Here is a 288,358-nt window from a genome sequence, read left to right as displayed (position 1 = left end):
AATACCTGCATCAAGTCTGCCAAAACAGCTTAGTGGAATTCCAAACAGTTCACAGGCTTTAGTAAATCACTTCAGACTGAGCAAACCAGGCATCAAGCAGAGCAGAAACAGAATAAACCACAAGTGGAGGACAATAAATACCATGTGTAGATTACACAGACACAACTGGGGGATATGGGAAAGAGAAGAGGAGAGAAAATAAGGTGCTGGTTTTGATCTCAAAAATACAGCATGTACTGATGCTTATCCTTAAAAACTAGCTATTATACTTGCTTCTATCTGTATCTGGCTCTCAAACATCAAGTTCTAAAAATCACAGACAAAAAGTGCTCTCCTAAACCACATCATTCATGACTCCTGATTGTAAGCAATACCATTGTTTCTGTATCTTTTCTTCTATACCTCCACTGGCTGTTTCTTAAATGGGAGCTGACAGTACTCAGAACCTCCCACAATTCCTGTGCAGCTTGCAGGATTGAGACCATTCAGAAACATGGTCATTTTAACAGAACATCTAAGATGGCAGTGCTGTTCTGACAGAGGTACAGAATCAGTTTCAACCAGTTTGCTCAATCCTTCTACATTCCCAAAGTAATAAGCAAAGCAAATTACACTCACTCCTCCCACAAACTCAAAGAAAATTAGCCTTTTCTGAGATTCAAAAACAGTTCTCAGAAAATGTTTCTGCCCTGTTAGTTCATATGTTAATAACCTTTCTACTTCCTGATTCTAGAGATAAAAGACAGTTGTGGTATTTCTGGGCTGAATAAAAGAAAGTTCACATGAAAGTCTGTGGTCTCCAGCCCAATTCAGGAAATCCAACTGTTCAGATATGTCTGGAAAGGTTCAGATATTCATTCATGCTTTGAGGTTGTTTGAACTGAACTTTTGAACGTCAGTTTTTTTCACTAGAACTTACATTAATTTCTCTGCCTCCTGGTACTGTGACCCAACAATACAGATAGCCCGTACAGAATAATAAAAGGGTGCATTATGCCTCTTGGTCCCCTGTGTGGGGTGGGTGCATAACACAGGTCACAACTATGCTCTAAAGTATTACAGAAAGAGTACTTAGAGTGATCATCAAATCAGAAACATGAGGTATAGTTTTGATCATCAGTCCTTGTACCTACTGATGACTATGTCTGTAAAAGATACCCACTGACAAGCATCTCGCTACATTTTTTGCACTTTCATTTACTTCCAGGAAAGCATCAGTCAGGGTATTATCCTACCAATAGCTTTTGTGTATGTGTATCTAGCTCTGTAAAGCTTGCACATTGGAAATGTGTTTTGGCTTGTCTTCAAATGCACTTCAGTGCCCTGAAAAAGATCTTTGTTGTTATAAAGCAGCACTTAGATTGTTTCCAGTTTATACACAATTGTTTCTAAATCCAAGGACCTGTATTTTCAGTTGTCTATCGTTGAAGAGTGGCAAAGATTTAAGTGCAGGCCTTTCGCTGCATACTTTAAAATAAAAGAGCTACGGTTTTCAGAAACCTCTTTTAAAGTGTAGTAAATCCGACTTTCTAAATGCCCAAGGCTGTGTTTATCTAAAAGTATCTTGGGGAAGATTGCTATGTCTATTAATCTGTTTTCCTGTTTCCTTACCTCCGGGCTTAAAGGCTACAAAACCATCCAGCTAGAAGGTTGTTAGGAAAAGTCTCCATAGACAGATATCTTCCTCTGCTTTCTGTTCTCAAGCAACACACTACAGGTGTAGGAAAAGCATTAAAGAAAGTTATAAAGCAAGAATAGTAGATGAGTGTAATATGATATGGACAAACCAGGATGGTTTCTATATAAGAAGAAATCGTGCCTCTCTATCCTGTTAGAAACCTGTGAAAGAGTTAACAAAACAGTGGATAAAAGAGACCCAGTGGGTATATTTTATTTAGACTTTCAAAAAGCTTTTGAAGAAGTTCCTGAGAAGAGGCTATAAAGGAAGCTAGGTAACCACAAGGTAAGAAGTAAAGTCCTGTCGTGTATTTAAAAAAAAAGAGAGTGGAAGCAAAGAGTAGGAGCAAATGGCCAATTCTCAGCATGGAAAGAGGTTAATAATGGGGTTCCCAAGGGATAAGTAGTAGGACTCATGTTCAGTATATTTATTCATGACCTGAAGAAGGTAGTGAATAGAGAAGGTGGCAAAATTTGCTGACACATAAAATTCTGAAGGTTAGTCAGACGAGGGAGGGTAGTAAAGAACTGAAAAACTTAAGAAAAACCAAGATAGCTGATGAAATTCAGCATAGGCAAGAGAAACATGATGCATATCAGAAAGAACCCCTTAAAGGACTCAAATACACTAATAGGTTCTGAATTAGTTATCTCATAAAAAATATCCAAGCATCAATATGGACAGCTCAAGGGAGGTGACACCTACATATGCAGAAGTGGTCCAAAAAAAAAAAAAGACAACGACATCAGGTTGCATTAATAAGGGTCTAAAAATAATGAAGAAAATATTATAATCCTGTGACACTGTACTAATCAACAGTATTGTATATCTTTGCCTTGCCTGTTGCATTCAGCCACCTCATCTCCACTAAGAAAAAAATAGCAGAAAGAAATAGAAAAAGTTCAGAAAAGAGAAACCAGAAGGACTGTCAGCATGGGTAGAAGGGCTGCAAGAAGAGACTTTAGAAGGCCTAGGATTTTTATTGTTATGGTTCAGAAGTAGAAGAGTAAAGCAACCCATAACAGAGATACAGTATACTATATATACACAGTGTAGCTAAAATCATAAACTGTACACAGAACATCAGATTTTTCAACTTATCTAAATTATAAAGGCAACAGCACACATTTAAATCAGATACAGGAAATACATTTTAATGCAATGTAATGTCTAATTAGCCTGTTGAACTTAGTGCTGGAGAATGCTATGGAAACACAGAAATTAAAAGACTCAACAATGGACTAGATAGACACTATATGTTAATAGGAGTAGAATCTGCAGTTATACTACTTAAACTAAAACTATAAGTTCCATCATCTCCCTTTGGTGTTGAGATACCCTGGTGATGTGCATGGTATAAGAACTTAAATAAACAAAACGGAATAGAAAGAGTCAGGGTGTGAATTATCATTAGCTGTCTAGTATAGTCTACATGAATTCTGAGGTGTTTATGCTTTTCTCTGAGACATCCAGAACTGGCCACTGTCAGAAACAGCATACCTAACCAGGAGGATTACTAATCCAACGTTCCTAAAAGAGGCAGGCTGCTGGTGTAAGACAGAAGAATCAGGCCTGCTCTCACAATCTCCTGAACAGTTATTAAAACAATATTAAAATATGGTGCGACATCCTCCACAAACTACTTTGAAAGTCAGAAAAAGATGAGAAACAGATGAACAACACAAGACAAAGATTTCAGCTAATCACTCCTCAATAATTTTTTAAAATCCATTCACAAATTACAGTGAAATTCTGGCAGATGCTGTGTGAATCACACCAACTCTTTTTCTACAAAGGTCATACAATCTTAGGGTTAGAAGTGACCGCAAGGGTCATCTAGTCTAACCTCCAAACAGATCACATATATGAAAATGATTCAGAGGTCAATTACGCCCATGAGCAAGTACATACTGTGCCCTTGAGCAGTTATCCACCTGAGTTTTGTGCCTGAGTTTTGTTGTCATTGGAGGAAAACGTCAGCTGATCCTGAGGTAAACAGAGAAACATTATTCTTCATTGTCTGATATTGCGGTGCTTTGGTCAATCTTCTGAGGTCATGCAGTTGTTTGGTTGGTTTGGTTTTTGTAATGTAATGTTCATGGGGCTAGAATACACTTGAACAGGTTCCATGGTTCTCTAAGAGGCCGAATGGCCCAGTGGATGGAGCACTAGGTTGAGAATCAGAAGACCTGAGTCCCTAGCTCTGCCTCTGACCCGGGGCAAGTCAGGGCACCTCTTTATATACTTAATATTCTCCTCCCTCTTTTGTCATTCTTGGCTATTTATTTGAATAGAAGCTCTCCAAGGCACAGATAGTCTCCTGTGTTTGCATAGCACCTAGCACAGCCCCCCATCCCATCTCAGTTGGGGTGTCCAGCCACTATAGGAATACAAATAATAAATAGTTATCAAACGCCTCAGGTTATTTAAAATCCTCCGCCACATACATTATCTTTTCCATTTCTATGTCCAAAGGGTTTGGAAAATCTGAAATAAATGAGGCTCAGTGTGACCATGAATGGGACCAGGAGCAGGCAAGCATCTCTTAGAAAAGATTGTTCAATGGAGGTGAGAAAAACAACTCCTGGCAATTTCAGCTGGAAAGGCCAAGGAAGAGGAGTGTTCCTGGTCCTGAGATGATAGAGCAGCCAAATGCAACAGCACATCCCTGGCACAGGAGTAACAGAAGACACACATTCCAAAGGGATTATGCTGAACTGCTGGAAATGAAGCTTGAAAACCAACAAAATGGTAGCCTGGATACTGAGCCTTGAGCTGAAGCTGGTAATTTGCCTTGTTTGAAATAAAAACAGCTTAAGTTGAAGCCAGCCGGAAATTCAGCTGACTTGAAGCTGCAAGCAAAATTAGCATAACATTCTGCAGCTGAAACATGGAAGGAGTGGAGTGAGGGATTTTAGATGTCGAGGCTGTACAGGGATAGAAGTTGTTTCCCCCGCCGCACTGTAACTCACAGCAATCCATTGAAAGTAAAATTATTCCGAGGAGGTCAGGCTAGATGATCACAATGGTCCCTTCTGGCCTTAAAAGCTATGAATGAAATAAAGTTACTGTAGCAGAATTAGCTTAATAGGGAATAAGATAGCAACCAGATCCCCCAACTGGTACAGCATGGTAAGTATTAGTGACAGATATAAAAATGTGGGCCTAGATTCTTGGTAAGTGTAAATTGGCATAGATGTTCTGTTGACTTCAGTGGAGCTATGGCAGTTGCGAATCTGGCCCCTGACCTTGAATGGGTATACCCCAGGACTACAGGGCATGCTGTAAGAATGGGGAAAGGTTAAAATAGCTCTATGTGGGAGAGAGGAGGGTAAAGTGATGCTATGGAATGGTGAAGACAAGTTGCCTAACCCAGAGATTTGTTTGCTGATAGGCACCTTACCAAGAATCCAGCTCCAAGGTCAGTAAGTCTCCTATTTAGAAATATGAATAGATTAATGTAACTGACTATAATGTTCATTAGTGTCCATAGGAACCCCAGGGTCCTCTGCCTACATACCTCTACTGTGCTTATGCTAGCAATAGGAAGATTTACCTCTAGCAAAGGAGGGAAGTTTTCCCAGGCTTGCCACAGGCACCCCTTGAAACACGCTATACAGACACATGGCGAGAGGCTTCTGTCTGCCTCCTATACATATGCTTCCTGCCTGAATTGAGCAAGCCAATTTTCCTGCCCAGCCTCACTGGATTTACTGTCTTAAGTAAGGTGGTGACAGATTATACTTGGGCATGAGACCTGCAAGACTAAAAGAAGAAGAGAAATGAAGACATAATTAAATATAGAACATTACAGAGGTGACAGGAAAAGAACAACAGGAAAAGACCTTCAAAATAAATACAGGTGTTTTCCAATTTTCTCTGTTGCCCTGGATTAATAAGGCAGAGAAGCAGTGTCTGATGTGGCAGAGGGGACAGCCTTCAAATATTCTGAGTGGGATTATCAGCTCTCATTAGGAACATAGGACTGGACGGGACCTCCTGGACCACCAAGTCCAGTCCCCTACTATCAAAGGCAACCCCTTCATGTTATTCTGTTCATGAACATACCAAGCTCCATTTTAAAACCAGTTAGGTTGTTTGCCCCATTACGCCTTTTGGAAGCCTGCTCCAGAATGTCACTCCTCGGCTGGTGAGAAACCTTCATCTTATTTCATTGATAAGCACCGGCTGGATTAATAATGTAGCATTGCCATTTAGGAAAACAGCTGTCATATGAGGCTGGGTTCTTTGGGTCAGGTTGATGGCTTGTGCTTCCATTGCTGACTGTTATAACATAGCTGTTGATGTTGGTACAAAATATCTCTCTTCTAACGTTTTTTTTCCCCCTCATTCAGAGGTCAGCAATACCACTTAGAAGGTGTGCAAGACTCCAGTGGGACTGCTTTGTATATTAGGTGCTGCAGTTGAGCTACCAAAAGTAGGGTTTTTCACTTAGTCTGACCTCTCAACATGAGATAAACTGAGGCTCCTCAAACGGCTGGTTTGTACTTACATACTGCAAGTATGATATACTGTGGACTTGACTCTTTTTTTACTTCCACATGTATACTTCTGATCAATGCAAATCTCTTGCTGAAGTGTCTATTTTTACACTGAAAATATGCAAAAAAAACCCATCACCACCCAACACTTGCTCTCTTTTCAAAATTGTGCAAAATAAAAACAGGCCAATTTACATTAGAAAATGTCACGTTTCCTTCAAAAGAGTCACATACCCAAAGAACATTTTACATAGAAATTATTCCAATTTTGACTCCATTACAGAGGGCCTGATCCTCAGCTGGTGTAAATTGGTGTGGCTCCATTTACAAGATACAACCTGCTGAGGATCTGCCCAATATTCAGAAAAATATCCCTTAATTTTCAGTAGTTTTGTGTTTCCTTATTCATGTTTCACACACGTCTAGTGATTATAGACCCAACTCTAGTACTAGCTAGTACTGCTGGAAAACCACTCATTCAAAACCCCACCGCAGAAAGCCAGTGGGGAGAGGGGTAAAAAGAAACACAACTGGACATTATATTTTTTCTCCCTTCAAGTAAAACCAAATTACTTCTTTTAATGCACTCAGATTTTTGAGTAGGGCAGGGAGCACTCATTTAGAAAGGTTTTGTGTCTCATCAAAGGTAAGCACTGCAGTAAGCCTGTGAACTCTAATAAAACTGAAGCTCTGTTCCCAGTCAGCAAGCAGAGCAATACCTGTTCCTGTTTAATTGTGGATTGCAGCTAGCGGTTTTGCCTTTGAACTCACCTGTAATGTAGTCCTTTCCTTGTAATCATCAGAGGTGATCTCTGCCAAAGCAGCAGACAGTTGTATTTGATCAAGTGTAATAGGAAGAGTCAAATCTTCCAGGATTCATGTAGTTATCCATTTTCTATGTGTAATGCCAGTCTATTTCATACAAGTTGAATATGAAAAGTGTATTACAAAATTAGAGGAGGAAAACGTTGGGTGGGGTGAATCCTTGATTTTGTTATTATAGAATTCCTTCTCAATTCAAAGATCCAAATTCTATTCCCAGTTCTGCCACTGATCTGCTGGGTGACCTTGGACAAATCACTCTAATCTTCTGTGTCTTTGTTTCCCCACCTACCCTTTTCCTGTCTTATCTATTTAGAGGGTACACTTTGCAGGGAGGGAATAACTTTCACCATTGGTTTGCACAGCACCTAGCACAACAGAGCCCTCAATCTCAGCTGGGTCCTCCAGATGCTACTGCAATATATATACATAATAATAATAATCATTTAAACTTGACCAGAAAAGACGTTAGGATTGGGAGTCCTGGCTTTTCTTAAAATACCCTAATCCCCCAAAGCAATCACATGCAAGTGTGCAATGCGGGGATCATCTTCAGAACACTGCCCTGTAGTGTCAGCATCTGAGTTTGCTCTAACACTTGCAAAACAAACAAAGAAAAGCCTGTTGTGGTTGCAACCAGACACAGAAAATATGCTCAGAGGTGTATACTATCTGTGTGCCAACCATCTCTGCTGGGGAAGGAGTCCATCATTTTATTACATCAGAGTGCAGGAGGAGCATCAAATCACTTGCACTTCTGTCAGATGTCAGGACTTGGGAAGGTGGTTGGTGGGGTGGGGCGGGAGGGGGGAGGGGAAGACAGCCCAAATGAAAATGGGTTGGTTAATTAATTGCAAGCACTGCTTGAAGGACCAGCACGTACATTTAATCAGTTGCCTAGTAACAAACAGTGTATGATGTGAATACTATCAGCCTGCAGCATGAGCAAACGATGGTCCTTTCTTTTTATCAGCCACCAGCATACATGCTCTGGGTTTTTTGTGCCCTTGTGTTTAGATGGGCTGCTGTGCTACCACATGAAAACTCTGTTGTGGCAGGGAGTCTTCCTTTTTGCTTTTCCTGACATTTCTTCTCCTCCCCCAGACATCTCAGAGGGAAGACTGTCTTTTCTTAAATGGAAGTGACCTTTTAGATGGGGAAGCAGGTGACAAGAAAAAGTATCCATCCCCTGCCCCCACTTCATTTATTTATTTTTTTTAAAAAGGGTGGTAATCTACTTCTGGGCATAGAGCGCAGGAGTTGCCCCTTTTGGATCCTGACAATGACACCGATGTCACCAGGAACAGTATATATCCTCCATAAAACTGTGTTTGCAGAAAGCCAGAGCATTGTGGGCATTAGGCTGAGGCAGAAGCAACAAAAAAGTGAGTTTATTTGGGTTGTTTTGTAGTGGCCTTAAACAGATGGATAGCTGCTGGACTGCAGCACATAAAACCAACCCAATATGTACTGTGTGGTTCTGTTTCCTGTAGATGAAAAAATAACTCATGAATTGACAAGCACTCCTGTGGTGCTAGATTTATGAGGGAGTCTGACAACGAGAATTTGCTTGTTGTTTTCCACCACCCATATGCCTTTATACTAGGTGGGTCTTATATGCAATGACACAAAAACAACCATACCTATGCTCTCCATATTCTTAAGAGAAATAAAAAGGAAACATCAAGATAAGAGCTGCCATTTGTATTCGAACATCCCATGACAATGTTTGTGTGTCATTATCAGGGTTATTTTTTTTCCTATTTGTAAATCCCATGGGATAAAAGACAACGTCATCCATAAAGAATTCCCACCAGAAATCTTTATAAATCCTGCATCAGTGAAATAGTCTGTTGTCATGCTGTGCAGAAGCTAATCTAATTAAGACGGGATCTGCTAAATTTAATAGCCTGCGATGAATTTTTATGGACATCTGGTAACTTGAAGGATGGAACAGCTCTAACACATCAAGTCTGCATTGTCCAAGTGAACAATATATGGTCAATTATTTCCCACCCACCCCCTTTTTTTTTTTTTGTCACTAGTAGCTGATTTGGGACTCAACCCTGCCCTCAAGATTCATCCATACGACTCCACTGAAGTCAATGGCAGTTATGTGTGCCTATCTGAGAGCAGAACTGGGTCCTTGCTGCTCACTGAAATGTTTTATGTCCAATTAATGCAGGATCAGGAGCTCCGTGAATGAAAAGTCTCCTCTTCATAAACACTGTACACAGCACAAAGTGTTTGGAGTTTCCATTAACAAACTTGTTCTCAATACATGAAAAGGTTACGGGTCCATCCTGGACTGGCTGCCTTTCCTTGTCAAAACCCTACTATGTGTTCTCAATGCTCATGTCAGGGAGTAGAGCAGTTATGCCGTTCCACTCCCCCACCGCTCACACACAGTCTCCATTCTGCAGCTGGTTGTAAACTAGGAGGAGATATTTGGGGCAGAATAGTGTTCTCCACTCTTACCTCCCTCCTCCTGCCTATTTCAAACAGTGGCTGAAACATTCTAATGCTCCCCAGAGAAGGCTGAGCTGAACTCTTACAGGGCTGTTACTTTCCCATAATCCATTGCTTCAGGAGGCCACATTTACAATGGCGCACATCTTTCTCTCTCTCCGGAGCACTTCCGCATCCCCACGAGCCACACTCTGAGAATGCTGCAGTAATGAGCTCTTGGTACTCTTGTGGTTTAGTAATCAATCAACCAGAAAATGCATGAACATTTCTGTACAGCCAGACTGAGTCCATTGGTGTTCAATTTCCCTAGACATCACTCTGAACTGTCCATAAAAACAAACATAAAAAGAAACCCACCACACAGAAATTGCACTCATAGTTATGTAATTTTCAAACAATGCTGACAGCACCCGGGGCACGGCGCCAAACCTTTCCAGATACAACATTTACAGTTTTCAAATACTCATTTCCTCATTTGCTAACTTAGTAAATAAACCATTTTTCTCAAAGCCCCATCCCGCTCCACACACACACTCCAGTAAATTTAGCAGTACAACAGGAGTTGTGTCATCCCTATATGACTGAGTTGGCAATTGAAGATTTAATCTCTTTGCCACCCACCAGTATTAAAAGCTGGCAGTGTGATTTTGAAACACATGTCAAACAGTAGGAAAGTTGTAGTCGTTGCTTGTGACTTCCTCAGGAGCTGGCTTTGTGAAATGTTAATAACGAGATTCAGATGGGACAAACAGACAACATTCACGCTGTTGTCAGTAAGCTGTCGCATTTAAACCCACAAGCAGTTTCGGTGTGAAGTTGTAGGTGCTCAACTGCATGTGCAAGAGGACCTCAGAGTTAAGAGGCCTGATCCGCAGCTGATGTAACCCAATATTGCTCCACAGCGTTCAGTGGAGCTACACTGACTTCCACCTGCTAAGGATCACACCATCAGCTCCAAAAGCAACTTTAAATGTACCCCTTGTATCACATATACTATATGGGGCAAATCCTATCCCATACAGTATATGTGGTATGTTATACTCTGAGTGATTGGGCTGTGTTTCATGCACCACTTGCTTGATAATAACGTGAAAGGACTCCATGTTTCAAAAACTAAACTGGCTCTTTATTAAGAGACCAATTTACACAGAGTGCACACAGACTGACTTCCTGGTGCCTCTTCAAAACTCTTCCCCCTTGCAACCTGTGGTCCTTCCTGCAAGTTCCATGCAGTTTGCTAAAGACTGTGGGGAGAGTGGGGAGTACATGGGGACAAGAGCAAATGGAACCCGCCCTCCAAGACAGCAAAGCAGCAGCAGTACACTCATTCTTTGGGTATTCCTGTGTCCTCATTCCATGGCTTTGGAATGGCTGATGGATCTTCCCAGATCTTATAGCAGATCCACCAGTCATACCCTAGCCCCCAACCTCCCTTCCTCACATTGCACCACATAGGTTCTGCTGCAGGCAAGGCCCTCCACACCTGCAGTGGGAAAATCAAGATTTGTTCAACAGACGAGATCTTTCATATGTTTGCAATGAGACGTAATCTTCCAGCAGCTACTGATTAACATGGATGTATGAAAATGGGACACACCTTGCAGGATGTTAAAGAAATCCATGATTTGTTAGACAGTTACATTGCAACAAGGGTATATTTAGGTTATGCTTTCTTAGGAAAACTGAAAATTAATTTAAAATGATAACATGATTCTAGAAATGAGGTGTACAATTTTTTCTAATATATTTTGTTTATTAATATCCATATTAGTTGTTACTCACCATGTTGAGAAAAATGAGAATAGAGGTGTACAAATATTAATTTTTCTTGATGATAAATAAAATGGACATTTTAACCAATATGACAAATATATTAGCTAAAAATCCTTGTGGTCACAACAGTTCATGGTAATTTACACACGTCAAAAAAGCATTACTGGTGTTTTAATTGGAATATGTTAAATGAAGAGCAAGGAAACATACTTATGCCACACTCTTTATTTTATAGATTAAAATCACCAAAGGATTCTTAGGTCAGACCTTCTCTGTCTGTCTTAGGCGATAGGGTGAATTTTCTGACCTTTGTAGGTTTAAATTCTCAAATTTAACATTGCATTAATGGAGTTCTTCATGTTGAAATGTTTCTGTGTGGCTTTAAGAGAAACAAGAAAGACTTTGGGTAAAATTCTCAAAAGCATCTCAGGTGACTTAGGAACCTAGTCCCATTTTCAAAAGTGACTTAGGCGTAAAAGCAGCAAACTAGAGATGCTGAGCCTTAGACATTACAGTAGGCCTCGTGAAATCAGCAAGCTAGAACCAGCAACCCTCACAGGGTATATGTGGACTGCAAAAAAACACCTGTGGTAGCAAATCTCACATCCTGGATCTACAGACTCGGGATAGCACTATGGAACTAAAAATAGCAGTGTAGATATTCCTGCTGGAACATGATAAGGCTCTGAAACATGATGCGAGGGTGCCTCAGAGCCCAAGCTCCAGCCTGAGCAGGAACATCTACGCTGTTATTTTTAGCTAGTGTGAGCCTGAGTCTGTAGACCTGGGCTCTGAGACTCACTACCACTGGGATTTTTTTCTGCAGTGTAGACCCACAGAGGCCTAAGTTCTGACATCAACCCAACAAACTATAGCTGCTGATCCAGTACCCTGCCAGAAGCCTGTGCCTTGACATCAGCCTAGCATGGTAAAGTCGCGAGGTAGAGATACTGATCCAATGACTTCAGAGTAGCCAATAAGCTCAGAGAAGCGTGTGCCTTGATATCAACCAAGCAAGCAAGTCTTTGACTTGACACCAGTCCATCAGCAGAGGCCACTCCAGGCATAAGGCAGCAAATTTCTGGACCTTCCCAGGTTACTTCCGGGGCAGTGATGGGAGATGAAGCTGGCAGGGCTGCCAGAGGGGGAAGTGGCCACCAGTCAGGGCTTCATGGAGCAGGAAGCGGGCCCCATCTGGGCAGCCAGGGAAGCTCATCCAGTCACCCTCACTTCTCTGCTGCCTTCAGATCTGGGCTCACAGCCAGCAGCCTTGGAGCTTCCTACAGCCCTGCCTCTCCCCTACAATAGCCAGATATCACAGGAAAGATCAGATTTCACAGTCCATGCTGTGTTTCTCACAGCTATGAATTTGTTAGGGCCCTATCGATAACTAAGGATGCTTTCACCCATACAGCTCCACACAATGTGTGAATGCATGCACCCACGCACGCACACACATACGCATGCACACACACTTTTGTTTGACTGACTTTATAAATCTATTTGTGGACATGGGGTAAAATTTTCAAAAGCACCTGTGATTTGCAGTGGGACTTTAGGCTTCTAAATCACTAAGGCACTTTTGAAAATGTTACCCATGGGTTTCTTTCAGACACATTTATTCAGTTGTCCCTTCCCCATGCTATTTCCCATCACACAAGACAATGCAATGTCACTTCACCACAGAGTGTCAACATTCACGATGACATATTCACAACGAGAAACAACCCTGAGTTCTCTCATTTTTTAGTCTACTTTAAATACATGGGCCTTTATGTCCATAGTGGATCTACTGTGCTTATGCAAAAAGCCATGGCCCTGCCAGCCTTTACATCCAGGCAGCAGAACTCATCATCATCAGCAGCAGCTTCCCATCATACCTCTGGAGTTTAGAGCAGCGACAAAAGCTCCTCCACTCCTGTCTGTTTCTGGCAAGTCTTTCAATAGTTCCCCAGCTGTGCCTCAGGTTTTTCAGCTCAGCTTCTACAGCTCTTCACCATGTTGTTTTCAGCCAGCCTCGTTTTCACTTGCCTTCAGGTGTCCATCTTATTGCTACTCTGGTGAATGAATCAGTTTCCATCAGAAGCAACTGGCCAATCCATCTCCAATGCCTCCTGGCAATGATGGTGCTCAGATCCTCTTGCCTGCACTGTGTCAATAGATCTCGGTTTGAGATTGTTCTGGGCCAAAAGATACAGAGGATTTTTTGAGGCTGGCTGGGTGTAAAAGAAGTGTGCACTCTACCCTTTCAGAGGAAGTTAGAGCTGGCACAACAGGAATTCTGGCTGAATGCTCAAAATTCATCTTGAGGATCTTGTTGCAGTAGACCCCTTTCGCACTACTTCCCTCTGCCAACAGAATCCTATCTTAGAAGCACAATCCAGTCCATAATTTTAACCCTTTTAACTTTATCCCACAGCTCCTGTGCTTGAACTTCACTTTATATCAGATCAGATCCCTTTCAATGGTATACTTTTCCCAGCCTCTTCAAATTTGCTATTCAGAGCTCAGTAAAGCTGGGGGCTTAAAGGGGTGAAGGATAATACAAGACAAGGATAATATGTCCCCACAGTGTCAGGGAAGCCATTTATCCCTGGAATAATGAAGGCAAATCACAGTCTCGTTAGTTTACATTCGCCTTATACTTGAGACTCACAGGCTACTGGGGCAACCTGTTTGCTGTAGCTTATTATTTGAAAGTGTGCAGCAGCCCTGTTGTGGGAATGGAAAAAGGGAGTTGCTGGTGCCTTTATACTATAATAGCAAATATGTCCTTAAAAGGCATGTTATGAATTATTGGTATAAGTATAAAATATGAAACTCTACACAAAGGGTTAAACACTGAAGGCTTGGTCCAAAGCACTCCATCTGGCAACTGCCCCTGCACGGTTGTTAGGGAAATTGTGCGTGTTAAGTGCTCTCTTTTGTCTAGAGAGCAACTAGCAGCCGCGCTGGCTCCAGCGGACCCGGAGAATAGTCAAGTTCCTTTATGCTGCAGAACAACTGCACAAAAGGGTAGTTCATACCCAGGCCTGCCTGAAGTAGTTCATGCTCACCTCTGGAAACATGAGTTCTATGTGGCCAAAAGCAAGAGTTTTAGGGTTTGTCTAAGGTTAAGTCTTCATTGCAAAAAAAGTTGGAGCTTTTTTCCCTGCAGGATAATCAACACACATTAGCTATCCTGCTATAAGATCCCAGGGGAGACAAGATACTTGTAGTTTTACTAGGCATGGTCAACCACCGATGAGGGGTAGAGTGCTGACTTTGCCTAGCTAACTTACAGTAAAAACTACAGGTGCCTTGCCTCCACTAGGATTTTACAGCAGGATAGCTAATGTGCATTAGTTATCCCATGGTAAAAACACACCTCTTTGTCAGTGCAGAGAAAGTTTAGTTAAAGAAAAGAAGTTGAGGTTAGGTCAGGGTTAGTTAACACATATGGTCCAGGTCAGGCCTAGGGGGAGTCTAAGGTTGATCTTGATAAACCAAATCAAAATTAAAGGTGTAAACCTACTTCCAGACTAGGAAAAAGTCAGGATTAGGGCTCAGTACACCAACTCTGACCTAACTTCAACCTCTTTTCATAATCTAGACTAATCCAAATGAAGCCACATTCTAGTGTTCCTTTCAAATGAGTAACAAGTAGGAAAGTAATACTTAGTTCTGGACTTTCAATGAGCTTTGTAACTATGGAAGACTTGTAATATATAAAATAAGACCTTGATCCCACAAAGCACTTCAGCACATGAGTAGTTCTAATAGGACTCGTAGCAGTTCATGGCAGGGCCCCGTTGGCTTCTGTCTCTGCTAAATCTGCAAAGTCACTCTGAGACCTTGGCATTAGTAACCACTGTTGCATTTTCTTCATAGGCTTGTCCCCATCATCATTTCACCAGGTACAGTTGAACCTTCACCGTCTGCAGGTAGGAGAGAGGGAAGCACTACCTCCCTGCTTCCACTCCCTGCCTTTTCCCTTTCTTTCTGCTCCCTCACCTTGGCTTCCTTCCCCTGAGGCTTTTATACAGCCCCAGGCTAATAAGGCAGCAGCTGTTTCTGCCTCTCCAGTTAAGGCCAGGTTATCTACAACCAGCTCTAATCTAGCCCCCTAAATGAGAGCTGGCCTGAGAGAGAACTGAACGAGGAACCCTTTGCCCAGCACCCTGTCACAGGACTACTCACATGCATTAAGTTATGCATGTGCTTTTCTAGCTTAGGGGTTAAGAGAAAATATTTGGTTTTAATATTAAACATTATCTACTAAATCTAAGTTCACCATTACTGATTTTTTTCATTCACTGGGCAGAGATGAGGAATTAAGTTTTCTTCATTTTTGTAGCCTCCTTCTGAACTAGTTTCAAGCAATTTCCTGCCTCCCCCTGCATTTTGTATGCAACTAATGCATTTTTTAAAAAGCACCATCTTTCTAAACCACTCCCTAAGTCTTGAGGGAACAAAGTGGAGGGCTTGAAAGGAAACACAAGGGTGCAGCTTCATTTGGGTGTCTTGAAATTAGGAAAAGAGCTAACACCTTTTATTTCCATTTTCAATTTTTTTGTGAAAAAACACAGAATAGCCAACACTCTGGTGACTGGGGCATTCACCTGGATGTGGAAGGTCCAGGTTCAAGTTGCTAATCCAGATCAGGCAGAATAGGAACAGGAAGCAGGGTCTCCCACCTCCCAGGCGAGTGGCCTGTGCTATTGTGTGTGCACACACACACACACACACACCCCAGAACTGAGACTGTAAAAGAGCTAAAAAGGTACTGTAAAGAGCAATTCTGCACTGGCAAGGAGGTGGGCTCAATAACCTAATATAGTTTTTCCATTTCCATCTTCTATGATTCTGTCCTACAATACTTGCTATTAACTGCTATGAAAACATTATATTACATAAACAAGAGAACTGCATCAGGGTCAGAATGCAGCCCCCAAGATTCAACACATACTGGAGGAGAGGGGAGGGAGAAAGCCACAGAAGAATATTTTCTCTTAAATTTGGAATAGTAATAGTGGGTTGAGCATTTCTGGGCAGCAAGAGACTATCTAGATGAGCTAGTCAGCAAGTCAGCTTCAAGAAATCCTTCCCTTTCAGTCATTATTTCTTAATTAAAAGATTTACAATTATTCTTAAAGTACAGTAGATCTTTTAACTACTCAAAGTACCTTTTCTTTAACAAAAAAAAATCAGATTTCTGATCACCAGTGGTCATGATGTTAGTGAAGGGTTCAGATTTGCTGGACTTGAAGATAGATACCCTGTTTAGAATCCTTGAGTGAAAACCTGGCCCTAGCGAAGCCAATGGCAAAACCCCGTTTCACAGATTATGAGGCCAGAAGCAACAACTGTGATCATGTTGTCTTGACCTCCTGCATAACACAGGCCATGGAATCTTCCCCAGATAATTCCTGCTTGAAATAGAGAATATCATTAACAAAAACACTGACTTCAATAGAGGCAGGATTTCACCCACTGTGCCTGCAGCCAGTATATTATTTATTTCAATACTGGAATTATGAAAACAAATATCCACTATATAAATGTGATAATTAAAAACTAAAAGAGAGAAAATAAATGGAACTTCTGCTCCTAAATTATACACATCTTGAAAATCCCACCCCAAGACATATGGAATAACTTACTACTTATATTAACAAAACAAATTAATTAAGTGGGACTAAGTGAGACGGACTGATTTAAAAATACCATTGGTAGAATAACTTTTATAACAATGAACAGTATAATTACTATAACTCATAACCTGTGCTGCCTTGACACTTCCTATTTGCTTCTCTTGTTTATCTGATAGCCTCACTTCTATTGCTTGTGTAATAAAATAGTTGCACTGTCAATAATTCTGTTTAACATTAAATAAATGAATAAATACAAATTAATAACTAAAAAATCAGTAACCCACTATCCCAAGGCAATTCTCACATGAGATGAAGAGGTTAGTTCCAGAGCCATGGCCAAATTCCAATCTAGGTTATTGCCAGCAGGTGAGTGCTGCACTCAAGAAGTGTCAGAACACAAGTACCAGAAGTGCCATAAGATGCCATTCCAGCTCCCACTGCAAAAAATGCCAGAGAAGAATCCCAGAGCATTCCAGCAGGACTTGAGCACTTTTTATTACATTCTACACATATGACTTCCACCTGCAGTTTCACATGGACACTGTGTTCTTAACTTCCTGTCCTAAACTATGTAATATTGTGTATTCCTAATCAGCTGCGGCATTCTACCACACAGGGGCTTCTGAATGTGAGGGCCTGATCAGATCTCACACTGGTTTCACAATGGTGTTACTGCATCATCCTCAGCTGAATTACTTTGGATTTACATGGATGTAACTGAGATCATAATCAGACCCATAGTTTGTAAATTGCTTGGAATCCTGTGGGATGAAAAGCACAGTATAAGCGTAAGATTTTTTTTACTAGATTTCCCTTCTCTATTTATTTATTTACAAAGACATTTGTTCTCTGGAGTGGGGGAAGCCAAAACTAGTTTTTTAATGTCATTTTACTACAGGCTGAAGATCATCATGTAAAGAGGGGTAGACATTTGTAATAGGCAGCAGCAAGTCCTAGCAGTTCATTAAAAGTGTTCCCCCAGCCACTGTACTTGAAAATTCCACAACAAACTGAACACAAGAGCCAAAAACTCCTTCTCTGTTTGGATGCTGCTCTCCAGGATTTACTTTCCAAAAAGACTGCCTGAAAGAGATGTCTTGTCTCGTTCTGCCGGTTATCATTCTTTTTTCAGAGTGATTTCAGCAAAGACCATAAGCTTGTGACAGAGTGAATTTGTGATCTTATCCAATCATCTGGGCTGTTTGCAAAACTTCAGTAGGTGGCAGCGTTTTGTTGATAAATGTTTTGTTATCCAAGTGATCTCATTTAGTGCAACTGTTGCAATATTAATAAACTGAACTTATGATTGCATTTGCCAGGACTGAAAATATTGCTATCCTATCTGGCATTTGCTCTTATCTGAACTGACAACAACATCCATTGTATTTATAGAGGGGAAAACTCTCTGTTTGTGTATGTATTGTTTAGGGGCAGAAGAGAAAGGGAAAACAAGGGGAAAATGCAGGTTAGATTAAGATTAAAACACTGATGTTGTTAGCCACCTGATTTGTGATTGTAATAAAAGAGCTTTCTGGAAGTGCTGTTAAAATGCTGCTCTAAGGGGAATGGATGACACACCAAAGAATGTCTTTCACCTCTAGCTCACCAGTTTAAATCAAGCCAAATTTTGGTAGCATCTAAAAATTGTTCCCATCTGGTAACTGGCAGTTTAAATTCAATTTCTACTGGACATTATCAGAAAAGCCATCAGAACTGGCTCCCTTGCTGGCAATCACAACAAAGAAGCCGAAGATTGAATGGACATGGAGACTCAGCCAAAAAAAGCCATCCCTTCAAAACAAATCTATCCCACTAGCAAGAAGTTATATATATCTTTTTCATATATGTGATAAAGAGTTATGTCTTAATAGAAATAACACAGGTGTTCATTTTGATGCTTGTGTTTCCATATAAAGCACGCCAGATTGTAACAACCTGTTTATTTTAAAAGGAATATGACTGGAAGATTTCCAATCTGAGAAGAGTACAATTAACTACAAGGTGCAACTGGTGGAAGAAAGGACCATCATCATAGCCCAGCTAGCGTGAGATTATTTTGTGTTTTAAATAAATAAGGAGAGTGGAAATATTTGACAAAAGAACACTCCTACCACAGTAGATTAAAGTCACCAATACCTTAGGGTCAAGCATTTCCTGACAGCTAGTAACAGCTGAGTGAACACCCTAAGACTGTCATTGTCAGGAAATCCCTTCTGCTACAGGCCCTCTAGCCTGCAGCTGAGTCAAATATATCAAATTGTGGACTAGATCCCACTCTCATTGAAGCCTATTTCAAAATTCCCATCGGCTTTACTGGAAGTTGGATCCAGCCCTTAAAGAACAAATTTGGACTAATATAAGTCCTCTAGAAATGTGATATTGTCTAATTAGGTAGGTACAGAGAGAGGCTTTATAAACGTAAGGCCAATGGTTCTCAAACTGAGGCCGCTGCTAGTTCAAGAAAAGCCAGTGGCAAGCCGGGGCGCTTTCTTTATCTGCCAGGTGCACAAGTTCAGCTGATCGCATCTCCCACTGGCTGCAGTTCGCCGCTCCAGGCCAATGGGGCTGTGGGAAGCAGCGGCCAGCAAATCCCTTGTCCCACGCCACTTCCCGCAGCCCCCATTGGCCTGGAGCAGCAAACTGCAGCCAGTGGGAACCGCAATCACCCGGTAGGTAAACAAACCGGCCTGGCCCGCCAGGGGCTTTCCCTACACAAGCAGCAGCCCCAGTCTGAGAACCACTGCATAAGGCCAACATTTTTCACTATTAGGAAAATTATATGTACTATTCCACTTCTTAGCAAAATCATCATCTATTATACAACAGTTACAGAGTAGCAATTAATACATTTTGGAAATTTTCCTTCTTGTGTTTACAGAATGAAAAAAAAACAGTTCAATTTCATTTATTCTTCTATGCAAATATTTGTGAATTCCATTGATAAAATTTTGAAGATTAAGATATTAGTAAAGTAGGAAACTGTTTTCTTGTCCCACACATTTTTTTATGAGTTTGACATGTTTTTCTGTCTCAAATGGGATGAAAAGTTGAAAACTTGAAAATATTTGCAAACTGAAAAAAACATTTTTCCCCCAGTTTGGTCAACTAAAACATTTTGTTTCAATAACTTTGAAATGTTCCATTTTGATTTGGACTTCTTTTACTTTATTTTTTTTAATCTTTGTTTTGGTCTAATTAGCTTAAATATTAAAATGACAGTCATTCTGAAAGTCATTTCTTAAATGAAAGTCATTCTGGGAAATTTGTCAAAACCAGCTTTGTTTCACAAACAATTTTGGTTTTGACAGATCAGCACTTTTCTTTGAAAAAAAACTTTTGTTAAAAAATTCCCAACCGTTTTCACAGATTTTATATAGTTTTCTAATTTATTCATTAGCCATGACATCCTTTTTAATAAATTGATAGAAATTGTGTTATTCCAGTTATAACTGTGTGTTGTGATAATTGGGCCTATACATTTGCCCTAATTGTGAGCTCAACTGTAAAAAGTATGCAAAAGTTCATAAAATGTCACAGTAACCGATAACAACAAATGTTGATGGGAAAGGGTACAAAAGGGAGACCAAATAAGTCAAAACAAAAAAAGGCCAACTGATACAACTTAATGACGGTGTTAAGATCATGCTTGGTAAATAAGAAAATGTGGGTCCAGAAATTAATGAACTAAAATTGGTATGCTGGAAACTAGGACTAATTGGTGAACAAAATAATGATGGGATGGGATATTTCATTCACCACTCCCTTTTTTGGGTCCTTAAAGCAAGAGATTTTGGAGAAAGAGGATATTAAAGCAAGTTTCATCATCAGGCTGCCACTCCACCATTTCCTGGCTGGGACCCTGGGCCTTTGTCATCCTAATCCTAAGAGATGTCCTTACCAGACTAGGCCAGAAACAGGGACCCAGATAACATCACCACCTCTCCTGGTTCTAGCTGAATCCCAAACACCACCTGGGATAAAATGGGATTGAGTTTAACAACAGGAACAACAATAGCTCCAGCGCATCTCAACTAACTTCTCCTTTCCTCAAAGGGACAGTTACCAACATCTTCGATACCATCTAAGAGACTGTCCAAAATAGGGGGTTTCCTTGTAAACTCTCTCTGGCTAAAGGGAAGAAGAGATGTAGTTAAAATTAAAGCCTGATTTAACACTTTACATTTCAAATGTTTTAACTGTTTTTCATTCTTTTCTTGATCTTTAATAAAAGATTACAAGGACTTTTAATAGTCTGTTTGCCATGGTAATAAGCAGGCTGAGGAATCTGTATACCAAACCCTGAACCTTGTTTAACGCTGTTTAATGTTGGACAGTGACTAGGTTACATTAACACCTTTGGTGCATACATTCATAAGAGGTGAAACTGCTGACTTAAAAACAGAAGTGTATAGTCTAGTCAGAACACAGCAGCGAGAATGTACACTGCTCAGAGCACATCACTCCAGTACTTTGCTCTCTTCAACTCATTCTCCACAGGACTAGCCCATATTATCGAAGATACTACTTGACTATGCACATTCCTTCTAAAACAATGGAAATGGCAGCCTCAAGACTGAACCTCATGAGTGCATGATCTTTCTCTTTTACTGGCATATGAATGTAGTACTGACTCCCAGAAGAGACTGGGGCTACCAGAAACATCAGAGCCAAATATAAAATCAATTCCATTGACCTGCCCTTCCTGCAATAACCCCGCAAAATCCCACCAAGAATAATAACAAACTGAGCCCAGCCCTTGCAGACTGGAAGGAGGAGAAAAAGAAAGAGCAAAACACATATCTTTATGTGTATAGTTTATAATGTTTGATATTACACTGATGGCATAAGACCCTAGATGGGATAAATAAGATACCTGCCCTTGAATAATGGTTAATATACCTTGTTCATGTTAAAAACAAAGCATGTCCACCTCCCTTGGAATACAGACCCAAAGATATATTATATTCGCCTCTTCCCTCAATGAGGAAGAGGGTATGCACAATATCTTGCCATCCCAGTTAGAAATCACATAAAGTGGGTTATAAACCAGAAATAACTATATTAACTATAACAGGTGTATTTTAAGTAGTTAAGGAGGTAGCAGACAGAACAAGGCAGATTACTAAGAAGATAAAACAGAGCACACAAACTAAGCTTAACCCACTGAAGAAACTGGTTACATGTGAGTTCTCACCCTAAATATAGTTCTAATAATCTTCTTCACAGGCCAGATGCCCTTGCAGCATGGGCCAAGCTCTTTCCCCCATTCAGTGTTAGTTGTTTCCAGCAGTCATCTTGGGTGGGGGAGCAGGGGAGAACTGACAACCAGGGTTACCTCGTTTCCCACCCTTAAATAGGATTTGCATAAGGCAGGAGTCCTTTGTTTCCTAGTTTGACACACACACACCCCTTCCCTTACAGTGGAAAGTTACAAGAAGTCCCAGGTAATGTTTTTGTATCAGGTGACAAGACCACCTGACTCTGTAGGGCCCTTGTAGCCATTCTTCAGAGGCTGACCACATGTTCACAGAAAGACTAAGCACTTTTACAGTCCATTGTCCTTGTTGATGAATTGTCTGGCTTTTCCATTGTTGTACCTGAAGTGTTAGCAGTGGGTGTTACCCAAAGTAGCATAGTTGACATACAGATACATAGGCAATATTCCTAATTTCAGATACATAAATTATTTATGCATACAAATAGGATAATCAAATTCAGTAAATCATAGTTCTCCCAATGATAATTCACATGAGCTACATTACATAAAATATATCTCAGTTATGTCTTATTCATATCATAAGCACATTTTCATAAAGAATATGGAATGATACATCACAGGGTTGAGTTAAAATCTCATTGAGATTAGGTGTGAACACACCCTTCAATTAACATAACTAACAGGATGAGTTAACCAGAAGCTCCCCCCCCCCCCCCCATCTCAGACAAAAGCGGGTTGTGAACCTGTCCAGGATTTTCAACTGAGCGTTTTGCTGAGTATTGTTTGTGCTTTGTGTGTGGAGGGAATACAGAACACACAGGAACTGAAAACAGACAGAACAGAAAGGGAAGCAGAGGCAAAAGACAAGAAAGCCAAGCAGTGGTTGGTGAGCACAGTGTGACCCTGGAAAAAGCTGGACAGAGAGGTTTGGGGTCTGCTGTTGTGGGGAGGACAAGGGCTGCAAACTGAAAAATGGCTCCTCTTGTTCTTGCATTCAGAAAAACAAGACTTTGCACATTCCTTGTCATTTAGCAAGATTGCACCAAATACCAGACTCCATCAATTTCTACTTCCAACTGGAATATCCCCAGGGCCTCAAACTTTCACTGGCTTCTCAGACTGAAAAAGGGCAACACTCTGGATAACTTAGCCAAATGCTGGCTGCATAAATTTGTAATTTTTGAGTACATCAGGTGACTTGAATTAGAGGACCATTTGTGAGTAATGTGATCATCCCAAACTCACACTGAAACAGCCTTTATACCACAGCATACAATAATATATTGTAATATATATATATATACTTCTGAGAGACACAGTGGCAATCTTGGCATACCTTGGAATGGCTCCAGCATGAAAGCCCCACTAACAAGAACTGGCTCCCAGACAAAATAAGAAAGCACATTTCAGGATGAAAAAGGAATGACAAATCAGTTTCTTATGTAATCATTACCTCATTTACAAACTGAATATTTAAACTTTCTTTTTATCCCACTGCATGTATAAATGATGAATTTAGCAGGCACAAAGGGTAAGAAGATTGAGAGTACTCAACGCTGATGGCTGGTATTCATGTGAAGATGGCAGCTGGTGTGTGTAGAGATGCTATTAATGTTGGTTCCCTTTCCCCAACCCAGTCCCCCTTCTCCCCCCTCCACTCACTCCTTTAGCCTCTGTCCACATTACAGATTATACAGTATCAGGTGCTCAGATATTACAGTAACAGACACTATGAAGTATAAGGACACTATGTAACTTCAGCTGCTCAGATATTACAGAAATGAGCAACATAAAACAAAAATACACTGGACAGCATCATGTGTAAACATGCTAGCATAGTTCTAGTGCATTATAACCATGTTATGTAACTGTGCTATTGATAACCTATAGATGGCGACTATAGCACAGTTTAACTAGTAGAGGAGGGATTCTCTCAGCACTGTAGGTAATCCACCTTCCTAAGAGGGGTGTGGATTTTTCACGCCCCGAGAGATGTAGCTATGCTGATGTAACTTTTCCCATGTAGACCAGCCCTGAGTGTTCTATGGACAGCAGCAGACAAGGGCTGAAAGCATAGGTTGCAATTTTAAATGTGGACATGTAACCATCTCTTCCACTGCCATGCATAGCACTACATTACATAGGAAGATTCACTGCAATGAATATTGTACATAAACTGCCCAGTATGTTGTTCTCCTTCCCTCTTCAAACAATAGTTATCCCCATACTTTCCTTGGTATAGCAGATGTGATACCATTATATATAGTCTCCTAGACAAGCAAACGACATTTAATTTAAATCTTGGGAGAATTTAAGGGCACAAAAAAGTTAGAAATATGTTGAATTATCCCCAGATCAAGAATAAAAAAATTCAGGTAATTCCAAGTTAAGATTAACAGAGATCTAACAAATTGTTAATAAAAGACCAGATGAAGAACAAAAAAAGTGTTGCCCCAAGAAATTCAAAATGTATGTCTGAGTAAATCCAGATTACCCCCTCCCCTGTGTATAGATTAAATAAATCAGTTTTTTACTATTTCTGACCTGCTTGCATTCATAAGTAACAATATAAGTAACCAAAAAGAACTGCTTGGCTTAATGTAACCTGCAGGGTCATTCAGAGATATATTCTCTAATGACAACTCCATCCTGCTGAATAAGTTGAGAACACAAATCTTATTTAATTTGTGGCTAGAGATTAACTTAAACTTGGATCTGCAGCATGTGTTAATAATCTTCTTCTGTCTTTCGCAGACTCCCTATGTACGGCTTTTCCTAAATCAGTGAAGACAGATGCTATTGAGAACATATGGAAAGCCAACCAAGACATAATCAGCAAGGCATAGGACATTCTGAGTGTACAAGGCTGATGATCACTCACAAAGATGTTGATGTCCTTATGCCTATTCATTTATCTACTTGAATCAAAGGGTTGTGGGGAAAGAGAAAAGGAGGGGGGAGTCTGGGCATGATTAACAATAGGTGTGAAACAGGATGAACTAGATTAAACTGACCCATATGCAAATGATACGAGTTTGATTGCATCAAACCATGCACAGTTTAATGAGTATGGTAAGACGCCTTTATCTCTGCTTGGATGTGTTCCGAAAAGAAGGACTGCTCCAAGATAAAGCACAGTTTAATAAGAAGGTTTTTCATTACAGGGTCGATCTGTATTTGCATTTCTCTCCCTCTATCTCTGGGCTATGCAGCTTTTCTGAACCTCCATTCCTTTTCACAAGATTAGTCAGTAAGCACTTATGTATTGTTGACACACACCTTAGGACATTGCATACTTAACACGCACAGAGTTTTAGTGTGGTCCTTCATGACCTGGATTAGACATTTCAAAATGCAGACTGTAGCAACCCCATATTTTTCTGCTTATCTAGTCAACATTCTTTGCTTTTCTGATATTTTGAAGCTCTGTGAAATCTTTTAAGTATTCATAAAATATGATATTGAGATTTAATTTACCTTTGATTCTTATTATCATTTTGGGCCAGGTTCTGGTCTTAGTTTCACAAATGTGAATCTGCAATGACTCCTGCTTTGGAGGAACTACTTTGGTTTTACACCTGTATAACTGAGATCAGAGTCTGGCCCTTCTTTCAACAATGTACGATACTTAGTTCCTTCAAAAGACACTACTGTTCTTTTACAGTACATTGTAAGTAGAGTAACTACATATAGCATCAATTAGATCTTGTATTCTGCCCTCCTTTTCTTCAAGGATGCGAGCTGAAAGAAAACATAGGCATCATTTTCCCCCTTCTATAAGCAGTAGAGTAGGATATCTCCATATCTCTCAAGAAGGCACTAAGAATGATAGATGGCCAATGTCCTGGCTTGTGCATCATGTCCCCCAAATGAGTACGGCTTAGTGGGCATTTCTTGCCCTCAGCCAGCTAGCACATATGCTGTAGTCAGCTGGAAGCACTAGCTTACAGCAGGTTGTGGCACACTTTGCTCCTGCTCAGAAGATCAGCAAGCAATGCATTCACTTCTGTCATAGGGAATCCTGCCCTGGCTGGTAGATTGCATCAAGCAGCATCTTTTACTTCCTTTTACTGCATTATCCAGGGCAGAATTTGCCCAAATAAGTGTTGTAATCTTCTGCATAGGTACCATACACACACTATATATTACCCAATATTGCGGGTATGTAGACAAGCCCTCAGACTAATATTTGACAATCTACCTTCTCAAACTCAGCTTCAGCTGGTCAATTTCATCCCTAAAGATTTTCACCAATCAGAAACATGAGTCAGCTTAATAGAAGCATATAAGTCCTGATTTAGCAAATCACTTAAGCACACACATAACTTTAAGAACATACATAATTTCATTGATTTCAGTGGAACTAACATCATGCTTAAGTGTTCTGTGGACTGGGGCCTTAACCCCTTATATTCTTACAATCAGGGGCAGCTCTATGTATTTTGCCACCACAAACAAGGCAGTCAGGTGGCTTTTGGAGGCGCACTTGCGGGAAGTCTGCTGGTAACACAGATTTGGTGGCATGCCTGCAGGAGGTCCACTGGTTCCGCGCCTTCGGCGTCCCCGCCGCTGAATTGCCGTCGAAGCCGCGGGACCAGCAGACCTCCTGCAGGCATGTCACTGAAGGCAGCCTGACTGCAGCCCTCACGGTGACCGGCAGGCCACCCCCCATGGTGCTTGGTGTGCTGGTGCCTGGAACCACCCCTGCTCTCAATTCATATTGTTTCTCCTTTTCCATTACTGTTCCATAGAAATCTGTCTTGTACCTTATGGGTGTCCTTTAAGTCCATCACTTCTTTAAATTTATTAGACTAGAGTTTTAATATCCTTCCTCATGAGACCAGGTGCATACTCTGTTGCCTCCTTGTTAGGGTGATAATCCTGATAATCACCCCAATAGTATTTAATTTATCTTCAGAGGGGAGCTGGCCAGAGACTCCAGCTGATATAAACAGAAGCAACAAAACCAGGGACCTTTCTCAGCTTTGGACATTCCAAGCAAAACTGCAGACAGGTCTCTGACATTCTCTGCCCTGTGCTGATTGCTGTTTGCTCCAACTCATTCCCAGTCTTCATCTCTGCTTCAGTCCACACCTGCCCCTCCTTACCTCCTCCTCCCCTTCCTTGCCCCCCAACCACCTTCCCTTCCCCTTTTCTTAACATTTAGCTGATCCTCTCCTAACTAAATCCACTCTCAAAAACAGTGGAACAAATGTCCTTTGCTACTATCACATTCTTCACTTGGCTTGTCTTTAACGTCTATGAGAGTGTAAGCTCTTCTGGGCAAGGACCGTCTCCTACTCTGTGTTTGCACAGGACCAGTGCAATCGAGTGCTGATCTGGGTGGTTCTTAGGCATTGCTGCGATAAACATGATTTTCTCCTTCCACCTTAAGTAAAAAAGAGTCACTATTTTCATTCTAGTTCATCCATTTCTGGGTATTTGCTTTCATATCCTTATTTCTGTTTCTCTTTGCTTGCACTGGTTCCTGGGTGACTACAGATTCCTTATACCACTGATTTCTAGGCACTAGTCAAGAAGTCCTTGCTGTCCCTGAATGTATCTCTCTGCATACTCCATTACAATCGCTGCTGCATCCTCGCAGCCTCCCAGTCCCATCAGAGACCTACTACTGCTCTACAGTAGAACACAGGGACTAATCAATCAGCCAAAACACAATGGATTTTGTGGAGCTCCGAAAAGTCTTTCTTGCATTTCATCCTAAATTCTGCCTTTTCAGAAGGCACAGTTCCAACTAGTGTGTGATGGTGGGTAAGCTGATACTCAGGTGCCTCTCAAGAAGTTCTGCCTTAGGTAGGGACAATCCAAGGTTGATACAAACATGGAAATTCACAGCTGCGTGCATTCCCAGACCTCTGTCAGGTGTCACAAGGTGTCCCCCTTCAGGGGATCTCTTGAGGTGAAATTCTGACCTCATTGAAGTCAATGGAAATTTTGCCTTTGGTTTCAGTGAGGACAAGATTTCACCTGTGGATTCTGAATACATACACCTCCTCCCCTTGTTTGGCTTCCAAACCCCAGCTGTCTCCTGGGATTCCCACTTCCCTCGCAAGTGGGAAGGACGAGACCGCCTACATACACAACCAGATCTCTTCAGTCCAACCTGTAGCTTGCTCAGCAGCTTCCATAAACTAACCTTACCAGCATGACTGCTCTGGACCTTGCTTTTCCCCTTAAATGGAGTAACAGAACATCGCACTTAAAAGCACAATACTTTACATTGCAAAAATAATTCTCACAAGTTCTTTGGGATTTTGGGTTGCCTCATTCTAACCAGGAGTTCCCATCCCCTCATCCAAGTGGGCTAAAGAAAAAGCCACTCTGCAATGCATTTTTTGAAAATTCAATTGTTAACTAATACAACTTATTCTATGTTTCTTTCAGGATTATGTTGTACAAACCCCCTAACGGGAAGCGGCAGCATCTAGTGGATTGGACACCAGAGCAGGAGACATAGGTTCGATTCCTGGATCTGTGACTGACTTGCTGTGTGACCTTGGGCAAGTCAGTTAAACAGCTTTGTGCCTCTGTTTCCCCAAGGTGTAAATTAAGAACATAAGGATGGCCATATTGGGTCAGACCAATGGTCCATCTAGCCCAGTATCCTGTCTTCTGACAGTGGCCAATGCCAGGTGCCCCAGAGGGAATGAACAGAACAGGCAATCATCAAGTGATCCATTCCCTGTCACCCATTCCCACTGTCTGGCAAACAGAGACTAGAGACTTTTCAGAGCATGGTTTTGCATCCCTGCAACCTGGTTAATAGCCATTGATGGACCTATCCTCCATGAACTTATCCAGTTCTTTTTGAACCCTGTTATAGTCTTGGCCTTCACAACATACTCTGGGGAAAAGTTCCACAGGTTGCTTCTGTGTTGTGTGAAGAAGTACTTCCTTTTGTTTGTTTTAAATTTGCTGCCTATTAATTTCATTGGGTGACCCCTGGTTCTTGTGTTATGAGAAGGATTAAGTAACACTTCCTTATTTACTTTCTCCACACCAGTCATGATTTCATAGACCTGTATCATATCCCACCCCAGCCTTAGCCATCTCTTTTCCAAGCTGAAAAGTTCCAGTTTTATTAACTTCTCCTCACATGGAAGCTATTCCATACCCCTAATAATTTTTGTTGCCCTTTTCTGTACCTTTTCCAATTCCAATATATCTTTTTTGAGATGGGGCAAACAGATCTACATGCTGTATTCATGATGTGAACATACCATGAATTTATACAGCGGCAATATGTTGTTTTCTGTGCATTTTTGACTGTTGCTGCACATTGAGCGGATGTTTTCAGAGAACTATCCACAATGACTCCAAGATCTCTTTCTTGAGTGGTAACAGCTAATTTAGACCCCATTATTTTATATGTATAGTTGGGATTATGTTTTCCCATGTACATTACTTTGCATTTGTCAACATTGAATTTCATCTGCCATTTTGTTGCCCACTCACTTTTGTGAGATTCCTTTGTAACTCTTTGCAATCTGCTTTGGACATAACTATCTTGAGTAGTTTTGTATCATCTGCAAATTTTGCCAACTCACTGTTTATCCCTTTTTCCAGATTATTTATGAATATGTTGAACATTACTGGAGGTACTGCAGATACTGATGCTCACCCACCTGTCTAAAGTGATTTGTTATCTAAAGATGAAAAGCGCCATGTAAGCACTAGACGTTATCTTTTATTATTATTAAAGCACTGGGAGATCTCTGAGTGAAAAGTACTGGATAAAAGAGGGTTAGGGTCGTAATTCATATTTTTCCAAAGTGCACACCAGAAATTGAAATGAACACAGCAGCTTTGTATATTAGTTCTCTCGCTTTCTCCTCAACCCTTTTGGAGGCTATCCCTGTGTTTAGAAATAACAATCATTACAGGGAGATGACATTGCTGTAGTAAACATTAGTCTCACATTGCCTTTTCTTCTTTAAATTAGCTTACACATACAGGGCCAGATTATTAGGAGTATATGGGCACAAGCCCCAGTGTACTCATTCAGCCCTTGCTTTTGTTTTCCAAACATATTGTGTCTCTTTTGCAGATTACAGCTGTATTATATTATAGTAAAACATTACAACGGAAAAAAATGCACTTTATACAAACAGAGAATATACAGTGGCAAAAAAACTCACCCAACCAACTGCTTGGCCGTAAGTAAACAGTCATCCATTCGAAAGATAAATAACATTAAGTTGGTTATATAAGGCATTTTGTTACATGTGTAGACAATGCCACTTGGCATAGTACAAGATTATTCAGATTCTGGAACTGGTGATTCCACCAATATTCTATCATTAGAAGTATCCAGTTTCTCCATTTTCTACGATATGCCTTACTTATGTGATATGTTTCAAAAAGCTTGGCTTCACTGTGGTCAAACAAACAACCTATATTTTTCCTGTCAATACCCCTTGGCTGCACAAGCATATAAGTACATGCATACTTAAATCAGGAATTGCTTGCATGTATGTGCTGGAGTTTGTTCTGTGTGGTGCAAAAGTGTACATGTAATTTTGAAAAGCTAGCATACTTACTAACTGCTGTACCAACTTCTGCTGTGATTCTATTAGAGCTCAAAAACTAAGCAGACTGGATCAAGAACTTGGAGAAGAAACTTCTAAGGTATACTTAGATGCCAGAGGAAGTACATAGTACTGAAAATTCTGTGATACTCTCTTCTCTGAGTCAGTATTGATAGAACAAATGAGCCAATATGGTGCTCAGGGGCACTGAACTGCTAGAGGTGCTGATTTTTAGAAGTGGAAAACAAAGGTCTTCATGACCACTTGTGCTAATAAAACACTTGAGGTGTGTAAAGAACAGAAGAGCTGCCATACTGGGTTAGACCAAGGATCCATCTAGCCCAATATCCTGTCTCTGACAAGGGCCAAGATCAGAGCTTCAGGGGGAGAGTATAGAACACGGCAGTTGGAGTGATACACCTCTGTCTTACCCTGCCTTCAGCTTCTGGTATCAGAGGTTTAGGATCACCCCAAGCATGGGGTTGCATAACCATTGATGGACCTGTCCTCCATGAACTTATCTAGTTCTTTTTTGAACCCAGTTATGCTTTTGGCTTTCACAACATCCCCTAGCAATGAGTTCCACAGATTAATTGTGCAGTGTGTAAAAAAGCACTTCCTCTTGTTTGTATTAAGCCTATTAATTTCACCAGGTGACTCCTGGTTTTTATATTGTAGGAAAGGGCAAATGGCACTTCTCTATTCATTTTCCCACACCATTCATGATTTCATAGACCTCTATAAAATTCCCCCTTCATTCATCTCTTTTCTAAGATGAACAGCCCTAATCTTCTTAGTATCTTCCCATATGGAAGCCGTTCCATAGCCTTGATCACTTATGTTGTCCTTCTCTGAACCTTTTCCATTTCCACTTTATCATTTTTTAAGATGAGGTGACCAGAAGTGGACACACTATTCAAGGTATGGGCACACCATGGACTTATATAGGGCATATGATATTTCCTGTCTTATTTTCTGTGTCTTTCCTAGTAGTTCTTAATATTCTAATAGTTCTTAATATTCTGTTAGCCTTCTGCTAACTGCTGCACATTAAGCTGAATTTTTTAGAGAACTATCCCTGGTTACTCCAAGATCTTTCTTGAGTGGTAACAGCTAATTTAGAACCCATCATTATATATGTGTAGCTAAATTATTTTGTTCAATGTGCATTACTTTGCACTTATCAAAATTAAATTTCATCTGCCATTTTGTAATTCTTCACAGTCAGTTTTGGGCTTAACTACCTTGAATAATTGTGTGTCATCTGCAAATTTTGCTATTTCACTGGGGGAAGGAGGAAGGTGATATCCTGGCCAAATCCTAATGTGAGCAGCAACATTTTTCTTAACTACAATTACCCCTGTGATCTCAGTAAAAATAGTCCAGTTCCTCACCACCCACAAGTCACTATTTTAATTCTACTTAATCCATTTTTCTGGTAGAATGTCTGTGGTATTCTCTCTCATTTCCAGTCCAAAACTCTTGCATAGCACTACAGTATACCCCTGTGTGGCTGCATTTCAGTGGTGGGTGAAATGATTTTAAGAGATTCCTTCAGTCTCTTAGGAATGTAACACACTTTAGAATACTATGGCATGAAAGATGCTAAATAAATACCAATCATTACAAGCAATGAACTGTTTTTTTTATGATGCAAAGCTGAAATACTAATATACTATATGTTTTAAATTATAAAACTATTCCCTTTCACTCACACTTACTCTAGGTTTGCTTTTCTGCTGCTGCTGTTGTTGCTATTTGTTATTTAGTTTAATCTGAATCATGAAAATTTCCAATTATATTCTCATTTACTGCCTTTTTTCCTTCCTTCCCACCCCCGGCCCCCCACTTTTTTCTCTAAGCTGCTTGAAAATGCTCAGTTACCCAGCCCTGGAGGTGAAACTACTCAGAGAACTTCAAGGTTATGAAATGCAAAATCTTGGCTTTTATTTATTTCACAGCCCGAGAGAGCAATGCACAAGATGAAAACCCCAGTTGTGCAGCTCTGCTAACGCATAAAGGAAGCTTACATTTGGTTTAAAAGCAAGTGACTTTTTACATAATTAGGAAAAAACCCACAACAGTATTATATAAGTAATAGTGCAGTTTATACCAACATGGCTGGGAAATAAAAAAATAACTGACCAAAGGAGATAAACAACATGCAGTTTGTTATTGCTAGATGTGATCGAAAAGCAAAACCATTCGTGAGAATTAAGTACTTGGTGCAGAGGCCGGAAAAGCATTTGAAGTTATCAAAGAAAGAAGTCTTGATGTTAGAAAGAAAGAGACGTCTTGGTTTAAAGGATAGTTAAAGCTTTTACTTTAAAATGATCTGAATTTTGAAAAGTCATCGAAAAGAGGTATAGAACAAACTGGGGAGTTCAAGAGCTAATAGCTGCAAAGGAAGGAATAATTGGTGGGATCTGAGCCAGGGATAGAATGTTTTAGGAAGCAGAGCTTGTAGGTCTGAAGTCCTTTATCTTGAATTGGCAGTTAAGCCATTAGGACTCCCACTTTCCTTTATAAATTATGTAATAGTTTGCTTAGCCATTGCAAAAAATAGAATAAATAAAAACAGTCCCTTTTCATTTCTCTTTGGCTGGGCTACAGCTGAAATAAATGATACATATTTATGTGTGCAGGGTTGTCAACATGTTACACTACACTTGTAAATGCTATCCATATTCAGTGACTGAATGCACAATTACAGAGCACAAGCACTTGGCTCCCTCTCAAAGATGTACATTAGGAAGTTGTCTCAAATCTTGCTACAGATATTGCACCCAGGTGCCTTTTTATAAACTTCTGTGTGTGCCAACAGTTTGTCCTTGTGTTTTAACTGTGACAATGATTAGTTACACTGAGGAATACCAGAAAATTAAAACCTTATTTAAATCAAAGATGGACCTGAGCTATAACAGGCCCAATCCTGTGAGGTGCAGAGTATCTCCTGCCAGGTGCTGAATGACCTCAGCTTCCTACAGTTTTCAGTGGTAGTTGAGGGTACTCAACTCAGTGCTCAGCACCTTGCAGGATTGAGTCAAAAGCTTAGATTTGGATTCAGATCTGAGTTTTGAATACCAGAAGGTTTAGGAATAATAGATCCAATGTAGATAAAACTTTTTTGAAAAAAGTCAAGCTCTGATGCCGCTGTGTTACGCACTTAGCGCTAATAATTGCCACCTTACATTCCCATTTCTGTTGCCCGTGCCTCCCTGTCCTTACATCCTACACCTCATGTCATGTCTTGCCACAGTTTAGACAGTCAGTTCTCTGGGATGGGGCCTAGGGGCTGTCTTTTAGGGTGTGTCTACACTGCAGTTAGACACATGCAGCTGGACTGTGCCAGCTGACTCTGGCTCACAGGGCACAGGTTAAGGGGTTGTTTCATTGCAATGTGGACCCTCCCACCTTGCAGGATCCTAGACCCCAAGCTCCAGACCAAGTCCAAACATCTAGACTGCAATTAAACAGCCCCTTAGCCCAAGCCCCACGAGCCTGAGTCAGCTGGCACAGAACAGACACAGGCTTTTAATTGCAACTGAGACATACTGTTAGTTTGTATGGCATCTGATCCAACATAATGTGGATTGGGTTTTCTAGGTAATACCACAATGCAAGCAATCAACAGTAATAACTCATTAGAAATAGATGTGCCAGCTGCTACATTCAGAGCCAGGCTTGGATTTTGAACTGCTTCATAGTTCAGGGTGTAGGTCTGGGTATATCTGTCCTTTAAATACTTCAGAATGGCTATAGAGAAACACCCTGGCATTTTAGTGTGTCCAAAAAGCTTATTTTTGTACGTGCAATACTCATTCTTAAGCAATTCACCAACCAGAGGCAGGTCACTCCATCATTTCCTAGATTTCTTGACTTTCAATTAGTTTTTCTGACAATTCATGAGAAATCAAATGTGCTCTGATATCTCCACTTCCCTCAATTAACATCCACCCCATCTTGTCCTGATTTATAATTGTGACCATGGCAGCTGAAGCTTAATTTTGATCACAAAGTTGCATTGAAGTGACCCAAAATGGATAAAACAATAAGAAACAGTTAAATGTTTGCCCAAAACTTCAATCAAATTGAATTTAGCTGACCTGCAGTACAAAATATTCAGTAAACTGGATTTTTTTGTTTTTTGTTTTTTCTTTGGGGGGGGCAGGGGGAGGGAAGTGGAAATGTCAAACATTCTTGCACTCAGTGATTTTGGCCGGGATGGGAAGTGAAAGTACTGACATACTGTGAGATAGGCTGTTTCTCCAATCATCTGAAGTTTTTGAAAGCTCACCAAGATATCCAGCCCAAACAAGTCTGGATGAGAATCCAGACTTGTGGTGTTATATTTTTTAAAAAAAAAAAATAGATGGTCCTTTCACTAAATTATATGCGAAATGGTCACAGTTTTATGGCTCGGATTGCACCCAATGAAATCTAGCCAAATTTGGGTTTTCTCTTCTATCAAGAAGTAATAGCAACAAAAAGTCCTGTGGCACCTTGTAGGCTAACAGATGTTTTGGAGCATGAGCTTTCGTGGGTGAATACCCACTTCGTCGGATGCATGTCGTCGGATGCATGCATCTGCCGGAATGGGTATTCAAGGTGAACTGAATGACCTTGTCAGGGATTTGGAACTACCCAAGAGTAAGGCAGAGCTGTTGGGCTCCAGACTACAGCAGTGGAATCTCCTAGCAGGCTATCAGGGCAAATGGAGCCCATCAAAGCTTGCAGACTATTGCTGGACAGTGACAAGAGATGCTCCATTTAATGAATACAAGAGACAAGCCAAGAAGCTCCGAGTTGACACTGAATAGGACTAAACTATGTACATAATAGTTTTTTGCCTTTTGTTTCCTAATAAATTTTATTTATATAACCCTTTTACTAATTTTTAAAGTGTTACATAAACAGGACAGGTGAAATATTATCATGTAAAGCAACCATAAACACATGAAAAGACCTAGGTTTACAATTTATGATTAAAACTCTACTATCTACACAATATACATAGACATAAAATGTAAAAACTTAAATATCTTAGAAACAGTAGCCAATCAGTTGTTTTAATTGTCATATTTGAATTCAGCACATCAAAATACATAATAAATATCACATTTTATCTCTGAAGCAGACGACTTCTCAAAAATTGCACACCAGTGTAATCAGTTAGCTCTGCACTGTTGATACACTGGGTACTGTAGCCCAGAATCCAGTCTAAGGCCTGGGCTACACTAGCGGGGGGGTTCAAACTAAGATACGCAATTTCAGCTATGCTATTCGCGTAGCTGAAGTCGAAGTATAGTTCGACTTATCTGGCCATCCTCACGCTTACTCCTCCTGCCAAGGTGGAGTACGGGCATCGATTAGCAGATCAATTTATCGCATCCAGACGAGATGCAATAAATCGATTCTCGATACATCGAACATACCCACCGATCCGGCAGGTAGTATAGATGTACATTTAAAGTGGAAGAAGTATGGAATTCCACTTCAGGAGAGATAAATGCACAAGGCTTTACACTTGAGGGGGTGCACTCAGAGAGACCAGCAAAGAGAAAGAGGTGCAGCCAGCCCCGAAACCTTTACAAGTCCTTGCTGTATTTTGCACCCTAGCTACTTCACTATATAACTGTGTAGTCTTATGTTTCCACTGTCTTCCCTCCACCACTCTATTCACATGTCTAATTGAATTAGCAAGTCTCATGGGACAGGAATCATATCTTCTTTCTGTTTTGGGTGGTACCTAGCACAATCTTACAGACTCAGAGAAATAACAACATTACATATGGCCAAACCTCTTTTGCCACCTATACCACACGAATGAGCTTTTTCTGATCTAGCATAGTGATGTGATAAAACCATAGTGAAAACATCATCAAATTACAACATCAGACCCACAGGGTTCAGGTTTGATTTGGCTAACTCAAGCCTGGCTAATTCTAAATAAATTCATTTTATTCAGAACTATTCACCAATCTCTCCAACGTTCCCTTGTTGAGAGCGGAGTAAAAACTTCCACATATCAATATTTAGGAAAAAGTTTTGTACAATTATGATTAGCTGTATTCTGCCTTCCCACCCAAAAATAAATACAACTGTTGGTGATATAGGGTGGGTGGGAGTGTTTTGCAAAATTCTTTCCCAAATCATTTGTGTGTTTTAGATTAATAGCAACAAAGAGTCCTGTGGCACCTTGTAGACTAACAGATGTTATGGAGCATGAGCTTTTGTGGGTGAATACCCACTTCGTCGGATGCATGTCGTCGGATGCATGCATCTGACGGAGTGGGTATTCACCCACAAAAGCTCATGCTCCAATACGTCTGTTAGTCTATAAGGTGCCACAGGACTCTTTTATAGATCCAGGCTAACACAGCTACCCCTCTGATACTTAAATTAATAGATTATAAAGTCAGAAAGGTTCATGGGGATCACTGAACTCCTGCATAATACAGGCCACAGAATTCCCACTGAATTAATTCCTGTTTGAACTAGAGCATATTTTTTAGAAAAAACATCCAATCTTGATTTTAAAATTGCCAGAATCTACCATGACCCTTAATAAATTGTTAAAATAGTTAATTACCCTCATTGTTAAAAATTTACACCTTATTTCCAATCCAATCTTATCCCATGATTGAGATGCAATATATTTGATCATTTTATGCTTCCTTGTTGCTCTGTTGTTAAGTGGGTTTTATGCTAGTTCAGTCTGTTTTCAGAATGGAACCAAGCAACGAAGCTTTGATCTAGATCTGAAACTTCCCAAAGTCCAATGATGTTCATAGATGGGATTCTGGTTTATGCTCATCACTAGTCTGTTCATCTGTAAAGTGTAATGAGATCAGATTGAAAAAGGTACCTGAGCAATTCCTAAAATGTATTAGATTAGACATTATGGGAGCCTAAAGTCCTTTTCTCTTTTGGTGCCATTAAATTTCTATTGAGAGAGACTGAGCCACCTCTACTCACCATACTCACACAGGTAATCCCAGTTACTTCAATAGGAATAAACTTCACATGAATAAATTGAATGATATTTTGGACCATTATGGTAAATTAGGGGCTGGAGTAATATTATACCACCTTGGATTGGACAGAATGAGACAAATGAGGAGGAGAGGGATAGATGTGTATGTCTTCTGCATAGTGATAGTCACTGAAGCCATGTGAGTTATCATAACCTTAGTCCCAGATTTGGACCTTAGCGTCCAAAAGATGGGGGTTAGCATGAAAACCTCCAAGCTTAGTTACCAGCTTGGACCTGGTACTTGCTGCCACCACCCAAAAAATTAGAGTGTTTTGGGGCACTCTGGTCCCCCTGAAAAACCTTCCCTGGGGACCCCAAGACCCAAATCCCTTGAGTCTCAAAACAGAGGGAAATAATCCTTTTTCCCTTCCCCCCTCCAGGTGCTCCTGGAGAGATACACAGACACAAGCTCTGTGAATCCAAACAGAGGGACTCCCCCTCTCTGTTCCCAATCCTGGAAACAAAAAGTACTTTCCTATTCCCCCAGAGGGAATACAAAATCAGGCTAGCAAATCCCACACACAGATCTCCCCTGATTTCTTCCTCCCACCAATTCCCTGGTGAGTACAGACTCAATTTCCCTGAAATTTCCCAGTAAAGAAAACTTCAACAGGTCTTAAAAGAAAGCTTTATATAAAAAAGAAAGAAAAATACATACAAATGGTCTCTCTGTATTAAGATGATACAATACAGGGTCAATTGCTTAAAAGAATATTGAATAAACAGCCTTATTCAAAAAGAATACAAATCAAAGCACTCCAGCACTTATATTCATGCAAATACCAAAGAAAAGAAACCATATAACTTACTATCTGATCCCTTTGTCCTTACACTTAGAAAACAGAACTTTCTCCAAAGCTCAGAGAAAGCAGGCAGACAGACAAAAGACTCAGACACTCAATTCCCTCCACCCAAAGTTGAAAAAATCCGGTTTCCTGATTGGTCCTCTGGTCAGGTGCTTCAGGTGAAAGAGACATTAACCCTTAGCTATCTGTTTATGACACGCCCCCCAAATTGCAGACAGTGGGGAAGCTCACTGGCGGCGATTTCCTTCTAGAACTTTAAAATAAACAGATTAATACAACACATGCACCTTTACATATACTACTAAGTATATAACTAACAGACTTCTACATTTTAAGAACACTTTTTAACTACTGAATTCTGGGAAACTCTCACGGGAGAGTGCATCAGCAACTTTATTAGAAGCTCCTGTGATGTGTTGAATTTCAAAATCAAAATCTTGGAGAGCTAAACTCCAACGAAGAAGTTTCTTGTTGTTCCCCTTGGCAGTATGAAGCCACTTTAGTGCAGCATGGTCAGTTTGTAGTTGGAACCGCCGTCCCCAAACATATGGGCGTAGCTTTTCCAGGGCGTACACAATGGCATAGCATTCCTTTTCACTGACTGACCAGTGACTTTCCCTCTCAGACAGTTTCTTGCTGAGAAACACGACAGGATGGAAGTTGTGATCTGTTGCTTCCTGCATGAGCACTGCTCCTATACCATGCTCAGATGCATCCGTGGTTACTAGGAATGGCTTGTCAAAGTCCGGGGCCCTGAGCACAGGGTCAGACATGAGCGTTGCCTTAAGTTGGGTAAAGGCCTTTTGACACTCATCAGTCCACTTAACTGCATTTGGCTGGGTCTTTTTGGTCAGGTCGGTCAGTGGGGCAGCGATTTGGCTGTAGTGGGGTACAAATCGCCTGTAGTATCCGGCCAAGCCTAAGAAGGATTGGACCTGCTTCTTGGACCGTGGGACAGGCCACTTTTGGATAGCATCCACCTTGGCCTGTAGGGGGTTTATGGTTCCTCGACCCACCTGGTGCCCCAGGTAAGTCACTCTGTTTTGGCCTATTTGACACTTTTTGGCCTTAACAGTTAGTCCTGCCTGCCTGATGCGCTCAAAGACCTTTTCCAGGTGTAGGAGGTGTTCGGGCCAGGAGTCTGAAAAAATGGCCACATCATCGAGGTAGGCAACTGAAAATTCTCCCAGTCCAGCTAGTAGACCATCTACCAGCCTCTGGAAGGTGGCGGGTGCATTTCGAAGGCCGAAAGGAAGGACATTGAATTCATATACCCCCGCATGGGTGACGAATGCTGACCTCTCCTTGGCAGGTTCATCTAGCGGTACTTGCCAGTACCCCTTGGTTAAGTCTATTGTAGAGATGAACTGGGCACGTCCCAACTTTTCCAATAGCTCATCGGTACGTGGCATTGGATAGTTGTCCGGACGAGTTACAGCATTTAGCTTACGGTAGTCCACGCAAAAGCGTATTTCCCCATCTGGTTTGGGTACCAGAACCACTGGAGATGCCCATGCACTGGTAGATGAGCGGATTATACCCATCTGTAGCATGTTCTGGATCTCCCGTTCTATAGCAGCTTGGGCATGAGGAGACACTCGGTAGGGTGGGGTTCTGATTGGGTGAGCATTACCTGTATCAATGGAGTGGTATGCCCGTTCAGTCCGTCCTGGGGTGGCTGAGAATAATGGGGCGAAGCTAGTGCACAGCTCCTTGATTTGTTGCCGCTGCAGACGTTCCAGGGTGGTTGAGAGGTTCACCTCTTCCACGCCACCGTCTTTTTTCCCGTCGTAGTAGACACCGTCAGGCCACTCAGCATCATCTCCCTGGACTGTAAACTGACAAACCTGTAAGTCTCTGGAATAAAAAGGCTTGAGAGAATTAACATGGTACACTTTAGGCTTTAGTGAGGAATTGGGAAATGCTATGAGGTAGTTTACAGCTCCCAGGCGCTCTTGGACCGTGAATGGCCCTTCCCATGATGCTTCCATCTTATGGGCCTGTTGCGCCTTCAAGACCATAACCTGGTCTCCTACTTTGAAGGAACGTTCTCTGGCATGTCTGTCATACCAGGCCTTTTGCTCTTCCTGAGCATCCTTTAGATTCTCTCTAGCAAGGGCTAAAGAGCGTCGGAGGGTGCTTTGTAGGTTGCTTACAAAGTCCAGAATGTTAGTTCCTGGAGAAGGCGTAAACCCCTCCCATTGCTGCTTCACCAACTGTAATGGCCCCTTAACCTCGTGACCATACACAAGTTCAAACGGTGAAAACCCTAAACTGGGATGTGGTACAGCCCTGTAGGCAAACAGCAACTGCTGCAACACTAGGTCCCAATTATTGGAGAATTCGTTGATGGATTTTCGTATCATGGCCCCCAAAGTTCCACCAGGCCATTGGTTTGATGGTGGTACGGGGTGGCAACCAAGTGATTCACCCCATGAGTTTCCCACAGTTTTTCCATGGTCCCTGCCAGGAAATTAGACCCTGAATCTGTAAGGATGTCGGAGGGCCAACCTACCCTGGCAAAGATGTCTGTTAGGGCCAGGCACACAGTGTTAGCCCTGGTGTTGCCTAGAGCTACTGCTTCTGGCCATCGGGTAGCAAAGTCCACTAAAGTCAGTACGTACTGCTTTCCTCTGGGCGTCTTTTTTGGGAAAGGGCCCAGAATATCCACAGCTACTCGCTGAAATGGGACCTCAATTATGGGGAGTGGCTGGAGAGGGGCCTTGACCTGGTCTTGAGGCTTTCCCACTCTTTGGCATACCTCACAAGACCGGACATACTTGGCAACATCCTTGCCCATCCCCTCCCAGTGGAAGGACTTCCCCAACCGGTCCTTGGTTCTGTTCACCCCAGCATGGCCACTGGGATGATCATGGGCTAAGCTTAAGAGCTTCCCCCGGTACTTAGTTGGAACCACCAACGGTTTTTGTGGCTGCCATTCTTCCCGGTGTCCACCAGAAAGAATTTCCTTGTATAAAAGTCCTTGGTCTATAACAAACCGGGATCGATTAGAAGAGCTGAGAGGTGGTGGGGTGCTCCGTGCCGCCGCCCAAGCTTTCTGAAGGCTGTCATCCGCTTCCTGCTCAGTCTGGAACTGTTCCCTTGAGGCTGGGGTCACCAGTTCTTCCTCAGACTGTGGACTTGGGCTTGGTCCCTCTGGAAGCGATGTAGGTGATGGGGTTGTTTCCGTTGCTGGTGAACCGCTCTCCGCTAGTGCACCTGAGGGTATTTCAGGCTCTGGCTGAGCCTTTTGGGTATGGCTGTCTTTGGCTTCTGCCAGTTCTGGCTCGCTGGCGCCCTCTGGCGTTGAGTTTGAAGATGTGGTTGCACTTGCTGGTGCTGGTTGCTGTTCCAGTTCCGGGCCTGGGACTGGAGGTGCTGTGGCTGTTTCAGTGGTTGGCGTGGAATCTGGGTCCACTACCTCTGTCTGGGTCTCTGGTAACACAGACGGGGCGTCTTTGGACTGCTCAGGAACAGGAATGGGTCTGGAAGCTTGCCTGGTTTGGCTACGTGTAACCATTCCCACTCTCTTGGCCCGCCTCACCTGGTTGGCCAAGTCTTCCCCCAGTAGCATGGGGATAGGATAATTGTCATAGACTGCAAAAGTCCACATTCCTGACCAGCCTTTGTACTGGACAGGCAGTTGAGCTGTAGGTAAGTCTACAGCTTGTGACATGAAGGGGTAAATTGTAACTTTGGCCTTTGGGTTGATGAATTTGGGGTCAACGAAGGATTGGTGGATAGCTGACACTTGTGCCCCCATGTCTCTCCACGCAGTAACCTTCTTTCCGCCCACTTTCAAATTTTCCCTTCGCTCCAAGGGTATTTGAGAGGCATCCGGGCCTGGGGATCTTTGGTGTGATGGTGGTGTAATGAATTGCACTCGCATGGTGTTCTTGGGACAGTTGGCCTTGATATGTCCCAGTTCATTACACTTAAAGCATCTTCCATCTGATGGGTCACTGGGCCGAGGTGAGTTACTGGAGACTGGTGAGGTGGAAGGGTAGGGTGTCTGTGGCTTTACTTGGGTGGTATGTGGGGTCTTTGGCTGTCCTCGGTTGTAGGGTTTATGGTCTGTGTGCCCCCTGGGGTAATCGTTCCCCTTGACAGTAGCTTTCTTGCTTTCTGCCAGTTCCATCCATTTGGCTCCAATCTCCCCCGCCTCAGCGATATCTTTGGGATTTCCATCTTGTATGTACCGTGTGATGTCTTCAGGAACACCGTCCAAGAACTGCTCCATTTGTATGAGGAGGTGCAGTTCTTCCAAGGTTTGAATGTTGTTTCCTGTTATCCAGGCCTCATAGTTTTTTGCAATGTAGTAGGCGTGTTTGGGAAATGACACCTCTGGTTTCCACTTTTGGGTTCTGAAGCGCCGACGGGCATGATCTGGGGTTATCCCCATTCTGTATCTGGCCTTGGTTTGAAAAAGTTTATAGTCATTCATTTGCTGCTTAGGCATTTCAGCTGCCACCTCTGCTAAAGGTCCACTGAGCTGTGACCTCAATTCTACCATGTACTGGTCTTCGGGGATGTTGTACCCAAGACAGGCTCTTTCAAAATTTTCCAAGAAGGCCTCGGTGTCATCACCTGCCTTGTAGGTGGGAAATTTCCTGTGCTGTGGAGCAATAATTGGCGCCGGGTTGTTAGGGTTGGCTGGCACATGCAGCCCAGCTTTTGCCAACTCCAGTTCATGTTTTCTCTGTTTTTCCTTCTCTTCATTCTCTTTTTGTTGTTTTTTCCATTTCTTTTTGTTGTTTTTTCCATTTCTTTTTGTTGTTTTTCCATTTCTCGGCGGTGGGCCAACTCTTCTTCTGCTTGTTTCCTTCGGTAGGCCACCTCTTCTTCTTCTAGTTTTCTTTTGTGTGCTGCCTCTTGGGCTGCCTGTTCTCTTTGGAAGGCTGCCAGTTTGATGCTTTCTTCTTTTTCTTTCATCTCCATCTCTTTTTGTTTTATTTCCAGTTGTCGCCTGTGTTCAGCTTCTTTGAATTGCTCTTCGGCCTCAATTTTTGCCTTAGAAGTCATGATTCCTGTTTTCTTGTGTTGGGGTGCCCTCCGGTGTTTATCTTCTGAACTGCAGGCTCTCTGTTGCCTCCTGAAGTCTGCCTAGCAACAATGCTTTTTTCCCTTTCTCTCTCTAGCTAATGTTCAATGAAAGGAAACCAGAAAAACCACTTTATTTGCATGCCTATAGTGCTGGTACTTGCCTCCTAATGGGAGGGCTATTGTGTGACAAAAGACCCTTAACAGTCTCTTAATGGCTTCTCGCTTAACATGCAAGCCACAAACTGCCAGAGAGAGCAGAAAAAAAAATTCTCTTTGGTTCCCTTTTAAAACCAAACTGTTTCTCTCTGCTAAAAAGCCCTTAGCAGAGAAGAGAAAAATATAATATTCCTACTGGCTTCTGGATTCTGTCTATATCCCACCACTGCTACACCATATCATAACCTTAGTCCCAGATTTGGACCTTAGCTTCCAAAAGATGGGGGTTAGCATGAAAACCTCCAAGCTTAGTTACCAGCTTGGACCTGGTACTTGCTGCCACCACCCAAAAAATTAGAGTGTTTTGGGGCACTCTGGTCCCCCTGAAAAACCTTCCCTGGGGACCCCAAGACCCAAATCCCTTGAGTCTCAAAACAGAGGGAAATAATCCTTTTTCCCTTCCCCCCTCCAGGTGCTCCTGGAGAGATACACAGACACAAGCTCTGTGAATCCAAACAGAGGGACTCCCCCTCTCTGTTCCCAATCCTGGAAACAAAAAGTACTTTCCTATTCCCCCAGAGGGAATACAAAATCAGGCTAGCAAATCCCACACACAGATCTCCCCTGATTTCTTCCTCCCACCAATTCCCTGGTGAGTACAGACTCAATTTCCCTGAAATTTCCCAGTAAAGAAAACTTCAACAGGTCTTAAAAGAAAGCTTTATATAAAAAAGAAAGAAAAATACATACAAATGGTCTCTCTGTATTAAGATGATACAATACAGGGTCAATTGCTTAAAAGAATATTGAATAAACAGCCTTATTCAAAAAGAATACAAATCAAAGCACTCCAGCACTTATATTCATGCAAATACCAAAGAAAAGAAACCATATAACTTACTATCTGATCCCTTTGTCCTTACACTTAGAAAACAGAACTTTCTCCAAAGCTCAGAGAAAGCAGGCAGACAGACAAAAGACTCAGACACTCAATTCCCTCCACCCAAAGTTGAAAAAATCCGGTTTCCTGATTGGTCCTCTGGTCAGGTGCTTCAGGTGAAAGAGACATTAACCCTTAGCTATCTGTTTATGACATGAGTAGATAAGGGTACCTAAGGGATGGACAGAAAGAAGAAGAGTTGGCTAGAGGTGGAAGGCCTGTTAGAGACCCACAGTAAGTAGGAGAGGACAGGACCCATGGAAAGAGATGCTTAAGGAACAGCTAGAGGGGTAGGAGGAGAACCAAGAGAGGAGAGAGTTTCAAAAGCCAAGGTAGGTCAAGATATCAAGAAGGAGGGCATGGATCAATAGTGGCATATACCTTTGTATTCACTTATATATCACCTTCCATCATGACGGCCCCAAGAGCACTTTGAACACTAAAGTGGCCAGAAAGTTTTAGAGATTTGCAACAATTTAAACCAGTTTTAGTGAATGTAAAAATCTTTGATGAAACCAGCTTAACATGAAATGTCCCATATTTCACTATCACTCAATTTAGCAGCATGCAAAACTAATAAAAATCTGTTAAGAAAGTGTAGCAGCTGCTCCATTTTCCAGCTGATGATTCATGATTAACTCTTCCCCCTATAAAAGTTGGAAGAAGTGGGATATTTTTACCATCAATTTTCTTACACCCACACCAAATTAGCACCTGAAAAATATGCAAGTTTAAACTGTGCTGCCCCTACTCAAAAATTAGAATAGCTCCATGTCCTTTTGCTTGGATCCCCCATGTTCACATTTGCACCAACATCCACATGACCGATAGCAACGAGATGGTGACAAGTCTGCAGAATTTTCTCTGTTGAGACCTACCAACGTCGGATAAAGATTCAGCAGGTCATGTCAGTTAACTCCTGCAAAATCCATTTAATTCCCTTTTTCTGGTTTACCCTATGAAAATAAAGAGGGATGAATTAATCTGGATAAATAAAAGAACTGAGCAGAATCTTTTTCATCTGTCCCTCAAAGTGCAGTTCAGCTTTTTGGAGATTTAGAATATTTTGAATTGAGGGGGACTGTCTTTCATTTTCACATGCAATATCTTTTTTTCCCTTCCTCATTCTACCTGATTCTGGATGTTAGTGATGGGAAAAGTGAGTGCTCAGAAGAGTTTCAAACCAATTTTGTAGTCCAGAGAGACTCAAACATCCTAATGTCAAGGTGCATATCCAGACTGGACTTTTGAACCTTAAGTTACACCTTGTCCCTAGTTAAAATTAAATTACATCTTCCCTCTTCCCATCCCTCTCTTCCACACCCAGCTCTGGAAACTTTTTTTTCTCATTGAGAAATACCCCTCTACCCCGATATAATGCTGTCCTCGGGAGCCAAAAAATCTTACCACATTATAGGTGAACCTGCATTATATCGAACTTGCTTTGCTCTGCCGGAGTGTGCAGCCCCGCTCCCACAGAGCACTGCTTTACCACATTATATCCAAATTCATGTTAGATCAGGTCATGTAATATCGGGGTAGAGGTGTATTATTAATGCCTCTCATTTACAGGTGACTTCTCCCTCCACTGAGAAGCAATACTTCTATTGGACTGAGCAAGGACCACGAGCCTCTTTGGCTCTCATACCACCATTCCTAATTGAGCCAGAGCCTAAGAAATGCGGCATGCCAGCAACTGCATTGATTTCAGTGGGAATTGTGGGTACTCAGCACTTCCTAAGTTTGGGCCATATCTCCGCAGCAGCATACCACATCTGCAATGAATATGCAAAGTTTGTCATTTAAAGCCGCACACTGGAGCAATTTGTTCTCCATGTGCCATATGTTTAAGTGAAAGAGTGTGACAATCACAGCAGCAAACTGTCCACAAGCCACAGCTAGTTTCAAAATGCAACATGACTGCTGGCAGGAATGTTCATTTGGGTCAGACAGCCAATTCTGAATTACAAAAAGAAGTGGGAAAACAGGGAAGAAAAAAATCCCAGTTAAAACCACTGACTGGCTAGGCAGTGCTGCTCTGCAATTACATCCAGGAGGTCTGGTTTGATTTCCAATCTCAGGCTCTCAGTCAGTTTAATATGAAAGCTATTGATTGGCACAAAGAAGTAGGCATCTGGCCTCTGCCTTAAGTTAACATAGTGCTTTGAGGGTAAGTGGGGTATACATGGGCCCCTCATAGCCAGGGCCAGTGCAACCATTTAGGCAGACTAGGCGGTTGCCTAGGGCGCCGAGATTTGAGGGCGCTAAAAGCGCCCTCAAATTTTTTTTTAAATGGTTGAGCAGCCACTGCTGCTGGGACAGAGAGGGAGTCTGAGCTGCCGCAGTCGTGCCTGCGGATGGTCGGCTGCTCGCACGGCTCCGGTGGACCACCCGCAGGCACCACTTATCACTGTTTGGAATGTTCAGTGTCCTCCTTACAAATGCTAACAAGCTTATTCAGCAATGTTTTGATGTACTTGATGCATGCTATTAGATCGTCAGTTAGGCATCAACGAGATAATTTAAGAGTAAATGTCTTTTTGTTTGAAGTACCACTGAACACTAATCTGTCCATTGCCCCCTCCCTCCTGTGTTACTGCTTGAAGCAGAATCCTGGGTAACGGTAATGGGGATGCTGGTAAAACCTTTTAAAATATTTCCCCTTTATAATGCCACATTTTTAATACAATTTTAAAATTAGATCCCATAATTTCAAGGCATCGATTTTCCCGTTTGGACAATTAAATTGCAATTGTCGGCATGAACATCATTTTAAAATGATGGGTTTTGAAAAATCTAATTTAACTTCAAAAATTACTGACCAAAAGATGGGCACGTGAAGTAAGGTAAAAGTAATTAACTGAGGGTCTAGCATTCACTCCCAATACCGCAAAAGAGCTGAGGGATTTCCAAAGAACTCTGACACCACTACAGTGTATCATTCAAACGTGAGAACATAGTTACTACAGATAATAAATAATAAGTTACCTTGGTTGGAAATAGATCTTTGTGGAAGGGAAAGCAGGAAACTTGTCTTTTTGATTACAGAATTATTTTGCTTCTGGATCCATTAAAATCATAACCGATTTTTGGGGGGAGGGGATGTGGGGAAGAAACTCTTTTCTCTACTAGGTTTGTTTATAGGCAGCTGAAAAGAAAAGTTAACAGGCTTTGCACAGAACTGAAACCTAAAGGTCTGTCCTCCCTCCTTCTCTACTCTGACCCCTCTGGGCTATTCCAAGTTAATTGTCATCTAATTGCCCAGCAAAGAAAGAGATAGTGGCAGCAATTAGGCATAGCCCCCACCAGTTCAGGAGTCATTAACGCAGTAGAAAGACATGCTGCCTGCTTTACAGGCATCCAGGCCTAATGAGGGACTGGGGGCAAGAGGAGCAGGGCTGAGCCCCTAGGGAGTGAGCTGCAGATAGCCAGTGCCCAGGAGGCTGAGAGGGCAAGGGGCTGCAGGGGCGACCCCACTGCTATTTAAAATGCAGATCCTGCAGTGGTACCTCTCCATGGGACAGAGCCGGTTCCTCATAGAAGCTTCTGTCCAACAGCTCTTCCTTCTGCAGCTGCTCTTTGTGCTCCAGCTCTATCCATGGCAGCTGAACCGCCTGTCCTGACTGCAGCCAACCCCTCATCCCCTGCCCTGCCTCCAGTCAGCCCCACACCCCTTCCCCTGCCCCCAGCCAGCCCCTCACCCCCTGCCCTACTTGCAGCCACCCCTGCTGCACCCCCTGCCCTGCCCACAGCCAGCCTCACACCCCCTGCCCTGTCTCTAGCCAGCCCCACACCCCTGTATCCAGCCAGCCCCTCACCCTCTGCCCGCAGCCAGCCCCTCACTCCCTGCCCTGCATGCAGCCAGCCCCTGCTGCACTCCTTGCCCTGTCCATAGTCAGCCCCACACCACCTGTCTCCATCCAGCCCCTGCTGCAGCCCCTGCCCTGCCTGCAGCCAGCCCCACACCCCCTGCCCTGCACACAGCCAGTCCCGCACCTCCTGTCTCCAGCCAACCCCACACCCCATCTCCAACCAGCTTCGCATCCCCTGCCCTGCCCAGAGCCAGCCAGCCCCACACCCTGTCAGGTTATTCAATTATTTTCATTAAATATGTAGGCTAAATAATGAAATTAATAAATTTTCAAGCCGAATATGTATTAATTCTAATGAACAAAGCCACATTATACAGTATTCATTTTTGAAAGTTTATAATAAGCAATGCTCTGGGGGGCGGGGTGGGGGCAGAGGGCGCAAGGTGGAAGTTTCGCCTAGGGCGCAAAATATCCTTGCACCGGCCTTGCTCATAGCTTCACCTAAAAAAAAATCTCTAAACTATATAATTGTGTTATAGGATGCTTCATGTAAAGAATCATATACCAGAGACAAATAGCAGACAGACTGTAGCTTTTATAGAAGGTAGCGTGTGTATTTCAGTGCAGGGCAAAAACAACATTTATTCTCTGCCAAAGAAAGTAAGTCAGATTAGGTAGTCTTATTTTTTTTTTTTTTTTGTGGGGTGGGAGGGAGGGCAAAGGAGGGGAAATGTTTGTGCTCAGGCAGCAATTATACTCTGAAATCCAGAGCTGGATGCTTGCTGCTCCAGGGCAGTCAACTCTCCTTCCTGCAGCTGGCTGCTTAATACTGCAAAGGTGATGAAACCTGAAGGGAGCCACTGAACAGGTGGTAATAATGACTGACACAATGACGGCTTGTGCAGACATGTAACCATGGAACAAAACACTGCAGTTAGCTAACAAGAGATCGGAATAAGGTTTTCCACTGGCACTGTGTCTCCTGTCTGATACTTCTGAAATTGGAGGGAAAAAAACACTATGAGCTTCAGTATTCAGAGATATAATAGGCCAGTTGAGTTAAAGGTGGAATCCTAACACCTGTCCCTTTCAAAAAGATTACAGCAGCTTCTATTTTCATGTTGATTTGTGCGAAATGCTTTTTACCTGCATTTTTTTCTTTGCAAAATGAGTCATGTCTGTGCTATGTTTGCCTACCATACAGCTCTCTCACACACATTCACAGAACAGTCTAAACAATTTTAGAAAAATGTAGGGAATGTGCTGTGGTGGTAGCACATGTGCATCCAAAACTCTGCTCTCAAACTAGTCTCCTTCCTTTCCTCTAGTTTGAGGGTCAGACAGGCTTCCCTGAATAATGATGTTTTCATATAAAAGGATGAGGAAAGGACATTGGGACATACTCTGCCATCAACATACCTTTGTAACTCCTAACAGTGTCAAGAGATACCACCAACTCTGTGGTCTCATTTTGCTCCTTACTTTCCCCACTCCACTCTCTCCAAACAGCCCAAGTTACCCCATCTCCTTCATCTTTGGGCCTTGCTCTGTGCAGTCCCATATACCTGAAAACCCTTCCCTCACCCAGTATGCCATGTCTCCATGCTGTCCTCCAAGTTCTTCTTCAAATACATCTCTTACCAAAAAATCCATGAGCCCCAGACCTATCCATAATGAATTGTTAACTAATGTGACATCTGGACATCTTGAACACTAAGCATGATACATATTGAGAGAAAAAATATCCATATAAAAATCATGAAATTACCCAGATGTGCTCAGCTTCATTGCTCAATTACTTCACATTTCTTCTCATCCTGTCTCCCACGTGCAATTTTTTGAACCTATCTAGATTGTAAATTCTTCAGGTCAAGGACCTTATATTTTTACCTGTGTGTAAAGTGCCTAGTACAAATTGGCACCATACACTGAATGAGGTACATAGAGTCTACTTCATCTCCCATTCTTCAGAGACTCCACTCCATTAAACTGCCTCTGTAACTTCAATGGGAGGGTGCACACACGTAGCCCAGGTAGGGTAACCAGATGTCCCGATTTTATAGGGACAGTCCTGGTTTTTGGATCTTTTTCTTATATAGGCTCATATTATCCCCCAACTCCCTGTCCTGATTTTTCACATTTGCTGTCTGGTCACCCTAATCCCAGGCCAGAATCTGGACCTATAAGGACATTAGAGAATTTTTTAAATAAGCATTCAGTTCCCTTTCTTTAACTATTTCGCTGTCCTCGTTTACAAGGAACATTACAAGGCTAGCAGCTACTCTATACATGAAAGTATATTCTCTTTGTGCCTCTCTTCAGCACTTACAGACAGTAGTTACTGAATAGCCATTTATTGCTCCTGCTGTATACAGCAGCAGAATATTAGGCACTGGACACTGAGGATTAATTAAAAGGAACTTTTCCTTTTCTGGATCTTCATGGGGGAAAAATGGGCATGGGATTTGTCAGAGTGACTCAGCCTATTAGTCCACCATGTCTGGTTGGAAAAGCCAAGAGGCCTCAGGGAAAACTTCCCAAGTGAGTTTTTCCAGGATTTGCAAGAGGCAGTTTTTCACTTGGGTGGTGGCAGCGTTTACCAAGACAAGGGCAGAGAAAAGCTGTAACTTTGGGAGTTTAATAAAAGCCTGGAGTGGCCAGTATTAATTTTTATAACCCTTGTGGGCCCCCACCTTCTGCACTCGAAGTGCCAGAGTAGGGAATCAGCCTTGAGAGACCCACTGCAGCATGGTGACACCCCTGTAGTGTGCCGGGCCTAAGGACCCACGCAGCTCCACAGGGGCAGGTCCATGGTCTGCAACACTGCAAGAATGGGCCTTCATCACCACAATCCCTCTCTCTCTGGCTCCCTGAAGCAAATTGAGCCAATTGAGACTCCTGCAGGAGGCTTGTACTGTGCCCCTTCAGGGTGCAGTGCTCTGAGTATTCACAATGACACAGCAGTCTTTCCAAAACAAGGTAACCGCTTAGTCAACTGGCCCACAGAATCTGAAAGTCCTCAGATTAGCACAGAGAGGCAAAAATTAAGGCAAATACATCCTGGTCAACAAGTGTCTTGATTAGAGAGTCAAGCCGTGAAGGATTCCATCTCTGGCTCTCTCTTGTCCCTTTGTCCACCCAGGTGTCCTGAGTCCCTCCCAAGTGCAGCCCTTCTCCCTGTCACCTAATGCTTTTTTTCCCCTTTGATCTCCAGCTCAGTTCACACATCCCACCTGCCGGGGTTCCCTGTTCTTAGGTATGGATTGTTCAGTTGTTGGGGCATCAATTTGTCTTGCTGGACCCTCTGTTGATTCAGGTCAGCTTTTGCCTGTTATTTGTTGGCCCAAATAGCTAAGTGACACATGCCCACACACATCTCCCTTTCTTCCCTGAGAGCAGACCCAATCCTGCTAGGCAGCCTGCACACTGCAGGGGGAAACTGAGGCACATACAGGCATCACAAAAATTTTACCAAAAAAAAAATCCCATCTCATCACACTTGGTTGGTATGTAAATGCAAGAACTTAGCAAAAAAGGCTCTGACCCCTCACTACACCCTCCCAGAAAGTATAGTGCTACTCTATACCACTGGGTTCTAAGTAAACTAGGTAGAGTACTACCAGAGCTGGTGAAGATGATATCAGTGAATCTGTCTGATGGAGTGCATCCACCATTTGCAAATCAAGTCCAGAATGTGGGTGTTTTCTTGGTACAAGGAAGGCCAAAGGCACCTTTTCCCATACTTCCTTGTCAAGGAGAACGAGAGCTTTTCTGCAAGATGTAGGCCTTACTCCTGTGAGCCCATGCCTCATCCCCTTGAGGTTAGACTACTGTGATATACATCATGTCAGTGATGGCCAACTTCTGCAACATGAGTAGCAAAAATATTCTTTCAAAAACAACTCTACCTCTCCCTTTTTCCACTTGCTTTGTGGACCGAGAAAGAGGCAGTCAGCTCACATGTCTCCCTTCAACAGGCATTGGTGCAGGGAATATGTCAGGGAACATGGAGGAACTGGGAGACAAGTTGAGAGAGTGGCTGGAGAATAGAACACCCCAGCCATCTCTTGGGATATATATATATATATTTTGTTTTACTCTGGGCACAGCTCTGTAAGTGTGCGAGAAAGCTTTAGTTACAGAACAACAAGCTGCAAGCTTCAGTCTTCCCAGGCCAGTGTGTCTTTCCACAGAAACCAGCCCTAGAATGGCTTTAAAATTCATTCAGTAAGAATTGTTTCTGTGTGCTTTCTGTAGTCATCCTTGGTATTCTCCCCCAGAACCCCTCACATTCAGAATAAATGTTGAGTTTTCTACTTATTCTGCAGCCTCACAAGCATAATGCAGATAATTTTTTATCTATTTGATGAAGCCTGCCTGGCATCATATACCATCCAAACAAGATTTTGAATTGCATTTCCACTGGAGATGATACCATCGCACTTTGACCTACTTATTCAAAGATACAGGCCCAAGTTTTATCTGCCAGATCCATCTGGAATTCCTGCTCCCAAGTCTCCATATATTTCTGCTCATGTGCTCCTTCTCCATTCCCCAGAGTGCAATAAATTCTGCCTGCCAAACCTTTGTCACCTCTCCCTCAAAAAGGATTGCTTCAAGGTCAAGCAGTTGCCTTGTAATGTACAGTTTAAGTTGATTTGTGGAGGCAAAGCTTTGAATCTTTAAAAATAAGACTAAGGGAAAGTAAAGCTTACAATTTTAAACTGTCTCATTTATTCCCTGTAAGCTAAGAAATTCCCCTCCCCTAAAAAGTCGGGATGTGGAACATTACGCCTCCTGCTGCCATCCTGCTTGCCATCTTAAATCATAAGAGTGGGGATTTTTTAATTTATCGTTTTACCCACATACACACACACACACACCATGTGAAGTATAAAGGAAGACTAATACTGACAAAAAAACAGTCAGTCAAATCACTATCCATGCAAACCAAATGGGAAAAAGATGGAGGGTCAACTTCTATCCACTGTACATCCCATGCAAAGTCACTGAATTAAGTGTGTGTAAATAGAGGCAGTTTAGGAAAACGCACAGAAATTAAATGACCAGTGTTTGTGTGGAAGCCTCAAGGGGGCAACAAATGGCAAACACTAGTTGCAGGGAAGGGCTAAGTGATTCTGAAATATGCTGCAATACTCACTTTTGTTTGGAAGCAACGTATACCTGAGCAACAGGTTTCTTTGGGAAGACAGTGATGAAAACATCAGTCCAGATGTTTGTACTGTGGCTATAAGATGCTGTTTGTAAACTACAAGGGTTAACAAGTGATAGCATTCCATGAGTGGCCCTAAATTGATTGCTGAGAGTGGATTATTGATCACCAGGCTATCAGAGAAAAAATGAGATTTCATGAATTCCCAATTTGCAGATGATACAAAACTACTGAAGATAGTTAAGTTCAAAGCAGATTGCAAAGAGTTACATAGGGACTGTGATGGTGCCCCCTATAAGGCTTTATGGAAATATGCTTATGAATATATATGACATAACTGGAATATGTTCTGTGCTACATATGCTATGTAACATATCTATGTAAAGGTAATGATCTACTGAATATATTAATCTTATTTGTATGCATGTATCGTCTTTGTACTCAACATTATGAATATTGGCCATGTACTGGCTTGATTTCTAAATAACCTTAGTAAAGCATTTGGTCAGTTCCTGGAGAAAGGAATTTGCAAAGTTAAGTGCCCAATCAGGAAGCATTTAAGGAACAATGCATCTTGGAACCCTCCAATCCACATAAGAAGCCTTCCTAGAGACATTCAAGATACCATGTGGGCAATGGCTTCTGCCTGTAAAAACTGAGAGTCATCCATGGACATGTGACTTGCCCATAGGTGACCTCTCCATTTTGTCTTCAGCTGGCTAAAGAGAGAGCCTCTCCACCCCCAAAGATACCTGAAAGAAACTGGAACAAAGTACAGTGACTGCAAGGGGTGTGAGTGATTGCTGGACTCAGACTAAAAGGAAATTGGTCTGTAAAAGGAAGCATTCTGGAACTGGTGAGGCTCTTATCTATATTCAGTTTCTTACTGTATTAGACGTAGACTGGTGTGTTTTATTTTATTTTACTTGATAATTCACTTTGTTCTGTCTGTTACTATTTAGATTTACTACTTAAATCCTACTTTCTGTATTTAATAAAATCACTTTTTACTTATTAATTAACCCAGAGTATGTATTAATAATGGGGACGAGGGGGCAAACAGCTGTGCATACCTCTCTATAACAGTTATAGAGGGTGAACAATTTATGAGTTTACCCTGTGTAAGCTTTATACAGGGTAAAACAGATTTATTTGGGTTTGAGACCCCATTGGGAGTTGGGCATCTGAGTGTTACAGGCAGAAACTCTTCTGTAAATTGCTTTCAGTTAAGCCTGCAGCTGTTTGGGGCAAGTAATTCAGATCCTGGGTCTGTGTTGGAGCAGATGGGCATGTCTGGCTCAGCAAGACAGGGTGCTTGAGTCCCAAGCTGGCAGGGAAAGCAGGAGCAGAGATAGTCTTGGTCCATCAGGTGGCAGCTCCCAGTGGGGTTCTGTGATCCAACCCATCACAGGGATGTCATAAAACTGGGTGACTGGGCAAGACAATGGTAGATGAAATTCTATGTTGATAAATGCAAAGTAACACACATGCAAATTATAATCCCAATTATATATACAAAATGATGGGGTCTAAATTAGGTGTTACCCATCAAGAAAAAAATTGTAGAGTCATTGTGACTAGTTCTCTGAAAACATCTGCTCTATGTGCAGTGACAATCAAAAAAGCTAACAGAATATTGGGAATCATTAGGAAAGGGATAGACAATATGACAAAAAATATCATATTGCCTCTATATAAATCCATGGTACACCCACATATGGAATACTGCATGCAGATTTGGTCATCCTGTCTCAAAAAAGATATATTGGATTTGGAAACGGTACAGAGAGGGACAGCAGAAATGATTAGGGGCATGGCTAACAGCTTCTGTATGAGGAGAGATTAAAAAGACAGACTTTTCAGCATGGAAAAGAGAAGACTAAGCAAGGGTATGATAGAGATCTATACAATCATGAATGGTGTGGAAAAACTTAAATAAGGAAGTGTTATTTATTCCTTGTCATAACACAAGAACTAGGGGTCACCCAATGAAATTAATAGGCAGCAGATTTAAAACTAACAAAAGAAAGTATTTCTTCACAGTCAATCTCTTGAACTCTTTGCCAGGGGTTGTTGTGAAAGCCAAAACTATAACAAGGTTCCAATAAGAACTAGATAATTTCATGGAAGATAGATTCAGCAATGGCTATTGCCTGGCTGGGCAGGGATGCAACACCATGTTCTGCAGTTTCCTAGCTTCTGTTTGCCAGAAGCTGGGAGTGGGTGACAGAGCCTGGATCACTTGATGATTGCCTGTTCTGTTCATTCCTTCTGAAGCACCTGGTATTGGCCACTGCCAGAAGACAGGATACTGAGCTAGATGGACGATTGGTCTTACCCAGTATGGCCATTCTGATGTTCTTATATAGAATTCAGATGTATCTGCCCCCTGCTTTAACCTACTAGACCCCACTCCCGTCCCAGAGCTGAGATGGAACCCAGAACGCCTGACAGGGTTTCTCACCACAGAGTTAGTAACAAAGTAAGAATATACATTAAAATTTTAAACCTAACCAGTGTCCCCTAAGTGACATGCCACAAGATGCCAGAACATGTTAGTATTAGATCTGCACGGGTCTAATCTATTTAATTTTCTTTCTTTTATATAGGAATTAGATGCAGTGCTCCTATCAGCTAACTGCTAAGTTATCTGCCAAAAAACTAGAGTTTTCAAGTGCCTAAGTAGCCCCTGGAATCATGGTTAAAGTTGCTCTCCCTACCAAAATCTGAAATGGCACGCCTTCCAAGCAGGATCCGGCTCCTTTTGTGCAAAGTGTGCTACAAACATGGAGGGAAACATGGTCCCTGCCCCGAAGAATGAACAATCTACAATACCACTGAATGGTTTGGGGGGGGGGGGGTTCAGTTGGTATTGCACGTGCTGACATACTACTACAAACATTCTAAAATCAAGAGTCAAGCCTCCCAAGAATCAGGGGATTGGTTCAAAAATCATGAGCTTTTAAAATATAATAAATGTGGGTTTCTTTTTATTTGCAGTCACTTGCGGGTGTGAGTGGAGGGTGAGCCAATAGGATTCTTATTTTGAATCTTTACTCTGCAACCATGAAAGCTAGAAACTTCATCTTATTTTTAAATGAAAACGGAGATTTTCATGTAAGTCACCTAACTTCAGATGCTGGTGCTTTAAGAAAAATCACCAAATATCATGAGATCTGGCAACACTACAGAAATGAGTCTAGGTGCCTCATCTCAAAGCCTGAAATTCCAGTGAGATTCCACTTAATGGCAGCTAGGTGGATTAAAAGTTCTCAGTCAACTGCAGATGTAGGAACAGATGCCCAATAATGTATATATTTTTAAGTTAATGAAGAGTTCCAGTGATACATAACAGATTTCTCTATTTATAGAAAACTGGTGCTACAAGAATATCAGATTGTGCTATTACAGTCCCACATGCATACCAGTTTTCTATATGGAAATTTGATAATCACTTAGAATTGTTACTTGTAGAAATTTGGAAACAACAAAAGGGAATGGACTTTTTTGTTAAAAAGAAAAAAATCTACATATCTTTGAATCTGGAACAATTTATTGTAGTGAGAATGTTGTTTTAATACCAGCCAGAATTTAAAGTCTGAAGAGAAACCATGCAAAAACTGCACTAAATTGTATTTCTTTGTTTTTATCCTTTGTTTATTCTCTTACACTCAAAACTATTGGAAAGTTTACAAAAGTAAAAGAAGACAAATCAAACATTCTTGTAATTCTCAAATTTTAAGGTTTTAGAGTCTCTCACACAATTCACAAAATGTGTTATGATGTTCACCACTATGATTTTAAAAATCGCCTAAAAACTGACATCTCACGGTTTTAGGAAAACTGCCCAAAAGAGCTAGCATTGAAATATCATGTAAAATTCATGGGCTAAACAGAATTCCATTCAGACGGAGTCACAGAGCCTCATGCTGTATTTGTAAAATTCACAAACCTGGCATGAGAGCATTATTACCTCTAGGCTTGTTATTTCGTCCTCTGGACACACAGAAGCATATCATCCTTTCATAGGACTGATCAGCAAATATCCTCCAGAGTAGTTAGATAAGAAGGCATTCCCTTCTGCTAGCTAGGGGTTTTTGCCGTGTTGCATTTATTACTGTGGTGTGAAAATCTCCTACTGTGTGCAAAACCTTTAGACACTTTGGGATTTTGTTGTTAGGCACTTTGCCAAGTAGAGTACAGTGCTATTTATCTTGATAAAGAATTGTTGCAGCATAATTTACTTTGTTCCGAGCAGAAATTAGCTGTAGAAGAAGTTCTGAGACCTGGTTTCTCAATACCAGCAGGTTCTCCATCTGCTTAATTTCAAGAGCAAACATTTGGAAATCTGAAATCCTGCAGCAATTTCTTAAATAGGATTTCCTTGTTGAAAGATCTAAAAAATGATCACTATAATTGTTGATTGTGTTCTGTGTGACTGTAATTACATGCCATTGATCTGATGTTCAGACACCACAGTGATGTGCTCAATGTAAGAACATGAATGGAATAGAGACAATTAGGCCAATAATCACTGAGGAGAAGAGCTGGTCAAAGAATGAAAAATATTATGCAATGATTAAAAGAAGAAAAACTGCCGAATGAGTTATTTTCTGAACACTATTCAACTACCGATAGTACTGGTTCAATAATGAACACAAGTCTATTAATTTATTAAAATATTATTTAAATGGAATAATTTGATTGGCTTCTCACCCAAACTCCTTGCTTCTCTGCAAAAATAAAATAATCTCAGCAAAGTTGTTCTGAAATAACCAGCAGGAGCAGAGCATCTTTAGCAGACAAGAGCAACAATCCATGTACCTAAGGTGTTGTCCCTTAATATCAGGGTGATAATTTGATCAGCTGGATAGGGATGTGGACAAGCTTGAGACAAGTGCAAGGGGATAGAATTAATTTCCACAGAAATATCTGCCTTGTGCTCGATGAAGAATTTTCACATTAGCATTTAGCACAACAGGCACACAGCTGTACAACGGGGGTGGTAGGGGGGAAGAAACCTGAGAAGGAGATGAGATAAAGGGAGAATATTGCTTCTTAAGTGGGCTGTGAACTTTCTCGCTCTAATTGATCTCTTATCAACCTACGCTAAGTAAAGCAACTAGCATGTTCTGCAGACAGATCATCAGTAGCACACATACACAGCCAAACCTCCAGCATATACTGCAGTTGTTTGAGTTCACATTTGCCATGAAGCCAGGCAAAACACAATTGTTTTCGTTTTAGGGGCAGGAGGAGACCCCAAATACTTGTAGCAGAATATCCAATTGGCACCCAGAGGAGCAAAGTCCTCAGCCCCTGAATCTCTATCAGATCTTCCTTCCTACTCCAGCATTAAGGAAAAAAATGGTTTGGCTGAATGGATATGTAAACTAAACTACCTTCCCAAACTCATTCTCCTGGGCTGTCAAGCCTCCACTTTTAGTAAACTTTAAATTAAATTAAAACCAGTAGCTTATTTAGAGGGTTCTCTAAAGTCTTCCCAATTTGTTCTCTCTTTTAACACATATATTCTCTACAGTGAGAGCAGGCTGAATAGTGCACTATTTCCATGAACATTGTTTTTAACTGTGAAACAAATTTGTTTCAACAGGGTTTGCCCAAGTTTTGTTTTTATTTTCTGTATATGTTCTAGCCAAGAAGTTTACTGACAGAGATGTTCAACAAAACAATGAATCTGAAGTGACTTTTTCCAAATGTTAATGAAATAATGAATTTGCACCATGAATCCTGATTTAGGCTCAATCCTAGAAGCTGCTCCACACAGGTAGATGCCTGTCCCTGTAGCAATGAAGTCAGGATTGGATTTTAAAATGTTATACTCATCCATTCAGTGAAAAGAAAAATAACATATGGCCTGCATGTTAAATCAAAGCATCTCATCTTTCTAACATTTAATATTAACAAACAAGTTACAAGAATTATTCAGTAAATAATTTTTAATAACTGAATTTGAGAACATGGTGATCTGTTTTAAAGTAATTTGTGAGAAGATTAAGAAGCAAAATTTGTTGAAGAAATTATTTGTTATGAATTATTCACCGAACTCTATTTCCAGTCATTCAACTTCAACTCTGTTGTTCCTTTCTCAGTCCCTAAATGCAAGGAATATGCAACTTTCATATTCATAGATTCATAGATTCTAGGGTCAGAAGGGACCAATGTGATCATCTAGTCCGACCCCCTGCACAAAGCAGGCCACAGAACCCTACCCATCCACTTCTATAACAAACCCCTAACCTATGTCCGAGTTACTGAAGTCTTCAAATTGTGATTTTAAGACCTCAAGCTGCAGAGAATCCACCAGCAAGTGACCCATGCCCCATGCTGCAGGGGAAGGCGAAAAACCTCCAGGGCCTCTGCCAATCTGCCCCGGAGGAAAATTCCCTCCCGACCCCAAATATGGCGATCAGCTAAACCCTGAGCATGTGGGCAAGACTCACCAGCCAGCACTCAGAAAAGAATTCTCTGCAGTAACTCAGATCCCATCCCATCCAACATCCCATTACCAACCACTGGGCGTACTTATCTGGCAATAATCAAAGATCAGTTGCCAAAATTGGGCTCTTCCTTCATACCATCCCTTCCATAAACTTATCAAGCTTAATCTTAAAGCCAGATATGTCTTTTGCCCCCACTACTCCCCTTGGAAGGCTGTTCCAGAACTTCACTCCTCTAATGGTTAGAAACCTTCATCTAATTTCAAGTCTAAACTTCCTAGTGTCCAGTTTATACCCATTCGTTCTTGTATCTACATTGGTACTAAGCTTAAATAATTCCTCTCCCTCCCTAATATTAATCCCTCTGATATATTTATAAAGAGCAAGCATATCCCCCCTCAGCCTTCTTTTGGCTAGACTAAACAAGCCAAGCTCTTTGAGTCTCCTTTCATATGACAGGTTTTCCATTCCTCGGATCATCCTGGTAGCCCGTCTCTGAACCTGTTCCAGTTTGAATTCATCCTTCTTAAACATGGGAGACCAGAACTGCACACAGTATTCCAGGTGGGGTCTCACCAGCGCCTTATATAACGGTACTAACACCTCCTTATCTTTGCTGGAAATACCTCGCCTGATGCATCCTAAAACCGCTTTAGCTTTTTTAATGGCCGTATCACATTGGCGGCTCATAGTCATCCTGTGATCTACCAATACCCCAAGGTCTTTCTCCTCCTCTGTTGCTTCCAACTGATGCGTCCCCAATCTATATCTAAAGTTCTTATTATTAATCCCTAAATGCATGACCTTGCACTTTTCACTATTAAATTTCATCCTATTACTATTACTCCAGTTTACAAGGTCATCCAGGTCTTCCTGTATGATATCCCGGTCCTTCTCCATGTTAGCAATACTCCCCAGTTTCGTGTCATCCGTGAACTTTATTAGCACATTCCTGCTTTTTGTGCCAAGGTCAGTAATAAAAAGGTTAAATAAGATTGGTCCCAGAACCGATCCTTGAGGAACTCCACTAGTAACCTCCTTCCAGCCTGACAGTTCACCCTTCAGTACGACCCGTTGTAGTCTCCCCTTTAACCAGTTCCTTATCCACCTTTCAATTTTCATATTGATCCCCCTCTTTTCCAATTTGACTAATAATTCCGCATGTGGAACCGTGTCAAAAGCCTTACTGAAATCGAGGTAAATTAGGTCTACCACATTTCCTTTGTCTAAATAGTCTGTCACCTTCTCAAAGAAGGAGATCAGGTTGGTTTGGCACGATGTACCTTTAGTAAAGCCATTGACCTCAATGTCCTTAACTACTATCTCCTTCAAAAATTTTTCCAAGACCTTACATACTACAGATGTCAAACTAACAGGCCTATAGTTACTCGGATCACTCTCTCCCTTTCTTAAAGATAGGAACTATGTTAGCAATTCTCCAGTCGTATGGTACAACCCCCGAGTTTACCGATTCATTAAAAATTTTTGCTAACGGGCTTGCAATTTCATGCGCCAGTTCCTTTAATATTCTCGGATGAAGATTGTCCGGGCCCTCCGATTTTGTCCCATTAAGCTGTTCAAGTATGGCTTCTACCTCAGATGTGGTAATATCCACCTCCATATCCTCATTCCCGTTTGTTATCCTTCCATTACCCCTAAGCTCCCCATTAGCCTTATTAAAGACTGAAGCAAAGTACTTATTTAGATATTGGACCATGCCTAGGTTGTCCTTAACCTCCTTTCCATCCTCAGTGTGTAGCGGTCCCACTTCCTCTTTCTTTGTTTTCTTCTTATTTATATGGCTATAGAACCTTTTACTATTGGTTGTAATTCCCTTTGCAAGGTTCAACTCTACTTGGCTTTTAGCCTTTCTCACTTTATCCCTACATGTTCTGACCTCACTAAGGTAGCTTTCCTTGCTGATCCCACCCTTCTTCCACTCCTTGTAGGCTTTCTGCTTTTTCTTAATCACCTCTCTGAGATGCTTGCTCATCCAGCTCGGTCTACAACTCCTGCCTATGGTTTTTTTTGCCCTTTCTTGGGATGCAGGCTTCTGATAGTTTCTGCAGCTGCAACTTAAAGTAATTCCAGGCCTCTTCCGCATTTAGATCCACAAGTTCTTCAGTCCAATCCACTTCCCTAACTAATTTCCTTAATTTTTTAAAGTTAGCCTTTTTGAAATCAAAAACCCTAGTCCCAGATCTATTTTTGTTTATCCTTCCATCTAGTTTGAACTGAATTAGCTCATGATCACTCGAACCAAGGTTGTCCCCTACAACAATTTCTTCTATGAGGTCGTCATTGCTCACCAAAACCAAATCTAAAATAGCATCCCCTCTTGTTGGTTCTTCAACTGCTTGGTGAAGGAATCCATCAGCTATCACATCCAGAAAAGTCTGAGCCCTACTATTCTTGCTAGCACTTGTCCTCCAGTCTATATCTGGGAAGTTAAAGTCTCCCATCATCACACATTTCCCATTAGTGTTTACTTCCTTAAAAACATTAAAGAGGTCTCTATCCATCTCCAAATCAGATCCCGGCTGTCTGTAGCACACCCCAAGCACTATCTCAGGGGAGGCTCTAGTAGCTTTCTTTCCCAGTGTGATTTTTGCCCAGACAGACTCTGTCTTGTCCATTCCATCATTTCTTATTTCTTTACAGTTAACTTCCTCATTGATGTACAATGCTACTCCACCACCTTTGCCTTTATTTCTATCTTTCCTAAACAGCACATAGCCTTCAATACCTGTACTCCAGTCATGACTACTATTCCACCACGTTTCTGTTATCCCTATAATAACCGGTTTCACTTCCTGCACCAGTAGCTCCATTTTGTTCCCTAGGCTCCTCGCATTAGTGTACAGACATCTTAATTTTTGCCGTTTGGCTTCACTCACATTCTGTACCCTGTTAGGCAGAGACATTCTACCACCAGCATCACCTGTTAGACTGGTATCTACACTACCCTTCCTCCTTATGCCAATTCTTCTGTTCACAGCTGTATCCCCTCTTACTTTGTTTACTTCCCTCTGAAGGTTAAATTCCGGCATGGAGATCTCCCGAACATCTCCCAACCATCTCCCCCAAATTTCTAGTTTAAAGCTCTCTTAATCAGGTCGGCGAGCCTCCATCCTAGAAGTCTATTTCCCTCCTTGCTCAGGTGAAGTCCATCCCGAGAGAACAGTCTTCTGTCCGTAAATGCTTCCCAATGGCCGTACATCCCAAAGCCCTCCTTATAGCACCACTGCCTGAGCCATCTGTTGATCACCATAATCTTGTCACACCTTTGTCGCCCTTCTCTAGGAACTGGCAGAATCCCACTGAAGATCACCTGAGCCTCGATTTCCTTAAGCGTCTTCCCCAGTCTGGCATAGTCTCCCTTGATACATTCCAGAGAGTATCTAGCCGTATCATTCGTTCCCACATGAAGGACAATCAACGGATTCTTCCCCGCTCCCGCTAGTATCCTTTTCAGCCTCAGGTCCACATCCTGTATCTTAGCACCCGGCATACAACACACCCTTCTGTTCTCCCGATCAGCTTTAGTCACAGGCCTGTCTACTCTTCTCAGTAATGAGTCTCCAATCATGTAGACCTGCCTTTTCCTGGTGACAGTGCGCTTCTCCAGTCTATCCCCCGCACCCACTGGCTGCAAGTCCTCTCGATTCCTATTCCCCCTTGCAATCCTCCTGGGGCTCATATTTGGTGTTGCCTCCATTGACTCCTCCCCTCCTCTTGCAGGACTATCAGCTCTTCTCTTTTTCCTTGCCCTCTCTCCTTCAGCGGCCACCTGCTGTGCCCCTTCTTCATTTTCCAACTCTGCAAACCTGTTCCTGAGTTCTATTTCTCCTTCACTGGCCCATCTTTTCCTCTGCCTGGTTCTCTTAGTCACATGCTTCCACCATCCACTTTCCTCCCCCAGCAGTCTCTCCTCTGAGTTCTTTGGTCCTGCTTCCATCTGCACATCTGAGCTTATCCCTTCAGCCCCCTCGTGTCTGTGCTCCATCATCTGCTCAAACCCCCTTCTGAACTCAACCAGAGTTTGCACCTGCATCTCCAGTCCTCGGATCTTCTCTTCCATCAGCTCTACCAGGCGGCACTTCATGCAGACAAAGCTCTTCTCAGGTGCCCCCTCCAGGATCATGTACATGCCGCAGCTTCCACATCCAGTCATCCTCATTGTGTCTTTCACTGCTGCCTCTGTATCAGTCATGGCCTTCCCACCTGAAGCCTGGTAGTCAAAACAGCAGAAGCCCCCAACAGGCATCAGACCACCATCCTATCCCTTAACTAGCTTGTCGGTTTCTCTGTCCTGGTCTCTCCCGCAAACTCCCCCTGGAAACTCCCACTGAAACTCCCCTGTTTACAGCTCTGTTTGCTGGCTCCTGTGCCGCTGCCTGACTGGCTGGCTACTTATATAAGACCCCTAATCAGGTAAGCCCCACCCCCTAATCAGGGCTCCGCTGCTCTCCCAGCACACTGCCCCTAGCAGCCTCCACACACACACACACACTACAAACTACAAACTACAAAAACCTGCTCCTCCAACAGAACTACCACTGAAACTCCCCTGTTTACAGCTCTGTTTGCTGGCTCCTGTGCCACTGCAGCTGTCTGTGCCGCTGCCTGACTGGCTGGCTACGTGTATATATATATATATATATATACTTATATATGTTCAAAAGTTGGTAAAATACAAAACAGAATAAATAGTACTAACTCAGCTTGCCTTTTCTTCTGCTCTCAGTGATTTTTTTTTAATTTTGTTTTCTAACATTTTTCTACCCTCACTTTTATGTTGTTTGTCCAAGGTGAATTCTACGTGGGCCCTACATGAGTAAATTTGCTTTTTATTCAAGCACAATGCAAGGACTAGGGGAATGGAATAATAATAAATAACATAAAGCTTACCTTATATAGCACTTTTCATGTATAGATCTCAAATTGCTTTACCATTGTGGGTAAGTATCATTATGTTCAATTTACAGATGGGGAAAATAAGGTAGATTGTGAATAAGCAAAACTCCCACTGAAGTCAAAGGGGCCAGGGTTTCACCCAGTTTTCAATTGACTTGCCCAGGATCATAAAGCAGGTCATTTGCAGAGTCAAGAATGTCTATTGTTCTACTCATTGGACTATGCCTCCAACACTTGGACTTGAGTGAGGCGGAAGTGGCATGACTTCTATGCATGTGCTAGGCTAGGTTGTGGTTAGTGGAGCCATATAAATATGGATCCACTAGTTGCACTTCTGTCCCTCCCTCACTTCATCCACAAATGTCTCCATTCTATCTATGCAGAACTGACATGGAGGCATCTCTACTATATGTAGAAAATGTATAGTCTCTTTGTGAGCCCATTGGCCAGGAAAATCACAGCAGTCCTGCTACATGGACTGGTCTTCAGGAAAGATTTTGTGAAATTCACCCAAACTGAGTAATATTGTTTTTTTCATTTTTAAGAGAACTTTAATTACTAACAATAAATTATCTGACTTGCATATTAACAGCTTGATACCTATACTTGCACTTCCAACACCTACATTCATGTGTTTCCTGCAACAGAAGGAGATCATCTTAGCCCCAGACCAAAGGAGAGAGTTCTGATTTGGGCCTCAATCTTGCAAACACTCATGCATGCTTAACTTTGCACACCTGGGTTGTCCTACTCACACCAATGGGATTACTCTTGGGGTGTAAGGTTAAGCAGATGTGTTTTACAGAATCAGGCTCCTTGGTGGCTGTGATATATCAGCTGTTTCAAAGCAAGAATGGAATCTTAAACTCAGTTCTTGGCAGGGAAGTGAAGGGGAAACAAATATTCAAACAATTGAGTTTAAAACACAGTTCTCAATCATTTTCATGCTAAAAATTACCAATAAATGAACACAGTCATATTTTGTTGCTGATTTTGCATCTTAACTTGTATGTTTGCTATTTTTAAAAGCCTTTTCATTCACCTTTTCGAAATCTTCTCTCAATTACATTTCCTTTTCTAATTACAATCCAATTTCCTTAGAAATTCCTTGAAAAAGCATCCCTCATATCTATTGTCACTCTCCACTTTGTGGCAAAGTACCGGTCTCTCCTCTCCTAGCTCAGTCCTCCTCAGCCTTGGAGACACAGGCTTGGGCAAAGCAAAAGCCCTTCACAGTCGCACAGCGTCTGGCTGATCCCTTCTCAGTCAGGCCCTTGTTCTGTTTTCCTTTCCTTCTGGGGAGAGTGCAACCTGCCTTGCAAGAAAAGTTTTTAGAGTTCCGCTGCCTCTACTTGCTGGCAGCTACTCTACTTCTCTCCTCCCCCCCCCCCCATGCTTCCCTGCCAGGGAGGGTTTAAAAAGGTCTCGAGCCATTGGGGCCAGCTGAAACTAATTACCTCCCTGGTAACCCCTGTTCCAGCTGAACCTTATTCCTCCATGGTTAAGCCTTCTGGGACTAATTACTACCCCACTCTTGGTAGCAAAGTGTCCTGAGTTTGCCACAACTTACAATCTTCATAATTGTTTCCCGTTCACTTTTCAGTTTCACACAGCCCAAAGATGGATCTCCGTGTGGTTAATAACCTTTTATTTTCTGCCAGTCAGGGCTCTTTTTATTTCTTGTCTTTTGGGATTTTGGTGCTGTATAGATGCTACTTACTACATCCTTCTTCAGCACATTTTTGATATTTCAGGTACTTGCTGATTTTAAAGTTATTCTTGACTGCATAGTAATCCAGTTATGGGATCCTAGAAAGCCACACTTTCTCCTTTACTTTAGTTTTTGTGAAAAGTGGGATCTAAATCCCATTGACTTCAATGAAAAATCTGCCAGAGCTAGATCCTCAGCTGGCACAAATCAACACAGCAACACTGAAGTTAACAGAGCTACACCAATTTAGACCAGCTGAAGTCCTGGCCCCTATTAATTTCAATAGCCTTTGGGTTCAGGCCGTTAGCTGCTTAGAGAAATGCTGTCGAGTACTTTAGACACAAAAATTGTTTAGTAATGACAGTGTTCAATTCATAATTTTCAGTGAACAGAGATAGTGTTCCGATTTCTTTCTTCAAATTGAAATTAAAATGTTTGTTTCTTTTTATTTGGATGATAGTTTTTTTTAATTGTTGGCCAGTCAAACTCAGAAACATCAGTTCATGAGAAACAAGAAATGAAATTATAAACAGAAAATGAATGAAACTGACCAGTCTACACTGGCCAAGCTGAATGAAATGCAAAGATGATTCTATTATTATTTAATATTTGTGTTAAGATAGCACCCTACCACCCTAGTCAGGACCAGTGCTCCATTTTGCTAAGTAATGTGTGGACACAAATGATCCCTCTCCAATACTCAAGGGCAAGGCAGATATCACATATTTGCCATTTTGAGATATGCTTTGTAGTTCATTTGACTGCTTCAGAATTGTGTGAACAAGTGTTTGGAGGAGAGGGCAGTAGCCTTATGGGTCAGTTCAGGAAGGAAAAGTTGCACTTATAGAATGCCACGGGAAAAAACTCAAAGCCCTGCGGGACAGAAGCAGGTAAGTGCAGGCTGGCATCACAGAAGGGAGGAGGAGGTGACAACATAATAAAAGACACGAGTGGACAAATAGGGAGCATGAGAATCATGCAAGGCCTAGTTAGGACAAAAAGTTTGAACCTGATACAGAGGAGGAAACCAACGGACACAGTCTAAACAGAGAGGACTTGCCAATACAATGGCCAGCACATACGAGAGGTCGACTACCTCTCCTGCACAATTTCCACAATCCACTCCATCCCCGGGTGAGGTTACTCCATGGATCCAGATCTGTGTAAGATTAAGACACTGCATGCAGGGGAGGGGAAGGGACACATTATCCACCTTCTGGCTTCAATGATTATGAATGTAGAAGTAGCTGGGGGTTCCCTGGTGACGCAGTTCCAGTACAGCCATACTGCTAGAGAACTGGATCAAGTCACCAGTTGCCAAAGGTAGCATCCAATTGCTTCTGACTTCCCATTGATGCATGCAGCTATCTGGGGAATCCAATAGTTCTGGACACAGGTCTAGAGGGTTATTCCATGTAGGGAACCAACTCCTCATCCTCTACCCTCCCCCCAAATGGGAATTCTTGCAAGGAGATTCTCAGAGATTTTCTCTCCTTTCATCCCTTCCATGGGAGGGCACAATTTGGGCCTCAATGCTGATTTTGCTACAAATAGCCAGAATGAGGAAACAACAATATTTTACAAACCTGTAAAAAAAACTAAACTTCCTTGAGTTTGGCTGGTCGGCGTGGAGAATTTTACAATGCTGCTCATATTCCACATTTGTTCTATTGTTCCACAACTCCCATTAAGTGTCAATCATAGCTACATGAGTAGGACAAGTGTACAGAATATGAAACAGAAAGCACCGTGGATAAGAGAGAGACACACACAGAGAGGATCACAGAGAAGAGTTTTGCCCTTTGCGCTTTGAAGTTAAAGTTTATGTAAAACACATCACAATCGGCAGGAAGATGCTAAATACATAATTTTCATACATTTTTCAACAGCATGGATGTGAATACATATCTATTCTTTTTTTTCTTTGGGTTATACTTAATGATTTTCAGGTTAGGCTGAAATATCTTGGGGTTCTTCTCGAATTGTTTATCATTGTAACATTTGTGTGCCAAGTTTGAAGGGAAAGGAAGATTAGTATATGAAATGGGGCTATATGGTACATATTCTCTGTTGATTTGGGACCACTTTGTGGGCAGAAAAGCTATCAAATAATGTGCCCTATTAATATTACAGATTGTATTTAGATTGAGAGCTGCTAGTAGATGATCTCAGGAGCAGGGGTGAGAACGGAAAGGATTTTAGGATCTGTGAGGAATTTGTGGGTGTCCACCCTTCTGCATGAAGGCTTGATCCAGTAAACAGACACATACACAACTTTACTCACACGAGCAGTTCCATTGAATTCAATGAGACTATGCATGTCAAAAATTACTCACACATATAAGTATTGGCCTGATCAGGGCTAAATGTGGCAGCTGGTCCCCAATATGTCATGTCAGTCACAAAATGTCATGTCAGTCAAAAACAACTTTTTTTAAATATTATAGCACATTATAGCACAATGTTATTATAGCACATTAAGAGACTGAAAATTATGGCAGATAAAAGATTTCAGCTTACCCACTCTCCTGCAGCACATTCTCCCTGAAACTTGCCCTTAAATCCCATTTTATTTCTGCCCATTCATGTCTACAGAGACTATCAGTATGATATATTGTAATTAATATGTATTACTTGAATTTACTTCTTCAAAATATAATTGGTTATCAAGCATGGTATTTTAAGCAAGTTTATTTTAAGGAGGAAGGGATAGCTCAGTGGTTTGAGCCTTGGCCTGCTAAACTTAAGGTTGTGAGCTTAATCCTTGATGGGACCACTTAGGGATCTGGGGCAAAATCAGTACTTGTCCTGCTAGTGAAGGCAGGGGGCTGGACTAGATGAACTTTTGGGGGAGGGATAGCTCAGTGGTTTGAGCATTGGCCTGCTAAACCCAGGGTTGTGAGTTCAATCCTTGAGGAGACCACTTAGGGATCTGGGGCAAAAATCTGTCTGCGGATTGGTCCTGCTTTGAGTAGGGGGTTGGACTAGATGACCTCCTGTGGTCCCTTCCATCCCTGAGATTCTATGATTTATACACAAGGCTCTATACACAAAAACTTTGTATTTATTGTTTAGGTTTTCTGTGGGATACCTGGGTGTTTCCTAACATCCATACTTCATCTCTGCATGGAAACAAAAGCTTTTAAAACATAGTAACATGCTCACATATTTTTCAAGGTCTCCAATTAGATATGTAAAACCTGTATTGTACCCAGGGCACAAAATATGTGCTGTGAAAATCATATAACATCTGCATAAGAAGTTGTGGACTCCTTTACTTACTATATCTTAGGGGGGAAAGCATAATAACTTGAGGCAAAGAAAGGCATTGGCTAAATTATTTAAAATTCCTTTTTATATTTTGCTGCTAAATAGGTTGTTTTTAGGCACTATCAGATTGGGGTAATTCATAGCCCAAGTCTCCTCTCCATCTTACATCTGTGTAAATCAAAAGTAACTCCACTAAAGTTGATGGAGCGCCACTTATAAAAAACCTGTATGACAGAAGAATTAAACCCACAGAATGAAAAACAAAATATTGATGATTACACATATTTCACGGATAGAAAAGACACACACAGTAATTGTAATCATTCTCATCTTACCTCCTCTCTCTTTTTCAATGCACAAAATGTAGACACTTCCCTTTCTGGAGTATTTTTTTCTCTACTGTTTTACCTGAACTGTCACTTTTGTTAAACTGTTCATTGTGAAAGTTAAACTGTCTCTAGAGATCCCTCCAGACTACTGCCTTCTACAAGTTTCCCAAAGATAAAAAGAAAGATAGAGGTACAGATTACTAATATCTTCCTATCTCACAACACTTGTTCCAAACCACAAAAGACCACCTGGGTTGCTTTTAGTTATGTCCTTGCCATTTCTCAAGGTCTGGGAGTTTTACCTCTCTGGATTTCAATTTAGCATATTTCTGTCTCTCAAACTCCAATATTGTTCTCAAAACTTAGCATTCCTCTTAGGGTTTTTTAACCCCTTTCTTCAAGTCCCAGACTTGTTTCATAGAATCTCATGCCCCTTTCTCCAAAGCCACTTCCCTCAAACTTTCTGATCACTACCGTTCTCTAAGGGCTTGATCATGCTCCCACTAAAGGGAGAGAGATTTATCATTAACAGTTAAGAAGAGCTCAAAGCCTTGATAAAATATGAGGACCTGATTCTGCAAACGCTACCAAGATTAGTTCTTATTTCCATGAGTAGTTCCACTGAAAATCAGTGGGCACACTCACAGTAGTAAGTCCTATAGCCAGATCTTGTGGTTATTATTTCAATTAAATAGTTACCTGGAGATCTTCTTGGAACTACTCTGAATTCCTAGGAAGCATCAGGTAGCTGGAGAATCTTTATTCTCTGCTTCTGAGTTTACATTTTTTGTGGGTTGTATTTTCAGTCTTGGTGGAAAGGAGAGAGCTATGTTTTGGAGGAGTAGACAACAAGAACCCTTCTGTCTTGTTCCAACCAAAGCAATCCCTGAACAAAAGAATTATAACAAAAAATCCCAAATGGAAAACCAAACAATATATAAATGCACTTATGTGCAAAGATCTAATGAAACTGGATCTAATTATTTTAAAAATTTGCAGTGAAACACCAGAAGATTTAAATCTTTGTGTATGAATAAGTGAAGCAAAGCTAAGTAGATTCTGAAAGGAATAAATGAGCATCTTTTTTAGGATTTTCCCTCAATATTTTAAATATTTTTCATCTACTGAACCACAAACCTGAGGCAAACCATTAAGGCAAGGTTGTGGAGCAATCCTGCCATCCTATGGTGATCCTATGATCCCGTTAGATCATGAGACCAGTTTGTGACCTTCAGTGTAGCTCAGATGTGTCAAAGTAACAATAATTTCCAGCAATTCATACTTCAAAATAAATAAAACAATAATTTTAGAGCACTGAACAGTTGAAAAATGGGGATGTTTTAGAGATTTAAATGGACATTGTGGCATAGTTAGCAATTACTAATAACCAGTACATGTTCTGAATTATCTCTTTCAAATTAGAAGAGTGACCAGCATCCAGTGTTCTGAGTGAAAGCTCCAGAAAGGGTAGAGACTCAAAAGACTTCTGATTCTGTTGAGAGGTTGGCCAACCTCTCTCAATGAAGAGTTATTGTTTCACCTATTCATCTCTGTTACTGTGGATTCTTCCTGGGAGTCTTCCTTCAGACACTGCAGCATGTTTGTAAGGAGTCACCTGAAGGATAAATGCTATTACACACACACACTTGGCTTTTCCTTTCAAAAGTAGAGCTGGTCCAACAATTTTGAATGAAAACATTTCCATCTGAAAAAATGGAGTTTGGTTGAACATTTTTCCCTGGGAAACTATCATTTTTAATTACTTTTGTGTATTATTTTGTGTATTATTTTTCAATGGGAACCTTCTAAATGAAAAAAATTGTTTTGTTTCAACATTTTGTTTTTTAACATTTCATTGCACTTTTTCATTCAAACTCAACAGAAACTTTGTTTCATTTTGAAAATGCACAACCAAAATAATATTTCACATAAAATATTTTCATGTAAAACTTCCTGTTCCTAACTGTTCCCAAAGAGATGTTTTTACCACCTTTTTAAAACCTGATTTACTGTGGGCTTGAAGCCACAACCCACAGGATGAATAAATGTGAGGTGCACCACCATAGTGGGAGCTCCCAGAAGCAGTGAACCTCATGCTCCTCCCCCCATCACTCAGCCAGCTCCAATGGCTGGTGCAGAAGGGACACTCTCTACCTCTAGTGCCAGCCTATTTAGGGGAGCTCAAGCAGTGCCATTGCTCATAACATATGGGCAGGCAGGAAGACTATCCCTCTTTTCTTCCCTATCCCATTTGCGTCCATGTACAATGGCAACCACAACCAAGACAATGGTACTTTACTTTCACCAGCCTCTTAAAAGTAATGAGATGATTCATTTAGTATGGTTGCACATGTATAATTCCCATTCGGTGGCTATATGTTCCTCCCAAGCTACATACACAGCTCCCTTTAGTGCTAATGAGAACTACAGCATGTGTGCTAAATGAGGTCAGAAGATCAACCCCATTCCCCTGTGCCTACATTGTGATATTGCTAACCACGCTAATACCAGTGTATTGGAATGGAGTCATGGATTCTCTCTTCTGTGCATCTGCTATTTCTTTTAAGTCAAAATAGGGCTCTTTTTCACTTACAGCCTCTGTATAGCATACTGACACACTCCAGAAACTACACGGCATCATAATCAACCCACAGCCTACTTTGATTCCTAGGTGTTAGTACTTAAGCTTTTTTATGTGATTGTTTGCCAGAGACTGCCATTGATTGGCAGAAATGTTGGGCCAGAGTCTGCCTTCAGTGAAACCTTTACAACCCCATTGACTAAGGAGAGAATGTGGCTCGCTGTGAGAAAATAAGGCAGTTTAAGCCTATTCGTTGTTTTGTTTTTTAAATTATCAATAAATGAGCTCTGGGACAGGAAGGCCCTGATCCTCAAGTCTAGCCAACTTGTGCAAGAGACAAAGCAAGAAAGAAAAAGAAAATTAAAATCTTTTGACAGCCAAAACTGCATGGTATGGACTCCTCCTAATGCACTGATGGACACACAAGCAACATCAAACACCAATGAAAAGAGAATTGGAGCTCCTTAAGGCAAGAGTGCCCAAGAGGCTGAAATCACAGTACGCCAAAATGATGGAGGTGGCACTGAATGATCACAGAGTCTGTTCTGGTCTTAAATTTTTTTTTTTTAATTTGATGAGACATTGAGGTGACACAGGTAGTTACGAGCTCTGATGCAGTGGCTCAGGATTGCTCCTTTACCAAACAAAATCAGGAAAATATGGCAATTAGAAGCACTAAGGGTATGTACACAACAGTTAAAATCTGAGGCTGGCCTGGGCCAGCTGATTTGGGCTCACAGAGCTCAGGCTAAGGCCCTGTTTAATTGCAGTGTAGACATTCAGGCTCGGGCTGGAGCCCCATCTCTAGGATCCTGCAAGGTCGGAAGGTCCCAGAGCTTGGGCTGCAGCCCCAACCCAAAAGTCTACATCATAGTTAAACAGCCCCACAAGCCTGAGCCCCACAAGCCCAAGTCAGCTGGCATAGGCTAGCAGCAGGTATCTAACTGCAGGGTAGACATACCCTAAATAGGTCTTGGATTCCATTACAGGGACAAGCACAAGTTGCCCCCTACTGGAACAAACAGCTTAGAGCTTTAAGAGTTCATGCTCTGACTGCATATAAGAGTACAAATCCAAGAGTGGGGATCTGTAATGAGGGGGATCTAGATAGAGATCACAAATTAACAGCCAGAAGTTGACTCTTATTGCACTGAATGCAGCTGAATGTGAATCCAAAAGAACCGTGAGCACCATCTACTCTCAAACCCATATCATGCCAATTGTTTCAGAACTAGGCAAAATATATTCTCCATACTTAGTACAAACTTAGCGAGGTATAGCATCCACCTTTCAAAAATCTATACCTGGGGGCATCCCCATTTCTCTAAAGACCCAGAAAACAGGTCATCTCAATGTTCTCTCAATTCCCAGGCTAGAACTCAGCGGTACAGTGTAACACATGTGAACAGGCTATGTCAACTGCATCCTGGAGTAAATGGATGGAACCCCTCCTTATTTTATGGTAGAGCTGAATTTGGTGTCCATAGGACACCATGTTAGTGTAAATTACATTCATTTTGTACAACCACTGAGTGCCAACCACTTGCCAAACTTGTGCAAGTTACACTACTTTCCCCTACATACCTGCCTTCTGAACACCATTTACATCAGCACTGAATTTAGCCCCCTCTTGGAGGTGGGTTTTCACAGTGCTGGGAAAGCTTGATCTCAGCGCTGGTGCTGTGACTACACAGCCACATTAAAGTGCTATCGTAGCTGCACTGCCACAGCAGCACTTTAATGCTGCTAGTGAAGACATGCCCCTAATCAAAATAAACCACTTTTAAACTAAATTAAGTGTGTCCACACAGAGTTTTGCACTAGTTTAACTAAATCTGTTTAAAAACGGTACATTTTTGTGTAGGCAAGCACTAAGACACAGGAAATGCATCTAGTCATTGGAAAACCCAAAAACGGTGGGGCGGTTTCAAAGCTGGCTAAGGCAAATAGTATTTTTGTGTGGTTAATTAAACAGCAGCCTGGTATATCTTGCAGTTTCGGAAGGCTACTTAAAAGCAGCATGAATTATTCTGAAATATCTGGCTATAATTAAAGAATTTCAGCTCAGCAACAACAAATGATTAAGAAAACATGAGAATTTACCTTGCAGCAACCAAGAAAGTTTCCTGTTCTTTGTTCTTTTGCCAAATTATAGCTGCACTCCCTTGTATCTTGACCTCCATCTGCATTTAGAATGGAGGCCTTCTGTTTGATAGCTCATTTGTTTCCTTTGTTATATTTCAGGCACTTTCAAATATCATGCTCTTTTTCGGAGGCATTAGAATATCTTTTATATAACACTGGAGATTTTCTTTAACATTGCATGGGTTCTAAATCACTTCAGACATGGAAGGGCCTAACTATATTTGCCAGGGTAACCTTAGGCCCTGCTTGTCCCATCCGAATGTTAAACCTGAGCTGCCAGACCATCTGTGGGGCTCGTCTTATGCGGTCCCCACCCTCATACACCTCAAAAGAGAATTAAAATTTCTGTCTACTTGATGGGAACCCTGAAGTCCTAGCTCTCTGTAGGAAAACCTGACTGGAACTCATGGACCCTGCCCCTCTGCATTTCTGCCTAGGCTTCTCCTATCATGGGCAACATGAATAGCTCAGGAGTTGTGGGGACTTTGACTCTTTGTGCTCTTTCCTAACATTCCTGAGTCTGCAACTGCATCTCCCCCCCATCCCTAACAATATGACAGGATGAGCACTTCTATTAAGACCAGACCGGGGTCCATCCCATCTCTCTTCTAAGTTCTGGCCCTTTAAGGACAGATTCTGGGAATTGCGTAGGGCAGGGGCAGACAAACTTTTTGGCCTGAGGGCCACATCAGGTTTTGGAAATTGTATGGAGGGCCTGTTAGAGGAGACTGTGCAGCAGGGGACGGGACAGGGGCTAGCCTCCCGGGACAGGAGCTCAGGGGCCGGGCAGGAGGGTCCTGTGGGCCAGATGTGGCCTGCAGGCTGTAGTTTGCCCACCTCTGGTGTAGGGATCAGGTAATGAGGAGGATCGTGTGTTGGTAGGTGTGTTGGTAGGTCTATAAAACAGCTGTGCACACTCCAGAGTGCAGTTAGAGGAGACTGTGCCTCCCCAAATCGCCAGGCATGGCCCAGCCCCACCCACTATCTGACCTCCCCTGCTTCGCACCTCCTGACAGCCCCCCCAGACTCCTGCCCCATCAAACCCCTACCCCTTTCCCTGATGGCTCCCTGGTAACTCAGTCCCATCCACCTCCCCACTCCCTGTCCCCTTATAGTCCCCAGAACCCCCCCCAACTTCCCCCCGCCACCCCATTCAAACCCTCCTCTCATTCCTGACTGCCCCTCCCAGGACCCCATCCGACCACCCCTTCTCCCTGACAGCCCCCAGAACCCCTGCTCCTGACTGCCTCCTGCCCCCTTATCTAGCCCCCCCTCCTTCCTGACTGCCCCCCCAGGATCCCTGTCCCCATTCAACCGCTGTTCCCCACCCTCTGACCGCCTCAACCCCTATCCACACCCCCGCCCCCTGACCAACTACCTCGAGCGCCCCTGCCCTCTATCCAACCTCCCTGCTCCCTGCCCCTTTACTACACTGCCTGGAGCACAGATGGCTGCCGGCGCTACAGCTGCGCCACCTGGCTGGAGCCAGCCATGCCACTGTGCAGCACAGAGCGCTGGGTCAGGCTGGGCTCTGCAACTGCGCTGCATCAGGAGCTTGCAACTCCGCCACCCAGAGCATTGCGCCGGCAGCGCAGTGAGCTGAGGCTGCGGGGAAGGGGGAACAGCAGAGGACGGGACAGGGGCTAGCCTCCCGGGACAGGAGCTCAGGGGCCGGGCAGGAGGGTCCTGTGGGCCAGATGTGGCCTGCAGGCTGTAGTTTGCCCACCTCTGGTGTAGGGATCAGGTAATGAGGAGGATCGTGTGTTGGTAGGTCTATAAAACAGCTGTGCACACTCCAGAGTGCAGTGTCTCGTGATGTGTCTAGACTAGTCAGAGTAGGATAGTTTTATTTCCCTGCCTTCCCAGACAGTGGAACAGGTCTTCAGTATGTTAACCCATGATTCACCTCTCTCTCTTCCTCACTCCCTTCTTAAGCTTTTGTCCATTGCCATGCATCTGACTGAGGTAACTTCATCCTGGGTGCAACTCCATTGAATCTGGCCCATTATTCCCATGCTGCTTCATAAATTATGTTGGACTGAGCAGGGAGTTCTGTGTTAGATGTACGGTGTTGTGCTACTGAGCTACTGTGTATTTTCTTGCAAGGTAAATACAGGCAACAGGCACACAATTGTTAAACTAATTAAAGTTTCAAGAGAAAGCTTTATACAAATATTGTACATATTGGCCTAGTTAATTTGTTGTCACAGTATTTTATGGTAAATGGTTTTTTTCCATTGTTAGCTAAATTAATAATAAACAAAATGGAGCATGTGGAATGAGTCAGCTGATGAGTCAAGGTGGCAGGAGACATCAAGATTGAGTCTTTAGGCAGCGCACTCCCTTAAGGTTTTCTTTATGTATAAATTGACAGAATATTACAATCATTTAGATGAACTTTACCTGCCCCTTTACTCTTAACACTGGTGGGCTGTTTTGTCCTTATTTTACAAACCAGCTAAAATGTAATGTTAAACCAATTCAATTTTAACGGAGATTTATATTTCTACTCACTGTCTACACTGCCACTTTACAGCACTGAAACTTGCAGCGCTATGGGAGGGTGTTTTTTCACACCCCCGAGTGAGAAAGTTGCAGTGCTGTAAAGTTGCAGTGTAGACAAGGCCTTACTTGAACTGATTCCTTACTGATTTAAGATCAACAGAAATAAAGCCAGTTTAAACCAAACTAAGAGGTTTGCCCTAGATTAATTAAATCAGTAAAAAAATCACACTTTTAGTTAAACTGTTGCAACTTTCTTCCGCACATAAGGCCTTAATCCACAGGGTACCATCACATTAAATCTCCCAGCGGAAAGTGTCAGGGAAATGGCTGCTCCTATTGAGAAAGATGCCATTGACAGCCCCATTCACTGTTATTCAGATATTGAAGCTGTGACAGATACTTCTGAAGACTATTATGAAAAAATAAATATTTATTTAGCTAACCAAAGTAATTAATCCCTGCTGTTTGCCTTTCATGTAGCGAAATGGAAGGCAACACTTTCTTTGTTATGGTACTCTAGGAAACAGGTCTGTGTGGTTTTCAAAGGCAATAAAGAGTCCATTGTTAATTTCCGTCAAGAATCCCAATCGCTGAATAATGAACAAACTTTCCAGATCCTTGGTCTACTGTACCAGGAAGAGGAGGCACAAAAAGAAAGGGCAGAGATAAGAAAGGTATAAGGAGAGCTGAAACTGACATTGGTTGTTATAAGACACTGAGGCCTTTTCTACACTGGCAAGTTTCTGCACAGCAAAACAGCTTTCTGCATTGTAACTCCCGAGGTTTACACACGGTCAAGCCACTTAGTTCGCAGAAACTGTGCAGTTGCAGCACTGTAAAAAACCACCCCGACAAGAGACATACAGCCTTCTGTGCCAGGGCTATAGCATCACAGTACCAGTGTAGACACCCTGGTCGATTACAGCGCTGTGACTGGCCTCCAGGAGGCAGGGCCGGCTCCAGGCACCAGCACGCCAAGCGCACGCCTGAGGCGGCAAGCCACAGGGGGCGCTATGCCGGTCGCCGTGAGGGCGGCAGGCAGGCTATCTCCAGCGGTTTGCCTGTGGAGGGTCCGCTGGTCCCGCGGCTTCAGCGGACCTCCCGCAGGCATGCCGCCGAAACTGTGGGACTAGGGACCTTCCGCAGGCAAGCCACTGAAGGCAACCTGTCTGCTGTTCTTGGGGCGGCAAAATACCTAGAGCCGCCCCTGCCGGGAGGTGTCCTTCAATGCCCATTCTGGCCTCTCTGATCATCAGTTTGAACTCTACAGCCCTGCCCTCAGATGACCAACCATGAGCTCCACCCCTTAAATTCCTTGGAATTATGAAAATCCCCTTCCTGTTTGCTCGGTGATGCATGCAGTGGTCTCAGTGCATCTTTCCAGGTAACCATGTCTGCTCCACGCACCAGGCAATCCCCCTCTTGGAGCAATGACCTCATCAGCATTTGGGGACAGAAGGCTGTCCAGTGCCAGCTGTGCTCCAGCCATAGGAATTTTGATATCTATGGGCAGATTTCACAATGCATAACAGAAAGGGGCCATGACTGGGACACACTGCAGTGCAGGGTCAAAGTGAAGGAGCTTCAGAATGCCTGTCACCAGGTGCAGGAGGCAAACCACCGCTCCAGTCCTGTGCCCATGAGCTGCCAGTTCTACGAAGAGCTGGACGCAATACTTAGTGGTGACCTCACCTCCACTGCGAAGGCCACTGTGGATACTTCGGTGGCTCAAGTGCCAGTCAAGAGTGGACCAAGCCAGGAGGAGGAAATCTTGGATGAGGATGTGGAAGGAGAGGGGGACCAGAGGCAGAGAATAACTCAGAGGTCAGAGATACATGCAGCCAGGAGCTCTTCTCTACCCCAGAGGAGGCTAACCAGTCACAGCTGTTGGAGCTTGGCATAGTGCAAACAGGAGAGGAGGCCCCTGGTAAGTGTCTCTGATTTTGGAAATCACTGAAGCGAGTTGTTGGGGGCAGGAGGGTTGCAGAAAGCAGACCTAGTCTGAGTGGCAGAATGGGGTGTTGATTGACTCCTTCATTTCACAGGAATCCGCCTCATGAAACTCTCATGGAGATACTGGGCAATCCGCTGCCACAGGTTCTTTGGCAGAGCTGCTATGTTTCTTGCCCCATTAAGGGTAACCACTCTGCCATCACGGGGTGGGATGGGGGGGTGGGAACCATTGCTGCACAGAGGTGAGCCACATAAGGGCCTGGGCAGAAGCCGCAGTCTTGGAGAAGACCCTCCCTTGATTCACTGCTCACCCTCAGCAGCGAGATACCTTCCATAATGATCACATCCTATGGAAAATGTGGGGACAGTAATGATTATAAGCCCCCACACACACAGTGATGGCTCTCCCCAAGAGCCATGTTCCCAGTGTATAGTGTGGTCCTGGAACACTGATTTCCCCTGCCCTCGTGGTTACTCACCATCTGGGGGGGTCTTGTGGCTCATGTGTGCTTGCCTGGGGTCAGCCAGTTAATGATGGGTATGTCAATAGTGACTCTGTTTTAAATCACTAAATCAGTGGTCTGTGTGTTGCAAACAATACTGCTTCTGTAAAATGTTGCATTTTGGCTTCACAGATATGACCTTGGGATCCCAGCCTCCCTCTTTGTTATCGCTGGCTAAATGGCTGCTCAGAATTAGAAAGTGGCCACGTAGAATGAAAGAGGACTTTCTGCGTGAGGTTATGATGCACTTTGCGGCTGAAAAACAAGAAGTGAAGGAGTGGTGGGAAAGCAAGAAGAGGGACTGAAAGGAGAACGTGGTGCACCAGAACAGAGCCATGGAGCATCTCTTAAAAGTTATGGAGTGCCAAGCAGACATGCTCCAGGCACTACTAGCACTACAAACCAAGCAGCTCCATGCTCGCCCTCCCCTGTAGCCGCCGTCGTAAAACTATTTCCCAATCACCCCCCAGACACCGCCAACCCACTCTGGAGCCAGGAGGTTGATAAGTATGTACCTGCTGCATTCCACTTCTCCCCCATAACAATCCCACTCTACAGACTCCCATTTCCCATTGCACTCAACACCCATTCCTCTGCAGTTTAGCCCTGCTGAAGTACAGTACCCGCTGCATTGCACTCCAAAGGAGAAGGTTGGATGATATCTGGACATTCACAAATCTTTTATCATCCCGAGACGCCGACTCCTCCTGGGAACCTCCCTTCCCCCATTTCCTTCAGGGCTGATTGGGTTTTTTGTTTGTCTCTCTCCTCCAGTTATTGTTTTTTAATAAAATGAATGTTTTGGTTTGAAAGCAATCTTTATTCCATTAATTGAAAGCAAACAGAGCCATGCAAAGCAACAGGCAATTTTCTTAAACCTTCATAGTCAGGGCCGGTGCAACCATTTAGGCGAACTAGGCGGTTGCCTAAGGCGCCAAGATTTGAGGGCGCCAAAAAGTGGCGCCCTCAAAAAAAATGTTAAATGGTTGCAGCCGCTGCTGCTGGAGAGGCAGTCTGAGCTGTCCGCGGCAGCAGCTGCCTGCAGCGGGCAGCCCAGGGCGCCCCCGTCAGGGAGCCGCCGCGGCAGCCCGGCAGCCCAGGGCGCCCCCGGGATCAGCGCGCTGCCGCGGCAGCCCGGGACACCCCCGGGATCAGTGCGCCGCCCCGGCAGCCCGGCAGCCCGGGGTGCCCCCCGGGTCAGGGTGGCAGCCCGGCAGCCCAAGGCGCCCCCAGGATCAGCACGCTGCCGCGCAGCAACCCGGCAGCCAGGGGCACCCCCGGGGTCAGGACGCAGCCACGGCAGCCCAGGGTGCCCCCGGGGTCAGGGTGGCAGCCCGGCAGCCCAGGGCGCCCTCCGGGGTCAGGGCACTGGCGCGGCAGCCCAGCAGCCCAGGGCACGCCCGGGGTCAGGGAGCCACTGGCAGCCCAGCAGCCCAGGGCACCCCTGGGGTCAGCGCGCTGCCGCAGCAGCACAGAGGTTTGAGCTGACGGTGGCTGCGCTAACCCAGGAGAATCCCTGAGCTGCAGGCAGAGGCTCAGAATCCCTCTCCCTCCCAGAGCAGGGGCTCCAGCCTCTGCAATTTTTCTCGTTGCCCGGCAGGGGTGCCGGCGGCTGGGCAGAGCTGCGCAGCTCTGCTTAGGGCACGTGGCAGGGGCCCTGCAATAGCGGTGTAACACCAGGGCTTCGCTTCTGGAGGAAAGCTGCGGCTGCCCCCTGGCTCAGCCTCCACGTCAGCCCCAGCAAGGGGCACGGAGAAGAAAAAAGCCTCAGCAGTGGTCTGGTGGAGTGAAGGAAGAAAGAGGACCCTGGCGCTCATGCATTGGGCAAGGTAAGCAAGTGCCTCCCCATGGGTCAGCCTCAGGTGTTTGTGCTCCTGCCCCCTTGGTCCTTAGCTGGTCCCTGCTCCTGCTCCCCTTGTGCCTGGACAGCTGGAGAGAACAGCAGCCTGCAGAGCTGAGCTGCCCCAGTGCCCCCAGGCACCCCCCTGACCCCATCCCCCCCACAGCCCTGACCCCCAGCTCCGAGCCTAGTCCTTCTGAGCTGGAAACCCCCTCGACCTCATCCCCCCACAGCCCTTACCCCTAGCTCCAAGCCCAGTCCCTCTGAGCTGGAAACCCCCTCGACCCCATCCCCCCCACAGCCCTGACCCCCAGCTCCGAGCCCAGTCCCTCTGAGCTGGAAACCCCCTCGACCCCATCCCCCCCACAGCCCTGACCCCCAGCTCCAAGCCCAGTCCCTCTGAGCTGGAAACCCCCTGACCCCATCCCCCCAACAGCCCTGACCCCCAGCTCTGAGCCCAGCCCCTCTGAGCTGGCATTTGGGGGGCGGGGCGCAAGATGGAATTTTCGCCTAGGGCGCAAAATATCCTTGCACCGGCCCTGTTCATAGTGCATCGTCTGCACCAATTACAATCATCTCCTAGCATTATAACCATATACTTCTGAGCATAGCAACAAATATTAGTGGTTTTCAGCTTCAAATTGCTGCCTCAAGGCATCCCTGATCCTTATGGCCTCGCGCTGCACCCTTCTAATAGCCCTGGTCTCTGGCTGTTCAAATTCAGCCTCCAGGCACTGAGCCTCAGTGGTCCAGTCCTGAGTGAAGCTTTCACCCTTCCCTTCACAAATATTATGGAGCATACAGCACACGGCTATAAGCATAGGAATATTGTCATTGGCCAGGTTCTGCCTCCCATACAGGCAGCACCAGTGGACCTTTAAACAGCCAAAAGTACACTCAATAGTCATTCTGCACTTGCTCAGCCTGTTGTTGAACCACTCCTTGCTGCTGTCAAGGTGTTCTGTGTATGGCTTCATTTCGACTTCCCCTACAGCAATCTGCTGGTCCAGGAAAACAGTTCCTGCTTGCAGCTTCCTGAACAGGTCAGTGTTCTGAAAGATGCATGCATTATGCACCTTTCCAGATCAGCCTGCGTTAATGTCCATGAAACATCGCGATTCCTATAGCAGACAGCTTGCTTACTCACCAGATAAGCGGTTGGGGTCACCAATGTCATCAGAAATCACCAGAATGGTGCTCTGCTCTGTTCAGTGATGATAACAGTCAGCTGCATGTGTGCGTTCCCTCTGTGTGCTGCCCCAGTTTTGCAGATAGCTGACACAGCAGACGCCGAGAGAACCCCCAATGACCACAGATGCTGATAAGGTACAAAGGCGCCCGGCCAGGTTTACTGTCAAATGAAACACAGTAATAGTTTCCTGCAGACCCTACAGGACATACTATGAATATGTGCCCCCTGATAATGGACAAGCTCAGTCAGTGGCAGGATTCTTCACTGCCCCCAAGGCTGGACACAGAGAACCCCTCAGAGGTGCATTTTACACACTGGTACAAACAAGTTACAGCTCATTACTAACGTATTGAGGTACAACCCCTCTACGTAGTAAGGTGTCGCCTATCACCTTGTACATGTTGGTTTGATCAAAACAACCCCATCCATCATATTATCCTTTTGCCCCTGTCTTTAGGATGGGTCAGCATGTTCCTTATAATCTATGTGAAATGTGTTAGTACCATCCTGGCACGTTTATCTTACTAGTGCTTAGTACCTTTTAGGTACGTGTATATGTGAAATCTCAGTATTCTCCTTGCCAGCTTCTCTGAGCAGGGCCTGCCTCTGGCTCACAGTTTAACTTTGCTTTATGTTGACAAAGTCTTGACCATTACTTTAGTTCAGGCCTTAGGTCTCATGCCGGGCCCCTGATCCAAGGGTTTATGTTTCGGGGCCTCATGTTACTACAGCCCACAGTGATCGACAAGCACCTGGAGAACCATTAAGAAATACCCCTTACAATTAATGTACTTGATAGCTAGGTGGTCTGGTGCCAGAATTGGAATGTGTGTACCATCTATCGCCCCTCCGCAGTTAGGGAAGCCCATTTGTGCAAAGCCATCTACAATGTCACGTGCATTGCCTAGACTCACAGTCCTTCAGAGCAGGATGCAATTAATGGCCCTGCACACTTCTATCAACACATGTTCAACAGTCTACTTTCTGACTCCGAACTGTTTAGCGACTGACCGGTAGCAGTTTGGAGTAGCCAGCTTCCACAGTGCAATCACCACGTGCTTCTCCAACGGAAGGGCAGCTCTCATTCTCCTGTCCTTGTGCCGCAGGGCTGGGGAGAGCTCATTACACAGTCCCATGAATGTGGCTTTCCTCATCCGAAAGTTCTGCAGCCACTGCTCATCATCCCAGATGTGCATGACAATGTGATCCCACCACTCGGTGCATGTTTCCTGAGCCCAAAAGCAGCATTCAGCTGTGCTCAGCACCTCCGTGAATGCCACAAGCAATCTCGTGTCACAACTACTTCGCGTGGCAAGATCAATGTCGAACTGCTCTTGCTTTATAGTTTAAGGAATAACTCCACTGCCACTCATGACGTTTTAGTGAGAACAAGCAGCATATTAGTCAACAGTGCAGGATCCATTCCTGCAGACCGAAGAGGCAGAGGGCGCAGTACACAAACCATTGAAAGATGTTGCCAAATGGGAATGGAAGCACAGGGATTGCTGGGATGTGAAGTCATGCATCACATGGCATTGGGACAGGACCCATGATGCCCTGGGATCCCCTCTACCTTCCCACAACTCTTAGTGGCAGAAGAGGAAGAGATGCTCTGTGGGATAGCTGCCCTGAGTGCACCACTCCAAATAACGCTGCAAGTGCCACAAGTGAGAACATGCTATTGTGCAGGCAGCTGACAGTGTGAACACACAACAGTGGTTTCCTTTCAGCACTCTCTGAGCAGTGCTGTAACTGCCGGCACTGTAACTCTGCCACTGTAGACATACCCTGACACACTGCTGGAATGGAATCTGCCACAGGAAATCACTTTAATTGGATATCATCTCAAGAATAAGAAAGAAGCAAAAAGAACTAGATGGAAAATCAACTGTAAAAGCACAAGAAAAAGGATCAATAATCACCTCAGATATGTCTGTTGGCAGTTTGGCATGGGTACAGCAAAGATGCTGCTGGCTGAATATTTTGGCACCTCTCCCATCTACAGATTATACAGCCAGAATGTAATTAGCAAGGTCAGTGGAACAATAATTAAGCAACACAAAACCAGCCGGTCCATAAACTGGTTAAAGCTGGTTATATGTAGAAAATAGGAAGATGTAGACTGTACTTAGTTCTCATTTGAGGACATCTTTACCCTAAGAATCATTTAAATAAGTTATATACTACACAGTACAGCACCCTGATAACAGGCAGATTGTTTTTGCCTTTTAAATTTTAAATGTCATTACTCTATGTTTAAAATCAAAAGCAATTTAAAAAAAAAAAGCCATTCAAGTGCTAGGTTTCATATTTCTTTTTCCCCCAAAGTATTTTATTGCAGAGTAAAATGACAGATGCAATTAGGTAATGTAGAACAGATTATAGTATGAGAATGTTATGGCTGTATTATATATTCACAAGCGAACAATATCTAAAAAAGAAAAGACGGGTAGCTTTTCTTAGCACCTATTTGCAAAACTGGACTAAGAAATGTCAGCCTCTGTTTTCAGGTAGGCAAAAATTATGGAGCCCTTTGAATTAAATTGTTCTCTCTTTTCTGAGGCATTCAATGAGTGTCTCTAGCTGCATACAGCTGTAATCTCCACTTCTCCCCTAACATACACTGAAAAAATAGCTATGACCAAGGGCCTGTGGCAGACCTGGAGTTCCCAAACTCTCAGCTCCAAACAGGGAGCCTGAAAGCTCTGGCATGGCAGGGCTGCCTCAAAGCCCTGGCTGGAACCCAGGGCTCTCAGAACTGGGAGTCTAAAATCCCTGGGAGCCCCTGGACCAGGCTTGCTCCCTGCCACAAAGAGGAAGCCTAACCAGCCATAAGAGCCCAGCTGCCCTGAAGCACGGAGTTTAGCAGCCTCAAGAGCTTTGGTTGCTGGCACAAAGCAGGAAGTCCAGCCCCTGAAGCCCCATTCTAGCCAGGGCAGCAGGGGCTGGCAGGATCCCTGCCGTGGAGCAATGGACTCTGGAATATCTGCCTTATAGATTCACGAAAACTTTTCACCCCAACTAGCCAGCATTTTCCAACTAAACCAAGTTTTGGTGGAAAACTTTCCACCAACTCTACTCATAATAATGCTCCCAATCCAAAGACCAACTACCCTGGCCACACCAGAAAAGTCGGTACCCTTTCTTTTTGTCTTGGACTGGTCTACAGCCCTGTGCATTGCAGCCCACTTGAACATTTGCAGTTAGGGGCTTTGTATCCCATGGGAACATGCTGCTTAGGAATTGTTACTCCCATTATGAGAGGAAACACTTTAGCCGGCAGTAATGCCCTATTCATTTTTTCTTACAGGAAACATCTATATTTTCATCAGAGAGCTCATGTCAAAGCTCTCCGAATATAATAAGGTGCCTTCTAGAGTACAGACTATACAGCAGGAAGCCTTGAAAACATACCTGTCTAGGAAATCAGGGGAAAAGTGCTTCTGTAAGACACCAGGCATTACCTACATCCTGTACAATCCAAACAAGCTTATTTCCTTAAAGAGAGCTCAGTGCTGAGCTTCTGATTCATTGGACAAATACAATAAACAAGTTCCAAGCAATTCTCTTCCTTGATGTTCACTATTTCATTATTAAAGTAGTACTCATTCAAATTAACCATTTACTGACATTTCCAGGGTGCCATCCAATTCTGTTTCGTTTTTAAATTCCTGTTGTTTTCACTAGTAATCCAGCCAGTCACTACAGTATCTGACAACATGACATCCATTAAATCAGTCACCTACTTGTGGTCACCAAGCAGTTATTCTCAAATCATAAACAAATGCTACCGACCTCCAGTAATAGGCAGTGATTTAGAAAGTGATTTCAGTTCAACGAGGGATGCTTTCAATAGAGTTTTCTACAGAGATTCTAAGTAAGGTCATGAATGTGCTTAGTATCAAATTGAATCATCTTGGGAGCTGAATATTTTGGAATGTTTAAAGATAAAATACTACTTTGGCTACAGCAGGGTTTATCCATTCTCTAACAGAATTTAGCTTGTATCATGACTTTATTTTAAAATCACAATTCACTATCATTCGCGGCTCTTAAATGAGCACTTAAAACAATAACTATGCAACTTTAGTGTTTCAAACTGAGAGGCAGTGCACCCATTTACAAGGACCTGGGACTAAACTTAGGCATTCTGGGTTCTGTTCCTGGCTCTTTCACAGACCTCAGACAAAGTCACTTAACCCCTTTGCACTTCAGCTTCCCCATCTAGAAAATGCCTTTCACTTTATTTGCTTGTTGTTTAATTTCTTCCTCTACTTAATTTGATCAAGCCTCTTGAACTAAGTAATATGTATGAAAAATAACACAGGCTTTATTCTGATCAGCTTCGGTCCCTTTGGGCAGGTAATCAATAGTGTAATCACTAGCTATAGAATGCCTAATTTAACAATGAAATACAAAAGTTCTAAAAGAGATAGAATAGAGGTGCCCATGAAAGATTGAAGCAATAATAAAAGATGGCTGCAACTAAAAGTTCTGCTACCTAAACAGTCTTATTGATATTTCAAGCACTATCATATGCATAACAAGCTGTGACAGTCACCCTTGTGGGACTATGGATAACATGATCGGCTACTTTTTGCATTCAAAGCAATAGGAACAAACTTGATCCACGTAAGAGCAGCCACTATAAAAAACATAGGGGTGTTATAACAGTAATTAATTAAGCCTCATAATGTTTTTTCAAATTCTCAGATGAAGGCCCTATATACAGTAAGTGCAAAATATTAATGCTCAAAATGGACCAAATCAAAGCAATTAACTTGTGCCATCAGAGAAGATCAGGGTTGGAAGGGACTTCAGGAGGTCATCTAGTCTAACCCCCTGCTCAAAGAGGGACCAATCCCCAGACAGATTTTTGCTGCAGATCCCTGGATGGCCCCCTCAAGGATTGAACTCACACCTCTAGGTTTAGCAAGCCAATGGTCAAACCACTGGCAAACATTTGACTCTGTTAAATTTGTGCCTGCACTGTCATCATATCCATAACACAAAAGAATGTTTCCAAGTCTGAGAGGCTAGCAGGATTAAAATAAACAGATCTTGCTTTGCGGATGTATTGTATGTGATATATTAAATGTTTCTATAAATGTTTGTTTTTTCTGTTAATTTTCTTCAAATAATTTTGTACTGCATTCTTTTCAGCCATTATAATTCACTGGAAACCTTCCAGATATTGGTGCTGCTCTCATATAGGATCTTAATGGAATTTTTGTGGCCCTTCCATTGAGATGACATAGCTGTTTTGAGATGCGTCAGAGTGCATCAAGTCTCAGCATGCATTATGAATCTGCTCCTGTGACTGTGGACATAGTGCTTGGTTTCTCTTCTTGCTGCCCTGGTGGCCCCTATCACTAGGGTTGCCAACTTTCTGACTGCAGAAAACCAAACACCCTTGCCCCACCCTATGCGCTGCCCCTTCTCTGAGGCCCCGCCCCCCACTCTCTCCATCTGCCCTCCCTCAGTCGCTCACTCTCCCCCACCCTCACTCACTCATTTTCACCAGGCTGGGGCAGGGGGTTGGGTTGCAGGAGGGGGTGAGGGTGAGGGTGAGGGCTCCCACTGAAGGTACAGGCCAGGGATGAGGGGTTTGGGGTTCAGGAGGGGGCTCTGGGCTGGGGCAGGGGGTTGGAGTGTGAGGGAGTGAGGGCTCCAGCTGGGGGGTGGGGCCAAGGGTTTCAAAGTTTGGGAGGGGGCTGTGGGCTGTGGGTGAAGGCTCTGGGATGGGGCCAAAATGAGGGGTTCAGAGTGAGGGAGAGGGCTCCAGGTAGGGGCAGGGGGTTGGGATGTGGAGGGAGTGAGGGCTCTGGCTGGGGTGTGGGCTCTGGGGAAGGGCTGAGGATGACGGGGTTTGGGTGTGGGAGCAGGCTCAGGGCTGGGGTGGGGGGTTGGGGTGGGGGAGGGAGTTCGTGGTGTGGCAGCGCTTACCTCAGGTGGCTCCCTGGAAGTGGCCAGCATCTCCCTCTGGCCTCTAGGCGCAAGGGCAGCCAGGGGGCTCTGCGTGCTGCCCCCGTCCACAGGCGCCACCCCCAGCTCAGAGCCAAAGGGAGACACCGGCCATCTCCCAGGAGCTGCACGGAGCAGGCCACTGCAGCCAACTGGACTTTTAGCAGCCCAGTCAGCAGTGCTGGCCAGAGCAACCAGGGTCTCTTTTCGACTGGGCGTTCCAGTCAAAAACCAGACACCTGGTGACCCTACCTAGCACAGCTGAGGGCTGGTCTTCACTACCAGGAAGATCAACACTGCTGCATTGCAGCAGGTGTCAATTTAGCCGGTCTGGTGAAGACCCACTAAATTGATGGCAGAGTGCTGTCCGGTCGATCCCGGTATTCCAGCTCTCCAAGAAGAATAAGAGAAGTCAACCGGACAGCATCTCCCATTGACACAGCACAGTGAAGACACCAGGGTAAGTTGACCTAAGCTACGTATTCACATAGCTGGAGTAACTCACTTAGGTCGACTTACCCTGGTAGTGAAGACAAGCCCTGAGTGTGGGAGCAGCTCAGTCTTCCTGGGCTTCAGACTCAGGCAGAATCTCTTCTCTCATCCCACAACATTTCACTCAGTTGCAAGAGCACATGAGGCCTGTGTAAATATCCATTACTCTACTACTTCTGTCTTTACTCTATCCAAAAGAGTGGGCCAAAACCATAGCAAACCTACCCTACAGACATAGAGCCAGTTCCTTGGGTCTGGCAGAGCTGTGGTCAGACAGCTGACGGGATGGGCAAAGGTGGATGTACGGCACATTTACCTCTGCTTCAATCTGGGGGTTCTGTACCACCACAGCAACGCATAGCAGCCAAAGGTGATGGGGGCCGAGGATCTGGCCCATCAAGTGTTGTACTTCAGAGACTGGCCACTTATCTTTTTCTGTCTTGAGGTGGGAGAGTAGAGTGAGAAAGCTAAATGTTTGTTCACTGCTCAGCTTCTTCCCAGCTATTTGATTCAGCACTGAAATCCTATTACTGTGATAACATATTTCCATAGCAACAGACTATGATGTCACAAGAACTGCTTTGTGATTTCACTGTAGTATCAAGCAGAAGAAGCTGGGCCCTTTTAAAAGGGACTGTGTCCGATTATAAATCCTATTTCTTTACCTATGTTGATACCACCACTTTAGATCATTAAAACCAGAAGAATTTTTAAAATCTAATTTACTTTTCACTTTTTTGTATTTCTCTCAGCTTAGACAATGAAAATAGGCTTGATGGTTTCATTTATGTTTATAAACAGTTTCTAGTCAGTTTTGCTTTATGTTTCTCATACACCAGCACAATTCAGCAGCGTCAGAGGAGATTTTTCTGAAGTGTTTCAATCTGATTTTTTATTAAATCACAAACTTGTCTTAGGTTTTGTTTGTTCTTGAACTTAATCTGAATTTAGGGCCTGACAGTGTTTCTTTACATCACCAATATTTTCAAAGAGCAGCTAAAGGAACTCAGGCAAAAATTAAGCACATTTTTTTTTCTGTAGGTAAAAAATGTTCTCTTTTGTCAGGTTTGCTCTGCTGAGAAAGTTTCCTTTTAAATGTGACCTGCAAAGCAAAAATGAAAAGTGAATTAAGCACAGATTCCTGTGCTGAATGTCCCCACTAATCAGTCTGGGAGTGAAAGGAAATTCATCACAGAAACAAAATTTTAACATGCGTATTATATATTCTTTTTGTGAGATTTTCTTAACAGAGGAGATCATGAGACACTGAAGATCTCCCAGAATGCATCATTTAGTAAACTTACTGATACCATCTGAGGTGAAATGAAAATGTTTGATGTCATTTTCTAGATCTCTACAGTGTTGCATTCTGAGATATCTTCAGTGAACCAAGAAGCACCAAGAAAATTCATAGAGGAACTAGCTTAAAAATTATTTCTATGATGAATGGCAGTCAAATACCTAGTTAATGGGTGCATTCAGCACAAAAATCTAAATTTAACATAATTTTCATTATTTCTTTGTGGCACACCTTGAAGGTGATCAATTTTGAGAGGTTCTTCCACACAAAAGTGGAGATACGTCTTTCAGTTCCCACATAACACATTATATTCAGTTCTGAGTAACTGATGGTGACCAAAAGTAGACCTTGAAGAAGAACAGAAACATATATAATTAAAAGATTTTGCCCCATTCCGAGGGGGAGTGGGATGCTAAAGGATAAACAAAGACTTCATGGAAAAGAATCAACTAATTAAAGTTTTTTTAAGACATATTTTATAACTACATTTGGGGCAAGAGTGACCAGGTTTAAATGGTGTAGATTTAGACTGCCTATTAATTAGCAAATAAGTGATGTGGTAGTTTATGTGAACGACCCCTACAGCACTAATCTGAGCTTTTGAAGGGACCACACTGATGTCTAAGCACATGAGAATGTGAGGCATGGAGTGAAAATAAAATGTATGTCCCTGGAAATGTTAAAAGTTAATATTTACTGGGAATGCTTCTTCTCCCTTCCCTATTTTCAGCACTGAACAATCAGCTATTCCCCTCGCACCCCAAATCAAAGACCATACTTTTATATTGACTGAGACATGCTGCCAGTGTTTCCACTAATGTGTCATTCATTGACACTAATTGAAAACAGGGATCTTAACAAAACAGTCTCCATTGAGAGAAAGAAAACAACATTAGTGTCATTGTGATGCTAATGGCGGATGCTGTGGTTTGGGCTACAAGGAAAGCATACAGAGAGTAATCTGTGTACCTCCTTTGATTTATAAATGGTACTGCTGTGCATTTTTACACAAGAAAGAAAGAAAGAAAGAAAGAAAGAAAGAAAGAAAGAAAGAAAGAAAGAAAGAAAGAAAGAAAGAAAGAAAGAAAGAAAGAAAGAAGGTCTTTCTTCAGATTACATTGATAATATCAAAAAAGAATCAGCTGTGTGTATAAATGTTTCAAGCTCTCCACAGCTGAAATAAAGGTGAATTTAAAATGAGGAAAAAGTAAGGCTTTTTGTTTCAGCCTGTCCTTGACTAATTCTTTAAAAATGCATCTCATTATAACCAAAGGACCTAATTTAAGAAATGCCAGACTCTATAGGGGGTCCACTTCCTTTCTATTGTTAATTTCATGAATGGTCTGGAACTTCAGTTTGATCAATCAAGAACCTTTATGGAACGAAGCAGAGAGTACAGGTGGCATGTATTAATTTCACTAGGCCCTACTGCTGACATCCAGTTTGATTCCAGACTGACATTTGTAAATAAGAGATGAAGTCTGGGTCATTCTCTCTCATATATCCATAGGGAATACACATATGTGATTAACCCAACTGGCCACTGGGTGTGACCATTGCTCCACACAAAAGCAGCTGAGACTTTTTCCAAGGAATTGTCTGACAGATTAAAAAAAGACAAAAGCCATTATCACAGAAGGTAAAGTTTGACAATGATAGTGTCAAATAATGTGCTGTGTTCCTAGTTTTTGTACATTTTCCACACAATATGGAATCTGTTTTAAAATCACTGTGCAAGACACTTAAGAGGAAATCATATTAATCCAGCGGACCCAAAGAACCTCCCAAAATGAAGAGCCCCAAATTCCCCCACAAGTTGTAGAGTGGTTTTTTATTAAACCAACCAAAAATAAATGAATATAATGGACATGCTTGTGAGAATCACACACACTCCCTCAGGTCACAAAGACTAAAATGTGTAGCACACATAACATTAGCTACTAGGTACTTGACCTCGAGATGAAGTACTTAAAAATCTGGGGAAAAGATGGGAAAGTGCTACAGCAAAGTACTGCTTCTTTCTGCCATCATTTCCCCCAAAATCTGAGTACTGTAAACGTCTGAGAAATTGATTTTGTCCAGTGATCTCTGGCATAATATAGAATAGTATATTTCACATCAGTTCCCCCCAGTATGCCATCCAATTTTAAGTCCTACTTCACTGGCACTGATACTAGATAAGCCCCCATTTCTCTGACACATCAATCCTGTACATCTTTCCAACAAAATTATATTGTATATACTCCATATGAATACAAATACATACTTATTCCATGAAATTAGCATGTGCTCTGATGCTCCTCAATCAGAATAATGGCCCAGTTATCACGCTCCCATTCAGGTTAAATAGCAACACTTGCTCCAGTCTAAGACTGCATGAAGTACATTGGTATAAGACCCACGTGTAAAGATCAAAGGTAGCTGAGCATCTTTTTTGTGCATCTCAGATCCCTGGGGCTGCAGGGGGCCTTTTTGACCCTGGACATAAGTTAGATCATTCCTGAAGCTGTTCTAATTAGCACTGGCTGTAACAGCCCCCAATGGGCCATTATTCTGATCGTGGCTCACCAGAGCACTGCAGTACTCTAGCCTGCCCATTCCTTGGGTTAACCCCCAAGTGCCCTGGGGCAGGAATGGGTGGCATACAGTCAATACAGCTTTGCCAACTCTACACCCGCCAAGAATTTCCCCAGGCTGATAGAATCCTAAGCTGCCCACTTGGTGGCAGCTTTATGGCTCCCTTTGCATGGCTCCAGTGAGGCAAGAAGGCAATAGCGCGGACCAGGATCTTGCCTTTCCACTTCAAGAGGCAGGATATTTCCCAGCAGCACAAAAGTGCAACGTTGACTTCTAATGCAATCTGAAAATCAGTGTAACTTGTTTTTAAAGCTGCCAACAAAAGCAGCTAAACCAACTGTCCAGCTTTTCATCATATTTTATTTGTGAATTTTTAATTTTTCAATATATGCTTTAGTGAAAAGATTGAAGCCAATTTTAAAAAAATTCCCAGAGTATCTTATAGCTCAGATTGGAAATTTTCCATAGTTTCTAGAATCATTGTGTTTTTACATCAAGTGAGACATCTGGCATCTTCCCGAATCAATGATGTGCTGCCAATGTTTTAACAAGGGGCTCTCAGAAAAAGCTGCCATCTCTTTTAGCTTGTGATAAGCCTTGAACCAGGCTGTGTGTGCTCACAGAGAAGAGGGTTAAGGAATCTATTAATTTGTTTTTCTATTTAAACAAAAATGTGTTCTCGTAACCCTAGGCAAGGAAGGAGCAATTCCACATGACAAATAAACAAAGAGTACTTTCTGGAAGCCTATACTTTCTGCCTGAAGAGTATACTGAATATATGGCTAGCATAGTGCAGTGTTCAACTGGTGTGTAATTTGAATGTTAAGGGGAAGGTCTTTTAGAACATTTCTGGAGAATCCAATACATTCAAAAGGCAAAAGGTATTCCCTCTGAAGTGTCTTATGGCCTCTGGAGAGAAGGCTCTTTATTAGCAGGGACAATTTAGCAGTATTCAGAGCAGGGAATGAGCTCCATAGGAGACAAGAAAAACACCTTCTTTCAGTTTGGTTGCAAAATGTTTTCTCCAGCACATTACAGTTGTGGATCCTTTTTCTTATTCAAACAAATAAAGGAATTGTTCCTGCAAACACAAACTACAGTATCTTCCTTTGTCCATTTCCTCTTTTTCATATCATGGGCCCGATCCACAGGTGTGCTGCAACCACTTTGTGCTACACTGCTAGTATAATGCAGCTATAAACGTGTTTTAACTGTCCCATGGAGAGTCCCTCCAGTACAAGGGGGATTCTTTAAAGCCAGCAGGGAGAAGTGTATGCCACACACCTATGGCATATGGGAAGAGCATGGCTACAGAAAGCAGGGTCTGGGCAGGACATCCCGACACCACACCAGTCCTGGATGTTGTAAGTCAGGGCAATATTTAGACAGCACAAGGGGAATGGCATGCACAAAGCAGGTACAGGACCAGAACCAAAGAAAGGGGAGTTTGATGCCTCCCTAGCATACAAACCCCTGATTTGAACCAAGCACTTTTTGCCCTCCCCAGGAATCTAGTCCTACAAATTTATCTGTGTTGCTGCCTCTCTTCACTTTAGACACTAACTGCTTTTATCATTTTCATGCCATTTTAAAATTCAGTTCAGGGCTCACAAAAATTTGACAGCCCCCGAAGAACTAACTCCCTGTTTAACCACAGCAAAGGGACTGGAACATAGGAACTGACACCCATATCTGACCAGCTGTCTGTCGAGCCCACTATTCTGTCTCTGACAGTGACCAAAACCAGACACTTCAGAGGAAAGTGCAGGAAACCCCCATCAGCTATAGACTGACTTATGCCTGGATGCATGAGAGTTTATATACCTTCAACAACTTTTGGAGCAAAGGAGAAGTTGTTTGTTGGGTTGTTTTTTAACTATCTAATGTATGCCATAGGCAGCAGGAGAGTAAGCGTCTCCAAAATGCCCCACCAACACAACTCAACCCCTATAAGTGACATCTTCAGAAAAGAATACTGAGAAAGCTAGTTTAGTCTCCATGCTAGTGCAGTCCTTGGGCTGCTGAAACTGCTCCACTGTGACTCATTGCCAGTTATGATCAGTGTTCCCCCTAATTTTCCCCACACATGTGTGGAATGAATTTTGTGACACATCACCTCCATATTGGTGCACATAACAAAATTCATGTGACATGGGTGAGGCCAAGGGGTTCAGAGTGTGGGAGGGGACTCAGGGCTGAGGCAGTGGGTTGGGATGTGGGGGACTGAGGACTCTGGCTGGGGTTTTGAGCTCTGGGGTGGGGCCAAAGATGAGGGGCTCAGGGTTGAGGCAGAGGACTGGCATTCAGGGGGGTGAAGGCTCCGGCTGGGGGTGCAGGCTCTGGGGTGGAGCCAGGAATGAGGGGTTTGGGGTGCAGGCTTGGCAGACTATGGTGGTGAGAGAGGACTCCCCCGCAGCTCTCTCTCCCCATAGCAGCAACTGGACTGGTCTGGAGAGGCAGGCCAGGGTAGCTCTAGGGTTGGGGCTGTGGGACAGGCGCCTCTCCCCTCGGCTGCAGCAGGTCCAGGCCAGGGTTGGGTTGGGGCCAGGAGAGGAGTGCCTCTCCCCCCAGCTGTGGCAGGTCTGGGCTGGGCTGGGCTGGGTCAGGACCTCTCTCCTGGCCATGGCAGGTCTGGGCTGGGCTGGGTTGGGGCTGGGAGAGAGGTATCTCTCCCTGCCACAGCCTGAGTGCCTGCACAGAGCTTAATATTCTGTCGCAGTGGCCATGTAGCTTAGAGGAAACCTACATTATGATGGTGAGTTTTGTGATGTGGTCACCAGTTCACTACAAGCTAGGCTAAGGCCAACAACACAGTCTAGGATTTTAAAACGAGCCTGTGGAATTTAAGGGTTCAAATCAGTGGCCCCAATTAGAGGAGCTGGGGGAACAAATGGCCTCTCACTAAGGTGTTTGCATTTGGTCCATAGGCCACAGAGCTCATAGGAGGGGAATGACCTAACCAGTTTTAACCACTACTAAATCAGTATGGCTGCTACTGGAGTAGTCCAGACCATCACTCCGGCTGCCTGGTCACAACGCCACTGAAATTTGACCCAGCTGCCCCTATGTCCAGATGGAGGTGTGTCTGGGCCAAATTTCAGTGAGTTGTGGACAGGCCCAAGAGTACTGCCACCTAGCACACAGGGAGTCTGTTCCTGTTTGGTGGAGTGCAGGGACGTCTGCTGAGAATTCAACTCCTGGCACCACCAGCTCATGTGTTGTGGGTAAGACAGATGAGAGACCCCTCGGCTAATAGAAACCTGTGGCCTCTGTGGCAGGAAGTGGGGCGGGGGTGGACAAGTGGGGACTGGAATGGGGTTCCTACCAGGAGTAGGATGAGGAACATAGTTTCACACACACTCTCAGAAATATCTGAATTGGCACTACCAATTCACATCCCATTGAAATTGAATTGGGTTTGGGTGTCTACTGCCCTTTATAAATCTCTCCATTTTTATAGGCCAACAAATGGTCAAGTAAACAAACTTTGTTCACTGCTAACATGGGCCAGATTTTATTTGAAGGTAAAAGGCTCTATATCCCATTACCAGGCCTAGGAGGCACTTGGCTTCGTTTATTCATCTTGTGCACTCAGAACTAATTCAAAGGTTAGAAGGGCTAAGGTCTTGGAAAAAGGATGCGAAAATTTGTGTCAAATGAATTTTACATGTTCATGGTTTCTATAGCACAATAAAAGACTTGGTAGGCTTAGTGTGTTAGTGGTGAAGTGGTAGCCTATAAACACAACAACAAAGGATACTGTAACTGTACTACAGAGAAAAAGGGTCTATAAAAGAAGTCACATAGAGGCCTATTCCTAAACCCTATAGGATATTAGAATTTCTAATGACAAACACCTCTATTGTCTTAGTCAAAATGTTGTAAGATCAAGTTTCATGCTGCCGAATAACTGACCTATACGGAAAAATAAGAAAAAGGCTAAATCATCTCTCCAGCTCCTGTTGCTACCTTCTTTCTTTAGACCTGATCCAGTCTGAACTGAAACCATTACATTTATCCACCTCCACTGAGGTTCAAGGCTCTTTTAAGGCGTTCGACACGGTTCCGCACGGGGAGCTGTTAGTCAAATTGGAAAAGATGGGGATGAATATGAAAGTTGTAAGGTGGATAAGGAACTGGTTAAAGGGGAGACTCCAGCGGGTAGTATTGAAAGGTGAACTGTCAGGCTGGAAGGAGGTCACTAGTGGAGTTCCTCAAGGATCGGTTTTGGGACCGATCTTATTTAACCTTTTTATTACTGACCTTGGCACAAAGAGCGGGAATGTGCTAATAAAGTTTGCGGATGACACGAAGCTGGGGGGTATTGCTAACACGGAGAAGGACAGGGATACTATTCAGGAAGATCTGAACCACCTTGTAAACTGGAGTAATAGAAATAGGATGAAATACAATAGTGAAAAGTGCAAGGTCATGCATTTAGGGATTAATAATAAGAATTTTGGATATACGTTGGGGGCGCATCAGTTGGAAGCGACGGAGGAGGAGAAGGACCTTGGGGTACTAGTTGATAGCAGGATGACTATGAGTCGCCAATGTGATACGGCTGTTAAAAAAGCAAATGCGATTTTGGGATGCATCAGGCGGGGTATTTCCAGCAAGGATAAGGAGGTGTTAGTACCGTTATATAAGGCGTTGGTGAGACCCCATCTGGAATACTGTGTGCAGTTCTGGTGTCCCATGTTTAAGAAGGATGAATTCAAACTGGAACAGGTTCAGAGACGGGCTACAAGGATGATCCGAGGAATGGAAAAACTGCCTTATGAAAGGAGACTCAAAGAGCTTGGCTTGTTTAGCCTGGCCAAAAGAAGGCTGCGGGGGGATATGCTTGCTCTATATAAATATATCAGGGGGGTTAACGTTAGGGAGGGAGAGGAATTATTTAAGTTTAGTACTAATGTAGGCACGAGGACGAATGGGTATAAACTGGATATTAGGAAGTTTAGACTTGAAATTAGAGGAAGGTTTCTAACCATTAGGGGAGTGAAGTTCTGGAACAGCCTTCCGAGGGAAGTAGTAGGGGCAAAAGACTTTTCTGGCTTTAAGACAAAGCTTGATAAGTATATGGAGGGGATGTTATGATAGGATCGTTAATTTGGGCAATTGATCTTGGATTACCACCAGATAGGTCTGCTCAATGGTCTGCGGGGAGATGTTGGATGGGATGGGAACTGAGTTACTGCAGAGAATTCCTTCTTGGGTGCTGGCTGGTGAGTCTTGCTCACATGCTCAGGGTTTAGCTGATCGCCATATTTGGGGTCGGGAAGGAATTTTCCTCCAGGGCGGATTGGCAGGGGCCCTGGAGGTTTTTCGCCTTCCCCTGCAGCGTGGGGCACGGGTCGCTTGCTGGTGGATTCTCTGCAGCTTGAGGTCTTCAAACCAATTTTGAGGATTTCAATAACTCAGTCCTGGGTTAGGGGTTGTTATAAAATTGGATGGGTGGGGTTCTGTGGCCTGCCTTGTGCAGGAGGTCAGACTAGATGATCATATTGGTCCCTTCTGACCTATGAGTCTATGAGTCTATGAGGGTACTGATAGGTTCAGGAGATCAGTAATGGCAGAGAGAACAAAAATTTCACCTCTGGATCAAATCATTGAAATCAGATCACCTCTAGATCACCAGGTCATTATTAATTTCTGATGGTTGTTCGGTAGTATCTGTGCAATGAGTTGGTGTAGTTTTTGGGGGACAAGTTTCCACATCACCATAACTGGCATCCTTCTGAGGCCTTGGCTACACTGGCGCTTTACAGTGCTGCAACTTTCTCGCTCAGGCTCCCAGCACTACAAGCTAATTCCCATGAGGAGGTGGAGTACTTGCAGCGCTGGGAGAGCTCTCTCCCAGCACTGGCGCTGCGACCACGCTCACACTTCAAAGCGCTGCTGCAGCAGCGCTCCCGCGGCAGCGCTCTGAAGTTTCGAGTGTAGCCAAGCCCTGAGCAATCTCAGAAAGTTTATAAACTTCTCAGAAACACAGGAGTTTGTTCACAGAAATTCTGAAGCAGCTTTAGCTGCAATGCTCTGTCAGGGCCTGCTAAAACAATAATCTACTAATGTGACCTGATTAGCATAAATTCCTTAACCAAGATCAATTTTTTCTTAGCATTTTATATTTTACCTGAATTAACTCTTAACCAATGCATGAGAAGAACACTCCCACTCACAATGTAGATATACCCACAGTCTGTCCTATAACAGTTTGGAGATTCATTCTGGAGCTTTATTGCGTTATCTCTGTGGTTGAATAAAAACACAAAACTTTCACATAGAAGAGAAACAAGGAATCAAATGCAAATCTAAATTGCACATGAGCAACTTTGACTCTTTATTATTTTGGCAAAAAAACCTAAAAAATACACGATGTGCATTGCAAAAGCCCTGACAGAGGATGCATTCACAGTTATGTAAGCAAAAATTACGGCCCCATAATTATCAAAGTCAGTGGAGTTATGTCTGCAGAAAATTTGGTCCCCTGTGGAGAGGAGACTTGCACAATGGGCCTGATTTACTCCTATTTCAGTCAATAGAAATCTCACCATTGACATCAGTGAGAGCAGGAACAGGCCCAAGTGTCACCAAGCTCAAATGTAGGGCAGAAAGAAAATTCAGTCATTCTTTGTTGTGGGAGGACTGTTTTTCAGATCCCAGTTTCCCTTATATTTGCTCCTAGAGGAAAAGGGATTGCGGGAACTTGGTGGAAAAGATTACTCATAGTGTTTCCATCAATCTAAAGGGGAAAGAATATACCTTATTGGCATTGTGCTGCTGGGCACTCTGGCAATCTGTTACATCACTTTAGTAGGCTTGTCTCCTGTAAAACACTATAACCAGCATAGGGGAATTGCAAATTAGCTTTACCTGCTGCCAACGTCTTTTATTTTCTCAGCCTTCAAGTTTTGTTTTAGAGACAAAAAATTGGATTCACCAACCTCTGAACTGATTAATCACAGTCCTGGCAGCCACAGAATTTAGGACTTCAAACGTTCTCACTGATTGATTGATTGACTGATTGGTTGGTTGGTTCTTCAGTTGATTCACCTTTTATTGTTTTGCAACTGACTCACATTTTATTCCAAAAGTAAGGTAGTATGATGTAGCCTCAATGATGAGTGTCCCTTTAAAAGTGACCTGCAAAGAATTGTACTTGTATGCTTTTTTGCATATTTATGATGCTCGTATAAATGCAGGCTGAAAAGTAGGAGTTTTGTTGATCTCTGATCTCTTCTATTGACTAGAAATGAACATAGAATTCTAGCTGAAGGAGTATCATTGATATATATAATTTATATAAATATATATTTTCAGTATTATTTCTTAACCCTTTTTTTATACACTAGCATTTTATTTGCATTTAGGACTACCACTTCACACTGCGCAGATGTTTCAGTGAACTATCTACAATGACAGCCTGCTCTCTTTCCCGAAAGGTTATACTGAATCCAGCTTTATGTATGAGTATTCTAGTCTTCGAATCTATTAATTTAACCTCATTACCTTGTATTTACATCAGCCCTATGCCACCTGTTTCCATAGCTTTGTTGGGTCCCTCTACAGTTCTTTTCAGCCTTCTCTTGTATTGACAGATACAAATAACTTGTGGAATCTCTACATTTTGCACTTTTCAGGTCAAATTTATAGACTGGATTATGATATATAGAGAAGGCCTAAAAGTTTGTTGCTTTTGTTGTTCCTTTTTATTCCCTCCTTGTTTCGTGTTGTGTTGTGTGGCAATGTCCTGAGGCTCTGCTTTGACAAAGCAGAGTAATAAGGCAGGGCTGGGGACCAAAGGCCCAATCGGTACTTTGGAGAGTGTACAGGTGACTGTAAAAAGAGGCACCTGACATAGGAAAGGAGAGGTCTTTGGGGGAGAGCATTCTTGGTTTTTCATTTATGTAAACCCATTTTGATTTAATTCTCTCTGTGACAAACAGTCTAAATGCCTCAAAAATACAACCTTGAGGAAGAAAACTGACTGAAAGCCTTTTTCATTGTCAAACACCCCTACTAGCTTACATATAACAACTCTGTATGTTTGTAGCACCTTTCATCTGAAAGGACTCCAAGGTGTTTTATAAGCTATTGGGCAATCATCGTCTCCATCAACGCATATGGCTATTCTTATGAAAAGGTCCCAAGGGTTTGGGTTTTTAAAGTTTTCTCTGAAAGACAAACATGATTAATTGACTGGCACTCCATTCATCTACAGTTCCATTGACTTGAGCATTAAAATTACATTTTTTTACTCCAAATGAAAATCGGGGTTGGCTTACAATAACAATGGCTATTTAGATATCGCTTCACAAATAAAAATGATAAAGCACATGACAAACTCTAAACTATTTTCACAAGGGTGACTTCATTGATATGTAACCCCTACTGAGATGGAAAGTGGCAGCCTTTAAACAATGGCTAGGCAAATATTATTTAATTCATACATTATTTCAAATAATTTTGCCTTTTTTGTCAACTAATTTGTTAGATTCAGCTCTTTTGTGGCATTCAATCAGCCATAAACTGTTAGAATACTATTCACAGGAGACAATATTTGATGGATAACCACAATTTTCATAGAAAAATGTATTTGGCAATATTTTTCTGGTATTTGACCAGCAAAGTTTTAAACAGTTCACAGTAACATTACAAAATAGTTTCAGCTAGGCATAAAGACTACCTTAAAGTAAAACAACAGGAGGAATTTTAAATAAGCAAAATGTAATTAACCCAATTGGAATTTGGCCAGAAAAGCAGGATTTACACCCTTAACTCTTTTGCAAAGTTCCTTGAGTTCTTTAATTGTTTCAAATACTCAAGACCTTCCCTTACATCTCATCAAGAGATGACTTAATGAGCTCTGTAGGTGCTTCTAAAGAAATTCTCTCTTTTTAAAGAGGTTAGCCTTGCACAAGGTTTCCACCAAACACCTCCCAGTAACAGCAGGGAGAATCATTCCACTGAACCCTCCATACAATAGGATGAAAACTTTGGGGTAAGTATTTTGTGAGATGGTGCCTGTCTGCACATTGTAGACATGTGTAGAAGGGAAAGAGTCCCACTCTGATGGGCACAGGATCATCCCACTGTACCATGCAGGGTTATTTTCTTCCAGCCAGCCTTCAGTTCTTGTACCTGAACAAACGTTTCGAAAACTGACAACTTTATTGGACAAAAAAAAAAGTGCACAATTTCTGCTGTCACAGAAACTAAAATTATAACAAAACAAAGGTCACCGCCAACACCTTGGAGCCAAATATACCTGTATTTTGTGTTCCAAAGGAATTCTCTATGCCTGTCTCTCCCTGTCTTTTTCTTTGAAGTTCTTTCTAGAGGTGGTTCTTATCTAAGCAGTTCACTCGTCCCTATTGAAATGCTCAAAAATGGAGCAAGGTGTGAAGAGGAAGAGAAGATTTAGCAAGGCTAAAGAAAAGATCCATTTATTCATCTTTCAAAGGCAGCAGAAAGGGAGTCGAGCACATCTTTACTCTTCTGTGAGAGGGTACTATTGTTCATCTTGTTCTAATTATGAAATTTGAACTTAAAAGGAAGAAAGGGAGGACAGTGCACAGTGTATATTTTCTGGAAATAGTTCTTATAGATTTATGTATCAGTCTTCTGTATCCAAGAACGACCCAATAGTTTCAAAGCAATATACAGTAGTTTTTGATACAATCTACATGTCTTGATTTATTTGTGCTCCAGACAGATTAGAGAACTGCATGGCAGAAGAAGAAAACACTGCTGATTTCTCATGACTGCTAGATAGTGTTGCAGAAATGTAATTGCGGATCCAGAAACTTCATGAAAAGAATACTGTGCCATTTGCCACAATTCAAAATGAATCCAATTAGTCCTTAATCACAGTAAAGGGCATGTTCTCCAAACAAAACAAAAACAAACTGTAAATAAAGGTTCCCCTCAAAAGAAGTGTACAGTTTTTAGAGTGAGTATGTGAAAAGAAAGAGAAAAAACAGAGAGTCACTTTCCATTCCTTTGTACCATGCAAAGGATATTAATGGAATTGGTAGCAGCGCCACTTTCTCCCGTCCTCTCCGTCCAAAGTAGTGAACATTTGGAAATGTGACTAATCCCATTAATCTAAAGGATGGGAAAGGAAGCCTTAATGTAGTTAACCCATCTTGAATCAGTCTGAGTCCATCATGTGTTCCTTTCCAAAGTGCTCTTGTGCATCTCTTACAGTAGCATATAGATTTGTTTCCTGTTTATAGGTGTTTTTGTGATATTTAAGTGAGTGAGCAGCAGCTACACTTCAACAGTCTCAAGATAATATCAAGGAGGAGATGTGAAGTTGCATGGAAAAAGATAGAAAATAGGTTCACCATTAGGGAAAGTACTTGGAATATATGAATATACAGTATTGGGCTGAAGGCCTTATCTAAAAGTAAGGTGCCCCCCTCCCACCTCATCTCTCTCTCTCTCTGTCTCTCTCATAATTGAATCTGAGATTGACATACTTCTGGCAATAATACAGAATAGGGTATTTTCCTTCCTAGACATGTCTAGATTGGAGAAGTGACCTCTGCTGGCTGAGACTAATCCAACTGGTAATGGAAACTTCACTTCATCGAAATCAAGTGACTCCTCAGGCATATCAGGCCAAACAGCAGTTTCAAAGTCTCCAAAGCCGCAAGTGTTTGTTTCTCTCTCTCTCAGATGAAGACTATAACACAAGTTCTGTCACATACCTCGGATATAGATGTCATTATCTAATACTGAGTGAAAATTAGTTTAATTTTATTTCTATTCCCCATTCTTAGCAGACTCCCAGTAACATGCTGTGGAGTCTGTTCTGATTGTTATTCCCACTCCTTTATTTGTACTAACCAAAACTATTTTGTTTTCCTGGGATCCAGTCCTGCAATTAATCCCATTTGACTTCAGTGTGAATACCTGCATGAATAAAGATTACTTCATCAACCTCATGAAGAAACTACAAATACAGACAGATATCATCTTCCTTTCCAAATGCAAACGGATGGACATCATACCAAATGGACTAAAGGTAAAAAATCCACTGCTATCTACATACTACACAGACCACAGTGAGAGATTATGCCATACTCTATCAAAGACATCCTATACAGCAAACAGGAAAACATTAAAAAAGAGCTCTCCAACCTGGAGACTCTCATTAATAACCAAACTTCCATATAAACAGACTTCACTAAAATAAGACAGGAGATTTACATTACTCACTTCACCTCTCTACAAAGGAAAAAGGACTGTAAGCTGTCTAAACTCCTACCTGCCACATGGGGCCACAACCGTGGTATCCCTAGCCCACCCAGCAATATCGTCAATCTATCCAACTACACACTCAGCCAAGAAGAAAAGTCATAGTAACTCTAGCTCAGGAACCAATCCATGCAACAAACCTCGATGCCAATTCTGCCCACATATCTACACCAGCGACAACATCACAGGACCTAACCAGATCAGCCACACCATTACTGGTTCATTCACCTGCACATCCACCAATGTAATATACGCCATGATATGCGAGCAATGCCCCTCTGCTATGTACATCGGCCAAACTGGACAGTCTCTACAGAAAAGGAATGGCAATATACAAAAACCTGTAGGAGAACACTTCAACCTCCCTGGCCACACTATAGCAGATCTTAAGGTGGCCATCCTGCAGCAAAAAAACTTCAGCACCAGGCTTCAAAGAGAAACTGCTGAGCTTCAGTTCATCTGCAAATTTGACACCATCAGCTCAGGATTAAACAAAGACTGTGAATGGCTTGCCAATTACAGAACCAGTTTCTCTTCCCTTGATTTTCACACCTCAACTGCTAGAACAGGGCCTCATCCTCCCTGACTGAACTAACCTCATTATCTCTAGTTTGCTTGCATATATATACCTGCCCCTGGAAATTTCCACTACATGCATCTGACGAAGTGGGTATTCACCCATGAAAGCTCATGTTCGAAAATATCTGTTAGTCTATAAAGTGTCACAGGATTCTTTTCTGCTTTTACAGATCCAGACTAACATGGCTACCCCTCTGATACTTACTTCAGTAAGTGACTCCTGGGGCCTAATCCTGCTCCCATAGAAGTCAATGGCAAAAATCCAGCTGACTTTAATGGGGCAGGATAAGACCCCTAATTTTTAATGTCATACAAGAAAACCATCCTACAGGTAGATTAGAAGGTGAATTAAATTATACGTATCTAAGTCAATTTGATTTTCCAACCAAGAGGTTCTATTATATAAATCTGTACAGGCAAGGCACAGTTATAGACACATAGGGATATCCAACACAGTGGTTCTGAGCTGACAGATTTTAAGGCCAGATGGGACCGTCAAGATCATCTAATCTGACCTGCATATTACAGGCCACAGAACCTCATCCACCCACTCTGGCAATAGGCCCATAACTTCTGGCTGAGTTACTGAAGTCCTCAAATCTTGATTTAAAGACTTCAAATTACAGAGAATCCACCATTTACTATAGGTCAAACAAGCAAGTGACCCATGCCCCACGTTGCAGATGAAAGTGAGAAATCCTCAGAAACTCTGCCAATCTGACCAGGGAAAAATTTCTTCCTGACCCCAAATATGGCAATCAGTTAAACCTTGAGTACGTAGGTGAGACCCACCAGCTAGACACCTGGGAAAGAATTCTCTGTAGCAACTGTGTTGAGGTCATTTTGCAGGAAGAACCATTTTTCATTTTGTTTTTTGTCTTTGTTTTTGTTTTTTAAAGCAAATCAAACAACAGAGCTCTGGGTTCACAAAGGGGAACACAAACACTAAAGATTTCATCCTGCTCTCAAGCAGAGAGACACATGACAGCATGCTGCCTTGTACTGCATACGGGGACAAAATCTTAGTGGATTTCTTATACAACAGACTTGTATTTTTCTGCATAGCATTCAGCTCCAGTTTTCCAAATGCCATTTTCCTTCTATATAAAATTATGTGCCTGAATATTTTCAGTAGGGTCTCTTACTCTATGATGACCCTACTTACTCTAAGCAACAGCTACCACCAGATAAGCATCCTGCAGAAATTCCAACATGTTATGCCTATCTCAGATCCCCACTGTGGATTTAATTGGATAAGATATTTGATCACTATTGTCTTGTAATAACAATAATAGATTATTGAAGCTTGGAAGTACTTAAAGCTAAATGGTAAAGATTTTTCATTTTATTCTTCTAAATTGAAATCCTCCCTTGTGCAGAAGGCTAGCATGAGACCTATGCCCCACTGACGTCCAGTTCAAGCCCTATCTAGGCTAGACGCATTTTTGATCAAGGTAGGTAGATGTATTTCATCCATTATATTAGATCCATTATCATTTCAGATTATGTTCCTGTCTGGTTGTAACAGATCTAGCATCAAAATCTCCACTTCAAAGTGGAGATTTCCCATTTACTTTCTAGATCATCCTTTAAAACCTTGATAAAAGTTAATACAAAACAATTTCATGAGTTCAATGACATCGGCATAAACCCCTGTCTATTGTGGGAATTATACCAACCTCTGCTATAAGTAATTATTACCCCACACACGGTCTGAATTCAGAAACAATCCCCTTAACACTAAGTTCAATTGGAAATCATTTTAGAACATAAGATATTTTTAATTAATTGTATTATTAAAGTGCCCAAAGGCCTCAGCTAAAATTGAGACCCCATTATGCTACACATAGTACAAACACTTAGTAAGAGAGCAGTCTCTGCACTAAACAATTTACAGTCTAAGCAGACAAGACAGACAAATGGTAGGAAGGGAAACAGGTGCAGAGACTTGCCCAAGGTCACACAGGAGGTCACTGACGAGTCCAGCTCCCATTGCAGCATCCCATCCACTGGACCAGGTTGCGTTTCAATGGCAATAAGGGTCAGACCCAAGAAACATATGACGCCAGTGTCTCCTGTTTACAGCACTGGTGCCTTGATACATAAATGATATTTGCCTGGACTATAAAAGAATAAAACACTTCTCTTTAATAACATAGAAAATAGTTTACAAAAGTAAAGGCTCTTTAAATTAGAAAATAAACCAAGGAAAAGGTTAGCAAATTTATACATCACTCAGAAAACACAGAATGCAGATTGGCGCTATCAAATGCAAAACTCCAGGCAGAGCAATAGACTGACACAGAAAAAGAAAATTTACAGAACATCATCAGAAACTTATGCCCTGGAGAAAACTTCATATCCAAACACCATAAAATTTCTAGCCAAACTAACTTTACCCTTGTTAGATAAACAATTATCCAAAAATCCTAGCAGCAAGTGTGTCCCAAGATGAAATAAATGAAGTGATGCATCAATTACTGGTCTACAAAGTAGTTGGACCAGATGGTAACAATACATTTTTTAACAATTTTGCACACTTTGGTAACCTGTCTTCTTGCAGTGTAGGCATGCATACTAAGACAATAAAGACACTTGCTACTAACCCTACATGAAGCAATATATTGAACAATGTGCCTCCTACAAGCCAATACATCTACCTATAACTACATTTTACCTACAGTTGTGCAGTCGTCAGCAAGATTAAAGAGTTGTTAAATATTATACATCATTTACAATAGAAAAAGATGTATAGCTTCTCAGTCTTGAGTTCAATACAGCTTTCTATAGCGTCTCCTAGGAATATTTATTGTACGCATTAGAAGTGTAAACATTTAAATTTAGATTTGGGATACAACCCTTTTACCAATACCCCACAGCTACAGTACTAACTAGCAGCAAAGAATCCTGTGGCACCTTACAGACTAACAGACGTTTTGGAGCATGAGCTTTCGTGGGTGAATACCCACTTCCTCAGATGCATGTAATGGAAATTTCCAGGGGCAGGTATATATATGCTAGCAAGCAAGCTAGAGATAACGAGGTCAGTTCAATCAGGGAGGATGAGGCCCTGTTCTAGCAGTTGAAAACCTCAACCAAGAAGGCAAATTTTGGAGGAAGAACCTTGTTGAAATTATGGCAGCACATTACTATGTTTGCACATTCACAGAATGCTGGAATTTTCCATACTGTCAGCCAAATGAATGCTTGGGTGAATGTATGTATATATAGTATTTCTGCGGTCTCCAAAGGATTAAGTTTGTATTACCTGAGTTATTTGTGTTTGAGCTACATTAGGGCATATTAAATTACAAAATACCTAAGAATAAGAGCCTGTCTTTGTTTGAATTAGTAGCTCTGCCACTTTCACCTTTGTGATGTTTGCTTTTCTCATTAACAATTCTTTCAAGTGGTGGTGGTGGGAGGGGTTGGTGGTTTCTTTGGTCTGTTTGTTTTTCGTTTATTTTTTGTTTTTCCAGGTCTTGACTTTCAGCCCCATTGTTTTGCATTTTGTTTGGCTGCAAAAGAGGGAGATGCTCTTTCTCTTTCAAAATGTGATTTTTCAATGTCATTCAGTCTCTCCATTGACTTCATTGAATTTTGAATCAGGTCTTTTATTCTTTGCATGACATAAAAGGAAGTAGGAGCCCTTAATTCAGCACTAGGAAGTGGCACAAGTGATTGTAAATTCTTCTCATTACTTTTCCATATTAATCTCCTGAAGGCATCCCTGCCTCAGTTCTTAACATTCGGTATTTTTCACCCTCTGGTTTTTTTGTGTCTTTTTATTTCAGTTTTATGTAGAAATTGGTGGACCTGAACATTAGCATATAACAAAGCAACTTTACTGTTTCCAGAGAGGCCAGTGGCTTACACTGGTCTTTTACCTCTCAAGCCTTGTGCTCAATCCCTCTTTTAGGTCATAAGTGTAAGTAATTTCAGTGTTTTCATTTGGTCCACATCATAAACCACCATATAATTTGGCAAAAATGAGATTGGCCCTGTGGGAACTTGTCTGTCTCAGGGCCAATGTTATTAGACCCTGACTTTCACATCCATTTAATTTACTCCGAAAATTGTATTGAGAAGGTAGGACATAAAACAGAGAATTTTCCTGTTAAATTGGTCTGAACTGTTTTACTTGATGCAATATAAACAGGGAACAGCAGGAAAAATTACCTGCTGTATAAACAGGTACATAATGTTGGTATCATAGATTTATAGATTCCAAGCCAAGAAGGAACCAATGTGATCATCTTGTTTGACTTCCTGTATAACACAGGCCATAGAACTTCCCCAAAATAATTCCTAGACTATATCTTTCAGAAAAATGTCCAAACTTGATTTAAAAATTGTCAGTGATGGAGAATCCACCAAGACCCTTGATAAATTATTCCAGTGGTTAATTGCTCTCACCATTAAAATTTACGTTATTTCCAGTCTGATTTTGTCTAGCTTCAGCTTCCAGGCACTGGATTGTGCTATATACCGATCTCTGCTAGATTGAAAAGCCCATTATCAAATATTTGTAGATACATATAGACTGTAATCAAGTCATCCCTTAACCTTCTTTTTGTTAAGATAGATTGAGCTATTTTACTCTATCACTATGAGGCATATTTTTAATCCATGAATCATTCTTGTGGTTCCTCTCTGAACCCTCTCCAATTTATCAACATCATTCTTGAATTGTGGACACCAGAACTGGACACAGTATTCCAGCATGTTTGTACCAGTGCCAAATATAAAGATAAAATAACCTCTCTACTCCTAGCCAAGATTACTCTTTACGCATCCCATAAATGCATTAGCTCTTTTGGCCACAGCATCACACTGGGAGCTCATGTTCAGCTGATTATCCACCATGACCCCCAAATCTTTTTCAGAATCACTGCTTACCAGGATAGAGCTCCCGCATCCTGTAAGTATGGCCTACATTCTTTTTTCTTATATTCATACATTAATATTTTGTCATATTAAAATGCATATTGTTTGCTTGTGTCCAGTTTACCAAGCAATTCAGATCCTCTTTATTATTTACCACACCCCATTTTTTTGTTATCTGCAAACTTCATCAGTGATGTTTTTATGTTTTCTTTTGGGTCAATGATAAAAATATTAAATAGCATAGGACCACAAATCAGACCCATACGGGACCCCATTGGAAACACATCCACTCAATGATGATTCTCCATTTATAATTACGTTTTGAAACCTATCCATAAACCCATTTTTAATTCATTTAATGTGTGCCAGGTGAATTTTATATTGTTCTAATTTTTTAACCAAAATGTCATGTGGAACCAAGTCAAATGCCTTACAGAAATCTAGATATATTATACCAACTTTATTACCTCAATCAACCAAACTTGTAATCTCATAAAAAAAAATATCAAGCTAGTTTGGCATGATCTGTTTTCCATAAACCCATGTTGATGTGCATTCATTACATTACCTTTCTATGGACAGGTCAATTAAATTTATTTAGCATAAGACTCTCAACACAGACAGTAAGAGCAACATCATGATAAGTCTAACATGTCAGAGATCTGAATGCTAAGACTATCACCTGAACTAGATTATTTTTTCCCAAGTCTTTCTCCAAACAATTAAAGGCACGAACTGGTGTACAAGCAAGAGATGTAAAATTTGACCACCTCTCCTACTGAGTGAATAATGCAGGAGGATAGCCTAGTGGATGCAATTGAGAAGAGCACTGAGAATTCTGCTGAGAGGCTGAAAAAGGAAGAGAACAGGAGCACACAGCTGGTGTCCTCACTTAATGGGAAGGCGAAGGCTAATAAAGCTTTGATGTATGAAATTGAACTACTAGAAAACCAAACACGAGCATATAGTATTAGACTCCTAGGTCTCACTGCCTCAGAGGAAAGAGAAATTTTGGCTGGATTATTTTGAAAACTGGATCCCAGATATCCCAGGACTTGATCAAGAGGATGACCGCACAGTGCGGATCCAAACTTTGGGCCACCAGATAACTATGGAAACCTAGTAACACTTAACATACTTTTTTATTGCCATACCAAACAGAAAACTGTTAAATTTTCTGATCCCTTATATAACCCTCTTCAGTTTCACACTTCAGAGTTCCACTCTGTTCTCATTCCAATCCTTCCTATAAGTCCACTTCCGTGAGGCTCAGAATCTTAATAAATGAAAAGTTACAAGAGTAAGAGAAAAAATATCAAAACCAACCCCTTCCCTCAGGGCTTCTTGTCTCATTTCTTCTTATTATTTTTCTCTTCTAAATTCTGAGCTATCCAACGCAGGGACACTCTTCAGACCAGTAGAGGTCAGAGTATATTTTCAGCCCATAAAAAATAACAGCATCACCACTATATCTCTAAGTATTGCTGCTTTCCAAATGTCTCCTTCTCATTAAAGATCTGTCCGGGTTTTATAATTAGTTTTCTTCAGCATTAACTTGTTTATTTGTTATGATTGACTCTAAGACTATTATTTCTTGATCATATTTATAACTTCTTTAGTTCCCTCCTTTGTATTATTTCAAACTGGTGTGCACAACCCCTTGAAATTTAGTACTGTTTGCAGATTTAATTAACGTACAGTTTGCCCCTCTTTTCTAGAGGAAGAGCAAAGATGTTAAACAAGACCTATATAACACCTCTCCTGCAGCTCTCCACTACTCAGTACATTGCCATTAAGCACTTTTCTTGAAAGCTGTAGTCCAACATTTTCCAAAGGGACTAGTGATTTGTGGTATTTCAATTGTTAAGTTCCCATTTGTACACATGTTACAGGGCAGGTACTTAGAACTTTCTGAAAATCAAGGCTTCTTTAAGGTGTCTCAAATTGGACTCTCAAAAATTGAAATGCCCAAGCCCACTGAGTTATTTTGGAACATCCTGGCCATATATTTTCCAACTGGATACCTCCAAAGAAGGCTAATAAGTTAGTGTCTCTTTGAGTGTAGTTATTTAAACTTAGTCAAACTCTTCTGCAAGAGTGCCAGTTCTGAGCTTTCATGTATGTGGAGTTAACTCAAAGGGGGGCCTTATAAGGCTTTCTGTGTGGAACCATGGAGGACTTAGAGAGGATACAACCCAAACCCAGGAAAATTGGGACTCAACACAATTGATTCAACCCATTACAGAGATAAGGGTCAGCTGCTGAGTTTGGATCTGGATCCAGGTTTGTTTTCTGAATCCCCCTCAAAGTTCATATCTGAGGTATTGGTTTAGGACTCTCTATTTATATTAACTAATTTAGTTTATGTTACCCCTTTTTAGGCCACATGGTTAGCCAATATTCAGGGTCTTTGTGTTACAAAGAGAAATCGATTATATGAGTATTTCTTTCATATAATCCTATTTATTTACAAAGAATGTACAAAGTCCTGTTTCTCTGAATCAAACCACAGTGTTTCTTTGTTCACAGTTCCAAGACTCTTTGCAGTTAGCACTCATCCAGCAGTGTTTGTTGAGAATTCTGTCAGGGCCACACTTCCTTCTCTTGCTGTTTCCTTGACTTTCTGCTTGCTTTCCTCCTTGCCTCCTGGCTGCCACTCACTCACAGACACACACAGCTCCACCCAACAATATCCAGCCCCCACATTTCCATTTAGATTCCAGGAAAGCTGCCTCAAATCATATGGTTCAACTCCTTGCCATGCTGGTCTGTGATTTGGGCAGTGGCTTCTACTATTTCACCTATCACTGAACAAAAGGCATTAAACCACTCCTTCATTTAGCCTGAATGAAAGACAGTTATTACACCCACCATCTACAATGAAGTCTGTGACTGCCCTCGATCAAATACACCCTCCCTTGGAGCCACTCAACCATCAGCATAACACACAGCTGCTACAAGTAGAGAAAAGACTGATTCATAATTCAGATCCAGAATCCTAACCATCTCTTACTACAAGTACGCATGATGTTGTGGAAAACATCTTCCAGTGATGCCCTGAAGAGCTGTCAGGTAATGAAGTCTTCCCTGAAAGGCTGCAGACAGTTACGGCTCAACAAGAGGGTCAAAATGAAACCTTGCAATAACAACTCACCATTTGTTCTGCACTTTTAAATTGTCTTGGAGCAGAGAGGAGAGTGATATAAAGAGATGAGAATTTGAACTCACAGCCTCAGAGTGCACTAATGTCCCTTTTTTTGCTTGATTGTGTACTAAAAGTGCCTATCAAGTCAATAACTTCTTATGGTTTCATAGCAAAGCAGAAAGATTAAAAAAGAAACCTTGTCTCTTTGAAGATGTGGAAGGCAATAAGTGAGCAGGTTGAATCCTCTTTAGATTTAAAAGTCTATGTAGTGCTAACAGTTTTGCTTTAAGGTGTCAAAATTGCCTTAAATCTTAAGCTTTGTTATATCCTGCTGCCACAGAGATGTAATAGAGTAGGTCTGACTGTCTCAAACAATTTAGACAGCATCGTTTTTCTTTCAACTTTATTGAAATACCTATTAGCAAGGATATTTTTCTCAGCATTGAATTGGTATTAATTACTTTTGGTCTAAATGCAATACTATTTTTTTCTCAATGGACCATAATAACTTATAGATGCCAGGGCATACCTGAGCTAGGTGACTGTACTTCAAGGAAAAGAGGAGAAAGCTTGAGCAGGAAAGGAGTAGGCACGTGAAAGAGTGAGATGAATGAAGGTCTTGTGACTGAGGCATTGGAGATCTGGATTCACTTCCTGGCTGTGCCACTGACTTTCAGAGTGACCCAGGGCAGGTCACTTAGCCTATGTCTACACTTAAACCAATACAGCAGTACAGCTGCAGTGCTGCAACTATACCACTGTAGTGCGCCAGTGTAGCCTCACGCTGCAGCAAGGGGAGCGGTTCTCCCATCACTGTAGTTCAGGGCATCAGGCTGTCCGCCACTTCCCACAGCTCCCATTGGCCGGGAATCGCGAACCACAGCCACTGGGAGCTGTGAGAGGCCATGCCTGTGGATGGCCAATGTAAACAAAATGTCTTGTGGCCCGCCAGCAGATGACCCATGGGCCACATGCCGAAGGCTGCCAATCCCTGCTGTAGTTAATCCACTACCCTGAGAGGTATTTGCTAGGTTGATGGAAGAATTCTTCAGTCAACTTAGTGCTGTGTACACCAGGCACTATGGTAATAAAAATGGGGGTGGGCCCTCTCAATGACTTCCCTAATCTAGAATCTTCCCTGGTTAGTGCTACCTAAGAATTTTCAGAGTCCTGCTGTTGCACCATGAAGAACTACTCTGGACTGGATAAACACTTTGACACATTACATCTTCCTTATAAACTCACTGGTCTCTCATGGGTCTTGTCCTTACTTCAGTGTTAGCTCAAGGTATAACTCAAGTGATGCCCTAAACTGACTCCCATCCACACACACACATCTCTTGCTCATGTTAAGTGATGCTTTAAACACAAGCTAGCAGGTCAATCAGGAGGTTTGTATCTAAAGAATTCTTCCATTGACCTACTGCTGTCTATCCCAGGGGTTAGACTGGCTTATCTATGTCACTGAGGGGTATGAATTTTTCATATCCCTGAGCAATGTCGTTGGGTCAACCTTTCTTTTTAGTGTAGATCAGGCCTGAGTGACTGAAGATAATAGTTTCCCTCCTGAGCCCTTGTTTTGGTTGAGGGTATCATTCTCAATCCTGAAGTGTGATGTCATTTTGCACATAATACAACGGTTTTCCCACCACCCTCGCCACATTTATGTACTTCTCATCTAATTACCTAGCTAACTTGCAGGTGTGTCCACTCTAATGTTCATTGACAGTTCCATTGCTGGCTTAAGGTTCACTTTCTTGGTCCTTTGTGGCTTTCAGACACGCAGGCATACGCTCCACAAGGACTCTCTCCCAACAGCAACATTTCCAATTTATAACTGTGGAAAAAAATATTGATGTGAGTCCCTTGAAACTTTTTACCTATTGTCTCAATAATTGCCACACCAGCATCTGACAATGAGTCTTTGGCAGGTTGCCCAGTAACATCAAACACATCTCCATTAGATGTTAAAGCTCAGAGTTTCTGTAATGTTTTCTGATATGACTGTTGGAAATCATAAAACTGATTTCTAAGAATTAAAATAAATGAAGTGTTCCTAGCTTAATTTTTATCAGCAACTATAGTCTTTTCTGTACTGGGCTCAGCAATATTCAGACTTCAGATGTGATTTCTCTCACACCCTCTTCCTCATTTAATTATTGTTTCAAGTGCAAAAGTTTGTATCATTTTCCTATTGACTGTATTCATAGAAAATGTCCAGATCTGGAGCATCCCTTGATTAAAACTATTGTCCTATTCTTCACCCTGGCATTGTCTAAAGCTGTGTAAAATTGACTTGACTTCAGAGGTTGTGTGCAACTATTTTCTTCAGTTTGATCCTTGTAGTTTCACATATGCTCCTGCTCAAATTACACTTTGAATTTTGAATTTACATTGGGAAAACAAAATATCATAATCAAACCTGAATGTAAGATGTCAGATTTTGCATCAAAACCGTTCAAACATAAGGTACATAATTTTGCACTGTTTGATCAAGTTCACTCAATAGGCTGGGGAACCTTAGTGAACCTGGCCAGTTTGATGGACTGAACAAATTAATGTTCAGCATCACTCACTACTTGTTCCTCATGTGTCCACTGTATGCTACTCTCCTTCTGAGGCCTGCACGGCATCCTTAAAATAGGTCCTCCTTCAAACACTGCCTTTACTTGCCATATCCCACATTAGAACAGATTCTGTCACTGATTTCAATACAAATTTGGATTAACCACACAGGAAAGTACCATGTCTAGACAGTCAGTGCAGGGCTCAACCTCCCCAATAAAATACAAACAAGCAACTTCACTCTGTTCCTCAAAGTCAAGGTGGATCTGCTCTCACTTTAAGCTTTGACTCTGTATTCTCAGATGAATCAATCTTTAAGGGGATGAACTTGACAGATAATCTCAAAAATTCTTCAGAGAAGTCAACAGGAACTTTTTTACTCTAGCCTTATCATTTTACATATCAGTGAAAGGCTAGAAGAAAAAGAAATCTGGCAGCATCCTCCTGGTCTACTGGGAGGTGTCCTTCCATTTTAAAATCTTAGCTGTTCCCAAGCAAAACCAGATCTAGTGGGGCGGAAGTAAGGAAGTAAGGGACAAGTTTTTTGACTGACTTCCTGACTTGTCCTGACTATATTATTTATTATATTTGCTCCGTATATTTGTTACAATAAATCCACATAGAGCTGTGAGGTTCATTCAGACGTCACAAGCATACAGAGACCTGATTTAATATGTACAAGGCTTCCTTTCGCTGGCACTTTGCTAGCCCTGAAGTATACTTTTTAAACCTAAGAAAGAACTGAAGAAATTCCCGTGGAGGCAGAGAACTGGAAAGCACAGTGTAAAGTAAAAACGAGCACATCTGAAAACTGCTTTGTGACCCTTTGTGATGTTTCCTATATTGATTGGTATAACTGATGTATAACTGGTTCTTTGCCCAGCAACACACTGTTTGATGGCATGCCATTCTATAATTCATGTATCCCTATTAGTTAAACATGAAGTTTCAAAATAAAAAAAATACTAGAAAGTAGAGAATCCTGTGTGGCAAATCCTTAGCTGGTGTCCATCGTGATAGCTCCATTGAAGTCATTTTATACCAGCTGAGGAGCCACTCTTATCCCTCTATACTTTCACTCAGGCAATTGAATGATTCTTGAATGCCAGGATGCCGTCAAACTCAGTGCTTATCATCCTTCTCCAAACGCTTCTAATCTTGCCTTTTATAAAAGCTATATTATTATATCACACTCTGTAATAAGGATCAAAACTGCTTAGGAAGAGAACAGATAGGGTATAACATTGTCCCCTCCTAAACAGGCCATCAGTATAAGATAAATTCACACCCAGCATCATGGTTGTTACCCTCAGTGGAGCAGTACTGAATATTGTGCTACATCACCTGTATGCAGTTATTAGTTAAAGGCAGTGTATCCTGAAGATCAAAACAAAAGTTGTAAGTTAAAAATCTCTCTGTATCAATAAAATAGAGATCAGACACACAGGGCATTACAAGTAAACCATTTCCCATCTAGTCAAGACTGATTTGAAGTTGAACTTGTTTGCCTTACAAAAGAGCTATGGAGATCTGAGGAAAATAGTACAGTATCTACCATGGTAAGAAAACAGCTCCTCTTTTGGAGAATGCCTTTTATATTTGTAATACCTTATTTCGCATCCTGTTTGCTCCTTTCCGTCATTACAAGAAAGATTCCACACCAGTCAACAGCGGCGGCTCAAGGCACCGGCGCTTCAAGCATGAGCCTGGGGCGGCAAGCTGCAGGAGGCAGCAGACCTCCGGCAGGCACGCCACCGAATCCACAGGATCGGGGACCTCCCACAGGCAAGCTGCTGAAGGCAGCCTGACTGCTGTGCTTGGGGCAGCAAAAAAGCTAGAGCCGCCCCTGCCAGTCAAAGGGGAAATGTTTTGAAGTACTTATTAGATTTTTTTCCCTAAATCATCTACCACAATTGATCCTTCCCATATCTATATCACTCAGCAGGAAACTAAACTCTAAAAGCTTTTTGGTGAGGAGTTAATATTGTACCCTTCAATCTTCAGCATTTTCAATCTATCCAAGTCAGCCAATGTAGTAATGAAGGAACACACACAGAAGCTGAGGGACTGGTGCCAAATGCCAACTATCCTAGGTAGGAATCAAAGTTGTGATGAATGTGTGTACAGGATGTGTGTGTATGTTTGTTCATATGTTATAATGAGCTGAAAGAGGTACTTCAGTATATCGATTCTGTGGGGGTACATACGTCTGGGTTGGCAGTGGTGACAGAACTTTGATAAGTATAAGTTTTGGGGGAGGGATAGCTCAGTGGTTTGCACATTGGCCTACTAAACCTAGGGTGGTGAATTCAACCCTTGAGGGGACCACTTAAGGATCTGGGGCAAAAATCAGTACTTGGCCCTATTAGTAAAGGCAGGGGGCTGGACTCAATGATCTTCTGGGATCTCTTTCAATTCTATGAGATAGGTATATCTTCATATATTATTCTAACCAGCCCCCCGCCCCCAACCCAGGAACTCTACAGCAGCTGGTGAAAAGACACAATGAAAAGCATTAGGCTACAAGAGGTTTGATGCAATTTTGCACATAATACAAAGGAGAAGCAGCAAGGAGTGCTGGAAAGGAAAGCCAAGAACCAGCAAGAGTAAAAAAAAAAGCTGCTAAATCCCCACCTTTGCAGCAGGAAACTCCCCTTATGCTGTGAGGTGAAGAAAGTTGATGTCTGCAGGTTTCCTTGAAGCTGCTAGCCTACCAGTTTGTCTGCTTGCTGCCCTCCCACTGTACCCTCCAGCAGTCTTCTGTAGTTGACCATGCAATCACCAGTCACATCACAAGAGTTGTAGGGCAGCAGATGATATCAGCATCTTCTGCCAACCACTGACCTGCACTGGACAGAGTGTGGTAAAGGGAGGAGAATGGCAGAACCAGCAGGGGCATAGGGAGTGGATGGGATGGACAGTGGCAAAGCCACAAGGCAGACATTCAAGGGCAACTTAGTCTCAAACATGTGAGTGGGTCTGACACTGAATCCAGGATCCACAATCCAATAACTGCAACATTTTACATTCAGATCTTTCTGAAGATGGGGCTCACAACTGACCTGCAGAGGGACCAAATTTTTTGCTATCCATACATATACCTAGTTCAATTGTTGAACAGGCTTCAGGTCACCTGCTGTGAAGTGATGCTATTTCTGGGGATTACACAAATGAAATGTTGATATGGCAACTCATAGGTAGCAAGCAGTCCGGTGCCCTCATGCTTGTAATGTTTCTGCTTTACAGAAAAGTTTAAGGAACTTCTGGGCCACAAAAACTCATTGGGTCTCCTGAATTCTGCAGCCACACAGACAATTCCTGATTACTTCTCCTCCCTCTTCAAAGCAGGGGTGGCTCCAGGCAGCACGTGCCTGGGGCAGCAAGCCGGGGGGGGCGGCATGCTGGTCACCGTGAGGAGCGGGACTGGCAGATCACCCAGAGAAATGCCATCGAAGGCTGCCTGACTGCCATGCTTGGAGTAGCAAAAAACATAGAGCCGCCCCTGCTTCAAAGTAAATTTCCCAATTCTGCTCATGGCTAGGCGAGTGAGTGGTTCTGGTGGGAACATGAGTGCACTTGAACCCTGACATGAGGTACCATCTTTAGAGGTGAGAGTATCATTTTTCACCTGTCCATTCATAATTTTGGCCCCCTATGGAGACTGTCTACAAGGGAGATAATGTGATTTATCTAAGAGCCCACCAAAAAAAAAAACAATAAAAAAATACATCAAAAATTTGCAAAAAGACTTTGTTTATTAGCCATGGGCTAGCCTTGTTAAATCAATGACATTCTATGGTACTAGACTTTGCTGAAGAGCACTATGGGACTGCAGACCATGAATAAACCTCCTGCAGCTTGTTGGGTAGAATTATTTTTTTAAAACAAGGGGCCATATCTCAAACAAAGGCGATGCCATGAAAATCAGCCCCTGCCTAGTTTCCAAGTAGCTGCTTCCATCAATCCCTGTCAATGTTTTCTTAGCCACCAAATATAAACTCTAGAGTGAATCACCAAACCAACTTCTATCAAAACCACCTGTGCAGTTTCCATTCTATCCAGCCAGCCATCACCTGGCAACAATCATTTCCATAGCACTTGCCCTTCTTTCTGTCTTTCTGCCTGCAGTATGTTAGAATCTCTTTAGGAGCTGCTTTAGTGCTGTCTCTTTAACTTATTTTTCTGCCTCTCTTTTCAGCTTTAGTTCCCATAGTGAAATAAAGTACATTGTATTGCTATTACTATACTGGTTCAGAAACCAAAATACCTGAAGCAGTACAATCCCCTAATGTTGATGCAGTAATACTGGTATACAGGTGCTTATACTGGTAAAGATTTTTCTTGTAACTTTACTGCATATATATTTAGAGTGGTACAAAAATGGTGGGTAGAGAAGTCCTCAGTATTATAAATATATTTTCCAGTGTTTCTCCCACAGTTAGGTCCCTTTGTAGTTACTTCTTCATTCATTTAATAAATACATTTCCTATTTGATGCTAATCTGAGGTCAGCTCTGTTAATCCAATATCCACACCATTATTACTTCTTATTTCACCAAAACTAAATTTTAACATGAGACATACAAATACTCATGCCATTTTATAACCCACTATGTGCTGCACTGATTTCAAAATCCCAGCAAAAAACTAAGACATAAGTAAACTTTTATTCCTGTAGTTTTTGAGAGAGAGGGAGAGAGAGAGAGGCTTCTGTAGTGTGATGCTCTAATTTCATCATGATCTGAGAGGGTGAGGAAATATTTTCTTATGAAGTGTCAAGGTTCCTTCCCCACTCTAGGGTACAGATGTGGGGACCTGCATGAGAACCTTTAACCTTAACTACCAGCTTAGATTTGGTTTTGCTGCCACTACCCAAATTATTTATGAGTTATTTGGGAAACTCTGTCTACCTCCCTCCCTAGAATATTTTCCTCCCAAGTACTATAATCCTTCTCCGAGTAGCCTTGAGAGACTTCTCCACCAAGTTTTTGGTGAACACCGAGCCAAACCCTTGGATCTTAAAATAAGGAGAAATTAACCATTTCCCCTCTTTCCTCCACCCCCACCAATTTCTGGTGAGTCCAGATCCAACCTTCTTGGATTTTAAAACAAGGAACAATTAATTAGGTTTTTTAAAGAAGGCTTTTAATTAATGAAAGAAAGGTAAAAATTATTTCTGTAAAATTAGGATGGAAAATAACTTTACAGGGTAATTAGATTTAAAGAACTCAGAGGAACCCCCTCTAGCCTTAGGTTTAAGTTACAGCAAACAGAGGTAAACCCTTTAGCAAAAGGAACATTTACAAGTTGAGAAAACAAAGATAAAACTAACACGCCTTGCCTGGCTGTTACTTACAAGTTTGAAATACGAGAGACTGGTTCAGAAAGATTTTGAGAGCATGGATTGATATTTGGTTCCTCTTAGTCCCAAGAGCGAACCATCCCCAAAACAAAGAGCACACAAACAAAAGCCTTCCCCTCATCAAGATTTGAAAGTATCTTGTCCCCTTACTGGTCCTTTGGGTCAGGTGTTAGCCAGGTTACCTGAGCTTCTTAACCCTTTACAGGTGAAAGGATTTTGGTGTCTCTGGCCAGGAGGGATTTTATAGTATTGTACACAGAAGGGCTGTTACCCTTCCCTTTATAGTTATGACATGAAGTATGATACATCAAAAGGAAAAGTGTAGCTGAGGCCTGGCCTGAAATGAGTAATTAATACACAGAGAATTAGGAAGGTAAACAGATCATTAGAGTGAAAACAGAATGTGTGCACTAAATAAGACAAGTAAATAGGGCAGTATCCTAAAAAGACAGAAAGTCTGAGCCAGCTAAGATAAGAGGGAGAACACTCAGGGAACCATCTACTAACAATGGACAAGATAAGATAGGATTGTGGAGATGAGGTAAAGAATAGTCTAGCATGGTCAGTGTATGGACAGAACATGTAATGCACTGTATAGTAAATATAACTTAATGTGTAAATATATAAAGGAAGAGATTGTCTGTGTAACTTTGCTGTATGTCAAATAAAGGATATCTGAGTTATGAAATCTGAAGTCAAACAAAGTTTTTTGGATCCCAGAAAACTGAATGAAGAGTGCTCTCAGAACTTGACAAGGTGTTCTGGGTAAACTGAGTGGAAAAGGTCTGAGAGGAAATCCCAACAAAAAGATTAAAGGTGAGAAACAAATCTTGAATTGGAATTCTTATAATAAGGGTTTTATTTTGTACAAGTTGTTCAAGTTCCACTCTTCATTTTGTTTTTTCACTTGGTATTCCATTTCATGGTGACTATAATTGACTCAATTTACCTCACCCGCATCTGCACCTGGCAAAGAACTGACACCCGGGAGCGAGGCAGTCAGGAGTACTGCCACCACTTTCCATCACAGGAGGTCAGATTGTGCTAAATAAGCGCAACTCCTGTATTCCCTGGCCCCACCCACTACCCAGACTACTTTGTAGACTGTGCCACATGGTGAAAGAGCACTCTGCGCCATTGTGCCCTTGCCCCAGGTGAACTCTCAGTTGTTAAAGGCTCACAGACTCAGTTCTGCTGGATGATGTCAGCAGAAGTGAGGTACTGAGTCTGGCCCAGAGTATCTAGCCATCAGGGTCCTACTAAGCATTCCAAGCCAATGTTTCTCAAACTTTCCCACACTACAATCCCCATTTCCATACTGCCACACCTTCCAGTCCTGAAATTCCCCTCTGATCTAGCCAGGATCTAGCCTGCCCATCCTCCCACACCCCTAGAATAATAATATGGAAAGAGTAGGATTGTCTACTTATAAGACCCTGCCACTAGTAGCAAACCCCAGGTTAAGAATCCATGCGAAAAAGTCATTTGGGGCCCCTGCCTCGCACCCTTTGTCGTCATTTATATCAATGCAAAGAGGGTATATAATGCTACCAAAGCAGGACAGTACCTGAACATTAAAAAATTAAAAATCTAATGCAAACTGAGAATGAATCAATAAGTGACTCAAACCAAAACAAGCTTGTATTACCGTCTTTCCTCATAAACCTTTGTTTGCTGCTGTGGCTCCCTCATCCTTTCTTTTCTTATTTGTTGAGTTATCCCATTCACTGAAGGCCAGATCAATGAAACTACATGTGGTAGTAAGCATGTCATCCAGTAATAAATGATTGGTGGATCAAGTCCTTAAATTGTCAGCCCCTCAGAGCAGGAACCATGTTTTATTATACATATGCAAAGCAGCACGTCCACCAAGGGCATTCTGTAAATAATACATGTTAAAAAATAATAATGGTATGCAAACAAAAAAAAAATACCAGTATGAAAGTTCACCTACTGCACCAACATCAGTAACTCAACTCAAAGCTGCTAGCAACAATTAAGGCCTGATCCACTGACAGGATAGTGTTATGTTTAAGGCCCAGGACTAAGAATCAGGCAATCTATCTGGCGGTTCTATTCGCAACTCTGCCGCAGAATTTCTGTGTGATCTGGGGAAAGTCAGTTAAAAAAAACCCTCCGTGTCCCCATCTGTAAACAGAGCTATAAATACTCTCCTATCTTACAGGTGAGTACTGAGCTAACAGAGTTTGGTAAGAGATACAGTGCTTTAAGTAGAAGGACAAAGTACTATTATTGTTGGTTCTCTGTATACTGCTGGACAATGTGGTACAATTTTCATTGAATCTTTTTGTTGCTTTTTAGGTTTTACCGTGTGAATTAAAATGTAAAATAATTGTATGAAATATATATATATATTTGTATATATATATATTTCATACAATTATTTTACATTTTAATTCACACGGTAAAACCTAAAAAGCAACATTTCCCACATTTGTACCACATTGTCCAGCAGTATACAAATTGTATATATATATATATGGGCACACACACAGAATTCATTACCTGACTAAAGAGACGTGGCACCAAATAATCAAGTACATATGCATTTGCAAATTATGTCCAGTAGTTGCATATAACCGAAGGTGTTTTCTGAGAAAATGCAGACCTCATAATATTGAACTGGTCTCTGCACCCGTTTAATCCTTTCCTGATCCTCCAATAGCTAAATACTGATGGGCATCACCTTCAGCTTCTCCTCCTGCACCCTAAATACTGGAGTATTAACCCCTTGGGAAGCCAGTGCTTTGGTGACTTTGTTGCCTCCCCTTACTATTGTCCCCGTGTCATTTTTTACTTTGCCATTTACAATAGCCTGGCTATTCTTCTTTCATATTTAAAAACCTTTATGCAAATTGTGCCAAGAGCACAGCAACCTAAAGTTCTTGCATTAATGCAGAGTATTATTCACATATAAAAATTCCATTTAAATCCCATTAAGGTTGTGACATAAATCCAAACAAACTAGAAAATGCACAGTTAAGGTGGAAAAGTGACATCTGTCTTCCAGTCTCTTAGTGGAACAAGGCAGAATAAGAAAGCGATTAAAGTGTCACCCAGCTGGGGCAAGATAGTGAAGCACATCTGTTACCTTTCTTCTTTTTAACCCTTTGCTGCCTTGCTGCATTTTGCCTTTTTTTTTTAATGCCTGCATCCCAGTCTCAGTGGTATTGGAAGGTAGTAGATAATTCTGGCTAATGTGTAGTGAAGTATGATATTCCGGGGAGTCTGAGATGCAGGTCTCTGGTAGCTTAGCTGTAACTTAAAAATAGTCAGCTTGCAGCATTTTAGATTTCCCTTTAGACATTTCTGTGGCTTTGCCAAATGCTGTGCCACCAATTATTAACATCATTCTTTTGAGAGCATCAGGACTAGCGACACCTATGTTATCGCCTGGAAACGCTTAGGTCCAGTCTCTTCCATTTTGTTCAGTCTCTCCCTTATCAGGAACAATGCAACACCATACAACAGTAATGCCCTAAATCCCAGGATTTACAACAGTGTTACTGCAGGACTTGGGGATATTACACTAGTATTACACTGGAATACAGCAGTACTTTTATTTATTTAGACAAGCACCAGGTGTGGCTTGATAGTTGCTGCGGGACAGGGCTTTGGCCATCACCACCCCTCCTTTGGAACAGTCCAATACAGCTGGTGGTGATGTGAGTCCCCCTTGTGCTCTGGAGGCACGACTGGGAACATATATCCAAGCAAAGGTGAATGGTTACTGTGCCCACAACAGTGCATGTCTATGCAGTTTGGCCCTAAGGACATTTTTTAGCTGCATTACCCCAGCTGTGAATTCTACGGTTAGCCCTGGAATTCTGAAGAGCAGTCAGCCCACGGGTATGTAAATCTCTAAATATTCCTCATACAATCAAATATTGCCCGGTGCTATCAACATTTTCTCATAGACTTGGATGCCACATGACTACAGTCTTCCTTCTAGTTGTCTGTTTTGGTAATGATGTGATGGGTAGAAACAACCCAGTTCAGGCAATGAAGCTGCTGCCTCGACTTGAGTCCCACGTTTGACTGGCATAAGCCATTTGAAAATGAGCCTTCCACGCACACAGCTCTGAAAGCACCTCCAGCTGTTTTTCTTTAAGGCTGGGCTAATGAACGGCAGTGGAGATATTTCACATTCTGCATTCGTGACCCGATGTGACTTCCATCGAGTTGTCATTGAACACTCCTGTCCACCATAGAAGCAATATTAATTGAGCACATGATGTAGTGGTTTGCTGGGGGATGGGGGTGATGGTTGGTTTGGTTTGTTTTTTTTAACCCAGGATATATTTTTAATCATGCTGCTTTGGAGGGCTTCTTTTTTCCCATGGCCAGTTCTAAAACAAACGTACAACAAATTATATACATAGAATAAAACAGAGGATACACTTCCATGGAAACAGTAGTCAGCATCAGGAAAGGGTAAACGTTTTTCAAGCTCACCAGAAAACTCTGGGAAGCACTATCACAACATATGAGTTGAACTGTAGGCAGTACAGAAGAAGTAGGCTTTACAATAAAAACCAAAAGTGATCTCACAATAAAAGCAATCAGTATTTACTCAGAGACAAACGTTCGCAAGCACATTCCACATTTTCAATGTATGAGCACTTGACAAACTCAGAGTCAAATCTTTAAATGTATGGGGCCTTCGGGGTGGAGGAGAGGGAGAGGAGAAGGAGTATGGGCAGGGGAGGTTTAGAGAAATAGGACAAAGCAAGGCCAGGTCACACATTAAATACCATGGAAATGAGCACTGAAAAGCCACATGCTGTCTGGTCAAATGGATATGAATTTCAGCATTTAAAGATCTCAAGTTAATTACACGTCAAAAGTCTTCACTAAGAAAAATAAGACTCTGTGAATATGTAGCATGATATTCTTAGTCTACCCTACACCCAGGCATTCATCAAATCCTATTGCAACTTCTCTTATGTCATTTCTAAAATTCATTCTTTCATCTCCATTCCTGTTGTAAAAGGCTGAGATTTTTGACAGAGCCATAGGGGTTAGTTCCCAGTTCCATAAATGCCTGCCTCCTCCCTTATCCATATCTTGGTCATCTCTCACTTTGACAACTGCACTCTCCTCCTCTTGAGAGTTCCTGCATCCCAATGCAATCCCCTCTAGCTTATTCAAAATGCCACTGCTAAAATCTTGTTACTCTCCTGGCACTTGGATCATATCGCTCTCCCCTTTGAATACCTTCTCTGGCTTCCTCTCACTTTCCTCATTGAGTTTAAGCATCTCATCCTCATTCATTCCTCTCATTTCTACCAATTCCTTCTGCTTACCCTGTTTGTACTGTTTTACTTAAGTTTTATGCTTTCTTGCATGTCTTCACGCTTCAAACTCTCCCCTTCTGCACCCAGTGACCTGCCCTCTCTCCATTCAAATCACTTCTTAAATCATTTTTTTTCAGATGCTTTTCAATAATGAACTCCCAAAGATTTCTGCACAGAATCAACCTTGACTCTCCATCTGGCAGATTAAACATCTATATCTAAGCTCCTAGTCAAAAAACGTCTTCCAAGCATATAGATGGTTTTTCATAAACAACAACCAGAAGAAAAAAGAACAAGAAGAGAATAATACTAAGACTTAGTATTGCAAGCATTTAGGCACATGCTTAACTTTACTTATTTGAGAATTGACTTTAATGGCACTACACACATATGTAAAGTTAAGCACGTGCATATTGTTTGTAGGATGAAAGTCTAAGTGACTTTCCCCGGGGCCACACAGCAAATCAGTGTGTCAGGTACAGGATTATTAGAATATGCTTTAGTATCTGCAGGATCAAAGCCTTAAATTGTTTATAATGTAGGGCAGAGGCTACCTTTTATTTTATGTTTGTACAGCACCCAACACAATTGGATTTCAATCTTGATTGGAATTATTGGGCACTAGTATAATATCAATACTAATAATAAATGTTGCCTAAACTAATGCACTTTGGAGTTTACACATTTATTTTATTCTTAGGGCCATAGAATCAAAAAAGTTTGACTTGAAAAAGATCTGTCTAGTTTTCAGTGGCTCAAGCTATTGGTTTCCACCATGAGCAATTATTGCTCAAAATAAGAAACGATGCTGATAAGGAAGTTTTTCTGCTATTGAGTTTAAAGTTTTCCTTTGCATTGTTTCATTCTCTTTTGTAAGCCACGGTATTACTAGAGTAACAGTAGAAAGAGCATGTGGGGAATAAAGAAGAGTTTGTGCTGAGTTGTCATAGCTAAAAGTGAGAGTAAAATGGGTGAAAGCCAAAGGAGGAGAAAAAAAGCTGAGTAAATTTAACAAAATGCATAAAGACTATGTCCTTGACTTTCACTGACCCCAACAAGGTGCTAATTATAAGAGGATTAACACATTTCCTGTACATAACAATGGACTCTATCAGTCAATGGACCGTGATAACCTACACATTCAGACAGAGTGTAGCCCACATATAATGCACAAGGTCATGAAATAAGAAGAGCTCTTTCTGAATAACATTATGAAAATCCTAGTCTATTCAGAGGGAACAAGGCCGATGCAGCATCTTGGAAAAATGTGGTGTTACACATTCCAAAACACATGAAATAACCCTGCATATTCTATTCTACAGAGGATCTTATACTTCCCTCATCACCTTGGTACCCAAGCACCTACCAGTAGTGCATTAAGAACATAAGAGCGGCCATGCTGGGTCATACCAATGGTCCTTCTAGCCCAGTATCCAGTCTTCAGACAGTGGCCGATGCCAGGTGCTTCAGAGGGAATGAACAGAACAGGATAATTTATCAAGAGATCCATCCCCTGTCACCCAGTTCCAGCTTCTAACAGTCAGAAGCTTAGGGACATCCAAGCTTAGGGATGGGGTTGTATCCCTGACCATCTTAGCTAATAGTCATTGATGGACCAATCCTGTTACGTTTGTTTTAAATCTGCTGACTATTAATTCCATTGGGTGACCCCTGGTTCTTGTGGTCTGTGAAGGGGTAATAACACTGTCTTATTCACTTTCTCCACACCAGTCATGATTTTATTGACCTCTACCATATCTCCCCTTAGTCGTCCATTTTCCAAGCCAAATAGTCCCAGTCTTTTTAATCTCTCCTCATACAGAATCTATTTCATACCCCCTAACCATTTTTGTTGCCCTTTTCTGTACTTTTTCCAATTTTAATATACCTTTTTTGCAATGGGGTGACCAGAACTGGATGCAGTATTCAAAGTGTGGGAGTACCATGTATTTGTATAGTGGCATTATGATATTTTCTGTCTTACTTTTTATCCCTTTTCTAATGGTTCCTAACATGCTGTTAGCTTTTTTGACATGACATGATGTTAAATGACGTGACTAACAAATGTCATGTGTGGTTCATTGTCTTTTTCATTATCTCTGCATGAGTATGGAAGTTTACAGTGAAACGGCGTACAGTATATAGCGTCCTTGTATAAACAAGTTAGCAACAGAGAGATTTACACACATTACAAGACTGAAATGCTGTTACTTCTAGACAAACATTCATGAAGCCAATGATATTATGGACAGGTGGCAACAGGATGGGAAGCTACCTGTGTGAGTAAATTGCCCTCTATTAGCTGTTTTGGGATATAAGGGCCAAGCTTGTCTTCCATTATTGTGAGTTCCAGCACAGTGCTTAGCTTTGGGACGTCCCAAGCAGATTGAAAAAGTCCCAGTGGTGACATTCAGTGTGCCCACAAATTTATCTGTCTTGATCCTTTTAAAAACAACTCTGACTCAGGTTACATTAGTTCTATATTAATGTCTGCAAAAGGATTCTAACGATGACAGCCAAAGATAATTATTTATCATTCCCAAAACAAAATGTTTCATTCTGGTTTGTTAAACTGACATGCCATGTGACTCACAGCCATGTAACTCCCATGATGGACCACACTGTTTGGTCAGAGGGAAGACTGTATTGTATCATGGAAGAGTAAGTCCATCAGACCCAGGGAGCCCAGCCTATAGGGGAATGGATGTCGTACTGATTGAAAATGAAAAGTTTCCTGTCAGTTCAGGAAACCAAAGAATTTCAATTTGGGTTGCAATGACAAAACAAAATATTTAGTTTCAGTTTTCCCAACCGAAAAAATCAAAACTATTCAGCAAAATCCAGATTTTCCCATAGAACAATTTTGACTTTGCAGAAACTACATTTCCCATCAAAAAGGCATTCTGACATAAAATTCCCAACCAACTCCAGTTGAAACAAAGTATTATAGAGATACACCTCCTAAAATCTCTCTCCTAAAATCAAAATGAGCTGTGTTTTGCAGCAGCAACAAATAATTAAATCAGATTTGTTTTGCTACAAACCTACTCAGGCTTGGTTAGCAAGTTAAACTATTACCTGTCTTTCTGACTGTAGTTAAAAAACCTAGACCCAAGCTCTCCCCTCTCTAGTCCCACAGAACATTGATTGGTGCACCAAGGGAGGCACTGTTTCCTAATGGATAGAGAACTTGGGCTCTATTCTCAACTCTGCCACTGGCCTGCTGGCTGATATTGGGAAAGTCACTTCCCTTCTTTATGCCTCAGGTTCTCCATCTGTAAAATGACAGCACTGATACTGACCTCCTTCAGAACGTGCTTTGACTTCTACTGGTAAGTGCTATATAAGAGCTAGGTATTATTAATTATTATTATTATTATGATGATTAAGTAAGGTTCAGCATCAGGCACTTCTTCCTGGTGAATGTCAACACTACAACCAGGAGTGTGATTGCAGCCATGTAGACATACCCAACCTATCTTTAATCTAGGTAGCTCAAGTAGCAATGAAGCTGCAAAGGTACGGGCTGCACAAGCCCACCCAGGACCCTGGGAAATTACTGAGGTGGCTAGCCCATACTGAAGTCCATGCTGCCATGACTTCCCTGCTAGTAACATCTAAGGTGTGTATCAGCAACTTACTTCCACAAGTTACTTTCCAGTGTGCCTTTGGCCAACTTTGCACAACTCCATGCTCTTTCCAGCAGCACTTTTAGTTCTCTGCAGAAATGTCCATTTTGAAGAATCTTTATGTAAAGTCTCCCCACACTCTTTGCTGATTCTGTCTTTGTTTAGTAGTTCATCATGTGGCAAGTTATCTGTAGTTATTTGACTCGCTTGCATGGCCAGTCACCAAAAGAAGACTAAAATGAAATCATACAAAACAATGAGTGCATACACCTCTTTACCAGTACGTGACTATTCCCTTCACCTCAGTTACAAGGCTAGTAACAGCGCTTCACACATAAAACACTCTCTGTGTAACTACCAACAGTACAGCTGATCAGGGCTTATGACCTTGTAAGATTAACCTTAAACATTTACATTGACTTCTCAACATCCCATTCAAACGTATCAGTTTCTTTAATGCAAAACAAATACTTTGTTAGATATACAGTACCTTTATTAAAGATTAGTTTTAGATAGCTATCTTATTGATCACATTTTTATTTAAAATAGACAACTTGGTCCAAACTATTAGCAATAGTTTGTCATCAGGTTTCCTAGTCAATGAAACTTCCTCAACCTGAAGAGGCCTCTTACAGAATGCTTTTAGATAGCTTTATTTTTCTGATATCTTTTCTTAAATCTTCATGAATACTTTTTACCCAGGAATAGCATTATACCTTATGATACTGTTTCAAATATTAGAACTTGAACTACTCTATCTCTCTATTACAAATTTACAGAAACAAAACATGTAAAATAGAAGAAAAGGTAAAAGAGGAAGTTACTTCACAGCTCAGCAAGAATTTTGGTTAAGCCTAGCTAGTCCTCTGTTTTAATTACTCCACTTACATCTCCCCTGAGTGAAACAACAACTGCTGCTGGACATGTTTTAAAGGCTTATCGGCTTAAGTTGTGCCAAGTTTTCTAGCCTACATCTGGACATATGTAACATCAGTTATTAATAAGCTTCATATTTTCTGTGCCATCATGATATCACCCTATGACAATGCTCAGCCCCTTCTCCTCCTCCTACTCAATCAAGGAGCTCAGTTTCCTTTGTTCCAAACCTGCCTAGCCCCTCTGCCTGGCAGATCAATGTGGTTATATCAGGTATCACTCAGTCTATACTCAGCCTCTCCTGTTGTACTTGTCTAGCAAGCAAGACAATTTCAGCTGTCCAGATAGCACTTCTACTTGTCCTGGGCTCTGGGCAAGATTTTTCCCCAATCTGCTATTTTCTTCAGATTTAGTCAATATCTACATAATATATTAAGTTTGTAGGAAACCTCAAAAGGACTTGGTTCAAAGCCATTAGGATAAGCACCCAAAAGTTTAGCTGTTTGTGTAAACCAAATCTACCTGATTCTTAGTTAATGGGCTGGGAATCTTGTCATAACTGATAGTCTCATGATATAATAGTTTTGCTAATTCTTGTTTCTGCTATGGGGATATAAATACAACTAGAACAAGCTCCGGTACTGTATTGGCACTTCTTCTTCTAGTCCTACTGAGACCCAAAAAGTGCAGAGCCACAAAGATTCAAGATAAAGGGGAAAGAAAGTTATTCAGATTTTTCTGAACCTCAGAAAAAGTACAATTCAAGTTACATTCACATTTGGGGTTAATATTCAGGGTGTGGTATTATGTTATATGAAACAGGTTAGCTGTTCATTTAAAGCAGCATTTATGCACTTTATTCATATGCATCAGGTTTTGATAAAATAATACACTATATTCTTTCTGACTGACTGGCTAGCAGGAATCTGTCAAACTATGAATGCTATAAGAGTCACATAATAATAACACAGCACTGCGGAAGGTAATAAATTATACACTTGGCACCATCTCTCATTCATTCTATATGGATCATAGCATTGTGGTTATTTGTTGCAGTGTGTATTACTAGGTCCCAGGGTCACCAGCAGAGAGTTAAATGATGAAAGGGAGTAAGTAAAATGATGATCTATGTTATCAAACAGCCTCAACCTTGGTACTTATTTAACTAATGCAGTATGTTTATATACTAAGCATGCATAATGAAATTCTTTGCAAATGACAGAAAGTTGACAATGGCAGGGGCACTGTCCCAGTTATGAATGTTTAGGGACTGAAAAACTTTAAATATTGCAGGTTATAAAGGTATCATTGAAAGCTAGGAAAGTTTCTACCACAGGTCAATTAGCCATTGAGATATTTATTCTACAACAAAGCTTCCATCAGGGCATCAGGCACCTAGTTTAAAAGAAAAAACATGTTGCGAGAAGTCAAATTTTGCTACATTGGAAAAGGAAGTTCCAATGATATGAGGGCTGGTGTAATGGATTGGCAGGCCAGGCTACAACGGAAAGGATCACATACAATAGACACCAATCCCTGGGAAAATCTTAGTCCATTTGGGACAGTTTCCTACAATCAGTTGAATAAAGATCCCCACAGGAGGCTTGGATGGAGGGCAGATGAAAAATCCACACATTTCCTCTCCATCCCATCTCATCTTTGTCCCTCCTCTCCCCGCCCCCACCCCCAAGCTCTTTTTCCTCTTGACTTTTATTTCCTTAATATTTTAATAGGTGCCTTAAAAATTCATGTGCTGAGAATATTGCAGTTCCTACGTGGAAAACCAAGCACTATGTAAATACCTTGGACTTTTGCACTTGTTTTACATGTTGGCATTAGAACGTTTTGGTCAGTTTAAAGAAAAAAGTTGAAAAGGTTTAATAAATAATAAATAAAAATATATACTCCGGGTGTATTATGCACACCACTATTAAATATATTTGTAGCAACAATTGGGACTAGAGCCCCAGGCAACCGTAATCCCCAGCAAATCCTGTTGCTGCTGCTGCTTCTCTTTGAGCTAAAGTAGGTATTTCTTTCCATTTAGCCAACTCAGTGTTTATGTTTGAGCTTGAAGTATCAGCCACTTACATTTTATTCATGAATCCTTTAAACTTTATTCCATCTGCACTCTTCAGCATTTCCACAGATTTGGTAGCCCTCAAAGACAATGCTAATAGATCATAAATTATGCTCAAGGGAAGTACTGGGGTGGAATAAACAGTGGTTCTGTACAGTCAGAGTTGTTCCAAGATTCATCAGGGATGGAAGTCCTTGGAGGGAAATGCAAACATAATTACACAAAATTGAACTGCTAAAATTTCCAATTGCATAAATCAGTGATATCTGTCTCTGTACTGTAGATCACACAGATTTATAGGCTATTTAGGATGGATTCTGCCTAGTATCAGCCATGTAATATCAGCAACTTCGGTATCACTTGGCATCAGCAAAAAAATATAAGGGGTATGCGTTATTTCTACAGTCAAGTAGAAATCATGTTGTATTTTCAAAGTAGATGTCATCTCAAGAAAAATTATGCTTAGGCAGGAGTTTTCATGTAAATAATTTTCTGCTGGGCAATCTATCCATTGTTCAGATTTTATATATAACTCAAAGGCTTCTAATATCAGCTATGATGTTGGAGGGAGAGGGGGAACAACTAAGAAGGCACCTAAAACTCTCTCAGGTAACAGGACTTTAATAACTCCAGATTTTATTAGCTTCCCTCTGCCTGCATTTAAATAAACCATGCACCCCCGCACAGAGTCTAACAGCAACCTCTGTGAACCTTGATCCAGGTCAGGTGACTGCAATCAGGAAATAAACTCCATTGTCTTCCTAGCACTCTTGTTTGTCACCTCTTCTTACACAGTGTGCTTTTAACCCTGTTTCCTATGGGAGGAAAGCCACCACACTATGTGTGACGCTAGGAAGACTCATGTCTGTACCAAATTCTGAACTGATACGCTCATGCCTCTGTGCCGAAGTCAGTGAGGCTGCTCAAGTGTAGTCCTTGCTTTCCACAGAAATGCACAGTAGTGCACAAAAGATAATGTACCCCTATTTTGCTGAGCGCAGCATTCTGAAAGGTCACCTTGAGAGAGAAGCTGTTTTCCAAACAATGCACAGCCTATTTGATTACTATGGCATTTCTGAGCCGCTAGCTCATGACCATCTTGTCTAAAAGTTGCATTATTTGTGACACCATTTGTAGTGCAAGGGTCTTGTGGAAGAGACCAAAACCCCCATTTCCTATTCTGCTGTCATTCTGATTTAACAATCAGAAAAGGAACTTCAATGTTTAGAACTAAATATGAAATATTAAGCAACATATACAACATGGATATTTGAATAAAGATGTGGGAGCCTTAAACTAAAATGCGATCATAATGTCACAATATTTTGTGCCATATAGTACTGTGGGGTGAAGCACTGTAGGTTCTTGCCAATAGGTTGTTTACAAAATTGAAGTTCCCATTTTATTTCTTCTACATGTGAAGGTGTCGGTGTTTACTGGATGACTATGGGCAAGATGGGAAGCAATAAGGATGGTATTTTTGTTCTGTGTTCATACAGCACTTAGCACAATGGGATCCCGGTCCATGAGTAGGCCTCCTGAGTGCTACAGTAATACAAATACTAATCATAATGGCCTGTAATGGTGAGACTTGCTTGCAGATGGATTATGTATTGTTAGGAAGAGGTCAGACCACACAGCTTGAGCTCATTGATCATTCAGTCACGCACAGGGTCGGCTCTAGCCATTTCGCCGCCCCAAGCATGGCGGCACGCCACAGGGGTGCTCTGCCTCTCGCCGGTCCCGCGGCTCCGGTGGACCTCCCGCAGGCGTGACTGTGGTTGCTCCACTGGAGCCGCGGGACCACCGGACCCTCAGCGGGCATGCCTGCGGGAGCTCCACCGGAGTTGCCTGCTGCCCTCCCAGCAACCGGCAGAGCACCCCCCATGGCATGCCGCCTCAAGCACGTGGTGAAGTTTCTTCAGCCACTTTGGCTCTCTGGTTGCCTGAGCTCTTTCTTTACTCTAACTCTATTCAGTCTGGATAATGGGTTCTTTCTTTGTTTTCCTTCACATATTCCCCCTCCTGGCTTTTCAATTTTTAACAGAATGCAAAAAGTTTCAGCCAGGTATTAAGAGGCTTATGATCTAGCTTGCAACTTCCAGTTCATATGGAGATCAGCTAGAACCCATCCACTTTATAACAACCCCAAGGGCTAGTAAACGGTAAGTAGTAGGAGGAAAACATTTCACCTGAGCCATTTAAAATTACACTAGACATAGTACCACAGAATATTCTATACGAAACAGACACATATTGATAGGAGAACAGACCAGTAAACTTAATGTCTTCTCTTTACTGTCAGCATTTTTAAGAATCTTTCGATTATTTGCACTTTTCTTTGCTAGTGAGAACTTGAAAAGAAATTAAGAATGATGCCACAGGCTTTAGCAAGGTAATCAAAGAAAATAATACCAAGTTGCAGATCTTTGCCTGTGATCAGCTCATTGAATTGTCCCATCTCAGACAAATGAAGTAGAGTAACTTGTCTCTTTACAGGTTCACTCAGGGAAATAAGAGAAAATTACTAGTATGTCCCACCTCTACAGTTGCAGCAAAGCAGCTTCCATCTTCAACCATGACTTATGAAGCAACTTCACTGTTTCTTTTGCTTGTTTGCATGCATATTGCTAATAAAACTCTCCTAGTGATGCACTAGGACCTCAATATTTTTGCTCATTGTTGACCATCCCAGTGCATGACTCTCCTGGCCCTTCAAGTCTTTTCAATCACTAAATGTCCCTTGTGTGCAAGCTGTGACATTTCAGGTGTTATTGAAGCAGGTATCAGTTTTCTGGCTTTGGAGTAGCACAGCTTTGATGACCAAAAGTTGACTGAAAATGAATATATGGATTACCCAGTTGGTTTATTCTTGTCACAATTCACTAAATACTGTTATTAATTCATCTAGAGTTCTGTCTGCTGGCATTTTTATTTGAGTATTGTTCTCTGTCTGCACTCTGAAATGGGTAAGAATGATGCAATATTATCTTTTAGAATGTCTGTACAGTCTGTCTGTGATGAAAAGTGCACCTGCTTCTATGAATTGTTTGCAAACTGAATATTTAAGTATAAGGCCAGTCTTCTTACCACCTATGTTTGAAGTTCTGGTAGCGTTTCACTCAGATATTTCAATATATGGTAGGCCATTAGCAGCCCATGTCACATCTTGCTAATTATTTCATCATAAAATGTCTGGAATTTTTTCCAGACAGATTCCTGATTTTGGTGCAGTATCTTTCTAGAGATGTCAGAAGAGGTTTACATTAAGGGGCTACTGAAATAAAATTGACTAAGTGTCTCTCAGTGCATCCAGTTACTTTGTGTTTAATGGACATAACAAAATGCTTGTATTTGTCCTTTTGTTAGACCTGTCTGGGTTTCTCCCCTCCATTTTTCACTCTGAAATTCTTCTTATTGACATTGTTCTGGCAGTCAAACTGGATTTGGGTGCTTATGGATTTTTTCCTGCTTTGTTAAATAAAGCTTAGAAATATCAAGAATGTCAAGTCTTTTGCTGATGCTCTTAGTGGAGGACTCAGACGTCTGCTAGGAATTTTCTCACATCTAAATCAAAGGGGTGAGGGTGGGGACTCTTTAACAAAGGCTTCCTTTCCTCCAAGTATTGACACAAACAAAACTGACTAAAAATATCTTCCCCTCTGAATTGCTCATGTTTAAGTCTCTTGCACTCAGAACCCCACAGAGGTAATATGTAAGCAAATTGTGAGGAGTACTTCTTCTGGAGAACTGGTCAGACTTTTAGGTTGGCCGGCTCATATCCACTACACCAGGCCCTCAAAAATTAATAGTGTTCCAGTTCAGGCACCAGTTATTGATGACTTTAGGGGCAGTTGTATGGACCACAACTAGGTGAGCATAGAGTTGCCTTTTATTTACTTCTGGGATGCCTGGGGTTCAGAACCCTGTTGTCTGTAGAGTAAACATCCTTACCACCCTAAAAAGTCCCATCTCAAAAATAACTTTAAAAAATACAAAACTTGCAAAAAGCTGCAACTGAAACCATAGGAAAGCACCAGTCATACATTCCCTCAGCCATGGCCACAGATGTTCTATTTTGTAGACTGATGCTTATAACTTCCCATTTGTATTTTCGTACTCAGCAACTCAACTTTGGAAAGTATTTTTTGACACACAAAATCTGGGAGAAAGGTTAGACTTTAATTCGATCAGAATAAAAGGTCTTTTCTCACAAAACTGATGTTAGGAGTTCAGTTTTTATATGTAGCCCTGTGTGCCTCACAAAACAAATATATGGTTTTGTAGATTTGCTAGAAAGTTGTTAATTAATAAAGGCTAAACTCAGGGTGAAATCCTGGCCCTATTGAAATCAATTTCTGAAACCAGGATTTCACCCATTATGTAGAATGCAATTTCTAAAAATCTAAACCATACAGAACATTGAATATACTCATTCATTAGATGGGAAACTTCACTGGTATACTATGTATACTTTCTTGAATTGGGTTTTCAGCAAATTGAAACTCTCCAGGAACCAAATCATGAGCTTATAGGAAAGAATCAGCGATACTGCATTAAACATGGAGTAAGAAATCTTAATGACAGCCATAGGCTCTGTATACATCCCAGTAGATTAATGTACTACTGAATCTGTGCCCCAAAGTTTTTAGATCAATGTCTGTTTTTTTGCTGGGCTTCTCCCCCCCCCCACCCCCCCCGGCCCGGCTTCAAGCTGACAGAGGCAAGGGTAAGTATAGTTCATCATTTTTAAGGCATGAGAATCGGCTTTGACTAATTGGAAGATTTGCCCATTATTTAAATGAAACCTGTTTGCAGTTTCATCATCCGTGTGGAATCTGGAAAGGCATCAGACTATCCCATCAATTTAGTTAGAGAAGAATAAATGAATAAATAAGCTGACAGTTTTCTCCCCTGAGACGTTCACTGTCACTACATTGTTGCTCCATTATTAATTACCTATGTAAAAATAATTCACTCTACTCCATGCTTTTAGTGATTTGATCAGGTGCCTTTTTGTTTACCTTTCTGTGTGCATTTAAATTTCTTTGTGTCAGCCAGTCATGCACAATGGTGCACTCGCTGTGAGGAATGAAGAAGAAAACTGGAATCCAGACATCAAGGAGTTACACCCTGGGTTTTTGAATGCCTCCTGTAGTAGTAAGGTTAGTTCTTATATATCTTGTATGAAAGACTAATTTTAAATCCCTGCACTGTTTCTCAGGTTGGGATTTAAACATGTATTGCAAGCAGTTTGTGTGCAAGATTGAGATGCGATATGCTAGCAGGTGTCACGGACAGGTCAAGAAGTAGTTCTGACTACTAATGCCCACAAAATTCCTGTTGAAAAGAGAGACAATAGAGTGATAATGCCTTTCTTTCCAATGAGCGTTTTTCTAGGTGTTAGGTTCAGATACAAAACACTTGAAGTGTTTGATACGCAGTTCAGAGAGTGAGGAAAGAAGTTAAGAACTCACTTAGGGCCTGACCCTGCTAAGGGCTGAGTTACTGGTGTTGGAGTATTGATTCTAAGCTCATTGGGAGCTGATAGCATTGTGCATCTTGAGGAAGGTGCTCAGTCCATAGCAGGATCGGACCCTTAAATGCCGCAATAAACGTTCAGGAGAAGCAGATCAGAGGGTTGCATGGGAAAACAGAAGCGAGCCCTGTGGCGCAGGTCCAATCATTGATCCCTCCACCTCCTTCCCTCTTCTCTTTCTTGATTATACTGTTTCCTTTTAATCTTCCCTTTTTTCACGTAATTTCTCATCTTTTTTCAAATGAAACCATTACTTGGGGGGGTTGGTTTTTTTTTTATTTTAAGTCTCAGCTCCTGTGCAATTTCAGACTTTCACCCAGCTCTAATCTGTGAACACTGAAAGGACCAGATAAGGCCAACTAGGTCTAACACCCTAGAAGAAGTTAGCAATTGCACCTCTGTTGAATATTTTCCAATAGATACCATCTAGATTATGTTTTAAAAAATCACTTCAAAATAATCACAGTTCTGTTTTTTTCACTCTGAGGCTTACAAACCTTGCTGAGTGGCTGGCCATCCCCACTCCCTTAGCTTGATTAATACTGTCAAAAACTACAGAAAATGAGGAATTCAGAGCTGCACAGGTCAGACTTCCATCTCAAAGGGGGTTTGTATTTTTAATCATAAACCTGTGTGACCCAGGAGCCACATCACTGAGTGTTAAAGTTAAGTCACTTTCTTGCAAACCCTTCCTGCATAACTGACATTTTCTGAGGAGTTCAGACACAGCACTATCCAACCTCCTCCAAACTTCTACCAATAAACCCTCACAAGAATGGCACAGGTTATCTTTTCCTTACAATCCTTTCCTGTATTCTCAAGAAGACTGATATGTTTCAAAGCACTCTTCCAGACAAAGAAAGACCTGGGTGTGAAGGACATAGGCAAAAGAACTTGGTGTTCCCACTGGGCCTCTTGTGTAACAGTGTACTTTTCAGTATTCCATACATTATCTAATCTCTGCATAAAGAAATTTTACCTAAATTCCTTGTGGAAACCTTTTCCATACAGCCCATAGCTCTAATGTGTACCCCCTGCTCCTGTATTTGACACATGCTTAAATTGTCTTGTATTCTTTCTATTCCCTTGAGAATTCTGTGTACCACAAGGAGATCATCTCTTAGTCTCTTTTTTCTAAAGAATACAGGCCTAATCCTTTAACTTTTTGGTATAACTAAGTTCCCTTAGTCCCTGAATTATTCAGGTTGTCCTTTGTTGTACCTTCTCCATCCCTAGGATTTCCTTTTAATAATAAGGTGATCATAATTGAGGATGGTGTTATAAATAGGATCTCATCAATTTCTAGAGGACAATTTCCTGACTCAAACCTAATATTTCTGTTTCTAGAGCTGACTGTAAGTGTGTGTGGAAGTATGTGTGTGTGGGCGTGCACGCAGGTTGTCTTTAATAATTCAGTTTTATATTTCAGATCGCTGTTCACTGTAACCTACAGGACTTTTTCTTGACCCAAATGCTTCCATATGACATGATCTTTTAGGGCCTATTCTTCTATTTTGTTCTATGCCTCATTACTTTACATTCATCTAGATCATTCATCTGTTCATTCATTTAAGTCAGCTTCTTTCTATTGGCTGTGCTCCCTACTTCTGAATTATCTGAAAATATTATTGCTTACAGCATTCTTCTCCTCTTCCATGTCTTGGATATATATAGTACAATAAAAAGAACAAATCTGGACCCAATTCTCATCCATTTGATATTGAACTCGTAACCTCAGTCCACACGAAAACAATTACCACCTCCCTCTGTATCCTATATCTAAACCACTTCTTAATCCACTCAAGCATTTCACCACAGATACCATGCTGCTGACCCTGTAGATTAGTTTTTTGTGTTTCTTGCTGTAGCAAAAGTATCACAAAGCCTGGATAAATTATATCCACAGCATCCTCTTGCCAGCTCTTTGTACTATTTCCTAAAAATAAAAATTCTATCAGATTAGTTAGACAGGATCATCTCTTTGCTAATCCATGTGCATTCCAATTAATCAAATAATATCTCTGTAAGTGTCCCTCAATCCTACCTCTGATGAGCCTTAACAGCATTTTCTCCACCAATTCTAGCCATATTGTTGTCCCCCTCTCTCTGCCACCTCTGGCATGGCAAAGCAGTGGTTCAGTACTAAGAGACCTGTGGTACATTAATATATCTGCTCAAAACTACACAGCATGAGGATTTCAGAGATGCTTAGCTCGTTCCTGGACCTTAGACTCCAATAGTACTCAATGTGCAAATAAATCAGGAGAGATTTAGTATAAAAGAACTCAGCCTTTATAAAATTTCAACTCATAAATCAGGAGTTCACATAGGAACATCACATAAACACCCAACCTAAGGTTTGTGTCTCGTAAACCCATAGAAGAAACACTGTCCCACTCCTTACAGATTATACACATTTTCAGGAGCAGATTTACCATGAAACAAACCATGCGGTGGCACAGGGCCTCCAACAACAGGGGGGCCCTCAAAATGCATGACGAATATCTGACAACCTGCCCCTAAGTCCCAGCCAGCAGCGCAGCAGGGCTCAGGCGGGCAGGCTGCCTGCATTCCATGGCTGGTGGCCCCACACAACTCCCGGAAGTGGCCAGCTGCTGGCACGACTCTGCGTGCCCCAGCAGTGGGGGTGGCAGCTCCACGCACTGCCTCCACCCTGGGCAGCACACGGAGATCTGCTGCCCTCCTCCCCACAAGGGGCATGCAGAGACGTGCCAGCAGCAGGGCTAAGGCGGCTCCCTGCACACTCTACCTCCCTCCCTCCATACCGCTTCACTTCCAGAAGTGTCTGGCATGTCCCTGCCCCTGGGCAGGGGGGTGTCTCGGCGTGCTGCCCCCACCCCGAGCACCAACTCCACAGTTCCCATTGGCAGGAAACTGTGGCCAATGGGAGCTTCTGGGGTGACACCTGTGGGCAGATGGGTGCGGAGATCCCCTAGCCCCCCCCACCCCCGCCGAGAAGCCGCTGCCAGAGGTGGGGGTGTGCTGGTCGCTTTGGGAGCCGCGCCATCCAAGGTAAGCACAGCCTCCCTGCTCCCCTACTGCACCCCAACCCCCTGTCTCAGCCCAGAGCCTGCAATCTGCACCCAAACTTCCTCCCAGAGCCCACCCCCCACCTGAACCCCCTACCCCAATCTAGGTACTTCACTTTATTTTCATTTACTTCCCATTACTTATAATGTAGGAGGAGGAAGAAAAAAAAGAATGAAAAATGGGGCAGAGATAAGAGAGAATGTTTTTTTTCTTGGCTGGGTCCTGGTGGGGGCGAAAATGAAGCTGCACACAGGGCCCCACTAAGTCTAAATTTGTCACTGCACATTTTCTAGTATTTTTCCCCATAATGGGTGCAAAATATCAAAGCATTCTTCCACAAGGAGGCCTGGTGGCTATGAAGGACCAAATAGTTGTTTTCATAAAACTACAAATAAAGAGTCTATTATTGCACAAGGAATTTGATTAAAATCTTAGTTTTCATTCTGTAGCAAAATTGATGTAAAGACCAAAGTTCAAATGTATTCTACTTTCAATGATGCTGCTGGTGGTTCTCTGCACTCCTCTGCTAATTCACCCTCCAATTAAAGAGAAGTTGCACCTTCATCCAGGTGTGCATGGAGTCACAAGCGCAGTACACAGGAAATATTCAGCCACTGGCTGCACTGGGATAGCACACAAATCCCAAAGGAGATAGTGCTGCTCTAGACGGAGGCTAGAGATACTCAGCCATATTCCATTCTCATGTAAGTCCACTCTCATTAGTGCATTTATCGTATGCATAAATTTGGCCCATTAGCTTTGATGGCAACCACTACTGTGTGGGGCAGGAGCCCTCAAGAAAACATACAATAGGCTTGATTCTTAGGACAAATATTACAGGTGAGGAGTCTTCACTGTTGCTTCAAATATCTGCACTTCCTTTGTCTGTCCAGCGTTCACCCCCAGCATTGTGTCAATAAATTTGCATGGCCTTCTGTGTTTTAAACACACACACGCACACTGTTGGCTTGATTGCTCTGCTTTGCTAGATGACTATATCTTCTTTCACACGCACCAGCCTGAGGGAGAGATGAATGTCCAAAAAGAAAAAACAACATGCCAGATCAGGTTAACCTTCCTCAGGCTAAATACATTTCATATGGGCCAATGCACAACGTGCTGATTAAAACTCCCCTAAGAATATTGTGTGAAGTGCTTAACTTGAAAAGTTTCACAATATGTATGAGGCCTGGCTCCTATATCTGAAGTTTATTTGTACTTTTATCTATCACGGTTTATTGGCTACAACTGTGGTTTTCCTTGTATGAATCCTACATTTGGATAGAATTAATAACAGTGGTGTCAGTGCTGCTGTAGCTAAGACTGCATCAGGTAGTCTATAATAAGCTCACCCTTACCGGAAATGTTTAACTCATCCACAAATAAAACATTTTGGGCTGAAGAATCTCACCCTACAAACAAATTCTTTTGTAACATTTGGGAGCGGGGGAGGGAATTATTTTAGAATCAAACAGAAAATCCCCTTGTGGGGGGATGGGGAACTACCTTTAAGCAGTTCAGAATCCCAAAGATTTAAGAGAATACATGTAGATAGGGTGACCAGACAGTTAAGTGTGAAAAATCAGGACAGGGGCTACCCTCATAGGTGCCTATGTAGAAAAAGCCCCAATATCGGGATTGTCCCTATAAAATAGAGACATCTGGTCACCCTACATGTAGACTTACACTTGAAAGACACATCTCCATTTGAAAATCTGTCCCTGTTTAAGCTTGAGTTCAGTGTCTAGTGTTCACTCTTCAAAAGGTGCTGCTGAGCACTCACTTTAGAAGCCAGAGGCCTGCTCTTTGCCCCCCAGCAATGACTTCTTCCCATAATTAGTTAATTGTGTGCAAACTGACCCACGAGCAGCCTCTGAACACAGATCGCTGGCTTGCTTTCCCACCTTCCACCCCTTTCTTTAGCTCCCAGCACAGTGACAGAGACGCTGATTACCAAATTACTTTTACCAAGGGGCTCATGTTGAATCAAACTGGAAGGCTAGGCAAAATATGAATCTATAGACAAAATGAAACCCAGTTCAGCCCTGCTCCCTGGATTCATTCTGATGTTTAGAAATGGTACCTACGCTGCAGCACTGATGTGCACCAGGAATATAAACCCCAAAAAACCAGTCCTAAGGTAACCAGAGTAATTATTCTGAGCTTTTAGGGCTCTACTAGCATTCTGAAAGTCACCGTCTCATCAAGGAGTGTGCAGCAGGAGCCCTGAACTAGAGGCCTGTATTGGAGGCATTCTCCTACCAGGTACACTCCTACCAGGGGGCACGTGCAAATGTGAGAACAGCTTCATCCATTGAAGGAGTGCAGCATGCACTTCCACCTGTACTGGATTGAGAGCAGTAGTTAGTATAGCCTAGCTGGGCTGCGATTCCCCCACCCTTGCACTCCATGAATTCAGGGACTATGATTGTGGTTGCTTCATGAAAGGGAGTAGGGGAAAGAAGGTAGTTACTTGTGTACTCTCTGGGAGCTGCCCTTTTCTTCACAAATTATTTGTTCTCTGCTCCACTGTGCTTCTTTCAGATCTGAGCTGGCAAACAGAGAACAATTACTTCATTATGACAATAGTAATTAATAATAACATCTAGATTGCACTTTCCATCGGAGGATTAATATGATGTAGCATATTACATGTTCATGTGTTAATATCATTATCACATGTGGAATCCCAATTAAGATCAGGCTTCATTATGCTCAGTGCTTCACTGTCCCTGCCTCCCCAGAATTTAGAATCTAAAAGGATGCCAAAGTGCTTTACAGACATAATGAATTAAGCACCACAGATGTCTGTGTGGTTTTCCTAGTCTAAGAAATTGATTGTCTATTGTAAGGAAGCCAAAGCAAGGATGAGCTAATGGACCTGCCCAAGGTCATACAGCAAATCTATGGTAGAGCTGGGTACCGACGAGAGCTCAAATCTCTTGGCTCCTAGTCACGTGCAATAATTACTAGCTTCTTTCTATGGCCTGCTCCAAACATAAAATTGCATTGGTTTAACCAAAGGTGATTTCAACCAATTTTAAAGCCACGTTGGGTGTGGACAGTCTGAAATCAATTTAAACCTAATACCAGTTTAGCTTGCACTTGTAAATTTAGAAATGCATGTGTGACCCTATGAAGCCCTCAGTGTCAACTGGCCAAGGGTTCACTGTTCTGTAACACAGCTCCTAACAGGCCTGACAAATTCACCACACTTAATACACTGTGTTCATAATGTTTATCCACAAAGAATGTCATGTGAAGTCTTCAATAAAAGCCAGGGTCACACTTGTCATTAATGTCTTGTGAAATGTATGTACAAATACCACATAAGAACTTAGAGAGAGAGAAAATGTTCCTAAAAGTCTGAATCAGGGCAAGGTTGGCAAACAGATTTCTGCCAGATAAAGGGTGTATATTCAACTGTCTCAATTTACATGTAGATATACCATTGTAAGCCAACACAATGGAAGCCATACTTGTATATGAAGCCAACATGACAGCAGAACATCAGAAACTACTTCATAGGGGATCATCCTGACTCTGGGAATGAACAATAGATTTGGGAGATATAAGGAGAAGACAAAAGAACACCTCTTTTTCCTGCACCTGAGGAAGTAATTGAGCAGTGCAATTACATTCATGAAACAAGATCTCAACCAGCTTAAGCTGGAAATGCTGCAAGAAAGCTTTGGGTGAGATAAGACTGCTTCTAGACAGATGGTTAGCCTGTTAAAGTTAAGTTTAGTGTCTAGAAAGCACGTATTGATTTTGTTTTATATGTAACCATTTCTGTTTCTATTATCGTTACTCACTATCTCTGAAATCTTAGCCTTTGATAACACTGCTCTACAGCCAAATTGCTTCTGAAATAAATGTAGTCCAACTTTACTAATTCTGGGTCACTGAGAACGAAAATGATGCTTAAAATTGTTGATTGGCTCTAGTTTTCAAGATATGCTATTGGGTCAGTATATACGACCCTTGACTTGGGAATGGCGGAGGATAAGTGAGTTATAAAGGGAAGGGAACTCAATTTAAACCAGAAATGACTAAAATACATCTTTGACTGGATCTATGAATAAATCTGTGACTGGGTTTGGACAGTACTTGCTTTTTAGACAAAACAATGAATGATGCAATCTGAAGCTGGTATTGCGTCATGCATGATATGAATTGCATCATGTTATTCCTAGAAGTCATGGATGATGCAATCATAACGAAGCTTACGTCACTCTGCTGAACAAATTGCCCTATATCAGCTCTAGAAATCATACCGTGTCGTGCTCTCTTATTTGTCAGTGTTTGATTTTGCAAAGGGACACATTTCTGTTTAGCCAAAGTGAGCAGAGATGCCTCGTACGTGTGTGAACAGTGCAGATAACTTCTGCTATGTTTGTGGTGAAGTGACTTTTGCATCACAAAAGCGCAGTATAACCACTATGGCTAAGAAAGCCTATCACCTTTCTTTTGGCTGCAAAATTGGAGATCAGGACAAGAGGTGGGCCCCACACATATGCTGTAACACTTGTGCAACAAATCTTTGCCAGGGGTTGAACAGGAAAAGGAAATCTATGCCTTTTGCAGTACCAATGATTTGGAGAGAGCCAACAAACAGATCATACCAGCAATTGTTACTTCTGCATGGTGCCTCCAGTTGGGAAAGGTGTGTCAAATACGAAAAAGTGGACTGTGCATTATCCAAACATTCCATCAGCTATACGCCCAGTACCCCACGGAGAAGGACTGCCGGTTTCTGATGCACCAGAATCATTCTCACTTGAGTCAGATGAGGAAGAGGAAGAGGATGAAGCTTCTGGTCCTGAACCATCAATGTCACAGGATCCACATTTTCTCCCATCCTCCTCCTCTAAACCACACCTCATAACCCAAGGTGAACTGAATGACCTTGTTAGGGATTTGGAACTACCCAAGAGTAAGGCAGAGCTGTTGGGCTCCAGACTACAGCAGTGGAATCTCCTGGCAGGCTATCAGGGCAAATGGAGCCCATCAATGCTTGCAGACTATTGCTGGACAGTGACAAGAGATGCTCCATTTAATGAATACAAGAGACAAGCCAAGAAGCGCTGAGTAGACACTGAATAGGACTGAACTATGTACATAATAGTTTTTTGCCTTTTGTTTCCTAATAAATTTTATTTATATAACCCTTTTGCTAATTTTTAAAGTGTTACATAAACAGGACAGGTGAAATATTATCATGTAAAGCAACCATAAACACATGAAAAGACCTAGGTTTACAATTTATGATTAAAACTCTACTATCTACACAATATACATAGACATAAAATGTAAAAACTTAAATATCTTAGAAACAGTAGCCAATCAGTTGTTTTAATTGTCATATTTGAATTCAGCACATCAAAATACATAATAAATATCACATTTTATCTCTGAAGCAGACAACTTCTCAAAAATTGTAGACCAGTGTAATGATCTTATGATTATTTTCACTATAAATATATCTCAGTGCTCGGGATGTTATACAGGAGCCAATTGTGAGTTGATTCAACAAGATGCTGTGTACTCTGACCTCTTGGGGATAGCAAACCTGGTATTTGTGTGAGAAGCCGGTGATAGGGGCTGGATATCACAGGGGGAATGCTTCAAATGGACTTGGTGGCTGGGATGTACCTATTTCTAACCTGCAAGGCAAAGTGAGGACTGGCATTTCCCAGAAGAGAGTGCTTGAAGCATCAGGGAGCATCAGGGAGCTGACATCCAGTTAAGCACAAGCAAGTCTCTCTCTCACTGGAGGCTAAGGGGCAGCAAGGTGATTCATAGTCCTGGGCGCCCCAAGAAAGCATCACAGCAAGCTAACCCATTATACCCAGTTTCAAAGGCCTATAAATGGGTCCACTGAGTTTACACTGGCTTAACTAGATCAGTTTAAAAATCACGCCTTCTTAATCCAGTGCAACTTGTGTGCAGACAAGCCTCAGTACGTGTGCATAGCAATGAGAGTGGAGAAAAGCAATATCCAGACTCTCTTTACCAGACAGGGACTGAGATGGCCAAATAAATGCAATCAGTGGCCTATGGTCCTGTACATTTTCAAAGTGATACCTCTGCAAAATTGGTAAGCACAGCATTATGGTGTATAAGAACTGGGTAGTATCCCTTTAAATAGATGAGCGCCCGCAAGTGGTGCTCTCTGTGATCTATATTTAGAAACATGCCAGAGCAGCAGTATGTGTACATAGCTAGGCCTTGGACCTTGGATATAGTTAGTAAACACATGTATTTGGACTTCACCATACCTTGGTGGTTCCTTCATATTACATTCATTGTGTAAAGAGCAAAAGATACAACAAAGTCCCTTTCTATCAAAGCCCCATGTCGCTGCAACAACATCACTCCTTTAATGCTAATTTCATGGTGGATGCTTCCCTGTGTTCCCTATTACTTAGACGTGTTAGTGCAGTGTTGCTTGGATGGGCAGAAATTAGACTTACAGATTTATTGATTAAGAAAGTGTAAATGTTCCAAAGCACAGCTCCTGCTGCAAACACAATGATGATAGGATCATGGGCCATATAGCAGCGCTAGAAAGGAAACACTGAACCTCTAGCACGTTAGCTTCCATTTTCCTAACCAAGCAAAACCTCAGATATTAGACAGAATAGTAACTTTTCTGGTCAGGTGAGAGGTGAGTCATGTCAGTACCCACGCACTAATTTTCCCTTTCCTCTCTCACTCTCGGGGTTTTTCTGTGGAAATTAGGCTCCCATCAGAGACTGCTAATGCTAGAATTAGCTGTAAAAAGTCTGGTCTTGCCATCAGAAATGCATTAGCATACAAAATGTAAGGATTCTGTCAATTGCCAAAGCTGCACTCCTTTGTGGTAAATGTTGCAATTCTCAGGCAGAACGGTTCACTCACCTATACTCTGAGATAATGCACTTTCGGATCATTGCAACCTTTCTGCATCGGGGGGGAGGAACTGTGGAGGAAGAAAGTGCTAAAACTACATTCAAATTATATTCTATATGAGTGAAAGGCAATGAGATTGAAGCAGAAATCAAGATAAACAGGAGGGAGGGGAATGGTTAATTACCTTACACTTTGCAGGGAAGGTGTTAGTTCTAGATAGGCTCACTCAGTGTAGGGGAGATAATTTCCAACAACATCACTACTGTGTTCTTAGCAAGATAACAGCAAAGGGAAACTGATTTTAAGGAAAACAATATTATTTAAAAAGACAGAACGTTCTTTGTATCATGCAAAATGGACAGTTTAAAGCAGGCAAATTAACAATTAAAAAGGCTCCTGTGGACCATAATCCCCAATTGTTCTACTTAAATGGCTGTCTCGGTATAGAGGAGTCTCTTTAACAACCATAGATATTATATCTGTTAATTTTGTATAACCCTAACAGAGTCATTAACGTTCCTTGCAACTCACCGCACATTCCCTTCGCTTCCCCTTTTTCTCTTACAAGCACATCTCTTGAAAATGTTATTACGGCCCATGGGATTCCTGCACTTGCTACAGACTTTTGCAGTCCAATCAACAGCTGATGAAACATTAGACAGGAGAAGCCATGGTGAATGTGACATCACAAGAGTCTTCCCATGCTGTTTTCCCAATTTCACTTCACACCAGTTCATTATCAAGGAGCACCACTCCATGAACTGCCTTCATGATGTTGAGGGTGGAAACACCCACACTACCTTCATTACAGCACTAGTCTTTGGGAATGAAGAACTCTCACTTACAAGGTCTTTAACTATGATACTTATATGGCTTCCATCATGGCTGTATCTGAACATCTTGCAATGCAAAGTATTTCCCCTCTCAACAACCCTGCAAGGAAGGGAAGTACTATAATCACCACTGTACAGATGAGGAACTGAAGCAGAGAGACCAATGTATGTTTCCCACTGCAATCGGAGGTGTGACTGCAGCACATGTAGACATACCTGAGCTAGCTCTGATGTAACTAGCTCCAACAACAATAACAGCAGTATGCCCACAGTAGCCTGGACAGCAGCACAGGCTGTACAAGCCTGCACCAGACCCTGGGTATGCACTCAAGTGGTAGAGCTTGGAGTAATTAAAAGCTCTCTTCATCCACAGGATAAGTCTCAATGTTAACATGCTGAGAGCCCAATTCTGCACTTAGCTCCATGCACACCCCAAGTGGACAGACTTTGTGCTTTTGAGATTCTAACAACAGTTCATGCCCATAACTGCTAGTCTGCCACTTCTGCAATCTCCAGAGAATACGGCTCTGCAATTCCATAGGTCTCTTCCATGATAAGCACAAGAAACACAAAGAGCAGTGTGATTTGATTAACTATGGGATGGCTTAGTATGCCCAAATTCCTTGTATTCTATTGTCTATATTATCTAATTCATTTCATTTGTATTCAGTTATCAAAATTAGGCATATCAGTTATCATATCAGACTGAACACATTCCACTCTGGTACTTGTGAGTCAGGCCAAGGGAAGACTCTTTTTAAACTCTTTCACCTGACTCAGAAACTTAAATGCAAAAGCCAGCACTCAAGGACAGCATCTGGATTTGTGACATGCCCTGGAGGGCCACAGTAGATCCAGAAAGCAATGAATGGATTGCAATGAATCAGAAATATACTGGAGTTTTTTCATTGGTAACACACATATTGACAGTCTTTTCATATCACTGAACTGCTTCTGCTCACCTCAAGTGAGAGGTTGAAATAATGTGCAAATTGCTTATACCAGATATAAGAGAGGATTTCAGCATTTTGGGATACGTGACAAGGCTTTCACATCACTTAAGAGTAATGCTGCAAGCCAGGCAAAGCTACAACAGAGCAAAGGGATGCAATAATATATGTTTGTTAAGCAGATGGTATTACTGGGTCTGAGGGAGTGGATGTAGCAATATGCAGTCAATAATCCCCCACTACACTGGGCAATCAGTATTTTTAGTACAACTCAGAATAGCGATGTGAAAAATGGAGCTGGACGAAAGATGGGAGTAGGGACACTCCTCCTCTCCCCAGACCATGCAGGGAGCTGTTCCAGAGCTGTATTGCAGGGACAAGCCCTTCTGCCCATCTGTGTGGGAACCCCTTCCCCTCAGCACCTACTGCTGCAAGTCTCCCCAGAGGATGGAAAAACTCCAGCTACCAGTGCTAGCCAACTGGGAGGTACGTGGAGGGGTGAAGATTCCAAAAGCAGCATTAACCCTGCTACTATATTCTTGCTCCCCTCTTTCACTTATCAGCAAGAGACTCCCTCCAGTTATCACAGAAGAGAAACTTCAGTCTGCTCTGATGTGTGTAAAAAAAGCAAACATGATTCTGGGATGCATTAACAGGTGTGTTGTAAACAAGACACGAGAAGTCATTCTTCCGCTTTACTCTGCGCTGGTCAGGCCTCAACTGGAGTATTGTGTCCAGTTCTGGGCACCACATTTCAAGAAAGATGTGGAGAAATTGGAGAGGGTCCAGAGAAGAGCAACAAGAATGATTAAAGGTCTTGAGAACATGACCTATGAAGGAAGGCTGAAGGAATTGGGTTTGTTTAGTTTGGAAAAGAGAAGACTGAGAGGGGACATGATAGCAGTTTTCAGGTATCTAAAAGGGTGTCATCAGGAGGAGGGAGAAAACTTGTTCATCTTAGCCTCCAACGATAGAACAAGAAGCAATGGGCTTAAACTGCAGCAAGGGAGATTTAGGTTGGACATTAGGAAAAAGTTCCTAACTGTCAGGGTAGTTAAACACTGGACTAGATTGCCTAGGGAAGTTGTGGAATCTCCATCTCTGGAGTTATTTAAGAGTAGGTTAGATAAATGTCTATCAGGGATGGTCTAGACAGTATTTGGTCCTGCCATAAGGGCAGGGGACTGGACTCGATGACCTCTCGAGGTCCCTTCCAGTCCTAGAGTCTATGAGTCTATGAGTCTATGAATTACAATAGTCTGATCTTTCCTTGCGTAACGATATAAAACCATGAACTTTCCTACCCTACATTATTACAGAGGGATCTAAGGACCATGCAGGGGAGAGTGTACAGGGGGAGGGGGAGGAATCTGTGGATCCATTATATAGAGAGCAGACAGGATATTATCTTGCTTATGTTGAAAGTGCAAGGCCCATATGTCCCGTCTGAGACACTAGGAACATACTTGAGGTGACTAGCCTCTCCTTCCATTCATGGGTACCACATGCTATTTTTGGCATGATAGCTCAGTCAGAGCTAATACTAGTGTGTCTCTTTGAGCTGGGAATTACACCCCCAAATTGAAGAGCAGACATAGCCATATAAAGAGGGTAACCAAGTATGATTTGAGTAGGAGTCCAGTAAGACCTGCAGCCCATATTGGGAATGGGACAGGGCAGGGTTATAGAGAGTCTGATGTGAGATGTAGTATATCCAGCTTGGAGCAAGAGGACGGGAGAAGGTTAGCATCTCTGGTCTGTGTGTGGTTGCAGCTTGAAGGCTTTATGCAAGTTTCTGAGGAACAGTTGGGGAGGGAACAGGGAGAATGTTGGTATACAGTGGAAAGTGTTACATTTGGTGCTGGAACCCTAAATGAATAGTTTTCAGATTCAGGGAGTTTTGTTGCTGATATTCTAAAAACATTCTATTAATGTTTTTTTTGTTAAGGAAATACTTTCTCCACTTCCATTCTAGCTTATAGCTTGTCCGGAAATCATACGTTGAAGATGACAATAACTAGATTATGTGCTGAAACTATACAGGTTATACATTAAAATGTGTCTCAGTGGTGGAAAGATTGATACAGGAGCTTATCAAGCTGACACTGAGCACTAAACTGACAAATATACAGTGCATGCAACAGTTACTTATTGCTCAATTTCATTTTCTTGTGGCTTAGGTTAGCAGACAATGGCCAAAAGGTGCCATCCCTGTTAACTCACAGTAAATTTTAACGTGAAGTCATCCCTCTTACTTCTCTGCTTTAAAATAGAACTCCTCTATCCCCACGCAAGCTGTTCAGAGCTGGCTTTGATCTTCAGCATGTATTCTTGACGTGTGTTGAATAATGCCAATTCTCATTCTTGCAGCAAATAAATCCTAATAAGTTCCCCATGCTATCTTCACTTACTTTTGACAGCAGTCAGTCCATGCAGGCATTGAGAGTCACTTCCTATGAGACGCTGTGAATACAGCCTTCTGTTTTCATGTGGTTACACAACCCCACATTGGGTGCAAAAAAGGCAATACATCCACTGACCCTGAGACACTGGGTTAAATTCAGCTTTCAGTCTAGAGACTTCAGAGGGGTTACTCTAGACAAGTGCAAGAGGAATGAATTTTGACTCACTGAGACCCAGTTCTCTTCCTTTTCTCTAAATGTAGAGGGTGAAATAATAATGCTTTGTGTTTGTATAGTGCTTTCAAAAATCCCAGAGTGCTTTACAAATATGGACTAGTTGGTACTATGACCACCTGGCAGATGGAGAAATTGAGGCAGAGGGATTACATGACTTATCCTAGGACATCTCATAGTAAGCCAATGGAATACTTGGAACAAGAACCCAGCTAGCTCTTGAGATTCTTAGTCCACTGCTATAATCAACTAGCTAGTTCAGCCAGCTCGCTAAATTCCTTCTTGTCCCCCTTCTCCCCTCCAGCACCACCTCCCAGGTATTAAAAGACATCTTGAGCAGAGCAGAGTTATGCCAGTCGTGCCTTGTTACAAGAGTCATCCTGCCAGGAGGAGATGGCATGTAGGGACAAGGGGCTGCTACACTGGCCTCATTAAAGCCACTAGAAACATCCCTGGGCAAGCCTGACGTGTGTTCAGTTCAGAACAGATCTACGTGAATATCTCTTTAATTATCTCCTATTTTATATAGTTAGGATCCATTGTACTTCTTGCTGCAATGAGGCACTGAAGTAATGATGGCCTTCTGTGTACTAACTTCTAATACATCCATCATTGTGGTATCTAGGCACCTGCTGCTATTGTTAAAAAAAGGCAGATAATAATTCCTCTGAACTCATTGCCTGGTGCAGGGGAAATGGCTGAAAAAGCAAATAACAAAAAGTAAAGGATAAGTTATTTGAGATTGATGGGTTTTGCTGAGAAAACCGTATAGTCCATCCAAAAAATCAGGATTATTTCAGCAGAAGCAGGAAATATCAGGTCGGATTTACTTTAAAAATGATTACTTTCTAATTTTTTTCTGCATACAGGAAAAAATAATGATAACTCAGACATGGTTGCTAACTGCAGGTTTTAGCAGATGCAAGGGGTGTTTAGAGGCAGCTAGCTTCACTTCTGCAGAGCTGTTGAAGCTGGGATTGAAATCTTTGCAGGAATTTAAAAGGTATAAATATCCAAAAGCAACAGGTATTTACAGGAGCAGCGCCAGGGTTTTTGGCGCCCTAGGCGGGGGTCCTTCCACGCTCCTGGTTGTTGGCGGCAATTCTGCAGCGGGGGGGTCCTTCCGCGGCTCTCAGTCTTTGGGGCACTTTGGCGGCAGGTCCCAGAGTGAGTGAAGGACCCGCCACAGAATTGCCGCCGAAGACCCGGAGCACGGAAGGACCCCCCGCCGCTGAACTGCCACCGAGGGTGGCAAAATGCCGCCCCCCCCCAAATCCTAGCGCCCTAGGCGACCACCTAGGTCGCCTAAATGGAAGCTCCGGCCCTGGGTATTTATTCTATGCCCGCAGGTAAAACCAAGTGGTGGCAGTAATTATAAAGCAATACATATCTAATTGCAATAGATTGCACACCTGATGGTCAGACTTTGAGATTATTTTGTCGTTCCTTAGGCATACTAAACATGGGCTAGAGCAAGATGCAACATCCCCTAAGCAGCAGTAAGGAAATGCAGAATCACGTATCTGGTGTGAAAGCTTTTAGGATAAAGTGAAGTGTGTGTAATTTCTGTTTGCTAGGCTCTGAAGTCCAGGAAAGTGCTGCTAAACACAACAGAGGAAAACCAGTTAGCACATAAAAGGTAGTTATCCAAACCACCACATTTTATATATATATGTAACATCCTTATTGCTGAAAATGGATTTTTATCCTAAACTAATTCAACTTAAGAGCTAATTGGTATTTTTAGCTCCACTTCCTGAGAAAGGCATTGGGACAGGGCTGTCCTGATAGCCTAGACACAGAATCCAAAGATGAAAAAGACCGGCTAGATCCTGCAGAATTGCCCTGATGTTTCAGTTGTAGTGCCTAAGCCAGACTTGTTTTTAAAGTCCCAAGGGATGGGGCTTCCACCACTTCCATCAGGAGATTGTTCAGGTAGCTTTTCTAGACATTCAGTCTAATTTTCCCCTTCTTAATTTTATCCCATTGTTATTAGCTATACCTCTATGTACCTCACCAAGGCCCTGATTCAGGATAGCATCTCTATTCAGGACAGTGCTTAAGTACATGCTTAACTGCTTTCTTGAATCAGAAACTAAATAATTCCTTCTCCTCAGTGTTTACCCCCTTCAAATATTTGTAGATTTGTCCCCTCAACTGCTTAGCCAACCTAGGGTTTTTTAATCTTTCCCCAAATTCTGCCAACCCCGATCATTTTTGTTGCTTTTCTCGAATGGCACACAATTTGTCAATATTATGGCAGGTCAAAAATGGATACTCCCCTTTTCCCCCACCACACATACACACATAAATTGCTGTGTGTAAATTTGAGTATCAAAAAATGGTGACCCAAAACCAATTTTTTTCAATATGGAAATACTGCTATGATACCTTATGCTCACACTCTCCTTGTAGGCCAGAGTCTCTGGTCAGACATCTCTCAAAAAACATTACATCTTGGAACAATGAAGTGGTGCATCATGGGAGTCTCTGGCTATGGGGCATAATGGGACACATAGATAGTCTATCTGAGGAGTCCAATGCATAGAGGATAATGGGAGCATGAACTACAGCTCCCACGAGGCACCATGACCGCATTTCCACATCTAAACATTTCAGTTTTCAGGTAGCTTTTTGATGAAAAAAATCGAAGTTTTCCATGGAAAGCAGAAGCTTATTGCAAAAATAATTTGTTTATTGAAAACCCAATTTTCCATCAAAAACAGCTTTGTTGGAAAATTTTCAACCAGCCCTGGTAGATATCTGTCCGTAATATAGTACCCAGAATGTAATATTGTAGATATAGTTCATAGAATCATAGACTTTAAGGCAGAAGGGACCATCATAACCATATAGTCTGACCTCCTGCACATTGCAGGCCACAGAACCTCACCCACCCACTCTTGTAATAGACCCCTAACCTCTGGCTAAGTTACCGAAGTCCTCGAATAATGGATTAAAGACTTCAGGTTACAGAGAATCCACCATTCACTCTAGTTTAAACCTGCAAGTGACCTGTGCCCCATGCCACAGAGAAAGACAAAAAAAACCCAGGGGCTCTGCAACAAAGCTACATACACAGGGACTATTACTTCCCTCCTCTGTCACAAAGCCTCTGTGTATGAAATCCCAAAAGGACATTGATTTCTTTGCAGCCATATCACATGTCCACTGTCAAGCAGAGCTGCAAGCACTGGGACATTCCCTACTACATTGGAATGTGTCTCCCTTCAGCGTCTCCAGGTATATCAGAGAAAAGTGAGGAGAGATGGCAAAAAAAAGTCTATAGGCTGATGACTAGCCCCAAACAGAACAGCAGGGGAACAGCTACTGGGTTGCCAGTTGCTTCAATACCCACTAAGGGAATGGGGAGGGAGCTTCTCTTTTCCTGAGCACATCCATTGGCAAGTGCCAACAGCTTATTCATCTCCCCAAGCATCTGCAGCATTTGCCAGCAGAGGAAGCTGTATGCTCCCCCACCTTCTTCTCTCCCACTCTCTCTGGGCAGTATGAATTAGTCTTTCATTACCAGCCATGGTAATCTGCAGATGTTAAATTATGCCCAGGAGTGTTTCATGAATGTAATAGAAACCAAGTAAAAATTATTGCTTAGGAAAATTTAATAAAGAAATCAAACTATAAGAGCTATGGAATTAAAACAATGTCTTTTCCCTAGTTCATGCTGAAATCTAGGTTCATGCAACATTTCATGCAAATCCGACATAATTTACTGTGTGATTTGTTTCTTCAGTAAAAAAGTGAGAATAAGGAGAACAATAATTTTCCTACATTTTAGCTACACATTTCTCCATAAATAGAATAACTATTATAATGGCTTCTTGTGTGTGGTGCTAGAATGATTGCCTCTGTGCAAAACACTGAAAGATCATTTCAATGCTATACCAAAAGTCCTCATCAAGTTCAGACTTGGTATGTATAGATATAAAAAACAGTTTTGCTCTCTCTCTTTCTAAACTTGGCTGAGACCACTATGCCCTATGTAGGCCATAGCATGGTAGGAAAGACAGAGCTAACAGTTGTAAGGGCTGCAGCTGAGGGAATAAAAAAGGATGTGCCCTTCTTAAACTCAACCATTAGAAAACCATCTTGTATGCTGTGTTGTTATAGTTGTGAATGTCTCAGGACAGTAGAGAGAGAAAGTGGGTGAGGTAATATCTTTTATTGGACCAACATCTGTTGGTGAGAGAGACAAGCTTTCAAGCTTAACCAGAGCTCATCTTCTGATCTCTGTGTAAGCTTAAAAGTTTGTCTCTCTCACCAACAGAAGTTGGTCCAATAAAAGATATTACCTTAACCACCTTGTCTCTCTTGAAAGCCATCTTGGCATCCGTTGCCCTTTGGATAGCAAGAAGCAGCTTGGCATCCAGTAAGCTCCCCAGACTTTGAGACTTAGCAATATGCAGCCGGCAAAGCCCAGGATATAACCTGACATTTGTTTCAGTGGTTCCTCCCATCTGGATTGGGTCTCTGCAGGCGTGACCTCATTAATGTTCCAAGCTCCGTATGGCACAGGGTTCACCGTTATACTGCACCAGCAACATCAGCAGAGACAGCAGTATAGATTTCGGTGGCACTGTTATGCTGAAGCTATCACACCCCATACTTCCTCACTAACTTCCTAATGGCCACATTGGACTGGGGGTAGGGTGCATGTGACAGAATGGATCCCTGTAGATCCTCACCTGAGAGCAGATGAATAATTGACTGATAAATATCGCTAGGATTGCTCAAAGAATTCAATCTTCACTCTAACCTAATCCCTTAGGCACCCTCAATGCTGGCCTATATACGGTCAGTACTGAGACCCTTTCCAATGTTCACAAGCCCTCTTGTACAGCTTCTATCAGTGAACCACATTGCAATGTTATGAGAGCATGTAGCATGAAGCCCCTTGTATGGCCTTTCTAGGCTGACCCAGAATGTCTGAGTACAGAGGCTCAGAAGCACTTCAAGTTTTATCAGAGCTTTGTTACATTACTACAACTGCTTGTTATGTTGAGGGTGGCGTTGAGAAATCCATGCAGAGGGAGTTTGTGAATATTTTATATGATGGTCCATATTTACAATACCAGCTAAAATATGCAAAAGAGAACAAGGTGCAAAGTTTTGAAATGTATTGGACTCTTTTTCTGTCTGTAAAATGGACCAGCGAGGAAGGCAGGCAGACAGGCAGGCAGGCAGGCATGCACACACAGACACACACAGAGCAATAAGCTCTTATAATAAATCCATATTTAAATGCAGAAGCAAAAAACATATTTAGATAAATTACAGTGCACTTCTGGTATTGTTATATATTTAAGTATTATTTTACCAGTAATTTTAGCGGCACTCACTTAGAAAGCCAGATTTGGGTGTGTGGGATTTTTTTATTTTTTTTTTTAAGTAAAGCAGCTATTTTCCCAGCTGAATAGTAATGGGAGAATAATAAATCCTTGATTACATTTTCTTTCTTTTTGACATTGTGTTTTAGATTTGTCATTTGTATATATTAATACATAATCAGTTTGCAATAAATTCTGTTAGAGGAACCATTTCTTGGTGGTCTTGATAGATTTTTATACGGTATATACAGGTTTATATTAGTAAGAGAATCTTATTGAAGCTCTCCAGAATATATAAAAATGAAAGAAAATTGTTAAGATTTTTATTTGTGAGTCTAGCAAAAAGACCATTAAAGCAAAACATGTACATTTATTTTATTAACAAACAGAACTAACTTTTGTTTTAAACCCCAATATTTTGGTCTATAAAAATCAGCCAATGAATGAATATTGCCAATGTTTGTGTTTGCCAGCCTGAGAAAACTGAGGCTGAGTAGGGAGGGAGAAGAGGAGCATGAGGCAGAGGAGATATGCACCAGGTACAATAAAAGATCCTGCATGTATTTGCATCCATTACAACTCTCTGTTACAAGCCTTTCTCCACAACCTCTCCTCCTGTAGTGGTACCTTTTACAGCTGAGCACAGCTTCGACTGCCTCACCTAGCTGCTGCCCACTGATCCATCACCCACAAGACTAATACTAACATTCCAAACCTTTGAGCAGATTTCTTCTTAAAATTAGCCTTCGTGGCATGATGCAAGGCCATTGGAAAGCAGCTGTTTAGCTCATTCCAGTGGTGTTTGTGATTGTTCTCTCTCCCTCGTCTATCTCAGGTACAGTGTGCTGTTTGTTCCTGGGCACCTCCCCAAACCCTTTCCTGTGTCATTCTCCCACAACTACAAGCACAATCCTTAGCTGATGCCTCTTTTATACTGTAGTGGAAGACTACAGGACTAACTGGAGACCACTTCCAGAGGCATTTGCCAGAACCCTTGCTAACCGGTGCATGCCTAATTTGCCTTAAGTGTACCTTGAGCAATTTTGGCAGGTTATTCTATACAGGTTCTTATGCTACACTCATAACTATAGTATCTGAGGGCCTTCTAGCAGTGCATTAAGCCAAGTGGCTAACACCTGTCACATTTGTTCTCTCATAGTCTCCCCTGAGGGGAAGAAGTGTGTGCAGTGGTGGACCTTGGTTTGGCAGCGGTTTCTTTATTTTATTTGTGTATTTTTAATAAATATACCTGCTGTTATATGTTTACATTAGAGAAGAAAGGTCAAAGAAGTTTGAAGTTATTCATCAAATAATTTCTTCAAGTTATTCTTAGTATGTAGCCCCTTTGCAAGGAGTCGGTGGTATTTGATGTTAGACATTCAAAATTCCAGCTGTTTTAGTTGCACATCAGTCACCTGTTATTCTTCTGTACCCTGATTGGACAAGCATGGCTGAGAATTGTGTTCCAAATGTTAACACTGTCAAAGACCAATTCAAAATTTGTTTCCTGCAAATATTCTATAGCATTAGCAAAAAAAAAATTACCGTTTTACAGAACACTCCTGCCAGTAAGTTTGTTGGCTAGAACATATAAGTGGTCAGATATTATGGTAATGAGGGCCATAGAAGATTGATGTATAGAGAGCACACAAAGAAACAATTGCTGCAAACACAGTCAAACTTATTTGTTTGATCAAAAGACTATTAATGGAAATATTTTTTGCAGTATTTGGCCAGCTCTACTATTAGCAACCACTAGCCATCCAAGTCTGCCTCTCTCAGGACACAATTTTCTTATGGAACAACCTCTAGGTGTCAGTGATGGACCCTTCCCGGAAAGAAAAAAATATTTTTTTTAGTTCCTCTAGCAGCAAGGGTTTCTATCATAGTTACAATACAAGTGTGTGTTCAAAGCAAGTTTTCAGTGCTCTAGGAGAAATAGTAAACAACTTCTTTACTGTCTGATCATGCAGAGCTACTTACCTTCTTCAGAATAAATCTTAGCAGGTTTCAGTACTTCTCTGAAGGACAAGTTCAAGGACTGGGACAGGGAGACCTGGAGTGGAATGATACTTTATTGATTTACTTCGGTAACTATTTTCTTGGCAGTACTTAGCACTGGTGCAAAAACTATTTTCTTGGCAGTACTTAAAACTGGTGCAAAACACCTATTATGAACTTACTATTGTATAGTCCTCATTTAAAATGATTATTTGGTTATTCTACTACATTTTAAACTATTTGGGTTCAAGTTCTGCAAGTTGATATTTTTGTCAGCAGCAGAACCTGAAGCCAAAACCTCCCCCTTTGCCCCACAGTACTATGTTTATAATAGAGAATATTTTTATATCCGTCACAGAGTTCAGAAGCAATTAGTTATGGAGCAAATCCCACCCCTTTTCTCTGCAGGCACAGTTCCTCTGTGCTTACAGTGGATTCAGGTTCCATGGCACAGGGGTAGAATTTGGAAAATCAAGAAGAGCTCAGCCCTCATATAAGGTGCTGTTGAACCAGTCTTTGCAGATGCTCTTTGCACACCACAACGCAGCAGGGATTTGGGAACAGCATGTGGATCTATCACTAAACAGATCCACCAGCTATTCCTTTCATCCCACCTTATAGTAGGCATTATCCATTTGGAAGTAGCCACACAGATCCAAAGCACAAAACTCTTGGAAGTCATCAGTTTTGACCACCATTTATTATTAACCATGAATATATTTTGTTTTTCTTTCATAAAAAGCAAACAAACAAGGAAGCTGAATGCAAAAGACTCTTAATACATTAAGGTTGATCATTTAAATATACTAAAGCCAAAAAATTTAGAGTGAAGGTTCTCAAAACATCCCTAACTCTATTCCTATATTACTTGTAGTAGGATCACTGAATACACACACAGTCATGTAGCAGTGGGCCATGTGGGCTGCTACTCAGCAAATATGTACATTACAAATCTGGTTCACATATACATGGAGCGGTAAAAAGATTTAATGTACTGATTCTAGCAAACTGGCACATTATATAATCAAGTAAAACTGCTGTGAACTCCCATGATACTGGGGAATTATGGGATATTTAACTAGAAACTATTTTAAATCATGTCATTGAAAATTATCTGAAAATGAAGCTTTTCACATGCAGAGAACTGCAGTTAGGCTGGGCAACAGAAATTACAACTAAAGAAATAGGGGGGCACCCTATCAGCTAGCCTGCGTCAGTGGCTAGTGAGGATGAAGATGTGACACTGGCAAACCAGGTCAGTCCAGGGCCACAGGCCAATTCACTTGTGTTAGTGTAGATCAAAACAATTATCAATGTATAAATGTGTATTCACATGTTTAAACTTCATGAAAACTAATGGGTCATTACTTGTATTGTTCTTGCTTATCTAATCCTGTCATAATGTATCAGCAAACATTTACATGTGTGCTTAACCCTGTAACTAAATTACCCATCCAAAAAAATCTTGTGAAAGGGCTAATGAAGGACTTAAGGCCTTTAACAGAAAAAGCTAATTTCAAAGCAAGTGGTCATTGTGTGTGATGGTCGAGGTTAAGGACTCTAAGTGCATTCCTCACTATCTGTCAAAGAAAAAACCCGAGGTTGGCACAGACACACTGTTAGCTAGCTTTCTGTGTAAAGGAGATGTAAAAGATGGATTCAAGGAAAGATCTTTTATCTCTGGGCTGTTTGTATTCTAACAGGGCAGAATAACTGAACGAGAAGACAGAGATCCCCTGAGTTATTCTTTGTAGCCTTGAAAGACTTTTGGGAAACTGGCAGTTTATTGCATCACTGCCACCATTTGGAGTTACAGACTGATTTACTTGTACATATATTTTACCTGATTTAACCTCTCAGTAACTTTCATTCTTTCTTCTTAGCTAATAAATCTTTAGTTAGTTTACTATAGAATTGGCTGCCAATGTTGTCTTTAGTGTAAGATCTGGAGTATCAGTTGATCTAGGGTAAGTTGCTAGTCCTTTGGAACTGGGAGCAACCCGATGTGGTGTGATTTTGGGTCTATGTGGCTGTTATCACTAAGGCCCCATCTACACTGGCAAGTTTCTGTGCAGAAACTGTGCAGTTGCAGCGCTCTAAAAAAACCCACCCTGACGAGAGGCATAGAGCTTTCTGCGCCGGGGATACAGTGCTGCAGTGCCAGTGTAGACACCGTGGTGATTACAGTGCTACGATTGTTCTCTGGAAGGTGTCCCACAATGCCTGTTCTCACCTGTCTGGTCATTGGTTTGAACTCTACTGCCCTGCCCTCAGGAGACCAACCATCAGCGCTACCCCATACATGCCTTTGCGAATTTGAAAGTCCCCTTCCTGTTTGCTCGGTGATGCATGCAGTGGTATCAATGCATCTTTACAGGTGACCATGCCTGCTCCACGCACCAGGTGATCCCTCCACTTGGACTAATGCAGAGCTGCTGGATTTCATTGATATTTGGAGAGAGGAGGCTGTCCAGTCCCAGCCGTGCTCCAGCCATAGGAATTATGATACCTATGGACAGATTTCATGATGCATGATAGAAAGGGGCTATGACCGGGACACATTGCAGAGCAGGGTCAAAGTGAAGGAGCTGCGGAACGCCTACTGCAAGGCATAGGAGGCAAACCACTGCCGGTGCTGTGCCCATTAGCTACTGATTCTATGAAGAGCAGGACACAACATTCGGTGGCGACCCCAACTGCCTGTGGATACTTTGTTGACTCACGTGCCAGTCGAGAGTGGACCAAGCCAGGAGGAGGAAATCTTGGACGAAGAGCGGGAGGGGGACCCAGAGGCAGAGGATGACTTGGAGGCCAGAGATGCATGCAGTCAGGAGCAATTTTCTACCCCAGAGGAGCCTAGCCAGTCACAACAGTTGGATCTTGGGGAAGTGCAAACAGGAGAGGAGGCCCCTGATAAATGGATCTAATTTTGGGAACTGCTGAAGCGAGTTGTTGGGGGCAGGAGGGTTGCAGAAAGCAAGGCTTGTCTCCCACTGCATGCCTAGTCTGAGCAGCAGAACAGGCTGTTGATTGACTCCCTCACTTCATGGGAATCTCCCTCAGAGATCTCCAAGAAACTCTGGTGGAGATACTGGCCAATCTGCTGCCACAGGTTCTTCAGCAGAGCTGCTTTGTTTCTTGCCCCATTAATGGTAACTTTCCCACACCACTGTGCCATCACTGGGGGCGGGGACCATTGCTGCACACAGGTGAGCCACATAGGGTCAAGAACGGAAGCCGCAGGCTTGGAGAAGACCCTCCCTTGATTCCCGGCTCACCCTCAGCAGCAAAATACTTTCCATAATGATCACATCCTGTGGAAAGTGTGGGGACAGGAATGATTATCAGGCCCCCTCCCCTACAGTTAGTGACAGGTGTGTGAGTACTGGCTGTGTTTTAAATCACTGGAACAGTGTTGTCTGTGTTGCAAACAATACTGCTTCTGTAAAATGTTGCATTTAAACTTCACAGAGATGACTTTGGCAGCCCAGCCTCCCTCTTTGTTATCGGCGGCTGAATGGCTGCGCAGAATTAGAAAGCTGCCAAGGAGAACTAAGGAGGACTTTCTGCGTGAGGTTATGATGCACTCCACCGCTGAGAAACAGGAATTGAAGGAGTGGTGGGACAGCGAGAAGAGGGACTGAAAGGAGAACGTGGCACACCAGAAAGAAGCCACAGAGTGGCTCTTAAACATTATGGAGCACCAAGTGGACATGCTCCAGGTGATACTAGCTCTTCAAACCAAGCAGCTCCATGCCTGCCCTCCCCTGCAGCTGCTGTCGCAAACTCTTTCCCATGCACTGGAAGCAAAAAGAGCACTGCAAAGTAACATACAATTATGTTAAGGTCCCTTCTTGCATCATGTGCACCAATAACCTCCTAGCATTGCAAGCACTGCAATCCCCAGCATAGCAACAAATATTAGTGGCTTTCAGCTTCAAATTGCTGCCTCAAGGCATCCCTGATCCTTATGGCCCCGCGTTGTGTCCCTCTAATAGCCCTGGTCTCTGGCTGTTCAAACTCAGCCTCCAGGCACTGAGCCTCTGCAGTCCAGCCCTGAGTGAAGCTTTCACCTTTCCCTTCACAAATACTATGGAGCATACAGCACGCGGCTATAAGCATAGGAGTATTGTCATCGGCCATGTCCAGCTTCCCAGAGAGGCAGTGCCAGTGGGCTTTTAAATGACCAAATGCACACTCAACAGTCATTCTGCACTCGCTCAGCCTGTTGTTGAACCATTCCTTGCTGCTGTCAAGTTGACCGTGTGTGGCTTCATAACCCCCGGCATTAAGGAGTAGGCAGCGTCTCCCAGGATCACAATGGGCATTTCGACTTCCCCTACAGTGATCTTCTGGTTAAGGAAGAAAGTCCCGGCTTGCAGCTTCTTGAACAGGCTAGTGTTCTGAAAGATGCGTGCGTCATGCACCTTTCAGGACCAGACTGTGTTAATTTCTGTGAAATGCCCACAGTGATCCACAAGAGCCTAGAGAACCACTGAGAAATACTCCTTGCGATTAATGTACTCAGTGGCTAGGCGGTCTGGTGCCAGAACTGGAATGTGCGTACCATCTATCGCCCCTCTGCAGTTAGGGAAGCCCATTTGTGCAAAGCCATCCACAATGTCACACACGCTGCGCAGAGTCACAGTCTTTAAGAGCAGGATATGATTAATGGCCCTGCACACTTTCATCAACATGATTCCAACGGTCAACTTTCCCACTCCAAACTGGTTAGCGACCAATCGGTAGCAGTCTGGAGTCTGCAGTACACAAACCATTGAAAGATGGAGTCAAATGCAGACAGAAGCACAGAGATTGCTGGGATGCGAAGCAATGCATCATGGGGCATTGGGACTGGACCCAGGAAGCCCTGTGACCCCCTCTGCATTCCCACAACTCTTAGCGGCAGAAGAGAAATAGGTGCTCTGTGGGATAGCTGCCCAGAGTGCACCACTCTGAATTGCGCTGCAAGTGCAGCAAGTGTGAACACGCTATTGCGCAGGCAGCTGTTAGTGTGAGCACACAACAGCTGTTTTCCTTCTGTGCTTTCTGACCGGCGCTGGAACTGCTGTAACTTTGCCAGGGTAGACGTGCCCTTAGTTTGTCTGGGTGGCAAGATAGGCTGGAGAGCTTAAGGTGACTGTCTGTGACTCCATGGTAATACTGGTGTAGTGATCCAGGAGTTCACATTTGTTACTCACTTGATGAAATCTAATTATAGATTATACCACCAGTCTGAGGTGTCTGCCCTTGTTTTCTGACAGTCTGCCCTGAGATAGGCATTCACAGTTGTGAGCCAACTCCGGACAGCATGGCAGAAGACACAGGGGATACATATTGGGCCAATACTAAAAGGGGGAGCCCCACCACTTTAGTATCATTTCCCACTTCTATCAACCCTATGGAAGCTGCACAGATTTGGGGAGGAAAGCAAACAGCCACTCTGTAGCACTGTCCCCCATCCAGAACCTGTGCTGTGGAAATGCCTCCATGGGAGAGAGTTCTCTTGTACCAACACTCAGCAGTGAAGCCTTGTAGTTGCACGGCTCCTGCAGGAACCAGATTGCCAAGAAGCTTGAGGGTATCCAGAGCCAGCATGGAGGCATTTCTTTGGAGATTCTTTTCCCCCCACCCTCCCAACAAGATTTGGGGCCCAGTCTCCTTGTCTCCCTGCTAATTCCATGGAGGATGCAGAAAGCCAAAGGCCACCCACTCTCAAGGGAACAATAACCCTAATTGGGTTATTCCTACATAGGGGCAAGTCTGGACCTGCATAGTTAAGGAATTAAAACTAATCATATGCTTTAATATGTGTAACCTTTCTGCCAGGTATTGCTGGCAGCAAAAAAAAAAAAAAAAAAAAAAAAAAAAAAAAAAAAAAAGCTGGGTTCAATTTTCTAGGGGTTTTCTTTCCTTAAAGACTTTAAGTAACATTGGCTTAACCTGCCCCCCCTAACCCCCTGAAATCTGGGAAACTATATATGCCCCCTAGTGCCCTGATAGGCAATACATCCCAACATGCCAGCATTGAGCCCATGGGCTAAAGCTAAAAGAACAGAGGTGTAGGAATGGACAACAGAATAAATCTGTGAAGACCAGCAGTTAATAAATCAACAAATTCTATGAGGTAAGACTCCCTCCCCTCCCCACCCCACCCCACCCCCAGGGGGCTTAACCATAGTCCCAACCTCGGTTCTCCACTTCCTTTCTCCCACTCACTGTTAGCTGGCCTTGGCTGGAGAAGTCCAGGGATGCTGGCAGATCAGCGCTGCCTGGGCTGATCTGGGAGCTCTGCCTTCAGACCCAGCTGGGGTGATTTTAGCTTTAATTGCTGCACAGGGAGGCCTGCCCCAGAGTCCCTTAGGTAGGCTGTGGATCTCTCTGCTGCTTCAGCTAAAGCTGCCTCAGTTCTGCTCCAGCCTCCCCCTAGGGTGACCAGCCATCCCTGATTTTATTGATTTGCCACTTCAGGGGACCATCCGTCCTTTGTTCTAAAACTCTATTATTTTAAACATTAAAATGAAGTTTATGCTAATTTCACCGTATACTTGAGGGCAGCAGAAAAATATGCTTGAGAGAAAAAAATATATGATATGCCAAGGGAAATGGTGTAAAATGTCCCATCAAATAAAGTCTTGTTTTCTCATGTGATTTTTCCCTTATTTTCATCTAACAAAGTTAGTCACCCTACCTCCGCCACTCTGCACCACCTGTCACCAGTGCCGCTCTTGTGCCATCCATCACTTTGAAGCTGCCACTGCCACTCTGTGTTGTCCACTGTTCTGCAGCAGGCTCAGCTCACTCATGTCATGGCCAGGGCATGGGTGGTCAGGCCTAGTGTCTGAAGCTGTTGTCGGGCCTGGAGGGTAGGGCTAGAGCCAAGGGTCAGAGCTGGAGTTGAAAGTTATGAACCAAAGCAAAGTGAAGGAGCAGTGTCAATGGTAGCAGCCAGCTGGGGACCACTTAGCTGCGCGGACAGCTTCTTAGTGTCCCCTCCAGGCTTAAGCAGTGTGTTCAATCAGAGACCCAGGGAGCACTCTCATTCAAGCCCTGTGTGGAGTGCTTGGCTCAACACGGCTCACCACCCTCTATCGCTGCCATGTGAAAGCTGACAGGTTGTGGTGTGAATAGGGCAGTTGCTTGGGGACCAGAGGGTTTTGGTCCCAATTTGGAGAGGGACCATGGTATGTAGGAACCTTTACACAGTTCTCATCACTGGAGAGATACTCCCAACAGATGGTAGAAGCCTTTTTCCTCTCCCTCTCTCCAGCTCTGTCCATGCCTTACCCATCTGTGCCTGAGTCAGGGTGACCCCCAGGCACATTCAAAGTCAAGGATAAATGTTTCTCACTTAGGAAATATGGAGCTTAGTTTAGGTAATTTTTTTTTTACCACTGCCACCACTGATATGTCAATGTCATGCCCCAAACTGCCACACAGCTAAACTGCAAGTGAGGCCTGGCCCATTCAGTCAATGCCCCTTGCTCTGCACTAGATGCTGGCAGAGAGCTCCCTCCCCAGGTTCGCACCTGCAGTTCTTCAGCAGCTCTGGACTGCTTTGCTCCCACTTCACCAGCAGGTGACTATAGAGAGGTCTGTACGAAGGCTGCGGGCCATGGGGCTTGCTTACATAGATAACAAGTAAGACTAGCATGATGTCTAATGAGGGTTAGAGGAACCAGAATTATGTTTAAAAAAATAGATTTAATTAGGACATTAAATAGTTCAAATTACTTTTCCTTTACCTTACCCATGAAAGAGGAAGAAATTCATTCTGAAACTAAGAAAATTTAAGCTCAGATTGCTCTGCTTTCCCCAACAGGAAAGGCTTTACAGCTGTGGATGTGGCCATGAAACCCCATTGGGGCCAGAAGCCATAGGGCTTCCACGCTTTATACTCGCTGTCCACACTATTTCCCAGCCTCCTCCTCTTCCCCTCCCCCATCACTTTGCAATACCACCATCTTTCAGTGTGGGGTGGAAACCACAGAGGAGTTAATGGTGCAATGAGAACAATTAAGTCCATTGTTGTTTTCTGCCTGGAAATTCCCAAGGGTCTTCATTCTCCTCTCACACCAGTGTAACTTCACTGGCTTCTGCTTAGTTATTTCTGATTTGCATCAAGTACTATGTCTCCAGAGGAGTGGGCCATGTCCACCAAGGTCTCCCTGCTCCTATCTACCCTACATCAGTATTGATAAACCAACCTCCTGACTGCTCCTCCAACCACACCCCAAAGCAAGAGGGCTCCCACTAGACAATGTTGATCTGGAGGGGGAACGCTCGTCATGGAGAACATGACACGGAACTCCCTGTTCTGCTCCCACCTTTCACTGCTTTGGAGGCCTTTCCTCCCCTTTTCCTTTGCTTCCCTCACCACTGGCCCTAGTTTATTCTTATTTACTGAGTTTCTCATTTTAGATACTTGTACAACTTACACTTACACGGCGCCTGCATAAAAACAACAACATCAGCTGCAATAGACAAAAGGCACTTCAACTGAATGTATTCATCATCATGCTCAACATTCCTATTTTATTTAGATTGTTTGATTTGCCCAATTCATTTTATACTATTTTCATTAGCTAGCCAGGGGATGTTTGCTACCCTGTATCTGTTCAATACACAGACATGTCCCCAAAGTGGGTGAGAGCAGTTCCAGTAGAATACCCCATGAAAGGGAAAGCATCAGACTCAATGTCCATATACTTCTACTAGCTCATTTGGAGGTTTTTCTTATTGTCAGTGTTTGAAACTAAAAAAAGCTGCTTTTCCTTCCCTTTCCTGACTTAGTGCTGTGCCCCAGGATCGTGTTGTCACCAAGCCAAGGAAATACCTCAAACTCAAGCATGTAAAGTATCTTGACAAAATATACAGTACTAGCACTGGCAATATGCTCCTACTCTCGTTTACTTCAGAAAGAAAATGTTTTCTACCTTGTCCCTTGTTTTATTTGTTGTCACGACTCAGTGAGAGCCTGTAGGGTTAATCATGAAGTGGTGAATAAATGAATGGATGCTCTTAACATAACCTAAAGCCTTTTCTTCTGCATGAAGTATTCTGTGAGTGGTCACTGTATTGTTTTGTCATTCACCAGCACATGTGCAGATACATGAAATATCACAAGAGTGAAAAGAACTCTGCATTTAAAAAACAAAAGTGCTCAGTACAAACTATTCACTTCAAGATACCCAGCAGGCTCTGGGATCCATTTGCCAAAAAAACTGTTATCCTCACCCAGCTAAGGAAAGCAACAATACTGAAGGCTTTAAAATACTCTGCATGGGTAACAGCTGCAAGAGAAACTAAACAGAGGGCAAATTTCTCCACTCCAGTCTGCACTGAGGATTCTCCATTGAGCTGCAGTAACTCCCCCTGAAACAACTTTAAAGGCTGCAGAAGGGGCAGCAGTGCAGGGCTGGTGGAGAGCTAGTGGCAGAACAATAGGGACAACAAGAGTCATGAGGTTGGGAGATGATGGGGAACACAGAAAGGCTGGGTGCACTGAACTGGACTGTTGCTCCTGCAGATCTTGACCTTGAGCTTGACCCTCTTTAGACATTCCTTTCTGCCACACACTGTGCTTCCAATAGAGGCTGTTAAATCAGAGCAAAAAACTCCAGGAACTGCAGATGTCTGCCACTCTCACACCATTTAATGTGCAAAAACAAGAAGAAATGAGTCCTTAGCATTTCGTTTATTTTTAAATGGCAAAATATCAAATCATAGTAACATATACAAGATGGTTGGGTCACTATAGCTTGCAAAGGCAAATATTAAGGAGCAGCATAGTGCCCTTGATGGAAGGTGCCTCTGAATAGGGCAGAGACAGCTCCAGAGAAAAGCTTGCTCTAAACCTCTCTGTAACAAATCCCACAACTTTGGGGATCCTGTTCTGCCATAAGGCATACAGAACTACAAAAACTGCAGTCACATCAAAGCCTCCAGGATGGCATTGAGGATGGGCTGTGTCAGGTAAACCCAAATTAATCTTTTCCTTTTCTATACTGAGGGGGCCGGGGCATTAGTTTCTCCACTTAGGAAGCAGGTTGAATAATTCCCTAACTCCAGGCTTCTCACATTTGTACAACCAATCTGCCCTTCCCATATTACTACCTGGGAGAGAGGTCCTAGCTAGATCATAACTGGGCAGGAAGTCCTGGTGGTCTTCCTATGGAAAACATATTCACCAAATAGTTCAGATGAAGAGTTTCACAAAAATTCTTCAATTATTCACCAGCTCCACCTATACGTGATTATTCCTATGAACTTACTACACTTGTACTAAGTACTTATACTTTGTAATACATACTGTGGAATCTTCTACTTAATGTAAAGACGGAAGCTGGTCGAAAAATGAGGGGAGAGAAAATTCTGCAAATATTCGAAATTTCAACAGGATTTTTTTAATTGAGAAAAAATTGATGAGCTCTACTAATGAAGTAATTCATGCAACAAGAGGCAAGGAGCAGCCCACAGGATTTTTAAATGTAACCTATGCACAAAATGTTTTGTTTTGGTTAGCAAAAAAAAAGTGCATCTGTATGTATTTACAAGATCCATGATGCTATGTATGATAGTATATATGGTGGTTGTCAAAAGTGTCAGCTGGTAACAGTTCAAGGAAAGTAGTATTGGAGGACTCAGATTTGCCCTATACTTAGAGTAAATAACTATGGTAGCTGTGTTGTACTTGCTGGGGAATGCCGACTTCTTATTCTTGCAGAACTTGGGAAGGTTCATCAGTTTTATGAACTGAACACTCCAACACGGTAGAATTTAGACTATTCATTATAACCCGGCATTAGAGACTCACGATTGTTCCGGGGCAGGAAAAGAATGAAGACACAAGGTTCTTAACAACCCAGATTCTGAATGACATCATTGTTCCATAAATGTGTTCATTTTATTCATGTTCAGTCCTGAAAGAATTTACTGCACCAAGGATGTCATCTTGACTATATCTTAAAATTGATCATTTCCCCAATTAAGCTGTTCAGGCCTCAGACTTAAAGAGCCATCACAGCTGCTGCAAGCAGATTTATCTCCTGCTGACAGAGCTCCTGACCAAATTATTAAGAACATGGATTTTCTGGAATAACCTTAACCTGTGTATGTCTTTTTCATTTGCATTAATATCTGGGCTCCAACTCTTAACCAGATGTTAAATGGGTATCAAATTTTAAGCTCCAGTCTTTGAATACAGAAGCTGTCAAATGAAGAATAGGAGACAAATCTAGCACTCCTCTGTTTCAGAAGTGTTCTGGTTGAAGAGTTACTAATGCTGTTATACTGAAAGTGGACTAAATCTGAGGAGCCCATGATGGTTCTCGTGGTTCCCAGGACTGAGAGTCAGCTTGTTACCACCTACCTCTTGCCCGGGATAGCTGGGTGTAGGTCCCTAACATCACCAGCCTGTTAGCCACTCAAGCACTCTCCTCTGGGTTACACCAGCCCTGTCTTTGCCTTGCAGGTTAACAAGAGGTGTGTCCCCATCCCCAAGTCCCTTTGAATCATTCCCCTGTCATATCCAGCCCCTGACACTGGCTACTCATAGAAATTCCAGATCCTCTCCATCCAAAGGTGCAGTTCAACCCCGGTTTATCAGTTCTACCTTAAACCACTGCTCCTATACAATACACAGCCCCCTTATGAGCCCTTATAACAAAACAAAAGTGGGTTTATTCAAGAAAGAATAGAGCTTCAGCTAGAAATGAGAGTGTGATGGAAACACATGGTTACAATACAAAACAAAACACAAGAAATGCAAACTAGGACCAGAGCTGCCTGGGGGGCGGGGGAGGGCAAGTGGGGCAATTTGCCCCAGGCCCCGGGCTCCACAAGGGCCCCAAGAGAACGGATGAGGCTCTGGCCTCGACCCGACCCCACCTCTGCCCCTCTCCCAGAGCCTCAGCACATCCAGGAGCGTCCCTGAAAGCTGTGCAGCGTGGCTCCAGTGGGGCCCCTGAGCTCCGTCCCGCTCAGAGCCCCATGGTCAGGAAGCGGGGCTGCAAGCTCAGGCCCCGCTGGAGCTCACAGCCCCGCCCCCTGACCTCGCAGCTCTGAGCGGGGTGGAGCTCAGGCCTCGCTGGAAGCACGCTGTACAGCTGTTCAGGGACGCTCCTGGATACGATGGGGGCTGGTTGGATATGGGCAGGGAGTTCCAGGGACAGTCAGGGGACAGGGAGCAGGGGTGGGGTCCTGGGGGGTTGGGGTCTCTGGGGGACAGTGAGGGGGCAAGGAGCAGGATAGGACGGGGATTCTGACGGGGGCAGGAAGTAGGTGAGGTCAGATAGGGAGCAGGGCCAGGCTGTTTGGGAGGCACAGCCTTCCCTACCCTAAAGCTCATTCAGCAGTTTGAGGCTTACAGAAGAGCCAAGTTGTTAGCTTTTCCATTAGGGCTACCATCCCTTTCACTTCTCAAATGCCAAATTATAGTCTACATTTAATTTCAGAGCCATAGGGAGATTGATGTCAGGGGAGGGTAGTTTCATTTAAAATTAGCAACTGGGGGGAGGGATCACATGAGAAGAGCAATATCCTACACCACCTACCTCCTTCCCAACCCTACCAAGGGAGACACCCACCCCGCATTCCCTGAGGCTTCAGAGGCATTAATTCAGTGGTTCTTAAACTTTTGTCCCAGTGACTCCTTTCACATAGCAAACTTCTGAGTGCAACCCCTCCCCCCTTATAAATTGAAAACACTTTTTTATATATTTAACGCTATCATAAAAGCTGGAGGTAAAGTGAGGTGGAGGCTGACAGCTCACGACCCCCAGTAATAACCTTGTGACCCCCTGAGGGGGTCCCAAATCCCAGTGTGAGATTAATTTAATTTTAGCACCCTGTGTCCATTCACATGCATGTGCTATTTTGAGCATGTCAGTTTTCACAACATAGGCTCATCCCAGATTCTGGAACAAGCTCAAATGCTCAGTTCATGGACTATGTACATAAGCTATGCTAAAGACAAACCCACAGTAACTGTTTCCAGTTTGTGAGGGACCCCATGGAGTCAGTCTCTAGGAAACAGATACATGCATGGAGGTTAAGTCCATTAATGGCTATTAGCCAGGATGGGTAAGGAATAGTGTCCCTAGCCTCTGTATGTCTGAGGGTGGAGATGGATGGCAGGGGAGAGATCACTTGATCATTACCTGTTAGGTTCACTCCCTCTGGGGCACTTGGCATTGGCCATTGTGGGTAGACAGGATACTGGGCTGGATGGACCTGTGGTTTGACCCAGTATGGCTGTTCTTATGTTCTAACCTAAATTAACCCAAAGTTATGGAGACAGATATGAGTCAAGGAAGCCAGCAGAGTATCAGAAACCTGGAAAAAGCTCTGACTAGATGGGCTCAGGCGTTTGGTCACAAGTTGAGGTGGTTCAAAAGTTTTGGTTTTTTGTTAAGCAGAATTCTTTTATTGCTTCTTTAAACAATCAAACACAGCAAGCAGCAAATATTTGACCACACACGTCTGAAACCCCAAACCATATTCAGGTTTTGGCGCACTAATTTCAGCTTTTCAATTAAAAAACCACAACAAATTTTGAAGGAAAGCAGACATTGTCCGTGATTTTTTTCTGCTTTTCAAAAACCCCTAGTTTTTGATCTAAAAAAAGTTTTGAGGGAAAATATATTTGTCCAATCCTTTTAATGAGCTTTAGTGCCTTTTAGCACTAGCTGATTCTGAGAACCAGTGATACCTTGTAAAGAAGTTTTCTCAAAACTGGGTTTGTGCCGAGATGCGGAAGGTTTATTTTTCCCAAGGCCGTCCATGAGGGGGAGAAAGTGGGGTAATTTGCCCAGGCCCCACAGGGGCCCCCATGAGAATATAGTATTGCAATTTTTTTTATGGAAGGGGCCCCTAAAATTGCTTTGCCCCAGGCCCCCTGAATCCTCTGGATAGTTACCTTTTGTGACAAAGTTCCTCCTCTACCCTGCACTTATTGGCAGATTTGCTCACCTCAGTGATCTTCCCCACAGACTGGGTCAACTCCTCCTGCATCTGATCAGGAGTTGGGAAGTTTGGGAGGAATCCAGGCCCACCCTCTGCTCTGGGTTCCAGGTAGGGTGATCAGATCACCCAAGTCAAATATCGGGACACAAGGGGGAACGGTGGGGAGGGGAGGGGAGGGGCAGGGCGGGGCAGGGGCAGAGGGGAAAAAATGGCCACAGAGCAAAAAAAAAAAAAAAATCCCCCACCCCCGATTCCTCCTCCTCCCACAAGCGCTGGAGGGAGGCCCAGGAGACTCAGGGGAGCGCGGGGCCAGGGTGAGTGAGAGTCCGGCCTGGCCCCGAGCCGGCAGGACTCAGGCACAGTACCTGGAGGGAGAGTAGGGGTTGACCTGCGGGGCCAGGCAGCAGCTGTTCTCCCCAGCTGGGCAGCAGGACTCGGGAGCAGCCACTGTTGCAGCTCCCACTGCTGCGGGGGGAGGAAGCGGCCGCTGGTTAAACTCGGCGGCTGCGGCTTTGGCACCCACGAACCCCCCGAGCCCGGCCTGCTGCGGGGACCCAGCGAGCACGCTGCGCATGCCCAGCCCCTGGCCAGTCGCGTCTGGGCTGGCTGCCCAGCTGGTGCAATCTCGCGGGCAGTCCCGGAGTGGGAACAGCAGGCTCCAGCCCCCCCCATCCCGCTCGGGTCCCACAGGGGAACGAACGGGGCTGGGCTGCCGATGCCTCCGTCGCAGGATTGCACCAGCTGGGCAGCCAGCCTAGATGCGACTGGCCAGGGGCTGGGGGCCCAGGCTCGGGGGGCGCCAGAGCCGCAGCCGCCGAGCTTGGCCAGCGGCCGCTTCCTCCTCCCGCAGCAGTGGGAGCTGCAGCAGCGGCTGCTCCCGAGTCCTGCTGCCCAGGTGGGGAGAACAGCCATCGCCTGGCCCCGCAGGCCACCCAGTACTCTCCCTCCAGGTACAGTGCCTGAGTCCTGCCTGCTCAGGGCCAGGCCGGACTCACAATCACCCTGGCCCCACGCTCCCCTGCATCTCCTGGGCACGGAGTGCTTGGCAAGAGGCAGGGATTTGGGGAGGGAGGCAATGGGGCAGTGAGGGGGTGGGGATTTGGGGAGGGATCCAATGGGGGAAGGAGGGGGCAGGGATGGGGGCAGGGATTTGGGGAGGGATCCAATGGGGGAAGGAGGGGGCAGAGTCAGGGTGGGGCAGGGGAGGGCTCCAGAGCCTTTGCTTGTTTGACCACTGTCCCAACCTAACATTGGTCAGGACACAGGACAAAGAAGCAAATATCAGGACAGTCCCGATAAAATCGGGACATCTGGTCACCCTAGTTCCAGGCCAGGGCCCTGTGGATTACAGCTGTCTATAGTGCCTCCTGTAACAGCTGCATGACAGCTACAACTCCCTGGGCTACTTCCCCATAGTCTCCTCCAAACACCTTCTTTATCCTCACCACAGGACCTTCCTCCTGGTGTCTGATAATGCTTGTACTTCTTAGTCCTCCAGCAGCACACCCTCTCACTCTCACTCTCACTCTCACTCTCACTCTCACTCTCACTCTCACTCTCACTCTCACTCTCACTCTCACTCTCACTCTCACTCTCACTCTCACTCTCAGCTCCTTGCACCTCTTACTCCCAGCTCCTCACACACACTTCCTCTCCTCTGGCTCCCCACTTCCTGACTGGAGTGAGCTCCTTTTTAAACCCAGGTGCCTTGATTAGCCTGCCTTGATTGGCTGCAGGTGATCTAATCAGCCTGTCTGCCTTAATTGGTTCTAGCAGGTTCCTGATTACTCTAGTGCAGCCCCTGCTCTGGTCACTCAGGGAACAGAAAACTACTCAGCCGGTGACCAGTATATTTGCCCTCCACCAGACTCCTGTATCCCACTGGCCTGGGTCTGTCACACTTTACTATCTAATAAAGTAGCTCCCCCCACCCCCTTCAGTTTGTTGCAGAGCTGGCTAGCTTCCTAGGATCCAAACTTTCTTGCAAAACATCTCCACTCAACAAGATGTCTCCTCAGTCAATGGATCCAGAGTGTCCCTCCTGGCTAGGTTAGATTCAGTAGTGCTGGAACTAAGGGTGCTGCTGCACCCTCTGGGGTTGGCATAGTAATAACAAATACCAAATCCATGGTTTCCATCAGCAGCACACCCACTATAAATATTGTTCCAGCACCCCTGGTTATATTGATAAATGCAGTGTTGTTGTGGCTATGTTACAACAACCTATAGCACCCCCCTCCGCCCCACCCCGCCGCCCATTTTGTCCTACCAGGGTGTTAATGGGCCACTTCACCTTGAATGGTCCCTTAGAATATGTGCTAACTACTTATGTTAAACTATCTTTTCCATCTTGCATTTAGCTGTGACACAATCAGTACCTTTCTCAGACCTGAAGAGCTCTGTGTAGCTCAAGATCTTGTCTCTCTCATCAGCAGACATTGACCCGGTAGAAGATATGTCTGATTGGAGCTGCTGTGAACAGGGTGCTGACTCAGGGTCTCATACCTAGCACTCTATCACACGCTGGCTAACGAAGAAGGGGTGGTAACTCCAGCCTGCATGATTAGGCTGTCACTAAGTAATATCACTCCCTGGGGACTCCTTCTTAACCTTAAGACCATAAGAGCACAAGCTTCAATAGTTACATTAGTCCTTAAATGTTACCTGTAGACACATTATGTCATTATTATGAACACTGAAGTTGCAAACTTTCAGTAGAGACTAACATGTTACCCTTTATGGATAAATTACTCTGTAAGCAATTTATTTGACGTAGTGAGTTTTTCAGGTACGAGGTCAGAGCTGTTTGCAAAGAACAGGGGACCCTTTGCCAAGGAGCCTTTGTGTCACAGATCCCCTATGGGGGTGATAGATGCCCTGAATGGTGTATAGCACTGCTGTGCAGGGGCCACCTGCACATACCTGCAGAAGGAAATTCTGGGTGATGCTAATGCCTGTGGATCCATGACTACACACATACACCCCAATCACATGCTCCTGTGTAGGGCAAGGCATACCCTAATGAGAGGTTGTAGCTTTGAGACTGTTATACAGCTCTATAATCTAGGGACAGATTCCTCCCCACAGCCCTCTAGAATCCTTCACACACCTGACTTCTTGGCATAGGGGAGGAGATTTCCCCCTCCTCCTGAGAAGAAGGCATAATCATAGAATATCAGGGTTGGAAGGGACCTCAGGAGATCATCTAGTCCAATCCCCTGCTCAGTGCAGGACCAATCCCCAACTAAATCCTCAAATGGCTCCCTCAAGGGTTGAACTCACAACCCTGTGTTTAGCAAGCCAATGCTGAAACCACTGAGCTATCCCTCCCACCAAAACAGTTTTTTATGCTTATGAAACACTTAGAATATCAGGGTTGGAAGGGACCTCAGGAGGTCATCTAGTCCAACCCCCAGCTTAAAGGGGGATCAATCCCCAGGCAGAGTTTTACCCCAGATGGCCCCTTGAAGGACTGAACTTACAAGGCTAGGTTTAGCAGGCCAGTGCTCAAACCACTGAGCTATCCCTCTCTCCCAAAGCAAAGGCTGTTTCTTCCTGGTTTCGAACCAGGGACCTTTAGCATGTGAGGCGAACGTGATAACCACTACACTAAATCCATCAAATAGCACCTTTATTCAGTTCAGTTATTTCATGTTAAGTCTCTTCCAATTGTTGTTATGGTCTATTCCTTTAAGATCTACACCCATTTGAATCAGAAAGGAGTTCTGCAGTTGACTTCAGTGAGAGCGAGAATGGGCTCTTAATTATAACAACAGTGATAATCAAGACAAGTTGCCTATTGGGATGCCTCATTTAAGAGGCTTGCACTTCAATCAAAATATAATGCAAGCATAACAAACGATTAAACAGTAAAGACAAGGAATATCAGAGTATAATGGCTATTACAAATACAGTATAGCTTAGCACTTGACTTGGTTGAAGCTTCTAGTGCTGCCATAATATGAGAGGATAATCTCAAAGACATAAATGGCAGTTAGTTATTTAACTACCATTGAAAGTCAATGGGGATAATGGGAATTGACCTCACTGCCATTGGTGTCTTTGAAAATCCCATCACAAATGCTAAATAACAGGATATAATTCCCACACTTAACTGAGCACTCCTAAATTTCAGATATGTTAAAAATTTCCTTTAACTTTTTTGTTAGCTTAAACATTTGGACAAAGTAAAAATGTTTTAAATAGCCACGTCCATCTCTTATTATTCCACTCTCTTATTATTCACTTTCGAAAGATCCTCTCACACTTATCAAATCAGACAGACTGAACAGTGATTTCTCCCAATCTTGCTGGTGAAGCAAATATACACCATCTCTCACATATTACTTTCCACATGTCTGATGGTTCTGGAAACAACTCAAATGAATAGAACTATTTAATTTTTATTCATATCTCAGCCAACATCATAAATTTCTGCCAACAAAGGCTGGTAAAATCTTACTTTTGCTTTATCTGGAGCAGATATTCATTATCACAACTTTTGCCTTATTAATTCTAGCAGTTTATTTTTTTTTGTAAGTTTGTATGATTTACCCTGAAAGCAATTTCAATAACTACTCTGAACGTTTGCTATTTACATTTGATTCTGTGAATGGGTTACATCCCTAGCATGAAAAGTGTATGATGATTTAATAGCGAGATTGTAAATACTATCTACTTCAGAAGGAAAGCTTCAGAAGTTGGAAAAATACAGCTGGAGCCAAATGCAGTAGTAACACTGCTTAGCATAAGCAGAGGAAACCTGCCTTCTGCTCACTAAATTGGCCCCATAATATATCTAGAGCTAAACAAATAATGGATTTTTTCGTTCACTGGCAGTTCTGAAAAATTGCAAGGGGGGGATTTGATCTCCTAGGAAAGTCCCCCAACACCAGGCTATAGATTCACTCATTTTTGCTTTGGCTTAATGTCTACACAAGTACTTTATACAACATGGAACAGCTTCCACATGAAAAATTGAGAACCACCCAGCCCTGCTACCCTGTAGCCTGGTGGTTAGGACAGTAACTCTAAGAGAGAAGAAACCCATGTTTGAGGCTATGCTCTAATTATTTCTTTATGTATACACAGTGGAACAGGTTCAACAGGAGAGACTACTTCCCCAGAATATCCCATAGACCTGTAGTTAGGACACTCTCATAGACTCTAGGACTGGAAGGGACCTCGAGAGGTCATCGAGTCCAGTCCCCTGCCCTCATGGTAGGACCAAATACTGTCTAGACCATCCCTAATAGACATTTATCTAACCTACTCTTAAATATCTCCAGAGATGGAGATTCCACAACTTCCCTAGGCAATCTAGTCCAGTGTTTAACTACCCTGACAGTTAGGAACTTTTTCCTAATGCCCAACCTAATGCTGCAGTTTAAGCCCATTGCTTCTTGTTCTATCGTTGGAGGCTAAGGTGAACAAGTTTTCTCCCTCCTCCTGATGACACCCTTTTAGATACCTGAAAACTGCTATCATGTCCCCTCTCAGTCTTCTCTTTTCCAAACTAAACAAACCCAATTCCTTCAGCCTTCCTTCATAGGTCATGTTCTCAAGACCTTTAATCATTCTCGTTGCTCTTCTCTGGACCCCCTCCAATTTCTCCACATCTTTCTTGAAATGCGGTCCCCAGAACTGGACACAATACTCCAGTTGAGGCCTAACCAGTGCAGAGTAAAGCGGAAGAATGACTTCTCGTGTCTTGTTTACAACACACCTGTTAATGCATCCCAGAATCACATTTGCTTTTTTTGCAACAGTATCACACTGTTGACTCATATTAAGCTTGTGGTCCACTATGACCCCTAGATCTCTTTCTGCCATACTCCTTCCTAGACAGTCTCTTCCCATTCTGTATGTGTGAAACTGATTGTTCCTTCCTAAGTGGAGCACTTTGCATTTATCTTTATTGAACTTCATCCTGTTTACCTCAGACCATTTCTCCAATTTGTCCAGATCGTTTTGAATTTTGACCCTGTCCTCCAAAGCAGTTGCAATCCCTCCCAGTTTGGTATCGTCCGCAAACTTAATAAGCGTACTTTCTATGCCAACATCTAAATCATTGATGAAGATATTGAACAGAGCCGGTCCCAAAACAGACCCCTGCGGAACCCCACTTGTTATACCTTTCCAGCAGGATTGGGAGCCATTAATAACTACTCTCTGAGTACGGTTATCCAGCCAGTTATGCACCCACCTTATAGTAGCCCCATCTAAATTGTACTTTCCTAGTTTATCTATAAGAATATCATGTGAGACCGTAACAAATGCCTTACTAAAGTCTAGGTATATCACATCCACCGCTTCTCCCTTATCCACAAGGCTCGTTATCCTATCAAAGAATGCTATCAGATTAGTTTAACACGATTTGTTCTTTACAAATCCATGCTGGCTATTCCCTATCACCTTACCACCTTCCAAGTGTTTGCAGATGATTTCTTTAATTACCTGCTCCATTATCTTCCCTGGCACAGAAGTTAAACTAACTGGTCTGTAGTTTCCTGGGTTGTTTTTATTTCACTTTTTATAGATGGGCACTATATTTGCCCCCTTCCAGTCTTCTGGAATCTCCCCCGTCTCCCATGATTTCCCAAAGATAATAGCTAGAGGCTCAGATACCTCCTCTATTAACTCCTTGAGTATTCTAGGATGCATTTCATCAGGTCCTGGTGACTTGCAGGCATCTAACTTTTCTAAGTGATTTTTTACTTGCTCTTTTTTTATTTTATCTTCTAAACCTACCCTCTTCCTGTAAGCATTCACTATATTACACATTCCTTCAGACTTCTCAGTGAAGACCAAAACAAAGAAGTCATTAAGCATCTCTGCCATTTCCAAGTCTCCCGTTACTGTTTCCCCCTCCTCACTGAGCAGTGGGCCTCTCCTCCAATACAGGAGATTAAAGCCCAAACTGCAACATCTACGTGACTATTTTTAGAGCGAGTTTGTAGACCTACGGCTGGAAGGTTCACTCCCCAGGGCAGTGCAGACAGACTCTTAAAGGCTGGAGGGCCTGGGGCTAGCCGACCAGATTAATTTAAGGTTGGATCAGATGATTCCACTATAAGAGCAGTAGGAAGCTGCAATGGAGGGGGGGGTTGTTTTGAGACAGAGTGCAAGTGCATGATCTTCTGAGACTATTAGGGAGATGGCCTGGCAGTCAGCTTTGGGATAGAGATCCCTGAGGACAGAGCTGAAGGTCCAGTGGAGCAATGGGCTGCTCTAAGAATGAGGGACCCATCCCTGTAGGAACTAGGAATTATCTCAAACCTCCCCATTGTCCATTCCAAGGGCAAAGCAGATATTTTTTTTTTTTTGGCCTTCTTTAGTAAAAGCTCATAACACATTTAAAGAACATTATATAAACAAAGGAACCCCACCCGCACCCACACACAATGTTCCCCTAGGAAAAGAAGTAGAGAAAGAACCATGTGTGATAGATGCTATTTACGTTGCTTAATGCATCTGTGGAGGACACTCAGATATAGAATCATAAAAATCAGGGTTGGAAGGGACCTCAGGAGGTCATCTAGTCCAAGCCTCTGCTCAAAGCAGGACCAATCCCCAACTAAATCATCCCAACCAGGGCTTTGTCAAACCTGACCTTAAAAACCAGCTCCCTAGGTAACCCATTCCAGTGCTTCACCACCCTCCGAGTGAAAAAGTTTTTCTTAATATCCAAACTAAACCTCCCCCACTGCAACTTGAGACCCTTACTCCTTGTTCTGTCATCTGATACCACTGAGAACAGTCTAGATCCATCCTCTTTAGAACCCCCTTTCAGGTAGTTGAAAGCAGCTATCAAATCCCCCCTCATTCTTCTCTTCTGCAGACTAAACAATCCCACTTCCCCTAGCCTTTCTTCATAAGTCTTGTGCTCCAGCCCCCTGATCATTTTTGTTGCCCTCCGCAGGACTTTTTCCAACTTTTCCACATCCTTCTTGTAGTGTGAGGCCCAAAAATGGGCACACTACTCCAGATGAGGCCTCACCAGTGCAGAATAGAGGGGAATGATCACGTTCCTCAATCTGCTGGCAATGCTCCTACTAATGCAGCCCAAAATGCCGTTAGCCTTCTTGGCAACAAGGGCACACTGTCAACTCATCTCCAGCCTCTCGTCCACTGTAATCCCTAGGTCCTTTTCTGCAGAACTGCTGCCTAGCCATTCAGTCCCTAGTCTGTAGCAGTGCATGGGATTCTTCCATCCTAAGTGCAGGACTCTGCACTTGTCCTCGTTGAACCTCATCAGATTTCTTTTGGCCCAATCCTCTAATTTGTCTAAGACTTTGTGTATCCTATCTCTACTCTCCAGGTGTATCTACCACTCCTCCCCGTTTAGTGTCATCTGCAAACTTGCTGAGGTGCAGTCCACGCCATGCTCCAGATCATTAATGAAGATATTGAACAAAACAGGCCCCAGGACTGACCCATGGGGCACTCCGTTTGATACTGGCTGCCAACTAGACATGGAGCCATTGATCACTACTCGTTGAGCCCGAGGATTTAGCCAGGTTTCTATCCACCTTATAGTCCATTCATCCAGCCCATACTTCTTTAACTTGCCAGCAAGAATATTGAGGGAGACCGTATCAAAAGCTTTACTAAAATAATAGAATAACAAGTCCAGTGCTTTCCCCTCATCCACAGAGCTAGTTACCTCCTCATAGAATGCAATTAGGTTAGTCAGGCATGACTTGCCCTGGGTGAATCCATGCTGACTGTTCCTGATCACTTTCCTCTCCTCTAAGTGCTTTGAATTGATTCCTTGAGGACCTGCTCCATGATTTTTCCAGGGACTGATGTGAGGCTGACTGGCCTGTAGTTCCCCGGATCCTCCTTCTTCCCTTTTTTAAAGATGGGCACTATATTAGCCTTTCCAGTCATCTGGGACCTCCCTTGATTGCCATGAGTTTTCAAAGATAATGGCCAATGGCTCTGCAATCACATCCGCCAACTCCTTTAGCACCCTTGGATGCAGAGCATCCTGCCCCATGGACTTGTGCTCATCCAGCTTTTTTAAATAGTCCTGAACCACTTCTTTCTCCACAGCGTCACCTTCTTCCCATGCTGTGCTGTCCAGTGCAGCAATCTGGGAGCTGACCTTGTTTGTGAAGTATCAGAGGGGTAGCCGTGTTAGTCTGGATCTGTAAAAGCAGCAAAGAATCCTGTGGCACCTTAGTCTATAAGGTGCCACAGGATTCTTTGCTGCTTGTTTGTGAAGACAGAGGCAAAAATAGCATTGAGTACATTCGCTTTCTCCACATCCTCTGTCACTAGGTTGCCTCCCTCATTCAGTAAGGGGCCCACACTTTCCTTGACTTTCTTCTTTTTGCTAACATACCTGAAGAAACCCTTCTTGTTACTCTTATCATCTCTTGCTAGCTGCAACTCCAAGTGTGAGTTGGCCTTCTTGATTTCACTCCTGCATGCCTGAGCAATATTTTTATACTACTCCCTGGTCATTTGTCCAATCTTCCACTTCTTGTAAGCTTCTTTTTTGTGTTTAAGATCAGCAAGGATTTCACTGTTAAGCCAAGCTGGTCACCTGCCATATTTACTTTTCTTTCTACACATCAGGATGGTTTGTTCCTGCAACCTCAATAAGGATTCTTTAAAAATACAGCCAGCTCTCCTGGACTTCTTTCCCCCTCGTGTTATTCTCCCAGGGGATCCTGCCCATCAGTTCCCTGAGAGAGTCAAAGTCTGCTTTTCTGAAGTCCAGGGTCTATATTCTGCTGCTTTCCTTGTTTCCTTGTGTCAGGATCCTGAATTCACCCATCGCATGGTCACTGCCACCAAGGTTCCCATCCACTTTTGCTTCCCCTACTAATTCTTCCCTGTTTGTGAGCAGTAGGTCAAAAAGAGCTCTGCCCCTAGTTGGTTCCTCCAGTACTTGCACCAGAAATTGTCCCTTACACTTTCCAAAAACTTTCTGGATTGTCTGTGCACCGCTGTACTGCTCTCCCAGCAGATATTGGGGCGATTGAAGTCCCCCATGAGAACCAGAGACTGAGATCTAGTAACTTATGTTAGTTGCTGGAAGACTCATCGACCTCATCTCCCTGGTCTGGTGGTCTATAGCAGACTCCCACTACAACATCACCCTTGTTGCTCACACTTCTAAACTTAATCCAGAGACTCTCACACTGGAGCTCTGAGCAGACATACTGCTCTCTTACATACAGTGTAACTCCCCCACCTTTTCTGCCCTGCCTGTCCTTCCTGAACAGTTTATATCCATCCATGACAGTACTCCAGTCATGTAAGTTATTACATCAAGTCTCTGTTATTTAAATAACATCATAATTCCTTGACCATGCCAGGACTTCCCGTTCTCCCTGCTCGTTTCCCAGGCTTCTTGTATTTGTGTATAGGCACTTAAGATAACTCGCTGATCGTCCTGCTTTCTCAGCATGAGGCAGGAGTCCTCCACTTTTGCACTCTCCTGCTCGTGCTTCCTCCCGGTATCCCACTTCCCCACTTACCTCAGAGCTTTGGTCTCTTTCCCACGGTGAATCTAGTTTAAAGCCCTCCTCGCAAGGTTAGCCAGCCTGCTTGCAAAGATGCTCTTCCCTCTCTTCGTTAGGTGGAGTCCATCTCTGCCTAGCACTCCTCCTTCTTGGGACACCATCCCATGGTCAAAGAATCCAAAGCTTTCTCTCCGACACCACCTGTGTAAGCATTCATTGATTTCCACGATTTGATGGTCTCTACCCAGGCCTTTTCCTTCCACAGGGAGGATGGACGAGAACACCACTTGCGCCTCAAACTCCTTTATCCTTCTTCCCAGAACAACATAGTCTGCAGTGATCCACTCAAGGTCATTTTTGACAGTCTCATTGGTGCCCATGTGGAGAAGCAGGAAGGGGTAGTGATCTGAGGGCTTGATGAGTCTCTGCAGTCTCTCCATCACATCGTGAATCCTAGCTTCTGGCAAGCAGCACACTTCTCAGTTTTCCCAGTTGGGACAGCAGATAGATGACTCAGTCCCCCTGAGGAAGGAGTCCCCAACCACCTGCCTCCTTCTGTTGGGAGCAGTGATCATGGAACCCCCATCCCTAGGACAGTGCATCTCATGCCTTCCAATCGGTGGAGTCTCCTTTTGTTCCTTTCCCTCAGATGTATCATCTAGTCCACTCTCCACATTAGAAGCTGTGGAGAAAACATGAAAATGGTTGCTCACCTATATCTGCATTGCAGGTACATGAACACTCCTCTTTCTTCTTCTGGAGAAGATGGGTGCAGTATAAGAACCTGAAAATAATAGTATTTTATCAATTTTAAGAGAACATTTTAAAACATCAACAGAGGAATTTGGTTTTAGTAATGACTCCTTATAATGATCAATTGACTATATGGAACTAAAAAACCTGTCCAGAAATGAAGGCAGTTTTCCAGGTATAGAACTGTATACTGATGTGATTACCAGTTTTGTGATATAATGTTTTGGCATCTGGAGACTTTTTGGCATCCATAGAACATTGCAAACTCATGTTTAGGTTGCTATCCATCACCATCTTAAGTCATCAGTATTTCAGCTTTCCAGGTTTCTTCTTCCCCTTGAACATGTGCTTCAAATTATTTTCTTTCAGATTTAATATCTTGCAATTTTCCAGGTTGAATCTGTTTTTTTTAAAAGAATTTCCTGCTAAAGTTTCTAATCTCTCTAGATCCCTGGGTATTTATTCATCATCTCATCAATCCTCCTAATTTAATAGCCTCTGAATTGTCTAATCATGCTGTACTCCCCCATTTTTAGATGATTTGTGATGATATTATATAAGACCTGTTCTACCTCCAATCCCTGAAGTACTGCATGATAATGATGCTTGGCTTTTGTGAGGTACTTTTCATCAGTGGATCTCAAAGCACTTTATACAGGAAGGTAAGTATTAGCCCCATTTTAGAGAAGAGGAAATGGAAGTACGGGGAGTGACTCGAGAAACGTCACACCACAGCTCAGTAATAGAGCTGTAATTTGAACCCAACTCAAATTCCCAGTCTAAAGCCACTTCCACTAGACCTCAACTTGGCAAAAAGACATTTTGTCCACAATCTTAGATAATTTTCTGGCTTAATTACAGTATTTTCATAAGCCAGCTGGAGTTTATTTTCAAGAGATACAGTATCAACAATGTATCTTGATATATCACATCATTTGTATTCCCCTTCTGGAGAGTTGCAAGGAAGTTGTTGCCATCCTTCCATCCTCCCCTGAAGTCAAATCCTGTCCCTGCTGGACCGCTCTATTTCAGAGGTGTCTTTGGGCTCCTCTGCCAGTCTTCCTTCCTTCCTGGCGATTGCTCAGCCAAGGGGAACCTGTTAGGGCACCATGGAAGTACAGTCTCTGACAACACCATCCCAGTGCTCTAGCTGCTAAATATCATAGTTTGGGAGGCTGAATGAAGGGTGTGAAAGAGGGAAGGATGGAGGCAGCCCTCACACAACCTCCCTGAAGTATCAGGGATTCCTCCTCAATATGTGTTTGGGTCTACAGCCATGAAGCCAGGCCGAGCTGCACAACTCTGGGCAGACCCACCATGGAGCCAGCCAGCAGGGCCAGGATTTGCCCTTTCATGTTTCCATCTTTTATCTCCAGATATATCACAGAAAGTCAAGAAGGGCAGCCAAAAAAAGTACATCACTATGTAAAGCAGAGGTGCTATATTTTCACCGCCATTTGGTTGATCATTTGACCCTCCCGTTTACTGCTCTTGGAGGAATCTACAACTATGTTCACTGTTTCCTATGTAATTTAGAACTCTGACACTGGACCTGCTCAACCCCCTTTCAAATCCAAGTGATTCTGACTCATTACAGAACTGTCTGTCAGAATCCATGCAACTATTAATTGCTGCTATGAAGCAGCTACTTAATCTAGCTATTGATTTATAAAAAAGGTATGTCTGCCACATCTGCATGAACAAGAAATAGCTTTATCCACTCCCTCTGCTACTGCTTTCAGCTGCAGAAACCCTTCCAAGCAGGGGAGACCAGCCTAAGAGGCACTTCTAATAGCCCAACCTCTGCCTTTTCTCTCCTCTCTCACAAACTCCCAAAAGCTGCCACTCCCTCTGTTGAGTCTCTCCTTAAGGAATCTGAGAGTCCAAATAAAGATTATCTACTGATCCACAGACTAATGACTCACACCAACACTTTCAGAGTGGTGTCTGATTTTCGGAGGGACAGATCACCTCCAGCAACCTTTGGAGCAGTGGGTGCTAAAAATGTCTGAAAAGAAGCAGTTATAGTGGTCGAGAGCCCCGACTTGGGGCAGAACACCACCTGGAGATGAGATTTGGACAGTGGACCTGTAAGACTTTGTAACCCGAGAATGGGTTGGCTAAATGGGTGGCCAAGTTACCTGAAGAAAGACTATCATCGAGCCAGCAATGAACAGCACGGGGGTACCTGGTGCAGTGAGAGCTTCTGTCATAAACAGATAGCTAAGGGTTAATGTCTCTTTCACCTGGAGCACCTGACCAGAGGACCAATCAGGAAACCGGATTTTTTCAACTTTGGGTGGAGGGAATTGTGTGTCTGAGGTCTTTGTTTTCTGGCTGCCTGATTTCTCTGAGCTTTGGAGAAGTAGTTCTGTTTTCTAATCTTCTGTTTCTAAGTGTAAGGACAAAGAGATCAGATAGTAAGTTATATGGTTTCTTTTCTTTGGTATTTGCATGAATATAAGTGCTGGAGTGCTTTAATTTGTATTCTTTTTGAATAAGGCTGTTTATTCAATATTCTTTTAAGCAATTGACCCTGTGTTGTATCATCTTAATACAGAGAGAACATTTGTATGTATTTTTCTTTCTTTTTATATAAAGCTTTCTTTTAAGACCTGTTGAAGTTTTTCTTTACTTCAGGGAAATTGAGTCTGTACTCACCAGGGAATTGGTGGGAGGAAGAAATCGGGGAGATCTGTGTGTTGGATTGCTAGCCTGATTTTGCATTCCCTCTGGGGGAATAGGAAAGTACTTTTTGTTTTCAGGATTGGGAACAGAGAGGGGGAGTCTCTCTGTGTAGTTTCACAGAGCTTGTGTCTGTGTATCTCTCCAGGAGCACCTGGAGGGGGGAAGGGAAAAAGGATTATTTCCCTTTGTTGTGAGACTCAAGGGATTTGGGTCTTGGGGTCCCCAGGGAAGGTTTTTCAGAGGGACCAGAGTGCCCCAAAACACTCTAATTTTTTGGGTGGTGGCAGCAGGTACCAGGTCCAAGCTGGTAACTAAGCTTGGAGGTTTTCATGCTAACCCCCATATTTTGGACGCTAAGGTCCAAATCTGGGACTAGGTTATTACAGCTTCCCCTTACAGTGGCCCTCAGAGTATTTAAAAAAAGAGCTACTCTTGCGTTTGAAACATCTCCTCTGTGATCCACAATACTCCCTGACTGCACCCTGAAGCAGCATTATCTTCAACCAGACTTTACAATGTACCTGATTATTAATTCTGGGACATTGTTTCAGCCAGAAAAAAAATGTGGAAAGTTGCATTTGTTTGAACCAAGAGTGACCTCTTGTGGCTAGTGGTGACTGAGTAGCCTCACCTGAGACAGAACTAGTTTCTGGACACAGTTTTCAGCAGCTAATCTCATCTAAGCAGCTAATCTCATTTAAAAGGCCGTGAGTGAGGTGTCTCCACTTGTGCATGGCACATCTCTACAAAAATCTACTATTTCTTATTACTAGTTATTCCATAAATTGCACTTATCCCTTTATGTCAGTACTGAACTACTGCCTCAGCATAGTATTGGCAGCATTGTGGCTGCTGGCAGTGGCGTACTGCAGGTAGGACAAAATTCATGGTTTGTTATTAAAGCTCTTCCTGTGTTTTTCTCTAAGAGTAAAAGGGTTAGTTCCATTCTTCTGGCCAAATTTCAATGTGGGTAATTACATTCTGCATTCCTAAAAGTCTCACTATAGCCTTATTTGGATAGACTATTAGCTTCCCATCATAAAACTGTTGTGTAATGTCCATTTGCATTGTTAAATGGCTTCCATTATCCACATCTGAGATTGTTGTGTGTTTTTGGTGGGTGAAGTTAAATCATATAATATATACACGCACCACATACATGGAGGTGACATCTATGATCAGTTGCAGGGCCAATTTATTTATCATACACTCACTGTTGTAGCTGACCTATCTCTAGCAATTCACCTTTGTAGGACTTATTCTAATATCCCAAATCCACAGGCATCTTTAAACAGTTACACAGTTTAAGATCTTAGCAAGACATCTTGGTCTGGCAGGAGGTTTTAATTCAGCTGTAGAACATAACAGGTCAGAATGGAGCCACTACTTTAGAAAACAGATAGATTTTTATGCCACTTCAAGCTGACTGTGACTAATCTTTCAGACACTTTCTAGGGGTTGGATAGGCATTTGTGCCTGTTAAATCATTACTTGCTACAGAAATTATAGGACCATGTACTTTCCAGGAGCTGGAGTCTAAGTAATGAGGCCCATCTTTCCATTGCCTCTCAGAGACAATCAAGTTTCTTCCTTGGACTGCTGGACCACCAAGCTCTGTCAGTCCCATTAATATTATGAGAGAATTTTCATTCCCCATTATGTTTTAATTAACAAAAACTCTGGAGGGAACAAAGCTGACACAAAACCCCTTATAGACAAGATTTGGAAAGAGCATGGGCTCTATATGCTTTTTCCCTGCTGTCAAAACCTAAACAAGTAGTTCCCACGTGTATAAGTGTAACATAGGAGTAGAGGATTATCTGTCACAATTCAAACACTATTCTTTGATAATGGTAATAGTGTTCCAGTGTTAGAAGTGATATACTTACATAATTAGCTGCAAGTGCTATTTTTGTGTGTGCAAAATCTTAATTATTTTCCTTTAAATTACCTAGTAAATTTTTGGCAAACGGGGGCATAGAAGGAAGTTATTAAATGTTTACAACTGCTCCATTATGTACTGTGAGCATTTGCCTCATAGCATGAGTCACCCACAAAGTCTTGAGCCATCAAGTAATTAAGGGGTTTTTTAACATGGGGGTGAGGAGAGGAAGTAATAGTATCTGCCACTATGCTCAGATATATAGTTGTAGAAATGTATCATAACTGCTATATAAACAAATTATTAGCAAATCACATTAAGAAACTAATCATTTCTCCTCAGCATTTTACTTGCCCATGTATTTTAGTCATCCACTCTAGAACTACACCTATCACCTCCACCACACACGAACATTCACAGAGTTTCAAAACCAAAACAACATCAGCAATCAAAGTAAAGCAGAACATTTCTAGTGGTCACTGAATCCTTTTCATTAGATGGCTGCACATTGGCCTATTTGAAATATGGTGGTTTTAGTTCAATTCTGACCAGAGAAGTGTCTATATCACATAGTCAACCCCACAACAAATACTCTTGGTTGCAGTCTTACAGGGGACAAAGGTTGAGTGGGAATGGAAACAAAGACACCTTCTCACCAAGGCTGCATCTTCACCAGGAGAAGAGGTGTGTTCTTAATTTCAGCTGGATTTTTACCTGAAATTAGCTAACTTGAGTTAATACACATCCGTCCCCTCCTCCTCCCAGTGAAGACAAGAGTCAACTGAAGTAAGCTATTCAGGTCCAGAACATAAGGTCTATCAAAAGGACAATGTGGAGGAGCTTGCACAGCCATTACCCCATTATCCATACCCAACATTTTCATAGGAAGAATAGAGATCTAGGGAGCTCCATGGTTTTGGTCCAGTTCCTATCACATGCACTAAAATAAGAAGAGTCACAAAAGATTAAGCAAATCATCCCAGAAAATAAAAAAACATGAGCTATACAAATCAGATTGCCCCATAACATCCTTTAACCACAGTACGAAAACAAGTGATGGTTCTGCGATAGACCTACTAAATGGTGAGCAGAACTTCAGGGGGGGAAAGAGGCAGCTATCAGATCACAGTCAAAAGCTACTGTAGTCCCTTTGCCCATCTTCCATTCTTGCTTTTGTCACTAGATGGAGAAAAAGCAGTTAGCCAGTGGAGTATCCCTTCCTAGGAACTGTTTCACTACATTGTGGATTTTAAAAGGATATTTTAATCACCTGATTTGGATAACTCACAGTGCTTTGTAATGATTAACAGCTTTAATAATTCTGACTCTGTTATCAATTCTGACTCAGTTATACTTGGATGTGACACATGACCGGGGCTTCCCGTGTGCTACTGTGATATTCACACCCATTATGGAACTCCTTTAGACATTTCTGGACTCCACTGTAGAAAGCATTGATAATACTTTACGATTACTACGAGTTCTTCTGGATGTCAGTGTTTTTTCAGCTGTCAGGTTTCCAAATAAACTGTGACTAAACAGAAGTGCTGCCAGGGAACCTGCCAAAAGAACTTGTTCCAGAGCTTCTGATACTTTTACCCCTTAAGTGAAAAGAGACTGTTACATTTTTAGGTGAGGAAATACCAAAGAATTTCAAGCGTTTTTATGCCTGAGTCTTGGCAATGTGTCTAATCCCCACAATGAGGAAAGACATAACAGGTCCCTATGCTGAGGATGTAGCCCTCTTGAATTTGAACTGTTATCCTGTGTATTGTCTTTACCTAAATTCAGTTGTATCCTCATTAAAGCAGGTCATTCTCTACCGTGTATAAAATACAGCCACCATAGAAGACTTAATGCACATTATAAATACAGTACACCCTCACTATAATGCCCTTCATAACAACAAACTTTCAGATATAATGAATGCAGTCCCTGGATGCCACCTTGAGCCCCGCGGCAGGCCTCTTTTGCTATAACAAACCCCTGGCTATAGTAAACAAATGGCTTGGATCTCAAGGGGTTCATTATAGTAAGGGCATACTGTAAGTTGTAACGACCAGAAGCACCCCAGTGCAACTAAAATGGGGCACACAAACAAACATTCTCAGAATGAATGTTAGGGTTTTTTGGTTGGGTTTTTTTTGGTTTGGGTTTGTTTGTTTGGTTTTTTTGTTTTTGTTTTTGTTTTTTGCAATCTCACATGCAGTCCATAATTATTCCAAAGTGCTCCAGTACTTAACCAGGTTTGCACTGCAGTAAGCAACTAGGAAGAAAGCACTATCTCAATACATTTCTGTTGTGCATAGATTCTAGGAAAGGCAAAAAGGTTATGCCAGACCTGGAATTCTTTGGTGGTTGGTACAATTGCCTCCAGTGCTAGTATGAAGACTTGTTACAAGAATGTTAGTCCATTTAAATTAAGATACTCTTATCTTTTTTTGGCAAGGGGAGTGGTCACTCAGTTGATTGGATTCATAAATCCCTTTATCCTACATTAAATTAAAATTTGGGGAAAGGTGACCCAACAGCTTAAGTATGGGATTCCTCTCCCCTCCCATGATTAACCGAGAGGTATTGCCTGAATATAACAATCCATAGCTGTCATGCACATGCTGGAAAGCATACGCTACTCACAAATACTGGATGGTTCTTTTCCTCTACTAGACTCAATCCACACTGATATTGCTTAGGCACCATTTTAATCAATAATTACAGATAAAGGAGAGCCATAAATAAGACCTCTGTGGTGATCCCCCTCACTTAGCTTGATACAATACATATGCCTAGGGTCTGGGCAGATGTCTCAACTCTGTCTCTAACTGTGTTACTTCACAATGTTAAACCTATAAAACTCAACCATATGCTAGCCTGGGAGAAAGATTCACAGAAAACTCTGGAGAAGTCAATTTATTTGGAACTTAACCAGACATATTTCAATCTCGATTGGAAATCTTGAGACACAACATAAATTTTTATATAGCTTATTTGGTTCTCACACCTCAAAAATTAAATAAAATGATTCATGATATATCTAATGCCTGATGGCAAAATGATGGTAAGCTGGGAAGAACAGATTTCTGGTAAATTTGTTTCTAGTGCCCAAGAGGTAGGTCCTTCCAGGGATCAGTTAAGTATAGTATGAAGCAGAGGAGCAGGATTCAGTGACAGAGGAGATATGGTTTCCAATTCTGTCTCAAGAGAAAATCAGCTAGTTGGGCTCAGCCTACTCTCCATTTCTGTACATGATAAAGATATTGCAGATTTAGGCACAGCTGATAAACACTGCTCAAGGGATCCCCAGAACTGCAGATAGTAGGATTGGTCAGTAAAGGCACTGCCCACAAATGGATCACAAAATTCTGGAGCATATTTATTGTTAACCAGGCATTGCAAATAATCGTCTGAAAATTTTACCAGCAAACAATTCTTGATATTCAAGAGACTGGAATTACATAATGCAACTGAATATATGCTTGGTAGGCCATATGGTACTGTTTTTGGTCCCTTACTGGGAAATGTATGTAACTAACCAACATAGCATATAGTGCAAATTTTGCAATCAAATATCCAGTTCAGAATTTGATCTATATTGATTAATTGCATAAGTCATCCAGTCAAGCCACAGAAACAGAACAATGTGAATTATGGCATGCAACTAGCCAACCAAAGAAGATGGCTAATTTTGCAATTTCATGTTAAATTATAAAAATTGAAGTTTGCTTTCAGCAACTGCTCAAGTTAAAGATTTGCTTTTTGTAGGTATTTCCACAAATAAAACTCAAACACTTGAATGTTCACAGGAAGTCAACAGCATCAAATCAAACTTTACTTGTAACAGGAATTAATGATTGAAAAATTATTTTCCATCTGAAGTGGAGAACCTTGCACAACATATGCCTACACAAGCCTGTACAGTGAGCCCTGCACTTTCAGGAGTCTTAAATTAACCTAAAATATTACAACACGAAGGAAGTTTCTGAAGGCTGTAGAGACCCTACGTGTCAAACTTAAAGACATACAGAGTTAACTATGGGTTGTGGACTCCATGCTACTCTCAGGCTAGAGTAGAACACTCACTTTGATGTCAATGAGAGGGGTGCAGACAGTCCAAAGTTGGAATATGGCCTGTATGTAGTAACTAAACTTTTCATTCTCAGCAGCCTTTGTTAGGTCATGTTGACCATCACTCAGTGGGAAAATATGCATCAACTATTTTTGCCCTTTATTTCTCTTCTTTTCACTCACTTTCCTCTATTTCTCTTTTCCCTGCCTGTCTTTATTTCAACCCCCTCCTTTCTTCCCTCTGCATTTCCTTCCCACCAGCAACTCCCACTTTTACTGTCAAGGGCTTCACTTCTTCCTGGTTTCCTATCCCATCTGATAACAGCATCAGTGTTTAGTTAATGATAACACATAAGTGTTATTAGGCTTTAGAGTTAACACAATAGTGAAATTAACGAGGTGGGAGGAGGGTAAATTTCCTCCAGAGCCATCTTTCAGACTCTCTACAGACTTAGGAAGGCATCAATTACCCTCATCTCACATTTGAAAGGTCAGCATCATAACCAGGAGGGTTGGAAATATGCTTATTTTTAAAAAAAAAAAGTATGTATGTAAGTTTTCAGTCCCAGTGCACCATATGACTCACAAAGATTTTAAGTTCCAATCCACAGGCTGGGTGTTTGAGACCTCTCCTCCGGGCAGCTGGCTGTAATTCTGACATTCTTGCTATGTTTTTAGAGAGCACATTAATTTTTGTGCACTCCAATTAAGTTTCTTCTCTTGGCAACTGGTCATCGTCAGCTCCCATTTCTGATCAGCAGGAGACATAATATAACCTGGGATATACAGCACTAGCTATGGAAAACATTATAAGCCTGATGGAGGACATATCTGTAAAGTATATCTTCTGCACCTGGACTCCATCTATTGTTTGCAGAAAGGATCACTCCTGCCAAGAAGCCAGACACTCTGACCTTGTTTGAACCTGTCTGGTGACTGCAGATATGGATCTGTGTGAAATGGGGAGCCAAGAAGGGGTGGCGAACAGACTGTTGATCCTATGAGACTCACTATATATGAGAGTTCATGTTCGCAAAGCATTTTACTTTTAAAGCCTGTATTCTTTCATCTCATCACTGGCTATAACTCTGAAGTTGAACTATATTGCTATGTCTAGTCAGGGTGTATGTTTGTATGCCGATGTCAATCATTTCTTTTTGTACCTTAAGCCTACTGCAGCTAGCAGAGTGGCAGGTGGCTCTCGCTCTATACTCTATAGATGTTGCTTGTTTTTATTATATCATTTTTTTCCTCCTCAAGCTTGTAACCTATCAAGGTCTAAAATCTGTAATAAACAGAACTTTGTTTTGTTTTAACTTTAATACTGTTTGGAGTCAATATCTAACTCAACTTCTAAAAGTACTGCAAGGTTCTACTCTTCTTACTGCAACTTTCAATTTAAACTAGACGCATAATGTGGTTCTCATTTAAAATTATAGGATCTTGGTATATTATGCAAGCCTTAGTTACTGTACTCAGCACTCCGATTCCACAGAAACTAGTGCCCTAACAGTATTTAAGAGGATAGATATTGTTACACCACAGTAAGTTTGTTCCTTCAAAATAAAGATGTTTACCCAAGAAGAGGCATTATTTCCTCCAAATGAGCAAGACATTTACATGCTCCTTTGCAAAAAGATTAATAGAGTGCATGATTTTAAAATTGCTCCACTAATTCCCAATTCAGCATGTGCCTAACTTCAAGCCTGAGTTTAAAATAAGGCCCACGCTTACCTATCTTATTGAATAACAAGAACAAGTTGACATGACAAATTCTCTATAGCCAGTTAAAATGGGCATTAAATCATAAAATAATTATCTTTATGACTTAATTTCTTATGCAGTTTCCTGGAGCAATGGCACTGGAGGCTGAACTCCCCAGTGCCCAGAACAGGTATAACAAAGGTAGCAGCAGGACAAGTGTCTCTTTGCCTTGTCAATGTGATTCAGCCCTCACCTGGGGCAAAAGGGTAGTTCAGTCTCCATGGCTCAGGTCCTTAGCTTCATTACTCAGGCCAACTATTGGGGTGAACAGTGGTGATGGGTTTTGTGCCATGGACACTTGTCCAGGAGAAATAGCAGTAAGAAATAGCCATCTTGTTTTATACTTCATAGATTGGCAGGCAGCCATCGGATGCCATTTGTTACTACAGATCTGGGCTTGATTTGAACTGGGATTATCAGAGTGAAAGACTCTATCCTGTAGTTACTACAAAGAGTTTTCTAGCCTCAAATAAAAAAACACCTCTACAGTTTACTAGAAAGATAAACATATGTGGGAAAGAGAGTCTGATGATATTCTATCTTCCCAGTGTATTTCTTACAGTGAAGCAAAACAAGCTATAGCATAAAAATCTCCAGTAAGTTTATGCAGGTTACAAGAATCATGCAACATTTTCAGCCAGCTACTCATGCCTATAAAGAAAACTCATGTCTTAGGCACTGTGTATTTCCAGCAACCAAAGGACACAATTGCATTGAAATGACTCATAGACTCCAGGACTGAAAGGGACCTCGAGAGGTCATCGAGTCCAGTCCCCTGCCCTCATGGTAGGACCAAATACTGTCTAGACCATCCCTAATAGACATTTATCTAACCTACTCTTAAATATCTCCAGAGATGGAGATTCCACAACTTCCCTAGGCAATCTAGTCCAGTGTTTAACTACCCTGACAGTTAGGAACTTTTTCCTAATGTCCAACCTAAATCTCCCTTGCTGCAGTTTAAGCCCATTGCTTCTTGTTCTATCGTTGGAGGCTAAGGTGAACAAGTTTTCTCCCTCCTCCTGATGACACCCTTTTAGATACCTGAAAACTGCTATCATGTCCCCTCTCAGTCTTCTCTTTTCCAAACTAAACAAACCCAATTCCTTCAGCCTTCCTTCATAGGTCATGTTCTCAAGACCTTTAATCATTCTTGTTACTCTTCTCTGGACCCTCTCCAATTTCTCCACATCTTTCTTGAAATGTGGTGCCCAGAACTGGACACAATACTCCAGCTGAGGCCTGACCAGTGCAGAGTAAAGCGGAAGAATGACTTCTCGTGTCTTGTTTACAACACACCTGTTAATGCATCCCAGAATCACGTTTGCTTTTTTTGCAACAGTATCACACTGTTGACTCATATTAAGCTTGTGGTCTACTATGACCCCTAGATCTCTTTCTGCCATACTCCTTCCTAGACAGTCTCTTCCCATTCTGTATGTGTGAAACTGATTGTTCCTTCCTAAGTGGAGCACTTTGCATTTATCTTTATTGAACTTCATCCTGTTTACCTCAGACCATTTCTCCAATTTGTCCAGATCGTTTTGAATTTTGACCCTGTCCTCCAAAGCAGTTGCAATCCCTCCCAGTTTGGTATCGTCCGCAAACTTAATAAGCGTACTTTCTATGCCAACATCTAAATCGTTGATGAAGATATTGAACAGAGCCGGTCCCAAAACAGACCCCTGCGGAACCCCACTTGTTATACCTTTCCAGCAGGATTGGGAGCCATTAACAACTACTCTCTGAGTACGGTTATCCAGCCAGTTATGCACCTACCTTATAGTAGCCCCATCTAAATTGTACTTTCCTAGTTTATCTATAAGAATATCATGTGAGACCATATCAAATGCCTTACTAAAGTCTAGGTATATCACATCCACCGCTTCTCCCTTATCCACAAGGCTCGTTATCCTATCAAAGAACGCTATCAAATTAGTTTGACACGATTTGTTCTTTACAAATCCATGCTGGCTATTCCCTATCACCTTACCACCTTCCAAGTGTTTGCAGATGATTTCTTTAATTACCTGCTCCATTATCTTCCCTGGCACAGAAGTTAAACTAACTGGTCTGTAGTTTCCTGGGTGGTTTTTATTTCCCTTTTTATAGATGGGCACTATATTTGCCCCCTTCCAGTCTTCTGGAATCTCCCCCGTCTCCCATGATTTCCCAAAGATAATAGCTAGAGGCTCAGATACCTCTTCTATTAACTCCTTGAGTATTCTAGGATGCATTTCATCAAGTCCTGGTGACTTGCAGGCATCTAACTTTTCTAAGTGATTTTTTACTTGCTCTTTTTTTATTTTATCTTCTAAACCTACCCTCTTCCTGTAAGCATTCACTATATTAGACATTCCTTCAGACTTCTCAGTGAAGACCGAAACAAAGAAGTCATTAAGCATCTCTGCCATTTCCAAGTCTCCATTACTGTTTCCCCCTCCTTACTGAGCAGTGGGCCTACCCTGTCCTTGGTCTTCCTCTTACTTCTAATGTATTGATAAAAAGTCTTCTTGTTTCCCTTTATTCCCATAGCTAGTTTGAGTTCATTTTGTGCCTTTGCCTTTCTAATCTTGCCTCTGCATTCCTGTGTTATTTGCCTATATTCATCCTTTGTAATCTGACCTAGTTTCCATTTTTTATATGACGCCTTTTTATTTTGTAGGTCACGCAAGATCTCATGGTTAAGCCAAGGTGGTCTTTTGCCACATTTTCTATCTTTCCTAACCATCGGAATAGCTTGCTTTTGGGCCCTTAATAGCGTCCCTTTGAAAAACTGCCAACTCTCCTCAGTTGTTTTTCCCCTCAGTCTTGATTCCCATGGCACCTTACCTAACAGCTCTCTGAGCTTACCAAAATCCGCCTTCCTGAAATCCATTGTCTCTATTCTGCTGTACTCCCTTCTACCCTTCCTTAGAATTGCAAACTCTATGATTTCATGATCACTTTCACCCAAGCTTCCTTCTACTTTCAAATTCTCAACAAGTTCCTCCCTATTTGTTAAAATCAAGTCTAGAACAGCTTCCCCCCTAGTAGCTTTTTCAACTATCTGAAATAAAAAGTTGTCTGCAATGCAGTCCAGGAACTTATTGGATAGTCTGTGCCCCGCGGTGTTATTTTCCCAACATATATCTGGATAGTTGAAGTCCCCCATCACCACCAAATCTTGGGCTTTGGATGATTTTGTTAGTTGTTTGAAAAAAGCCTCATCCACCTCTTCCACCTGATTAGGTGTCCTGTAGTAGACTCCCAGCACGACATCACCCGTGTTTTTTACCCCTTTTAGCCTAACCCAGAGACTCTCAACACTTCCGTCTCCTATGTCCATCTCCACCTCAGTCCAAGTGTGTACATTTTTAATATATAAGGCAACACCTCCTCCCTTTTTCCCCTGTCTATCCTTCCTGAGCAAACTATACCCAGCCACACCAACATTCCAGTCGTGTGTATTATCCCACCAAGTTTCAGTAATGCCAACAATGTCATAGTTGTATTTATTTATTAGCACTTCCAGTTCTTCCTGCTTATTACCCATACTTCTTGCATTTGTATATAGGCATCTAAGATACTGGTTTGATCTTGCCTCCCAGCTTTGCCCTGACCCTCCTTCCTCACTGCCATTATAGCCCGTGCTCCCTCCTGTTTCCAACCCATCTCCCAGGTCTTGTTCCCCACTTACCTGTGGGGTTTGCTCACCTGCCCCCGTCGAACCTAGTTTGAAGCCCTCCTTACTAGGTTAGCCAGTCTGTGCGCAAATAAGGCCTTTCCCCTCTTCGAAAGGTGAACGCCATCTGTGCCTAGCAGTCCTTCCTCGAATAGCATCCCGTGGTCGAGGAAGCCAAAGCCCTCCTGGCGACACCATCTTCGCAGCCAGGCATTCACCTCCACGATGCATCTGTCTCTGCCCGGGCCCCTACCTTCAACAGGAAGAATCAAAGAGAATACCACCTGCGCTCCAAACTCCTTAACCCCTACTCCCAGAGCCCTGTAGTCACTCTTGATCTGCTCAGTGTCACACCTCGCAGTATCATTTGTGCCCACATGGATGAGTAGCATGGGGTAGTAGTCAGAAGGCCGGATAATCCTCAACAATGCCTCTGTAACATCTCGGATACGGGCCCCTGGCAGGCAGCATACCTCCCGGGATGAACGGTCAGGGAGACAGATGGGTGTCTCCGTCCCCCTCAGCAGAGAGTCTCCAACCACCACTACCCTACATTTCTTATCAGTGGTGGCAGCAGACCTCCCAGCCTTAGGGGTTCGAGGCTTCACCTCCTTAACTGTTGGGGGTGATTCCTTCTCTCCTGTATCAAGAAGAGCATAACGGTTATCTTTTACCACAGCAGGAGGGTTTGCTTCAAAGTTTCATTCTACTTCAAACATTTTTCACTATCCAAATTCACTACAAGCAAGTTCAACTTCATGTTAGAGCTGGTTAGAAAATAGTAAGTATTTTCTTCAAAAAAAAATCAAAATAAATTAAAACTTTGGAGATTGGAAGACTTTCATAAAACATTATTTTCCTAGGCAAGACTGAAAGCAACCAAATAATTCAGTAAAACAAAATTGTTTGTTTTTTGGAGGAAAAAACGTTTTTCAGAAGAAAATAATATGCAGAACTTCTTAATCTGTGCGCCCCCGCCCCCCCATAAAGAAAAGCCAATTTTTAATTAAAAAATGTTGATCAGAACATTTCTTCTCTCTACTTAATATGTTCTGTCTGCCAGTCTTTGCCCAAAGACTACAAAGCCTTGCTAGACCTGCACATAACACTACTGTTTTAGGATTACAAAGACTATACTGTATATCTCATTATTTTCTTCTTTTCATGGCTGTAGCCAGACCCAATCTCACCCTTATTATCTGTGTTTGTCCTTGACTGGTAACTTCTTGTGGGAAGTTGAGTTAACCCTGAAAAGGAGTAGGGTAGGGCAAAAGCAGCTAAAATTTGTCAATGATTCTCCAAATAGAGCCGAGCAATTTACCTCATTGGAGTTCATAATGCTTTTTGATGGTGAAATCGGAATAAGTGAGATTTTAATTGCAGGAATGTTTAACAAAAGCCTCATAAATAGTAATGAGAATAAATTATAGTCTATTTCCTCAAACATGAGTATAAACTATAGTGAATACTCATAGTGTTCAGGTTATGAGAAAATCATAGGCTAATGTTTGTTCACAAAATAAAACAAAAATGTCATAAAAATCTCAAGCTATTTGTGAATAATTTGTGAACAGAAAATAGGGCTAAGTTACTCAATGAATAATTCAGCCAGTTCTATTCAGGAGTCAAATCATCAGGAAAGATCATACAGCTTTTTTGATTAAATGGACAAGCACTCAGTATAAGTCTGCTCAGGCTTCTGGAAACAACTAGTTCGCAGTGGGCAGGCTAGGATTTAACACGGGCATTAGCACAGTCACCCATGCTAATATTATATAATCTTATTTTGCATAGTCACTCCAATATTAATATTTTGATATCTACTGTGACAAAGTTCCTCCTCTACCTTGGTGAGTCCTGCGCTTATTTGGCAGATTTGCTCACCTCAGTGATCTTCCCCACAGTCTGGGTCAACTTCTGTGTCTGATCAGGAGATAGGAGGTTTCGGGGGAACCCAGGCCCACCCTCTACTCCAGGTTCCAGCCCAGGGCCCTGTGGATTGCAGCTGTCTATAGTACCTCCTGTAACAGCTGCATGATAGCTACAACTCCCTGGGTTACTTCCCCATGGCCTCCTCCAAACACCTTCTTTATCCTCACCACAGGACCTTCCTCCTGCTGTCTGATAACACTTGTATTCCTTAGTCCTCCAGCAGCACAGCCACAGCCACAGCCACAGCCACAGCCACAGCCACACCCTCTCCTTCTCCTTCTCCTTCTCCTTCTCCTTCTCCTTCTCCTTCTCCTTCTCCTTCTCCTTCTCCTTCTCCTTCTCCTTCTCCTTCTCCTTGCGCCTCTTGCTCCCAGCTCCTCTCACACACTTCCTCTCCTCTGGCTCCCCCCTCCCTGACTGGAGTGAGCTCCTTTTTAAACCCAAGTGGCCTGATTAGCCTGCCTTGATTGGCTGCAGGTGTTCTAATCAGCCTGTCTGCCTTAATTGGTTCTAGCAGGTTCCTGATTACTCTAGTGCAGCCCCTGCTCTCGTCACTCAGGGAACAGAAAACTACTCAGCTAGTGACCAGTATATTGGCCCTCTACGAGACTCCTGTACCCCATTGGCCTGGGTCTGTCACACTACCCTTATCATGTCTCTGCAGTGACAGAAGTGATACTTTCTGGCTTTATTATTTGTCAGGGGACTGGCTGCTCACCTTTCAGTCTGGACAGTGGTTTTGTAGGTCTATTATAGTAACTTGTGTATGTTGGCTTTCTTCCAGTTGTATTCACAAGTCTGGTATTTGCTTAGATCTGAGTAACAGATCTGGTGGGAAATTCAATCCTTATTTATCTGCTCATTAGAATCTGTGCTAGAGTGACCAGACAGCAAGTGTGAAAAATCAGGACGAGGTGGGGGGTAATAGGAGCCTATATAAGAAAAAGACCCAAAAATCGGGACTGCCCCTATAAAATTGGGATATCTAGTCACCCTAATCTGTGCTGAGGAGGTCATTCCTTCGATTGGTGTACTACTAAAATCCAGCAGGTCTAGGAACAGATATTTATTGTGAAGTTTAGCTTTCCTTTTTCATTGTCTGATTAGATCTCTTTTCACCCTCCCTCCTCCACCCCCATTACTTTGTATGTATTCTGATGAGCAGGTAACATACTGAAACAGGTAAATATTGAAGTTAGAATGGATTATTTAATACCTGTTCTTACTATAGATTTTGTTCACATTTTGAGGGCAGGGGGAGAGTTTAGAACAGGCGTCTCAAACACAAGTTATTTGCTGCAGCCCGCCAAGCTCCCCGTGCCTCACCCCGGAGTTATTTCCTGCAGCCGCCAAGTTCCCCTCATCCTCTGCCCCCCCCCCCCCCAGCGTGCCACATCGCCGCTTCTCTGCCTACCTCCAGGCGCTTCCCACCACCAAACAGCTGCTTGGCGGTGCTTAGTGCTTTCCAGGAGGGAGGGGGGAGGAGCGGGGAGTTGCACGCTCAGGGGAGGAGGCAGGGAAGAGCCGGGAATGGGCAGGGAGAGGGCAGAGTTGGGGTGGGGACTTTGGGGAAGGGGTTGGAATGGGGGCAGGGAAGGGGTGGGAAGAGGCAAGGCAGGGGCCAGGCCTCATGGAAGGAGTGGAGTGCAGGCAGAGCAGCGGGGGTGGGGGCTTCTGTACCTTTATATGAAAAGGTTTCAGTGATGAGACCCTCGGGCCAATATACTTGTCCTCATGTGGCCCTCATGGTGATTTGAGTTTGAGATCCCTGATTTAGAATTAGTTCTTGTGTAATCGAAAAGTCTTAGCACATCTCAACACACATCTCCTTAAAAACATTCTGAAATTCACTGTGCATTTTTTTTCCTCTCCAATATTTTCTGATAATTTCCTCACATCAGTAAAGCCCTGAGCTTAGCCATAGGTTCAGAAGGTGACTTCTAAATTCTGCTTGAAAAAAATCTTAACTTCAATATCCAGAAGTAATCACCTACGTTTTCTGTATTTTTTTTTAACATTGTTTGCATCTGGCAGAATAGAGCTAACAGAAGAGATTTCAGACCTCTAGGTCAAGCCAAGTATTTTTCAACTCTCCAAAATACGAGTCAGCATGCTTGTAGGAGAGAAAAAGAAAAGACAGTGGATCTGTAATCAGAGTCAGAAAAATAGTGTCCTCAGAGCCACTGTACAGAATCAATTGTATTTGTGTGTGTGCAAAATACAGTAGTGTTGCCATTGACTAATAATACTTTGAAATGACAGCCCTGGCCAGTCTGAGTATTAATAAATTAGAGAAGTGCTGATAAAAATAGAGATAATGACATGTAACCACATTTGAATAGCATTTTGAGATCTACAGATATGTGTTAAGTGTTATTGTGTTGGAGGATGCTGCTGAATCATTTGAATTTACATTTCTTCTTTGAAAATGAACTCTGGGATAAATTTCAAGTGCTGGGTATGGTGAATTAAGCCCATAACTCATTAATAATAGTCCAAATGGTCTTTTCTACATCTGTAAGCAGAGGGGAGTACACATCTAGGCATTCAGACAAAGGAAGAGACATGATTTTCTAGTATGAGTCTTTTTCTCCTCTTACTTGGAGGGGCTTGAGCTCTGCAGGTCAAGAGGTGGTGAGCAGGGATTGGTGGGGAACCAAGGAAAGGGATGTGACCACTTTCTGCCATACCCACCTCACCTTTGAAGCCAACTGACATATTTTGTGAGATATCAGAGAAAACGTAGTTTATTTTCAACATCCCCACCAGCAGCTGATGCATGAGAGAAAGGTGAAAGCTTGATTTCTGAAAGGAAAAGGAGAATCTCTGAGAGCGGCAGCAGAATCATTACACGCATGACTCTCCTTCCGGTCACCAAAATCATGTAGAATCTGGCATAATCTGCAACTGCCTGCAGTGAGTCACGTTGGCATCCAGGCCCTGAGAAAACTGGCCAGTTATTTACTGGACTAAAATAAACTCTGACTGACTAATTAAGCGACTGAGAAGTATTTCAAAACCTATTGTCTAGAAAGCTGCTATGCTATTCAAAGTTGAAAGTGTTGCCTTAATTCCCCTAAGGCAACACTTTCAGCTTTGAAACTATCATTTCTAGTCAGGTTTTTGGAATACGTCTCAAAGTTGCTTAGTCAGTCAGTTATAGTTGAAGTTCAATAAAAAGGAGACTATGAGGATAGTTACCAAATTTCTAGGATGGGAGTGACTATGCAAATTAGTTAATGTAATGTCAGGACAGGAGGTCCTTTGACTAATTCTTGTGTTAAGTTTTAGCATATTCATTGTGAACTAGATCATTCCAGAAGACTAAGCAGAGTCTAATTATTTGAGTGCTTGTGTGGTTAATAAGTGCTGCACTGTCTTTTCTGAACAACTTGATTCCTGAATTGCTATTCAACATTACCAGCTGAAGATCTGGCCTGTATAAATCAGAGTAGCTCTGTTGTATCCAGTGAAGATATGCCAATTCATATCATCTGAAAATCTTGCCTTGGGTCTATAAGAATAGAAAAAAACACACAACACACACTTTCCTCCTGGTGTTTATTTTTCCCTACATGCCACATGCTCTGTTTGGGGCTATAAGCAGAAGTGACAAAACACTCAATTAAAGCTGTTCTCACTTTATTTCCATTGTGGTGAAAAGTAGTGGAAATCCTATGAGAAAACCTTTTCTCCTGAGATTTCCCAGCCCAATATAGACTTGACCAATGTGTTTCATTCTTTTTGCATAAACCTTAGAGGTTTGGATAGTTCAGATAAAGACCTACACTGACCTACTATTTCTTTTGAGTTTCTCCCCCCAGTAAGTGATATTATTTGTTTACAAAAATATTGTAAGACAGAATTCTTATCTTTTCAATGTCTATTGTATTACATTATGTATGCGATTCCCACAGCCTGAAGTAGCTGCTCATTCATCACTCATATGGGACACCAGAAAGCTCATTGACTAGCAGGCTCCCCAAAAGTCATTGGTCTGCTGATGGTGATTTTGAGATTCTCTCTTTAATTTGGTGGAGCACAGTGTGGACACACGAGGGTCATTTTTTAACTGTTGGCTTGAAACTTCTCCACTGAGGTCTGCTTTGCAAGTGAATCCTGAAAATATATGAGCCTAATTCACTATTCATTTACATCAGTCTACAGTGGAAATAGCTCCATTGAAGGGGATACCATCTGCAATGCTACCACTCTGATTTGGTAGGTAGTATTTTACATCCATTTTGCACTGGTGTAAATGCTACACAAGATGCAGGGCAATGGAGAATCAGACCCAAGGTTATTTACATTTATGGTTGCTAAGAAAATTTTAAATGTGATCTTAATGTAAGCAAGTTGCAGCTGTCAGGAGGTAAGAGCAGCTGACACTTACCTAGTCAGACCTGTGGAGGAAGTTCTACACATTCCTTCTCAGTTTCCATAGCAAAGTTAGTGACTTAGTATCTGCAGTTGTCCCTACTAAATCCTTCAGGATTCTGGGTCTATGGGAAGGGGAGGTGATGACCTGTGGCTCCTACATGTTCCACTTCTTCTGAGCTAGGATTTTTCTGTCTTCATCCCTGGCTGATCAGGCCTCAGCTAGGGAACTCCTGCTTTCCCAAAATATCGCCTTTTATGGCATCTGGCCAGAGTCTCCTTCTCCAACCCAATTCCAGCAATCATCTCTCCAAGCTTCTCTGAGGAACAGACGTTACCTAGCTCCTTAACCTGGGAAGGGTTAAAGACCCCAGAGCTCATAGGGCCCCCTTCAAGCAAAGAAATAATTTTGGGGTGAAGAAGCTGGATGCTCTGTGGGGCTTGGGAAAGCAGCACGACAAGAGGAGCTGCAAGAAGAACAAGCTGAGGTGCCTACCATCAGGGAAAGCCTTGCAGCTGGACAGGGAGGGGCACTGGGGAAGCCACTGGAGCCATCATGAGGTCGTGGTATGCTGTGCTTTTGAAGAGATGCTTTGAGAGGTGGGCCACAGAAGAGGATCAATGAATCAGGGAGGCGAGTGAAGGAAAAGAGAAGGGGAGACATGATAAATATACATGAGGAACCAGGAGATAAAGCTGATTACACCAAATTTTTATATTCTGTTCATAACTCGCAACATCCCCATATACATTGTACCTCAACAACAAGACTGACTTGACCAATATGTATTACATCTGTTCTGCATAAGCAATTTCTATTGTTTTCTTCCCTCAGAGTCCTGAAACAGTTAAGTAAAATGAAGAATATTTTTCAACCTCTAGTATGAATGTAACTTGTATTAAATTATTCTGTGATTAATTATTAAATGAAGATTGTCATTAAATATTACAATGAAGAATACTATCAATATTGAATCTGTCACAGATGAAAAAGCTACATATATTGATGGATTGGTTTATGGACTAAAAGTCTCCAGGGAGTGTCACAAATCACATGATATCCCCAGTGCTGGATTTTGTATATGAAATATCTGAAAGATGTGCAACAACAGATGTAGTCAGACAGTTCCCTATTGGCTACACATCTGAGGAAGCTCAACAGTGTAAGTTATTTTAGCTAAGGCTGGCAATAATTTATGCTGAATAAATTGTCTCCATATCTGCCTGTTTCAGGCAGCAGCAGCAGAATGTGAACTATTTGCTAAATCAGCTCACTTTGGGCCATATTAGACTCTTTTTTTTTTTGGTGTGTCCACCATTACAAACATAGACGACATGCAGTTCTAGACATCACACTTTCTAAAGGTTGGCTGAACGAAAACTGTTTAGCAGTGAACAGGGAAGCTGTTGTCACCTTCATTAATGCATAAATTATTTCAAATTTTGGAGATCAGAAGTGCTGACCTAAAGCATACTTAGGTCCTTCTATTTAGAAACTGTATCCCTTAGCCCCCAATTCAGTTAAAACTAAGTTCATCTTCCACCCTGTGGAAATCCACAAAGCTATGGAAGTCCCAAGAAACTGTCTCTTAATTCCACTGCCTTCAAATAAGAAGAATCGCCCAGATCCTAAAAGGTGTTTGTACAGCACCTAGCACAGGGGCGAGCAAACTTTTTGGCCTGAGGGCTGCACTGGGTTTTGGAAATTGTATGGAGGGCCAGTTAGAGGAGGGGGTGTGGCTCAGCCCCCACCTCCTATCTGCCCCCCGGGACTCCTGCCCCATCCAACCCCCCCTGTTCCCTGATGCCCCCCCCGGGACCCCTGCCCCATCCAACCCCCCCGTTCCCTGATGGCCCCCCTGGGACCCCTGCTCCATCCAACCACCCCTTCTCCCTGTCCCCTGACTGCTCCCTGCTGCCCCATCCAATCCCCCCTCTTTCCTGACTGCCCCCCATTCAACCCCGTTTCCCCCCCAACCACCATCCATACACCCCCCTGATCACCACCCCAAACTCCTCTGCCCTCTATCTCACCTCCCTGCTCCCTGCCCTCTTACCACACTGTCTGGAGCACTGGTGGCTGGTGGCGCTACAGCCTTACCACCTGGCTGAAGCCGAGCCACGCTGCCACTGCCGCCGCCACCACGCAGCACAGAGCACCGGGTCAGGTCGGGCTCTGCAGCTGAGCTGCCCCAGGAGGTCACAGCCCCACGCCCAGAGCATTGCGCTTGTGGTGGAGTGAGCTAGCTGAGGCTGCAGGTGAGGGGGGACAGCAGGGGAGGGGCCTGGGATGAGCCTCCCTTGCCAGGAGCTCAGGGGCTGGGCAGGACTGTCCCATGGGCCATAGTTTGCCCCCCCCAGCCTAGTACAATGCAGTGCTGGTCCATAACTGGGGCTTCTTGGCACTATGACAATACATAGCAGCCTAAAATATTTTTGAAACAATTAAAAAAAAACTAACTTGAGGGAAAGTGTGGCCACTGAAAAAGAATCAAAATGGAAATTAAAATAAGGAAAAGAGTAGAGTAGGAAGAGAAAAGGGAAAAGGGGAAGGGAAATGATATAGTATTAAATAGATTCAAAATGTTGTTGTCTAAAGCAAACTATTTACATGAAGGGGGAGTTGAGGATGTGCAAGGAAGCACGATCAGATCCTTACTGAAATTGTCCAGAAATAAAAAAGTCTCAATCCTGCCCAGCAGCCTTTGGATGCTATTCACCCTTCTCCTGAAAGGCTGGCACATGTGACAGGGAGAGGAACATCAGCCACTGTACACTCATTGAAATGAGCATTCAAGTTCCATTTGTGTCTTTGCCACAGACACAGCTGGTGATCCTGGGAAAGATACTTAACTTAGCCTCTCAGGGTCAGAGTTTCTCCATGGGTACAGGGCTGGCTCCATGGGTACAGGGCATGGTGTGCCTGCGGATGCTCCACCGGAGCCGCGGGACCAGTGGACACTCCACAGGGACGCCTGTGGGAGGTCCATCAGAGCCACCTGCCGCCCTCCCGGCAACAGGCAGAGCACCCCCCGTGGCATGCCGCCCCAAGCACACGCTTGGCGTGCTGGGGCCTGGAGCCAGCCCTGCATGGGTAAAATGGAGATAATGCTGACCTTCAGGAAAGTGACGCTGTGAGTCTTAACTCATTAGTGTCCATATTGTGCTTTGAAATCTTTGGATCACTGTGTGTCTGGGACTTTTCAATGCAGCCTGAGTCCAGCACCCTAGTTCTACTGAACTTCAAATAGGAGGTGGGTGCCTAACTCCCTGATCCATTTTTGAAAATTCCAACCTATTAGATCAAAGTACTTGAGAGGCAGCATACTACAGTCTCTGGTAGACAGACTATGGCTTGGCAGCACAAACTCCTCTGTTGTGAACTCAACTCTGCCCCCATCTTGCCATGTGGTCCTCGAGCAAGTCGCCACCTCTGAACCTCAGTTTTCCTGTCTTTTAAATGGGGATGCTACTTATCTAACTATTTCACAAGGGAAATGTGAAAATTAAATTAGAAAACAGATATACAGCTATTTGAAAAGATAAAGAACTGTAATAACTAAATCATTAGTGAAAGTGCGATTATGTCAATAATTTATTGATAACTGGCAACCTATCACCACATTTGTTCTCTGAAATTGCTCCCAATACCTGCAAATTTCTGTGGATCAGTGCTGACAGGGGAAAAAAAGACAGAAAAACAACTCTTCTCCCCCTCAAATCCTTTGCCCTTTCCATTTCAAATGTGATCAGCCGCTCTCTCCTGGGAATTGAGGGTCACAGTATGACTAGGAAAATGATTCAGTCCTGAAAATTCTACATGTGATTTAGTGAAACAAAGCACTGACCTCACCAGTAACAGCAGCAGTCGCCGTTCTCGAAATGTTTAAGAGGCAAATACATTAGTATGTTCAAACACCATGCACACTAATGACTAGACATTTTCTAGCATATGGGGATCATTATTCCAGCTCATCATCAGTGAACTTTCCAGAAAAGCTAATTAAAGGACCCTTTAAAATGCATACCTCAAAGTTGGGTTTTATCACAGCTCCTCACTCGTGTTTGAAGAATTTGCAGAATTTTCATCTGTATTACTCGCACCACCTTTTATTTCCCATGATCACTAAAAATGAGGAAAGCTAATTAAACAAGTCTTTATTTTCCATTCAATATGATTTAACTTCCTTCTTACTTCTATACAGAAAATATCATTTTCCACTGACATGAAAGGGGATTTAGAAAATATTGTTGGCAATATCTAGTGATGGTTCATCTTCCTTATGACACTCCAACCTCTACATCTCTCCTGTAACTATTTCTATTCTTTAACTGTAATTGTAAATGATATCAAGAGTTAATTTATAGAGTGCAACAAAGAGAGTATTCTCCAGGCCAACAGATCCCAATGAAGAAAAGCAAATTCTCAGGGATGCTGTTGCTACTAGTTGGAATCTGCTTAGAATATGCACAACACGCCACAGGTGGCACATGACCAGGGGTCATCACTGAATTTGGTCTGCTGGTTGGATCATTAGCTTCCCTGGCTTGGGCAGGGTACTGACAGCGAGCACAACATGAACGCTGAAGAGTATGAATGACAAAAATCTTCTACAAGACTGAGGATGCAAAGACAACCTAAGTTGTTGGAAGCAACTGTTAGGGACATTTATTGTTTCCAATTTGGGAGTAAAGTATAAAAGCAAGAAAAATTAGAAGAATGTAATCTACCAGAGTGAAACTGTGCTCCAGAATCAAATTTTGCATTTGGAAAAAAAAGTCTCTAGGCCTTATGATAGCAGCAAAACTTTCAAAATGTGAACAGATCATAACCAATATAGTGATGTCTGCCTGAGTCTGCAGACAACCCATAAGCCTACTTATAAGTGAAGTGTGAACTATTCATCGCAAAGAATTAAAGGATCCTCACTAGATTCAAGTGTCAACATTGTTAGGTAAGTCACAGCTAATAATTTTAGGGAAAATATCCATTTAATGTATTTGTTCAACACTGTTGGATGTAGTGGTAGATATTGGTAGGGAGTAGATTAAACACATCTGTCAAATATTACCTTCTTGGGACTGGCAATGAAACTGGAGGGGAAAGCGCTAGACCTGGTAGAACAGAAGGGGAATATTTTTCAGTAAAAACTTATATTTTTTGTCAAAAAGTTTCAAAATTCAGAATTTATTCAACAGCTTTTCTGGGCACATTTTCCTGCAGACCTGTTCATCTCCTTGTCCAATACTTCTTCCCCTGTCCTCCCTCTCTTCTCCCCCCACCCCATTTATGTCATATAACCAGAGTCCAGGTAAAGTTTGGGTTCCATGGCATGAACAAGAAAGCCTGAGGTCTGGACACAAGGGGATTCCTGATAATTTCACCCACATCTTCAATCTCATGTATTAAATGTAGAATCCCTGGACTGATTCAGTGTACTTGGGAAAATGAAACACTAACAGAGGGAAGAAGACAGGTGGCCTCACTGAAACCTCAGTTCTCCAAGGCACATCTTGCTAGAGATGGTCAAAGAAATTTGTATATGCTGAGTAGCAAAAAGGGCCTATTTTCATGCAGGGCACATTTTGACCTGGCATCACCTCTAACTTTGTCCAAAAATGGAGAAGGAAATAGGAGATGCATTTCCCTCCTCAGTGCTGAGTGGTTTACCTGTCTCCCTGTGTCAAAAATGAAACCACGCTCCCATCGAGTGGCAAAATCCTTAACTGTCCCCAGACTACCAAAATTCTAGTTTTCCCCTGAAAGCTTCTACAAGCACTGCTCAGCTTTTTCATTCTACAGATCTGTACCTAACTGGAATTTTGGGAGCTGGGTAAAATCAAAATAAACAGGCAACAGCACACTGATTGGACTGCACTAGGAAGTCATTGAGGGAGAAAGTGAACAGTACCTCATGGTTTTGGGGTACTAAGTGAACAGTACCTCATGGGACTCCTTCCGTATAACTTGGGAACCTGTGCACACTGCACAGAACTGGTGAAAGAGTGAATAATAGCTGATGAAGGGATTTCTCCAGCATAACTTGGGAACCTGTGCACACTGCACAGAACTGGTGAAAGAGTGAATAATAGCTGATGAAGGGATTTCTCCAGCATTGGCAAACAGAGAACAACAGTGATGATTCTTCTCAGAGAGCTGTAAATGTCTCAACTTTTCTATCTGCCACACACAGTTAACAGAAAAATAGTCTTGTCAACTCAAAAATGGGCCATTATTTTGGCCTGTTCCTTCAGATTCCTAAGTAGCAGGAGGAAGAGTAATTTTGAAGAGATAATTATGGATTGGTACAGGGTGGCTGCCTCCAGAGCACCCCTCATGGCTGGGAGTAGCCCTTCAGCATTTCTGCTTTTGCTTCCCTCTCCTCAGGTCTCCTGACTAATCTCACAAAGGCTATCTCGTAGCCAAAAAACACCCTGACTTGGGCTGATTTATCATCATAAACAGTTCCAAACTAGAGTCCTCAAAGTTCAAATAAAAAATATATATATTTGTTCTTCCCACTCTTCATCAAACCATTCCCTGGACCACTCCTTGCCTTGGAAGGCCACTCCTAGCACTACTTACCTAGAGTCTTTTTTCTCTTGGGGTCTCAGGGTCCCTTGCAAGAGCTTTCTAGTTCCCTGCAACCTTCTCACCCCACTCCCAGGCCTACCTGCCTCATGTCTCTCCCCAGCCTCTTCCTTATCTCTCCAAGAGACCGAACTAGGTCCCATGACCCCTACTGGTCACATGATTTTCAATGTCCCCACCTGGAGAGAGAAGTTAGCTGTGTCACAGGTGAGACTGAGACTCATCTCCCTTTAAAGGACCCATGACCCTCTGACATGTACTAATAAAGAACGAGCTTCAGCATCTCTTAATAGTCTAGCAGGAAAACTCTGATCTGCAGTGTTTTAGCTAAGCGCATTTTACAGTTATAATCTTCATTTTTAAATTGGCAGTTTGTAAATAGCTAGGCCTTGACCCTACAAACACTCAAATCACTTCACTCACACAAGTAAGAAAAAAGTAATTTTGGCTTCAGTGACACTACCTACATGAGTCAAGTTACTCAGGAGGTGACACGTTTGTAGAGGTGTAGAAATAAGAATAAAAAGATGATGGCACACAAACAGAAGAAGTTATATGCACCACATCCCAGGGAGAAATCAGACATTGGAATTGCATTGCTAAAAGCTGTGTTTGACAGATGGCATCTAGAGTGGGATGCAATTCCCCCCTTCACAGATGGACTGGTGAACTGGTGTTCTGAATGTCCAGTTTACTTCCACTTCAAGTGAATAAAAAGACCAAATAGAAATGTCAATATCCCCTGTAAAAATGTCTAGGAAAAAAGTGTTTTTATAACAGCAAGATAGATTTACTACAGGGCAGAATGTAAACGTGAGAAAATGCAATTCCTTCTTTCTTATGTTATTTTCTTTATCTGTGATATGCGGTTTAATGCTCTCCCTTAATACTCTCCCTGGGGGTGTCTTATCTGTTATTCTGTCTAGGATCAGTATAAAAATATTGCTCAAGCTTGCAAGGGTATAATCAGGAAGGCCAAGCACAATTGGAGTTGCAGCTAGCAAGGGATGTGAAGGGTAACAAGAAGGATTTCTATAGGTATGTTAGGAACAAGAAGAAGGTCAGCGAAAGTGCGGGACCCTTACTGAGTGGGGGAAGCAACCTAGTGACAGAGGATGTGGAAAAAGCTGAAGTACTCAATGTTATTTTGCCTCGGTCTTCACAGACAAGGTCAGCTCCCAGACTGCTGCACTGGGCAGCACAGTATGGGGAGGAGGTGAGCAGCCCTCAGTGGTGGAAGACCAGGTTAAGGACTATTTAGAAAAGCTGGACGTGCACAGGTCCATGGGGCCAGATCTAATGCATCCAAAGGTGCTGCGGGAGTTGGCTGATGTGATTGCAGAGCCATTAGCCATTATCTTGGAAAACTCGTGGTAATTGGGGGAGGTCCCGGACGATTGGAGAAAAGGAAAATATAGTGCCCATCTTTTAAAAAGGGAAGAACGAGAATCTGGGGAACTACAGACCAGCCAATCTCACCTCATCCCTAGAAAAAAAATCATGGAACAGGTCCTCCAGGAATTCATTTTGAAGCACTTGGAGGAGAGGAAGGTGATCAGGAACAGTTAACATGGATTCACCAAGGGCAAGTCAGGTCTGACCAACCTGATTGCCTTCTATGATGAGATAACTGGCTCTGTGGATATGGGGAAAGTGGTGGACATGATATACCTTGACTTTAGCAAAGCTTTTGATATGGTCTCTCACAGTATTCTTGCCAGCAAGTTAAAGAAGTATGGATTTGATGAATAGACCATAAGGTGGATAGAAAGCTGGCTAGCTCATCAGGCTCAATGGGTAGCGATCAACAGCTTGATGTCTAGTTGTCAGCCGGTATCAAGCAGAGTACCCCAGGGGTTGGTTCTGGGGCTGGTTTTGTTCAACATCTTCATTAATGATCTGGATGATGGGATGGATAGCACCCTCAGCAAGTTCGCAGATGACACTAAACTGGGGGAAGAAGTAGATATGCTGGAGAGTAGGGATACAGTCCAGAGCAGTGGTGGGCAACCTGCAACCGATCAGGGTAATCTGATTACGGACCGCGAGACATTTTGCTGACATTGACCATCTGCAGGAAGGGCCTCCCACAGCTCCCAGTGGCCAGGAGCGGTGAACCCACCACTGGTCCAGAGTGCAACCCAGGTTGCCCACCACTGGTCCAGAGTAACTTAGACAAATTGGAGGACTGGGGTAAAATAAATCTGATGAGGCTCAACAAGGACAATTGCAGCAGCCTGCACTTAGAACGGAAGAATCCCGTGCACTGCTACAGGCTGGTGACCGACTGGCTAAGCAGCAGTTCTGCAGAAAAGTATCTGGAGATTACAGTGGATGAGAAGCTGGATATAAATCAACAGTGTGCCCTTGTTGCCAAGAAGGCTAACAGCATATTGGGCTGGTTTAGTAGGAGCATTGCCAGAAGATTGAGGGAAGTGATTATTCCCCTCTATTCGGCACTGGTAAGGCCACATCTGGAGTATTGCATCCAGTTTTGGGCCCCCGACTACAGAAGGGATGTGGACAAATTGGAGAGAGTCCTGCAGAGGGCAGCAAAAATGATTGGGGGCTGGGGCTGACTTATGAGGAGAGGCTGAGGGAACTGGGGTTATTTAGTCTGCAGAAGAGAAGCGTGAGGGGGGACTTGATAGCAGCCTGCAACTACCTGAAGGGGGGTTCCAAAGAGGATGGAGATAGGCTGTTCTCAGTGGTGGCAGACAACAGAACAAGCAGCAATGGTCTCAAGTTGCAGGGCGGGAGGTCTAAGTTGGATATTAGGAAACACTATTCCACCAGGAGGGTGGTGAAGCACTGGAATGGGTTACCTAGGGAGGCGATGGAATCTCCTTCCTTAGAGGTTTTTAAGGCCTGGTTTGACAAAGCCCTGGCTGGGATGATTTAGTTGGGGTTGGTCCTGCTTTGAGGAGGGGGTTGGACTAGATGACCTCCTGAGGTCTCTTCCAATCTATATCTTCTATGATCAGGGCAAGGAAAATCCTGCAACCTTGCTCGTTTGTAGGCAGTGATCATGTGCTGAGTTTTGTACTTGGCAAATCCCCTTGGCACCTCATCAGTGTCAGTAATTCAAACATATAGGAATCCAAAATGCTTGCTGCTTCTAAGTATTAAAGCATTATGCGTGCCTCACAGGTCATTTAACACACGAATCAACCAGAGTAATACAATGCAATATCAGAGAACATGTGCTGGAAAGTAATGCACAGGAGAATATAGAAATCCTCCTCCAATATCTGTAATTGGAAAGAAATAAACCAGTCTTAAAGAACAGGCAGGCAGTAAAGATACAACCAAAGAAAGTTAGTTCCATATTGTATAGAGACCAATTCTTGTTTATCCCAATTTGTCAAACATCAAATACTAGCTTTCTGATAAGCACTGGGTATGTCTCTGTCCTGATAATAAGAGATGTGATCACCATCTTGTATGATCCTAAACAACTCGTGTCAATCTGATACTGCCTCACAGAGCACAAGATCTGCTTCCAACAGTGAGTAGGGACACTGTAAGTTCAACTGATCTGCAATGACGTTTTGTGGTTTCTTAGTGGGCAGCACAATACTTTATGGTATTGAGAGTGGTCTCCATTGCAGCAAGTGAAATGATAATTTCCTCATCTTTCCCTATAAGGTGTTGCAAATATATGTACATATCTTCAGTATCAGAGGATAGCTGACACATGCCTGTTCCACCCCTAGATCCCAAAGCACAAGTAGTCAACCTAAGCACAATTAAGCAGACCTCTAAATCTGGGGTCACATAGTGCCAGCCACCCACAAAAATGTATTATAAATGAAGATGGGAAGTAAGTATGAAATCTCCCCCATCCCTCTGAAAACCTCTGAACCTAAGTAGCTAATTAAATATTTCTTATTTTCTGAAGTCTGGCTTTAAATATCAGGGCAGATCCTCAGCTGATATGAAATCAACATAGCACCACTGACTTCAGTAGAGTTACTCCAGCTTACACCAGCTGACAATTGTGTTCAATAACTGCCCGGAAGAGGCTGCAGAAAAGCACATACCAGGAAATGCAGGTTATTGACAATACATGCATGTGTAGGGATGTATGTGAATAAAAGGGTTTGAATAGGTTATTGTTTGCTTGCCTTTTTATCTCTGTGTGTCTGTCCTGGAAATTATTTTTGAAAAATACAAGCCTTACCCTGTTTCAAAGAATACATTTGAGGAGAGGACTATTAAAAGGCTTTGTATTATTTATAAGGCTGTCAAGCTATTAAAAGAATTAATCATGATTAATCGCATGATTAATCGCACTGTTAAACAATGATAGAATACCATTTATTTAAATAGTTTTGGATATTTTTTACATTTTCAAATATATTAATTTCAATTACAACACAGAATACAAAGTGTACAGTCCTCACTTTATATTATTATTTTTATTACAAATATTTGTACTGTTAAAAATAAAATAATAGTATTTTTCAGTTCACCTAATACAAGTACTGTAGTGCAATCTCTTTATCATGAAAGTTGAACTTACAAATATAGTATTATGTACAAAAAAAGCTGCATTCAAAAATAAAACAATACAATTTTAGAGCCTATAAGTCCACTCAGTCCTACTTCTTGTTCAGCCAATCACTTAAACAAGTTTGTTTACATTTGCAGGAGATAATGCTGCCCGCTTCTTGTTTACAATGTCACCTAAATGTAAGAACAGGTGTCACATGGCACTGTTGTAGTCGGTATTGTAAGATATTTCTGTGCCAGATGTGCTAAAGATTCATATGTTCCTTCATCCTTCAACCATCATTCCAGAGAACATGCATCCATACTGATGATAGGTTCTGCTCAATAACAATCCAAAGCAGTGCAGACCGATGCACGTTCATTTTTATTATCTGAGTCAGATGCCACTAGCAGAAAATTGATTTTCTTTTTTGGTGGTTCAGGTTCTGTGGTTTCTGCATTTGAGTGTAGCTCTTTTAAAAGCATGCTCCACACCCCGTTCCTCTCAGATTTTTGAAGGCACTTCAGATTCTTAAACCTTGGATCGAGTGCTGTAGCTATCTTTAGAAATCTCACATTGGTACCTTCTTTGTGTTTTGTCAAATCTGTAGTGAAAGTATTCTTAAAATGAACAACATGTGCTGGGTCATCATCCAAGACTGCTATAACATGAAATATATAGCAGAATGCAGGTAAAAGAGAGCAGGAGACATGCAATTCTCCCTCCAGAAGTTCAGTCACAAATTTTATTAACACTTTTTTTTTTTAAACAAGCATCCTCAGCATGGATGGATGTCCTCTGGAATGGTGGTCAAAGCATGAAGGGGCATACAAATGTTTAGCATATCTGGAACATAAATACCTTGCAATGCTGGCTACAAAAGTCCCATGCAAACGTCTGTTCTCACTATCAGGTGACATTGTAAATAATAAGCAGGCAGTATTATCTCTCCTAAATGTAAACAAACTTGTTTGTTTCAGTTATTGGCTGAACAAGAAGTAGGACTGAGTGGACATGTAGGCTCTGAAGTTTTACACTGTTTTGTTTTAAGTGCAGTTATGTAACAAATGAACAAAAATCTACATTTGTAAGTTTAACGTTCATGATAAAGAGATTCACTACAGTACTTGTATAAGTTGAATTGAAAAATAATATTTCTTTTGTTTATCATTTTTACAGTGCAAATATTCGTAATCCACAATAATAATATAAAGTGAGCATTGTACACTTTGTATTCTGTGTTGTAATGGAAATCAATATATTTTAAAATGTAGAAAAATATCCAAAAATATTTGCTAAATTTCAAGTAATATTCTATTGTTTAACAATGCAACTAAAAGTGCAATTAATCATGATTAATTTTTTTGAGTTAATTGTGTGAGTTAACTGTGATTAATCGACAGCCCTAATTATTTATTATTTCTATTATAATAGTGCCTAGGAACCCACATAAAGCATCAGGACCCTATTGGATTTATACCTATCAAATAATAGGTATAAATCCACTAAGGGATTGTTTTAAATAGTGTATCTGTTTTCACTAAGGGATTGTTTTAAATAGTGTATCTGCTTATGCAAAAATATATAACTGTTACTTACCTCAGTGTCTTCCTTACAGCTCACAGATGCCTATGAGAAAGGCCCATTGAGAAGCTGAGCTTTCTTATACCAGGGAGGGTATGGTCTGAACTTTGACCTTAGTTCTATTGCCTTGTGGGAAATATAGTTTAGTAACTAAGTTGCCATTTTGTTGTATCTGCTATTGTTATGATTATTTAAATTAGAGGATGTGATTTTACAAAAGAATACCTAGTCTGCTTGACTCACACATGATTATATTATTTTATTATAAGGAAAATTGCATTTCTTTGGAAGGGCTTTGATGGGTCATTTCCTCCTGCAGTATAAAGAAGACTGAGCAGAACAGGGGAGGGACATGTCTTCTTGGTAGTGTTTAAACACTACTAGAGGTAATATTAGATTAGTCGGAGGCCTCAGTGTAGGAGTAAGAGCTAGGTTAGGGGTGAAATAATGGCCCCTCTGAAATCAATGGCAAAATTCTAATTGACTTAAGAGGGACAGGATTTCACCCTAAGAGTTATAAATGCTGTAAATTAGCATCTCTTTCATTGTGTTGACTGGTAGTAATTTATATTGGTATTTTGGTCCTTTTTCTCTTTTTAAAAGCTTAAACTAAAGATTCTTTTATGTAATCTTCACCTGGTTCTTCAGCAAAATGCATCAACATCTCACAGAGAGAATCACAGATGGGTGGGATCATTTCTACCTCTTAACTCTGTTCTCCTGAAAACACTCTGCTGGGAATACAGAACTTAATGAAACGGGGAGAGTTGCAGGTGCTGACAGTGCCTCTCAAAATCTGGCCTAATACAATGTGTGAATTCAAGTTCAAATTAACATGCACTCCAATAAGCACTCTGCATGTGCAACTCCTGGGGACTATGAACACTATCAGGATGAAAACCTCCTGGTTTGATCCTGCTATCCCTATCCCATGGGAGTTTTGCCTGAGTAGGGACTACAGAATCGGACCTTCAGTCAGATTCTAGAATTCAACACAACCTTACAAACAAAAACAAAAGGCACAATCAGCCAAGTGAACTAGCTATCAACAGTTGACATTCAAGACCATTCACAACTAAATGAAACCTCGCCCCAACTCAAGATGAGCATGTGGAACTGAAAGAGCAAGTTAGGCCAGAACTATGTATTAGGAGCAGATCTTGTATTGCAGCAGCTGACTGCTTTCCGTAAAAGAGCTATTCCACATGGCGACTGATTTTTAAAAAAATATCACGCAAGTTAACTGGGCTAGATTTTCAAAGAGTTCATTTTAAGTGAAAAATGAGGAGCAATGATGCTTAAAATTGGGTGCACAAAGAAAATAAAATTGGTTTTCAGAAGCGCAAATAAAGTGACTAGCAGGGATTTGTGCAGCCTAGTTATACTCTCAGTCTATCATCAGGTGCACAACTAGCTGAAGGAGAAGTTTTGATGCTCACAAAAAAGCACTGGACAATGCCCCCTTCTTGATCCCAATCCTGCCCCTTCCAATGTGTGCTCTCATTTGAGCTATGCAGCAGTTTCTAATAACTCTTTACCCCTTTTGTTCAGCAAACAACGACCTTTCTAATCAAGAATAAAAATAGTAGCTGGTAAAACTTATTTTTAATGATGTGCAGACCAAGTTGTCATTTAACTTGAAAATATAAATACTTTTCTCCAAACCTCATTTAGTACTTCACAGATATTAATTACATTTTGTCATATCTAGACTGGTAAAATTCTCATTCCTCCAAAGGAACTGAATAACTAACCTTTCATCTGGGGAAAAAAAAACCACCTCTCTCCTCTGATTTTTTTCAGTATATATTATGAAAAGACATTAGTTCAGTGGGATTTATCTGGGCCCATTTGACATTTTTTTCTCTTCACATGGACTGAGATATTAATCAAATTTGGGGTTTTCACCAAATGCTGAAATATTTTGACATTTGAATAAATTGCTATGGGTGTGACAAAAATCACACATGGCTGTATCTTTTATATTATCATAGGTGTGTTTACAAGGCTCTCTTTCATCCTATGATTTTCTTTTTTGTCACAGCACAGTGTGCTTTGCTGTGGATGATTTTGTAACACTGCAGTACAAAGTACCTTTTAAATAAACCCAAACATTTTCTCAATCCCATACATTCACTACTAAATGTATTAAATAGCCAGGAAGGGGATTCATAGCGAATAGAGAGCAAATCAAAGCAAGTAATAATAATACTTTTCAATAATTTCTAACTACTTAAGGGTGAAATTGGCTCATAGTGAGGAGGGTCATCATCAGGGTCTCCATGTCAGTTAAGCCCCACATATGACCCCAGGAGGAACAGGCACTCAGAGATGTCTGTGCACCCTCCATGAACAACAGAAAGTCTGGTGCAGAAGGCTGTGATGGGGTAACCCAGGGAAGACACTTACAGGTAATGTGTTCATGCATATCCAGTGGCCCCAACTGGTGCACAGTATCAGAGGGGTAGCCGTGTTAGTCTGGATCTGTAAAAGTAGTAAAGAATCCTGTGGCACCTTATAGACTAACAGACGTTTTGGAGCATGAGCTTTTGTGGGTGAATACCCACTTCGTCGGATGTGGGTATTCATGCATCTGACGAAGTGGGTATTCACCCACGAAAGCTCATACTCCAAAACGTCTGTTAGTCTATAAGGTGCCACAGGATTCTTTGCTGCTTTAACTGGTGCACAGGGGCTCTAATCACTTTTCCATCCACAGACTGACTTAGCAACTATGAGGGGAGGGTACTGCGTAGCAGCTGTGCAGCATGGCCCAGTTTGGGGGATAGATTTCCACCCTCTGGTGCTTTACATGGGTGCAATTTCACTTCACCCTAAATGTATACATCCATTCCCTCAGTTATAGGCATAATTTGAGTCCCTTCCTATGGTGAGAATGCACATGCATGCTCAAATAGCCCACACAACCCCAGACCCACCCATTATTATTTGCTCCTGTTTATACAGGCAATATGTTTTGAAAACTTAAGGGCCACCAGTTGAAAGTAATCAAATGCATTCAAATCCACTTGCATACCCAACTGCTCAATTCTTTTGTGTGCAGCTAATGTATCTCCTTCTGATCGGTAAGCCCAGTATGTCATGCTGCAATCATTGCAACACTGAACCAATTCAACATCTTGAAAAGCTAATTAACTTCATAAAAAATTCATACAGGCATGCAAATATTGTGGCCCAGATAAATAATTAACTGAACTTTTCCACACTAGTGTTGACATGCTCCAAGGTTGCCCTCTCTTGGAGGCCTGCTCAACAATTATCTGATGTGGACCACATTAGCTGATTTTTATGAAGGTGTAAACCTTCACGGCAGGCTAATAAACAACGTACATTTCACAACCAGCATTGATTTACACATCTTCTGAAGAGATGATGCATGAAATGATCAGAAAAGTCAATAATGCAAGCAAAATGTATGGGCTTGAAATAAGTAGCAGAAAACAAAAATCAATGCCTTCCAGCTATTATCATCATGAAGTAGAGTTCATAATAGATAACATTAAATTTGAACACGCTACATCATTCAAATGCCTGCGATCAGCTGTCACTTCTGACAATAATGGCAAGAAAGGTATTAGTATACATATATGTTAGCTCTAGCTTTGGCACTGAATGCATTTAGCTGACGAGATAGATATTTTATTATTCTGACACTAAAAGAGAAGACTGCTGAACACATTCATCATTACATGTAGTACCATACACACACAAAGAACAGACAGAGAGGAAAGCTGCTACAAGTGTACCCAAATAAGTACCATAGGAAGATCTGAGGCACTTCATTGGATCATCCTATAACTAACACCACAGGATACAGTTCAACTGAACTGTGCCATTGACATTATCAGAATGCATAAGCAACAATGCCTGAGTCAGATATCAAAGACAGAAATCCACCTGTACAAATTTGTATATGAGAACTCAGCATGTGACTTTACATCAAGGAGTTTTGATAGCTGAAGGACATACTCAACAGGAAAGCAACATGAGAAAAGGTTATATCCGCTAAAACACATCTTAGGGGATGTGCTCTAACATATAGCTCACAGTATTTCAACTGCAGTGCATGTAATCAATGACACTAAGTGAAAACAAGAGGATCTTCCTACACAGCTTACTAGAAGCCTACCAAATAGAGTTAAGACTATCTACAGAGCCTAGAGGTATCCCTATATGGCTCAGGGGATTAGTAATGACATATAGAACCTTTCACATCTGGGTCATTAGTATGAATTTGGCCTAGGCTACTAGTGACGAAAACTATATGGTGATTGTTCAGTGGCCATTTTAAATGGAATTGAAGGCCTCAATGCAATTTCTGATAGACCAGCATCCACAACACAAAAATACTGGCACAGTGACAATAGTTGGCACCTTTTGTGAGTAAGGATTCAGGGTCATGGAAAACGCATTATGTTCCCTCCTAGAAATTAAACCTCTAGGGCAGTGGTGGGCAACCTGCGGCCCGCAGGCTGCAGGGTAATCTGACTGAGGCCATAAGACATTTTGTTGACATTGACCATCCACAGGCACTGCCCATCGTAGCTCCCAGTGGCCACTATTCACCGCTCCCAGCCAATGGGAGCTGCTGGAAGCGGTGCGGGCCACAGGGATGTGCTGGCCGCCACTTCCCGCAGGTCAAATTGGCAGGGAACGGCGAACCGCAACCACTGGGAGCTGTGGAGGGCCATGCCTGTGGATAGCCAACGTCAACAAAATGTCTTGCAGCCCACATTCAGATAACCCTGATGGGTCACATGCAGGCAGCAGGTTGCCAAACACTGCTCTAGGGTATTATACAGGGCTAGGGCATCTTGGTGAGGGGATGTAGGGAAGCTTTGCTGCTACCCATACTGTCCTTGTTCTGTGGCTAGAGATCTCAGCCCTCAGGTCCAACAATCCAGTACCTTTTGCAGGCTCTAAGTTAACATTACAGCCAGTATCTTAGGATATCAGTCAGATGGCCCTGAAAAACATCAGAGATGGGGGATAAGAGCATTGCAGAAAGGCAAAACAAATGTAGTGGCGAGAGGGAGGCTTTGGGGAAAGCTGTGTCTAGAGGGGTGGAGTTCCAGCTGATAGTCTTAGCAATTCATATTTTTGCATGGTTTTGTCCTGACACTAAAACAAAATAATGGTTTGGGCTGAATTTTCTTGTGATTTTCTTGGGCTCTGTTCAAACCTGAAACTAAAAACCAAAGTCATGCGGTGCAAACCCATTCAGCAGCTTCCCTGAATCCTTGCAACCCCAAACCACTGCGTTCTGCATGGCTCTGCCAATAATAGTAACAAGTAACACATTGCTCTGGCCGTACTTTTTCACATCCAGCGTTCTATTGTCACATGATTTACTGTGCTAGCACTGAAAGCCATTGCCCAAGCCCTCTTGCTGCTCTCCTCCTGATTTACTTAAATCTTTTTACTTTTATCAGCCACGGGGAATGGGGACACTTACATGTAACAACTGACAATTTGAACAGAAAATACAGAGAAAAGCTGTGTAAAGCAAGTGCCTGAGATTATAGCTGTTGACTTCTAATATTATTTGACAGATGAGACTGCTGCAATTATCTCCTGCTCATGGGTTCCATTCCTGGAACAAGAAGTGCACAAAATAAGGGCAATTTCTCAAACAATGTATAGGGCCACTTAACTTTGTCAAGAGCCATTTCTGCAAGTGAAGACCTCCCTAGTTAAAGATACAAGGATAATATGCTGGCAACTTCCCATAAGCATTTAGTGCATTCCACATTAACTGCCCTTTTAGTTACCCCTTTCCTGCTTTATTTGAGCCAGATCGGGATATTATTTTTAAAGGTATTTGTTAAAAACAATTATATTGTAGTTGCTGCTGTTCTCCTCCCAAGAATCTTCCTTTTAAAAGTATGCATTTCAGAAAGTTTACAACACATTAACTCACTCAGCATTTTTCTGTTTGCATAGTCCTGCACTGCAGAATCAGTGTTTAAACTGCTTCCTCAGGGCACCTGGGAGAAAGACACTGTGCTTCTCCATCCCAAGGTCCCTACACTGCCTCACTCTGGTCCACTGCATACAAGCTTCCTTCCCATCAGGCTCTCACAAATCTCTCCCTCACAGAACTCCTCCCAGCCTCACGCATCTTCTTGTCCCACTTCGCCTCCATGGCACCTAGAGCCTCAACTCTATCTCACAGCTCACCTCCATCCCCCTTGCTGCCAGCCTTCCTCACTGGTGGGTCAGTGGTATGCATAGCTGGTGAAAGAGGAAGACGGGCTGGCAGCAGTGGAAAACAGAAGCAGCTGGCAGATCCGAGCAGTTCCTCTAGCTTATCTTTGTGCAGTTCAAAATAATAATTCTGAATAAGGGGAATACTTAATGTCATCAATTTAAAAGTCCAAAAGCAGGCAACATCTGAAATAAATGTAGAATATCTGTGTGTGTGTGTGCATGTATACACACACACACACAAAATAATTAGGACAAATTTTCGAATAAGGATCCTTTTTAAATATTTCCTCTGCAAAAGTTAAATATTGTACTAAAAAAAATTACACAGCAAATTCAATTGTCCTCCAAAGACTTACTCTGCCAAATATGGACACCATATTTAACCATCAGAGTACGAAACGGAGGACCACTAGTCGTGCTTTAAGTTCAAATCTCAACACAAACTTATCTATAGAGTCACTACTGACATCTGCATAATACTTTTAAGATTACTCTGTGGTTTCACCTTCTGGGACTATTTAAAGATCAAAAAGAATTTATTTTTCCAAGAAAAAAAAAGCAACACGTTTTCAGAAAGACAGTGGGGAAGAGAAAATGACTAAGCGGTGGACTGGATTATTGAGTAGATGTTAGTTATTAATTCATCTCTCCATCTCAATCTGCATTGAGCCAAAGGTGGAATGATTTTTTCTAGTAACAAAGGATTTGCTATATTGCATCAGACTCTAACATGTACTCCAATATAGTCTCTCTGATGCATCACAGGAAGATGCAAGAAACCTCTGAAGAACAATTATGGAATAACTTGCTGTAACGGGACCCTACTCACTGCTCGCGCACCTCCTCCTGGCAGCTCCAAGGATTAGCTCTTTTCAGGTCTAACGCCCCCTTCTGCTGCCCATTGGGCACCCTGCTGTCTCTCTCTCTCTCTCTCTCTCTCTCTCTCTCTCTCTCTCTGTCTGCGACTTGGTGCTCTCTCTTTGTGCCTTGGCCCTCCAGCCAGGTCATTATGTGCAGGGGCGGCTCTAGACATTTCGCCGCCCCAAGCATGGCATCATGCCTCGGGGGGTGCTCTGCCGCTCGCTGGTCCCGCAGCTCTGGTGGACCTCCTGCAGGTGTGCCTGCAGAGAGTCCGCTGGTCCCGCAGCTTTGATGGAACTGCGGGACCAGTGGACCCTCCGCAGGCATGCCACTGAAGGCACCCTGCCTGCCGCCCTCCCAGCGACCGGCAGAGCACGCCCCGCGGCTTGCCGCCCCAAGCACGCACTTGGCGTGCTGGGGCCTGGAGCCGCCCCTGATTATGTGCTTTGCCCCTTCCGGGGTATCGAAGTCTTTCCATACAAACAGTCTTGGGCACTCTTCCCATTCATTGCCCCAGATGGTGCCACTTCCCCCTTGGCTGGTAAGGGAACCCAAACTCACCCTCTACTCCAGATGCCAGCTCAGGGACCCTCTAATCAGCAGCCAAGATCCTCACCATCTTAAGCCTCACTGCCATTTCCCTGAGCCTTTTCCTACCCCTACTCTAATGTCCAGAGAGGGGCTGCAGGCTCCCTCAATACAGCTCCTTTCTGCTGCCAGCTTCTTGGCTCTAACCTAACGCTACCTGTTCCTTCTCAGCTGGGCTCCATCATCATTCAGGAGATTACTTAAAACACCTAATTCCCCTAAGATTAGGGTGACCAGATAGAAAGTGTGAAAAATTGGGACGGGGGTGGGGAGTAATAGGTGCTTATATAAGAAAAGGCCCTGAATATCAGAACTGTCCCTATAAAATTGGGACATCTGGTTACCCTACCTCGGATGTGGCCTATCTGGTTAAATGGGCCTTTCTCAGCCTCGTTAACTCCTTCTAGGCTAGTGGGTGGGTGGGCGAACATCCCATCACACTTGCCCATAGGGGAAATTTCCTGTAACTCATGTCTGTCAATGGCTGTCCCATTCCCTGAAGCATGAAAGTTTGTATCAATTTGTTTTGTCTCTAGTGTAATTGTATAAGTTCTCCTTATCCATATAAATGTCTAACTCCTTTGTGAATATTATGAATCTCTTCGTCTCAATGATATGTTGTGGCAGTGAGTTCTACAGATTAATTTGCATTGTGTATAAAAACATTTCCTTTAATCAGATTTTTCAAGATTGGGGCTTTGAAGCACGGTGTATTGCATTGCAATAACCCATCTTAAAGCTAACAAGACTTGTATGAGCAAGGCCAGGGTCGTCCCTGGACACAGTGAGACTTGTGGCTAGCAGGAGATGATAGAACAGGTTTTTCTAATCCAGTATCAGCAAAGAATCTGGAAGAACTCTTAGACTGTGGCAGGTCACCTCGACTATTTGGGAACAGATAGCCCTTGTCTGGGGGAGATATCGTGGTGATGGCAAGCTGTGCAAAAAGTGTTTCCTTCTGCCTACAAGCATCACATCCACCAGCATGAGCTCTGGTGACAAAGGAGCAACTGCTCATCTCCATCCTCTGGGTAGAGTTCTTGAGGAAGGATTCAAACCATTTCAGAATATTTCCCTTGACCCTTGCCACATAGGTAGGATAGCAACATCCTCTACTCAGCCATGCCCAAGGCGGATGAGAGGCCTAGGAGTATGAGTATACTAATTTTTTTTAAAATACACCTATGCGGTATTAGAGAGCTGTGTAAGCTTGAAAGCTTGTCTGTCTCACCAACAGAAGTTGGTCCAATAAAAGATATTGCCTCATCCATGTTGTTGTACAGAAAAATTATAAGACAAAAATACTCTAATCACCTATGGGTGAACACTTTTCACAAATCAATCACTCCATATCTGACCAATCAGTCCTTGTCCACAAAGGAAACTGCACAATATGTTCAAAAGATGAGCCTGGGAACTTAAGTTAGTAACTCACTAGAAACTTAAAATAGGGGGCTGGTCTAAATTGGAAACACTACAGCATCACGGCTGCATCACTGTAGCATTTCCAATGTAGACACTACCTACATTGACAGGAGAGGTTCTCCTATCAGAGCGTAGGTAATCCCCCCAATGACATTCTGGGGTGCAACCCAGATCAGTGAGGTGTTATGTCACCCCTGTCCTGCAACCTTGGGTGCTTCACAATGCTTTGCTGCTGTGGCTCCCACCTATGCTGACCAGACAGCAAATGTGAAAAATTGGGACAGAGGGTGCGGGGTAATAGGAGCCTATATAACAAAAAACCACAAATCTGGGACTGTCCCTATAAAATCGGGAATCTGGTCACCCTACTCCCACCTGGGCCACTCACAGACAGCCTGCCAGCATGCAGGTCACACCTTGAGTGTCTGCCATTAACCACAGTCCTCGTCCAGCAACTCTGACCCCAACAACCTATCAGCAACACTGAAGTCATACTCTGGTTTCCAGTAGCCTTGGTTACTACTTGCAGGGTGACCCCAACCCACTCCCCGTTCCAGACTTTTCCCCAAAAACATGTGTTATGCAGTGTCCGGCCATTTCCTGGGCAATTCAGTCATTTGGGGACCATTGCCCGTGTAGGGAACAATATACAACAGTTTGTTACTTTAAATTGAGTTACCACACAGAACAGTTTAACTACAGCACTGAATTAGTTTTGAATTAAAGAATAAACTAAGATTTAACTACAAAGAGAGATTTTATGTGAGTAGATGGCATTAAAGTCAGAAATAGTTACAAGAGAAATAAATATAAAATGCGTTCTAGTGCTAAAACTTAAACTGGACTTGGTTCAAGATAAAATTCTTACCACATGCTACTAGCAACAGGGCTGACCAAATTTCAGGTCAGGATCTCTCCCCAAGTCAAACGGCTGCTTCCTTGGTCTTTTTAAGTAAGAGAGAGAGAGAGAGAGGGAGAGAAACCTTGGGGTGTTTTTGCTGTTCACTTTTTAGTCCAGTTATGCTTTGAAAAATGCATATTCCTGACGGTTACCCCTAGATAAAGTTCATTCGCCTGTGAGAACAGAGACAAGGAGGTTTATGTTGATAGAGGTTCCCTGCTGTTGTTTGCTAAAATGCAGATCAGTTTGTTTCTGATCCCCTTCCTTGCCAAATGGCCACTTGATAGGTGATTGCTCATCAACTTCCATGACACCTGGCTAGAGGCATCAGCTTGTCCTTTGTCTCTGAGAAACTGGTTTACTCATGCTTGTCTGGTAAACACATTTCTGACCTAATTTTAGTTTATGGTCGTAACTTTACACATAATATTACTATACACATTTCGCCATGATATTACTGATCAGCGAGTTAGTGGTTTTCAAATTGTACCTCATGTGACGGTGCTGCCCGTGGGAGCCAGCTAAGGTCACTCAATTAGGGTGAACTGCAAACAAAATGGGGCAGACAAACCCCAGAAGCTGGTGGTTATTCTAATACTTAGATCTACCAAGATCTACCAAAACAGCTTCTATAGTACTTCACTGGTTACTTAGAAGTTCAAACAATGCAGCTCCCCTAGAGTACCCAGCCTCAGGCCTCCGTCCAGACACACCTGTCAAACATGTGATGATTACTACTGAATATCTTATCTCATCATATAAAAGAAAAGGTTCTTCCAATCCCAAAGGATTAGCCACATACCCAGGTCCAATTATAACTTAGATCTTACCCAAAATACGCTATAGCCAATTCTTATAAACCGAGCTAAAATTTATTAAAAACGAAAAGAGAGAGAGTGTTGGTTAAAAGATCAATATACATACAGACTTGAATTTAATTCTTGAGGTTCAGATACATAATAGAGGTGAGCTTGTAGTTGCCAAAAGTCCTTTCAGAAATAGTCCATAGGTTACAGTCCAATGTCCATATTCAGGGTGGCTCCAGTCAATGACTGGGGATCTCAATCCTTGTGGCTTAAGGTTTCCCCCTCTTGAAACCCAAAGCAGATCTGAGATGAAGTAGGATCATGTCCCAGGGTTCTTATACATTTCCAGCAGCCTTTCAGCCTGGGAAAACAATAGGCTTAACTCCTTCTCTCAAACATCCTGGCAATCAGTACAGGATAATTTATCCATTAAACAGTTCAAATACAGCTTACCACAACCTTCAAAGAGACACGTAGACAATAATACTATTTCATTCAAGTATCTTCCTAAATGTTAATATTCCTTTTTAGATCTTTAAATCAAAGTGATAGCAATAGACAAGACTTGTCTGCTTACATCATAAGCCCTGAGTAAACATCTACCCTTTTACCTCTAACAAGGCAGACTTGCATTCCAAAGCTCTATTAATTTATATATTTTCCTAACCAGTTTCTACAATTCACCCATGGGTCAGGTCAACCTGAGTTAATTAACTCTTTCTGGCCCTGTCACCTTTCAATGAAATATTATATTACACTCATAATGTCACACCTCACAAGGCATATTTTGTATAAAAATTATTACAATAGTGTGTAGGGTGTGAATGTATGGTTGCATTTGGTCACTCAACCTCCTCAAGAAGAGCTTGTGTTATCTATATGGGAATTTAGGTTAGCTTAACTATGTCACTCAGCAATGTGGATTTTTCACACCCCTGAGTGACACAGTTATGCCGACCTAATTTTCTAGTATAATTCAGGGCAGGGTCTCAGAAACACAGTTTCCTGGCTCATTGCAAATATTTGTAACCTACTAACCCTCCTTTCTCCTATGACTGCAGAGTGCTAATTGTAAGTGATTTCTTGCAACATGTGTTAATAACCCCTTATGCTTAACAATCTGTTCCACCTTGTATTTAGCTGTGACCCTCTGGTTACCTTTTCCATACCTCAAGAGCTCTGTGAAGGTCAAAAGCTTGTTTCACCAACAAGATGGTTCAGTAAAAGATATTACCTCACCCACCTTGTCTCTCATACCCTGGAATTAACATGGCTACAACACTACAAACAGTTTAATTATAACATTCGATGTTTGATTCTTATTCAGCCTGTGAAGTCTTAGGCCTGGTCTTTACTACAAAGTTGGTCAACACAAGGTGGCTAGTTGTTTGTGTCTATGCTCAACTTTGTCTCCCACTGATGTAAGTGCCCTCTTACAGAGATACAATAACACTACATTCCTGAGCGGCGTTGAGCCAAGGTCAATGTATTGAGGTTGATGCAAAATGAGTGTAGACACTGCATTATTAATGTTGACCCTACTAGTCATCCAACAACTGTCCCACAGTGCTCCACGCTGACTGTTCTGGTCACAATTGTGAACTCCACTGCTGAGGGATCACATAGAAAGAAGCCCCTCATTCCCTTTTAAAGCCCTACAAATTGTTGAAATGCAATTGTGCACTTTGGTGAGCACACCTAGCAGCTCTCCATTGTGGTGTGCAACTGCCCAGTTGACCATACTAGCTATACTATCCAGATGTGTTCCAGCTTGGTATAGACAGGAGATACTGTGTCTCCTGGGCCTGCGGGGAGAAGAGGCTGTGCAAGCACAGCTAAGGACCAGCCGTAGAAACATGGGCATTTACAAGCAGGTTACACAGGGGACGCAGGAGAAGGGAAATGGTAGGCCCGAGCCACAGTGCTGTGTGAAAGCAATAAAACTATTTCAGGTGTACCAGAAGGCCAGGGAGATAAACAGTCAATACAGTACTGAGCTGCAGTGCTGACACTTACAAAGAGCTGCATGCCATACTTGGTGGAGACTACATCACCACCCTGCAGATCACTGTGGATACCTCTGAGAAGCCCAGTCACAGGCTCCTGGCACAGCAAAGATGAGGAGGGGGTAGAGACATGCAGCTAAGGGTTCCAGCTCTGCCACAAGCCATGTCCTATTTGAGACTCCACCACAGTCTAGTCAATCCCAGCAATTGAGCATGGGTGAGCCTGATGCAGGGAAGGAACCTTGGGTAAGTGTGTGATTGTACTTCCCATTACAATGGTATACTGATGGTGCCCCCAACTTCACAGGGCACAGCTATCGACTTTTCATTACTTTACTCATACTAGAAGAGGCAGCAGTACAACAGAAAGAGGTAGAGTTGTTATCTGCCATTCATTCCCCGTACAGTCAGGCACAGGGGGATGTGGGAGGCATGCAGAGTAGTTTATGTAAGCAGGGATGTCCCTTCAATCCTTCTGAGAGATCTCAATGACACTTTCACGGAAGTACGCTGCAATCCTCTCCTGCAAGTTTCTAGAGGTGGCAGCCTTATTTCTTCCTCTGCAGTAGCCAGGACACTTTCCCACACCAGCCAGTGGTAACTTCAGCAGGGACCATTGCAGTACACAGGCTAGCAGCATATGGGCCTGGTTGGCTTTGGGAGGCCAGTAGCAGCTCTCTGTGCCTTTGTGACCCTTAGGAGTGAGATAGCAGCTAAAATCACCTCCACCTGCCCATTATTCAGTGCCATTGCCCTGTATTCATAGTTTCATGCAACCAAGCAATTCCCTCCTCATTTCCCTCACGTCTGGTGGGCCATACTCACCATGGCTGGTACTGTGAATGGTACCGTGCTCAAGCACTCTGAAGCAGAAGGGTCAATAAGAATGTCTTGCTTAAAACTTAAGGGGAGCAAAGGAAGGGAGTTCTGAATCTTAACTTTCACTTTCTCTTGTGACAATGGTATCTCTGTGTTTTACCTGCAGCTGCTGCAATTGCAGCCTTGAGGGGTTCCCCCTCCACAGTCATGGAACACCTGAGCCAGATAAGTAGGAGAAAGAAGAGGACTCGGGATGACATGGCTGATAAGATCCTGCAAGTCCGTGCTTCATCAGAGCATGAGCAAAGAGCCTGGAGGATGAACCTTGCAGACAGCCTGGAGAAGGAAAGAACAGACAGGAAAAAGGCCCAGGAGTCCGAGCAGTAAAAAGAGAGGGAAGTGCACCAGAACATAACAGGGCTTCTCTGGCACCAAATACAGTTGCTGCAGACTCTTGTGGATTTACAGGTTCAACAATCACAAGCACACCACCCCTTGCAGTCCATGGAGAACTCCAGTGGAGCACCTCCCTACACACACACTCCTCAACATTCCCTTTGGCATCAGGGGCCACATCCGTACCCCTACCACTCCACCCCAGGAGACATTAAGGACAACCATCGCTTCACATACAGTGATTTATGAAAGCCACAGTTGCTATCTGTGTAGCTAAAATGACCATGAATGTTCTTTCCGTTTGTTAAGTTCTGTTCCATTAATACATTAAATTTTTAATGTATTTTCTTTTAACCTGCACCAATTTTTTTTGCACTGGGTCTGTTACTGAATAAAATTCTATTATTTGGAAAATAATTTGTCATTATTATTTAAAACATATAATGCAGATTGCCTAGCAGTTCTGAAAACACCCATTTACTTGTTACTATACAACATGACACAGATCATAGGATCAGTGACAAACAATGTAATAATCTTAAATATACAACAAGCATCACAAAATTAATAAGTGCATTGACAATGTTATATGCATAGATGTACACAAAGCACCATACACTTCCTACCAGTAAAGTGTCCCCAACACTTGCATAGCCATGGAAAAGTTGCCCTTTCTTTTGATGTACTCAGTGACAAGGCGACCTGGTACCAAAATAGGGACAAGCATGCCATCTATTACTCCACCATAGTTCAGGAACCCCATTGCTGCGAATCATACCAAATATGCCCTGCATATTGCCAAGAGTCACAGTTCTGCATAGGAGGAGGTGATTAATGGCCTGCATGACAATGGCCCCACAATGGATTTTCCATTTCCAGAATGATTTCCCACTGACCAGTAGCAATCCAGTGTTGCAGGTTTCCATAGTGCAATCGCCACTCGCATCTCCACTATCAGTGCAATTCTCCTTCTGGTGTCCCTGCGCTGGGGAGCTGGAGCAAGTTTGGCAGACAGATCCAGGATGTGGCCTTTCACATCTGAAAGTTGTGCAGCCACTGCTCATCATCCCAAGCCTGCATTAGGATGCAATCCTACAAGTCAGTGCCTGTTTCTTGGGTTCAGCTATCTGTCCTCCACTACATCATCATGTTCCCTGTTCATTCAGTTCTTCTTATGCCTCTGCAAATACTGGAGGATCATGCGTCCTGTGCTTTGCAAGGCTTATGACAATAGTGCAGAGTTGTGCAGGCGCCATGCTTCTGTCAGTGATGGCAGGCAGGGAGGAAGGCCATGTGGATTCAGAGGATTTTTTTAAAAAGCATGAAAATAACAGCATATCATTGACCTCATGGGATGGAGACAGCTGCATGCTGAGAAGTTGATCTCTTGCTCCCAGCCACCCCTGCACAACTTGTCTCTGCCCCACTATGCATTTCCAAAACTTTCCAAAAGACTGGACAGTGGCAGGTTGCATGCTGGAACACCTACCCATGATGCACAACACTGCGCATCGACACAAACATTCCAGGTGAGTATGTGCAGGGCTGATGCAAGGAGCCAAGTATGCAACCACAAAAGTGATATACTAACGGTGGCAGCTTTATGCCAGTATAACCTGTATCTACCAAAGTTTGCAATGTAGACATGGCCTTAGTATCTTCAATAAGGGTCCACATACAAAAGGTAACTCCATACAGGATAGTCTCAGGCTTGGCCTCAGCACTTCCACATAGGCATTGATTAGATGTCTATTTGAATTTGTTTTAAAAATAAATAAATGGGGAGATGCACAATTTAAAACTAAAATAGAACCAAGCACATTGTACAAAGGTCTATTACGAGTAATTCTCCTTGAAACTGTAACAAAGGAATGTTTCCTGAGGATTAAATGGACTGTCAAGTAATCAGAAAAGTTGTTTTGGGTTTTCTCCATGAGAAAAGGAGCACTTTGGATGGATTTTGTTTCTGGTGCTTTGTGACACTTTACATCTTATTCCCTCATGTCACACCAGGTTTTCATTGTTCATAAACACACTTGCAGGATCAGCCAATAAATCATTTTCTTCCCCATCCAATGCAAATGCACGCATCCCCAATGTAATGTTCTTTTAATTATGGCTCACACTGTCACTTAACTGTTTTAAGGGGTTGCTTAAGGGGTCCTTCTCCCCAGTCAATTAAAAACCCACAGTGTTTATACAGTGTGCCGGTCATTAAGATCATCTTTCAGCAGATGACAGACAAAAATGTGAATGCTTTTGTTACTCCTCTTCCTGGATGATAAAGAGAGCAGAGATCACAAGGGACTCCTACTCACAGAGACTGACAACACATACTTTGATAAGTGGGACCATCTTAAAACATGCAATAATCCCACCCGCCTAATGGAACCATCACTTGATTCTAGAGCCCTTGTGAATGAATGCTCCATTTCTAAGCAAGCTAATTGAGATGCTAGAAAAAACAGTTTTCATTGCCACCTATCAGCTGCTAGCATCCAGGATCCCTCTCACTCTGGCTTGAGGCCAGCACATAGTACAAAGACAGAACTTGTTGCTCTGGTGGATGAGCACTTCCAGTCCACTGACAAGGTAAGTGATCATCCTCATCCCGCTGGCCTTCCCTCTCTGACATCTATTACCCTTTATCACCATGTACTCCAGTCCCATCCCACATGGTTCAGGTCCTTCCTCTGAGACCTGACCCAAACAGGGTCAGCGAGTTATATACACTCGTGGTGCCTGGGCTCCAGCAGTATTCAGAGCCCGGGGGCCCAGCTCCACCAATGTTTGGGGCCGGGTCTCTCTCCTGGCCCTGGCTGCCGCCTCCACGCTCCTTCCCCCAAGTGTCCCCCAACCCCCACTTGCTGCCCCCCTGCTCACCTCCCCTGGAGCCTGCAGCTCATGCTGACTCTGCTCTGCCTGCTCCTGGCATCAACTGCTGCTGCAGGGTCCTAGTGCCCCCATTCACTAATGGCAGGGCAGGCTGCCCTTATCCTGCCCTTCCGCCCTAGCCCTGAACATTTCCAATGCCCCAAACCTCTCTAACCCCCCCCAGCCCCAGCCAAAGCCCTCATCCCCCTGCACCCTAATCCTTTGCCCCAGCCCTGAGCCCCTCATGCATTATGAACCCCTCATCCTCAGCCCCATAGCCCTCACCCCTGCACCCCATCTTAGCCCCAAACTCCCTCCAAGAGCATGCACCTCCTCCCTCTGCATCCCCTCCAACACCCAAACTCCCTCCCAGAGCCTGCATCCCTCACCCCGTCCTATGCCCCCTGCCCCATCCCAGAGCCTGCAGCCAGCACCCAAACTCCATCCAGAGACTGCACTCCAGACCCCCTCCCCCCACCCAAACTCCATCCCAGAGCCTGTACCCTGCACCCCTCCTGCACCCTAATCCCCAACCCACGGCCTGCACCCCAGCCCTCTGCACTCCTTCCCAGAGCCTGCACCCAAACTCCCTCCCAGAGCCTGCAACCCTCACCCCCTCCTGCACCCCCACCCCTTGCCCCAGCCCAGACCCTACACCCAAATGCTGTCCCAGAGCCTGCACCACTCACCCCCTCCTGCACCCCCACCCCCTACCCCAGCCTGGCCTGCACCCAGCACCCAAATTCCATCTCAGAGCCTGCACCCCAGACCCCCTTCCCCACCCAAACTCCATCCCAGAGCCTGCAGCCTGCACCCCTCCTTCACCCTAATCCCCAACCCAGGGCCTGCACCTCGGACCTCCTCCCCCCACCCAAACTCCCTCCCAGAGCCTTAGGCAGGTGGGGGGCAGAGCTTGTGGAGGCAGGCTCTGGGCACCACCAAAATTTCTACAAACCTGCCACCCATGGACGCAAAAGATCATTATAGTCAACTATTCCTCCCTCTCCAAATTCCCACAGAAAGCACAATCCTCTCCTGCAAGTTACTCAATAACAGCATGAACCCATTGGGGGAGATGGTGAGACAACATGGGGTGATATGTCAACAAGCAGACAGCATCTCCTTTATATCCAACGTAAACAGCATCATCTTCCAGCTCTTACAATGCCTGGCTGTAACTGGCACCTGAATGAAGAGCAGATACTAAAGCTGAATCCATGCAAGACTGAGGTGATTTAGGTAGGAAGAAGGAACTGCAGTGAAGAACTTGCCTCCTCTGTTTATATCCCCCACTAACAAGGGCACCAGTTCTCAGACTGTTGGCTCCCGTTCTGCAGGCCAAGATTCCTCCATTGGATTCCTCAATGCTGCTGGATGTCCAAATAGCAAAAGACACCCATTTCCATTAGATTCTATGATGTAGCAGTCAATTGTTTGGTTAGAAACAAACAATTGTGGGCAAGCAGTGTTTATAAAAATCACTTTTTATATGCATATATTTCGGTTTAGAATTTTTGTGCACTGGCGAGAGCTGGCATAATGTGGACAGATGCCATACAAGCATCTCCCAAGGATGTTCTGCCATGACATTTCCTGCTACTCCAACCCTGGGCTTCTCCTGTGCAAAGATGCCTATTGTGCTAAATTGTGGCATAGATTTGTGCTGTGGACAATTACTCAGGAACTGACTTTTGGTTTCTATAAAAAAATGGCCTCCGCTTTCCATCAGCCAGCATGACATGACTCTTGAAATCACATTGTGCTGACCCAGCTACAGACAGTAATAATTGCAATTCGGACTAAGACTTAAAGGCCAGAAGGGGCCATGATGATCATCTCATCTGACCTTCTGCACTTCACAGGCCACAGAACCTCACCCACCCGATCCCGTAATAGCCATAACCTCTGGCTGAGTTAGTGAAGTCCTCAAATCTTGATGTAAAGACTTCAAAAGTTACAGAGAATCCACCATTTACTCTAGTTTTAGCCCGTAAGTGATCCATGCCCACACTGAAGAGAAAGATGGAAAAAAAACAGGGTCTCTGTCAATCTGACCTGGTGGAAAATTCCTTCTCAATCCTAAATATGGTGATTAGTTAGACCCTGAGCATGTGGTTGAGACTCAACAGCCAGACGCCTGGGAAAGAATGCTCTGTAGTAACTCAGAAAGCTCCCCATCTAGTGTTTCATCTCCAACCACTGGAGATTTGTGCTAACAGCACTTGCGGATTGGCCATACGCCATTGTTAGCAACCTCACTACACCATCCCCTCCATAAACTTATCAAACTCAGTCTTGAAACTAATTAGGTTTTTTCTCCCACTACTCCCTTGGAAGGCTGCTCCAGAACCTCACTCATCTGATGGTTAGAAACCTTCATCTAATTTGAAGACTGAACTTGTTTGTGTCCAGTTTATATCCATTTGTTCTTGTGCCAACATTCGCCCTTAATTTAAATAACTCCTCACCCTCCCTGATCTTTCTCCCTCAGCTTTCATTTTGTTAGGCTAAACAAGCCAAGCTTGTTAAGTCTCCTCCTGTAAGGTAGGTTCTCCGTTCCTCTGTTCATCCTAGTAGCCCATCTCAGCATCTGTTCCAGTGTGAATTCATTTTTCTTAAACATGGGAGACGAGAATTGCACATAGTATTCCCAGATGAGGTCTCACCAGTGTCTCATACAATGGTACTAACACTTCCCTACCTCTCCTGGAAATATCTCACCTGATGTATGATAGAATTGCATTAGCCTAGGGGTCGGCAACCTACGGCACGCGTGCCACACCACCTCATTACATCACCGGGATTGCAGCCTACTGTTAGGGGAATTAGTAGAGTAGGCATAGTGTCCTGGCCTTCATAACAGGGTTAACTCCCAACAGTTAATAGGCCCTAGGCCTTCCTCAGGGTAGAGCCAGTAAGCAGTCTATGCGCTCTAACTCTTAGGAAGGGGCGCGTGGCAAACCGTCTATAGCATTAACCCTTAGGCAGGGTTGTGCTGGTAAACAGTCTATTGTCCTGGCTCTGGCAGCCGACAGACAAACACAGGCTTCGTGACCTATGGCAGGGAGGCTGCGGCAGGGTGGGTGGATGCAGGCCCACCCAACTCCACTGCGTCCCAGCCCAGGGCCCTAACAGTAGGAGGGTGTTCCACCACTAGGTCAGCACGGATCCTCCTGCAACACGCTGACTGGCTGTTAAGGTGCCACACCATCAAACTAAAGTCTGGTTTCCCTGGTTTACTTCCTACCAGAGTTCTGGATCAGGCTCCATGGTCTCAGGCTCCTTTGTTTCATCAGGGTACTCAGCCACCGGCAGTCCCACCAGCTCCTCCAAGGCCTCTGTCCTCTGCAGATCCAATGCACCGCCTGGCTGGCAGCAGGGTCGGTGGCCAGCAGCAAGCAGGACACGTCTGTCTCCTTCCTTGGCTGTGCTCCAACTGAGCTAGGGGCTTCACCTTTTGTACTTCCTGTCCTGCCTCTCAACTTCTGGAGGGAAGGCCGAGCCAAGCCTGACTCCACCCACCCAGGGAGAGAGAGCAGAGAGATTCTAGTTTTCAAGAGCATCCAAATCCCCTTGTATGATAGTCCAGTCTTCATCCATATTGGCAATACCTCCCAACTTTGTCATCCACAGATTTTATTAGAATACTCCCACTTTTCAGGTCAAGGTTATTATTGAAAATATTAAACTGAATTAATAAGAGATAGAGGGGAATGATTCCCTCTGAGGTTATATCAGTCTCTATCCCTCTCTTCCTTCAGGCAGTGGTTGTCACGGAAGCTCCCACTCTCAGGGCTGGTCTACACTAGGGGAGGGGATCAATCTAAGATACACAACTTCAGCTATGTGAATAATGTAGCTGAAGTCGAAGTATCTTAGATCGAATTACCTACCGTCCTCATGGCGCGGGATCAACGTCCGCGGCTCCCCCTGTCGACTCCGCTACCGCCGCTCGCTCCAGTGGAATTCCGGAGTCGACAGGAGAGCGTTCGGGGATCGATATATCACATCTAGATGAGACATGATATATTGATCCCCGAGAAATCAATTGCTACCCGCCGATACGGCGGGTAGTGAAGACATAGTCATAGTCAGCCATCTCCTCAGGAGCTGAGAGTTGAAGATCTGTTCTCTTCCCTGGTGTGCCCACCAGTGAGCTGCTCTGTTCTCTTATTAAGCTCTTCTTCCAGCCTGTACATGCCTGGCATCTGTGGCAGGGTAGAGCTGGCTGAGACCAGAGAAGGTCCTTAACCCCTTGTTGTCCAGTGTGGGATCCGTAAACCCCATCACAGCCACTCTGCCACTCTCCCAAGCTCCTCATTACCCATTCTAAAAACTGAAGCAAAGTATATGTTTGGGTGTTGGGCATACTTAAATTATCTTTAATCTTTACCCCATGCTCAGTGCTTAGCAGTCCCATTATTCTATGCACCTTAATTTTTATTCTAAGCTAGAGTGAGATACATTTGACGCTACTAATGAACCTGCAAAGGGATATTTTTAATCTAAAAAAGAGGGTTTCTTTTCCGTGAACTGCTTCCTTCTTAAAGAATTTTGATTCCAATTATTCAGACACCTGCTGGTGTCCCAGCAGCACCCTTGGCAGCAGCTAACCCTCCAGAGCTGAGCAGCAGAAGGAAACAAACCACAGAACAATGTCGTACAGTACACACATCAAAAAGCCTAAGAGCACAGCAGTAAATCTGTCATTAATGTGACATCACAAGAGTCTGCTTGTTTGTTTGCTTTCTCTTTTTATACCTTGCTGCTCTCTCTTGTGTGGCACATGTTGAATTTTTCTTGATTAAGTTGAGGCTTTTATTATGCTGTATCCCCTGAAGAATTAAGGAAAGGAGATACATAACTGTGTATGGCAAAGGCAGTGATACAGATACTGAACTCACAGAGCTGAAATGACAAGCAAACAAATAAAGCTCTCTTGTACCTGCTTAAAGGTGTAGTATTTAAGGATCCATGTCTGCAAACATACTTGGGAAAACAGAAAGTGGAATCAGTGTTACACAGAAAGATAAATACTTAAAATTGTCAAAAGAAAACAGAGAAAAACGGTTAGACTGTAAGTTCCTTGAGGCAAGGCATTGTGCCTTATGCAGTGTTTTGCACAATCAACCCTTGATTCTGATTGAAGCTTCTGGTGCTACCACAATTAATAGTAATAAAAATAATACTGTGATCTCCTTGGGACATTCCCTGAAAATTTCCTGACCAGAACTTTGAAAAAAACAAGAGTGATTGCCCCAGACAATCCATCCCAGGTTTTACCACGAGCCCAGTGCATACTGGTATAGACTGAGGGCCAAACATTTGTGCACTTAGCATGGCTTACAGGATCAAAATCAAAAACCTTTGAACCCCATCCCTCCCTTAGATCCTATGGTTGCTGGGTGCCAATCTGGTCCCTCAGCATGTGGTAAAACAGTCTGCATATGGTGTAGGAGCTGCTACGACAGATCTGCCCTATCCAAGGTTCTCCTACATAAGGGGAGTCTTCTAGTGGCCCTTTAAGCCCAGTTAAAGTTTGCTTTGTGGTACCAGAGCAGCACAAAACACCCGTAGGAGCTGTCAAGGATCTGACCCCAAGCATTCAGTCAGTGCTGTATGGATACTCAAACTGCACAGTTATCATCAGTAGAGCTCCTAGTTTTTTGCCTCACTACCAAATCTTAGCACCTTGATTTAAGGAGCTCTCAGTAACCTGGAACACCACACTTACATATTTAACAGAGACTAATAGGAAAAAAGGAAGGGGAAGCATGAGGAACTATGTACTATAGCTTATGAGGATTTTAAAGTGTCAAGAATAAGAAATAGAAGTTAACACCACAAATAAAGATAGTGAAAACTAATTAGCTTCTCCATTTCACCTTACATCATATACCAAAAAAGGATCACAACATGAAATTAATAACCGGTACATTTAGAAATACTGACTTACATTTTCGAAAGTGACTAATGATTTTGGATGCCCCGTTGAGACACTTTGAATATCCTGATTATCAAAGGGCAGTTGATCAACACCTTCTGAAAATCAGCTCCCTTCAAAGTGTCTCAAGTTGGACACAAAAATCACTAGCACTTCTGAAAATATAGGCCTCAAGGGATTCACTGCTGCAGCTGATCATAGAGTCAAATACAGTGCCTGGATTCTTAAAAGAGTTAGACAACAACTTAATGATCGATGATGGCATCTGTAGTTATGCAAGATAAGATAATGGTAATCAAACGGATCTAGTTTTGAGTCAGGGAAGGGAAATGGGAGAAGAGGAGGTGACACCTTGGTCATGGGCTGACCACCATTTCCTACATGCTAGGATCACAGCCAGGGCCGGCTCTGGCTTTTTTGCTGCCCCAAGCAAAAACAAAAAAAAAACCTGCGGGCCGGGCAGAGCGACGAAGGGAAGAAAAGAAAAAAAACCTGCAGGGCGGCCGGAGCAGCAAAGAGGAAAAAAACAAACTTGCGGAGCGGCTGGAGTGTGGCTGCAGGGGGACTCTCGGCCCTGCAGACATACCCCAGGCAGTGGAGTGCGTGCCCCGGCTAGCAGGGGAAAGGGGGGAGAGAAGGAGGCTGGCCAGATCTTCTTCAGCGGGGCGCTTGCCCCGCTGCCTGCCAGGAGGGCTCTGAGCCGCTCCAGTCGGCGGGCAGGGAAGGATGTGGGCTGCCCTGCCGGGCTTGCTACAGACCTGGCACTGCTCCAAGCAGGGCGCTCCCCTCCTCCGCACTGCCACCCCCTACAGGGTGGCTAGAGCAGCGAACCAAAAAGAAAAAAGAAAAAAACCTGCAGGGGCAGCCGAAGCAAAGAAGCAAAAAAAAAAAGGATTGGAGGGAATGCCGCCCCTTGGAATCTGCTGCCCCAAGCACAAGCTTACTCAGTTGGTGCCTGGAGCCGGGCCTGATCACAGCACACCTCTTCTGTCAAGGTGGAGTACCTAATGTATTGGTCTGCCTGGAGAGGTTAATGAAACCTGATCAGTTTCAGATAACTCAAAGGAGCAGACAAGAGATCATTTTACCAGTGGCCAGAAAATAAATAACATTGTTATTATTTATTAATGTTGAATTATAATATTACAATGATGTAATAATTCCCAGTCAAGAAGTGCACTAAAGACAGCATTAGAGCTGAGAGTGCAAATCAGTAATTTAGGGTAAGAGACGCTACAGCAGTGTTGTAATTATCCCCAAACCAAGCACTATACACTCAAGAGAGTCAGAGTTAAGGTTAAATTTAAAAGACATCCAAACCAGGTTACGTATAGAAATACACAGTTAGCATATACAATAACCTTAACTTTGCCCTGTAGTGACAACATGCAACACCCATATAATTCTGAGTAAGGGATTTTAGAGTTTGTGATGCCAGATTAGATTTAACTGATTATTACAGACACCTTAGAAAGTCTGGTTTTCCCCTCCTCATGGTATCATATTTGTTTTTCTCCATGGGGAGTGAAGCCAAGCTGCCCTCAGGGAAGGTGGAAGCGACCTATGCTGTCTGGAGGCAGAGAGGAGCAGATAGGGTGACTAGATAGCAGGTGTGAAAAATCAGAAGGGAGGTTGGGAGGGTAATAGGTGCCTACACAAGACAAAGCCCCAGATATCAAGACTATCCCTATAAAATCGGGACATCTGGTCACCCAGGAGCAGATGATTGGAGGCAATGGCCATTTTTGCTAAGACCCACTTTGTAAGTTCTTCAGTGCAGGAAATCTCTCATACATTACATTTGTACACTGCCTAGCATGACAGAGCCCCAACGCTGTGCTTTACACATGAGGGATGACAAATTAGAACCTTGCTATATTCCATGGGAGAGGTCCCTCAGGCCAGAGAAGTAATCATTCCTTCAGACCCTCTGAGTGCTCTTCCTGACTAGAATGGCTCCTGTGCATACAGTGAACAGTACCATTATCTATGTTAGAAACATTTTCCTTAAAAGTTAATATAGAGAGCAAAATTCATCCTGGACATAGCGCCATTGCCTTCAATAGAGGTACACCAGGGATGAGTTTGTTGAAGATGTCTAATATGAAAATACTGGAATGGGGAAATTTTTAGCAAAATAAAAATAAATATTTACTGGGATTTTGCAACTTAATTTGTGAATGCCACTGAACTTGATTAGATGTGGTTGCTACAGTGCACGTGTCACCTAAACAGTAAATCAGTGCACTAAAAATTGTGTTCATTCATGCATCAGCATTTTGGAGTCAAGATACCTCTTATTCTTGAGATTGTTGATTGCACTCCTTTCAAACTCGGAACCCACTGCATATGCCTTACATGAATCACATTTACCACACGGCATTGCTGAATCTCTGTCACAAACAACCTGGGAATAAAAGATCAGACTTACAGTTTATTTTTCCTGCATCTTGTTAAATACTGTACCAGAAATTTTGAAGAAACCCAATGCATAAATACATATTTTGTCTGATTCAGTAACATATCTAATTCAAATAGCACCACATTATAAAACCAAAGGGCTGCTGTTATTCATCTACAATTTAAATAGCAACACTTTCTTTCTCTACTTTTACATTTTAAAATGGGTCAAACCTGACATATATATATATATATGTCAGGTTTGACCCATTTTATATATAGTGTTATATATATATATAACACTATACCCTCCCATCTCACTCCTCCAAAAAGTAACCAAAAAATCACTGATCCAACTAACATAAAATTGCTTGTTCCTTTTATGTTATTGTCACTACTTTTAAGCAGTCAGGCTGATGGTGGATCAGTATTAGCAATCTCAGATATTTGGAAGATTGCACATCTTAATTGATATCTTTAATTAGCTATGGCAACGATCCAGTCTTCATCTACAGTTTTGTATCACTTTTTGTCTGTGATGCTTGCTTTTTGCCAGGATTTCTGTTATCTGTCAAAAGTGATACAGGCTTTATTTTCTAAGCACATCCCGCGATATCTAATAACTTTTTGGTGGCAGTGGTTTACCAAAGGTTGAAAGATATTTATGAATGAACTTCATGGTAGTGAAAGACACTGAATTGGTAATCTTGGAGATTTCCTTTTATGTACAGAAAAGGTGTGACAAAGATTACATTACAGGCTTCCCCACCAATATGAGACTGTGCTATGGAGTGACCACCTCTCTAAACGACAGTGTAATTGAGACATGAAGCCCATTCAATCCCTGGACTCAGACAAAGGTGCCATTTGTGAAAATGGATGTGGAATGCTACTTGCTATGAACTGAAATGAGACCATTCTTTCAACAATGACAACAACTCTCTGAAGCTAGCAACTTAGACTAGGTTTGAACTGCTGTTCTTGAGGTGAAAAAGCTCACTAGTAATCTCTTTTGCCACACTCTGTTAACATTACTAGACATTATTACACTGATTGTTATTCCAAAGAACGAGAATATCTGGTCCTGAGCATTTTCTCTGGTTTGTTCTTAGTATTTTCAAGATAGAATTGAAAGGACATTTTTTCCACTAGGTTTCAAAAGTTTGAAAGAACAGTAACAAATTATACATCTAGGCTTAAAAATGACAACTGTCAGCAGTTAAAACTATAGGAGCCAGATCTTCAGATGGTGTAAACCAGCATAGCGCCATTGGCTACACCAGTTTACAGTGCCTGAGGGTCTGGCTCTCAACGTTAAGAAAAATTATTCCCTTTATTTACCTGCCAAGACCTATACTTAGTGATCTGTTTCCCCCGTACAATAGTTGATGGTACCCCTACCCCGAAGGGAATGCAGATCATTAGGTGCTAGTGATGTCTTCACCTCTAGCAGGAGTTCTGCAAAAAGCTGACCCTTTCAGTTCACCTTTAAGGAAACAACTGGAGACCAACTAATGTGTATAAATAAATCTGATTTTCCTTTTCTTTTGGCCAGCACATTATACATTTATTTTCTTCTTCCAGGTTGGCCTTTAATTTTCTTCCATGTGCAACTTCTGTTTCCTAAGGCAACAAACCAGAAAAGAAACAATATCTGGAGTTAACTGTGTTTCTGCCTAACAGAATGAACTGCAGAGGGCAGATACTCAGGAGGAAAACATAGGTAAATGACTAATGGAAAGACACAATACACCAAAAATAGCTCACCTGACCTTTCTTAAATGTGCAGGCATTTGTAAAACTCTCCTCATTGTAGTACCTCAGCGTTGTACTTGGGCTACAAGATAGAGTTCTGTCCAGAAAGTACAGACAGTCATCTGTTTTGGTCTTTGTTTAGACATCAATTTGAGTTTTGAGACACATGCAAGTTCGTAGACTGTCGTATTCTTTCATGGGGAACTATCCATGTCCACCTCCCAATCCTCAGGTCCTCACACTGCAACTACTCTTCTTCTGGACAAAGAGAGGGATGTCTTTGATGTCCATCATCACCAGTCCTTAACATTTCATTGGAGTTCCTGAGGAAAGACAAGAGGCATGAGTCTAGGTATACATTCAATATATATGCAACATGTACCCAGTTGTATATCACTGTGTATCAAGTTCACCTTTCTTGTCCTTATTTTCAAGACCCTACTCCTACCTCTATTTCTTCCTATCATAACCTTAGTCCCAGATTTGGACCTTAGCGTCCAAAATATGGGGGTTAGCATGAAAACCTCCAAGCTTAGTTACCAGCTTGGACCTGGTACCTGCTGCCACCACTCAAAAAATTAGAGTGTTTTGGGGCACTCTGGTCCCCCTGAAAAACCTTCCCTGGGGACCCCAAGACCCAAATCCCTTGAGTCTCACAACAAAGGGAAATAATCCTTTTTCCCTTCCCCCCTCTCTGTTCCCAGTCCTGGAAACAAAAGTACTTTCCTATTCCCCCAGAGGGAATGCAAAATCAGGCTAGCAATCCAACACACAGATCTCCCCTGATTTCTTCCTCCCACCAATTCCCTGGTGAGTACAGACTCAATTTCCCTGAAGTAAAGAAAAACTCCAACAGGTCTTAAAAGAAAGCTTTATATAAAAAGAAAGAAAAATAAGTACAAATGGTCTCTCTGTATTAAGATGATACAATACAGGGTCGATTGCTTAAAAGAATATTGAATAAACAGCCTTATTCAAAAGAATACAAATCAACGCACTCCAGCACTTATATTCATGCAAATACCAAAGAAAAGAAACCATAGAACTTACTATCTGATCTCTTTGTCCTTACACTTAGAAACAGAAGACTAGAATGTAGAAACTACTTCTCCAAAGCTCAGAGAAAGCAGGAAGGCAGACAAAAGCTCAGACACTCAATTCCCTCCACCCAAAGTTGAAAAAATCCGGTTTCCTGATTGGTCCTCTGGTCAGGTGCTTCAGGTGAAAGAGACATTAACCCTTAGCTATCTGTTTATGACACTTCCATGCTGGTTCTAGTCAGAGAGTGCCATCTCAAAGGCCATCTCCTTATTCTAGCCCTTCCTAAAAACTTCTTTCGACTGTATTGCCTACAACAAAAGTGAGTTAATATGCTCACACAGTTACAAAACAGATTTACTGGGACCATCAAAGTATGCACATGCCTTAAATGAGCAATCATGTGATCTTACCATGGTAGCCCTTGAATTTCCCCTTTCTTGCCTTTCACTCCTCTATTACCCACACTTGTTGTGTCATGGCCAAACTTTAGACAGCACAAGGGGTGTGTCCTCTTCCATTTTTGTCATGAGCCTTGAATATTTTGGGGTACTCAGAAGTAATAAACAATAATAGTGAGATCAGTGTACAACTTTTAATTTCCTCAGGGCAATATATTAATCATTCTCTAAAGCAGTGTTCCCCAAACTTGGGATGCTGCTTGTGTAGGGAAAGCCTTCTGTGGGCCAGGCCAGTTTGTTTACCTGCCCCATCCACAGGTCCGGCCAATCGCGGCTCCCACTGGCCGCGGTTTACTGCTTCAGGCCAATGGGAGCTGCTGGAAGCGGTGCGGACCGAGGGACTTACTGGCCACCCCTTCCAGCAGCTCCCATTGCCCTGCAGCGGCAAACCACGGCCAGTGGGAGCCGCGATCAGCCGGACCTGCTGACGGGGCAGGTAAACAAACTGGCCCAGCCTGCAGCCCAAGCTCTGATACACTCCCACCTCTCAGCGTCCTAGATCCCGGCCTGCAGCCCAAGCCTGAACATCTACATCGCAATTAAATAGCCCAGTCACGGTTTCTAATTTCAGTGTAGACATACCCTAAGGCCTGCTTCTGCAAGGTGTGAAGCTTTGGCTGCTGTTATTAAAATGAATGGGAGCTCAGCACCTGAAAAAATCAGGCCTCCTGACATTACTGATGTTAGTTAATGCCCTCTTTGATCACATGAACCTTCTTTCTGGTCCATTGAGAGAAGATAAAATGATTACAATGCTTAGGGAATGACAAATAAAGCCAGGGTTTGTACCTGCACTAAAAGCCTGGCATTCAGCTATCATCCTTAGAGCAGATAATTACTGTAGCAGTCAAGAGGCAATGTCTCAAATCTGAAGTATATACTCCTGTGTACTTTCTTCTTTTTGTTGTTGATTCTTCAGGCATTTCTTGCAAATAGTTACAATATAGCACTTTTCTTTATTCTGTAGTAACATGCGGAAAGCAGGTATGTTTGTATAAATCAGAGTGTGACTCTATTGAGAATCTAGGCAGTGGCTTAAGCTACCATTCCACTCTTAGCAAGGCCTAACCTAAAGGGGAAGATGGAATGTTGCCAGATAATATCAAGCTCTGAAACTTTATCCTTACATACAAAATTGAGAGTTTATGTGGAACTTCAGTGGGCATAGGCCTTCTGTTGGCCTTGTGAAGAGGGCATGAACTTTGTGTACACAGATGTAATCAGTCTATGCACAAAATTATTTAATATTTGTCCCATTTAATGACAATCTAATAGCCAAAATGTCGTCTTCCATCTCGCTTTTTTATTGAAGGAAAATACACAACATATTAAGTCTACTTTGCATGGAACTAAGGAAACCATCTGGCTTGAATTTTATAGCCTTTTATATCCATTTTTATTATTAATGCTCCTTTTAGTTGTCAATATATCATTGTGCTGAAGGAACCCAGTAGGGGGAAGTCCTTCTGTAGATAATTCAAAATATATATAGTCCCAGAGAGTACAAACAAAATCTGTAGTGTTTTCTTCACATTTCAAAATTGTGCATACAAATCTAATTAAGGATTTTTTTTATCAATATTATATTGTTCTGAGACTTTCTTGTACAAGAAAGGAACCCTGGATTACAGTCTTCTCCAGGGGATCCCAAATGTTCATACAAATCACAGTAGGCAGCATTACAACTCTTCAAACTTTTTCCCTATGCACTTAGTCTAAACTCGAATTTGATGGTCAGAAATCTGTCAGAGTGCAGACTGTAAAAAGAGAAATCAAAAGAAACTGTTTCATTTTTGTTCATTTTGAGGATGTAATTCTCCTAACATTTCTGTATGTCTTTTCCCATGAATTTAATTACAGATTAATTAATTCTTACCAATTTTCTAAAGCCCAAAGAAGTGCCATCTGACCCAGAACATTTCACAGTGGGGAGAAAAGCCAAATGAGATAAAGAAAAAAAAATCTATCCTTAGAAAGACGTGGCATTTATAACAGACAACACTAGAAAAGGATTAACTGTTTAAGAGTCAACGCTCTGTTGTTCCTGACCAGCACTTGTCTTACCCACCACCTTGTTCTTTCTCTCTCTCTAACATGTTACCCAGTCTGATCCTCAAACAAGTGGTCACATTATGTGCATGTAGCTGCTACTTTCTCCTTCTTTCTGCTGTGAAGACTTAAGCTCTCCAGGATATTTTTACATATATAAAAATTGATGCCTCAGCTCTCTGGAAAACTCTTTGTTGTCAGTTCTATACAACAATTCTGAGATATGCACAGATGTGCTCCAGGTGCTATGAGAGCCAATCCAGGTTATAAAAAGGTCTGAGCTTTTCTCTGAGGTGGAGGTAACTAGGGGCAGAGATAAAGGGGCCCTGCAGTGAGCAATCCTGAAAACAAGCCATACTCAGGAACAAACTATGGCAGGAAGTTTACTTTTGTTGTTATGTTTGTTGTGAAATAAGGAAATCCTCTGGAAGGAGTTAAGTTTGGACCCTTTTATATGTGTGCAGGTGTGGAGTAAGAAGCAGGATGGGACTGCCACTTGCTTACAGTTATATTTTTATAAAGACTTTTCCCCCAAGGTTCCCAAACTTAAACCCTGATTCTCTATTATAATAGGAGGTGGGATTAGTTAAAATAATGCACACACTGTAGCCAAAAAACTCTTCCCAACACCACTACTCAAGTGGGGTTCTCACAATACAGTTACGAAAAGCAGGGGCCATGCAGCAGCACTGTGAAAACTGGGATACTTCTGAGAGTGGAGAAAGCAAAATAACTTTAAAAAGCAAACAAATTTAATATGCATCAGAGATAAAACTTGCAATATGTAAGAGCATCACACCTCTGCTTTGGTCTCTTTTGGTCACTGATTGTGCATGGGACCAACATCTTGTTTGGAATAAAGAAAATCAGCCAAACCTGAAATAAACAACCCATCTCCATGTACTGTAGATGCACACAGCATATAGCAGTAAGCATTAAGGAATTAAAAGTTTAATACCAAAAAGCTGCTTATTTCAGTCTAGAAGAGCTGACGTAGTCAGCTTAGATGAATTGGCACAACGACTAGACAAGGCCTGGAAATTCACAAAGATGTGTTCCAAGTGTGCAGACAGGACATTGTGTGTATGATATTGCAGCACCTTGCTTGGTCAGAAGGTGGCATATGTAAGAGCTACAGAAGAAATCAAATATGAGAAGTTCTAAAGCAGTGTTTTTCAACCTGGGGTTCACAGACCCCGGCGGGGATCTACAGCCTATATCTAAGATTTCCAAAGGGGTCCGCACATCCATCTGAAATTTTTTAGGGCTCCGCAAATGACAAAAGGTTGAAAACCACTGGTCTAGAGAGATTGCAGTAGAAAAGCCTATAATAGCTGCTCTGCGGAAGCAAAGTGTGGCAGTTAATCTTTTGCAATCTGTCTCTAGTGGGTTAATCCATTGGGTCACATAGTCCCACCTCAGTGTCATCTAGCTGATACCATTGTTTCCTTATTAAATCCAGTTACTTCTGCACCCACCACAATTGGCCACCCACCCCTTACTTGGCCAGGTAGAGATCCTGTTCTGACAGCAAAATGGGACTAGTGAATTGGCTGCATTAGGGTATCTAAGCAGATATCAGGGTATCCAAGATGACACTAAGATGGGGGGAGAGGCAGATATGCTGGAGGGGAAGGATAGGGTCCAGAGTGACCTAGATAAATTGGAGGATTAGACCAAAAGAAATCTGATGAGGTTCAACAAGGACAAGTGCAGAGTCCTGCACTTAGGAAGGAAGAATCCCATGCATTGCTACAGGCTGGGAACCGACTGGCTAAGCAGCAGTTCTGCAGAAAAGGACCTTGGAATTACAGTGGATAAGAAGCTGGATATGAGTCAGCAATGTGCCCTTGTTGCCAAGAAGGCTTACAGCATATTGGGCTGCATTAGTAGGTGTCATAAACAGATAGCTAAGGGTTAATGTTCTTTTATCTGGAAAGAAGTAACCTGAAACACCTGACCAGAGGACCAATCAGGAAACAAGACTTTTTCAAATCTGGGTGGAGGGAAGTTTGTGTGTGAGTCCTTTGTTCTTGTTTTCTGCCTATACTCCCTCTCGGCTATGAGAAGGATTTTTCGGTCTCCTGGCTTTCTAATCTTCTGTTTCCAAGTTGTAAGTACAAAGATAGGAAGACCATAGGTTTCTATTGTTTTCTTTTGTATTTACATGGGTATAGTTGCTGGAATGTGTTAAACTGTATTCTTTTTGAATAAGGCTGTTTATTCATATTTCTTTTAAGCAAATGACCCTGTATTTGTTACCTTAATACAGAAAGACCATTTTTATGTATTTTTCTTTCTTCTTATAAAGCTTTCTTTTTAAGACCTGTTGGAGTTTTTCTTTGGTGGGGAACTCCAGGGAATTAGTCTGTAGCTCACCAGGAAATTGGTGGGAGGAAGAAGTCAGGGAGAAATCTGTGTGCGTTAAATTTACTAGCCTGACTTTGCATACCCTCTGGGTAAAGAGGGAAGTACTTCTGTTTCCAGAACTGGAAATAGAGAGGGTGGAATCCCTCTGTTTAGATTCACGGAGCTTGCTTCTGTGTATCTCTCCAGGAACCTAGGGAGGGAATACCTGGAAGGGAGAAGGGAAGGGAAATGGTTTATTCCCCTTTGTTGTGAGACTCAAGAAATTTGGGTCTTGGGGTCCCCAGGGAAGGTTTTTGGGGGGACCAGAGTGCCCCAAAACACTCTAATTTTTTGGGTGGTGGCAGCTTTACCAGGTCCAAGCTGGTAACTAAGCTTGGAGGTTTTCATGCTAACCCCCATATTTTGGACGCTAAGGTCCAAATCTGGGAATAGGTTATGACAGTAGGAGCATTGCCAGCACATCAAGGGAAGTGATTATTCCCCTCTGTTTGGCACTGGTGAGGCCACACCTGGAGTGTTGAGTCCAGTACAGAAAGGATGTGGACAAATTGGAGATAGTCCAGATTAAGGGGCTGGGGCCCTTACTTACGAGGAGAGGCTGAGAAAACTGGGGTTATTTAGTCTGCAGAAGAGAAGAGTGAGGGGGGATTTGATAGCAGTCTTCAACTACCTGAAGGGGGGTTCCAAAGGGGATGGAGCTAGGCTGTTCTCAGTGGTGGCAGATGACAGAACAAGGAGCAATGGTCTCAAGTTGCGGGGGGGGGGGGTCTAGGTTAGATATTAGGAAACACTATTTCACTAGTAGGGTAATGAAGCACTGGAATGGGTTACCTAGGCACGTGGTGGAATCTCCATCCTTAGAGGCTTTTAAGGCCTGGTTTGACAAAGCCCTAGTTGGGTTGATTTAGTTGGTGTTAGTCCTGCTTTGAGCAGGGGGTTGGACCAGATGACCTCCTGAGGTCTCTTCCAACCCTACTATTCTATGATTCTGTGATTTATAAGAGAAGGATATTTAAACTAAAGGACTTTTTCAAACTTATAAACCATAGGAAATAAGACTCAAACACAATTATAGCATTAGTCTGCTTAATATAGTATCCTACCTCTGCCATTGGCAATTCCCTAATGCTTCAGAAGAAGAAGAAACACTTAATACACATGGGCCTATTACATAGTGCTGTGCATATGTGGTGGGGGAAGATCACAGGCAATCCACCAGTTTACACCCTGAAGTGGGAAGTTTAAGTTGCCATATCAAAGTATCTAAACCAAAGAGAAAGGCTGGCAAGGAAAAAAGAAGCGGAGGAGCAAAAATTGGACACAGGCAAGCAGAGGCAAAGAAGAGGTAGGATATCACAGCTGAGAAAAGAAGAGGCGAGACAAGAGGGCAAAGGAAAAGATGAGAAGCAAGAGAGGTCCTTCATCTCCTTCTCTCCACACTGCTCATCAAAGTGACCCCATGCTTTCTCTTCTTCCACAACATTCCTCCATTCCCTTCCCCAAGGTAATACATTGTGGCCCCAGCAACTACACAGCTTGCTGCTTTCACTGAGCTAGATTAGTTCTCCTTCATCTCAAGTGGTAGAGGCCAACGATCCTGAGTTCAGTCCCCACTGACTACCCTGCTGTCTGCATGTAGTCCTGGTTGATCGCATGAGGAGCTCTAGAGCAGTGGCTCTCAACCCTTCCAGGAGTCTGATTTGTCTTGTGTACCCCAAGTTTCACCTCCCTTAAAAACTACTTGCTTACAAAATCAGAAATAAAAACACAAAAGTGTCACAGCACACTATTATTTTGTCTGTACGAAATGTTAGCGTGTACTGACTTCACTAGTCCTTTTATAAAAAGAACAGGAGTACTTGTGGCACCTTAGAGACTAACAAATTTATTTCAGCATGAGCTTTCGTGAGCTACAGCTCACTTCTTCGGATGCATAGAATGGAACACACAGACAGGAGATATTTATACATACAGAGAACATGAAAAGGTGGAAGTATGCATACCAACAGGAAAAGCCTAATCAATTGAGATGAGCTATTATCAGCAGGAGAAAAAAAACTTTTGAAGTGATAATTAAGTTGACCCATAGAAGGTGTGAGGAGAACTTAACATAGGGAAATAGATTTAATTAGTGTAATGATCCAACCATTCCCAGTCTCTGTTTAGGCCTGAGTTAATTGTATCTAATTTGCATATTAATTTGAGTTCAGCAGTCTCTCTTTGGAGTCTGTTTTTGAAATTTTTTTGTTGCAAAATTGCCACCTTCAAGTCTGTCACTGAGTGGTTGGAGAAGTTGAAGTGTTCTCCCACTGGTTTTTGAATGTTATGATTCCTGATGTCAGATTTGTGTCCATTTATTCTTTTGCGTAGAGACTATCCGGTTTGGCCAATGTACATGGCAGAGGGGCATTGCTGGCACATGATGGCACATATCACGTTGGTAGATGTGCAGGTGAACAAGCCCCTGATGGCGTGGCTGATGTGGTTAGGTCCTATGATGGTGTCACTATGATGGTGGTACTGCTATGGGTACCCGCATGGCCCCACAGTATGCCAACATCTTTATGGCTGACTTAGAACAATGTTTCCTTAGCTCTCGTTCCCTAACGCCCCTACTCTACTTGCGCTACATTGATGACATCTTCATCATCTGGACTCATGGAAAAGAAGCCCTCGAGGAATTCCACCGTGATTTTAACAATTTCCATCCCACTATCAACCTCAGCCTAGACCAGTCCACACAAGCGGTCCATTTCCTAGACACTACTGTGCTAATAAGCGATGGTCACATTAACACCACCCTATACCGGAAACCCACTGACCGCTATACTTACCTACATGCCTCCAGCTTCCATCCAGGACATACCACACGATCCATTGTCTACAGCCAAGCTCTAAGATACAACAGTATTTGCTCCAATCCCTCAGATAGAGATAAACACCTACAAGATCTCTGTCAAGCATTCTTAAAACTACAATACCCACCTGCTGAAGTGAAAAAACAGATTGACAGAGCCAGAAGAGTACCCAGAAGCCACCTACTATAGGACAGGCCCAACACAGAAAATAACAGAATGCCACTAGCCATCACCTACAGTCCCCAACTAAAACCTCTCCAGCGCATCATCAAAGATCTACAACCTATCCTTAAAGATGATCCCTCACTCTCACAGATCTTGGGAGACAGGGCAGTCGTCGCTTATAGACAGCCTCCCAACCTGAAACAAATACTCACCAGCAACCGCACACCATACAACATAAACACTAACCCAGGAACCTATCCTTGCAACAAAGCCCGATGCCAGCTCTGTCCACATATCTATTCAAGTGACACCATCATAGGACCTAACCACATCAGCCACACCATCAGGGGCTCGTTCACCTGCACATCTACCAATGTGATATATGCCATCATGTGCCAGCAATGCCCCTCTGCCATGTACATTGGCCAAACCGGATAGTCTCTACGCAAAAGAATAAATGGACACAAATCTGACATCAGGAATCATAACATTCAAAAACTAGTGGGAGAACACTTCAACCTCTCCAACCACTCAGTGACAGACTTGAAAGTGGCAATTTTGCAACAAAAAAACTTCAAAAACAGACTCCAAAGAGAGACTGCTGAACTCAAATTAATATGCAAATTAGATACAATTAACTCAGGCCTAAACAGAGACTGGGAATGGTTGGGTCACTACACTAACTGAATCTATTTCCCTATGTTAAGTTCTCCTCACACCTTCTATGGGTCAACTTAATTATCACTTCAAAAGCTTTTTTTCTCCTGTTGATGATAGCTCATCTCAATTGATTAGACTCTTCCTGTTGGTATGCATACTTCCACTTTTTCATGTTCTCTGTATGTATAAATATCTCCTGTCTGTGTGCTCCATTCTATGCATCTGAAGAAGTGAGCTGTAGCTCACGAAAGCTCATGCTGAAATAAATTTGTTAGTCTCTAAGGTGCCACAAGTACTCCTGTTCTTTTTGTGGATACAAACTAACACGGCTGCTACTCTGAAACTAGTCCTTTTATGTACTCTGTTGTAAAACTAGACAAATATCTAGATGAGTTGATGTACCCCCTGGAAGACCTCTGTGTACCCCCAGGAACACACATACATACCCCTGGCTAAGAACCACTGCTCTAATGGGAGCCTGCAGAAGAGACAGCTCTGGCCCTACTTTACTTGGTAACATATGGGCATGAAAAAGACTTATTTCCAAAACCCAGAAGTAAAAACAGAGATTTCAGGAAAGAAGCTGTTCCCTTACTTAGTCTCTCTTTCTGTGTACCTCTATGTGTTTTAAATTGTCCATTGACCTGCATTCCCAGGGATGGTAAACACAGCCTCCCCTCTTCTGCTAGCCTGTCCATCCTATATACAGAGCCTTTCCACCATCAGTCATTCAGGACTCTGCACTCATGCAGCAAGGCTGCAGACTGTATCATCAGTGGCAGGAAGAGCAACCAAAAATGTCTGATCTCTAAGGTCCACCATAGCATCCCCTCAATGGATAGCCAGACAAATGGATATTAATTAAACTTAGAGTTCTATTTATTGCAGAACTCAGGGGGATTAAACAGACAGCAACTGGCACTAAGTACTCCAGAATGTTCTCTGTGCTTTAATTACTCTGCTACAGTTAGTCCATCAAGCTGATGTATAATCAACAGGGCTGTACTTAGAGTACACAGCAAGTGCTAAGAAGAAGCGAAGTTCTTATTTTATTGCTTCTCAGCAGCTGCAACATTTGGAGGAGCTGCAAGAAAAAAGAAGAAATTGAAGTGGCCTCTTGTATCTATGCTGATACCTGTCATCTGGAGGAGAAAAGCAATTCACGCTACACTAGCACCACCCATCCTTCCCCCCTGCCACCTTAGAATGCATTCTGGGCATCTCAGATCTCACTGGCACAGTGCCACGTGGATGGCTGGGCAGCAGGTTTTGAGTGTGTATTAAAATAACAAACTTCATAATTACTGTAGCAATAGTCATTATAACGCATTGCACTGTGGGCAATTTTTAAATCGTAGTGTCTCCGATGTTTGAAATTCTTTTATTTTTTGGAGTTTATGTTTGGAAGGGATCATATATTCTGTAAGAGATCTGAGTGAAGAACCAGGAAAGGATTATGGACTTAGTTCTGCCAGGCGTGTGCTGAGCATTCCTGTGAGCTGCTGAGAACCCTCAACTCCCAACAAAACAAGGAGGCCTGATCTAGCTTCCACTAGAGTCTGTGGAAGTTTGGCCCAGCTCCCAAGCTGCCCAGCCTTCTCTCCACAGCCAGCTTCCAGCCTGTTCCCTCCAGCCTGTTCCTTCCACTGTCATGCTGTCGCCAGGTCCCCTCTGCACTCTAGATATCACTTCCCAACCCTGGAGCAATTATGGAGCCCTCTACTGGCTGGCTGTTGAACTAGGGCTGGCTCTTTACTGTCTCATTAGCGTATTACCCTCCTAACACAGTTATGAGGCAACCTGTTGGTTGCGGTACTCTGCGGAGCACTGTAAGATCCTGAGGAATGAAAGATGCTGTGTAAGTATAATTTACTCATAGTAGTATTGATACTGGGTTTGTATGTAATAAACAAAAGAACAACTATGTTGATTTTTATAACCCCGAGGCAAAGTTTTTTCCTTGCTTCATCTACAACCAGGTCTGTATGATAATGATATTTAAAGTTATTTCTCTGGTTTGTCTAAAATCCAGGGTGGTGGAAGTTTGTGGGTATTTTTTTTAATGCCATCTTCAGACAAGCTGTGGGTGGCTGGGTGGGTGGGTTGAGTGACATATAAGTGAGGAAGCTTCCTCCCCTTTCAAAGCTACATGAAGAAGTCAGAAAGGCATCGTCTGATAAAGTGACAGGCAGATAATGTGAGACTATTGCTGATGAAAAAAGGGTTTAAATCCATCAAGAATTCTGAATTTGGTATTGCACTTTCACAGCAAACAGAGTGAACTGAACTTCACTAACCTCTCTAAATATTACCTGTCTTTTAATTTCAGGTTTGCCCCTGGAGAAGCCTTTCAAAATGCACACTCCCCCGTTTCAGCTTCTAGTATCCAATCAAATTAGATCTAACAACAAGGAGCAGAAGAAGTATATCCTTCGTCTGCATTTAGTATTGAAAAATTCCTCCCGTCCTCCTCCCCCTGCACTGGTTCTGAAGGTCTTCCAATTATCTCCTTTACCTGCCGCATTAAAAAGTAAAGCATGTGAGTTGCCAGAGATACAGAGTCTGAGGACATGCCACTGTGGCATAGCCATGACATTAGAACAGATGGAAAACTTCTCAGGAACAAAATGTGCACAAAAAATGGGTTCTGTCTTTGAAGTATATATTCATGGTGAGTGCTTTCATGTCTTTTGAAAAGCCCTAGCTCAAATCTGACCTACTTAGGCAACATTCTTATTTATGTCTCAGACTAAGAAGCTATATATTTAGCAAATGAGTGGAAATCATCCCTCTGTCATGTTTATAGATTGGAGCAAATTTTGCTGTTTAATTCTTCAATGGATTTGTCTCCATAAAAGTGGATATAATTTAAACACTGTTGAATGAAATCAATGAATTCCAGAAATTCAGGATAAATGGAATCCTAATTTCTATATATAAATATTTATTTAACCCATTCAAGAGTGATGCAAAGTTTGTGTAAAGGTGAAGAGGGAATCATAAGACTCTGTCACTTTAATTTGGTGCCTATAATAATCTGTACCACATTAAGAAAAAGAAAAATTTTAACTCTTCATAGACTGTATAGACTCATCATGACTGAAGGCTGAATCTCAAGAGGTTCAGAAGTTTGGTTCAGAATTCAAAAGTTGGGATGGTTATCTGATCTTATCTGAACCTTTTTGATCTTCAGTGAACCGATCTTCTGAGGTGCTTGAGTGACTTCTGATTTGCTGAATGCCCAAAGCTCCCCTTTTTCTCAACAGGGAAGGGCACTTGTTGTCTTACAATATCAGGCCATACATGAGGCTTGATACTCTGACAAAAACAATATCTCTCATGAGACTTCTGGTTCTTACTGGGTGAAGCTGGGCTGAAAATACCACAGGAATAACCTTTTGTTGCAGTACTTGGCCTTCAATCCCAGCTGAAACCAGGAAGGGCAGAGACATGCAAAAATGAAAGCAGATCATCAAAACTCAAAAAGGGTGTGGTTCAACTTTTGAGTGAAGATTCTGAGCCATCCCATCTTTAATCCAACAATTTGGTCTATCTTAAAATTGTTTAGAACTCCGGAAAAAAACCCTCCCACTCCTAAAGTTATCATGATAATTATGATATTTAATATTTACAGAATATTGACCACTCCATTGACCAAATTAAACAACACAAATATATAGCTCCCTTGTAGACCGACTAAAACAATGTGAGCTCCCCCAGCAGTTAATGACTGAATACTACTCCTTAGAGATGTTTCTATTTCTGCTGATGTCCTCAATGAAGCTAAAGCAGAGGGAAAGAAGTAACTGACCAGATATACTGGTTTCTGCTCCATTAGGAAAAGGAAAAATCAATGTGGGCCAAACATAAAGGAAGAAAATCAATAGGGAAAGGAATTTGATTTTCAACCAAAGACTAAGAATATATTACAAAAAATGGTGAGTGAAAATTATTCATTGATTTGTATAACATCTTTTACAAACCCAAAAGGGCTCCAAAGAAGTATAGATTATGTATGTCTACGGATCACTTATCACCAAAATGCAGGGGGTGGAATGCAGCTGCTACTAAACAGCACTAACAAATACTACACAACAGCTTCAGGGAACAAATGCCTTATCCAAAGAATCATCCAGGGAATTTAGATATACAAAATGTAGTTTACCATGATGCAATGTGACCAGTACACTGGGTTATAACCCCGCCCCCATTCTTGCAACAACAAAAAAAAAACTGTGATCTTTAATAACTACAGGTGGTCAGGGCTTTGGCTGTAGAGGCATCTGAAATTCTGCCTCTTCCAGCAGCAACAGAACACCATTGTCAGGTACTAACTCGGAAGTAAGAGCAGCGCTTACTGAATCATCAATACTTCTTTCTATAGCACCCACATTGGGCTTCTCCTAGGAAGTTTTCCATCTAAGAACTGATCAGGGTTAGCCCTGCTTAGCTTACAAAAGCCTACAAGATTGCAACCTGTGGTTATATGGCAGCAGGCTATGGAAAAATGGGGACACCATAATATTTAAGAGAGTTTTTTTTTCATTTAATTGGTTTTAGCCATGGAGTGGCTTTGTGACACTATTATGTTTCCATTCCCTTCTATTTGCATTCCACTGTGGCCCCTGTGCTGTTACTGGTACCCATAACAGTCACTTCACTATTAAAGTTATCTTGATTAAATCAAACTTAATCCACATGAAGGATGGAAGGAAAAAATGTAATGCAATCATCTGTCTTGGGGTTAGCCAAGATCACAGTGGCAGGATCCACATAGCCCAGACACAGTTAGGCAAGGAGTTATGTATTATACCAGGCCATGAAAGGAAGTTCTCCTTAGGAGTAGCAGTTCTAGCACAGTATCTCCATACACCTCTAGTTCTGCCACCTCATTTTCTGCCCATCTCCTCTCTGTCTTCCCAGTTTGCACCAGGACGGCTGGAATCCCCTTCCTTTCTAGTTTTAAAATCCCCATACAAATTAGCTTCAGCACTCTAACAATATCACTATTACTGGGAAACTGCTTTACAGTCAGTAGGCATTTTGACTGTATAAAGGAAATCACTCTGAAAACACTATTTACCAATAATATGGTCACTAAACAAATGTTTTGCTGTTTTAAAACCTGGGTGAAGGTTAGTGTTTATGAATGTGAGAGCATCAGCCAAGTATATTAGTAATCATAGGCATGCGCACGGAGTGTGCGGGGTGTGCCCAGGCACACCCTAATGCAGGGATGGGAAAATGGCCCCATTCTCCCAGCGTGGCAAGCTGCGGGGTCTGCGCTCTAGGGCCGGAGCGCCCGGCCAAGTGCAGCAAGCTGCCGGCCCCTCCCCCGCCTCCCCTGGAGCTATGCTGCCACGCTCATAGCGCTCTGGGGGCCAGGGCATGGGAGTCTTGGGGTCTGTCAGGGGGCGGGGGTTGGACAGGGGTCAGGGCAGTCAGCGGACAGGGAGCAGGGGGGGTTGGATGGGGCATGGGAGTCCTGGGGTTGGCGGTTCTGAGGTGGGGCAGTCAGGGGGAGGCAAGTAGGAGGGAGTGGATGGGGGTAGGGAGGGGCGGGACTAGGGCAGGGCTCCCTGGATGCACACCCTAATGAAATGTGCTGCACATACCTATGTTTGTAATACTTTTTATTTATTTATATTAGTAGTACGAGTTGCCCCAGTCAGAGATCAGGACCCCACTGTGCAAGGTGCTATGCAAACAAACATAAAACAAAACAAGTATTCCTGCCCTGAAGAGTTTACAGTAAAAGGCCCCAATCCTTGACTTCAGTGAGACGTCTCACAATACATCACATAAGTTTTTGCATAACCAGGGCCTTAGTAATAGTGCTAAAGCAAGTAACAGGGACAGGCACTGTGTAAGATTACCCAAAGTACCTCTTGCCAGCGCATCTCAACCCTAGCCTGAAGCAAATATTCTTACTATTCAAGTAGGCCATCTCTTGAGCAATCAAAATTCTTAAATTACAGGTTTTTAGTAAAAAACCTAATTTTGGATCCACATTTTTGATAATGCGGACATCTAGATTTACATAGATTGCAAACTCCTTGGGGCAGCGAATGTACAATATTATATGTTTCTAAAGCACCACATTCAATTATGGCAATATAAAATTATTTATATTTAAAATGCCATTCCAATGACTTATCATGCATACACATAATGTCCTGGAAACATACTATAGGGCCTTCTGAGTAACAGAGTGCTTAGAGCACTGGGCAGCCTAGTGTTTGTCATACCTGACCTCCAGCCGCTTGCTTCCCTGGTTGAAGTGCCTGTCTTTTACATGGTGGGCTTGGGGACCCAGGCCCGTCCTCCCAAGTGGATTCCAACACAGGGCCCTGTGTGAGTTGACCCCTGGACAGGGGGCTCTCCCAACAGGGAATCGAAATCCACTGACCTGTGCTACTTCCTACCTCTGTCCCTTCAGGGCTTGCATAACTACAAATACTACAATCTTGTATAACTATAAATATTACTGGTCATTAGAATGACCAGTTTTATTTAAAGAAATCCAGTTGCAATGTTTAGCTGAAACTGTTGATTTTACTGCACATGGAAACATACATAGGTCTATATAACGATTTTGTTTCTCATTGTGTTCTAGTGTGCCCTTTTAGCTCCACCAATGACGCCAATCCTCAACTTTTGATTCATTTCCATTTCCAACTTTTTCCCTATAGCCCTCCAGGAACTACCTCCCAATCCCAGTGCAGCAGGCCCTCACCATCTCCTCATTCAAATTCCTCCTGAAAATGTACTTCTTAAGTAGGAACCGCAGACATAAAGCATCACAAACAGAAAAAAAAGATAACTTTTTTAAGACAGCATCGCTTAGGTCTCCCTCACCAGGCATCTAACGTGTGTCAATGTTATAATCTCCTTCTGGCAAGGACTGACTGTATCTATGTCTTGTACAGCTCTGAGCATACTGTCTGTGCTAACAAATAATAAATAATCATACAGAGAGAGGTGTATAACTGAATATTGTAATATACAGGATATATGTGCATGTCCAAACATACAGCAAACATATCAAATACTGTATATATCGGAGGCCAAATTCTGTTATGTAAATGGGAGCAGAATTTGATCATAGAATCATAGAATCATAGAATATCAGGGTTGGAAGGGACCTCAGGAGGACATCTAGTCCAACCCCCTGCTCAAAGTAGGACCAATTCCCAACTAAATCATCCCAGCCAGGGCTTTATCAAGCCTGACCTTAAAAACCTCTAAGGAAGGAGATTCCACCGTATCCCTAGGTAACCCATTCCAGTGCTTCACCACTCTCTGAGTGCAAAAGTTTTTCTTTATATCCAACTTAAACCTCCCCCACTGCAACTTGAGAACATTACTCCTTGTCCTGTCATCTGCTACCACTGAGAACAGTCTAGATCCATCCTCTTTGGAACCCCCTTTCAGGTAGTTGAAAGCAGCTATCAAATCCCCTCTCATTCTTCTCTTCCACAGACTAAACAATCCCAGTTCCCTCAGCCTCTCCTCATAAGTCATATGCTCCGTCCCCTAATCATTTTTGCTGCCCTCCGCTGGACTCTTTCCAATTTTTCCACATCCTTCTTGTAGTGTGGGGCCCAAAACTGGACACAGTACTCCAGATGAGGCCTTACCAATGTCGAATAGAGGGGAATGATCACATCCCTCGATCTGCTTGCAATGCCCCTACTTATACAGCCCAAAATGCTGTTAGCCTTCTTGGCAACAAGGGCACACTATTGACTCATATCCAGCTACTCATCCACTGTAACCTCTAGGTCCTTTTCTGCAGAACTGCTGCCTAGCCACTCGATCCCTAGTCTGTAACAGTGAATGGGATTCTTCCGTCCTAAGTGCAGGACTCTGCACTTGTCCTTGTTGAACCTCATCAGGTTTCTTTTGGCCCAGTCCTCTGATTTGTCTAGATCGCTCTGTATCCTATCCCTACCCTCCAGCGTATCTACCACTCCTCGAAGTTTAGTGTCATTTGCAAACTTGCTGAGAGTGCAGTTCATGCAATCCTCCAGATCATTAATGAAGATCAATAGTGTCCAGCAATTCCCGTAGACAGCAGGCCACATAAAGACATCTTCATATCAATACAACACCACTAGTGCTACTAATGTGACACTTCTGAAATATTGGATGGAAATAAAAGTTTGAGAAGTTTTTCCTCTATGATTCTGTGTATTAGAAATGTATGATTGCAGCGGGGAAAAGTTGGGTTGAGAGTTTTTTGCATTTAAAATTTGACGTGGAGGTTCACAGGACAGTTTATTATTGGTTGCTGGCCATTGTTAGGTGATTGTTGCGTGTGATTGTGATGGCCACCACCTTGGCCAACACTGGGGATCTCTGGAACTAAAAGCATGTGTCATAAACGGATAAGTAAGAGTTAATAGAACAGAAGTACTTCATATCTCTTTTGCCTGGAAAGGGTTAACAAGTTCAGTGAGCCTGGCTGTCACCTGACCAGAGGACCAATCAGGGGACAGGATACTTTCAAATCTTGAGGGAGGGAAGTTTGTGTGTGTGCTGTTAGAATTTGGTTGTTGTTCTCTCTGGGTTCTGAGAGTGACCAGACGTGCACCCAGGTTTCTCTCCAATCTCTCTGATACAGTCTCTTATATGTCCAGACTAGTAAGTACTAGGTAGATAAAGCAAGTTAGGCTTATGTTTGTTTTCTTTATTTGCAAATGTATATTTGGCTGGAAGGAGTTCAAATTTGTATTTTGCTGAAAGGATTTTAATTTGTACTTGTATACTTGGGCTGGGAGGGTATTCCCAGTGTCTATAGCTGAAAGACCCTGTAACATATTCCATCTTAAACTTACAAAGATAATTTTTACTGTTTTTCTTTCTTTAATTAAAAGTTTCTTGTTTAAGAACCTGATTCTTTTTTTATTCTAGTGTGAGACCCCAGGGGACGGGGTCCGGATTCACCAGGGAATTGGTGGGGAGAAAGGAGAGAAGGGGGAGAGAGAGGCTAATTTCTCTCTGTGTTAGGATTACTGTCTCTCTCAGGGAGAATCTGGGAGGGGGAGAGAGAAGAAGGGGGGAAGGTGGATTTTCCTCTCTGTTTTAAGATTCAAGGAGTTAGAATCACAGTGATCTTCCAGGGTAACCCAGGGAGGGGAAGCCTGGGAGAGGCAACAGTGAGGGAAAGAGTTTACTTTCCTTGTGGTAAGATCCAGAGAGTCTGGGTCTTGGGGGTCCCCGGACAAGGTTTTGGGGGGACCAGAGTGTACCAGGCACTTGAATTCCTGGTTGGTGGCAGCGCTACAAGTACTAAGCTGGTAATTGAGCTTAGAGGAATTCATGCTGGTACCCCACCTTTTGGACACTAAGGTTCAGAGTGGGGAATTACACCATGACAGCATGTATCGCTAAAGCCTGAGCTTAAGTACCAGGATCTATAGCTGGAGTCTGTACCAATCTCACATCCTCTGTGGCTTGGACACAGAAGGGATCAGTAGTTTCATACTTGCTATGTCATTCATTCATTCACAGCAGTTTAGTTTGGTGACATATAGAAATCCTATTGCTAAAAGTCATATTTCCCACTAGTGCCATGAAATATTTTTTCCACTGGCTGAAAGGAAGTTTAAGCCCATTCCCATTAAATATTGTGACAGAGTCAGGCCAGATGGCTACAAAAGAATGGTCAAAGGTAGATACATTAGTTCCAGGTTAAGCAGGTCCCTTTTCCCTAGGTAAGATAACAGGGAATATTCCAGAACACTCAGGAACTTTCTAGAACTAATTAAGGCAGGCAGGCTAATTAGGACATCTGTAGCCAATTGGGAAGTTACTAAACTTAATTAAGGCTAATCAGGACACCTGGAATAAAAAGGTTCTCACTCCAGTTAGTGAGGTGTGTGTAAGGAGCTGGGAGTGAGAGGATGTGCTGCTGGAGGACTGAGGAGTACAAACGTTAACAGACATCAGGAGGAAGGTCCTGTGGTGAGGTCAAAGAAGGTGTTGGGAAGAGGCCTTGGGGAAGTAGCCCAGGGAATTATAGCTGTTCCAGAAGACACTCTAGATAGCTGCAGTCCACAGGGCCCTGGCTGGAACCCGGGGTAAAGGGCGGACCCAGGTTCCCCCAAAAACCTCCCAACTCCTGATCCAACACAGGAAGACCTCTGAGGCTAGCAAAATCCGCCAATAAGCGCAGGACCCATCAAAGTAGAGGAAGAACTTTGTCACAATATATATTTGAACACCATTTCCACTTACTTTTTGTCACCTTGGGTTCTCAAGTGGTATATATCCATTTGGTTCTATACTCAAGACACCCTTTATATCAGCCTGTAAATACCAAACAACATGCTAATGTCTACTTGAAATAGCTTTTCCTCTTGATTTAGAAATTTCCATTCATTAAATGAATAAAAAGTCTCTTCTTTGCTCTGCCTTCAGAGTTGCAGGAGGATCTCACCTCATTCTGTCAGTGGGTTATATTTGTTTTCACGCATTTCCTAAACTTTGCTGCCTTCGTTGAATTCCCCCAGTCTAAGCTCTGGAGGAATGATATCCAGACAGACAGCAGAGCTCCTCCACAGCTAAGGATTGGCACCTTCATAAAAGCAATTCCTATAAACAGTTCAAAAAATAAAACTGTGGAACAACTGAGGGAGATGGAGATGGGGATCACAATTGCCCAAGCATCTCTTTATCTAGAGTTGGTTGGAAGAGCAGAATCATTTTCTATCAGATAATGCAGTTCCATCAAAATCTAAAATCTAAAAAACTGGGGGCGGGGGAGGAGGGGAGAAAACTCCTGAAAAAGTCTAATCATCCTATTCAGGCATTTTTGGAACTCAACATTTTGATTTTTCATTTTGAAACATTGTGTTTTAATATCTTTTTAAATTTTGTATTATATTAATAAAAAAGTCAAAATCAAAATGAACAATCTGAAGAGTACATTTTTTCGGAATTTTCTTTCAGGAGAGAATGTTGAAATTTTTGGGTTTTGTTTTGAATCAACACAAAAACAAATATTGAAAACTTGAAATCCTTTGCAAAACGGAACTTCCATTCTCTGCACAGCTCTCTTTGAAACCATAGCTCCTTGTCAACAAGTGGACCAAGAGCTTCAGCATGTCACTGGCATTCTGAAAAATGGCTCCTTCCTCAGCTTCACTGATATAGTCTCTTTTAGATGACAATTGAATGGGTCTGCCTTGCTATTAGTCTGGATAAAAAGTAGCTAAACATTTGCCCTGGAAGATGACAAAAATCCAGTTCCTGGCTCTTATTCTGGACTCTGGGTGACACTCTTCCTTCTCATTGGTTCTGCTGTTATCATTATCACTATCATTCTCGCTATTTATTATTACAGGTATTTAGAGCCTCATAAAAATGCGATCTTATTCAAGGCTTAAGCAGCATGAGAAATAAATCAGCAGCAGTGAGCACTCGCTGACACTGGATGAAACTTGACTGGGAACAGCTGGATTGCTCTCCTGACTAAATATTTACAAAAGCCATGATTATATCACTGAGTGACACTGTGTGAATATAACAATTTATCAATCGTTTTGTTTAACTCAAATCCCTGCAGGAGGGGACGGCACTCTCATCTAACAATAAGTATCTACTGTATGCTAATTAATTGACTTATTTTTCACTAAGGTTACTTCAGGGATATGTACAAGTGGGCTTATTAGCTACCTGTTTCACAAACACAGCTAGTATTTTATAGACATAGAAGCTATAGGGCTGAACTCTACTGTCACTTACACTGTGTCAGTCCAGAGGAATGTCATTGAAGCTAAAGTGGCACGAGAGGCTAAAACCTGAGTAAAGGTTTAAATTAAAGATGGGGGGAGCAGGGGGCCACTCAGGTCCCATCTCCCTCTGCCTGACAATTGATAGGTGGAGAGACCGTGTAGGAGAGGCCACCCTTGTATACCCTCAGCATTCCCCCTTCCCACCACACTGCTGATGCTATCACATTTCCCACCCATTGAGCCAGGTGGGTGGCATTCGCACTGAAATAATTGACAGCAGAACTGGGGACATAGCTATTAATTTTGTGTTCAATATTATCTCCCACATTTTCCTCTCTCCGACACCTGTGCAAATCCACTGTAGTCAGACTTAGCCAGATTCCCTGCCGTCTTAGGATACATTACTGCAACAGCTCTACCACTCTCTCAGCAGTTTCAGTATGTGCTTCCCTCTATCCTTGCCAGTTGAGTTTCCTACCTCTATATGTCCCCTTTGAAATATCTAGTTTTGCTGGCAGCTGTAGCAGGAAGCAGTGACTGTGTTCTCAGCCTAGAATCACCCATCCCTGTGTGGAGGAAAGGCCTGTATACTTCCCCTTCTACCCTCATAAGGCTGGGCACAATTGAGCTCTTAATGTTTAAGAATCAGTCTGAAGATGAGCAACTCTATCTCTTACTATTTGCTTTTAAAGTGCCTAGAACAATAGGAACTCAATCTTGGTTGAAGTATCTAGTTGCTCCTGTAATACACATAGTAATCTCTAGCAGGCTAAGAATTAATATTGCAATGTTTTCATGAGGACTGTTAGCAGTGGCTCGATGATGCAAAGCCTATACTTAAAAGAAGTGTCACTGTCTGATGAATATAAGCACATCTGTTAAAAAGAAAAAGGAGTTGGGACTAGAAGTGATGCTCTGTGCCAAGCTGTGGCATTGCCAGGAAACACTGCCAGGTGCAAGCAAGCCTGTGCTGTGCCCAGGCCACCTCAGAGTATCAGGAGAGGGGGAAAAACCATTCCTTGAAGATAAACCAAGCAAGTAGTACACTGATGGGATATTAAAACAGTTCTGGGCAACTAGAAGACAGAACTGCATGGCTGGGATAGGGTAACCAGATGTCCTGACAAAATCGGGACTGTCCCAAAATTTAGGCTTTTGTCCAGATATTTCCCGGTACTCCTTTATTTTTATTTTTTTGATCCACTGGCGACCCCCCCCCATGTGTCCCGATATTTTCTTCCTCTCACCTGGTTACCCTAGGATGGAAGCATCATAAGGCACCACTTAATATAAGAATGTGCATAGAACTTGGAGGGAGGAGCACAGTTTGCAGGGGGTAAGAGTTTGGAGGAGGCACCGGGAAGTCAGTCTGTGTGCACAAGGCTTGAATGCTAGCTGCAGTTGATAGAAAAGGAGCTACTGGCTGTGTTATTTGCAAGGGAATTATTCCATCCATTCACCTTTGGGCATAAGCTGGATGTGCAGCCTGATCACAAGCCTTTAGAAAGAATTAGGAAGAATCCACTGCTCAGTGCACCCAAGTGACAACAATGCCTCTTGAGACCTCAGCACTGCGATGTGAGGATAAGGTACTGCCCAGGAATGTCACTAGTGGTGACAGATACTCTGTTAAGGGCATACCTTACAGAGTATAAGGCAGGTGATTCTTTGAACAATAATGGACCAAAGAGGAGGGGCATTACAGGCAGTAAAATGATTGGGAAGCTCCTGGATGCTGCAGTCCAGCCTTGGAGACCACAAATCTCCTGACCCTAAGGGAAGAGAGATACTTCCACTTCCCAGAGAGAGAGAAGCCTTGTTTTGGGATGCAGAGGTAGTATGCAATGAACTCCATTTTGCAGGGCTAGAAAAACAAAGAAAAGTAGGTGCTGAGTGATTGGAAGTCATGTGTGAACTCAATTCAAGCAAGACACCAGCCTGCTGCTGCAGTCTGCTGTTCTGACTGGGGAGCTGAGACTGTATTACCAGGCTCCTGGTCCAGGATGGTTGATGGCTTTGTGGAGCTCTTTCCAAGCCAAGAGTTACTGCTAGAAAGCCAATAGCTGCTGAGAAATTGCTGGGGCTTTGACCAAGTGGGGAGTCAAGGAGGCTATTGCTGGGCTTCATAGGAGCCAGGGCAGAGGCTGTTGCTGTGACAAGAACTAACTGAGGCAGGAGACGGGGGAGGGAGGGGGGAGGCTGTGCACTGCATCCTCACTCCTCTCCCCAGCCTCCTGAACACCGCAAGACAGCTGATTGCCATGGGCAGGAGGTGGGGGGAGCAGGGGTAAGGCGCTGATTTTCGGGGTCCGCCAGCAGGCGGAAGGCGCTGGGGGGGTCATAAGGGAGCTGATAGGGGGCTGCCAGACTGTTTAATACCAGTATTAAATGGCTAGTTTAAAATTGTTTAAAATGTATATAATGCCTTTTGTCTGGCAAAAAATAATTTCCCTGGAACCAAACCCCCCTATCTACATTAATTCTTACAGGAATATTGGATTCGCTTAACATCGTTTTGCTTAAAGTCACATTTTTCAGGAACATAGCTACAATGTTAAATGAGGAGTTACTGTATTAGTAAATTCTGGTGCCAGCAAGTCAGCAGACACTTGCACAAAAGACACATCAAGTATTAAAAAATATATATAGCAACCTGCATGGAATTTGGAGGGAGGAGAACAGATTGCAGGATGGAAGAGTTTGAGGAGGTACCAGGAAGAGTTTGTGTTCACATGGCCTGAATGCTACCTGCAGCTTCTGTATCTCTGTATGTTGTTATCTTAATAAAGAGCTAGTTTAGTTTTAGAAACAGGGAGCCCTCTCATGTTATTGCCCAGCATGAGGTACTTGAAATACTTATCTCCTGCTCTATTCTAATATCAAATTCTCTTGCAACAGTAGTGCTTTAAATGGTTTGAGCGCCTTCCCATCTTATTCAGATTAGGAACCATGCTAGGGAAGAGAAGGAAGCATGTTCCTTCTGCCAATTCTGCAGCACTAACACCTGAGATTCCTTGAACCAAATAATACATGGGATTGTTGGTGGTATGGTAGGACTGGGGGGAGTCCTGGGTAAGATTCAAAGCCAGTAGCTGGGAATCAAGTATTTTCATCTAAATCCTCTTGTAAAGCATATCTTTCATTTCAGGAATCATTGTTCAAAATGAAAAAAGTTTCATGTGTTGAAGTCTCTGCCGCCTTGACAGCCTAAAAAAAAAGTTTGCTTAACTTGGTTCTTAGATGTGGATTTTTCTCCCTGTTTCCTACATGGTGAGAGTTTGCATAATAATTGCATTTTAGCCTTCGGAGCCCATCTACCACTAAAAGAGAAATTTCATCTTCTTCTTTCCTGCACAAAGGTTTAGAAATCAGTAGGCACACCGAGATGGGAGCTCAGGACTTAGTCACCCTTCCAGGAGCCCTTGATGGCGCAGACAATCACAGCAAGCACTCCTTTCAGAAACACAGGGGGGGAAAGAAGTTATGATAAATTTAGTTGTCTTTTGAAGTTAATAGCCTCCTACAAAGGCTTTTGGTAAAACACAGACACCTTAACGTTTTTTTCTTTCAAACACTTTTTTCCCTCTATATTTTCCTCAGATGGTAAAATCTGAGAAAACCTACTTCTTCAGAAGTAGCTGCTTTGTGAGGATGACATCAGCAGATCACGAGGTTACCACTAGTAAGCTGGCACCCTGCAGGGGGTGAAACAAGAGCTCTTGTCATCCGTTTTGCTCCCTTCTTTCCTACATTCAGTGCCTTTTGTAATATGTAAAGCAAAGGATATGTTTTGCTCCCCTTCATTATTTTTTTAAAAATTTTCTCCTGAGACAAAAAAAGGAAACACTTTAGACTGATTTCTCCAAAGTCTCTTTTGCTGCCTCGTGAATCTATTTGGTCATAAGGGAAATAGCCTAGAAACTCTAGTTAAAGACCTCTCTCTTACATATTAGACTTCTCCCACCCAGGACTGGTTTGTAAGAAGAGAAGTCGTTTTAGGCAACATAAAACCCAAAGATGTGTGGCCTGTCCCCTCCCCTTTCTGCCATCTCCAGTGGGGAAGAATTCCCCTAAATGTGCCTAAAGTTAACTTCCATAGTCCCATTCTAGCAGAACAAAGATGCTGCTGTCTTGACTTCAAAACATTTTTAGAAAAAGCCTCCTTGCAGATTCACATCACTGATGTCTTGTGAAAACTCTCTTTCCTAAGAGCCTTCTATAAAACCAAGATTTCCAGAATCAGAAACCATGTGTGCACGGTGCAATGGGGAGACTGACAGGTGGACAAAAAGTCTTTTTTCCTATCACATGGGATTTCCTCTGAACAGAAACAGTATTTCTCGGGCTAAACATGATAAAACCCAGTTTTAAACTCTGAAATGTAAACCTGAAAGGTGAGAGCACTTTGTGTGAGGGTATTTGAAGCGATTTGCCTTTTATCTAGCATTAATGAGAGGGTGAGTGGGGGTCTTGATTCTGAAGGGAGCACATTAAAATGTAAAATGTTAAATATGATGCCTGGAGATTTTACTCTCCTAATCCCCAAGATTTACCACATTTTACTGACACTCCCTCCTCCCCCCATCCAAACAACCATACACATGCTGCATTTTCTTTTCTGCCCTCTCATGCTTTTCTCTCTTCCTCCCACCCCACTAATCTTGATTTTACAACATCTTCCACCATTGTACTCAGAGCATATTCTTCTGCAAACAGTACATGAATATATAAGAAGATTGGACTGAAAATGTAATTAAATCATTAAAAAAGAAAAAAGAAAAAAAACATACTTCATAAAAAGAGGAGTAATCATATAAAATATCAGGTCATATCTGACTTCAATATTAACTGATGGGATTAGCCAAGATGAAATTTCCCTCGGAAAGGGTGAGCCTGCACAGAATTACTAGTGAAAGAATATCAGAGGCGTTGAAGTTTTTGCACCAGAGAGACTTTTTCTCTGTTACCTTGGTGCAAAGAAAATTGTTTCAGATATAGTGCAAGGGGGCAGTGTGTGTGTGTGTGTATGTGTGTGTGTAGGGTGGTACCAATTCAATTTGTTTTTCAAAATCCAAGGTACCATTGTGTGATCTATTTCCAGTTGTTCTCTGTATTCAGCTTCCATCATCCCTTTGCTGAAAAAGTAACATTTGTGTGCCACAATCTACCTTGTTTTGCTGATGCCAGACTTCTGTCCCCATGTGGTCAGATGACACCACAGTTGCTTTCCCAAAATCGTCTCAGTCATCTTCCCCAAAATAGGAAGATTAGAGATTGATAAGTACTTGGCAAGACAGTGAACATTAACAGGTTTCTAGAGCAAGGGCCTGTTGCAGGGGAAACTGGCATCTTGCTCTCCCAGAGAGGTGTAAATGCAATTCCCTGTCAGAATGTGTCACAGATAACCTGTGCATATTGCCTGCAGCCAAGAGATCTGACTCACATCAATGTATGTTATCCCATCTCACTCACTGCTCTCACCCCCAATCAGAAGCCCTATTTATCAAAGGTGCCACAGAGCTTGGGTACTCCCCTTAGCCCCACCCCAGAGGACTACCTTTCTCTTCCCACCAGTGCAGGGAGCCTCTCATTGCCTCTGCAGGAGTACTAGATGCAGGGTCATTCTGGGGCAGGCCAGGCCAGAGGCAGGTTGGAAAAGGAAGTGACAGACCAGTACTGGGAAGGGAGTAGCTGAATGACCTCTGCCATGTCAATTTAGAACCCTACTGTGGTCCATTACAGCAGAGGCGCAACTTAGGTCAGCCTTGACCTGCATCATGTTGCACGGAGCCCAGTAGGCCTGGAATAGGGGAGGCAAATTGCTGTCCCTTCAATGGTGTGAAAGCACTACTAGTGCAGGGATGTATCAGGTCTTCTATCATTGTTTTGATCAGTTTTCTGTCTTATGGGGCCCTGGAAACATCTAGAGTGGCCTATAAAAGTGGATGGGTAGGGTTCTGTGGCCTGCCTTGTGCAGGAGGTCAGACTAGATGATCAAATTGGTCCCTTCTGACCTATGAGTCTATAAGTCTATGAGTCTATCTGCTCCATGCACCTTATGGACTCAGAGATGGTTTGAGGTCCACTAAGACTTCTGGTGATTCACTCCTATCACTGTAAAACCTCAGGACTCAGAGCTCTCAGCTCAGCTTGGTCCCTGGAATCAGGAATTCCTCTACCTCTGCCACCTTGTGAAATTGCCACACTTCCAGCTTTTAAATCTCAGTGCAAGACACGCTTGTTTGCTGGGGCACCATTTCAGATTTGGCGGGGGGGGGAGGGGGAGAGCGGCAACTTTAATTGTGATTCCAGGGGCTACTTAGGCACCTGAAAACTCTATGTTTTTGCAGATAACTTAGAAATTAGCAGACAAGAGCACTGTATCTAATTCTGACATTAAAAAAAAGAGTGAATTAAATAAATGTTAGACCCACTTAGCTCTAATATTAACATGTTATAACATCTTGTGTCAAGTTACTTCAGGGACACTGGTTAGACTCATAGACGCATAGACTCTAGGACTGGAAGGGACCTCGAGAGGTCATCGAGTCCAGTCCCCTGCCCTCATGGCAGGACCAAATACTGTCTAGACCATCCCTAATAGACATTTATCTAACCTACTCTTAAATATCTCCAGAGATGGAGATTCCACAACTTCCCTAGGCAATCTATTCCAGTGTTTAACTACCCTGACAGTTAGGAACTTTTTCCTAATGTCCAACCTAAATCTCCCTTGCTGCAGTTTAAGCCCATTGCTTCTAGGTTTAAAATTGTAATCTATATTCTGACTTTGTTACTAACTCTTGAATACAACAATTGAAACAACTGTAATAAAATCTGAATTACTTTCTATCACTTTTTTGCAGTTCACCAAGCTTGGAATAGATCATTTAACTTTTGGAAACATCCTCCTAGGGCAAGCCCCCATGAGTTTACACTGTACCTACCTGAGTCTCTAGGGGTGTTACTGCACTACAAATAATAGACCAGAAACTGACATTAAACAGGAGTGAAACTGACACTTTCAAGTCACTTTTGCAGTATTGCCAACCCCAAATGTTCAAAAATCATGAGATTGGCTTTAAAATCATGAGATTATGTAAGAATGATAGATTTCGTTGTTGTTTTTTTAATTTGCCTTCTGCTTTTTGAGCCTTTAGAACGCACTAGGGTCTAATTTTGATAGCTCAGTGGTTTGAGCATTGGCCTGCTAAACCCAGGATGCTGAGTTCAGTCCTTGAGGGGGCCATTTGGGGATTGGTCCTGCTTTGAGCAGGGGGTTGGACTAGATGATCTCTTGACGTCCCTTCCAACCCTATGGAATCTATGATTCCACAGCCACAAGGGCTAGAAACTTAATTTTTCTTTAAGAATGAAGGTTGAAATCACATATCACTTGATTCCAGGAGCTGGGGCCTTAAGGAAAACAATAATTATCATGAGACTCATGACAAAATCATGAGAGTTGCCAACACTGCTTTCACTTCCATTTAAAGGTTAGTTACTTTCCAGAAGGCTCTTAAATACAAAGCTACGGTGACTGAGTTGCAGTTCTCACAGGAGAATATTTAAAATCAAACACTGAGAAAATTTCAGATTTTAAAGTTGAGAAAAAATTTGAGACTTCTGAGATATCAGGGCCACTGCAAGCAGACTTCCTGTGTGACCTTGGGCAAATCACTTATTATCTGTATGCCTGAGTTTCCCATCCCTAAAATGGGAACAATGATGTGTCCCTATTTCAGAGGATTGTTGTGAGGTGCTCAAATAGGAGCAAAGAATCCTGTGGCACCTTATAGACTAACAGACGTTTTGGAGCATGAGCTTTCGTGGGTGAATACCCACTTCGTCAGATGCATGTAGTGGAAATTTCCAGGGGCAGGTATATATATATGCAGGCAAGCTAGAGATAATGAGGTAGTTCAATCAGGGAGGATGAGGTCCTGTTCTAGCAGTTGAGGTGTGAAAACCAAGGGAGGAGAAACTGGTTTTGTAATTGGCAAGCCATTCACAGTCTTTGTTTAATCCTGAGCTGATGGTTTCAAATTTGCAGATGAACTGAAGCTCAGCAGTTTCTCTTTGGAGTCTGGTCCTGAAGTTTTTTTCGCTGCAGGATGGCCACCTTAAGATCTGCTATAGTGTGGCCAGGGAGGTTGAAATGTTCTCCTACAGGGTTTTGTATATTGCCATTCCTAATATCTGATTTGTGTCCATTTATCCTTTTCCGTAGCGACTGTCCAGTTTGGCCGATGTACATAGCAGAGGGGCATTGCTGGCATATGATAGCGTATATTACACACAATATAATAGTTGTGCATATAGCACAACTGGCTGCTGAGCTCTGTGCCTTTATCTTCACACAAAACTATTTCAAATTTGATGACAATATATATCTCCAGATCAGTGGCACCGCTATGGGCACCCGCATGGCCCCACAATATGCCAATATTTTTATGGCCGACCTGGAACAACGCTTCCCCAGCTCTCGTCCACTCACACCCCTTCTCTACCTACGCTACATTGATGACATCTTCACCATCTGGACCCATGGGAAGGAGTCTCTGGAAAAATTCCACCACGATTTCAACAGTTTCCACCCCACCATCAACCTCAGCCTGGACCAATCTGCACGGGAGGTCCACTTCCTAGACACCACGGTGCAAATAAGTGATGGTCACATTACCACCACCCTATACCGAAAACCTACTGACCGCTATGCCTACTTTCATACCTCCAGCTTCCATCCCGGGCACATCACACGATCCATTGTCTACAGCCAAGCACTGAGGTATAACCGCATCTGCTCTAACCCCTCAGACAGAGACCAACACCTACAAAATCTCCACCAAGCATTCTCAAAACTACAATACCCGCACGAGGAAATAAGGAAACAGATTAACAGAGCCAGACGTGTACCCAGAAGCCTCCTACTGCAAGACAAACCCAAGAAAGAAACCAACAGGACTCCACTGGCCATCACATACAGTCCCCAGCTAAAACCTCTCCAACGCATCATCAGGGATCTACAACCCATCCTGGACAATGATCCCACACTTTCACAGGCCTTGGGTGGCAGGCCAGTCCTTGCCCACAGGCAACCTGCCAACCTGATACATATTCTCACCAGTAACTGCGCACTGCACCATAGTAACTCTAGCTCAGGAACAACATGCAACAAACCTCGATGCCAACTCTGCCCACATATCTACACCAGCGACACCATCAGAGGACCTAACCAGATCAGCCACACCATCACCGGTTCATTTACCTGCACCTTCACCAATGTAATATACGCTATCATATGCCAGCAATGCCCCTCTGCTATGTACATCGGCCAAACTGGACAGTCGCTACGGAAAAGGATAAATGGACACAAATCAGATATTAGGAATGGCAATATACAAAAACCTGTAGGAGAACACTTCAACCTCCCTGGCCACACTATAGCAGATCTTAAGGTGGCCATCCTGCAGCAAAAAAACTTCAGGACCAGACTTCAAAGAGAAACTGCTGAGCTTCACTTCGTCTGCAAATTTGACACCATCAGCTCAGGATTAAACAAAGACTGTGAATGGCTTGCCAATTACAAAACCAGTTTCTCCTCCCTTGGTTTTCACACCTCAACTGCTAGAACAGGACCTCATCCTCCCTGATTGAACTACCTCATTATCTCTAGCTTGCCTGCATATATATATATACCTGCCCCTGGAAATTTCCACTACATGCATCTGACAAAGTGGGTATTCACCTACGAAAGCTCATGCTCCAAAACGTCTGTTAGTCTATAAGGTGCCACAGGATTCTTTGCTGCTTTTACAGATCCAGACTAACACGGCTACCCCTCTGATTTATGGTAATGGGGATATATATCTACCTAAAATAAACTTGTTTCTCTCACCAACAGAAGTTGGTCCACTAAAAGATACTACCTTACTCACCTTGTCTCTCTAAGATATATAATAGCAGAACCACCAATAGAATCTAGGTCTCCTGACTTATCCATCTCTGAATTTATCTTTCTTTCCTTAAACATTCACATAAAGTAAAAAACATGCTTGTGGTGGACCCGAGGAAAACGAATGGTTCCTGAAATGGGAAATGTCAGAGTTTGTGACTAGAAATAACATTGCAGAGTTGATTTGTTTTATTTATCATATTCCTAGCTCTTTGTCCTTCTGGAAGGAAAGTAGCCCCTGTCCACCTGCCAAGAGAAATCTCCAGTGTTTCGCAGACTTAAAGAGAGGGGCAGGTTAAACATTGAAACAGTTTTATTTCTTACCATAGGATTAGTTATGATCTCCGTTTCCTGATTAGCAGTCAGAAATGGTGAAATTACACCTAAATCTGTGCAAGGTGGAGGTGGATTTCAAATTAAAATGAGCACCCTCTCTTGGAGGGATGTGTTGGGCCATCGAGAATGTAATAGCGGCTCATGAAACAGCTCATGGTGTCCGACACCATCAGGTGGTCCAGAGACATCTACACGGAACACATCACAGGACATTGTCAATACCAGATCGAGTAATTGAGACCGCCAGTCAGGGAAATAACCCACTTCCCTCCTTCCCCGATGAACCAAGGGATGCACCCCACCCATGTACTTGTTCACTACACCAATACTGACTTGGACTCTAAATACATTCTATAGATGGCACTCCCAAGGCCACTTATCCACTGACTTTTTTAAAACTCCTGCATCCCAATCTGGGTCTATGCTGGTTATGTGATATGTATGTATTGCTTCATCCTTGCAACTGATACCTGTAATCCCTCATAACCCAAGCCTGACCCCAGATGCACAGTACCTTCCCTCTTAACTTGGGTAAATTTGATTTTAAACATTAGCTTTAATACAAATTACAGATCATTAGGGTTGGAAGGGACCTCAACAGATCATCTAGTCCAACTCACTTCTCAAAGCAGGACCAATCCCCAAATGGCCCTCTTAAGGATTGAACTCATAACCCTGGGTTTAAGCAGGCCAATGCTCAAACCACTGAACTATCCCTCCTCCCCAAATAATTATTGGCCAGAGGAAAAAAATCTCACCAAATTACCTTGCCAAAAATATTGCACATTTAACAGTAAAGGTTCAGGACATCTCAAAAGAGTGGCATTACAATGCCTTGAACCATTGTTATAGACTAATGCGGTAGAGTAATATAGTAAATTGAGTAAGGGACTGGGAGTCAGGTAATCCTAAATTTGTCGTCAAGTCCATGTCCATTCCACTGTAGGTGTTTGTGCGCTCAACTGCGCATTTGTCAGAGAGTTTTTACCCTGAGCTGTACCCATTGGGGCAGCCCAAGCACCCTTTGTTGTCTCATGCACATGGCACAGGTATAGAAGACCAAGTTGCCCCAGGCCCACCTCTGTTCCTTCCTACCCCCTGTGACCATTGTTGGAAGTCTCTGTCCTTGTTTCTTGAAATCTTTTCTCCATACCTGTACAGTATATCCGTGTGTAGTTAGTTATTAGTTCGTTTGTTAAAAAAAATGCTTTGGTTGCTCTCTGGCTTTCAAGCCCTGCCACTTTTGTGGCAAGACCATACCTAATAGTGACCCTTACCCCAGCTGCCTTAAGTGTTTGCAGGAGGCTCATGTGAGTGACAAGTGTGGTATTTGAAAGGGTTTTAAGCCCCGTTTGAAAAAAAAGAGTGCAGCCAGGTTAAAATATCTGCTGTGCAGGCCTTTTGAGATGGGCTCCTGATGCACTTTCATTGACATCTGCTCGTGCCACAGCATTGCAGAGTATCTTCCTGGTACTATCTACTTTTGAGGCTTTGAGAAAGTTGTTGAACCTCTTGGTGTTACCATCACAAGCGGTTCAACAGACTTGCCCAGCACTGGTGTCCAAGGTACCACCCACAGCAACTTCACCTCTGTATCTAACAGCTTCAACAGATGTGGCCACCAGGCTACCTCTGAGGACGGTGTCACCTAGGGGAAGTGATGGATGATATCCCCGGCTCTCCTTTCTTCAGAGTCTGAGCCTTCTTGGTCTCAAGAGAAAGCTTCATCCTCATCAGACTCTGAAGTGGGATCCTATGTATCCCAACCTAGCCATCAGGAAGGGTATTCCACCTCTCTGTCCTGGTTTCTGCTTCAATACCAGCAGGGAGCTTAGAAGAGAGACACTTGGGCTGCAAATAGCTGGGGTCTGGGGCCCTTTTGGAACGTGGGGGGTTCCTCCCCAAGAGTCAAGAGTCTCCCTGCAGCCATCTCAGCCAGCTCCATCTGCTGGCTTTCAGGAGCATCATTGCCACAAGCACCATAACATTGGTACCAAACCTGGCACTGAGCAGTCAGGATCTCTCGCTAACAGACACAAGAGGAGCAGGAACTGGACCCACCCGCAGTACCATTAGCATCCAATTATTGTGGAGCCTATTCCTCTACCTCCAGACAATTATAAGACACATCAGGAGCTGTTGAGGAGGATGAGTATGGCCCTAGATATCCACCCAGAGGAGGTCTGGGGAAAATTGCATAAATTGATGGACATTCTAACATCTGCTGCTCTACCTAGACTAGCTCTGCCAATAGATGAGTCTTTCTTAGAACCTACCAAAATCCTTGGGCAGACCCGTGCCTCTTACTGCAAAAGAAATGGAGCGAAGGTACTATGTCCCCTCCAAGGGGTTCAAGCATCTGTACAACCATCCTCCTCCAGTTAGCAGCCAGTAAAAAGGAAAGACGAGGCACCAGGCTTCAGCCCTAAAGAGGGTTCCTGGTCCAGGAGTGCTATTGCACAGACTAACTTGCAAGGCCTAGCATCCTGTAGCTCCGTGTGGGTGGATGCAAGCTGTCTCATCACTCTGAAACTGAATCTCTGCACTGCACCTACCCCTTCTTGGCTCTGCTACCATGTTGACACAACAGGACTGAGTTTGGCATGTGTAAGCCTTTTCCTCCAAGAACCTGTGACAGTGGTTGATTAGTAACTCAACAAGCAGTTTCTTCAAAACAAGGCATTACTGATTCTTTAACCCAAAGGAACAAAGCATGCAGAGCAAAGGGCTAAAACCAGTAAAGGTCTATAAGCCTATTTCCCTTACCTAACTCTTACCCTTTCTTGAAAGCTTTTGTAAGTTCCCCTCAGCAAACCCCTATATCTGGCTGGGAGAAGCAGACTGTCCTCCTTGCAGCATGCACGCTCTGTTTCTGTGTCTCGTTGCATGCCTGTCAGCTCTCACTGACACTCCCTGGGAAGACACTCTTAGGTCACCAACCCCCACCCTTTTACAAGCCTTGATCCTGTAATGGGTTTAGCATCTTCCTTTGATCAGAGGCTGAGCTTTAGGAAGAGTAAACCATACTTAATCTGGATGGAGCCAGGTAGGAGGTATTCCCCAATAAACAGCTTCCCTATTGTTTCCTCAGGGACTCTTATCTTTGTCATTGTGATTGATTCCTATATAAAGAATACACATAACTCCCCCATTTTCCACACCAGCTCATTGGAGCACACACCTCCTAGGAATTGGCTGTGGATGTATATTAAAAGTTACATAACTGTACCTGTACCTATTGAGCAAACTCCTGCTTCTACAGAACATGCAGCACTGCTTTAGCTTCATACATCTTTTTCACACTTGCTACTGGTCCTTTTTTATAAATAAAGTCCCTTGATTATGAGGATTACTCCAGTTCATTGTTAGAGGCACAACTGTTTAAAAGAATACAGTGGAAGGATGTCCTGCATCCAGCCATCATGTGCACACTACTTTGTTGGGCTTATTCTGAACGTTTCCAAGATATGGGCTATTGGCATGGATAATTCTGTAGCTTATGAGAACTAAATACCAAGAGACTAATCTCTGATCAGTAACATCTCTGTCCCCAGAATAACAAGTCATGATGGCAACTGTAAAGATACATCACACAGTCATAATAGAGTAAAGAAAGTTGATAAGTAAAGGAAGAAACATGAAATGGGTTCTGAGTATCAATACCCATTATTGATGTGCCCCAAGGGTCAGTCCTGTGGCCAGTTTTGTTCAATACCTTCATTAATGATCTGGAGGATGGCATGGACTGCACTCTCAGTAAGTTTGCAGATGACACTAAACTGGGAGGAGTGGTAGATATGCTGGAGGGTAGAGATAGGATATAGAGGGATCTAGACAAATTAGAGGATTGGGCCAAAAGAAACCTGATGCGGTTCAAAAAGGACAAGTGCAGAGTCCTGCACTTAGGACAGAAGAATCCCATTCACTGTTACAGACTAGGGATCGAGTGGCTAGGCAGCAGTTCTGCAGAAAAGGACCTAGGGGTTACAGCAGACAAGAAGCTGGATATGAGTCAACAGTGTGCCCTTGTTGCCAAGAAGGCTTATGGCATTTGGGGCTGTATAAGTAGTGGCACTGCCAGCAGATCAAGGGACGTGATCATTCCCCTCTATTCAACATTGGTGAGGCCTCATCTGGAGTACTGTGTCCAGTTTTGGAAAAATTGGAAACAGTCCAGCGGAGGGCAACAAAAATGATTAGGGGACTGGAACACATGACTTATGAGGAGAGGCTGAGGGAACTGGGAATGTTTAGTCTGTGGAAAAGAAGAATGAGGGGGGATTTGATAGCTGCTTTCAACTACCTGAAAGGGGGTTCCAAAGAGGATGGATCTAGACTGTTCTCAGTGGTACCTGATGACAGAACAAGGAGTAATGGTCTCAAGTTGTGGTGGGGGAGGTTTAGGTTGGATATTAGGAAAAACTTTTTCACTCGGAGGGTGGTGAAGAACTGGAACAGGTTACCTAGGGAGATGGTGGAATCTCCTTCCTTAGAGGTTTTTAAGGTCAGGCTTGACAAAGCCCTGGCTGGGATGATTTAGTTGGGAATTGGTCCTGCTTTGAGAAGGGGGTTGGACTAGATGACTTCCTAAAGTCCCTTCCAACCCTGATATTCTATGATTCTATGATTCTATATACAAGTCTCTGGTCCTGAAAAGCATGAAATTTCTGAGAACCAAACACTTTTAGATTCATAGATTCCAAGACCAGAAAGGCACAACAGGGATCATCTAATCGGATGTAGTCTGACAGGCCATTGAACTTCCCTGAAATAATTTCTAGAACATATCTTTTAGAAAAACATCCAATCTTGACTTTAAAATTGCCAATGATTGAGAAATCACAAGGATCCTTGGTACATTGCTCCAATGGTGAATTACCCTCACTTATGCCTTATTTACAGGGTGAATTTGTCTAACTTCTAGCCATTGGATCGTATTATACCTTTCTCTGCTAGATTGCAGAGCCCATTATCAAATATTGGTTCCCCATGTAGGTACTTATAGACTGTAATAAAGTTACTCCTTGATCATCCCACTGTTTAGCTAAATAAAGATTGAGCTCCTTGAATCTATCACTATAAGATGTGTTTTCTAATCCTTTAATCATTCTTGTGTCTCTTCTCTGAACCCTCTCCAATTTATCAATATCCTTCTTGAACTGTGGACACCAGACGTGGATATAGTATTCCAGCCGTGGTCGCACCAGTGCCAAACAGTGAAGTAAAATAACTTCTATTTTCCCACTTGAGATTCCTCTGTTTATGCATCCCAGGATTGCGTTAGCTCTTGTAACCACAGCGTCACACCAGGAGCACATATTCAGCTAATTATCCACCACCATACCCAAATCTTTTCAGGGTCACTGCTTCCCAGAATAGAGTCCCCATCCTGTTAGTGTTGCCTGCATTCGTTGTTCCTAGAAGTATACATTTACATCTACATTAATATTAAAATGCACATTGTTTGCCTGTGCCCAACTTACCAAGCAATCCAAATTACTCTGTATCAGGAAACTGTCCTCTTCATTATTTACCTCTCCCCAATTTTGGGGTCATCTGCTAACTTTATCAGTGCTGATCTTACGTTTTCTTCCAGGTCATTGAGAAAAACGTCAAATAATGTAGGGCCAAGAACCGATCCCTGCAGGACCCCATTAGAAATAGATACAAATCCCTTTTGAGACCTATAAATTAGTCAGCTTTTAATTCATTAAATGTTTACCATGTGAATTTTATATTGTTCTAGGTTTTTTTAATCAAAATGTCATGCGGTACTAAGTCAAATGCCTTACAGAAGTCTTAGTATATTACCTCAACACTATTACTTTTATCAACCAACTTGTAATCTCATCAAAAAAATATCAAGTTAGTTTGAAAGGATCTATTTTCCATCAACTCAGGTTGATTGGAATTAATTATATTACCCTCTTTTAATTCTTTATTAATCAAGTCCCATATCAGCTGCTCTATTAGCTTGCCCAGGATCGATGTCAGACTGACAGGCCTATAATTACTGGGTCATCCTGTTTACCCTTTTAAATTATTGGCACAACACTACTTTTCTTCCAGCCCTGTTTATCAACTTCTTATCAACTGTATGTTCAAGTGCAAAATAATATCCCAAGCCACATGAAATAGTCCCTAATGAACAATAAATTCCACCTACATAACACTGCTTGTAGCCATATGGCAACACAGCCAAGCTGGCGGTTTTGATGGAAAAGATGTGAGAAAGAGTCAGTAGAGAAGAGGAACCACTAGCTTCTTTGCCCCAGAGGGTGACTTACTGCAGGCTCAGAATACAAAATGTATTTCAGGATCCAGTGACACAAGTCCAGAAATCTCCACATGCACAAATTACTACTCAAGAATATTAAAGAAAACAACAGCAGTTAAACTTCCTATATATCTTATTACATGTATGTTGCTCAGTTGCCTCGAGGGCAGCAAACTATTGAGAGGCAACATGCATAATTAGTACATATTGGGGGTATAGTATGAAGAATAATATTTTTAGTAATTAGAGCCAAGGAGAGGAAGCTGATTCCTGGGTAATTTTCCTAACTCTGTTATTGATTTGCTGTGTGTCCACAGTCTCAGCTTACACATCAGTAAACTGGGTATAATAATATTACTCTCTATTTTACAGGTGAGACTTCCGAGTTAGTGTTCGTAAAGTGGTTTGAGATCCTCAGATAAAGGCTGGTTTATAAGTACAAGGTATTAATAACGTGTCTGGTTTCCATAAGGCAATGGTTCTCAAACTGTGGGTCAGGACCTCAAAGTGGTCGTGACCCCATTTTAATGGGGTCACCAGGGCTGGCATTAGACTTGCTGGGGCCCGGGGCCAAAGCCGAAGCCCAAGGCCCACTGTCTGGTGCCCAAGCCCAAGCCACACTGCCCAGGGCTGAAGCCGAAGCCTGAGGGTTTCAGCTCTGGGTGTCAGGACTCAGGTTACAGGCCTCCCACCTGGGGCTGAACCTCTTGGGCTTTGGCTTTTCCCCCTACCCCACTCGGGGTAGCAGGGCTCAGGCGGGCTGAGACTTCAGTCCCCCCTCCTGGGGCCATGTATTAATATTTATTGTCAGAAGGGGGTAGCAGTGGAATGAAGTTTGAGAACCCCTAGCATAGGGCATAGAAAACCATGAAGCAGGTGCTCTGTTCCAGTGTAAAATATGCCATCCTGCAACAGGAGGGCATTCAGAAAGTCAGGGGTTTGCAAAGGAAGGCAACTTTAACAGGGATCTGTCATAAACATACAACTAAGGGTAGATAAAATCCCTCCTTTGCCTGTAAGGAGTTAAGAAGCTCAAATAACCTGGTTGGCACCTGACCAAAAGGACCAATAAGGAAAGAAGATACTTTCAAATCTGGGGTAGGGGGGCTGTTTGTGTTCTCTTTGGTTTTGTTCCCTCTCGGGACAAAGAGAAAGACCAAGCAGGTAACCCAGCTCCTACTGAAACGATACATCTCAAATTATAGAAATTGTAAGTAATAGCAAGGAAATATGTTAGATTACCTTTTGTTTTAGCTTGTGAATTTTCCCTATGCTAAGAGGGAGGTTTATTCCTGTTTTTGTAACTTTGAAGTTGAGCCTAGAGGGGAATCTTCTATGTTTTAAATCTTTGTATTACTCTGTAAAATTAGCTTCCATCCTGATTTTACAGAGGTGCTTCTTTTGCTCTTTTCTTTACTATAAAGTTCTTCTTTTAAGAACCTTGTTGGTTATTAGTGTCCTAAAAACCCAAGGGTCTGGTCTGTGCTCATTTTGTTAACCTATTGGTTGGTATATTATTCTCAAACCTCCCCAGGACAGAGCGTGAAGGGGTTTGGGGGGATATTTTGGGGAATTAGGATTCCAAGTGATCCTTTTCCTGAATCTTTGTCTAAATCACTTGGTGGTGGCAGCAATACTGTCCAAGGACAAGGAAAGGATTTGTGCCTTGGGGAAGTTTTTAACCTAAGATGGTAGAAATAAGCTTAGGGGATCTTTCATGCGGGTCCCCACATCTGTACCCCAGAGTTCAGAGTGGGGAGGGAACCCTGACAGGCACCCTGCCCATTCAGAATAGAAATGGAAAAGAGGCCAATTTTATCACATTCATTACGTATTAAAATGTTACAAACGCATAAATAATTGAATTATAGGCTGGGTAGTGGTCAGCACTTCATGGATGGCACCGTACATAAGAACATAAAAATGGCCATACTGCGTCAGACCAAAGGTCCATCTAGTCCAGTATCCTATCTTCTGACAGTGGCCAATGCCAAGTGGCCCAGAGGGAATGAACAGAACAGGTAATCATAAAGTAGGACTAAGCTTTCTGGATTTCTAAAATTTAAGAGTGAATCTGAGGTCCAAATTCCCTCATGAGTATAGGGCAGATTTGTCTTTATTAACATGACTGATGATAAAATAAACTCCTCAGATGAATTCAGAAATGTCTGCCCTTGAACAGTTTCCTTTTATTCATGCTAAACTACACTGACTTGAAGTCAGTGTTCCACTGTGCATTGTTTTTAATTTTAATGTACATTTATGTAAATTTAATTACATTTATAGCTGGGGTTAAATGCATTTACTCAGCTATTAAAATTGTCAACACAGAAAAGTAGAAGATGGTTTCCTCTGGCTAACCCATTCTTGTAATGCACATCAGGACTATGAAAAGGCTAGTATCAAACTTAGAAGACCACCACTTTCACTGAGTGGAAAAAAGCAGATATTTAAGAACAAAATATGGGACAAGCCCAATTAATGATGTATCTAAGAGGTGTGAAAGACGAAGTTTTGAATGGCTAAATTTCTGGCAGGAAACCTATGGTTTTTGATCAATGTTTTTCAATGTCAGATCAACTTTTCTTGCTACTCCTGTTTTGAACAGTTTACATTCCTTTTCTGGAATGGTAATTTCAACCTTTTACGTAGGCAGCACTATTAAATTTTTCCTTTTATGCTTGGGGAAATCTCAAATGGAACATTCTCTGAGTGACAAAAGAAGTTTGCATATGTGTGCAAAACACTCGTAATGCAATGTAAATCTCCAATATGCACATATCTCAGTGTAAATGTTTCAAAAATATCATTTAAAAGCAACGAATAGTGAGAGTGAGGGGAGAGGAAGGCATGAGAGGATAGAAAAGAAAATGCAGTATGTGTATAGTTGATTTGGAGGGGGGTCAGTCCGATTATCTTTTAATTCTTTAGTTTCTTAAAGCATAGTTGTTCCATGGCACTCTGTATCAATATTGTGCAAATATACCTCAAAACAGCCTTGGTTGATGTGTATTATTAACATCAGTTGACAGATGAGGAAATGAAGGCAATGAGGTCAGGTGATTTGCTTAAGGCCACAGATGGAGGCGACAAGAAAACTGGGATGAAAACTGTAGGTTCCTGGGTCCCAGTCCTGTACTTTGTCCACCAAATCGCATTACTTCTGCATACACACAAGCACATAGTGTTACCAATACAATAGGTACTTACAAATCATCCAATAATCAATGTAAATAAAGAGTTGACATACACTTTATAAATTATATAAATCTCTTTTTCATGCAGTGATTTTCCCAGACGAAAGAAAATCAGAAGGACTGGATTCTTCTATAGATCTTTCACTTTCTTAAGAGGAGTGATTAGTACCATCTCTCTCTCCCTGCCTCCCCCAACCCAGAACAGTTACTACTGCATGTCAGTCTAATCTAGGCAGAGGGTGTGTGGATCCCATGTAATTCAATCATCAAGCTTTAAGACAGCTTCCTAACACTAGGTGGAAGCCAAATTTCAAAACTGCATGCATCTTATGGCCTACTGGGGTCTAAATACAACTCATGCCTGCTGGCTGAACTGTAATGAAGTCTGTGAATGCTCAATGATAAAAGTGAGGAGGCCATATACTCAAACCAGTGGACTGCAAACTATGGGGTGTGCGGGGGCACAGCGGGGCCCGGTCCAGCCCCTACAGGAGGACAGGCAGGAAGCACCACTCAGCTCCACTCTGCCCCCAGCTCCTCTCTGGACCAGGCCCAATCCCCCAGACTCCGTTTGGCCACTGGCGCCCTTTCCTGGACCCTTGCTCTCAGCTTTCAGCCCCTGGCCCCTAGTCTTGGCCCTGCTCCCAGCCTGGGGGGCTTTGACACATTCCATTACTGAGGGGAGGGGTGAGAGGAAAAGTTTGGGCACCACCACTGACTTAAACCAATGGAAACTACACCATGTGCAAAATCGTATTTCCCAGATCTAGATGAAAATGTTGCTGAATGTTGCCCGGATAAGAGAAAAGGGCATAATTTATGCATTCTAATTCAAATTAAGGAAGCATTTCATGCTAATGCAGCCGTGCCTGCTTTGCAAAGCTAACCTTAATGGCTAACAATTGTACTTTCCAAAGCAACTGATGGCCATGGGAATAGCCATATTGGAACACACCTGCCACACACGCACACTCTCCATCTCTCCATGCACAGTTCACTGATGATTGCTTTGCAGGACTACGGATGTATTGCTTATTCATTCTGGAAGACTGTGGCATCCTATAAAAGCACTTACTAATAGACTCTCTGTCTAGAAAAATCCACTTCAGTGCAGTACCAGGCCGCTCTCAACTCACTTGAGTCACTTTAGGAGGAGAGTCTCTGTTCGCTATTAGGAATGGATGAACAGATCTGGAAGAGATAAGAACCAACCCAAATAATTGCCATCAAAAAACTCCAACTGAACCTTTTCTGAAGTAAAAAAATGTGATGAACATTTTTTTATTTCAGTCTCACACGCCCTTTCTCCTCCTCATTTAAAAAGCAAGTGGAAGTGACACAAGAAAAGCTGATCCTCCAGTATTTCTGACTCAACTGGACTCAGTTATGAGTCTCCTGAGAGCCTGTTCTCATGAGACTCTCAGTACAACCTTTGGATTTTATAGTTTACCAAGGGTCAAGGTGGATTCTCCATCACTGGCAATTTCAAATCAACGGATGTTTGTTTAAAAGATCTGCTCAAGGGATTTTTTTGGAGAAGTTCTGTGGCCGGGTTATACTGGAGGTCAGACTAGATGATCACAGTGGTTGCTTCTAACCCTGGAATCTATGACCAAAGATGTTCACACTGGATGCTTGTTCAATGCCTAACTTTAGGATGGTCATCTGAACAAAGCCTTGAAACCTTTCAATGTTTGCC

The 288,358-nt window shown here is 42.7% G+C and overlaps 1 non-coding gene across 1 annotated transcript; it reads right to left on the bottom strand.

Annotated features, from left to right (window-relative positions):
• Positions 1 to 177,818: 177,818 nt before the first annotated feature.
• On the bottom strand, positions 177,819 to 177,888 carry TRNAV-CAC (transfer RNA valine (anticodon CAC)). Its single transcript has one exon. It is a non-coding gene; the product is annotated as a tRNA-Val (tRNA).
• Between the last annotated feature and the right edge of the window lie 110,470 nt (positions 177,889 to 288,358).

This window comes from Gopherus flavomarginatus, chromosome 4 (assembly GCF_025201925.1).
Source record: "Gopherus flavomarginatus isolate rGopFla2 chromosome 4, rGopFla2.mat.asm, whole genome shotgun sequence".
Lineage (NCBI taxonomy): Eukaryota > Metazoa > Chordata > Testudines > Testudinidae > Gopherus > Gopherus flavomarginatus.
Note: the sequence above shows the minus strand (reverse complement) of the source record. Positions and strands in the feature narration are given on the sequence as shown.